Genomic DNA, 288,358 nt, shown 5'->3' with positions numbered 1-288,358 from the left:
GGAAGTTTTGCTTGTTTTGATAGCAATCAGGAAAGTTTGAATAAAGTAGGCAGTAATCATCATTTAAACTCGTTTTTATGCAATATTTCATTTGGAAAACAGTTTTCAAAATGGCGGCACTGACACCTGGCTGACACTTCACGTTTCGAAGTCTCGCACAAGTCTCATGAAGATCGCGTGGATAAGCGACGCCTGCCGTGGACCAAACGAACTAAATTCAGCATGGATAAAAAATGAATAGGCCGATAAGTATAATATTTAATTACAATTAGTTGCCAATACGAGTCACGATATAAGGTTACTAAAACCGAAAACATAATTGAGTAACGTTAATTAAGAAATAAAGCAAGTTTAAAAATGACTTCAGTTCTCCTTTAAAGGAACAGTCCACCGTACTTCCATAATGAAATATGCTCTTATCTGAATTGAGACGAGCTGCTCCGTACCTCTCCGAGCTTTGCGCAACCTCCCAGTCAGTCAGACGCAGTCAGACGCGCTGTCACTCCTGTTAGCAATGTAGCTAGGCTCAGCATGGCCAATGGTATTTTTTAGGGTTGTAGTTAGATGCGACCAAACTCTTCCACGTTTTTCCTGTTTACATAGGTTTATATGACCAGTGACATGAAACAAGTTCAGTTACACAAATTGAAACGTGGCGATTTTCTATGCTATGGAAAGTCCGCACTATAATGACAGGCGTACTAACACCTTCTGCGCGCTTCGACAGCGCATTGATATCTGAGCTCTGTATCAATGCGCTGCTGAAGCGCGCAGAAGGTGTTAGTACGCCTGTCATTATAGTGCGGACTTTCCATAGCATAGAAAATCGCCACGTTTCAATTTGTGTAACTGAACTTGTTTCATGTCACTGGTCATATAAACCTATGTAAACAGGAAAAACGTGGAAGAGTTTGGTCGCATCTAACTACAGCCCCCAAAAATACCATTGGCCATGCTGAGCCTAGCTACATTGCTAACAGGAGTGACAGCGCGTCTGACTGACTGGGAGGTCGCGCAAAGCTCGGAGAGGTACGGAGCAGCTCGTCTCAATTCAGATAAGAGCATATTTCATTATGGAAGTACGGTGGACTGTTCCTTTAACCAGGTTAGAATTGGAGTTGAATATGATCCTCTCATCTCATCTCATTATCTCTAGCCGCTTTATCCTGTTCTACAGGGTCGCAGGCAAGCTGGAGCCTATCCCAGCTGACTACGAGCGAGAGGCGGGGTACACCCTGGACAAGTCGCCAGGTCATCACAGGGCTGACACATAGACACAGACAACCATTCACACTCACATTCACACCTACGCTCAATTTAGAGTCACCAGTTAACCTAACCTGCATGTCTTTGGACTGTGGGGGAAACCGGAGCACCCGGAGGAAACCCACGCAGTGAATATGATCCTGAAATATTATATTGCAAGCCGATGTACATTCACCGGCCACTTTAATAGGAACTTATTCTTGATTCAAAAATATTTTTTAAAAATCACATATTGCTCCTTTAAAACTTGTACTTTAAATCAGGGATATTACAGTTTCATAACTTCAAACATATGTGTACATGATTATTGTAACTTCCATTTTACTGCTTTAGGTTACCGGTTTAAGTGTAACAAATGGAACAGACCAGATGGTGGCGCTACACACTGTGTCCCACGATGACGTGTTGCTACACCTGCAGAGGGGTCAGCTAGCGACAAAGCAGGACCGTGTCGGAGAACTCGTCGGGATATTGTGTGATCATTTCACACGGTGAGTTCATAAACACTCGTTTTAAACACTTAGCATGGTCACGGCTCAGCTAAGCCGTCTTCAAGCAAGGGTGTCGCTGTCAGGTCCTTTATCATAACGCACCCAATTCAACTTCTCACTGTGTCATTTAATAATCTAATGATGCATATCAAAGACTTCCTTTTAAAATGCTGGCATGTGTAAAATACAGCATTTCAAGATCACTGCAGTAATACTGATGCTAATTTTTGTGGCATGCCTGCGGGACTAAATTTCACACTGGTGAAATTTCAACCTCCATATTGAATGTCCTACATCTGTATTCACAAACTTGGTTTTTACAACAACTTCATTTATCAAGTGTTTTTCAGCAACTCCCTGGATATTCCTTCAGATCTATACATGTCTATTCAACTTTATGCATAGAACTAGACACATTTGAGGTATGAATGAGATCAATTCCACCTCTTTTCAGTCAGAGTCCAAATATTTGACTGAGTTCACTGACAAACGTGGGACATAATGAAGCACAAATACTTACTCTACTCAAGTAGAGTTTTCTGGTATTTGCCCTTTACTTGGGTATTTATTTTTCTGACAATTTTTAACTTTTACTCCCTACATTTTAACATAAATATCTGTACTTTCAACTCCTTACATTTTCAAATCAGGCTCGTTACTTTAGTTTTAATGCGTTTGAGAAGAATTATCGAGTATTATTTTTTATTTTACATCACTACGTGCCTTCCCAACATCAACACTGATTGATTTCAAACTAAATGAATGATACAGTGATACATAGTAAAGACAACACCGATTACACCAATCCAATCTGGCAGCCTGATCTGACTCTGAATCAAAACATGAGCGGTATTCAAATTCAGCAAACTGAGGTTTGAACTATTAAATGTTCTTGTGTGAACATAACATGTTGTTTGATTTAAATAACTAACGCTTTACACTACCGTTCAAAAGTTTGGGGTCACCCAAACAATTTTGTGTTTTCCATGAAAAGTCACACTTTTATTTACCACCATAAGTTGTAAAATGAATAGAAAATACAGTCAAGACATTTTTCTGGCCATTTTGAGCATTTAATCGACCCCACAAATGTGATGCTCCAGAAACTCAATCTGCTCAAAGGAAGGTCAGTTTTATAGCTTCTCTAAAGAGCTCAACTGTTTTCAGCTGTGCTAACATGATTGTACAAGGGTTTTCTAATCATCCATTAGCCTTCTGAGGCAATGAGCAAGCACATTGTACCATTAGAACACTGGAGTGAGAGTTGCTGGAAATGGGCCTCTATACACCTATGGAGATATTGCACCAAAAACCAGACATTTGCAGCTAGAATAGTCATTTACCACATTAGCAATGTATAGAGTGGATTTCTGATTAGTTTAAAGTGATCTTCATTGAAAAGAACAGTGCTTTTCTTTCAAAAATAAGGACATTTCAAAGTGACCCCAAACTTTTGAACGGTAGTGTAGATGTATGTGATGTATGCTCTTGAAACTCTTCAAAAAAGTTATTAGCAAGGAAGCGAAAGATAGCTATAAGTTCCTGTTATACACTCACCCACAACTTTAATAGGAACTTGTTCTTAGCTGGCAGGAGTGGAACCCAATGTGGTTTTCTGCTTTATGCTGAGATGCTTTTCTGCTCACCACGGTTGTAAAGAGTTGCTATGAGTTACTATATCCTTCCTGGCCAAAAAGCTCAAACCAATCTGGCCATTTTCCTCTGAGCTCTCTTATCAACAAGGTGTTTGTTTCCACCCACAGAACTGTCACTCATTCACTCACTCAATGTTTTTTTTGTTTTTCGCACCATTCTGTGTAAACTCTCAAGACTGTTGTGTGTGAAAACCCCAGGAGATCAGCAGTTTCTGAAATACTCAAACCAGTCCATCTGGCTCAAACCAACACCCATACCACAGTAAAAGTCACACTTTGAGATCACAATTTTTCCCATTCTGATGTGTGAAGTGAACATTAATTAGCTGAAGCTCTTGATTTGTATCTGCATGATGTGATGCATTGTGCTGCTGTCAAGGGATTGACTGATTAGAGAACTGCATAAAACAGCAGGTGGATGGGTGGGTGTTCCTAATAAACAGCTGGGTTGTCGAGATTAGCATGCTTTACATTGCTAATCAACCTCGACTGCAAGTGAAAGTGGATTGCTTATTTATCACAAAGTACTTGGCAGTTAAAATATTCGCAGTGAAGCACCTTAAATAAAAATATGGTATTATTTAATAATTAATTGAAGAAGGCATGGGTTTTCCTCCTTATGTACGCACACACTGACCCCCTTATATACAGTAAACATATTATATTATATTATATTATATTATATTATTATTCTATGAGGATCAGTTAGCTTTGCACAGAAACAGACATTAACAATGTCCTTCAAAGTGCTCCTTTTTACTTTGAGTACATTTCAGAGCCTTGTACTTTTACTTGAGTTGTTTCAGTACTTCTACTTTTACCAGAGTATTTTTTTTAACACAAGTATCTGTGGGGCGGCATGGTGGTGTAGTAGTTAGCGCTGTCACCTCACAGCAAGAAGGTCCGGGTTCGAGCCCCGGGGCCGGCGAGGGCCTTTCTGTGCGGAGTTTGCATGTTCTCCCCGTGTCCGCGTGGGTTTCCTCCGGGTGCTCCGGTTTCCCCCACAGTCCAAAGACATGCAGGTTAGGTTAACTGGTGACTCTAAATTGACCGTAGGTGTGAGTGTGAAAGAGGCGAGGTGGTCAAGTGGTTAGAGCGCTTGACCACTAAGCGAACGGTCCCCGGTTTGAGCCTCGCCTCTGACGGTGATCTGGGGCTCGCCTCCTGTCCACCCAGCAGTGAATGGGGACCTGGTGGAAACACTGGGGAAGTTAAAAGGCGGCGAGGAAAGGAACTGGCCACCCTACCTCATCATGCCGACGGCCTAGACAAGTGTGCTCTCTAACAGGCACTCCCCGACATATGTATGAAAACGTATATGGGACTCTTTGACTTTTGAGTGTGAATGGTTGTCTGTGTCTATGTGTCAGCCCTGTGATGACCTGGCGACTTGTCCAGGGTGTACCCCGCCTTTCGCCTGTAGTCAGCTGGGATAGGCTCCAGCTTGCCTGCGACCCTGTAGAACAGAATAAAGCGGCTAGAGATGATGAGATGAGACAAGTATCTGTACTTCTACGAGAGTAAAGAATGTGTGTACTTTTGCTACCTCTGCTCACTGACAAGAATTGACTCTTTCAGTTCCCAAGAGACTCGCTGCCAATTTTATTTCTGACATCTTGGCGTTCTTCTGTCTGAAATGACTGAAATCTTACTCTAACTTCTAAATAACAAAATAACATTACATTTACATCAAATCTAATGTGAAACTAGCAAGACACTACAAACACATCACTGATTTGATGTTATTGTGCTGCAGTGCCTGTGACTCATTAGGGTGATTCATTTGCATTTGTCCACACTGTCTATATGCAGTGCATCATCACGCTGCTTCATACTCACACACTCACGCTCTCTCACACACGGCTCATCATTTGCGCTAATGAACAGCTCAGATGATGACATTCCCTACATTCATGAAAAAGAAGAAGAAGAAAAAATATTCATACATGAGAGTCGGCTTTAAAGTTTAAAATATAAGAGCCAACTCAAAGATTCGATTCAGTGAAACAACTGAGTTGATTCCGAATCAGAGTCAAATCATTTGTGAATGACATCACTATGAGGCACCAATTCACTTTTAGTAGAGTTGATTAAAGCTCAAAATAGCTGAAAAGCACACTAAATATACAGGTTTAGAGATGTTAGAGAACTTTAGAGCTGGGTCAGTTACGGTTAAGTGTATTTAATTATTCCGAGGTGAATAAACTTGTGATTCATATGGATTAGATGGATCAGCTTGGCTGAACTTTAGGGCTTATTTTGACCTTAATCAGGCAGATTTAGTTTATCGCTAAAAGACAGCAAATGTAAAGTTTTGTGAAATACAAAATTGTTGTTAATACAAATATTTACTCGTATTTAACAATACTGGCCTTACATGGCCTCATATAGTTCTCTGTTTGTAAAGACATACAGCAGTTTAGCTTTAAATAACATGTACAATATGTGTATTTCAAATATTTTGTATTATTGAGGTGTGAGTGAGTGAGTGAGTGAGTGAGTGAGTGAGTGAGTGAGTGAGTGAGTGAGTGGGGTTACACAAACTGAATCACTGTAATAATTTCAGACATGTGTGTCTCAGTGTCACAAATAGCAGCATTCCTTGGCTTTAAACATTCTTTCACTGCTGATCCCCAAGGAGCAATAAGCATTAGTTCTTCTGGCAGCCGGCAGCCAGAGTGTGTGTGTGTGTGTGTGTGTGTGTGTGTGTGTGTGTGTGTGTGTGGTTTGGGGGGGGGGGGGGGGGGGCAGCTGTGGGTTATGTAGGGTATAGTGTGTGTATTTAATCGCTGTTCCTTAATGTTTATTCACAATCTATTGTGCCACCATCTGTGGGCAAACGTCAAGGGTCACGACCCCTATACGACATCATCAGTAGGAGTTGGCGACTGTGAAGTGTGGAGAGAGGTGACGTGTGTGTGTGTGTATTGTCATCTGACCTCCTGCCAGCTCTCTCTCTCTCTCTCTCCCCACACACAGACACACACGGTCCTGTCTTCTCAAACCCCCTAAGCCAAGAGGCACAGGAACCCTTCACTAGTCAGCGCTATTCTCAGACAGATTTATGTGTGTGTGTGAGAGAGAGAGAGAGAGAGAGAGAGAGAGATATCTGAATCTGCTTAGGTTTCTGACAATATATTTGTCCTTATTTTGTAACCTTGGAATTCCAAAATATATGAATTAAGAAATTCAGAACCGAAGCTAACCCACAAACTAGCATTATAATAAACATCTCATCTCATCATCTCTAGCCGCTTTATCCTGTTCTACAGGGTCGCAGGCAAGCTGGAGCCTATCCCAGCTGACTATGGGCGAAAGGCGGGGTACACCCTGGACAAGTCGCCAGGTCATCACAGGGCTGACACATAGACACAGACAACCATTCACACCTACGCTCAATTTAGAGTCACCAGTTAACCTAACCTGCATGTCTTTGGACTGTGGGGGAAACCGGAGCACCCGGAGGAAACCCACGCGGACACGGGGAGAACATGCAAATTCCGCACAGAAAGGCCCTCACCGGCCACGGGGCTCGAACCCGGACCTTCTTGCTGTGAGGCGACAGCGCTAACCACTACACCACCGTGCCGCCTATACAGTACTAAACATGCTAACACAAAAACAAGTAGCATTATAGTACATGAGCTTAAACTGCTTATTTTACACTAACTTAACTAGCAAAGACAATATGTGATTAAAGGCAACAAGATGTAATGTAATTTATCAACCAATCTTGCTAATGAGTTAATTTAAGTTGCAGAAAATTATTTAGCATGAAGATTAGCTTGCTAAACATAAATGCTATAAACGACTGTGAGCTCTTCTCTTCACTTCTCTTCTTGAATCAGAATTAAGGCTATGCTAGCTAACCAGCTCTCAAGCTAATTACCTCACCACCTGCCTCATTTTTTTTCTTCTTCTTCATTGTCATGTTATTCTCTCTTCATATCTTCGCATCTTTCACCTGGGACATGCAGAGACATCCTAATCAAAGTATGTCTATGTAGTTTGGGTGAGTTTATAGAGTCACATTCTGGCCATCTGCTTAGACAGCTGTGTGTGTGTGTGTGTGTTGATTAGTCTTGGGGTGAAATTTCAGCAGTTTTATAGCTCCAGATAATGATAAAGCATGTTAGGATGAATGTGAGGGAATTTACTTCTTTACCCAATACAAAACACCGTGAACATCAGCTGCCATGTGTGATTAGCACAGACAGGAATTTCACCACACCGTGACCTTAATCTTCTCAGGTACTCACAAGAGTTTTGACATTCCAGCTACCAAAACTCTAAAGTAACTGAAATTTACATTTACAGCTCAACAAGGCCTAGAATTTAAGGCTATTTCTAATGTACACTGTAGAAATTCTGAGAGAATTTGAAAGTAAACTTGTGAAACAGTAGTGACTTATGAACAGGCAGGAGAAGCAGAGCCATACTGTTTATAGTAGCTGTTCAACAAATATTAATCTTCATAAATTCCTGATTCACAAGTCTGACATTTTAAACTCGATTCAATTTCAAGTCACCAATGGTTTAAAAATGTTATTTGGCAGATATTAGCCGATTGTCCATTGAGTTCCTCATTAGATGCTACATAAGGACAATGTTTCTAGATGCTAAGTGCCACTTAGCTTCCAAAGAGTTATTAGCGGAGTAGAGCCCATACTTAAGACTATGTGGTAATGTATTGACCTGATTTTTGATGGCTTTGACCAGGGAACCTGATCGTAAGTGCAAGACAATGTATCTCATAAACACTTGACCACCAGACAACAAAATTTGTATCTTTATTTACATAATATATCTGGGTGTTTATCCAGTGTTTATTTTTCATTTGCTTTTTAAAAAAATTATGTGGGATTATTTACTAACACATTTTACAGAAAATATTCACAACAGTTTCATATCAAATCAAAGTCCTTCCCACGCCATGTGGTGGTGCCGATCTCCGTTTCCATAGCCCTCAGCCTCTCACATAGCTAGGGTTACAATGGGGGGCTAGTCAAACGAGAGTTTGACTCCCCACTCGCATCTGTATTGCAACATGCCTTGCCAGATGGCAGTAGGTAAAATTTTTTATGATGGTCTTTGGTATGACCCAACCATGAGTAGAACTCACGATCTCCCAATCAAGAGGCAGACATGCTAACCACTAGGCCAACTCGTGGTTAACAGTTTCATATAAAATGAGTTAAAACAGTTTTAGTAGTCCACTAGATTGTTGGACAGTTGTCACTTTCTGTCATGTAAGGGCGATAGACGGATGTAATCGCAGGAAGAGTTTTATTGAAAACACGTTAGCAAACAAATCCAAAACGGAGACGAAGGCAAAGTCGAAAAACAGGCAGTGGTTGAGTGAGGCACAGACAGGAGGATATCAGGGGTAATACAATACTCAAGGTCCAAAAACACAAGCAGGGTCAAAATCATAAAAATGATACAAAATACAAGGCTTTCGCAAAGCCTGTGTGTTACTGAGAGTCCTTATATGTATGTACTGTGATTGCACTCTAATCAGGAACAGGTGCATGGTAATTAGTCCTCATGGCGTGCACACACTTTGCAATCTGCAGCTGTGCGCTCCGAGCTCCAAAGCACATGGATGTGAAAGATGTAATCAGACAACTGTTTGACATTTCAAGTTTGATATTGGATCGTAACCAGTGGTCGAGTTATAAACTCAAACCAGGGGGGATGGTGAAATTTTTAGTCGCGTGTCGACCCATCGGTCGGCCCATCGGTGGGAAACTGGTTTGCTTTTAGGAGGGTTTGCACACAACGTAGGTCTGTGGACCTTGTTCATTTACCAGACATACAGTATTTTGTGCTGATAAAGTGTGTAGTACACACTGTGTACCCTTTTTATTGTTGTAAAAAACATAATACACTGGTATTTTACTGTAAAACATGCACAGTGTGGATGTCATGTGTCATATTTAGTCAGTCTCCTGGCTGACATACCTACCACATTCTCCATATTAGGGTGAAATGCAGATGACAAATTTGAAGTGTAACTTCATAGTCATGGTAGGCTCCTTTTAAATCGTTTGGTAAATAATTTATTAAAACCTCAGCAGGCAATGTAAATGAACAACTGAATCTTTTCATATCAAGTCAATAGAATTTTTATTCAAAGCTGAACATTGGGAACATTGAGTTAAATACAGAGGTAGGTAGGTAACCAGTAAGCTAAAACAAGCAACAGTAAATTGTAAATCAGACTAACCTTCCTAAAAGATGTTTGAGGCATTATGCATTTTTTTGTTTTTTCCTTTTTGTTATTATTGTGTTTATTCTTATAACGTTGTAACGTTGATTCCTGCTGTAATCTACGTCATGTGACACCTTAACGTTGACGGTTACCAAGGAGCTGCCTTGGATACATTGATACTTTGCTTCGATACATACCAGCACTTTGATACATACTGGATACGAGCTAGCAAAATGAGTTAAAAGCAGGCATCTTTGGAAAGTTTCTTTGGAAAGGGGAAAAGGCCCATTGAGGAGACAGAAGAAGAGCCTATGACGAAGAAAAAGAAAGCTGCATTTTAGCAGACACTTTGTCGAGTCCTACACCAATCCTGCTCTGCCTTACATGTTGCGACCGGCTCTCTAATGAGGCAATGAAGCCTTCAAAACTGCTAGTGTCATTTATTTTAGCCTTCCTGTCTTGAATAACACTTTTTGTTGCCTGAAGAATAACAAACGAATGTCCAGGCTGATTAAATTAATGGCCTTATACAAGAAATCAAAGCTAACATGAACCTGAGTAAGCTATCGATAGCTGGCTAGACTCCAAACTAACATTCATTATGATAGCTGTGTTGTTATCCGCCGCCCACAAATTAGGCTCCATATCGGGAACTTTACAGCATGATAGTGGGCTCACAGAAAGTGGGACTGATATTCGTAACTCTTGACTTACCTCCTGAAATGTTTTTTTTCTTGCGATCTTAAATCCGAACTTGCTTAGGTCTTGCTGTCCACTCCGCTTGGCCATGATGCTGCAATCCGTTGCTGTCACTGACGCCGAATGAAATCAAAAATAACGGAACCCCAACTGAATGTCACCTCCTCAAATGCTTCGCTTGCGCGTGCCCTCTCTCGTGGTAGCTTATTGTATGCTCAGTTTCAGTAAAGCTACGTGGAATGGCATTTCTAATTCCAATGTTAAATAGAAGTAATGTCCACATTTATTGATACAATTGCTCAAGGGAAGGGAGGGGGGATGCCCGTTTTAGAGGGGGGATGATTTTGACCATTTTTTATTCCGGGGGGATGGCATCCCCCCCATCCCCCCTCAACTCGAGTACAGATCGTAACTATATAGTACTGATGTAACGTGAAGTTGCTGGTTCACTGCTGTCCACCAGGCACCCAGCAGAGTCACACCATAATAAATGTTATGGTGTTGTTTCTGGGTGTCAAAGAAAGGAATAAATATGTATCGTAACTGCAATGCGTATCTCATTATTGGTCTCACTGACTACGTTTACATGCACATCCAAATCGAGCTGCTGTCGGTAATCGAGCTGAAGGTCCCAGCAGGGTGCCAGAGAAATCCAATCGTACATGCACACAATGAAATCGGGCTATTGTGTGAGATGCATTGTGCACCCGAGCCACAGGTGGCGCTACACGCCCCATCGTGTTGGTACACTTCCGGTTGTCGTCATGAAGAAGAGCTATTCAAGAGTGTAAACAAAGTTATCAGTTCTGTGTTCTCCATTGCGCGTTTTTCTCCCGTCCATGAATTTTAATATATTCAACTCCTTAAGCTGAATGAGCATGAACTCTTTCTCCTCATTGCTCCAGAAGTGCACGTTTCTGCTTGCCTGTGGCAGTGGGGGCGTGGTCAAGTGCCGGTCTGTGACAGGAGGGCGGAGCCAGGGAAGGTGAGTGGCAGAATCACTACACCTGACGGTAATTAACCTGTGTTTGTGTGTCTTCCCAGTAACCACGCCCTATTTAAGGAGGCAGAGGGAGAGCAGAGCTCATCCCGGGACTAGAACACAGCGCGCGCGTGTGTGTTTCTCTCAAGAATAAAAGTAGGCTGTTAAACTGAAAAGTCTGACAATAAAAAGCCTATTAGTACCAGAAGCTTTGTCCTGCCGTCCTCTGTGCTCCACCCACCCTTCAGAGAGCTCTACATCGCCATTTTCTCTTCTTCGTTTGTTCCTCCTGACCTCTTCTGCTGCTCGCTACTACTGTTGTCATGCCGACCGAGGCTGTTGTGTTTCCCGCTTGTGGTCTCGTCACTCGTCACTTCCGGAAGGGGCAGTAAGTAGCTCGACTACTAGCTCGATAGGGTATACATGCACTAAGTAGCTCGGCAGAAATCGCATAAACTAGGTCGTGTAGCTCGATTCCGAGAAATCAAGTTCGGTTCAATTTCAGCCGAATTAAGGTGTATACATGGCATTTTGAACTTCGATTTCAGTCGAGCAACGGCAGAAATTCGATTCTCTCTATGTGCATGTAAACGCACTGACTGTCACAAGACAATGCAGCGATTTATTGAGGTGAAAAACATTAACTACACAATTCAATAGTTCATTCATGGTGCTATAATATTATTATTCTATTCAGGATGATTTTATGCCCTTGCAAATATTTTGCTCATACGCTCCTCAGGAGCGCCGCTTTTAGGCAGTGATGAAATATCCTTATTATCTATTGCACCTAGTGGCCTATTGAGACCATTTTTTCTACTGAGACCCCTTGGATCATTTATGTTTTCAAGAATTTTTATCTTTCAACTTCACATTTCAAACTCTAAAGTGGTTCTGTGTGGAGTTTCACATGTGATCCCCATGTCTCCGTGGGTTCTCTGGGTTCTCTGGTTTTCTCCTTCCTCATAAAAACATACCAATAGGTGGAATGGCTGTGCAAAACTGGTCCTTCTTACTGAAGAAGTAATTTTTTGAATATATGATGCAACCTCACAAACATGTCTTCTACAGTTACATTAGAAACATCTCTTCTCTTCTCCTGGTCACATGGCACTGATTTAATCATGATTAATACATGAAAAGAGGCTAAAAATATGCTAAAAGTCAGGGAAATTGGGTCTGATATTTCAGAGGAGTAAAAGCCATATGATGATTAATGTATGACCATGAAATGTGTTAGTTGTTGGTGTGAGGGCCTGTGAAGCACCATATGCGTGTGACGCACTTTCTCAAAGCCCACACTCACTCACTCACTCATCGTTTCTCATTAGCACTGGTTTACTAAACTGTGCATCCAAAAATAGTCAATCAAATGATCAAATAGTGCCAGTTTTTAGACATTTTACAAAGAGGTTAGCAATAAGTTCTTGCTTCCATTAGAAAAGAAATGTTGTCCAATTATGTTTTGTTTTTTTGTGTAATACGTATAAGCAGAAAAACGTTGTATATTTGATCATCTATAAGACAAGGACAGCCCTTGTAAATAAACACATCGCTACTAGGCAAAGGATGAAGTGCAAGGAAAGGAAGAGAGTGCAAAGAGCAAAAGCAGAATGAAGGAGGCTGAGATCGAATCATGGGAATGTCAAAATGGGTCTGCTTACAGGACATGGCGCAATGGGCAGCCCAGAGCAATTGGGTGAATTGCTCAAGGGCACTTCAGCCATTCCTGCTGGTCCAGGGAATCAAACCAGCAACCTTTAGGCCAAGGCTTCTGGTATGTAGCTAGCATCTTATGTTCATATTGGGAAAGTTATTCATATTCAGAGTCAGGTTACACAGGTTGGTGTTGTAGTGGTTAGCATTATCGCCTTACAGTAAGAAGATTCTGGGTTCGAGCCCAGCAGCTGACAGGGGCCTTTCTGTGTAGAGTTTGCATGTTCTCCCCATGTCTGCATGGGTTTCCTCCAGGTGCTCCGGTTTCCCCCACAGTCCAAAGACATGCAGGTTAGGCTAATTGGTGGCTCTAAATTGACTGTGAATGGTTGGTTGTCTCTATGTGTCAGCCCTGCAATAACCTGGTGACTTGTCCAGGGTGTACCCCACCTCGCCAGGTCATCACAGGGCTGACACATAGACACAGACAACCATTCACACTCACATTCACACCTACGGTCAATTTAGAGTCACCAGTTAACCTAACCTGCATGTCTTTGGACTGTGGGGGAAACCGGAGCACCCGGAGGAAACCCACACAGACATGGGGAGAACATGCAAACTCTGCACAGAAAGGCCCTCATTGGCCACGGGGCTCGAACCCGGACCCTCTTGCTGTGAGGCGACAGCGCTAACCACTACACCACCGTGCCGCCCCTAGTACTTAAGTTGATTTTCTTATCTTTTTTTTTTTCAGTTCATTTCTCTGATCTTGCTGGATTTTGTCCAAAAGCATTATTTTTCATCTACACCTCAAGCACTTCCCTTTAAACCTGAAAAAATGAAGGGATAGAAAATACAGACTGTAGGTGGTTTCGTTTGTTATCCTTTGCCGTCAAATGTGATGCGATGTCAATATAAAAGCTAGGGACAATTCCATCCATCCATTATCTGTAGCCGCTTATCCTGTTCTACAGGGTCGCTAGGGACAATTTTAAACATGAAATCTTCTCCATCCTGAGGTGATCAGGGAGTCATAGGTTTAAAGTAGGGAATGCTGATATTTTTGCATAGAAACTATTTGTGTTACTTTGTGAACTGTTGGATACACCCCCTCAGACACTGACTCCAGTAGTTTGTTGAGACTGTGACATAAAGACATTGCTGTTACTGCTCAACTTTTATCAGATCATGTGTATGAACTTCAGCTGTAAAAAAAAAAAAAGGGATAAGTTCCGGGAGGATCTTTCTCCCCTTGGCACTATTAAACCTGAGGGAGTGCATGTGATATGTGCTGTGTTTTGAGCGATTCTGCTTCTGTGTGTGTTGGTTGTGTTGTTGGTATATGCAGCCACGGTGATCAGAATAATCAGCTCTTTTGTTGCTATGTCCATCATCTCCTGGGGCTTAGATTATGCTAGATTGTGTGTTTGGCATCCTGTGTGTGTGTGTGTGTGTGTGTGTGTACGCATAATGCTCCTGGTGAAAGTAAAGACATATTACATGACCTTCCTCTGATCACTGGTCTCACGTTGCTTTAAATCCTTCCAGTAAAGTTCCAAACACTTGTAGAATCTGTTTCAAGGCGTGTTGAAGCTTTTCTGCTTCATGTTGTCATTTTCTTTAATTTGTCACTTGTCTGTGCTTAAGATAAAAAGAACATTGTGGATTTTTTTTCAACAGAAATATCACGCAATAAGCCATTTTGTCCTGGAGGTATGTCCCTACTTCCCTTACACACAAACACAAACAGATTCAAACAGGATAGTCCCCCTGAGGGGGCTACAGATGTTCCTGCATCCCAGACAGTCGTTGCCTGGCAGCTCAGGAAGTGTTAATTAGGGCGATGATTGGATGAGCTGTGTATGAGTGTGTGAGGCAGTGTGTGTGTGTTTGTTGCTGAAGCTCTGCAGTCTTTAATGGGTCCTTCTGGACTCCTGTGAATGTTAAGGTCCTTTAGGGGGTTTCGGTCTTGATATACTGTACAAAGAACAGCATTATTCATGACCACAACACTGGCTGCTTTTTATGAGTTGTTTTTAAGGGTTCGTTGGATAACCTAACCTCTCACACACAAACCTTTCACAGTCACAGGTTTCAACGTTGTGACAAATGATTTCGGAGCTCAGAGAACTTTTCTTAAGCTCACTATTTTCACTTGTGCCTTTATGTTCTAACAGTGTGTAAAGTTTCTAGCTAATGGTTTTCCACTAGTCTTGATATAGATTCTAAATGGATTCAAGTGAACAGGAATAGTCTCTGAGGACGTCCTTTACAGACCCAGGAACTGTAAAAGACGCATTAATCAAGCCATTACGATATATTTATAGCACCTGGTCTACACGTCAAAAGCTATATCCTTTTTTCTGGACAACGACGCAATCGGCTGAAACTGAGGATATGGAATGTCTGATATACAGGACCAGTCAAAAGTTTGGACCCACCTTCTAATTCAGTGTTTTTTCTTTATTCTTATTAATTAAAAAACACTTCATGTCTTAAAGTAATGATGGATGTTGTTTCAATCTACTTAGCTGAGCGGTTCTTGACATAACATGGATTACTACAGTTGTGGAATAGGGCTATTTACTGTATTTGTTATTTACTATTTACTGTTTTGGTCTCAAACACATTAAGAACGCAAGAAACTCGTCCACTAATTAACTTTTGATGAGAATTGAAAAGCATTCCAGGTGACTATCTCATGAAGCTGATTAAGATAATGTTAATAGAGTGCAAAGTGTCATCGAGGTAAACGGTGGCTACTTTCCAACCATCCATCACCACTTCTCTTGTACAGGGTCAGGGGCAAACTGGAACTTATCCCAGCTGACTATGGGCAAGAGGCAGGGTACACCCTGGACAAATTGCCAGATCATCACAGGGCTGACACCTAGAGATAAACAACCATTCACACCTAGGGTCAATTTAGAGCCACCAATTAGCCTTACCTGCATGTCTTTGGACTGTGGGGGAAACCGGAGCACCCGGAGGAAACCCACGCAGACACGGGGAGAATATGCAAACTCCACACAGAAAGGCCCCCATTGACCACTGGGCTTGAACCCAGAACCTTCTTGCTGCAAGGCGACAGTGCTGACCACTACACCACCATGCTACCCACGAATATTTTCTCATCTCATCTCATTATCTCTAGCCGCTTTATCCTGTTCTACAGGGTCGCAGGCAAGCTGGAGCCTATCCCAGCTGACTACGGGCGAAAGGTGGGGTACACCCTGGTCAAGTCGCCAGGTCATCACAGGGCTGACACAGACACAGACAACCATTCACATTCACACTTACGGTCAATTTAGAGTCACCAGTTAACCTAACCTGCATGTCTTTGGACTGTGGGGGAAACCGGAGCACCCAGAGGAAACCCACGCGGACACGGGGAGAACATGCAAACTCCACACAGAAAGGCCCTCACCAGCCACGGGGCTCGAACCCGGACCTTCTTGCTGTGAGGCGACAGCGCTAACCACTACACCACCATGCCGCCACGGCTATTTTGAAGAATTTAAAATATGAAACATATTTTGTTTTTAGCACTTTATTGTTTACCATATAATTCCATATATGTTCCATATTTTATTTCATAGTTTTGATGTCTTCAGTATCGTTCTACAATATTGACTACTTTCACGTTACCCATAATGATTTGCGCCTTGGTAGGTAAACAAAATATAAACAAACTAAAACAACATGGCGTCGCACACTGACAGTAATCTTTCAAATTTAAATCTCCCTAAAACCTTCAAAGAAGTGCCAAAACTAACCAAACCAAAGCTTAAAGAAATCCACAAAGCCTTTTCTGTGGACTTTGAGAAATCAATCGGTAAAAACATGCTTGTAAATATCGTATCGAACACTTTGAACATCTCTACTGCGAGTGACAGTGAGTCAGCAGCCTTCTCCGTCTGTCAACATGGGTGTTCCAACAATTACTGACCTGCACAAGTTAAAAGATTGGCAGAAGAGCTGAGAAAGATCGACACTGATCATAGAAGAATCCACAGTGAAATAATTTTTGCTGGGTGCTGGTTACAAGAAAGCCGTAAGAAAATACAAAATGCTTTGTGCATGAGAACACATGCAAGGAATTCACTCAGTCGGGTCAGTACTATAAACACAGCAGAACTGTCACATGTATATTTTAAGTTGAAGTTGAGTTTGATTTCCTTCACTCTGATTTTCCTCGAGTTAATATGCTACTAGAATACAATAATCTTTGGGCTGTTAGAGGAAGCTGTTAGGACAACAGGGTCAAATCCTGCATTCGATCTCCCTACATAAACACTAAAAGGGGAAGTACATGTAAGCTCACTTACACTGCATCGTTTGTGCTTTGTTTTGGGAGTTGATCCTTCAATAAAGTTGTCCTTTTCAGTTCTTTGACTTGTTCTGGTTTTTCGGTTTTCGCACTTTTTATGACTAAACAGAAAGACAGAGGGGTTGTAGCCTTTGACTTGCATCATCATACTTTACTCAACCACTGAAGTGTGCAGAACACACTCGCGTGTTGTCTGTCGGTGTAAAATTTTGATGGTGAATTCTATCTAACCACGCTTTTCAACGCTTAGCCCCTTTAGGTATTCTGTAAAACTTTAAATCATGATTCCTTTTACGGTTATTGGAACAAGTTGGTGCACAGCAAAAGTCGTGTTTCCCCATGTGAACTTGAAGTAATGACTGAGGTTATCTGACTTGTTAAACAAATATAGCTCCTGGTTACCTCTCAAGGCGCAAGGCATTATGGGTATGTGAAAGCAGAAAATGTTGAAAATACACAAAAACCTATGAATGAGTAGAGCAGGGGTGTCCAAACTTTTGACCGGTTCTCTAGCATTGTTCGACAGTGCCAGTTATATACACTTCCATGGCCTTGTTCTTAGCAGGGAATGATCTAGGGAGTGTATTGTTAGACAGCAAATCAGTGGAACAAGCACAGGATCTGTAAGAAGGAAGAACAACTTAGCTTTGCCGAAGAGTAGCAGAGATTAATGCTGTAGTACCAACAGGAAAAACATTTGGGAGACCAGACTCAGAATTAGCATCCTGACCAGGTGATTTTACAGTCGTGGGTGTGTAGCCATGGCAATCCTAACATAATGGAGTAATTAGCAGACTTGGTAACAGGGAGGAATGACACCTCACTGTGCATTACATCGTTTTGTGTACTGGCTTTCCATCTAGGGCTTGAATGGAATGTGGATCAGTGTTTTTGGCTGTGAGTGTACTGGAATCTTCAGATGAATGGTTATCATTTCATTCATTCTCTATATCACTTATTCATTGGGGGTCACAGGGGAGCTGGAACCTATCTGACATTATGTGAGAGGTGAGGTACACTCTGGATAGGTCACCAATCTATCACTAACTCAGAGAAACAGAAAGCCACATTCACACCTACAGTGGGGAAAACAAGTATTTGATCCCTTGCTGATTTTGTTGGTTTGGCCACTAATAAAGACTCGATCAGTCTGTAATATTAATGGTAGGTGTAGTCTAACATGCTGAGACAGAATATCACAAAGAAAATCAAGAAATCGACTTTAAAGAATTTGTATTAATTTATTTGCATTTTATTGAGGAAAATAAGTATTTGAACCCTCTTGCCAAAAGGACTTAGTACTTTGTGGCAAACCCCTTATTAGCAAGCACAGAGGTCAGACGTTTTTTGTAGTTGATGACCAGGTTTCTGCACATATTAGGAGGAATTTTGGGCCACTCTTCTTTGCAAATGACCTCTAAATCATCAAGATTCTGTGGCTGTCGCTTGGCAACTCTGAGCTTCAGCTCTCTCCATAGATTTTCTATAGGATTCAGGTCCGGAGACTGGCTGGGCCACTCCATGACCTTGATATGTTTCTTCTTCAGCCATTCCTTGGTTGCCTTGGCTGTATGCTTTGGGTCATTATCCTGCTGGAAGACCCATCCATGACCCATTTTAAGCTTCCTGGCAGAGGGAAGGAGGTTTTCACTTAGGATTTTACGGTACATGGCTCCGTCCATCCTTCCATTGACACGGTGAAGTAGCCCTGTGCCCTGTGCAGAAAAACACCCCCAAAGCATAATGTTACCACCTCCATGTTTGACAGTGGGGATGGTGTTCTTGGGGTCATAAGCAGCATGTCTCTCCCTCCAGACACGACGGGTTGAATTGATGCCAAAGAGCTCAATTTTGGTCTCATCTGACCATAACACCTTCTCCCAGTCACTCTCCAAGTCATTCAGATGTTCATTGGCAAAGTTCAGGCGGGCCTGCACATGTGCTTTCTTAAGCAGGGGTACTTTGCGAGCACTGCAAGATGTTAGACCATTGCGGTGTAAAGTGTTACCAACTGTTTGCTTGGTGACTGTGATCCCAGCTGCTTTAAGATCATCCACTAACTCTGCCCATGTTGTATTAGGTCTATTTCTCACCGTTCTCATGATCCTGGAAACCCCACGAGGTGAGATCTTGTTTGGAGCCCCAGACCTAGGTCGATTGATGATCATGTTGTGAGTCTTGTACTTGCGCACAATTGCACCAACAGTTGTCACCTTAACGCCCAGCTTCTTGCTAATGGTTTTGTAGCCCATACCGGTCTTGTGCAGGTCTACAATCTTCTCCCTTAAATCCACAGAAAGCTCTTTAGTCTTTCCCATGTTGGAGAGTTTGGAGTCTGACAAACTGATTGATTCTGTGGCCAGGTGGCTTTTATACAAGTCATTAGTGATATCAGGTGTCTTCAATTTAGGTGACAAGGTAATTTGGAGAGTCTAACTTGTCTGTATTAACAAGAACTCTTGATGGTTACTAGGGGATCAAATACTTCTTTTTCTCAATAAAATACAAATAAATTAATATAGATATTTAAAAGTTATTTTCTGGATTTTCTTTTTGATATTCTGTCTCCACATGTTAGAATACACCTACCATTAAAATTACAGACTGATCAAGTATTTCTTAGTGGGTAAACCAACAAAATCAGCAAGGGATCAAATACTTGTTTTCCCCACTGTATGGGAAATTTATAGTAGCCAATTGATCTAATCTGCATGTCTTTGGACTGTGGGAGGAAACCGGAGCACCTGGAGGAAACCAATGCAAGCACAAGGAGAACATGCAAACTCCACACAGAAAAGCCCCAGTCGATCAGCAGGTTTGAACCCAGAACCTTCTTGCTGTGAAGTGACAGTGCGACCCACCAGTGCTACCCATTATCACTTCAGCAAACATCATTATCTCCATAACTTAGATGCCTAGCGAGTTTAATACTGTCACTTTGATGGGTTCCTTAATGGGTCCTTACAAAAGTAAGGATACTATTTGGCCACTTTGATGAACAAGACAGAGATGAACATCACCAAAAATCAACCTCAGTGAGACCAAATCTTAGGCATGATATGGATCAGAACTCAATAAACTCAATCAAAACTCAATCAGGCCATTTGTGAGCTAAAATTAAAATGCTGCACAAGTGTTAGATTTGGTTTGATGGATCATATTTTTCCCAAACTCTAAATGAATTGAAAGCTGTAAATGGAGTTGCAGGTTGTCTGTCTTTTGGCCCAGAGTATCTACAACTGGCCCTTGTGTAAATAAACTCAACCAAGATTGGTCCAAAGTCATCTGCTTCCCATGGAGCATATTCCAGCATCACATTCTCTCTCTCTCTCTCTCTCTCTCTCTCTCTCTCTCACATCTTCACCTCATCCTACATCACTCCCAGGACAAGTCAGACATCTGTTACTCAGCATTGCCCTTTCCTTTCCTTCTCCTTGCACTCTTCTCCCACCTCCCCTGCTGTGTCATTCCTTCATTATTTGATGATGAGATCTTGCCCTCTCCCTTCGCTTTGTCACACACACACACATACACACACACACACACACACTCTTGCTCTCACTTGCTATCTGTTACGCTTTTTCACAGAAGGCCTTCTTTCATAATCTTGCTTTTGCACTCTTGTCAGTTCTTCTTCTTCTTTTGGCTGCTTCTGTAAGGGTTCAGACCACGAGCTGGCCTAGTGATTAGCATGTCCACCTCTTGATCAGGAGATCGCGAGTTCTACTTGCGGTTGGGCATACAAGACCATTATAAAAATGGTACCAACTGCCAACTGGCAAGGCACGCTACAGTACAGATGCGAGTGGGGAGTCAAATTCTCATGGTTACCAGAGGACTAGCTCCACACTGTAACCCTAGCTGTATATGCAAGAGGCCAAGGGCTTCGGAAATGGAGATTGGCGCTGCCCAATGCACCTTAACAGTCTGGCCTGAGTTTCCCAAAAGCATCGCAGCACAAAGATCATCATTAAATGGTAGCGCGAGCAGCACAATGAACACTCTCTCCTAGTTTAGTTAAGACACTCTTAGCGTTAAGAGGCTTTTGGGAAACTCTCCCCTGGTTAGTACTGGGATGTGAGACTGCCTGGGAAGACCAGGGCATGGCGCGGGAAAGACTTTAGACTTTAGCTAAAGGTCGCCACAGCGGATCATCATGATTCACATATTTAATTTACCATAGGTTTTACACTGGATGCCCTTCCTGATGTAACTCTCCCCAATCTATCTGGGCTTGGGACCGGTACTAAGTATGCACTAGCTTGTGCAACCCCAGTGGCTGGGTATTTTACGTAACCTGCATGTCTTTGAACTGTGGGAGAAACCAGAGCACCCGGAGGAAACCCATGCAGAAACAGGGAGAACATGCAAACTCCACACAGAAAGGCCCCCACTGGCCACTGGGCTCAAACCCGGAACCTTCTTGCTGTAAGGTGACAGTGATAGCCCCTTTTGCAGTTCAGTTAAAGGTTGTAAATTCACTTTCATTCCATTCACAGCCTTCTCAACGACATGCTGGCAGATCATCTCCTACATGTGAGTTGTATTTTCAGTAAGCATATGAAGGGATGCTGGGTTTGGACAGGGCATGCTGCTCATCTGCTCTCCTGTCATTGTCTTTTCTTTTAAAGTCACAGAAAGGAATTGCTGCATCTCCAAGGTCAGGTTTTAGTGATGAATCCTAAGACCATTTTGATTAATCTCAGCCCCTGAGTAAAGCATTGCCAAAATAGCATTTCTATTAAACTACATTGCATCATTGGTTTTTGCCATCTATCTATCACTCTTTCATGTCATCACACTGGTTCCCTGGTCTCACTTTTTATAGCACTGCAGGGAAAAAAATCATCAACTGAGTTCAACCATAAAAAACAGACACCTAAGAGACTGCAACATCATACCCAGACTCCTATGAGAACACAAAAACACACGCCATGATGAGACATGGTGACAACAGGGCCTCGAGATGATGTCTGCTATAGCTCTGCCCATGTCTGAGTGGCTTTTCAGACTGACAAAGGAAACCACAACAGATGAGCTCATGGCACGGTCCAGAAAGCAAAGGTTGAGAAAACAGAGCATGACATTATCTCCCTGGAGGTGCTCTGCTGTTCACCCAAAAATTGCCTCTTGTTTGGAATAAGGTACCAGAGACACATGCTCACGATGTCAGATGAAAGACTATAAAGTATTGCAAAGACAAGGTAATGGAGAAAGGGCAAAAGGATGACACCTTAATGAGTTATGGCTGTGTCCCAGTTCTGTTTGTGTGCGTTCCAGTACCGCATGCAGCCTCTCATTGGTGAATGAACACCATATATCAGAGACACAAATGAAGAAAAGCAGGTCAAAAGAACTGCATTGTGGAAATCTGTATCGCTTGCATCTTAATGACGACACAGCTGATCTCAGAACAGGTCAAGCCTTAGACAGAAGCCAGTATTAGCCAGATCACTGATAAGGTGGTAAATTTTTGAATGGTTGAATATTTGACATAAATATAAATGGTGAGAATGAGGACAGTGGGTTGTGAACACTGAGCAGCAGGGAAAGTGTAGAGCAGAGGATGGTGAGATTGGATTCATCATAGGTTTTTTTCTTTCAGGACTGTGCACCACAGCCCACCTGCTAATGAGGGCATATGAAGTCTTTGAAAAATTCAAAAAGTGAAACCGAGGCAACTTTTCGGTTTACTGTAGGTATATTTTAAATAGTTAACCATGAGTCTAGTTGTTTGATGGCAAACACACTATGTATTCTTTTTATTTTCTCCTCCTTTATTTCTCTTAGGTTCTGATTCTTTTATTTCCTACATTTCTCACACAATTTTTACTTTCCAATGACTGTCGTTAAATCAAGTCAAAGTCCCTCTCACGCCAGAATCTGGTCTTCCCAGGCATTCTCCTGTCCCAGTACTAACCAAGTCTTTAAGGCATATAGGTGCATCACCGATCTCTGTTTCGATAACCCTCAGCCTCTCACCTATACAGCTAGGGTTACAGTAGGGGGCTAGTCCTCTGGTAACCGCAAGAGTTTGACTTCCCCACTCACATCTGTATTGCAGCATGCCTTGCCAGACAGTAGCAGGTACCATTTTTATGATGGTCTTTGGTATGACCCCACCGCGAGTAGAACTTGCGATCTCCCAGTCAAGAGGCAGACACACTAACCGTTAGGCCAGCTCGCAGTCCTGTCGTTAAATAGTCTGCAGTTTTCACTTTCGACTTAAGCTAAGTTCACACGTAGTCGGTTGATCTGTAAGAACCGTGGCTGGGGCTACCGTGGCCATTCCTGAACATTTTGGAGGTGATCTGTTGCATAAATTTGGGCGGAGCAAATATGCAAATGAAGCCACAGTAGCTGCGATGGAAGATACCGGTAAACAATGGCAGCAGCAACGTATGGCCTTACAGCAATGATAGCACTGTGTACGGTTTTCATGGCTGCAGTATGGCATAGCTACAGCAAGACAAAATAAGCCACGCCCCCTAGGCAAGCTTTTCACTTTCTGCAGAATGTTCTGTGAACATTTCGAGCTCAATGGTTGTGCCGGAATGCTACGGTAGCCCCGATAGCCCACGTAAGCCTCATGTATGCCTCAAGGATGCTCATGAACACCTTCACATTTGTGAAGGATGAATTTGTCCAGCACTTCACCCATGGCAAGTTTCAACACAACAAAATTTTCCAGGAATGCCAGGAAAGCCACGCCCTCTTGGTTGTCAAGGTAGGTCCCTGGCTCTCACGTATTCCGTCAGAAGGGCCCAGAATGCGTTTGACCCCCGGAAGGCACAAAATTGTCTCCCAGCGTCTACCATGAAATGATTCCAATTATGTGAGACCTTAGGTTTACATTCAGAAGCTTGAAGTCAAAGAAAGATTATGTCCATTAACCTGAGAGTCTGTTTGGTTTTTGTGCAGCGCTGTGTGATGCTTTTACTGCTTTCATTCATCCATCATCAGTAACTGATTTATTCTGTTCAGGGTCACCATGGAATAAATTATGAAATTGTTTATATTTTGAGAAACAGAACCAAATATGTGCATTTGAAAATATTGCCGGCAGGTGCAAAAAGGAGCAGGAGCGATTGGTCATAATTCTTTTGGGAATAATGCTGCAACTCAAAATTCCTCAGAACTCAAAGTTCCAAGTCGAGCTCTGATCTAACAGCGTTCTAGTGCTTTGGTTTGGAAAATTATGGATGCCCAGAGCAAGGTGATATTCGGATGCCCAATCTCTGAATTTGATAAACATCTGCATTAATTATTTCTAAATAATTAACGAAAAGAAATTACGCATAATAGAGGTCAACAGTCTTGTTCATCTTTCCTCGTAAAAACAATCTGTTACAGTGGTCTTATCATGTTAGTAAATTTGAGCTGAAATCAGCAGAATTACATTACAAAAATAAATGTACAAAGCTGTTAAAACCTCTTTTCACAGAAAAATGATGGATACATCCATCCGTTATCTACACTGTTTATCCATCAGGGTCATGGGGAAAGCTGGAGCCAATCCCAGTGGACTTTGGATGGAAGACTGGGTAGACCCTGGGCAGGTCACCAGTCTATCACAGGGCTCAGAAAACTACATCTCATCTCATCTCATTATCTCTAGCCACTTTATCCTGTTCTACAGGGTCGCAGGCAAGCTGGAGCCTATCCCAGCTGACTACGGGCGAAAGGTGGGGTACACCCTGGACAAGTCGCCAGGTCATCACAGGGCTGACACATAGACACAGACAACCATTCACACTCACATTCACACCTACGGTCAATTTAGAGTCACCAGTTAACCTAACCTGCATGTCTTTGGACTGTGGGGGAAACCGGAGCACCCGGAGGAAACCCACGCGGACACGGGGAGAACATGCAAACTCCGCACAGAAAGACCCTCGCCGGCCATGGGGCTCGAACCCGGACCTTCTTGCTGTGAGACGACAGTGCTAACCACTACACCACCGTGCCGCCCGGAAAACTACATATCAAGTAAAATCAAATTTTGTTTGCTGTTGACTTTAAACAGAATATGGATGGTGCCTGACTTTCCACTTGGAATTCCAAAAATGAATGATCATTTCTTTCCACTTTTCTGAGTTGGAGGTCAGGTTTTTCCACATACAATGGATTGTAGCCTTATTCCTTTGAGTAGGATTGGGATAATAATAATAATAATAATAATAATAATAATAATAATAACGAGATTGTCAATGACAGCGTAGCTCACTCCAGCCCCATCTAGTCCAGAAGGAACGATCTAAAGTGCAGAATAAATGTTGCAAGCTATATACACTATAGACAAGCTATATCCACCCTAGGAATACCGACCTATTTGCTAGAAAAAATCCAAAATGGCGAGGAATTGACCAAGAAAAAGCTATTTTTGTTGAACTGCTCATTAAGGCTTAATTAGTCCATAACTCCATTAATAATTGTAATGAAGCAAATCTGGGTAGAAGTTATATGCAACCCAGACAGACCTACCTTCCTGCCAAAAAGAATAAAAATTGATGAAGAATTGAGAGAGAAGAAGTGATTTTTGTGAAATGTAGACAATACTGGATGGACAACGGACAACACATGATGGCATAAGTTCATCACTTGTCGGCCGGATGAGGTAATAATAATAATAATGGGGCGGCACGGTGGTGTAGTGGTTAGCGCTGTCGCCTCACAGCAAGAAGGTCCTGGGTTCGAGCCCCGGGGCCGGCGAGGGCCTTTCTGTGTGGAGTTTGCATGTTCTCCCCGTGTCCGCGTGGGTTTCCTCCGGGTGCTCCGGTTTCCCCCACAGTCCAAAGACATGCAGGTTAGGTTAACTGGTGACTCTAAATTGAGCGTAGGTGTGAATGGTTGTCTGTGTCTATGTGTCAGCCCTGTGATGACCTGGCGACTTGTCCAGGGTGTACCCCGCCTTTCGCCCGTAGTCAGCTGGGATAGGCTCCAGCTTGCCTGCGACCCTGTAGAAGGATAAAGCGGTTAGAGATAATGAGATGAGATAATAATAATAATAAAGTCCTGTGCAAAACTCTAGTCTCATGTTTTGGTTGCCTGGAAAGCTAATCGATTAGGATGAAAAGAGTTAGTGAATGGATAGTAATAATATTAGCTATTAAAAATAGCAAGCTAATTAGCTAGTTAAGTGTATTAATACAAGCAAAAAAAAAAACAAGTATTACAAGTATATAATTTCCCACGGATGAGACGACTGTTTACCCAACATCCTTATTCTCTCCTGACAATTTTTTTGATGTACCTCACTAAGGTTTGTGATCAACAAAAAAATCAGCAAGTTATTTGCTAGCATTTAGCAATCCAGTGATGACTCTCTTTGCAGGGCATGTAAAAATGTTTTCAGTCCAGCTAGCCTCTTTACTTTATACTGGCTTTATTTTGTCGAGTATACCCACATCAATCCTCAAAGGACGTGTAGTGCAGCAGGTGGTGGGATTCAGAAACATGCGCTATAGTTACAGCATTGTGGTGTCTAAGTTTAAACATAGCTACAGGCCAAAGCTACATGTACTTTTTTTTTTTTGCAGAAATCAGTAGGAAGTAGGGTTCATTCTCATTCTCTGATAAACCGACTTGTCCACTCTTCAACTATGAATCAGCAAATATTGGATATAAAATCTGCTTATGCTTTAAAAAACATTTTGCTCCACACAGTTCAGGCCAACCAATGAGCTGCAGCACTTTCCTCAGTATCTGGAGATGATGATAAAGTGCTTTTAGGAAACGGGGACATGCACTGACACCCAGCGTCCTAGTTCGCCTTTTCTGGCCTAAATGTCATATTATTTTTGCCTGCATCAAATGGGACATTTTCAGTCCCACATTACGCTCTGTGAAACACTTACATAACAACCATATGCACTTATACACATACTGTGTACTAGTGACTTAACGGTTAGTGGTTAATCCTAATAAAAACAACCCAAATATCTTCTCTCATAAACCTAACACTGAATAATAATAATAATAATAATAATAATAATACACAATCACTGGACACTTTAATAAGAATGTGTTCTTGATTCTAAGATCCCTGTTCTTGGCTGCAGGAGTGGAACCCAGTGTGGCCTTTTGCTGTTGTGTGCTGAGATGCTTTTCTGCTCACCACGGTTGTTAAGAGTTGCTATGAGTTACTTTAACCTTCCTGGCAAAAAAGCTCGACCCAATCTGGCCATTTTCCTCTGACCTCTCTTATTAGCAAGGCGTTTCTTTCCACCCACAGAACTGCTCACTAGATGTTTTTTGTTGTTTGCACCAAACTCTCGAGACTGTTGTGTGTGAAAACGCCAGGAGATCAGCAGTTTCTGAAATACTCAAACCAGTCCATCTGACTCAAACCAACACCCATGCCATCCATCCATTATCTGTAGCTGCTTATCCTGTTCTACAGCATTGGAGGCAAGCTGGAGCCTATCCCAGCTGACTATGGGTGAAAGGCGGGGTAGACCCTGGACAAGTCGCCAGGTCATCACAGGGCTGACACAGAGACAAACAACCATTCACACTCACATTCACACCTACGGTCAATTTAGAGCCACCAATTAGCCTAACCTGCTTGTCTTTGGACTGTGGGGGAAACCAGAGCACTCGGAGGAAACCCACGCAGACACGAGGAGAACATGCAAACTCCATGTAGAAAGGCCCTCGCCGGCCACGGGGCTCGAACCCAAAACCTTCTTGCTGTGAGGAGACAGTGCTAACCACTACACCACCGTGCCGCCTCACCCATGCCACAGTGAAAGAAATTCACACTTTGAGATCACAATTTTTCCCATTCTGATGTTTGAACATTGTGAACATTAAGCTCTTGATTTGTATCTGCATGATTTGATGCATCATGCTGCTGTCAAGGGATCGGCTGATTAGAGAACTGTATTAAAAAAAAAACAGCAGGTGGATGTGTGGGTGTCCCTAATAAAGTGGTCAGTGAGTGTATGATCATAATGATAAGATGACAGATATCTGATTATGCTCATACCAGCTTGTAATAAAGTATTCCTGCAAATCACTTGTTCTGACATCGTGTGGATTGTGATCATGCTCAGAGCAATAATACTCAAGAATGAAAACAGAACTGATGTAGACCTGCTCATTGGCGGAGGGAACAGGGAAACAGGAATAAGGCAGCACTGAGTCATTTTTAGACAGTGTGTTTCTGCAATAGGATGGTTTTCAGATGCATAGAGCTACAGTCACACTCACACGCTGCATATGTATATGTGTGTGTACGGTATGTGTGTGTTTGTGTGTGTGGGAGTACTACAACCAGCAGCAGCCTCTAAATGGCTGTCAGGATATTTTTGTAGTCGAAAGTAAGGTCCAGGTGCAACACAATTACAGAAATATTAGCTCTGTTTTTCAGACGTGCTGATGTTACAGGGAAATATGACTCAAGAGGGAAGGAAAGCAAAATATAAGAAATCAGATTGTGACAATGCTGACATTGTCAGTTGCGGCATTACACAGAACTGCACACTGCATTGCCTACCATCCTTTTTTCAATAATGTACAATAAATTAGGGATCAATAAAGTCAATCTATCTATCTATCTATCTATCTATCTATCAAATACTTTTATTCCATATTCTGTTGCTTTTTTGTATTTTTGGGGTTTTGTTTTCGAGTCGAGTTTTTATTTCGTCCTCAGTTGGTTCAGCAACATGCTCCGCCATTTTGTTTTTCTCTACTCACAGTATATGAGCTGATAGCCTACTAGTAGAGTAGCCAATCAGAGCATGTGATTGCTCATATCCAGTAACACCCCTCACAAAATAGCACGATGCCAGTCACTGAAGAGAATCCATAATTTCAACCGGAGCCTCTCAGTGCATGGTATATTCACTTAATCTATCTACCCATTAGACGAAATGCTTTCTCTGTATATTTATTAAGGAACATTTAATTTTTGGAAACGAGAACGTGTGGGTCTGTTTCACTTCATGTGCAGCAACCACACTCTTTCTTTGGGCAGCCAGGTTTTTTTTTTTTTTAAACCATTTTCTATACATCATTTCCATGTCTGGATAATTTTATCTCAAATTATTCAGATAAAGCCCCTTTAGTATCAGCTTTAGACTGAGCCACAGAGCATCAAATAATTTTGGACACAAGGTTCAGCCTTTGTAAATCTGAAATATTAAACTTGCGGGGGGGATTTTTCAACAGTGAATGTAATAAAGCATTTTTAATGATTAAAAAGATATGCACATGCATCAATCTTGTTTTTTTCTTTATACATGAAATTGAGTCATACATGAGCTGATAGCCAACAAGGTGCGTAGCATCGTACATAAGCCATGTATGACGAGATTGAGTGGAATAACTGTTTTATTCTATCCACATTCACTGGATTTTGAGAAACAGAGCATTTTTATTTTAATTTTTTGCAAATTTGATTAATTAAAAACTTTATACAAAACGTCTGACAAAATCATTTCTGCTTAGAATGTAAACAAACTGGCGAAATGACAGTAGCAATTTGTGAAAAATGTTATAATAATAATTCTTGAAAAATAAAAGATATGTTCTTACCATCAAATACTTTTATTCCATATGTTGTTGCTTTTTTTCGGTATTTTTGGGGATTTTTTTTCAAGTAGAGTTTTTATTTTGTCCTCAGCTGGTTCGGCAACACGCTCTGCCATTTTGTTTTTCTTTTTCTTTAGGGTGTTTCTGGCAGTTGGCAAACCAACTTAAAGGTGCATTACCGCCACCAGCTAGGCTGGAGTGTGGGGAACAGGAGATATTGGAGGGGGGAGAACCCCACATTCTTTTAGCTATTTCTATTTCTTTTAAATACTTGATAACAAAGCTGCCATTTTGTTTTTCTCTACTCATGGTATGTGAGCTGATATCCTAGTAGTAGAGTAGCCAATCCGAGTGTGCAATTGCCCATATCCGGTGAATTTGGATAGAATATCTAAGAGTTTATCTCTCTCTACCATTGTTAGATTTAGAGAGATCCATTGGGATCTTATCTAGAACTCTCTCTTGAGAGCTTTTCTGAAGAGTTCATCCGCAGATATTCAGATAATTACTTTGCTTCTTTCTGTGAGCTTCAGGATATTTGGATGATGCAGCTTTCTATTAAACTTCCAAATATTTCATGGGGTGAAGCTGTTGAAATAACAGGCTTTACTGAACTAAAGTACACATTTTTTATCACCTATAATGGACGGAATATGAATACGGATGTTTCAAGCATGAGGCATTAAACGGATTCAAACATTGATGCAAACATAAGATTTTTTGAAGCAGTGTAATGTTTATATGTCATGGTACTATGTAGTTATTGTAAGTTCTTAAGAGTGGATCTTATTATAACAGAAAAGAGACAATAAATGTCTGTTTAATTTTTTTTTTTGTTGTTGTTGTCATTAATGAAATGTGTACTTGTATGTTTGTGTATTACAGGGTGAGAAACACTCCTCTGACAGTTAAAGTGTGCTCCACTGGTGTCCAAGTGCACCTGAGCGGGAAAGCGAAGACCGTGACGGTGGAGACGAGGCCCGCACAAACCGTGGTTGACTTCAAGAAAAGTCGCACAGGATTCACTTTACTGCTTCCTCCTTAGTGAAACGGCACCCAATTGGTTAGAATGACTCGGACCATGATGTATGCGATCATTAAAATATCAAGGAAAACATCTTTCAGTGAGATGAACTGACTGCTGAAATCAAGACTCTTATAAGATAAGCCAATGGGACAGTGATGGCTCAACGGTTAAGGCTCTAGGATACTAATCAGAAGGTTGGGTTCAACTGTTAAGCTGTTACTGTTGGGCCCTTGAGCAAGGCCCTTAACCCTTTCTGCTCCAGGGGCACTGTATCATACCTGACCCTGTGCTCTGACCCCAGCTTCCTAACAAGCTGGGATATGCAAGGAAAAGAATTTCACTGTGCTGTAATGTATATATGACAAATAAAGGATTATTATTATTAATATTATTATTATTATTATTATTATTATTATTATTATTATTAACATTATGATCAGAAAAGTATTTATATGTAAAAGGATATATTTTTGAGCACTGTATTGTTTTTAAACATTACCATCAAGTATTAAAAGATTACTGCCAATACTATTTTCATCGTAATTTTATAAAAGAGAGATGATGATCAATTGAAGGCCTGAAGGTTACAGAAGCAGCCTTGGGCTCAAAGGGTCGCTGGTTCGATTCCCAGGACCAGCAAGAAAAATGTGAGGGGAGTTGAGTGAATAAACAGCACTTTCCCCTCCCTCTGTATGATGGCTGACATGCCCTTGAGCAAGACACCTAACCCCCAACTGCTCCCCAGGCGCTGTAGCATAGCTGCCCACTGCTCTGGGTGTGTATGTGTGTGTACACGTGTGTGCACTCATTGCTCACTTGTGTGTTCACTGCTTCAGATGAGTTAAATACAGAGGAGGAATTTTGCTGTGCTTGAATGTACGTGACCAAATAAAGGCTTCTTTGATGATTTCTCAAATCTGATTGGTCAAAATGTGTTGGTTGATTTCCATAACAGCAGCTCTGGGAGTCGTGCTGGTTATAATTCAACTCACAGGTTTATATTAAGTGCTTATTCAAATGTTATCATCTCTATATGAACTATATTATGGGCTGCATCACTCTACCCCATCATTTATTGTTTTCCTAAAACAGCACACCTCCAAGTGTTTCATTCCTTAATTAACACTGCATTGGCAGTTGTATTGGAAGTTTAGTCCACTAGGATTTTTTATGTTTTCATATGTTTTTTTGGGGGGGGGGACCTCACGAGATGTATAAACAGCAAAACTTATTATTAATATGATTACGCTGTTCCAGGTTATGACCTTCAAAAGATCAAAATAAAATACACTATTTGATGATCAGAAATAATTTTTTAGCCAAGTAAGATTTAATTTCCAATGAAGTGTAAATTATAAGATTAGAAGTGTTTTGGTGCAAGACAATGCATTCACTGTCCTTCACTGGGACTGACAGACACAGAGACCATGCCTCCTACACTAGGACTGACAGACACAGAGACCACACCTCCTTCACTGGGACTGGGACTGACAGACACAGAGGTCACGCCTCTTTCACGAGGACTGAGATTTACAGGCACAGAGGCCATGCCTCCTGCACTGGGAATGACAGACACAGAGACCACACCTCCTTCACTGGGACTGGGACTGACAGACACAGAGGCCATGCCTCCTGCACTGGGAATGGCAGACACAGAGACCACACCTCCTTCACTGGGACTGGGACTGACAGACACAGAGATCACGCCTCTTTCACGAGGACTGAGATTTACAGGCACAGAGGCCATGCCTCCTGCACTAGGACTGACAGACACAGAGACCACGCCTCCTTCACTGGGAATGACAGACACAGAGACCACGCCTCCTGCACTAAGAATGACAGACACAGAGACCACACCTCCTTCACTAGGACTGACAGACACAGAGACCACGCCTCCTTCACTGGGAATGACAGACACAGAGACCACGCCTCCTGCACTAGGAATGACAGACACAGAGACCACACCTCCTGCACTAAGAATGACAGACACAGAGACCACACCTCCTTCACTAGGACTGACAGACACAGAGACCACGCCTCCTGCACTGGGAATGACAGACGCAGAGACCACACCTCCTTCTTTGGCACTGGAACTGACAGACACAGAGGCCACACCTCCTTCATTGGGGCTGGCAGGACCAGGGGCCACACCACCTCCGCTGAGAAACAGAATAAAAAAAACAAAACAATGGTAACTAATAATAATGAAAGTAATATCAAAACTGTGATTCAGACCTCAGACTATATTGTTATCAACACATCCGGATCCATTCAGTCCAGACGTCTCTTTATCAGTAAAGTCCATTCACATGCTGTTTTGAATCAGGTCAGATGTACAATAAAGAAGCAGACAAGTGCATGATTCATTTATCTTTCACATCAGGAAGTGATAATACAGTATATGTGTTGTCTCTTGTTGTCTCTTGTATAGTCTTTGTGCTTTGCAGTCTCTCACCTCCATTCACTTTCATTTTCATTCTGCCTTTTCACACTTTTTCCTTCCTGACACGGGACGCTTTTATCTCCTGTGTCATCAGGGAGTGTAGGGAAACAGAAAACCTGCATTATTGTCCTCACTTGGTGGTTTGTCTGACCTGTAGTTCAGAACTCATTCAGAATCGGATCAGGTCTGAATTCATTCTCACTTTTCTACAGCAAACAGCTGCACAGCCAGGAATAAATCTTCCCTCAGCATCAACACTTTAACACCAACTACCCCAAATATGACTCATCTATGAAGTTGGCTGGGTCTCAGGTTTCAGCCCTGCATGTGTGAATCCTGGTCTGGATTTAGTCTCGTATTTATGCTGCATGTTCTCTAGTTTCTGCTTCTGATATTTTGTGTACACTTTTCTGGCCACAAGCTTCAGCATCAATGTTCTTCTATGCATCAGTGTGAGTTTGAGTAAAATTCCTTCTTTATGTCACAGCAGGTTGCTTTTGACCATGGATACTGACTCTCTATCTATCTATCTATCTATCTATCTATCTATCTATCTATCTATCTATCTATCTATCTATCTATCTATCTATCTATCTATCTGTTCTTTTCTTGTTCATTCTTGCTATTTCTTTCTCTTTCAGTTTTGAGTTTTTCTCAGTTAATTGCTGTTCCTGCAGACATTATGTGCTGTTCTTTCTTTCTTTCTTTCTTTCTTTCTTTCTTTCTTTCTTTCTTTCTTTCTTTCTTTCTTTCTTTCTTTCTTTCGAGTTTTTCTTAGTTAATTGCTGTTCCTGCAGTCATAATGTACGTTTCTTTCTTTCTTTCTTTCTTTCTGTCTTTCTTTCTTTTGAGTTTTTCTTAGTTAATTGCTGTTCCTGCAGTCATAATGTACGTTTCTTTCTTTCTTTCTTTCTTTCTTTCTTTCTTTCTTTCTTTCTTTCTTTCTTTCTTTCTTTCTTTCTTTCTCTTTCAAGTTTTTCTTAGTTAATTGCTGTTTCTGCGGTCATAATGTACCTTTCTTTCTTTCTTTCTTTCTTTCTTTCTTTCTTTCTTTCTTTCTTTCTTTCTTTCTCTTTCGAGTTTTTCTAAGTTAATTGCTTTTCCTGCAGTCATGATGTATCTTTCTTTCTTTCTTTCTTTCTTTCTTTCTTTCTTTCTTTCTTTCGAGTTTTTCTACCGTAAGTTAATTGCTGTTCCTGTTGTCATGACGTACCACTCTGTTTCTTTCTTTCTTTCTTTCTTTCTTTCTTTCTTTCTTTCTTTCTTTCTTTCTTTCTTTCTTTCTGTTTAGGGTTTTTCTCAGTTAATTGCTGTTCCTGCAGTCATGATGGACCGTTCTGTTCTTTCTTTCTTTCTTTCTTTCTTTCTTTCTTTTGAGCTTTTCTCAATTAATTGCTGTTCCTGCAGATATGATGTACTATTCTGTTCTTTCTTTCTTTCTTTCTTTCTTTCGAGTTTTTTTTTTTCAGTTAATTGCTGTTCTTGCAGATATTATGTACCGGTACCTTTCTTTCTTTCTTTCTTTCTTTCTTTCTTTTTGTTTAGGGTTTTTCTCAGTTAATTGCTGTTCCTGCAGTCATGATGGACCGTTCTGTTCTGTTCTTTCTTTTTCTTTCTTTCTTCAGTTTCAAGTTCTTCTCAGTTAATTGCTGTTCTTGCAGCCGTGGTGTCCCGCTGCTGATTCAGAACTCAGGATCAGTGTCAGTTTTGATTCCCTGATCAATAATGTACCTCTGTCAGCGTTTAAACAATCAGCCATTTATTTTGTGGATTTCTTGTCCAATCAACTGAGTATCAGCTGTGATAGCACATCCAATGGTAGGGCTTGCTGAGTGAAAAACCTCGGCTGTGTCTTATAACAGGTTCCTTGTTCTCTGGGTGAACTCGCAGATGCTACACACAGCTGTGAGAGCGCTATCAGCGCTGGGAGAAAACACTCCTTTCCTACTCATCACTTGTTCTTTGTACTACTAATTATTTTGCCTTATTCAGCACATTCAGACTGCTCATTTTCTCATTCTTGAATGATTTGTTTATATTCACTGCACACAAAGTTTCATGTTGGGACGTGATGTTTAGGACTGTTTACTTTATAGGTTTTCCTCAGTTACTTTGGAACATTTCCTGAAACGATCAAATCATTGAATGCACTGCATCAGTTAAACCAAGCAACGAATTCAATACAGCCATCAAAACAGAATGCCCCTTTATTATTGTTTTAGCATGACAGTCCTCAGTAAAGGTTTGTCTATCTTGTTTGCCATCGACAGCACTGTAATATGAAGATGAATTTCTCTTGAGACGCTTGATTAAATTAGAATAGCTGTCAAATCATAAAAGCCATGCATGCATATATATATATATATATATATATATATATATATATATATATATATATATATATGCACACACACACACGCTGTAATATTTTTAAAGTGCCACATATGTAAACAGCGGCACGGTGGTGTAGTGGTTAGCGCTGTCGCCTCACAGCAAGAAGGTCCTGGGTTCGAGCCCCGGGGCCGGCGAGGGCCTTTCTGTGTGGAGTTTGCATGTTCTCCCCATGTCCGCGTGGGTTTCCTCCGGGTGCTCCGGTTTCCCCCACAGTCCAAAGACATGCAGGTTAGGTTAACTGGTGACTCTAAATTGACCGTAGGTGTGAGTGTGAATGGTTGTCTGTGTCTATGTGTCAGCCCTGTGATGACCTGGCGACTTGTCCAGGGTGTACCCCGCCTTTCGCCCATAGTCAGCTGGGATAGGCTTCAGCTTGCCTGCGACCCTGTAGAAGGATAAAGCGGCTAGAGATAATGAGATGAGATGAGACATATGTAAACAAATATGCATTTCTTCTGTTTCAACAGAAATACATTCCTTTGCATTCTCAGATGTTGTACTGTAATGTAAAACAAATAGTCATAACCATTTATGGTCATAAACTTTCCATCACCATGCAGAGAAAAATCCTCTATGGGGTTGAGAAATATATGCAAAATAAAACAAAAAATACAAAATCCCCTGCTCTGATTGAGTAGGTATCTAGTGGGCCGCAATTTTTTTTTTTAAGTTGAAGCTAATTTTTAGTAGGGTATAATTGTATACAATTGGGTTGCATCCCACATCACATCACATCTGCCTCATTAGATATGCAAGACATGAAGTGGTGGTCAGCTAAGCTCACTGTTCACACAGTGTTACTATCACTGGAGCGCCTGGCTAGTCGTTAAAATGCCCTACGCTTGCATTGATTTTGGCTGCTTGACTCGAACAAACCGTGAAACTGATATGTTTCATCTATCCCTGTAAAGTGATAAAGGGTGAAAAGCAAAGGGTTTTCCCAAAAGATCATGAGAAAGGTGGCTCTTGAACCTTTCGCTGTGATGAGTCGAAGAACGCTTGAGTTTATAGTGATCACTTTGTGAAAGGTTTGTAAATTCCTCTGATTTATTTCATCTGGATTCACAAATCAGTGACTTTTCTTGCCATTTTCTGTTATTTCGTGATGTTTTGAAGTTCAGGAGATGCTTAAGTCCTCAGATGTGTTTTTGTTTCCTGTTTGATCGTTGTTGCTGTATTGTAAACTAACGTGTACATAATATGTAACACCCAGGTCTTTAAAGGTGTTTCTGTGGCTCTTTGTGAACAATTTAGCTGGAAGACAAGAGTAAGGAGGATTGAGAATTGAGCAGCTATGGTTTGTATACATCCATCCATTATCTGTAGCTGCTTATCCTGATCTACAGAGTCACAGGCAAGCTGGAGTCCATATCAGCTGACCACGGGCGTGGTTTGTATACATCCAATATTAAAACTTGTAGCGTCCTAGCAACCATCGCAAAGACGCATACATAAAGCCCTAAAATGCCAATTTTCCTGGGAATAAACAATACAGGATTCATCTTGTAATGTCCTGATCCCAAGATCTTTAACCCAGCTACATATAAAAAGTTGTACTCCTCCATGCTCTTCCAGGTTTTCATCTGTGTGTGCGTGTAGAACAATGTCTGCAGTCAGGGGCTTATCACCCGCGGGGGATGCGTACGTTTCATCCCCCCCACTTTTGTTGAAACACAATTTCATCCCCCACACTTTTGTCAGATTAAAATGACATCATTATGAAAATTATACAGCTACTATAAAATGTGTAACAAGGAAGTAAACTATTGTCATAACGTTAGACAAAAAACAGCCACGCAACGGACTCAAAACAGTTTTTCTCACCCGACCAATCAGCAGTTGCGTGAATATAATAGCCAGTTTGTGTAGCGTGCTGAAAGCGCTCAATAATACAGTATCTGGCTGCAGAGCCAACACCAGTTTTACCGCTCCTGATTCACCGTTCCAGGTTTGACGTCGCATGCGGTGCTTACTGTGCCTGGCTCTGCGGCTCTGCAGACAGACCCTTCTCAAAGCGCTTGCGATGCCGTCGTTCAAACAGTTGTCCCAGGTGCCATGCCCTAAAAGATTGTGTTAATTTCCATAACTGCTTATCACTTTTTAGAAGAGTTTTTCAATTGAGATTTAAAGGCATTTCAAATCGAATGAATGTTCAATAATTGTTGTACAGTAATGTTATTTGGCCATTAAGTGTTTGTTGTATGTGTAGTCTATTGCATCATTTTCAAATTTTATGCATTAAACCTGATGTAATGCATGATGCAAACAAGTTTTGTACACGAGTTTGAATAATTAAAGACATTAAAAGCAGGAACTGCCCCGTCTTATTTGAATGCTATACTAAAGAGGTCCTTCCAGGATGCTGCGCTTCTCCAACATGAACTGATTAGCCATGCCTCCTGCTCACACAAAGCGATCCCAGTCCAAACTGTTATGCATGATGGTGTATGATCTATACACTGTGTATGACTTCTTGGGCTATGTGAAGTTTTTGGTTTTGTTTATCTCAGTGTATACCAGTGTAGGCAGCAATACTGACATCTAGAACAGTATCCTGTTACCTAGAATTATCACTCAATACTTTTTGCCTTCACTTACTGAATAATTACATAGCCCTGGCAGGAACAACACCAAAACCCAACATGATAGATCTCTGCATGAAATGCAGAACTTGGCTGGAGTCAACTGGATTTATAGGCTTTCTGCTGTCCTCCCTTTCATTTGCATCCATGGACCATGGGTATGAAAAAGTTCCATATCGGTCATTGACAGTACTTCACAGTGTACATGCCGGGCGTGTATATAGCCATAAACCGATTTCTAATGATATGGCTTCCCCATTCCAGAACACCCCCACTTTTGGAAAGCTTGATACGCCCCTGTCTGCAGTACCAGGTAGTTTGAGATGTCAGGGAACTCAACGGATGGATAATTTTCCAACTCATAGGAAAAATCCTTCTTTGTTAACGTGTACAGATCTAATCCCATTGAGTGGGTTCTATATCCACTTCTTTTGAGTGGTTTGAATAACTTGCTTGCTTTCTGAACACAAACATGGCAATAAGTTCTTGTATTAATGGACCACACTCCACTTTTGGATCATTAATCCCTTTTGACTGAGAATGACCGGCATGTACCGGTATGGTTCGGCTTCTGGCACAGTTTTAAATACAATACTTACAATTAAAAACTGTTTGTTTTTATTGCATTTATTTAATTCCTGGGCTCCCATCTGTAACAGGGAGTGATGTTGCATCCCATTAATATGCTTTACAGTAGATTATTAGATTCTAATAGAATAGATGAGCTAAAATAATTGGGGATCTGTTTTTAATGGGCACCGACTCGTTACAAGTATGAATAGGTGGGCCATAAAGTAGAAAAGGTTGAGAACCCCTGCTCTGATTGATGTAAAACACTTACTTCCGTATTGCTTTGTGCATACGCTTTGTGTGTAAACAGGTAGGAGGCCGTGCATCACAAACTGCCATAAAAAACCCAATTGAGACGTATATTCCGAATACACTGTATACATGACAAGAGAATGTTCTTAAAACCTGAATGATATCAGAATATCCCACATGTCTCAATCTGAAAATGCAAAATTCAGAATAAGGTCAAATTTGGAATATGCTGTTTACATGACCTGTATCACATTCAGAATTCTCTATCTCTCTCTCTCTGCTTCCTCTTTCAGTACCTGGTACTTCTTCTTTAGCCTCCCATACCCCTGCTTGTGGCTCATGTCGGATTTCTTCATGTTTTTGGCCAGTTTTGGTTTCAGACAGATGTGACACTCTGCTTTTAGGTCTCTTTTAGTATCATTATCGTGCATTTCAGAGAAAGTGAATTGTCTCATGGTGGAATAAGACCGCCTCCTGACAGAAGGCATCGCCATTTCAAGGATGATGCATTGGAATGCGTATTTTTATTCGGTTTACATTATGAACATCCACCGTATACACTAAGTCCCTGTGAATTAATTATTGTTTAACAATTATTTGCTGAAGGCGAAGTGAATATTGCTGAATAATAACTGAGACAAAGTTGAGGTTATTATTTAAATAATACTGACTGGCTTTTTGTTGTGGTCTATTAGATATATTCCATTCAGCTAGCATGATACTGAACAAGTCGAAGACGAATAGCTGAATGGAATATATCTGATTGACCACGAAAAAAAGTCAGACAATATTATTATTATTATTATTATTATTATTATACATACACACTCTCCATATCAGCATTCTCGAAGGCCAACGCTAGCTTACCCGCGACTTGGTGATGTTAGCGTGGCAGTGCACTCCCCTTCTAGCTGGTGTAGCACTCATCAGTAGTGTTACCGAAGGCTAACACTAGCTTACTGTACCTGCGACTCTGTGCTGTTAGCACGGGAGTGTCGTCCCCTTCCAGCCGGTGTAGCATACATCAATAATGTTAGCAAAGGCCAGCGCTAGCTTATCTGCGACTTGGTGCTGTTAGCATGGCAGTGCAATTACCTTCCAGATGGTGTAGTATTCATTAGTAGTGTTTGCGAAGACCAACGCTAGCTTACCTATGACTCGGTGCTATTAGCGCGGCAGTGCAGTTACCTTCCAGCCAACTTCTCCACCTTCTCTCAAAATCTTCCAATTTTAATGAAGCAAACCTGACGACCATGTTTGTTTACAAATTGTCACAGTTGCTCGTTAGCGCGGAAGTTTTACATCACCTATGTGTCTCTTTTCCAGTTTTTCGATGTCTCTTGGTATGTTTTTCTCTTGTAAATATGCATGAAGAATATATAATGAAATTTTGGTAGCCTTTCAGGTGTTCAGCGCGTCTTTAGTTTCAGTTTTCAGTTTATTTATTTAGTGCTTAATTATAGCATGGCTAATCCTAGCAGTAACATTGGATTAGCCTCATCTTTTCTCTTTCCCGACGGACAAAGAAATGGTTCTGTGCATGTGCAGCAGAAAAGTTTTGTCACTGGATATTTGCATCAGCTCCAATGTGTGACATCATGTTGTCTTGACAATGTGCAATATTTTAACAATATTGCATGCTCATTCTCCATTGGGTAGAGTGACGTAATACACATATGATAAGTGATATGCTAACAATATTGCATGCTATCAAGCCAAATGAATGAAACCTGCTAGAAGGGAATAGAACAGATGTTTTTATTCCATGGAAAAAGTGTCCTGTATGTCTAATAATTTAGGATATTTCACTGAACCCGAGGCAGATAATTGTTTTAGTTTAAATACACAGGTGATTATTTTTAAATCATATTAAAAAATTTTTTAAACTTCAAAACCAGCATGCAAATGTAATAAAGGCGTGGCACAGACTTGTCTCACTTATCTATGCCGAGTCACATAAAATACGTTATTTTGAAATAAATAAAATAAATCACAATCCCACCTTACCTTTGAATAGTTTTAGACCAAACTTTGTAGCATCTTTAGTGCTTTTAGGTACAGCATTTTCTTTCATCATTTGTAATTCTTCCTCACTTACGATGATGAAGCGATTGGCCGCCATTTTGCCGAGTCACTCGAGGTGATTATCGAGAAATAATCTGTCTGAATTTCTCAACCAATCAGCATGCATGATTTTCTATAATCACCTCTGTATTTATACTAAACATTAATATAAACCATTGATTTGTCTTATAGTTAGAGGTACTGTCTGAGCTGCTGGTATAGAAAATAAATCAACATCATCTCATCAATCCAAATGGAGAATTCAAATTCAAGAGCACTGTGGTATGAATAGGACTATTCTATCCACATTCACTGGATATGATCAATCGTGTGCTCTGATTGGCTACTCTACTACTAGGATATCAGCTCATATACCGTGAGTAGAGAAAAACAAAATGGCAGAGCATGTTGCTGAACCAGCCGAGGACGAAATAAAAACTCTACTCAAAAACAAAACCCCAAAAAATACAAAATAAAAAAGGCAACAAAATATGGAATGAAAGTATTTGATGGTAAGTACGTATCTTTTTTTTTCAAGAATTATTATTATTATCATCACATTTTTCACAAATTACTCCTGTCATTTCACTGGTTTGTTTACATCCTGAGCAGAAATTATTTTGTCGGACGTTTTGTATAAAGTTTTTATTTATCGAATTTGCAAGAAAATAAAAATGCTCTGTTTCTCAAAAGCCAGTGAATGTGGATAGAATAAAACAGTTATTCTACTCAATCTCATCATACATGGCTTTTAGCCAACTCGGTGCTATGCGCCTCATCGGCTATCAGCTCATGTACGACTCGATTTCATGGAATAACTGTTAAATATCATCCCAAGCCTTTAGGCTTTTAATAAAACAGCTTCAAATTTATTCCTGACTGTAAATTAACTGAAAATTACTTTGGCTATTGTACCAGCTATATCTTTCCCTCCACTTCTCTCTGATCAACCCTGTGCTCTAAGGTCAGGCCATTCACATCCTTTACAATTCTGACACTGTGGAAGTTTGTATCAGGAGGCCCTTTAGACTAAACAATGGACAACGAGGACACACACTACCGAGGTGATTTGTGTTGATCAGAGAAAAGAGGAGGGAGGACAGAGTTAAGAGTTAGCGTTAAGGAGCACAGCCTGACCATCTGCACCAAACCTCGGCTCTTCAATTCCTTCTTTACCACCACCACCACCTCCTCCTCCTTACCCATGTGCCCTTTAGGAACCAGTGGCACATGTTTTTGTTTTGTTTGTTTTTTTTACTTCAATCACTGTGTCCTAAAATCTAGTGTGACCAGATGGAGTTCTCAAAGCTTTGCATCCTGATTTATTTTTACATCAATGTTACACCGGTCAGTTTTGTTCCACTATGTTCTTCAGACAAAACTCTGCAAGTGCTTCTGGTTTCACAGCAGTATGGTTTGCTTTCTCACTCCAGAACAGGAATAAGATGGTGAAGTGTGTAAAACAATTTTTGTTCTATCCACATTCACTGGATATGAGCAATCGTGTGCTCTGATTGGCTACTGCACTACTAGGCTATCAGCTCATATAACCATCAATAGAGAAAAACAAAATGGCGGCGCGTGTTGCTGAACCAACAGAGGACGAAATAAAAACACTACTCAAAACAAAACCCCAAAAATTATTATCAAGTATTTAAAAGGAACAGAAATAGCTAAAGGAATATAGGTTTTCCCCCCAGTATCACCTGCTCCACACTCCAGCCCAGTCGGTGGCGGTAATGCACCTTTAATTTGATTCACCAACCACCAAAAAAAAAAAAAGAAAGAAGAAGAAAATCCCCAAAAATACAAAAAAAAAGCAACAAAATATGGAATAAAAGTATTTGATGGTAAGAACGTATATTTTTTATTTTTCAAGAATTATTATTATCATCGCATTTTTCACAAATTGCTCCTGTCATTTTGCCAATTTGTTTACATTCTAAGTGGAAATGATTTTGTCGGATGTTTTGTATGAAGTTTTTCTTTATCAAATTTGCAAAAAATAAAAAAAATATGCTTTGTTTCTCAAAATCCAGTGAATTTGGATAGAATAAAATAGTTATTCCACTCAATCTCGTTGTACATGGATTATAGCCAACTCGGTGCTATGCGCCTCATCGGCTATCAGCTCATGTACGACTCGATTTCATGGAATAAATGTTAATTATACCCAGAAACAACCAGCATGAAGCCTATTGCTACAAACAGGATTAAGATTAAAATGACACTTATGAAGAGCGGTAGAACACTTGTGCATGCTGTTAGAGGAAAATAATCAGTGATGGGGTGGTGGGATGCAGCCGGTTGGGAATTGGAGGTTTGTTTTGTTTTGTTTTGACCACTCTGAAGTAATTATTTTCCAGTAACAGCACAGCCCAGCCCATCCCAAAGTGTTTTATTCATCTTATAGTATTCCCAATGGCAACACTTTCTCCTTTATTACACAATGCCATGTTGTACTTTGTATCCAGTTATACAGAATACAGAGTGTCCCAAAAGCCTACATACACAAGGGAAATTAACACTTTATATATTTTTAAAAAATCTTCTAAAAGATTTCATGCTTAGCTTTTTTCCTTTCAGAGAGCCTTTGACAAAAGAAGAACGTATTAAAATCATTCTCAAAGCTCCAGCACAAAGATCATTGAAAGGAACACACTTGAAGTGCAATTGCATGCAAAACACCAGCAGTGTTAAGACGAGTTCATGATGAGTGGGAGAATTTTTTTAAAAATCTATTTCTGAAGAATGGTGCCAAGTCCTTGTGTAAGAACAAGAGCATTAACATAAACGTGTAAGAGCGTTTGATGAAAAGGCCGATCAGAATCAGACATTCAGTAGCACTGTGGTATTAATGTTCACACTTCACTGAATAAATTAGCACTTTAGAAGACAGGACTAAATGTACAAAACAATGTTGCCAGAGAATCCAAAGTAATAATAATAATAATAATAATAGGGATTTATGCTTACAGCACGGGTGCAAGTATAAAATTTTCAAAATCCTGAAAAGTCTGACAAGGTCAGACGTGCATGGCGCAGCCATGCAGGGGGGGTTACAAAGGGGGGGTGAACTCCCGCTTAGGACTCAAAAAAAAAAAAAATTAAATTACAAGTTAAAATGGTTGTCTCTCATGCAATCATTTATAATATTAATAGTTATATGATTTGCATATTCACATCAAATGTTTAATACATTTCATCAATTCATCTGAAATAACAATATTTCAAGTACAAGGCTTGATATTTCAAAACATCTAGCAGCTACTAATTTAAATGTTGAAACAACCATTTTTAATATGCTTTTGCTGTGATACCTTTTTTACAATATATACACTGGAATAGCTGTGTTGATTTGGTCGAACAACGTGCTACGTGCGTGAAACATGATATCACACATGTATAACACCGTGAAACAACGGGCTAGTCAGGACCGCTTGTCGGTGAGCAGCGTATAAATTAAATGAGGTTTGTGGCGAAGACGAGATGAAAAGATTTGTCTCGTGCAGAGACTGTACCGCGGTAACCCGGTAATACGCTGAGAGTGAGACAGTGAGAGGGCCACCCCCCCCGAAAATCTCAACGGATTTACACGATTTGGAAAAATGACTTTTTCAGAACTGAAAAAAACGGAGCTTCCAGCACATGCCGGAAAACTTGCACCCATGTTACAGTCAGAGAGAGTCTTAACAATCATTTTTATTAAGCCTAATCTAGATCCCAAAATAAACTAACTCCCTAGTATATTAGACTCGGACCTTATTTTGACCCGTAAAGAAAGCAGAGTGCTGTCCGCTGTTAAAGCCATTACACAGAGCAATAAAATGTGGCCTTTGAGAGCCCAGAGATGTATTTGGATTCAAAACATGTTAAAGCAAATGGCCATCTGTAGCACGTGGCCCTGCGCATCCACCCAGCTCAGATTTACAGCTCACACAGACGGCCGCCATGAGTGCGTGCGTGTCTGTTAGTGTTTCGCACACATCGAGCAGAGAAGTGCTTTCGAGTGCAAACAATAAGCACAGCTAACAGGTGTGCAGCTGGGACTCGCTCGCTGTAGAGAATAAAGCGCTGTTCCTACAGTCCTTGTTTTATCAGTTAAAAATACACTGGCTGGAAAACAGATGAATTATCAGTGTTTAATAAAGTTTACGACAAGTGGATGTTGTGTGTGTCTGTACTATGTATTAATATAAAAGCTCAAATTCAATATTAAACCAAACATAGAACTAAACAAAATTCATACTGCATATTAATGCAGTTATTCATTTGATTGGTTAGAAAGTTTCATCAGAAATGTAAAAGCTTGTTTGGGCTTAATTATGTTTATAACCATTTATGTAGGGTTTTTGGAATTCAGTATGAAGCTAGAGTCAGACAGACGGTCAGAAGCAGGGGCGGAGCCAAGGGGTGGCCAGTGGTGGCCAAGGCCATCCTAAATTAATCTCTGGCCACACCCAACACCGCTTTGTCGGCAACTTTTTTTTATGGAACTATGTCTGTATGCGGCGGCACGGTGGTGTAGTGGTTAGCGCTGTCGCCTCACAGCAAGAAGGTCCTGGGTTCGAGCCCCGGGGCCGGCGAGGGCCTTTCTGTGTGGAGTTTGCATGTTCTCCCCGTGTCCGCGTGGGTTTCCTCCGGGTGCTCCGGTTTCCCCCACAGTCCAAAGACATGCAGGTTAGGTTAACTGGTGACTCTAAATTGACCGTAGGTGTGAATGTGAGTGTGAATGGTTGTCTGTGTCTATGTGTCAGCCCTGTGATGACCTGGCGACTTGTCCAGGGTGTACCCCGCCTTTCGCCCGTAGTCAGCTGGGATAGGCTCCAGCTTGCCTGCGACCCTGTAGAAGGATAAAGCAGCTAGAGATAATGTGTGTGTAATGTCTGTATGCAGTTGTTCCCATACAGACGCAATTCAACAGCGCACTTTCACACCAGTAGTTCTCCACCCAAACAGTAGGTGACGGTAATACAATCAACTTGAATATCAACCATCACCAACACAATTACAGAAGAAGAAGTAGCTGTCTATAGATGACTTGCAACCACATGATCAAAATGTGCTACGTCATGAGCGTCCGCCATGATGGTGGATATACAAAGGAATTAGAGTGGCAGCTGCTGAAAGCGTGTCTGTAAACAATGCTGAATTTTCTCAGGATTACCACGATTTGAACGATCGAGCAAAGATACGTGTGTGGTTTTGACCCATATTATTTAAAAAAGTCAGGCTTTTCTGAAGACGCTTCTACCGACCATCAAGTATGAATGCAGGTCATTTCGTCCAAAGCCTTTTTCATACGCACTATCAGTTATTTTATATTTCAGGTATTTGTTTGTTCGAAAAAAGGAGGAATTCTCAATGGAATTTGACCGAAGCAAAACGCATTTTTGTAAAGTAAATGAGTGCCATAGTATGGATCGTGTTAAATCTTTCGGCGCGGAGCAGTGCTCTCGTGGTGGCTTCATTCGCGAATCTCAGGCCAAGGCATGATTCTACCAACCCAAGACCATGCTCTTTCCAAGGGGGAGGCTTAGAGGGAGGTGCCTGTCAAATTTGGCTTCGTTGTGAGCTCCATTGGCCGAGTTATTAATTTTTAAAGCTGGCTGGATCATGTTAAATCTTTAAGCGCAGAGCAGCGCTCTCGCAGGGCTTTCATTCGCAAACACTGGAATACCTGAAATATAAAATAATTTGTAGTGCATACGAAAAAGGCTTTGGATGAAGTGTCTTAACTATTGGACGAAACGGTCATTGGATGAAGTGTCCTGATCCCCTTGTCTCCTCTCCATACTAAGCCTCAGAGTTTCCTCTTTCCGAATCACGGACGGAATTCTAAAAAATCAGAACGTGCCATGGTCACGAGTATAAGTACTGAAAAGTACCTTCTCTTTTATATTATATATAAATAAAATATAGATGACTTGCAACCACGTGATCAAAATGTGCTACGTCATGAGCGTCCGCCATGATGGCGGATATACAAAGCGCACACGCGCACACATACACATAGATAGATAGATAGATAGATAGATAGATAGATAGATAGATAGATAGATAGATAGATAGATAGATAGATAGATAGATAGAGTGTAATTTTTTTAATTATTGTGCGAACTTTATCACCAATTAAAAAGGCACAATTTTCACAGCTGTTTAAGGGCTTTTTTTGTAATCAGCTTAGTAATACATTAAAAAGCTTATTATGCAGGTCTTCATGATGTAATTCTACATGGCAGTCACTGCCTGTCCAAATTAATGAGTGAGTGACCAAGAAGCATCACTAGACCTACAGTAACTTGCCACACAGAAAAATAACAAGAAGATATCAGTTTATGTGCCGCCCGTTTGTGAACAATGGTCTAAGTCTGGCCACCTCTAGAAAAATTGTCTGGCTCCGCCACTGGTCAGAAGTAAATAACAAACTTCTTTTATGGATGTTGCATAGCAATATATTTCACTATAGAATGGATTTGGAAAGTATAATGTGTCCTTCTTTAATAAATAAAACAAAGCAATGTTAATGTCATAGTGTTGTGGAATAAGAGGAATAAAACACTGGATAAAACACTGGATAAGAGTGTCTGCTAAATGCCTGTAATGTACTGTGTATCTGGCTGCATCAATCTGTCATTGATGAATTTCCTAAAACGGTGCACCCCAACTGTCTTGGTCACTGCGGCACCTGTGTGTGGACCTTCCAGAACCCTGTAATACTGAAAACCTCAATGGTGAAACATTTCATTAGAACTGAAATGTGACGAGAAAGAGCTGACATTTACCAAAACCATGATGCTTTGTATTCTGTGCTTTATATACGGAAGTCTTGCAGATGAGAATGCATTTTTAGAAATACAGGATGTGTCTTCAAAAGATGCAGTGGTTAAGCTGTACGTGTGTGTGTGCGCGCGCATGCGCACACACGTTTGTCTCACTATCCTTGCGAGGACCTTCCATTGACATAATTAATATTGCAGTTAATTAATGCTGTGCTTGCACCTAAACCTAACACTAACCTTAACCTCAGTAATAAAAAGGAAACTTTTTGGCTCTTTTATTTTATTTTTTCAATTTTTGTTTAAAAAAAAAAACACAACAGTAATTTCCTTGTGGGGACCATCCAAATGTCCCTACAAGGTTGAAATTGGCAGATTTTACTATCCTTGTGTGGACATTTGGTCCTCGGTAGCATATAAAAATATGCGTGCGCACACGTGTGTGTGTGTGTGTGTGTGTGTGTGTGTGTGTGTGTGTGTGTGTGTGTGTGTGTGTGATGGGTCAGTGGACATCTCTGGGGTTTCTGTCCGTGTGTGTGTGTGTGTGTAAGTGCCTCCCAACATGTGTTTCTAAACACTATTTCAGAAAGGTTCAAGGAAGTGAGAAACACAACAATTATTTAACTTCCTTTTTTGAGCTTACAAACCTTGAGACACACTGGTCTGGTACCTTTGTTAACAATCTGTTTCATGTACTGTATAACATACAGAACGAACACATAGGAAGGAAAAAAGCCCAAATAAGTTCGAGATACCTTTTGCAGCATTATTATTATTATTCATCAAAAGAATGATCTATAATCAATACTAATACTGTTGACTTAAGTTTTCCAAGAACTGGGATGAACACAATTTTAAGTGAACATACTTAAAAACAAACAAAAAAAATTATTAAAATAAAAATGAACCATCAAGCCAGTATCCGCACCATCATAGTACAAGAAAGTACACATTACAATTCATATTATATCTACACTTTTTTTTTGTGCTACATAGTGACATATTTACATTTAATTTCTACCGTTCTGCATGGACACACACTCTACACAGTGTCCTATTGAATTCTACTGATTTATGCACATAAATATGTAGCAGCAGTGAAAACATGGATGTAACCACAACTCCTGGAGTAATGGCACCTTGTAGTGCAGAGTCAGCCTTAAATACAGTACAACATTAAATCCTGAGTCTCTCGCTGAGGCCAGACGTATTTGTGCTTGAAGAACAGCCGTAGCACGGAGTGAAATGTCCTCGAGCCTATCCAAAGATGTGCTCTTTAATAGCACCGTCCTGCCTTTGACCCTTCAGTAGTCCCTCGGTTTTAATCCATTCTACTGAGTGTCTTTTTTTTTTTTAAATGTATAAAGTCTCTGGTACTTTATTCAAACAAAAAGTGTGATAGGCATTCCACAAGGGTGCATGATTGGACCTTTTTTAATTGCCATAAATTGATTGTTGATCCATTTGTGGGGTTGATCATCACCATCAGGAACAGACATATGATTTTCCCATGACAAGACATAAGCAGACGCTGGGTTTTAATATTTTATGTCGTGATCTAGACACTCAGACGTGTTATGTACACAGCTAGTGTAAATACCCAAAAGTAGACAAAGCTGCTGTATGGAATAGATACAGTGATAAACCCCAGACCATGAGGTAATGCTAACCAGACACGAGGATCCAAGTGGAAGCAGAAGTCATTACAGATTCAGTGTTTCTAACAGAGCCCTACACAGTTCTTACAGAGAGCCTTCACATATCAGCGTGAGCACGAACACCACTCCGTCTGTCTTCTTGCTGCACAATGAGGCTGATTTTGAACCGGTTTAGACGGGCCAGAGACAAGAAGCACGTGTTTGGGGGAAAGAATGTGAAAAGTGATGCGTTGAATGTGTGACAGGAGAACACCTGAGGTTTGCTATGACTATAAACTGTACCGTACATTCCCCGGACACTTTATTAGGAACACGCATACATCCACCTGCTGTTTTATGTAGTTCTATAATCAGCCAATCCCTTGACAGCAGCACAATTCATCAAATCGTGCAGATACAAATCTAGAGCTTCAATTAATTAATGTTCACTTCAAACATCAGAATGGGAAAAATTGTGATCTCAAAATGTGACTTTCTTTCACTTTGGCATGGGTGTTGGTTTGAGTATTTCAGAAACTGCAGATCTCCTGGGGTTTTCGCTCACAACAGTTTCCAGAGTTTACACAGAATGGTGCGAAAAACAAAAAACATCATCAAGCGAGCAATGACAGTTCTGTGGGTGGAAACAAATGCCTTGTTGATAAGAGAGGTCAGAGGAAAATGCCCAGATTGGTTCGAGCTTTTTTGCCAGGAAGGATATAGCAACTCATATAATCACTCTTTACAACCGTGGTGAGCAGAAAAGCATCTCAGCATGCAACAGCAGAAGACCACATTGGGTTCCACTCATTGCAGCAAAGAACAGGGATCTTAGAATCAAGAACAAGTTCCTATTAAAGTGACTGGTGAGTTTAAGTTGTATTGTATAAACTGTATGGCTCATCACCCAGTCGATTCCTGACTGTTCAACCCTTTCATTTTCTCTGTTCTTTTCCTTTAGGCTTTTGTCTCTTAGATACCTAAAATAATGTACAGTACAGGAGCTGTGAGGATTTATCCATGCCCTCAGGCTTTATCCATGAGTGATATCTACAATTCATTATCGATGCATTATAGTGAACCTCTACCCATTGGAAATGTTTATATTGAAATATTTGTGTTGCGTTTTACGATTCTGGTGTGTATTGTCAGTCTCTGCTGCAGCACAGGCTCGGCTCATAAGCGTTCTATGAGATGATGAGCACGATGGCGTTGATGCCGGTATTACCATGAAATCTAAAGCTCTGGAAGCAGATCTGTTTGAGCAGAGTGTACACACGAGGAGGTGAGAGAACTTGACAGACTAAATGACTAAAGCGCTGCTGAATCGCTCTTCTCTTTAAGTCGAAGTGAAACAAGGGCATTGTGAATGATGTCATAGTAAAAATACTCCAACATGTCAATTAAAGAGTCAATTTACAAAATAAATCTTAGATGCCACATGAAGACAACAGATTTAGAAGTCGTTCAGGGCATATTTTGACTTTAAATTTGGAGTTTGGTTGAGTTTTTTCCTCAAGCTATAGCAATGCATCCATCCATCCATTATCTGTAGCCGCTTATCCTGTCCTACAGGGTCGCAGGCAAGCTGGAGCCTATCCCAGCTGACTACGGGCAAAAGGCGGGGTACACCCTGGACAAGTCGCCAGGTCATCACAGGGCTGACACATAGACACAGACAACCATTCACACTCACATTCACACAATTTAGAGTCATCAGTTAACCTAACCTGCATGTCTTTGGACTGTGGGGGAAACCGGAGCACCCGGAGGAAACCCACGCGGACACGGGGAGAACATGCAAACTCCACACAGAAAGGCCCTCGCTGGCCACGGGGCTCAAACCCGGACCTTCTTGCTATGAGGGGACAGTGCTAACCACTACACCACCGTGCCGCCCCTACAGTAATCCTATAATTTAAAAAAGATTTAATTTAAAAAGGCGACTCAAGGTATTGGAGTCAATAGTATTGGTAGTGTTGTTGGTAATGGAAGAGAAAGGCTTGTCAATGTTTTAATTGCAATTAAATCAGAGTTGTTAGAAGGCTCTAAACTTAAACTACTTATTTGAGAATCAAAACTTTCAGCATTTCCCTGCGTCATATGTAAGCACTGGACGGACATTGGAGCAATGGAGGTGTGTGGAATATCCAGGATTGGGAAGTTTATTGGGAAGGAAGCACTGATATTTGATAACATGTTAAGGCCCATTCAGACAACACCGATAACTATCATATCTATCATAACTATCAGCTATAAATAAATCAGTCCCCTACAGTTTATGTGGTTGATGCTCACACCAGACCGATAACGATACCTATAGCCCAGGCCCGGGTTTATCCGTATCAGTGAAATTGCTTCTGGAGCAATTTTTCCAGGCCTGGACCTGATCCGATAAAACATCTGACCAATCAAGTAATTGTTTACATGTGACATTGTCTGAGCATGTGCTATTTTTCCCGGGCAGCTTTGTACATCTTTGTTGCATCAATGGAGGAGAAGCTGATTATCGAAGTGTCAAAGAATCGCATGCTTTATGACAAAAAGCACAAGCTGTACAAAGATACAGCCCAAAAGGAAGATGTATGGGAGATCATTGGCAGTAGAGTGGGTATGATTGGTAAGTGTGTGTGGCAGAGTGTGTGTAGTGTGTGTGTGGCTGCGCACTCTAAAATTTGTTTTAAACCATGCCATACACGTTCTTTGTGACCCAGCACCAGCTGTAGATCATGTAAAAAAAGATTTTAGAGCATGAAGTGTCATATTGCGCTGCGTCTTGAGCCATTTTAAACTGAGCACACAGCCATATACACTACACACACTTTGCCACAAATACTATCTGTGGATCATGTAAAAAAGATTTTGCAGCATGAGGTCTCACGTCTGATACACTTTCCTATGTCAAATAATATATTTTTTAAAATTACTTAAATTAGATGAAACATAAAACTTGTCACCTTATTCAGTCACACCTGAGTCAGAGCGCTGAGCACCCACTTCTGCATTCACAAAAGAATATTCGCACGGTAACAGCATGACAATCACTTTCACTCTTTCGGTTTCAACTGGTTTCTCTTTGAACGCCCACTGTAAACAGGATAAAATGTCAGCCACAGTTTAGGCTACCTGTTTGGAGGTGAAGGTTCATTTATTAGCACTCTCAAAGCAAAACATGCAGGCATGTGTCTTACGTATGGACAGTGTATAGCTGTGTGTGTCATGCCACTGACTGTCCGCGTGGGTCTGTTACATGCGGGAGTGCCAGGAGTCTGAGATCAGCAATCGTTCATGTGGTGCAGGATTTCATGCACCCAGAGTCTGCTTTTCTTCTCCTTTCGGCTTTGCTTTCTGTGCAAAATGAGCATCAAAAGCAGCTCTTCCTCGCTGTCACTGTCAGCCATTGTGTGCTGCTGAGTGCACTGGGTGTGCACACAAACAGCATACAACCGCTACGTTTTCCCGCAAAAACCAACAACCGATATTATAGTCGGGATTATAGTTGTGGCGTGACTGCTCCAGACTGGAACTAAATTCAGGTATAGGTATAATTACACTACCATTCAAAAGTTTGGGGTCACTTTGAAATGTCCTTATTTTTGAAAGAAAAGCACTGTTCTTTTCAATGAAGATCACTTTAAACTAATCAGAAATCCACTCTATACATTGCTAATGTGGTAAATGACTATTCTAGCTGCAAATGTCTGGTTTTTGGTGCAATATCTCCATAGGTGTATAGAGGCCCATTTCCAGCAACTCTCACTCCAGTGTTCTAATGGTACAATGTGTTTGCTCATTGCCTCAGAAGGCTAATGGATGATTAGAAAACCCTTGTACAATCATGTTAGCACAGCTGAAAACAGTTGAGCTCTTTAGAGAAGCTATAAAACTGACCTTCCTTTGAGCAGATTGAGTTTCTGGAGCATCACATTTGTGGGGTCGATTAAATGCTCAAAATGGCCAGAAAAATGTCTTGACTATATTTTCTATTCATTTTACAACTTATGGTGGTAAATAAAAGTGTGACTTTTCATGGAAAACACAAAATTGTCTGGGTGACCCCAAACTTTTGAACGGTAGTGTATAGTTATAGTTATCGGTGTTGTGAGACCGGGCCCTTATGCAGCAAAACTTTTCTCATTGTTTTCAGTCATCTGCTGCTTTGTTGGCTGTTCATATAGATATTACATAACTGTACTGCGAAGCATCTGATCGAGAACGAGTGTGTGTCGGAGCAGGCAGCGCTGCTGATGACCCGGGCAGAACAAGAGACAGAACAAACAGAAATCTCTGTTGATCTGACTCACATATTTGCTGCATTTTCTTCTTTTTGTTCTTGACTGGGGTACAAACGGATTAACAGATTATCGCCATATGTATGTGTACACGTGGACTAAAACTAACACATTTGTGAAATGCCTGGAGGGTATTATCTTTTTTGTTTGTTTGTGTTATTTCTATGCATTTGAGTAGGCTGGGTAGAGAACGATGCCTCCTGTGGCACTGCAGTAAAACACAATCAGATTAACTGCAAAGCCACGTGCTACTTTCTCAAATTCGTGATCTGACCCACAACCAAACGACTACAGCTTATAGATGTAGTTTAATCATGTGTCGATGTATGTATAATTACTTTTTTTTTTTTAGAAAGCATGCTTGGAATGAAAGTTAAATGAACTTTCGTCCACCTGTCATTTCTTTTTCGCTTTCCGTGCTTTTTAACAAAGTCTCGCTTTATTCAAGAAACCGAACTGAACAGGGGTTCGTCTGAATATCAAAATGATTTGAGTAAATCTTTAACTTGGGGAAACGATTCTAAGTTTTACTGAGGAAGCTACAGACAAAAGCTCTCTGTGTCCCTGAAAATCCCCATGTCCCTTCCGTCAGGACACGCACCTGGAGAAGAGTCAGATGTGCATGACCACAGTGACCTGACAGCTTTTAGAAATGCCTGAACTCATCTCTTCAAATTGGCTTCACCCAAAATACACTTCCTTCTTCCCTAAAGCATGTCCTGTCAAAAATACAAACGCACACACAAACACATACAGATTTTTCACTGACCATCAGCCTCAGCAGGACAGAACAGACATGTGACACAAAAAGGCTTGGAACAAACACACCGGCCAACCGGTATGGATTAACTCTGAAAGCAGGATCGCTTGGTAATAAGAACAAGTGCTGTGTATCTATGTGTGTGTGGGTAATCTGTTAATCTTATTAATGCCACAGCACCCTAAATCTGGGCTCGTAAAACAAAAGGAAGGACAACACAAGACCAAACTGCTAATGGGGACACACACACACTTGGATTTTCTTACAAAAAAAGTCAAATTCAGCAGCTGATAAATGTATACACCTCTCTCCTGATGAACTGATCAAAAACCAATTTGGTGCACTTTCAATTTAGTTATGAGACAAGTCATTGTCGATTTTTAAAACATACATCTTTTTTGCTATTGTGGCGTCAAAATGCAAATTAAACTCCGCTTTTACGGGAAAGTTTTCTCCATTGGTCTTGTCCTTGGAAACGTTCTCAGAAAACATTGCGGTCTGCTAACGTTTTGCCATGGGAGAGATGGACGAACTAGTGTTTCTTCCATGAAGATGATGGGTATCCCAACACTACCGATGGACTACCCATTGGTCAAGTATTATCAGGTGTGTGCCATTTGTTATGTGGATAGTTTTAGGTTGAGATGTAGGCTTAAGAAGGGCTCAGGTGGCAGACTTGTGGACCGTGTCAAAGGTGAGCAGCCTGACGTCTTTAACATCACACAGTTTCATCTCTAATCCGGCTCCTCCCCTTAAGAAAATTAAAAGGGGAACAAAATTGCAGCGTCCCAAAAGTGCAGTAGGATCCTTTGTAGTTGGCGAAAACTGCTTCCAGTCTATTGACCCGATGCCATTTGATCACGTGTCGAAATGCAAATTTTGCAGGATTTCCAAAAAGTCTTCAACATGCTTCTCTCTCAAGGCACCTCACGTCTGTCCGGAAATTAACATAGATCCGCTATCCAGTTTTAACATCTATGAGGTCGATATCAGAGTTGAAATAAGGTCGGGTGCCCAACACACTGTGACCCAACAATGATGGACTGGTTTAAAGTGACCCTACAGATCTTTACACCACACCACAGAGGTATTAAGAGACACTGATTCTTCACAACAGGACTTGGAGAAGAACACAAAGAAAGATTACGACTGGGGATACAGTGAAGGAGGAAGTTCAACTCCCTGCCCACTCACCGATCCAACAATCGTCCATAATCCTGTAGTCCGCATCCACCTTCGCTTTTCAGTTCCGCAAATACCTGAGTGAAGAAATGTGGATCTGCATTGATGCGCAGCATCTTGGCACTCATGGCATTGATGATAGCCAGGCATCGGTCCCAAAACGCCTCCTTAGCTGCTTCCACCAGGAAGGGCTTGAGTGGGTAAGAGATCTCATTGCCCATGTATGAGTAGGACAGGTAGAGGCAGGTGAGAAGGACAGCTTGGAGTTCATGTTCTGAGGACACAACCTCACCATCCACCACATCTCGGCACAACATATAGATGAACACTACGTTTGCTGGTGTCACAAAGGCTTGGTCCTGCCAGCCCTGGAGCAGAAGTGAGCGATCTACAGCACGTAGCCACAGAACCGGATCAGAGGGGGAAAGGAGCTTGAGCCGATAACATCGTCCGCATAGAAATTCACCCAAACATCGCAGGAGCTCGCTGGTAGATGCTTGGACAATCACGCGTTTTGGAGAAGAGTTTCCATGAGAAACCTTTTTGACTGAGGAAACTTGCTGTGGCTTAACATAGCCCAAGTTCAAGCCCAATCCCAAGCCCAGACCTGCTGGACCATCATAGCTGGAAAGGTTTGCACACGAGAGGGACTTTTTTACATTCTCCCGGTTCAGGTGTGAGACAGGGTCCTTCTGGTAGATGTGGTTGTTGTTGTGAAGTGGAGCTCCAATGGCTCCTTGGCTGGTGGGAAACCCTTTCTTGGAAGAACCCCGTTTCTTAGTGGAGGCCACCAGACGTTTCCAGGTGAGAGCAGGCAGGAAAATGGATTGTCCACGTGATTTGAGCCCATGCTCCTTCTGAGTGGTCAAAGAGCGGCTGCTCAAGCTCGGGTAGCGGCTGAGGGAGTTAGGCCGGTCGTCGTAGTAATCAGATTTTTGGGGACCCGGAGAGAGGGACAAAGCAGTTCCCATGATGAGGAACCTGATGAGTCTTAATCACGAAACTGAGTGATGGGGTCACACAGGATGAGTTCTGATGTCATGCAGTTTTTCCTTCAGTGGTTGAAATCCATGATGCCCAAATAGGGGTGGTAAATGGTATGGACGGACCTTAAGAGAGTCATACACAAGTTTAAAATTAGTCAACCACTACAAGTTGAAATGAGTGATACTAGGAGAAAGTGGGTTCCCTGTTACTTTAAAAATTAAAGCGCTGAATCTAAATATTTTCATATCTGACTGAAGACAAGAGTCATAATAAATACAATTTCTCAAGCTTATGTGTATAAACCTATAGTTTTTAGCACAGTCCCAGTCCACACTGTAGCAGATCTAGATTTTCAGGATCCACTTTAGTCCAGATGGCATCAATAACCACATCAAACTAACTAAATGCACATGCGTGCTGTTTAAAACATGTCCCTAAACAGCTCAAACCATCCCCACACTGTTTACTGATGGAGAAGAAGAGCTGCATGTTCCTAAGCTGACCTGGACCTGAGTCTGATGCTCACTCACCCTGATGAACTCCAGTCCTGGTGTGCAGGTCACTCACTCCTCCTTATGCACTGGAGCTGGTGTTCCTGATTGATCTCAATCATGAGCAACTTAATAAAATGCTCGCTGCACTGCAGATGAACCTGAACCTCTCAGCTGCTCCACTTTGTAAGTTATAGACCATTAAAATCCAGACGCGTTTAATTTCCACAGACAGGAATGAAACCTTGAGAAGAGCAGCTCATGCAGCGCTGGGACATGTTTATAGGTTTATGTTGGATATGAACCCGCAGGAGAAGTCCACGCTGCGAGGACGCGAACTTGGTCCTGCACTCCTTCATCCCTGAGCGCACAAAGCCCACTGAACTGCGCGCTTCTGAAGGCGCGCTCCTGGTGCGGAACCTCATCCACGCGCGCCCCCGACTGGCAGCTAATGGTACAACATTTATCATGCACACTTCCACTTCATATAGCAGGAAAAACATACAACTATTATTATTATTATTATTATTATTATTATTATTATTATTAATTTTATCACTAATAATAATGTAGTGGTGGTTGTATTATTATTATTATTAGTAGTAGTAGTAGTAGTAGTGTATTATTATTATTACTATTATTATTATTATTATTATTATTATTATTATTATCAATAATAATTTTATCACTAATAATAATAATATTGTAGTAGTGGTGGTTGTATTATTATTATTAGTAGTAGTAGTAGTAGTGTTATTATTATTATTGATAATAATATCACTAATAATAATAATAATAATAATATTGTAGTAGTAGTAGTAGTAGTAGTAGTAGTAGTGATGGTTGTATTATTATTAGTAGTAGTAGTAGTAGTGTTATTATTATTATTATTATTATTATTATTATTATTATTATTATTATTACTGATAATAATAATATCACTGTTACTACTACTACTACTACTAATAATAATAATAATAATAATAATAATAATAATAATAATTAAAGCCGCAAGCGGCCTCGACGGGGCCTCGCGCCAGCGGCCAAGGGGGGCGTGGGCATGCGTCCCCGCGAAATAACTTCCACAGCTTCTTCGGCAAGAGACATTACTCCCACAATGGCGACAAAGCACAGAATTGGACACATGGTAACAATAGGGTCTCGCACTGTACGGTGCTCGGGGGGCGCTATAGAGGCCCTGAGGCCCGCCTGGATCTGGGCTTCTGGTTCTCAGTAGCGGTGGCAGTCTAAGAAAAAGGAGCCAAATTTCGTGCGTTGTCGACCATGGCAAGCGCCCCAATAAGGGTCTTGTAAAGAGTTACTCCCACAATGGCGACAAAGCACAGAATTGGACACATGGTAACAATAGGGTCTCGCACTGAACGGTGCTCGGGGGGCGCTATAGAGGCCCTGAGGCCCGCCTGGATCTGGGCTTCTGGTTCTCAGTAGCGGTGGCAGTCTAAGAAAAAGGAGCCAAATTTCGTGCGTTGTCGACCATGGCAAGCGCCCCAATAAGGGTCTTGTAAAGAGTTTGCTTGCCAAGTTTGACAAATCAGAAGCTGCAATATCATTTTTGCCATAACCAGCACCCCCAGGGGCGAAAGTGCACAAAATTTGGCGTATATGTTAGGTGAGCTATGAAGAGTTAGCGTATGAAGTTTGATGACAATTGAGTAAATAGAAGATGAGATATAGATTTTTGAAGAATAAATTTTTTGGTTTTCCCCATGTCAGTAGGTGGCGCTACGCTGTACATGAGCGATTATGAGTTGGAAAAATAAGTGTCTACAACAGCAACGTACTTTCACAAGGTAGTGGTGTGAAGGAAAAGCATTATGGAATTATTTACCAAAAACCCATTTTGGAGCAATTGCGTCGGCCAAAAACAGCGCCCCCCCATGGACGAAAATTCCCAAAATGTGGTATACATGACATGGGAGGTAGGATGAGGGTGGCCGTGAAGTTTGACCAAATTTGAGGAAAGATTGGATTTTTTGCCCAAAAATAGCGCCCCCAGTGGCGAAAGTGCACAAAATTTGGCGTATATGTCAGGTGAGCTATGAAGAGTTTGCGTATGAAGTTTGATGACAATTGAGTAAATAGAAGATGAGATATAGATTTTTGAAGAATAAATTTTTTGGTTTTTCCCATGTCAGTAGGTGGCGCTATGCTGTACATGAGCGATGATGAGTTGGAAAAAGAAGTGTGTACAACAGCAACGTACTATCACAAGGTAGTGGTGTGAAGGAAAAGCATTATGGAATTATTTACCAAAAACCCGTTTTGGAGCAATTGCGTCGGCCAAAAACAGCGCCCCCCATGGACGAAAATTTCCAAAACGTGGTATACATGACATGGGAGGTAGTAAGAGGGTGGCCGTGAAGTTTGACCAAATTTGAGGAAAGATTGGAATTTTTGCCCAAAAATAGCGCCCCCAGTGGCGAAACATCACAGAAATTGGGTGACATGTCAGAAGCCCAATGAGTGATTTGCGTGTGAAGTATGAGCAGTTTTGAGCAATCAGAAGATTTGTTATGAATTTTTAAGCATGTAAAATTTTGCCTCGAAAATTGATTGACGTATAACTTCTGAACAGTTTATCCTACGTGAAACGTATTTAGTAACTTTTGTCAGCCATGTCTGTAGATGATGTGTATCAATTTTGGTGACATTCCTATGAACGGTCTAGGAGGAGTTGCGCCGTCTTCGTGGCCATGCATTTCGCACAAAAGTGAAATTACCTCACTTCCTGTTGGGCGTGGCTAATGCATTGGCATTACATTTTTGTCCGGCTTAGTGAGATACATATGCGTACCAAATGGCATGCCACTACTACAAACTACACGGCACCCAGGCACCTTAATGCGGGAGGCCAAAATCACAACGACTTAGGGGGCGCTATAGAGGCCCTGAGCCCCGGCCAAGTTTGGGCTTCTGGTTCTGAGTAGCGGTGGCAATTCTCGGAACTGGTGCCAAATTTCGTGCGTTTTCGCCCATGGCAAGCGCCCCGAAAATGGCCCAACAGCGGAGAAAAATAAAGAAGAAGAAGAAGAATAGTGAACTCTTACAAGAACAATAGGGCCTTCGCCCATAGGGCTCGGGCCCTAATAATAAATGTAGTGGTGGTTGTATTATTATTAGAAGTGGTAGTAGTGTTATTATTGTTGTTGTTGTTGTTGTTGTTGGAAGATGAATGAATGAATGAATGAATGAATGTGGATAAAGCAATGTCATATTTTTGTTTGTCTTTTCCCATTGTACAGTATGTGTGTATACAGAAGAAAATGGTTAATGTAGTCTTATAAATCTTCCTCAGCAAGTAGCAAAAAGGCAGACAGACAGGCAGGCAGGCAGTGCTCTTTCACTCCTCCAAAACCTTTTTATTTAATTCATATAAAAATGCATGCTGTTATTATGTCCAAAATCCAAAGCTTGTGCATTATTATTATTATTATTATTATTATTATTATTATTATTATTATTATTATTATCAATATTTTAATAAACTATCTTAAAAATTATTATTATTATTATTATTATTATTATTATTATTATTATTATAACCTCCTACCTGAATCATTTACAGCTGGTTTAGTACTGTATGTCACACAGTTCAAAAGCTGTAGACAAAATAATATAAACTGTATTCTAGTGCATTCAAAAGCCATAAAAGTGCATCATTACTGCCATCTTGTGGCAACATTTCCAGCTGGTTTTAATATTTCATGTCATAAGGTTCCAACGGCCGGCGGCACGGTGGTGTCACTGTCGCCTCACAGCAAGAAGGTTCTGGGTTCGAGCCCAGCGGCCGACGAGGGCCTTTCTGTGTGGAGTTTACATGTTCTCCCCGTGCCAACATATCATATGCAATACTGTATTATTTAACATTTTTACCTAGGTGGCAGTAACGGCAGTGTGAGGGTAGGGATGTGTAGGGATACAGGTCTGGTGAAAAGGCTACAGATTAAGCAAACTGGAAAGGTTAGTTAGTTAATGATTAGTTAGATAGTTAAAGATCGCTTCATTTGAAAAGGATGTCTTGACGTGCGTATTCCAGCCCACTAGGTGGCGGTAACACACCATAACTTTAGTGATCAAACCGCCTCAATTCGAAGAAGAAGAACGGGGCGGAGCCATCTAGCCGTCATCTTACCACTCACATCGCATGACTTTGGTTTGTGTTAAAGCGTCATGTCCGATTTGTCTGTCTACAACCGCTGACTTGACGGTTTGTACACTTCACTGCTGCACATGCAGGCATTTTTCTTGTAATTTTTTCTCACTAACTACATAAATAACTTGTCCAGATTTGCGTTGCTTCCAGGAGCCTAAATGACCGTTCCGCTCCGCGATGTGAGTGGTAAGATGGCGGCCGGATAGCTTCAATCTGACGAGCCTGTGAGCTCTCCAGAGTTTTACGTAGGGCTCAGTGGGCGGAGCAGCGGTAGTTGGAGTAGAAGTCGAAGGAGGAGAGGAGTGAATGTCTATATCTCGGATATACATTTTGTCTGAAATAAAGTAACTCAGTTGATAGAATTTAATGAATTTAGTGTTGTTTGTTATGTGTTTTTTTTTTATTAATCACGACCACGTATGTTCTTTCCAAGGAGCTCCCGAGTTCGCACCACTCCAGACCGCTAGGTGGAGATAAATACACATCATCTGAGAACGGCTTTAAGTCGAAGAGCTAGAAGATAACGCGTATGCGCACAGTATGTACAGTCTTCAGTTGCCCCCTGAGGATGTCAGTGCTCAGAGGAAAGGTATTGTACTTACTGAAAAAGCCGCTAATTTTAACAAGAAATAAAATCAGTGTTTTCAGGTTCTCTGTTTAAATCCTTATAAAAATAATTTTGAGTTGCTTCTGTGACACTTTTCCAGATGCTTTCTGATCCCCCGGAAGTCAGACTGAGGTACTGCAGTCGAGCACGTGCTCGGAGATGATTATGATGAGGAAGAAGAGGAGGAGGAGGAGGGAGGTAAATAATGTGGATTAAAAGTGGACGGAAAAATACAAAGTTTATTAAACAAAAAAACATTTTGACCCACTGTATAAGGTGTAAATTATTTAATATGAATCAGGGGCGATTTCTCAGAGACAACAAGGGAAGCCGAGCTTCCCCTAAAATTCTCTCCCCAAACTGCGGCGTCTACGATGTTGAATTCTCATTAAAACAATAACTTGCATAACATAATATATGCCCAAGATTGTATTTATGTTCATAACTATCCTGTAACTTATTTGAGTGATGTCTGACGAACTTGCAGTTCGCTACGAGAATCACCTTTGCTGCCAGGCTGTAACCTTTCTTATTTCAATGGGCTCTATGGACTGGCAGCAGTGTTGCCAGATTGGGCGGTTTTAAGTGCATTTTGGCGTGTTTTGAACATATTTTGGGATGGAAAACATCAGCAGTATCTGGCAACACTGACTGGCAGCCGGGTATCCGTTGCAGTCTACGAGACGGCTCTGAACAGCCAATTTCGGCTAGTTGTTATTGGTTAAAATCAACAAAATCGTCACTTCCAGGGAAGCCGGGCTTCTCTGGGACTAAACGAGACAGTGGGAGGGACAAGAAGCCAGGCTGATAAAGGATTATTGGAGGTAGTGTTTGAAAGACATGAGGAGGGCGGTACTTCGGCGAGGAACACGGAAGTATGATCAGTCAGTCCCTAGCGGATGTCGAGAAAGTGCAGTCGTGTGCCAAAGTGCTGTCCAAATTTCTTTTCATATAAACGTTTCTTCTCATTGATGTCTCTGTACGTTACTCTGTAAATAAATGTGAATATTACTCGTTGTGCTCCGTTAACTTTCATCCATTCTATCAGTTTGATCATTCGTGAATTCACTCGTTTATTTCATTTGTAGTTCAATCTGGTTGTAGGCTAGCTTGAGCCTTATTGGGATCTGCAGTGCTAGCTGCTAACAGAAATTGGTGAAGTCTCTGGAAACCACAACCAGCTGGTATGACAGGTAGAGGTTGACCGATCTATCGGCCGGCCGATTTAATCGGCCGATTTTTGCCATTTTTTAATGAATCGGCATCGGCCGATTTTCTTATTTGGTCGCGCCGATTTAAAGTCAGGCATGACAGCTACGTAGAACGCGGCGTGCAAAAGACCCAAGCCAACAAACGTTTCGGGAGTCAGCAGAGATAGCCTACAGGTAAGGCTTCAATTCTTACATTTCAGTGTCCTAAAGTTGTATATTTGCTCTCATGATAGTTGTAATCTGTGATGTGTTGCTTCATTTAGCGAAAGGAAAAACGAATAGCATTTCAGCTGCATCGTAGTTGTAGAATTCCTCTCGAAACGAAACGTTGCGATGCGTAGCCTTGTGGCCGCGACTGCATCGGGAATGCGTCGACTATGTAAGCCCCCTTAACGCTGGTGACCGCTATGTTCCGATGTAAACTGTAGTAACGGACAATCTAAGTGAAAAGTTAACAAAAAGAGGACGCAAAACTAACCTGTGAACGTATTATAACATTGCCATCCCATGTCCATTCGTTTTCGCGATGTATACATGTTTGATTTGATTGTGAACCAGAGACCGATGCTAGACCTCTGCAGTTCCTATTTCCGGTTTCCTGCACAGCATGCTGGGAGACGGAGTTTTATATTGTTGAAACAGAAACGTGTGAAAGTTCAAGGCATGGAAGTTCCACAGTGAAACTGTATAACTTGAACATGTATTTTGCCATTTTGAAGTAACTATCTGAAGTTGTCACATCATGGAAGTCTTCTTGCACTCTGTTAGTCTATTGATTATTCATTTTAATACGTTTAAAGTGCCGATGACACGTTTTTGACACCTTTGGCGATGTTTTATAACATAAAAAGTAATTCCGGATGATCCATATATTAATTCACGAAGGCGCCTATTTTACAAGTTATGATGATAAACGCGGCTATTTGGGCAAATTTGACGGGGCTGCAGCACCCAGGAGACGAAAAAGGAGGAGGAGCTATATGACATCAGCGAAAGAACCTTCCTCCTAACTTACCAGTTTGTTGTTGATGCGACAGGTGTTCAGTTTGTCATTATTAGTATTTTTATTATACATTATTTTATATATATTTTTTTTTTATGCCTTCGCGTTGTGTTGCCAGCTTTTGCTCCAAAACCCACAAGGATGGGGTAAGTTTATTCAAGTTTCCCAGAGATCCCGAGCTGCATGCGAAGTGGGTGAAGCAAGTCAGGCGCACTCGTGACAAGTGGGAGCCCTCACCAACATCCATCCTGTGCTCTGAACACTTCGATTTGGATTGTTTTGACACTCTTCCCAGCTTAAAAGAATCTCTTGGGTGTTCAGTTCAGCACAAACGTGTGTTACTACCATCAGCAGTGCCTACACAGTGTTGCCAGATTGGGAGGAATACTGGCAGTGTTGACAGATTGGGAGGTTTCCCGCCCAGTTGGGCGGATTCAAGTGCATTTTTTGGTGGGTTTTGAACATATTTTGGGCTGGAAAACGTCAGCAGTATCTGTCAGATACTGCTGACATTTTCCAGCCCAAAATATGTTCAAAACCCACCAAAATGCACTTGAAACCACCCAACTGGGCGGGAAACCTCCCAATCTGTCAACACTGCCAGTATTCCGGAGGGGGTCTACTAGTAGCTATGCCGGATCCAAAGACAGTCCTCCTGTCAGAACATGTGTTGTGAAACGACATAAGATAAAGGTACGTAGAGCTATAGATTCTACATGATAATCATAAATGTAATCATAAAGTCGGCGTGATATCAGTCATGTATTTGCTTGTGAAAGCTTGCGGCTTTCATGTAACTGCCGCCTAGCAACGAGAGGCAAAGGGTAAAGAGGGTAGGCTATCATAGATTCTATTCGGAAGAGATCAACACAATTCTAGACTCCCAGAAGAGGAAGAGCTAGCACTAGAGAGTTCACCGGCGTTTTCATGCACCATTTCCATTGAGTAGAACCAGAGTAGAACAGCCAGTGAACCGCAGCGTGTTCTTCCGCTGACGTCACAGCATGGCCGCGAGCCACGGACCCAGTTTTCTTGCGCTGTGCAATTAAAAGTTGGATATTTGCGTAACAACAGCTTCTTTTCACGTAATTATAACAGAAATCTAACATGTTTGCCATGTTGTATAGTTTATTTAAGAAATTGCATAGAGTCATGTTCGTGTCATCAGCACTTTAAGTCATTAAGAGTAAAACATGCCAAACTGTGAAATAATGTAAACATTAGTGTGCTTTAAGTTTAACTATTTTTTTATGTTGCTAGTACGTCCTGTGTTACTAGTGTGTTTGCAGCACTAATATATTTATTTCATATTTATTTTTATGTTGATTATATATTGAATATTTCAGACTCAGAGTTCAGTAGTATTTCACTAGACCGGACAATTCCCCGGGGGAAATTGTGAGAGGATGCAGTGCGCGAAGCAATTCGGTCACGCATGTTTGCTGGCCGTGAATGTGTGACCCGCAATGATGTTTCAATGCAATGATTGTGTGTGCTCGAGACAGCAGCCGTCATGAATAAGAGCTATTCAGGAGTATAACCAAAGTGACTACAGGCGGAAATTAGCATGTACTGCTATAACCTGGGACAGACATCTGTCCTTACCACAAGGATAATGTTTAATTTGTGCACTGTCCATTTTAAAAATAAAATAAACTCTAAACTCTAAGAAGAGTGTTTGTAGTTTGTATGTACGAACAGAAGTGTTCCTAATAAAGTGGGCGGCTAAGGTGAGGCTAAGACACACAAGGGCTGGAGTTTTCTACTGTTTTTTTTATGAAGGACCAGGCCTCGAACAATGACAAATAACTCGACAACGGAAGCAGCTATTCACAAAATTCTTTCACAGTGAGCGCTAGAAGGGTCTCCTGAATAAAATGATGTATTTTTTTGTTTGTAGTCTTAAAAATAACGACACTAGAGCGATTTAAAAACGAGTGACTTTTCTATCCCGTTTATAATGCATGTCAATGAGCTAACACACACAAGGTCTTGAATTTTGTGCTGTGTTTTACTACGGACCAGACCTCAAACAATGACAAATAACTCGACAACGGAAGCAGCTATTCACAAAATTCTTTCACAGTGAGCGCTAGAAGGGTCTCCTGAATAAAATTATGTATTTTTTTGTTTGTACTCTTAAAAATAACGACACTAGAGCGATTTAAAAACGAGTGACTTTTCTCTCACGTTTACAATGGGTTTCAATGAAGCCTGTCAGCTGCCCTGTCCTCAGTTTGACGCTTGTCATTCAAAAACCGTAAATCCTATCGTTTAGGTAGACACATTGTGTGAATCAGGACAAGTTTTCCTACTACTTTTGAGAAAATCATGTCTGTAGAGTGAAATTTGTGGCTGAAAACAGAGTTTAAGCGAGAAAGTTTGACCTTTTTTTTGAACCTCTCTCCACTCTGAGCTTAACGAGGTCCACTGGTGTGTAACGCAATAGACACCCATTCAAAAGCCGGATTTTCTCCCAGAAACCACATGGCGTTTGACCCGGGACTGATCCGAAAGTGTAGAACCTAGCAGAAAAGTTGAATGCCAGATCCACAGAGGAGAAGTTTTCCTACGTTTTAGAGTTTGAATCACGTCTCTAGGTGAAAGCATGCCAGAGCAGCGGACGTTTGAAAAACGTTGAAAAAGTGCTTTTTTTTCAGTTAATTCCATAGAAATGAATGGGGTTTTTTTGGACGATTTTTTCGCGACTACGTCGCGAAAAAATCGTATTCTGTAGAGAAAAGTAATAGCATAGCGAGTCCGATCGAGCCGCACGTTTTGATATATTGTTTGTCTGTGTGCGACGTACGGTTATTGAGTTAATCGAAATCGAAATTTGCGTAGGAATAAGAAGAAGAAGAACTAGACCGGACAATTCCCCGGGGGAAATTGTGAGAGGATGCAGTGCGCGAAGCAATTCGCTCACGCATGTTTGCTGGCCGTGAACGTGTGACCCGCAATGATGTTTCAATGCAATGATCGTGTGTGTGCTCGAGACAGCAGCCATCATGAAGAAGACCTATTCAAGAGTATGACCAAAGTGACTACAGGCGGAAATTAGCATGTACTGCTATAACCTGGGACAGACATCTGTCCTTAACACAAGGATAATGTTTAATTTGTGCACTGTCACTTTTAAAAATAAAATAAACTCTAAACTCTAAGAAGAGTGTTTGTAGTTTGTATGTACGAACAGAAGTGTTCCTAATAAAGTGGGCGGCTAAGGTGAGGCTGACACACAAGGGCTGGAGTTTTCTACTGTTTTTTTTATGAAGGACCAGGCCTCGAACAATGACAAATAACTCGACAACGGAAGCAGCTATTCACAAAATTCTTTCACAGTGAGCGCTAGAAAGGTCTCCTGAATAAAATGATGTAATTTTTTGTTTGTACTCTTAAAAATAACGACACTAGAGCGATTTAAATACGAGTGACTTTTCACTCACGTTTATAATGTGAGTCAATGAGCTAAGAAACACAAGGTCTTGAATATTGTGCTGTGTTTTACTACGGACCAGACCTCGAACAATGACAAATAACTCGACAACGGAAGCAGCTATTCACAAAATTCTTTCACACTGAGCGCTAGAAGGGTCTCCTGAATAAAATGATGTATTTTTTTGTTTGTACTCTTTAAAATAACGACACTAGAGCGATTTAAAAACGAGTGACTTTTCACTCATGTTTATAATGTGTGTCAATGACCTAAGACACACAAGGTCTTGAATATTGTGCTGTGTTTTACTACGGACCAGACCTCGAACAATGACAAATAACTCGACAACGGAAGCAGCTATTCACAAAATTCTTTCACACTGAGCGCTAGAAGGGTCTCCTGAATAAAATGATGTATTTTTTTGTTTGTACTCTTAAAAATAACGACACTAGAGCGATTTAAAAACGAGTGACTTTTCACTCACGTTTATAATGTGAGTCAATGAGCTAAGAAACACAAGGTCTTGAATATTGTGCTGTGTTTTACTACAGACCAGACCTCGAACAATGACAAATAACTCGACAACGGAAGCAGCTATTCACAAAATTCTTTCACAGTGAGCGCTAGAAGGGTCTCCTGAATAAAATTATGTATTTTTTTGTTTGTACTCTTAAAAATAACGACACTAGAGCGATTTAAAAACGAGTGACTTTTCTATCCCGTTTATAATGCATGTCAATGAGCTAAAACACACAAGGTCTTGAATTTTGGGCTGTGTTTTACTACAGACCAGACCTCGAACAATGACAAATAACTCGACAACGGAAGCAGCTATTCACAAAATTCTTTCACAGTGAGCGCTAGAAGGGTCTCCTGAATAAAATGATGTATTTTTTTGTTTGTATTGTTAAAAATGAGGACGCTACAGGGAGTTAAAAACGAGTGACTTTTCAGCAACGTTTATACTGGGAGTCAATGAGGCCGCTCACCTGTGCTCTCCTCACTTTGAGGCTTGTCATTCAAAAACCGTAAATCCTATCGTTTAGGTAGACACATTGTGTGAATCAGGACAAGTTTTCCTACTACTTTTGAGAAAATCATGTCTGTAGAGTGAAATTTGTGGCTGAAAACAGAGTTTAAGCGAGAAAGTTTGACCTTTTTTTTCAAACTGTCTACACTCTAAGATAATGACCTTCACTGGTGTGTAACGCAATAGACACCCATTCAAAAGCCGGATTTTCTCCCAGAAACCACATGGCGGTTGAGCCGGGACTGATCCGAAAGTGTAGAACCTAGCAGAAAAGTTTAATGCCAGATCCACAGAGGAGAAGTTTTCCTACGTTTTAGAGTTTGAATCACGTCTCTAGGTGAAAGCATGCCAGAGCAGCGGATGTTTGAAAAACGTTGAAAAAGTGCTTTTTTTTCAATTAATTCCATAGAAATGAATGGGGTTTTTTTGGGCGATTTTTTCGCGACTACGTCGCGAAAAAATCGCAATCTATAGAGAAAAGTAATAGCATAGCGAGTCCGATCGAGCCGCACGTTTTGATATATTGTTTGTCTGTGTGCGACGTACGGTTATTGAGTTATTCGAAATCAAAATTTGCGTAGGAATAATAAAAATAAAAATAATAATAAAAAGAAACACGTAGAAGAACAATAGTTGCAGTGCTTTGCACTGCAACCTATGGGCTCCCCTAGGGGAGCCCATAGGTTGCTGTGCTGCAGCACTGCATCCTAACTAGACCGGACAATTCCCCGGGGGAAATTGTGAGAGGATGCAGTGCGCGAAGCAATTCGCTCACGCACGTTCGCTGGCCGTGAATGTGTGACCCGCAATGATGTTTCAATGCAATGATTGTGTGTGTGCTTGAGACAGCAGCCGTCATGAAGAAGAGCTATTCAAGACTATGACCAAAGTGACTACAGGCGGAAATTAGCATGTACTGCTATAACCTGGGACAGACATCTGTCCTTAACACAAGGATAATGTTTAATTTGTGCACTGTCCCTTTTAAAAATAAAATAAACTCTAAACTCTAAGAAGAGTGTTTGTAGTTTGTATGTACGAACAGAAGTGTTCCTAATAAAGTGGGCGGCTAAGGTGAGGCTGACACACAAGGGCTGGAGTTTTCTACTGTTTTTTTTATGAAGGACCAGGCCTCGAACAATGACAAATAACTCGACAACGGAAGCAGCTATTCACAAAATTCTTTCACAGTGAGCGCTAGAAGGGTCTCCTGAATAAAATGATGTATTTTTTTGTTTGTATTGTTAAAAATGAGGACGCTACAGGGAGTTAAAAACGAGTGACTTTTCAGCAACGTTTATACTGGGAGTCAATGAGGCCGCTCACCTGTGCTCTCCTCACTTTGAGGCTTGTCATTCAAAAACCGTAAATCCTATCGTTTAGGTAGACACATTGTGTGAATCAGGACAAGTTTTCCTACTACTTTTGAGAAAATCATGTCTGTAGAGTGAAATTTGTGGCTGAAAACACGGTTTAAGCGAGAAAGTTTGACCTTTTTTTTGAACCTCTCTCCACTCTGACCTTAACGAGGTCCACTGGTGTGTAACGCAATAGACACCCATTCAAAAGCCGGATTTTCTCCCAGAAACCACATGGCGTTTGAACCGGGCCTGATCCGAAAGTGTAGAACCTAGCAGAAAAGTTGAATGCCAGATCCACAGAGGAGAAGTTTTCCTACGTTTTAGAGTTTGAATCACGTCTCTAGGTTAAAGCATGCCAGAGCAGCGGATGTTTGAAAAACGTTGAAAAAGTGCTTTTTTTTCAATTAATTCCATAGAAATGAATGGGATTTTTTGGGGCGATTTTTTCGCGACTACGTCGCGAAAAAATCGTATTCTATAGAGAAAAGTAATAGCATAGCGAGTCCGATCGAGCCGCACGTTTTGATACATTGTTTGTCTGTGTGCGACGTACGGTTATTGTGTTACTCGAAATCAAAATTTGTGTAGGAAGAGTAACAAATATAACACTAGACCGGACAATTCCCCGGGGGAAATTGTGAGAGGATGCAGTGCGCGAAGCAATTCGGTCACGCATGTTCGCTGGCCATGAATGCGTGACCCGCAATGATGTTTCAATGCAATGATTATGTGTGTGCTTGAGACAGCAGCCGTCATGAAGAAGAGCTATTCAAGAGTATTTCCAAAGTGACTACAGGCGGAAATTAGCATGTACCGCTATAACCTGGGACAGACATCTGTCCTTACCACAAGGATAATGTTTAATTCGTGCACTGTCCCTTTTAAAAATAAAATAAACTCTAAACTCTAAGAAGAGTGTTTGTAGTTTGTATGTACGAACAGAAGTGTTCCTAATAAAGTGGGCGGCTAAGGTGAGGCTGACACACAAGGGCTGGAGTTTTCTACTGTTTTTTTTATGAAGGACCAGGCCTCGAACAATGACAAATAACTCGACAACGGAAGCAGCTATTCACAAAATTCTTTCACACTGAGCGCTAGAAGGGTCTCCTGAATAGACTGATGTAATTTTTTTGTCTGTATTGTTAAAAATGAGGACGCTACAGGGAGTTAAAAACGAGTGACTTTTCAGCAACGTTTATAATGGGAGTCAATGAGGCCGCTCACCTGTGCTCTCCTCACTTTGAGGCTTGTCATTCAAAAACCGTAAATCCTATCGTTTAGGTAGACACATTGTGTGAATCAGGACAAGTTTTCCTACTACTTTTGAGAAAATCATGTCTGTAGAGTGAAATTTGTGGCTGAAAACAGTTTAAGTTTGAAATTTTGAGCATGATGTGTGTGTGCTTGAGACAGCTTTTCCCTCTGCCCCGTCACTGGCCCCAATTGGCATGGTGACGGGCCTGAACAGGAGAGTTAAGCACACACACAAGATTTCGTCAGGTGTCTGCTGTTTTGCTAAGGAGTAGGCCTCGAACAATCACAAATAACTCGACAACGAAAGCAGCTATTCACAAAATTCTTTCACAGTGAGCGCTAGAAGGGTCTCCTGAATAAAATGATGTATTTTTTTGTTTGTATTGTTAAAAATGAGGACGCTACAGGGAGTTAAAAACGAGTGACTTTTCAGCAACGTTTATACTGGGAGTCAATGAGGCCGCTCACCTGTGCTCTCCTCACTTTGAGGCTTGTCATTCAAAAACCGTAAATCCTATCGTTTAGGTAGACACATTGTGTGAATCAGGACAAGTTTTCCTACTACTTTTGAGAAAATCATGTCTGTAGAGTGAAATTTGTGGATGAAAACACAGTTTAAGTGAGAAATTTTGAGCTTTTTTTTGAAGCCGCCTACACTCTGAGTTAACGAGGCGCACTGGTGTGTAACGCAATAGACACCCATTCAAAAGCCGGATTTTCTCCCAGAAACCACATGGCGTTTGAACCGGGCCTGATCCGAAAGTGTAAAACCTAGCAGAAAAGTTGAATGCCAGATCCACAGAGGAGAAGTTTTCCTACGTTTTAGAGTTTGAATCACGTCTCTAGGTTAAAGCATGCCAGAGCAGCGGATGTTTGAAAAACGTTGAAAAAGTGCTTTTTTCAAATTAATTCCATAGAAATGAATGGGGTTTTTTTGGACGATTTTTTCGCGACTACGTCGCGAAAAAATCGTATTCTGTAGAGAAAAGTAATAGCATAGCGAGTCCGATCGAGCCGCACGTTTTGATACATTGTTTGTCTGTGTGCGACGTACGGTTATTGTGTTACTCGAAATCAAAATTTGTGTAGGAAGAGTAACAAATATAACACTAGACCGGACAATTCCCCGGGGGAAATTGTGAGAGGATGCAGTGCGCGAAGCAATTCGCTCACGCATGTTTGCTGGCCGTGAACGTGTGACCCGCAATGATGTTTCAATGCAATGATTATGTGTGTGCTTGAGACAGCAGCCGTCATGAAGAAGAGCTATTCAACAGTATAAACAAAGTGACTACAGGCGGAAATTAGCATGTACTGCTATAACCTGGGACAGACATCTGTCCTTACCACAAGGATAATGTTTAATTTGTGCACTGTCCCTTTTAAAAATAAAATAAACTCTAAGAAGAGTGGTTGTAGTTTGTATGTACGAACAGAAGTGTTCCTAATAAAGTGGGCGGCTAAGGTGAGGCCATTTGGCTGCCCTCTTCTCACTTTGAGGCTTCTCATTCAAAAATTGTAAATCCTATCATTTAGATAGACACATTGTGTGAATCAGGACAAGTTTTCCTACTACTTTTGAGAAAATCATGTCTGTAGAGTGAAATTTGTGGATGAAAACACAGTTTAAGCGAGAAAGTTTGAGCTTTTTTTCCAAGCTGTCTACACTCTAAGCTTAACGACCTTCACTGGTGTGTAACGCAATAGACACCCATTCAAAAGCCCGATTTTCTCCCACAACCCACATGGCGTTTGAGCCGGGACTGATCCAAAAGTGTAGAACCTAGCAGAAAAGTTGAATGCCAGATCCACAGAGGAGAAGTTTTCCTACGTTTTAGAGTTTGAATCACGTCTCTAGGTGAAAGCATGCCAGAGCAGTGGATGTTTGAAAAAGTGCTTTTTTTTCCAATTAATTCCAAATGAATGGGGTTTTTTTGGGACAAGTGTGACCACTACTTTTGAGAAAATTATGTCTGTAGTGTGAAATTTGTGGCTGAAAACAGTTTAAGTTTGAAATTTTGAGCATGATTTGTGTGTGCTTGAGACAGCTTTTCCCTCTGCCCCGTCACTGGCCCCAATTGGCATGGTGATGGGCCTGAACAGGAGAGTTAAGAGACACAGACAAGATTTTGTCAGGTGTCTGTCTGCTGTGTTTTGCTAAGGAGTAGGCCTCGAACAATCACAAATAACTTGACAACGAAAGCAGCTATTCACAAAATTCTTTCACAGTGAGCGCTAGAAGGGTCTCCTGAATAGACTGATGTAATTTTTTTGTCTGTATTGTTAAAAATGAGGACGCTACAGGGAGTTAAAAACGAGTGACTTTTCAGCAACGTTTATAATGGGAGTCAATGAGGCCGCTCACCTGTGCTCTCCTCACTTTGAGGCTTGTCATTCAAAAACAGTAAATCCTATCGTTTAGGTAGACACATTGTGTGAATCAGGACAAGTTTTCCTACTACTTTTGAGAAAATCATGTCTGTAGAGTGAAATTTGTGGCTGAAAACAGAGTTTAAGCGAGAAAGTTTGACCTTTTTTTTGAACCTCTCTCCACTCTGAGCTTAAGGAGGTCCACTGGTGTGTAACGCAATAGACACCCATTCAAAAGCCGGATTTTCTCCCGGAACCCACATGGCGTTTGACCCGGGACTGATCCGAAAGTGTAGAACCTAGCAGAAAAGTTGAATGCCAGATCCACAGAGGAGAAGTTTTCCTACGTTTTAGAGTTTGAATCACGTCTCTAGGTGAAAGCATGCCAGAGCAGCGGATGTTTGAAAAAGTGCTTTTTTTTCAATTAATTCCATAGAAATGAATGGGGTTTTTTTGGACGATTTTTTCGCGACTACGTCGCGAAAAAATCGTATTCTATAGAGAAAAGTAATAGCATAGCGAGTCCGATCGAACCGCACGTTTTGATACATTGTTTGTCTGTGTGCGACGTACGGTTATTGTGTTACTCGAAATCAAAATTTGTGTAGGAAGAGTAACAAATATAACACTAGACCGGACAATTCCCCGGGGGAAATTGTGAGAGGATGCAGTGCGCGAAGCAATTCGCTCACGCACGTTCGCTGGCCGTGAACGCGTGACCCGCAATGATGTTTCAATGCAATGATCGTGTGTGTGCTCGAGACAGCAGCCATCATGAAGAAGACCTATTCAAGAGTATGACCAAAGTGACTACAGGCGGAAATTAGCATGTACTGCTATAACCTGGGACAGACATCTGTCCTTAACACAAGGATAATGTTTAATTTGTGCACTGTCCCTTTTAAAAATAAAATAAACTCTAAACTCTAAGAAGAGTGTTTGTAGTTTGTATGTACGAACAGAAGTGTTCCTAATAAAGTGGGCGGCTAAGGTGAGGCTGACACACAAGGGCTGGAGTTTTCTACTGTTTTTTTTATGAAGGACCAGGCCTCGAACAATGACAAATAACTCGACAACGGAAGCAGCTATTCACAAAATTCTTTCACCGTGAGCGCTAGAAGGGTCTCCTGAATAAAATGATGTATTTTTTTGTTTGTATTGTTAAAAATGAGGACGCTACAGGGAGTTAAAAACGAGTGACTTTTCAGCAACGTTTATACTGGGAGTCAATGAGGCCGCTCACCTGTGCTCTCCTCACTTTGAGGCTTGTCATTCAAAAACCGTAAATCCTATCGTTTAGGTAGACACATTGTGTGAATCAGGACAAGTTTTCCTACTACTTTTGAGAAAATCATGTCTGTAGAGTGAAATTTGTGGCGGAAAACACGGTTTAAGCGAGAAAGTTTGAGCTTTTTTTTGAAGCCGCCTACACTCTAAGCTTAAAGACCCTCACTGGTGTGTAACGCAATAGACACCCATTCAAAAGCCGGATTTTCTCCCAGAAACCACATGGCGTTTGAACCGGGCCTGATCCGAAAGTGTAAAACCTAGCAGAAAAGTTGAATGCCAGATCCACAGAGGAGAAGTTTTCCTACGTTTTAGAGTTTGAATCATGTCTCTAGGTGAAAGCATGCCAGAGCAACGGATGTTTGAAAAACGTTGAAAAAGTGCTTTTTTTTCAATTAATTCCATAGAAATGAATGGGGTTTTTTGGGGCGATTTTTTCACGACTACGTCGCGAAAAAATCGTATTCTATAGAGAAAAGTAATGTACTGTTTGTTTGCATGTACTGCTATAACCTGGGACAGACATCTGTCCTTAACACAAGGATAATGTTTAATTTGTGCACTGTCCCTTTTAAAAATAAAATAAACTCTAAACTCTAAGAAGAGTGTTTGTAGTTTGTATGTACGAACAGAAGTGTTCCTAATAAAGTGGGCGGCTAAGGTGAGGCTGACACACAAGGGCTGGAGTTTTCTACTGTTTTTTTTATGAAGGACCAGGCCTCGAACAATGACAAATAACTCGACAACGGAAGCAGCTATTCACAAAATTCTTTCACAGTGAGCGCTAGAAGGGTCTCCTGAATAAAATGATGTATTTTTTTGTTTGTATTGTTAAAAATGAGGACGCTACAGGGAGTTAAAAACGAGTGACTTTTCAGCAACGTTTATACTGGGAGTCAATGAGGCCGCTCACCTGTGCTCTCCTCACTTTGAGGCTTGTCATTCAAAAACCGTAAATCCTATCGTTTAGGTAGACACATTGTGTGAATCAGGACAAGTTTTCCTACTACTTTTGAGAAAATCATGTCTGTAGAGTGAAATTTGTGGCTGAAAACAGAGTTTAAGCGAGAAAGTTTGACCTTTTTTTTGAACCTCTCTCCACTCTGACCTTAACGAGGTCCACTGGTGTGTAACGCAATAGACACCCATTCAAAAGCCGGATTTTCTCCCAGAAACCACATGGCGTTTGACCCGGGACTGATCCGAAAGTGTAGAACCTAGCAGAAAAGTTGAATGCCAGATCCACAGAGGAGAAGTTTTCCTACGTTTTAGAGTTTGAATCACGTCTCTAGGTGAAAGCATGCCAGAGCAGCGGACGTTTGAAAAACGTTGAAAAAGTGCTTTTTTTTCAATTAATTCCATAGAAATGAATGGGGTTTTTTTGGACGATTTTTTCGCGACTACGTCGCGAAAAAATCGTATTCTATAGAGAAAAGTAATAGCATAGCGAGTCCGATCGAGCCGCACGTTTTGATACATTGTTTGTCTGTGTGCGACGTACGGTTATTGAGTTAATCGAAATCGAAATTTGCGTAGGAAGAGTAACAAATATAACACTAGACCGGACAATTCCCCGGGGGAAATTGTGAGAGGATGCAGTGCGCGAAGCAATTCGCTCACGCATGTTCGCTGGCCGTGAACGTGTGACCCGCAATGATGTTTCAATGCAATGATCGTGTGTGTGCTCGAGACAGCAGCCATCATGAAGAAGACCTATTCAAGAGTATGACCAAAGTGACTACAGGCGGAAATTAGCATGTACTGCTATAACCTGGGACAGACATCTGTCCTTAACACAAGGATAATGTTTAATTTGTGCACTGTCCCTTTTAAAAATAAAATAAACTCTAAACTCTAAGAAGAGTGTTTGTATTTTGTATGTACGAACAGAAGTGTTCCTAATAAAGTGGGCGGCTAAGGTGAGGCTGACACACAAGGGCTGGAGTTTTCTACTGTTTTTTTTATGAAGGACCAGGCCTCGAACAATGACAAATAACTCGACAACGGAAGCAGCTATTCACAAAATTCTTTCACAGTGAGCACTAGAAGGGTCTCCTGAATAAAATGATGTATTTTTTTGTTTGTATTGTTAAAAATGAGGACGCTACAGGGAGTTAAAAACGAGTGACTTTTCAGCAACGTTTATACTGGGAGTCAATGAGGCCGCTCACCTGTGCTCTCCTCACTTTGAGGCTTGTCATTCAAAAACCGTAAATCCTACCGTTTAGGTAGACACATTGTGTGAATCAGGACAAGTTTTCCTACTACTTTTGAGAAAATCATGTCTGTAGAGTGAAATTTGTGGCTGAAAACAGAGTTTAAGCGAGAAAGTTTGACCTTTTTTTTTAACCTCTCTGAGCTTAACGAGGTCCACTGGTGTGTAACGCAATAGACACCCATAAAAAGCCGGATTTTCTCCCGGAACCAACATGGCGTTTGAGCCGGGACTGATCCGAAAGTGTAGAACCTAGCAGAAAAGTTGAAGGCCAGATCCACAGAGGAGAAGTTTTCCTACGTTTTAGAGTTTGAATCACGTCTCTAGGTGAAAGCATGCCAGAGCAGCGGATGTTTGAAAAACGTTGAAAAAGTGCTTTTTTTTCAATTAATTCCATAGAAATGAATGGGGTTTTTTTGGACGATTTTTTCGCGACTACGTCGCGAAAAAATCGTATTCTATAGAGAAAAGTAATAGCATAGCGAGTCCGATCGAGCCGCACGTTTTGATACATTGTTTGTCTGTGTGCGACGTACGGTTATTGTGTTACTCGAAATCAAAATTTGTGTAGGAAGAGTAACAAATATAACACTAGACCGGACAATTCCCCGGGGGAAATTGTGAGAGGATGCAGTGCGCGAAGCAATTCGGTCACGCATGTTTGCTGGCCGTGAACGTGTGACCCGCAATGATGTTTCAATGCAATGATTATGTGTGTGCTTGAGACAGCAGCCGTCATGAATAAGAGCTATTCAAGAGTATGAACAAAGTGACTACAGGCGGAAATTAGCATGTACTGCTATAACCTGGGACAGACATCTGTCCTTACCACAAGGATAATGTTTAATTTGTGCACTGTCCCTTTTAAAAATAAAATAAACTCTAAGAAGAGTGTTTGTAGTTTGTATGTACGAACAGAAGTGTTCCTAATAAAGTGGGCGGCTAAGGTGAGGCCTGTCGGCTACCCTCTTCTCAGTTTCTCAGAGCAGCGGATGTTTGAAAAAGTGCTTTTTTTTCCAATTATTTCCATAGAAATGAATGGGTTTTTTTTGGGACAAGTGTGACTACTAGTTTTGAGAAAATTAACCTGGGACAGACATCTGTCCTTACCACAAGGATAATGTTTAATTTGTGCACTGTCCCTTTAAAAATAAAATAAACTCTAAACTCTAAGAAGAGTGTTTGTAGTTTGTATGTACGAACGGAAGTGTTCCTAATAAAGTGGGCGGCTAAGGTGAAGTGTCATGCCGACTGAGGCTGTGTTTCTATCACGTTTATAATGGTTGTCAATGAGGCCATTCGGCTGCCCTCTTCTCAGTTTGAGGCTTCTCATTCAAAAATTGTAAATCCTATCGTTTAGATAGACACATTGTGTGAATCAGGACAAGTTTTCCTACTACTTTTGAGAAAATCATGTCTGTAGAGTGAAATTTGTGGATGAAAACACAGTTTAAGCGAGAAAGTTTGAGCTTTTTTTCCAAGCTGTCTACACTCTAAGCTTAACGACCTTCACTGGTGTGTAACGCAATAGACACCCATTCAAAAGCCGGATTTTCTCCCGGAACCCACATGGTGTTTGAGCCGGGCCTGATCCAAAAGTGTAGAACCTAGCAGAAAAGTTGAAGGCCAGATCCACAGAGGAGAAGTTTTCCTACGTTTTAGAGTTTGAATCACGTCTCTAGGTGAAAGCATGCCAGAGCAGCGGATGTTTGAAAAACGTTGAAAAAGTGCTTTTTTTTCAATTAATTCCATAGAAATGAATGGGGTTTTTTTGGACGATTTTTTCGCGACTACGTCGCGAAAAAATCGTATTCTATAGAGAAAAGTAATAGCATAGCGAGTCCGATCGAGCCGCACGTTTTGATACATTGTTTGTCTGTGTGCGACGTACGGTTATTGTGTTACTCGAAATCAAAATTTGTGTAGGAAGAGTAACAAATATAACACTAGACCGGACAATTCCCCGGGGGAAATTGTGAGAGGATGCAGTGCGCGAAGCAATTCGGTCACGCATGTTCGCTGGCCGTGAATGTGTGACCCGCAATGACGTTTCAATGCAATGATTATGTGTGTGCTTGAGACAGCAGCCGTCATGAAGAAGAGCTATTCAACAGTATGACCAAAGTGACTACAGGCGGAAATTAGCATGTACTGCTATAACCTGGGACAGACATCTGTCCTTACCACAAGGATAATGTTTAATTTGTGCACTGTCCCTTTTAAAAATAAAATAAACTCTAAACTCTAAGAGTGTTTGTAGTTTGTATGTACGAACAGAAGTGTTCCTAATAAAGTGGGCGGCTGAGGTGAGGCCTGTCGGCTGCCCTCCTCTCAGTTTCTCAGAGCAGCGGATGTTTGAAAAAGTGCTTTTTTTTTCCAATTAATTCCATAGAAATGAATGGGTTTTTTTTGGGACAAGTGTGACTACTACTTTTGAGAAAATTATGTCTGTGGTGTGAAATTTGTGGCTGAAAACAGTTTAAGTTTGAAATTTTGAGCATGATTTGTGTTTGTGCTTGAGACAGCTTTTCCCTCTGCCCCGTCACTGGCCCCAATTGGCATGGTGACGGGCCTGAACAGGAGAGTTAAGAAACACACACAAGATTATGTCAGGTGTCTACTGTGTTTTGCAAAGAGTAGGCCTCGAACAATCACAAATAACTCGACAACGAAAGCAGCTATTCACAAAATTCTTTCACAGTGAGCGCTAGAAGGGTCTCCTGAATAGACTGATGTAATTTTTTTGTCTGTATTGTTAAAAATGAGGACGCTACAGGGAGTTAAAAACGAGTGACTTTTCAGCAACGTTTATAATGGGAGTCAATGAGGCCGCTCACCTGTGCTCTCCTCACTTTGAGGCTTGTCATTCAAAAACCGTAAATCCTATCGTTTAGGTAGACACATTGTGTGAATCAGGACAAGTTTTCCTACTACTTTTGAGAAAATCATGTCTGTAGAGTGAAATTTGTGGCTGAAAACAGAGTTTAAGCGAGAAAGTTTGACCTTTTGTTTTAACCTCTCTCCACTCTGAGCATAACGAGGTCCACTGGTGTGTAACGCAATAGACACCCATTCAAAAGCCGGATTTTCTCCCAGAACTCACATCGTGTTTGAGCCGGGCCTGATCCGAAAGTGTTGAACCTTGCAGAAAAGTTGAATGCCAGATCCACAGAGGAGAAGTTTTCCTACGTTTTAGAGTTTGAATCACGTCTCTAGGTTAAAGCATGCCAGAGCAGCGGATGTTTGAAAAACGTTGAAAAAGTGCTTTTTTTCAAATTAATTCCATAGAAATGAATGGGGTTTTTTTGGACGATTTTTTCGCGACTACGTCGCGAAAAAATCGTAAACTGTAGAGAAAAGTAATAGCATAGCGAGTCCGATCGAGCCGCACGTTTTGATATATTGTTTGTCTGTGTGCGACGTACGGTTATTGAGTTAATCGAAATCGAAATTTGCGTAGGGAGAGTAACAAATATAACACTAGACCGGACAATTCCCCGGGGGAAATTGTGAGAGGATGCAGTGCGCGAAGCAATTCGCTCACGCATGTTTGCTGGCCGTGAACGTGTGACCCGCAATGATGTTTCAATGCAATGATTGTGTGTGTGCTTGAGACAGCAGCCATCATGAAGAAGAGCTATTCAACAGTATGAACAAAGTGACTACACGCGGAAATTAGCATGTACTGCTTTAACCTGGGACAGACATCTGTCCTTACCACAAGGATAATGTTTAATTTGTGCACTGTCCCTTTTAAAAATAAAATAAACTCTAAGAAGAGTGTTTGTAGTTTGTATGTACGAACAGACGTGTTCCTAATAAAGTGGGCGGCTAAGGTGAGGCCTGTCGGCTGCCCTCCTCTCAGTTTCTCAGAGCAGCGGATGTTTGAAAAAGTGCTTTTTTTTTTCCAATTAATTCCATAGAAATGAATGGGTTTTTTTGGGACAAGTGTGACTACTACTTTTGAGAAAATTATGTCTGTAGTGTGAATTTTGTGGCTGAAAACAGTTTAAGTTTGATATTTTGAGCATGATGTGTGTGTTCTTGAGACAGCTTTTCCCTCTGCCCCGTCACTGGCCCCAATTGGCATGGTGATGGGCCTGAACAGGAGAGTTAAGAAACACACACAAGATTATGTCAGGTGTCTGCTGTAAATTGCTATGGACCAGGCCTCGAACAATGACAAATAACTCGACAACGGAAGCAGCTATTCACAAAATTCTTTCACAGTGAGCGCTAGAAGGGTCTCCTGAATAAAATGATGTATTTTTTTGTTTGTATTGTTAAAAATGAGGACGCTACAGGGAGTTAAAAACGAGTGACTTTTCAGCAACGTTTATACTGGGAGTCAATGAGGCCGCTCACCTGTGCTCTCCTCACTTTGAGGCTTGTCATTCAAAAACCGTAAATCCTATCGTTTAGGTAGACACATTGTGTGAATCAGGACAAGTTTTCCTACTACTTTTGAGAAAATCATGTCTGTAGAGTGAAATTTGTGGCTGAAAACAGAGTTTAAGCGAGAAAGTTTGACCTTTTTTTTGAACCTCTCTCCACTCTGAGCTAAACGAGGTCCACTGGTGTGTAACGCAATAGACACCCATTCAAAAGCCGGATTTTCTCCCAGAAACCACATGGCGTTTGACCCGGGACTGATCCGAAAGTGTAGAACCTAGCAGAAAAGTTGAATGCCAGATCCACAGAGGAGAAGTTTTCCTACGTTTTAGAGTTTGAATCACGTCTCTAGGTGAAAGCATGCCAGAGCAGCGGACGTTTGAAAAACGTTGAAAAAGTGCTTTTTTTTCAATTAAATCCATAGAAATGAATGGGGTTTTTTTGGACGATTTTTTCGCGACTACGGCGCGAAAAAATCGTATTCTATAGAGAAAAGTAATGTACTGTTTGTTTGCATGTACTGCTATAACCTGGGACAGACATCTGTCCTTAACACAAGGATAATGTTTAATTTGTGCACTGTCCCTTTTAAAAATAAAATAAACTCTAAACTCTAAGAAGAGTGTTTGTAGTTTGTATGTACGAACAGAAGTGTTCCTAATAAAGTGGGCGGCTAAGGTGAGGCTGACACATCAAGGGCTGGAGTTTTCTACTGTTTTTTTATGAAGGACCAGGCCTCGAACAATGACAAATAACTCGACAACGGAAGCAGCTATTCACAAAATTCTTTCACAGTGAGCGCTAGAAGGGTCTCCTGAATAAAATGATGTATTTTTTGGTTTGTATTGTTAAAAATGAGGACGCTACAGGGAGTTAAAAACGAGTGACTTTTCAGCAACATTTATACTGGGAGTCAATGAGGCTGCTCACCTGTGCTCTCCTCACTTTGAGGCTTGTCATTCAAAAACCGTAAATCCTACCGTTTAGGTAGACACATTGTGTGAATCAGGACAAGTTTTCCTACTACTTTTGAGAAAATAATGTCTGTAGAGTGAAATTTGTGGCTGAAAACGGAGTTTAAGCGAGAAAGTTTGACCTTTTTTTTGAAGCCGCCTACACTCTAAGTTTAACGACCCTCACTGGTGTGTAACGCAATAGACACCCATTCAAAAGCCGGATTTTCTCCCAGAAACCACATGGCGTTTGAACCGGGCCTGATCCGAAAGTGTAAAACCTAGCAGAAAAGTTGAATGCCAGATCCACAGAGGAGAAGTTTTCCTACGTTTTAGAGTTTGAATCATGTCTCTAGGTGAAAGCATGCCAGAGCAGTGGATGTTTGAAAAACATTGAAAAAGTGCTTTTTTTTCAATTAATTCCATAGAAATGAATGGGGTTTTTTGGGGCGATTTTTTCGCGACTATGTCGCGAAAAAATCGTATTCTATAGAGAAAAGTAATAGCATAGCGAGTCCGATCGAGCCGCACGTTTTGATATATTGTTTGTCTGTGTGCGACGTACGGTTATTGAGTTATTCGAAATCAAAATTTGCGTAGGAATAATAAGAAGAAGAAGAAATACGTAGAAGAACAATAGTTGCAGTGCTTTGCACTGCAACCTATGGGCTCCCCTAGGGGAGCCCATAGGTTGCTGTGCTGCAGCACTGCATCCTAACTAGACCGGACAATTCCCCGGGGGAAATTGTGAGAGGATGCAGTGCGCGAAGCAATTCGGTCATGCATGTTTGCCGGCCGTGAATGTGTGACCAGCAATGATGTTTCAATGCAATGATCGTGTGTGTGCTTGAGACAGCAGCCGTCATGAAGGAGACCTATTCAAGAGCATGAACAAAGTGACTACAGGCGGAAATTAGCATGTACTGCTATAACCTGGGACAGACATCTGTCCTTACCACAAGGATAATGTTTAATTTGTGCACTGTCCCTTTTAAAAATAAAATAAACTCTAAACACTAAGAAGAGTGTTTGTAGTTTGTATGTACGAACAGAAGTGTTCCTAATAAAGTGGGCGGCTAAGGTGAGGCCTGTCGGCTGCCCTCTTCTCAGTTTCTCAGAGCAGCGGATGTTTGAAAAAGTGCTTTTTTTTCCAATTAATTCCATAGAAATTAATGGGTTTTTTTTGGGACAAGTGTGACTACTACTTCTGAGAAAATTATGTCTGTAGTGTGAAATTTGTGGCTGAAAACAGTTTAAGTTTGAAATTTTGAGCATGTAAGTGTAGAACCTAGCAGAAAAGTTGAATGACAGATCCACAGAGGAGAAGTTTTCCTACGTTTTAGAGTTTGAATCACGTCTCTAGGTGAAAGCATGCCAGAGCAGCAGACGTTTGAAAAACGTTGAAAAAGTGCTTTTTTTCAATTAATTCCATAGAAATGAATGGGGTTTTTTTGTGACGATTTTTTTTTTATAACCTGGGACAGACATCTGATCTTAACACAAGGATAATGTTTAATTTGTGCACTGTCCCTTTTAAAAATAAAATAAACTCTAAACTCTAAGAAGAGTGTTTGTAGTTTGTATGTACGAACAGAAGTGTTCCTAATAAAGTGGGCGGCTAAGGTGAGGCTGCCACACAAGGGCTGGAGTTTTCTACTGTTTTTTTATGAAGGACCAGGCCTCGAACAATGACAAATAACTCGACAACGGAAGCAGCTATTCACAAAATTCTTTCACAGTGAGCGCTAGAAGGGTCTCCTGAATAAAATGATGTATTTTTTTGTTTGTATTGTTAAAAATGAGGACGCTACAGGGAGTTAAAAACGAGTGACTTTTCAGCAACGTTTATACTGGGAGTCAATGAGGCCGCTCACCTGTGCTCTCCTCACTTTGAGGCTTGTCATTCAAAAACCGTAAATCCTATCGTTTAGGTAGACACATTGTGTGAATCAGGACAAGTTTTCCTACTACTTTTGAGAAAATCATGTCTGTAGAGTGAAATTTGTGGCTGAAAACGGAGTTTAAGCGAGAAAGTTTGACCTTTTTTTTGAAGCCGCCTACACTCTAAGTTTAACGACCCTCACTGGTGTGTAACGCAATAGACACCCATTCAAAAGCCGGATTTTCTCCCAGAAACCACATGGCGTTTGAACCGGGCCTGATCCGAAAGTGTAAAACCTAGCAGAAAAGTTGAATGCCAGATCCACAGAGGAGAAGTTTTCCTACGTTTTAGAGTTTGAATCATGTCTCTAGGTGAAAGCATGCCAGAGCAGTGGATGTTTGAAAAACATTGAAAAAGTGCTTTTTTTTCAATTAATTCCATAGAAATGAATGGGGTTTTTTGGGGCGATTTTTTCGCGACTACGTCGCGAAAAAATCGTATTCTACAGAGAAAAGTAATAGCATAGCGAGTCCGATCGAGCCGCACGTTTTGATATATTGTTTGTCTGTGTGCGACGTACGGTTATTGAGTTATTCGAAATCAAAATTTGCGTAGGAATAATAAGAAGAAGAAGAAGAAATACGTAGAAGAACAATAGTTGCAGTGCTTTGCACTGCAACCTATGGGCTCCCCTAGGGGAGCCCATAGGTTGCTGTGCTGCAGCACTGCATCCTAACTAGACCGGACAATTCCCCGGGGGAAATTGTGAGAGGATGCAGTGCGCGAAGCAATTCGCTCACGCATGTTCGCTGGCCGTGAACGTGTGACCCGCAATGATGTTTCAATGCAATGATCGTGTGTGTGCTCGAGACAGCAGCCATCATGAAGAAGACCTATTCAAGAGTATGACCAAAGTGACTACAGGCGGAAATTAGCATGTACTGCTATAACCTGGGACAGACATCTGTCCTTAACACAAGGATAATGTTTAATTTGTGCACTGTCCCTTTTAAAAATAAAATAAACTCTAAACTCTAAGAAGAGTGTTTGTAGGTTGTATGTACGAACAGAAGTGTTCCTAATAAAGTGGGCGGCTAAGGTGAGGCCTGTCGGCTGCCCTCCTCTCAGTTTGAGGCTTGTCATTCAAAAAGTGTAAATCCTATCGTTTAGGTAGACACATTGTGTGAATCAGGACAAGTTTTCCTACTACTTTTGAGAAAATCATGTCTGTAGAGTGAAATTTGTGGGTGAAAACACAGTTTAAGCGAGAAAGTTTGAGCTTTTTTTTTCAAACTGTCTACACTCTGTAGAGAAAATTAATAGCATAGCGAGTCCAATCGAGCCGCACGTTTTGATATATTGTTTGTCTGTGTGCGACGTACGGTTGTGTGACCTGCTATGAAGCTACAATGCCATGATTTATGTGTGTGCTTGAGACAGCCGGCCCCTCCCCTCTGTGCTCGCTTACTGAAGCCAGTCGGCATGGTGAAGGGCCTGAGCAGGTTAAGATACACACACAAGATTTTGTCAGGTGTCTGTCTGCTGTGTTTTGCTAAGGAGTAGGCCTCGAACAATCACAAATAACTCGACAACGAAAGCAGCTATTCACAAAATTCTTTCACAGTGAGCGCTAGAAGGGTCTCCTGAATAAAATGATGTATTTTTTTGTTTGTATTGTTAAAAATGAGGACGCTACAGGGAGTTAAAAACGAGTGACTTTTCAGCAACGTTTATACTGGGAGTCAATGAGGCCGCTCACCTGTGCTCTCCTCACTTTGAGGCTTGTCATTCGAAAACCGTAAATCCTATCGTTTAGGTAGACACATTGTGTGAATCAGGACAAGTTTTCCTACTACTTTTGAGAAAATCATGTCTGTAGAGTGAAATTTGTGGCTGAAAACACGGTTTAAGCGAGAAAGTTTGAGCTTTTTTTTGAAGCCGCCTACACTCTAAGCTTAACGACCCTCACTGGTGTGTAACGCAATAGACACCCATTCAAAAGCCGGATTTTCTCCCAGAAACCACATGGCGTTTGAACCGGGCCTGATCCGAAAGTGTAAAACCTAGCAGAAAAGTTGAATGCCAGATCCACAGAGGAGAAGTTTTCCTACGTTTTAGAGTTTGAATCATGTCTCTAGGTGAAAGCATGCCAGAGCAGTGGATGTTTGAAAAACATTGAAAAAGTGCTTTTTTTTCAATTAATTCCATAGAAATGAATGGGGTTTTTTTGGACGATTTTTTCGCGACTACGTCGCGAAAAAATCGTATTCTATAGAGAAAAGTAATAGCATAGCGAGTCCGATCGAGCCGCACGTTTTGATACATTGTTTGTCTGTGTGCGACGTACGGTTATTGTGTTACTCGAAATCAAAATTTGTGTAGGAAGAGTAACAAATATAACACTAGACTGGACAATTCCCCGGGGGAAATTGTGAGAGGATGCAGTGCGCGAAGCAACTCGGTCACGCATGTTCGCTGGCCGTGAATGTGTGACCCGCAATGATGTTTCAATGCAATGATTGTGTGTGTGCTTGAGACAGCAGCCATCATGAAGAAGAGCTATTCAAGAGCATGAACAAAGTGACTACAGGCGGAAATTAGCATGTACTGCTATAACCTGGGACAGACATCTGTCCTTACCACAAGGATAATGTTTAATTTGTGCACTGTCCCTTTTAAAAATAAAATAAACTCTAAACACTAAGAAGAGTGTTTGTAGTTTGTATGTACGAACAGAAGTGTTCCTAATAAAGTGGGCGGCTAAGGTGAGGCTAAGACACACAAGGGCTGGAGTTTTCTACTGTTTTTTTTATGAAGGACCAGGCCTCGAACAATAACAAATAACTCGACAACGGAAGCAGCTATTCACAAAATTCTTTCACAGTGAGCGCTAGAAGGGTCTCCTGAATAAAATGATGTATTTTTTTGTTTGTACTCTTAAAAATAACGACAATAGAGCGATTTAAAAACGAGTGACTTTTCTCTCATGTTTACAATGGGTTTCAATGAAGCCTGTCAGCTGCCCTGTCCTCAGTTTGACGCTTGTCATTCAAAAAACGTAAATCCTATCGTTTAGGTAGACACATTGCGTGAATCAGGACAAGTTTTCCTACTACTTTTGAGAAAATCATGTCTGTAGAGTGAAATTTGTGGATGAAAACACAGTTTAAGCGAGAAAGTTTGAGCTTTTTTTCCAAGCTGTCTACACTCTAAGCTTAACGACCTTCACTGGTGTGTAACGCAATAGACACCCATTCAAAAGCCGGATTTTCTCCCGGAACCCACATGGCGTTTGAGCCGGGACTGATCCAAAAGTGTAGAACCTAGCAGAAAAGTTGAATGCCAGATCCACAGAGGAGAAGTTTTCCTACGTTTTAGAGTTTGAATCACGTCTCTAGGTTAAAGCATGCCAGAGCAGCGGACGGTTGAAAAACGTTGAAAAAGTGCTTTTTTTCAATTAATTCCATAGAAATGAATGGGGTTTTTTGGGGCGATTTTTTAGCGACTACGTCGCGAAAAAATCGTTTTCTATAGAGAAAAGTAATAGCATAGCGAGTCCGATCGAGCCGCACGTTTTGATATATTGTTTGTCTGTGTGCGACGTACGGTTATTGTGTTACTCGAAATCAAAATTTGTGTAGGAAGAGTAACAAATATAACACTAGACCGGACAATTCCCCGGGGGAAATTGTGAGAGGATGCAGTGCGCGAAGCAATTCGCTCACGCATGTTCGCTGGCCGTGAATGTGTGACCCGCAATGACGTTTCAATGCAATGATCGTGTGTGTGCTCGAGACAGCAGCCGTCATGAAGAAGACCTATTCAAGAGTATGACCAAAGTGACTACAGGCGGAAATTAGCATGTACTGCTATAACCTGGGACAGACATCTGTCCTTAACACAAGGAAAATGTTTAATTTGTGCGCTGTCCCTTTTAAAAATAAAATAAACTCTAAACTCTAAGAAGAGTGTTTGTAGTTTGTATGTACGAACAGAAGTGTTCCTATTAAAGTGGGCGGCTAAGGTGAGGCTGACACACAAGGGCTGGAGTTTTCTACTGTTTTTTTTATGAAGGACCAGGCCTCGAACAATGACAAATAACTCGACAACGGAAGCAGCTATTCACAAAATTCTTTCACAGTGAGCGCTAGAAGGGTCTCCTGAATAAAATGATGTATTTTTTTGTTTGTATTGTTAAAAATGAGGACGCTACAGGGAGTTAAAAACGAGTGACTTTTCAGCAACGTTTATACTGGGAGTCAATGAGGCCGCTCACCTGTGCTCTCCTCACTTTGAGGCTTGTCATTCGAAAACCGTAAATCCTATCGTTTAGGTAGACACATTGTGTGAATCAGGACAAGTTTTCCTACTACTTTTGAGAAAATCATGTCTGTAGAGTGAAATTTGTGGCAGAAAACACGGTTTAAGCGAGAAAGTTTGAGCTTTTTTTTGAAGCCGCCTACACTCTAATCTTAACGACCCTCACTGGTGTGTAACGCAATAGACACCCATTCAAAAGCCGGATTTTCTCCCAGAAACCACATGGTGTTTGAACCGGGCCTGATCCGAAAGTGTAAAACCTAGCAGAAAAGTTGAATGCCAGATCCACAGAGGAGAAGTTTTCCTACGTTTTAGAGTTTGAATCATGTCTCTAGGTGAAAGCATGCCAGAGCAGCGGATGTTTGAAAAACGTTGAAAAAGTGCTTTTTTTTCAATTAATTCCATAGAAATGAATGGGGTTTTTTGGGGCGATTTTTTCGCGACTACGTCGCGAAAAAATCGTATTCTATAGAGAAAAGTAATAGCATAGCGAGTCCGATCGAGCCGCACGTTTTGATATATTGTTTGTCTGTGTGCGACGTACGGTTGTGTGACCTGCTATGAAGCTACAATGCCATGATTTGTGTGCTTGAGACAGCCGGCCCCTCCCCTCTGTGCTCGCTTACTGAAGCCAGTAAGCATGGTAACAGGCCTGAGCAGGTTATGAAACACACACAAGATTTTATCAGGTGTCTGCTGTAAATTGCTATGGACCAGGCCTCGAACAATGACAAATAACTCGACAACGGAAGCAGCTATTCACAAAATTCTTTCACAGTGAGCGCTAGAAGGGTCTCCTGAATAAAATGATGTATTTTTTTCTTTGTATTGTTAAAAATGAGGACGCTACAGGGAGTTAAAAACGAGTGACTTTTCAGCAACGTTTATACTGGGAGTCAATGAGGCCGCTCACCTGTGCTCCCCTCACTTTGAGGCTTGTCATTCAAAAACCGTAAATCCTATCGTTTAGGTAGACACATTGTGTGAATCAGGACAAGTTTTCCTACTACTTTTGAGAAAATCATGTCTGTAGAGTGAAATTTGTGGCTGAAAACAGAGTTTAAGCGAGAAAGTTTGACCTTTTTTTTGAAGCCGCCTACACTCTAAGCCTAACGACCCTCACTGGTGTGTAACGCAATAGACACCCATTCAAAAGCCGGATTTTCTCCCAGAAACCATATGGCGTTTGAACCGGGCCTGATCCGAAAGTGTAAAACCTAGCAGAAAAGTTGAATGCCAGATCCACAGAGGAGAAGTTTTCCTACGTTTTAGAGTTTGAATCATGTCTCTAGGTGAAAGCATGCCAGAGCAGTGGATGTTTGAAAAACGTTGAAAAAGTGCTTTTTTTTCAATTAATTCCATAGAAATGAATGGGGTTTTTTGGGGCGATTTTTTCGCGACTACGTCGCGAAAAAATCGTAAACTGTAGAGAAAAGTAATAGCATAGCGAGTTCGATCGAGCCGCACGTTTTGATATATTGTTTGTCTGTGTGCGACGTACGGTTATTGAGTTATTCGAAATCAAAATTTGCGTAGGAATAATAAGAATAAGAAAAAGAAGAAGAAACACGTAGAAGAACAATAGTTGCAGTGCTTTGCACTGCAACCTATGGGCTCCCCTAGGGGAGCCCATAGGTTGCTGTGCTGCAGCACTGCATCCTAACTAGACCGGACAATTCCCCGGGGGAAATTGTGAGAGGATGCAGTGCGCGAAGCAATTCGCTCACGCACGTTCGCTGGCCGTGAATGTGTGACCCGCAATGATGTTTCAATGCAATGATCGTGTGTGTGCTCGAGACAGCAGCCATCATGAAGAAGACCTATTCAAGAGTATGACCAAAGTGACTACAGGCGGAAATTAGCATGTACTGCTATAACCTGGGACAGACATCTGTCCTTACCACAAGGATAATGTTTAATTTGTGCACTGTCCCTTTTAAAAATAAAATAAACTCTAAACTCTAAGAAGAGTGTTTGTAGTTTGTATGTACGAACAGAAGTGTTCCTAATAAAGTGGGCGGCTAAGGTGAGGCTGACACACAAGGGCTGGAGTTTTCTACTGTTTTTTTTATGAAGGACCAGGCCTCGAACAATGACAAATAACTCGACAACGGAAGCAGCTATTCACAAAATTCTTTCACAGTGAGCGCTAGAAAGGTCTCCTGAATAAAATGATGTAATTTTTTGTTTGTACTCTTAAAAATAACGACACTAGAGCGATTTAAATACGAGTGACTTTTCACTCACGTTTATAATGTGAGTCAATGAGCTAAGAAACACAAGGTCTTGAATATTGTGCTGTGTTTTACTACGGACCAGACCTCGAACAATGACAAATAACTCGACAACGGAAGCAGCTATTCACAAAATTCTTTCACACTGAGCGCTAGAAGGGTCTCCTGAATAAAATGATGTATTTTTTTGTTTGTACTCTTTAAAATAACGACACTAGAGCGATTTAAAAACGAGTGACTTTTCACTCATGTTTATAATGTGTGTCAATGACCTAAGACACACAAGGTCTTGAATATTGTGCTGTGTTTTACTACGGACCAGACCTCGAACAATGACAAATAACTCGACAACGGAAGCAGCTATTCACAAAATTCTTTCACAGTGAGCGCTAGAAGGGTCTCCTGAATAAAATGATGTATTTTTTTGTTTGTATTGTTAAAAATGAGGACGCTACAGGGAGTTAAAAACGAGTGACTTTTCAGCAACGTTTATACTGGGAGTCAATGAGGCCGCTCACCTGTGCTCTCCTCACTTTGAGGCTTGTCATTCAAAAACCGTAAATCCTATCGTTTAGGTAGACACATTGTGTGAATCAGGACAAGTTTTCCTACTACTTTTGAGAAAATCATGTCTGTAGAGTGAAATTTGTGGCTGAAAACAGAGTTTAAGCGAGAAAGTTTGACCTTTTTTTTCAAACTGTCTACACTCTAAGATAATGACCTTCACTGGTGTGTAACGCAATAGACACCCATTCAAAAGCCGGATTTTCTATCAGAACCCACATGGCGTTTGACCCGGGACTGATCCGAAAGTGTAGAACCTAGCAGAAAAGTTGAATGCCAGATCCACAGAGGAGAAGTTTTCCTACGTTTTAGAGTTTGAATCATGTCTCTAGGTGAAAGCATGCCAGAGCAGCGGATGTTTGAAAAACGTTGAAAAAGTGCTTTTTTTTCAATTAATTCCATAGAAATGAATGGGGTTTTTTGGGGCGATTTTTTCGCGACTACGTCGCGAAAAAATCGTAAACTGTAGAGAAAAGTAATAGCATAGCGAGTCCGATCGAGCCGCACGTTTTGATGTATTGTTTGTCTGTGTGCGACGTACGGTTATTGAGGTATTCGAAATCAAAATTTGCGTAGGAATAATAATAATAACTAGACCGGACAATTCCCCGGGGGAAATTGTGAGAGGATGCAGTGCGCGAAGCAATTCGCTCACGCATGTTCGCTGGCCGTGAACGTGTGACCTGCAATGACGTTTCAATGCAATGATTGTGTGTGTGCTTGAGACAGCAGCCATCATGAAGAAGAGCTATTCAACAGTATGAACAAAGTGACTACAGGCGGAAATTAGCATGTACTGCTTTAACCTGGGACAGACATCTGTCCTTACCACAACGATAATGTTTAATTTGTGCACTGTCCCTTTTAAAAATAAAATAAACTCTAAGAAGAGTGTTTGTAGTTTGTATGTACGAACAGAAGTGTTCCTAATAAAGTGGGCGGCTAAGGTGAGGCCTGTCGGCTGCCCTCTTCTCAGTTTCTCAGAGCAGCGGATGTTTGAAAAAGTGCTTTATTTTCCAATTAATTCCATAGAAATGAATGGGGTTTTTTTGGGACAAGTGTGACTACTACATTTGAGAAAATTATGTCTGTAGTGTGAAATTTGTGGCTGAAAACAGTTTAAGATTGAAATTTTGAGCATGATTTGTGTGTGTGCTTGAGACAGCAGCCCCCCTCTGCCCCGTCACTGGCCCCAATCGGCATGGTGACGGGCCTGAACAGGAGAGTTAAGAGACACACAGAAGATTATGTCAGGTTTCTGCTGTGTTTTGCTAAGAAGTAGGCCTCGAACAATCACAAATAACTCGACAACGAAAGCTTCTATTCACAAAATTCTTTCACAGTGAGCGCTAGAAGGGTCTCCTGAATAAAATGATGTATTTTTTTGTTTGTATTGTTAAAAATGAGGACGCTACAGGGAGTTAAAAACGAGTGACTTTTCAGCAACGTTTATACTGGGAGTCAATGAGGCCGCTCACCTGTGCTCTCCTCACTTTGAGGCTTCTCATTCAAAAACCGTGAATCCTATCGTTTAGGTAGACACATTGTGTGAATCAGGACAAGTTTTCCTACTACTTTTGAGAAAATCATGTCTGTAGAGTGAAATTTGTGGATGAAAACACAGTTTAAGCGAGAAAGTTTGAGCTTTTTTTTTAAGCCGCCTACACTCTGAGTTAACGAGGCGCACTGGTGTGTAACGCAATAGACACCCATTCAAAAGCCGGATTTTCTCCCAGAAACCACATGGCGTTTGACCCGGGACTGATCCGAAAGTGTAGACCTAGCAGAAAAGTTTAATGCCAGATCCACAGAGGAGAAGTTTTCCTACGTTTTAGAGTTTGAATCACGTCTCTAGGTGAAAGCATGCCAGAGCAGCGGATGTTTGAAAAACGTTGAAAAAGTGCTTTTTTTCAAATTAATTCCATAGAAATGAATGGGGTTTTTTTGGACGATTTTTTCGCGACTACGTCGCGAAAAAATCGTTTTCTATAGAGAAAAGTAATAGCATAGCGAGTCCGATCGAGCCGCACGTTTTGATATATTGTTTGTCTGTGTGCAACGTACGGTTATTGAGTTAATCGAAATCGAAATTTGCGTAGGAAGAGTAACAAATATAACACTAGACCGGACAATTCCCCGGGGGAAATTGTGAGAGGATGCAGTGCGCGAAGCAATTCGGTCACGCACGTTTGCTGGCCGTGAATGTGTGACCCGCAATGATGTTTCAACGCAATGATTATGTGTGTGCTTGAGACAGCAGCCGTCATGAAGAAGAGCCATTCAAGACTATAACCAAAGTGACTACAGGCGGAAATTAGCATGTACTGCTATAACCTGGGACAGACATCTGTCCTTACCACAAGGATAATGTTTAATTTGTGCACTGTCCCTTTTAAAAATAAAATAAACTCTAAACACTAAGAAGAGTGTTTGTAGGTTGTATGTACGAACAGAAGTGTTCCTAATAAAGTGGGCGGCTAAGGTGAGGCTAAGACACACAAGGGCTGGAGTTTTCTACTGTTTTTTTTATGAAGGACCAGGCCTCGAACAATGACAAATAACTCGACAACGGAAGCAGCTATTCACAAAATTCTTTCACAGTGAGCGCTAGAAGGGTCTCCTGAATAAAATTATGTATTTTTTTGTTTGTACTCTTAAAAATAACGACACTAGAGCGATTTAAAAACGAGTGACTTTTCTCTCACGTTTACAATGGGTTTCAATGAAGCCTGTCAGCTGCCCTGTCCTCAGTTTGACGCTTGTCATTCAAAAACCGTAAATCCTATCGTTTAGGTAGACACATTGTGTGAATCAGGACAAGTTTTCCTACTACTTTTGAGAAAATCATGTCTGTAGAGTGAAATTTGTGGCTGAAAACACGGTTTAAAAATAAAATAAACTCTAAACTCTAAGAAGAGTGTTTGTAGTTTGTATGTACGAACAGAAGTGTTCCTAATAAAGTGGGCGGCTAAGGTGAGGCTGACACACAAGGGCTGGAGTTTTCTACTGTTTTTTTTATGAAGGACCAGGCCTCGAACAATGACAAATAACTCGACAACGGAAGCAGCTATTCACAAAATTCTTTCACAGTGAGCGCTAGAAGGGTCTCCTGAATAAAATGATGTATTTTTTTGTTTGTATTGTTAAAAATGAGGACGCTACAGGGAGTTAAAAACGAGTGACTTTTCAGCAACGTTTATACTGGGAGTCAATGAGGCCGCTCACCTGTGCTCTCCTCACTTTGAGGCTTGTCATTCAAAAACCGTAAATCCTATCGTTTAGGTAGACACATTGTGTGAATCAGGACAAGTTTTCCTACTACTTTTGAGAAAATCATGTCTGTAGAGTGAAATTTGTGGCTGAAAACAGAGTTTAAGCGAGAAAGTTTGAGCTTTTTTTTGAAGCCGCCTACACTCTAAGCTTAAGGACCCTCACTGGTGTGTAACGCAATAGACACCCATTCAAAAGCCGGATTTTCTCCCAGAAACCACATGGCGTTTGAACCGGGCCTGATCCGAAAGTGTAAAACCTAGCAGAAAAGTTGAATGCCAGATCCACAGAGGAGAAGTTTTCCTACGTTTTAGAGTTTGAATCATGTCTCTAGGTGAAAGCATGCCAGAGCAGCGGATGTTTGAAAAACGTTGAAAAAGTGCTTTTTTTTTCAATTAATTCCATAGAAATGAATGGGGTTTTTTTGGGACAAGTGTGACTACTACTTTTGAGAAAATTATGTCTGTAGTGTGAAATTTGTGGCTGAAAACAGTTTAAGTTTGAAATTTTGAGCATGATGTGTGTGTTCTTGAGACAGCTTTTCCCTCTGCCCCGTCACTGGCCCCAATTGGCATGGTGATGGGCCTGAACAGGAGAGTTAAGAAACACACACAAGATTATGTCAGGTGTCTGCTGTAAATTGCTATGGACCAGGCCTCGAACAATGACAAATAACTCGACAACGGAAGCAGCTATTCACAAAATTCTTTCACAGTGAGCGCTAGAAGGGTCTCCTGAATAAAATGATGTATTTTTTTGTTTGTATTGTTAAAAATGAGGACGCTACAGGGAGTTAAAAACGAGTGACTTTTCAGCAACATTTATACTGGGAGTCAATGAGGCCGCTCACCTGTGCTCTCCTCACTTTGAGGCTTGTCATTCAAAAACCGTAAATCCTACCGTTTAGGTAGACACATTGTGTGAATCAGGACAAGTTTTCCTACTACTTTTGAGAAAATAATGTCTGTAGAGTGAAATTTGTGGCTGAAAACGGAGTTTAAGCGAGAAAGTTTGACCTTTTTTTTGAAGCCGCCTACACTCTAAGTTTAACGACCCTCACTGGTGTGTAACGCAATAGACACCCATTCAAAAGCCGGATTTTCTCCCAGAAACCACATGGCGTTTGAACCGGGCCTGATCCGAAAGTGTAAAACCTAGCAGAAAAGTTGAATGCCAGATCCACAGAGGAGACGTTTTCCTACGTTTTAGAGTTTGAATCATGTCTCTAGGTGAAAGCATGCCAGAGCAGTGGATGTTTGAAAAACATTGAAAAAGTGCTTTTTTTTCAATTAATTCCATAGAAATGAATGGGGTTTTTTGGGGCGATTTTTTCGCGACTACGTCGCGAAAAAATCGTATTCTATAGAGAAAAGTAATAGCATAGCGAGTCCGATCGAGCCGCACGTTTTGATATATTGTTTGTCTGTGTGCGACGTACGGTTATTGAGTTATTCGAAATCAAAATTTGCGTAGGAATAATAAGAAGAAGAAGAAATACGTAGAAGAACAATAGTTGCAGTGCTTTGCACTGCAACCTATGGGCTCCCCTAGGGGAGCCCATAGGTTGCTGTGCTGCAGCACTGCATCCTAACTAGACCGGACAATTCCCCGGGGGAAATTGTGAGAGGATGCAGTGCGCGAAGCAATTCGGTCATGCATGTTTGCCGGCCGTGAATGTGTGACCAGCAATGATGTTTCAATGCAATGATCGTGTGTGTGCTTGAGACAGGAGCCGTCATGAAGGAGACCTATTCAAGAGCATGAACAAAGTAACTACAGGCGGAAATTAGCATGTACTGCTATAACCTGGGACAGACATCTGTCCTTACCACAAGGATAATGTTTAATTTGTGCACTGTCCCTTTTAAAAATAAAATAAACTCTAAACACTAAGAAGAGTGTTTGTAGTTTGTATGTACGAACAGAAGTGTTCCTAATAAAGTGGGCGGCTAAGGTGAGGCCTGTCGGCTGCCCTCTTCTCAGTTTCTCAGAGCAGCGGATGTTTGAAAAAGTGCTTTTTTTTCCAATTAATTCCATAGAAATTAATGGGTTTTTTTTGGGACAAGTGTGACTACTACTTCTGAGAAAATTATGTCTGTAGTGTGAAATTTGTGGCTGAAAACAGTTTAAGTTTGAAATTTTGAGCATGTAAGTGTAGAACCTAGCAGAAAAGTTGAATGACAGATCCACAGAGGAGAAGTTTTCCTACGTTTTAGAGTTTGAATCACGTCTCTAGGTGAAAGCATGCCAGAGCAGCAGACGTTTGAAAAACGTTGAAAAAGTGCTTTTTTTCAATAAATTCCATAGAAATGAATGGGGTTTTTTTGTGACGATTTTTTTTTTTATAACCTGGGACAGACATCTGATCTTAACACAAGGATAATGTTTAATTTGTGCACTGTCCCTTTTAAAAATAAAATAAACTCTAAACTCTAAGAAGAGTGTTTGTAGTTTGTATGTACGAACAGAAGTGTTCCTAATAAAGTGGGCGGCTAAGGTGAGGCTGCCACACAAGGGCTGGAGTTTTCTACTGTTTTTTTATGAAGGACCAGGCCTCGAACAATGACAAATAACTCGACAACGGAAGCAGCTATTCACAAAATTCTTTCACAGTGAGCGCTAGAAGGGTCTCCTGAATAAAATGATGTATTTTTTTGTTTGTATTGTTAAAAATGAGGACGCTACAGGGAGTTAAAAACGAGTGACTTTTCAGCAACGTTTATACTGGGAGTCAATGAGGCCGCTCACCTGTGCTCTCCTCACTTTGAGGCTTGTCATTCAAAAACCGTAAATCCTATCGTTTAGGTAGACACATTGTGTGAATCAGGACAAGTTTTCCTACTACTTTTGAGAAAATCATGTCTGTAGAGTGAAATTTGTGGCTGAAAACGGAGTTTAAGCGAGAAAGTTTGACCTTTTTTTTGAAGCCGCCTACACTCTAAGTTTAACGACCCTCACTGGTGTGTAACGCAATAGACACCCATTCAAAAGCCGGATTTTCTCCCAGAAACCACATGGCGTTTGAACCGGGCCTGATCCGAAAGTGTAAAACCTAGCAGAAAAGTTGAATGCCAGATCCACAGAGGAGAAGTTTTCCTACGTTTTAGAGTTTGAATCATGTCTCTAGGTGAAAGCATGCCAGAGCAGTGGATGTTTGAAAAACATTGAAAAAGTGCTTTTTTTTCAATTAATTCCATAGAAATGAATGGGGTTTTTTGGGGCGATTTTTTCGCGACTACGTCGCGAAAAAATCGTATTCTACAGAGAAAAGTAATAGCATAGCGAGTCCGATCGAGCCGCACGTTTTGATATATTGTTTGTCTGTGTGCGACGTACGGTTATTGAGTTATTCGAAATCAAAATTTGCGTAGGAATAATAATAATAATAAGAAGAAGAAGAAATACGTAGAAGAACAATAGTTGCAGTGCTTTGCACTGCAACCTATGGGCTCCCCTAGGGGAGCCCATAGGTTGCTGTGCTGCAGCACTGCATCCTAACTAGACCGGACAATTCCCCGGGGGAAATTGTGAGAGGATGCAGTGCGCGAAGCAATTCGGTCACGCATGTTCGCTGGCCGTGAATGTGTGACCCGCAATGATGTTTCAATGCAATGATTGTGTGTGTGCTCTAGACAGCAGCCATCATGAAGAAGAGCTATTCAAGAGCATGAACAAAGTGACTACAGGCGGAAATTAGCATGTACTGCTATAACCTGGGACAGACATCTGTCCTTACCACAAGGATAATGTTTAATTTGTGCACTGTCCCTTTTAAAAATAAAATAAACTCTAAACACTAAGAAGAGTGTTTGTAGTTTGTATGTACGAACAGAAGTGTTCCTAATAAAGTGGGAGGCTAAGGTGAGGCTAAGACACACAAGGGCTGGAGTTTTCTACTGTTTTTTTATGAAGGACCAGGCCTCGAACAATAACAAATAACTCGACAACGGAAGCAGCTATTCACAAAATTCTTTCACACTGAGTGCTAGAAGGGTCTCCTGAATAAAATTATGTATTTTTTTGTTTGTACTCTTAAAAATAACGACACTAGAGTGATTTAAAAACGAGTGACATTTCTCTCACGTTTACAATGGGTTTCAATGAAGCCTGTCAGCTGCCCTGTCCTCAGTTTGACGCTTGTCATTCAAAAACCGTAAATCCTATCGTTTAGGTAGACACATTGTGTGAATCAGGACAAGTTTTCCTACTACTTTTGAGAAAATCATGTCTGTAGAGTGAAATTTGTGGATGAAAACACAGTTTAAGTGAGAAATTTTGAGCTTTTTTTTGAAGCCGCCTACACTCTGAGTTAACGAGGCACACTGGTGTGTAACGCAATAGACACCCATTCAAAAGCCGGATTTTCTCCCAGAACCCACATGGCGTTTGACCCGGGACTGATCCGAAAGTGTAGAACCTAGCAGAAAAGTTGAATGCCAGATCCACAGAGGAGAAGTTTTCCTACGTTTTAGAGTTTGAATCACATCTCTAGGTGAAAGCATGCCAGAGCAGCGGATGTTTGAAAAACGTTGAAAAAGTGCTTTTTTTTCAATTAATTCCCTAGAAATGAATGGGGTTTTTTTGGACGATTTTTTCGCGACTACGTCGCGAAAAAATCGTAATCTGCAGAGAAAAGTAATAGCATAGCGAGTCCGATCAAGCCGCACGTTCTGATACATTGTTTGTCTGTGTGCGACGTACGGTTATTGTGTTACTCGAAATCAAAATTTGTGTAGGAAGAGTAACAAATATAACACTAGACCGGACAATTCCCCGGGGGAAATTGTGAGAGGATGCAGTGCGCGAAGCAATTCGCTCACGCATGTTCGCTGGCCGTGAATGTGTGACCCGCAATGATGTTTCAATGCAATGATCGTGTGTGTGCTCGAGACAGCAGCCATCATGAAGAAGACCTATTCAAGAGTATGACCAAAGTGACTACAGGCGGAAATTAGCATGTACTGCTATAACCTGGGACAGACATCTGTCCTTAACACAAGGATAATGTTTAATTTGTGCACTGTCCCTTTTAAAAATAAAATAAACTCTAAACTCTAAGAAGAGTGTTTGTAGTTTGTATGTACGAACAGAAGTGTTCCTAATAAAGTGGGCGGCTAAGGTGAGGCTGACACACAAGGGCTGGAGTTTTCTACTGTTTTTTTATGAAGGACCAGGCCTCGAACAATGACAAATAACTCGACAACGGAAGCAGCTATTCACAAAATTCTTTCACAGTGAGCGCTAGAAGGGTTTCCTGAATAAAATGATGTATTTTTTTGTTTGTATTGTTAAAAATGAGGACGCTACAGGGAGTTAAAAACGAGTGACTTTTCAGCAACGTTTATACTGGGAGTCAATGAGGCTGCTCACCTGTGCTCTCCTCACTTTGAGGCTTGTCATTCAAAAACCGTAAATCCTATCGTTTAGGTAGACACATTGTGTGAATCAGGACAAGTTTTCCTACTACTTTTGAGAAAATCATGTCTGTAGAGTGAAATTTGTGGCTGAAAACGGAGTTTAAGCGAGAAAGTTTGACCTTTTTTTTGAAGCCGCCTACACTCTAAGTTTAACGACCCTCACTGGTGTGTAACGCAATAGACACCCATTCAAAAGCCGGATTTTCTCCCAGAAACCACATGGCGTTTGAACCGGGCCTGATCCGAAAGTGTAAAACCTAGCAGAAAAGTTGAATGCCAGATCCACAGAGGAGAAGTTTTCCTACGTTTTAGAGTTTGAATCATGTCTCTAGGTGAAAGCATGCCAGAGCAGTGGATGTTTGAAAAACATTGAAAAAGTGCTTTTTTGTCAATTAATTCCATAGAAATGAATGGGGTTTTTTGGGGCGATTTTTTCGCGACTACGTCGCGAAAAAATCGTATTCTATAGAGAAAAGTAATAGCATAGCGAGTCCGATCGAGCCGCACGTTTTGATGTATTGTTTGTCTGTGTGCGACGTACGGTTATTGAGTTATTCGAAATCAAAATTTGCGTAGGAATAATAAGAAATATAAGAAGAAGAAACACGTAGAAGAACAATAGTTGCAGTGCTTTGCACTGCAACCTATGGGCTCCCCTAGGGGAGCCCATAGGTTGCTGTGCTGCAGCACTGCATCCTAACTAGACCGGACAATTCCCCGGGGGAAATTGTGAGAGGATGCAGTGCGCGAAGCAATTCGCTCACGCACGTTCGCTGGCCGTGAATGTGTGACCCGCAATGATGTTTCAATGCAATGATTGTGTGTGTGCTTGAGACAGCAGCCGTCATGAAGAAGAGCTATTCAAGACTATGACCAAAGTGACTACAGGCGGAAATTAGCATGTACTGCTATAACCTGGGACAGACATCTGTCCTTAACACAAGGATAATGTTTAATTTGTGCACTGTCCCTTTTAAAAATAAAATAAACTCTAAACTCTAAGAAGAGTGTTTGTAGTTTGTATGTACGAACAGAAGTGTTCCTAATAAAGTGGGCGGCTAAGGTGAGGCTGACACACAAGGGCTGGAGTTTTCTACTGTTTTTTTTATGAAGGACCAGGCCTCGAACAATGACAAATAACTCGACAACGGAAGCAGCTATTCACAAAATTCTTTCACAGTGAGCGCTAGAAGGGTCTCCTGAATAAAATGATGTATTTTTTTGTTTGTATTGTTAAAAATGAGGACGCTACAGGGAGTTAAAAACGAGTGACTTTTCAGCAACGTTTATACTGGGAGTCAATGAGGCCGCTCACCTGTGCTCTCCTCACTTTGAGGCTTGTCATTCAAAAACCGTAAATCCTATCGTTTAGGTAGACACATTGTGTGAATCAGGACAAGTTTTCCTACTACTTTTGAGAAAATCATGTCTGTAGAGTGAAATTTGTGGCTGAAAACACGGTTTAAGCGAGAAAGTTTGACCTTTTTTTTGAACCTCTCTCCACTCTGACCTTAACGAGGTCCACTGGTGTGTAACGCAATAGACACCCATTCAAAAGCCGGATTTTCTCCCAGAAACCACATGGCGTTTGAACCGGGCCTGATCCGAAAGTGTAGAACCTAGCAGAAAAGTTGAATGCCAGATCCACAGAGGAGAAGTTTTCCTACGTTTTAGAGTTTGAATCACGTCTCTAGGTTAAAGCATGCCAGAGCAGCGGATGTTTGAAAAACGTTGAAAAAGTGCTTTTTTTTCAATTAATTCCATAGAAATGAATGGGATTTTTTGGGGCGATTTTTTCGCGACTACGTCGCGAAAAAATCGTATTCTATAGAGAAAAGTAATAGCATAGCGAGTCCGATCGAGCCGCACGTTTTGATACATTGTTTGTCTGTGTGCGACGTACGGTTATTGTGTTACTCGAAATCAAAATTTGTGTAGGAAGAGTAACAAATATAACACTAGACCGGACAATTCCCCGGGGGAAATTGTGAGAGGATGCAGTGCGCGAAGCAATTCGCTCACGCATGTTCGCTGGCCGTCAATGTGTGACCCGCAATGATGTTTCAATGCAATGATCGTGTGTGTGCTCGAGACAGCAGCCGTCATGAAGAAGACCTATTCAAGAGTATGACCAAAGTGACTACAGGCGGAAATTAGCATGTACTGCTATAACCTGGGACAGACATCTGTCCTTAACACAAGGATAATGTTTAATTTGTGCACTGTCCCTTTTAAAAATAAAATAAACTCTAAACTCTAAGAAGAGTGTTTGTAGTTTGTATGTACGAACAGAAGTGTTCCTAATAAAGTGGGCGGCTAAGGTGAGGCCTGTCGGCTGCCCTCTTCTCAGTTTCTCAGAGCAGCGGATGTTTGAAAAAGTGCTTTTTTTTCCAATTAATTCCATAGAAATTAATGGGGTTTTTTTGGGACAAGTGTGACTACAACTTTTGAGAAAATTATGTCTGTAGTGTGAAATTTGTGGCTGAAAACAGTTTAAGTTTGAAATTTCGAGCATGTAAGTGTAGAACCTAGCAGAAAAGTTGAATGCCAGATCCCCAGAGGAGAAGTTTTCCTACGTTTTTGAGTTTGAATCACGTCTAACCAAAGTGACTACAGGCGGAAATTAGCATGTACTGCTATAACCTGGGACAGACATCTGTCCTTAACACAAGGATAATGTTTAATTTGTGCACTGTCCCTTTTAAAAATAAAATAAACTCTAAACTCTAAGAAGAGTGTTTGTAGTTTGTATGTACGAACAGAAGTGTTCCTAATAAAGTGGGCGGCTAAGGTGAGGCTGACACACAAGGGCTGGAGTTTTCTACTGTTTTTTTTATGAAGGACCAGGCCTCGAACAATGACAAATAACTCGACAACGGAAGCAGCTATTCACAAAATTCTTTCACAGTGAGCGCTAGAAGGGTCTCCTGAATAAAATGATGTATTTTTTTGTTTGTATTGTTAAAAATGAGGACGCTACAGGGAGTTAAAAACGAGTGACTTTTCTATCCCGTTTATAATGCATGTCAATGAGCTAACACACACAAGGTCTTGAATTTTGTGCTGTTTTTTACTATGGACCAGACCTCAAACAATGACAAATAACTCGACAACGAAAGCAGCTATTCACAAAATTCTTTCACAGTGAGCGCTAGAAGGGTCTCCTGAATAAAATGATGTATTTTTTTGTTTGTATTGTTAAAAATGAGGACGCTACAGGGAGTTAAAAACGAGTGACTTTTCAGCAACGTTTATACTGGGAGTCAATGAGGCCGCTCACCTGTGCTCTCCTCGCTTTGAGGCTTGTCATTCAAAAACCGTAAATCCTACCGTTTAGGTAGACACATTGTGTGAATCAGGACAAGTTTTCCTACTACTTTTGAGAAAATCATGTCTGTAGAGTGAAATTTGTGGATGAAAACACAGTTTAAGTGAGAAATTTTGAGCTTTTTTTTGAAGCCGCCTACACTCTGAGTTAACGAGGCGCACTGGTGTGTAACGCAATAGACACCCATTCAAAAGCCGGATTTTCTATCAGAACCCACATGGCGTTTGACCCGGGACTGATCCGAAAGTGTAGAACCTAGCAGAAAAGTTGAATGCCAGATCCACAGAGGAGAAGTTTTCCTACGTTTTAGAGTTTGAATCACGTCTCTAGGTGAAAGCATGCCAGAGCAGTGGACGTTTGAAAAACGTTGAAAAAGTGCTTTTTTTTCAATTAATTCCATAGAAATGAATGGGGTTTTTTTGGACGATTTTTTCGCGACTACGTCGCGAAAAAATCTTATTCTATAGAGAAAAGTAATAGCATAGCGAGTCCGATCGAGCCGCACATTTTGATGTATTGTTTGTCTGTGTGCGACGTACGGTTATTGAGTTATTCGAAATCAAAATTTGCGTAGGAATAATAATAATAATAAGAAGAAGAAATACGTAGAAGAACAATAGTTGCAGTGCTTTGCACTGCAACCTATGGGCTCCCCTAGGGGAGCCCATAGGTTGCTGTGCTGCAGCACTGCATCCTAACTAGACCGGACAATTCCCCGGGGGAAATTGTGAGAGGATGCAGTGCGCGAAGCAATTCGCTCACGCATGTTCGCTGGCCGTGAATGTGTGACCCGCAATGATGTTTCAATGCAATGATCGTGTGTGTGCTCGAGACAGCAGCCATCATGAAGAAGACCTATTCAAGAGTATGACCAAAGTGACTACAGGCGGAAATTAGCATGTACTGCTATAACCTGGGACAGACATCTGTCCTTAACACAAGGATAATGTTTAATTTGTGCACTGTCCCTTTTAAAAATAAAATAAACTCTAAGAAGAGTGTTTGTAGTTTGTATGTACGAACAGAAGTGTTCCTAATAAAGTGGGCGGCTAAGGTGAGGCCTGTCGGCTGATCTCTTCTCAGTTTCTCAGAGCAGCGGATGTTTGAAAAAGTGCTTTTTTTTTCCAATTAATTCCATAGAAATGAATGGGTTTTTTTTGGGACAAGTGTGACTACTACTTTTGAGAAAATTATGTCTGTAGTGTGAAATTTGTGGCTGAAAACAGTTTAAGTTTGAAATTTTGAGCATGATGTGTGTGTGCTTGAGACAGCTTTTCCCTCTGCCCCGTCACTGGCCCCAATCGGCTTGGTGACGGGCCTGAACAGGAGAGTTAAGAGACACACACAAGATTATGTCAGGTTTCTGCTGTGTTTTGCTAAGAAGTAGGCCTCGAACAATCACAAATAACTCGACAACGGAAGCAGCTATTCACAAAATTCTTTCACAGTGAGCGCTAGAAGGGTCTCCTGAATAAAATGATGTATTTTGTTGTTTGTACTCTTAAAAATAACGACAATAGAGCGATTTAAAAACGAGTGACTTTTCTCTCATGTTTACAATGGGTTTCAATGAAGCCTGTCAGCTGCCCTGTCCTCAGTTTGACGCTTGTCATTCAAAAACCGTAAATCCTATCGTTTAGGTAGACACATTGTGTGAATCAGGACAAGTTTTCCTACAAGGATAATGTTTAATTTGTGCACTGTCCCTTTTAAAAATAAAATAAACTCTAAACTCTAAGAAGAGTGTTTGTAGTTTGTATGTACGAACAGAAGTGTTCCTAATAATGTGGGCGGCTAAGGTGAGGCTGACACACAAGGGCTGGAGTTTTCTACTGTTTTTTTTATGAAGGACCAGGCCTCGAACAATGACAAATAACTCGACAACGGAAGCAGCTATTCACAAAATTCTTTCACAGTGAGCGCTAGAAGGGTCTCCTGAATAAAATGATGTATTTTTTTGTTTGTATTGTTAAAAATGAGGACGCTACAGGGAGTTAAAAACGAGTGACTTTTCAGCAACGTTTATACTGGGAGTCAATGAGGCCGCTCACCTGTGCTCTCCTCACTTTGAGGCTTGTCATTCGAAAACCGTAAATCCTATCGTTTAGGTAGACACATTGTGTGAATCAGGACAAGTTTTCCTACTACTTTTGAGAAAATCATGTCTGTAGAGTGAAATTTGTGGCTGAAAACACGGTTTAAGCGAGAAAGTTTGAGCTTTTTTTTGAAGCCGCCTACACTCTAAGATTAACGACCATCACTGGTGTGTAACGCAATAGACACCCATTCAAAAGCCGGATTTTCTCCCAGAACTCACATCGTGTTTGAGCCGGGCCTGATCCGAAAGTGTAGAACCTTGCAGAAAAGTTGAATGCCAGATCCACAGAGGAGAAGTTTTCCTACGTTTTAGAGTTTGAATCACGTCTCTAGGTTAAAGCATGCCAGAGCAGCGGACGTTTGAAAAACGTTGAAAAAGTGCTTTTTTTCCAATTAATTCCATAGAAATGAATGGGTTTTTTTTGGGACAAGTGTGACTACTACTTTTGAGAAAATTATGTCTGTAGTGTGAAATTTGTGGCTGAAAACAGTTTAAGTTTGAAATTTTGAGCATGATGTGTGTGTTCTTGAGACAGCTTTTCCCTCTGCCCCGTCACTGGCCCCAATTGGCATGGTGATGGGCCTGAACAGGAGAGTTAAGAAACACACACAAGATTATGTCAGGTGTCTGCTGTAAATTGCTATGGACCAGGCCTCGAACAATGACAAATAACTCGACAACGGAAGCAGCTATTCACAAAATTCTTTCACAGTGAGCGCTAGAAGGGTCTCCTGAATAAAATGATGTATTTTTTTGTTTGTATTGTTAAAAATGAGGACGCTACAGGGAGTTAAAAACGAGTGACTTTTCAGCAACGTTTATACTGGGAGTCAATGAGGCCGCTCACATGTACTGCTATAACCTGGGACAGACATCTGTCCTTAACACAAGGATAATGTTGAATTTGTGCACTGTCCCTTTTAAAAATAAAATAAACTCTAAACTCTAAGAAGAGTGTTTGTAGTTTGTATGTACGAACAGAAGTGTTCCTAATAAAGTGGGCGGCTAAGGTGAGGCTGACACACAAGGGCTGGAGTTTTCTACTGTTTTTTTTATGAAGGACCAGGCCTCGAACAATGACAAATAACTCGACAACGGAAGCAGCTATTCACAAAATTCTTTCACAGTGAGCGCTAGAAGGGTCTCCTGAATAAAATGATGTATTTTTTTGTTTGTATTGTTAAAAATGAGGACGCTACAGGGAGTTAAAAACGAGTGACTTTTCAGCAACGTTTATACTGGGAGTCAATGAGGCCGCTCACCTGTGCTCTCCTCACTTTGAGGCTTGTCATTCAAAAACCGTAAATCCTACCGTTTAGGTAGACACATTGTGTGAATCAGGACAAGTTTTCCTACTACTTTTGAGAAAATCATGTCTGTAGAGTGAAATTTGTGGATGAAAACACGGTTTAAGCGAGAAAGTTTGAGCTTTTTTTTGAAGCCGCCTACACTCTAAGTTAACGACCCTCACTGGTGTGTAACGCAATAGACACCCATTCAAAAGCCGGATTTTCTCCCAGAAACCACATGGCGTTTGAACCGGGCCTGATCCGAAAGTGTAAAACCTAGCAGAAAAGTTGAATGCCAGATCCACAGAGGAGAAGTTTTCCTACGTTTTAGAGTTTGAATCATGTCTCTAGGTGAAAGCATGCCAGAGCAGCGGATGTTTGAAAAACGTTGAAAAAGTGCTTTTTTTTCAATTAATTCCATAGAAATGAATGGGGTTTTTTGGGGCGATTTTTTCGCGACTACGTCGCGAAAAAATCGTAAACTGTAGAGAAAAGTAATAGCATAGCGAGTCCGATCGAGCCGCACGTTTTGATGTATTGTTTGTCTGTGTGCGACGTACGGTTATTGAGGTATTCGAAATCAAAATTTGCGTAGGAATAATAATAATAATAACTAGACCGGACAATTCCCCGGGGGAAATTGTGAGAGGATGCAGTGCGCGAAGCAATTCGCTCACGCATGTTCGCTGGCCGTGAATGTGTGACCCGCAATGATGTTTCAATGCAATGATTGTGTGTGTGCTCGAGACAGCAGCCATCATGAAGAAGACCTATTCAAGAGTATGACCAAAGTGACTACAGGCGGAAATTAGCATGTACTGCTATAACCTGGGACAGACATCTGTCCTTAACACAAGGATAATGTTTAATTTGTGCACTGTCCCTTTTAAAAATAAAATAAACTCTAAACTCTAAGAAGAGTGTTTGTAGTTTGTATGTACGAACAGAAGTGTTCCTAATAAAGTGGGCGGCTAAGGTGAGGCTGACACACAAGGGCTGGAGTTTTCTACTGTTTTTTTTATGAAGGACCAGGCCTCGAACAATGACAAATAACTCGACAACGGAAGCAGCTATTCACAAAATTCTTTCACAGTGAGCGCTAGAAGGGTCTCCTGAATAAAATGATGTATTTTTTTGTTTGTATTGTTAAAAATGAGGACGCTACAGGGAGTTAAAAACGAGTGACTTTTCAGCAACGTTTATACTGGGAGTCAATGAGGCCGCTCACCTGTGCTCTCCTCACTTTGAGGCTTGTCATTCAAAAACCGTAAATCCTATCGTTTAGGTAGACACATTGTGTGAATCAGGACAAGTTTTCCTACTACTTTTGAGAAAATCATGTCTGTAGAGTTAAATTTGTGGCTGAAAACAGAGTTTAAGCGAGAAAGTTTGACCTTTTTTTTGAACCTCTCTCCACTCTGACCTTAACGAGGTCCACTGGTGTGTAACGCAATAGACACCCATTCAAAAGCCGGATTTTCTCCCAGAAACCACATGGCGTTTGACCCGGGACTGATCCGAAAGTGTAGAACCTAGCAGAAAAGTTGAATGCCAGATCCACAGAGGAGAAGTTTTCCTACGTTTTAGAGTTTGAATCACGTCTCTAGGTGAAAGCATGACAGAGCAGCGGACGTTTGAAAAACGTTGAAAAAGTGCTTTTTTTTCAATTAATTCCATAGAAATGAATGGGGTTTTTTTGGACGATTTTTTCGCGACTACGTCGCGAAAAAATCGTATTCTTTAGAGAAAAGTAATAGCATAGCGAGTCCGATCAAGCCGCACGTTTTGATACATTGTTTGTCTGTGTGCGACGTACGGTTATTGTGTTACTCGAAATCAAAATTTGTGTAGGAAGAGTAACAAATATAACACTAGACCGGACAATTCCCCGGGGGAAATTGTGAGAGGATGCAGTGCGCGAAGCAATTCGCTCACGCATGTTCGCTGGCCGTGAATGTGTGACCCGCAATGATGTTTCAATGCAATGATCGTGTGTGTGCTCGAGACAGCAGCCATCATGAAGAAGACCTATTCAAGAGCATGACCAAAGTGACTACAGGCGGAAATTAGCATGTACTGCTATAACCTGGGACAGACATCTGTCCTTAACACAAGGATAATGTTTAATTTGTGCACTGTCCCTTTTAAAAATAAAATAAACTCTAAACTCTAAGAAGAGTGTTTGAAGTTTGTATGTACGAACAGAAGTGTTCCTAATAAAGTGGGCGGCTAAGGTGAGGCTGACACACAAGGGCTGGAGTTTTCTACTGTTTTTTTTATGAAGGACCAGGCCTCGAACAATGACAAATAACTCGACAACGGAAGCAGCTATTCACAAAATTCTTTCACAGTGAGCGCTAGAAGGGTCTCCTGAATAAAATGATGTATTTTTTTGTTTGTATTGTTAAAAATGAGGACGCTACAGGGAGTTAAAAACGAGTGACTTTTCAGCAACGTTTATACTGGGAGTCAATGAGGCTGCTCACCTGTGCTCTCCTCACTTTGAGGCTTGTCATTCAAAAACCGTAAATCCTATCTTTTAGGTAGACACATTGTGTGAATCAGGACAAGTTTTCCTACTACTTTTGAGAAAATCATGTCTGTAGAGTGAAATTTGTGGCTGAAAACGGAGTTTAAGCGAGAAAGTTTGACCTTTTTTTTGAAGCCGCCTACACTCTAAGTTTAACGACCCTCACTGGTGTGTAACGCAATAGACACCCATTCAAAAGCCGGATTTTCTCCCAGAAACCACATGGCGTTTGAACCGGGCCTGATCCGAAAGTGTAAAACCTAGCAGAAAAGTTGAATGCCAGATCCACAGAGGAGAAGTTTTCCTACGTTTTAGAGTTTGAATCATGTCTCTAGGTGAAAGCATGCCAGAGCAACGGATGTTTGAAAAACGTTGAAAAAGTGCTTTTTTTTCAATTAATTCCATAGAAATGAATGGGGTTTTTTGGGGCGATTTTTTCACGACTACGTCGCGAAAAAATCGTATTCTATAGAGAAAAGTAATGTACTGTTTGTTTGCATGTACTGCTATAACCTGGGACAGACATCTGTCCTTAACACAAGGATAATGTTTAATTTGTGCACTGTCCCTTTTAAAAATAAAATAAACTCTAAACTCTAAGAAGAGTGTTTGTAGTTTGTATGTACGAACAGAAGTGTTCCTAATAAAGTGGGCGGCTAAGGTGAGGCTGACACATCAAGGGCTGGAGTTTTCTACTGTTTTTTTATGAAGGACCAGGCCTCGAACAATGACAAATAACTCGACAACGGAAGCAGCTATTCACAAAATTCTTTCACAGTGAGCGCTAGAAGGGTCTCCTGAATAAAATGATGTATTTTTTGGTTTGTATTGTTAAAAATGAGGACGCTACAGGGAGTTAAAAACGAGTGACTTTTCAGCAACATTTATACTGGGAGTCAATGAGGCTGCTCACCTGTGCTCTCCTCACTTTGAGGCTTGTCATTCAAAAACCGTAAATCCTACCGTTTAGGTAGACACATTGTGTGAATCAGGACAAGTTTTCCTACTACTTTTGAGAAAATAATGTCTGTAGAGTGAAATTTGTGGCTGAAAACGGAGTTTAAGCGAGAAAGTTTGACCTTTTTTTTGAAGCCGCCTACACTCTAAGTTTAACGACCCTCACTGGTGTGTAACGCAATAGACACCCATTCAAAAGCCGGATTTTCTCCCAGAAACCACATGGCGTTTGAACCGGGCCTGATCCGAAAGTGTAAAACCTAGCAGAAAAGTTGAATGCCAGATCCACAGAGGAGAAGTTTTCCTACGTTTTAGAGTTTGAATCATGTCTCTAGGTGAAAGCATGCCAGAGCAGTGGATGTTTGAAAAACATTGAAAAAGTGCTTTTTTTTCAATTAATTCCATAGAAATGAATGGGGTTTTTTGGGGCGATTTTTTCGCGACTACGTCGCGAAAAAATCGTATTCTATAGAGAAAAGTAATAGCATAGCGAGTCCGATCGAGCCGCACGTTTTGATATATTGTTTGTCTGTGTGCGACGTACGGTTATTGAGTTATTCGAAATCAAAATTTGCGTAGGAATAATAAGAAGAAGAAGAAATACGTAGAAGAACAATAGTTGCAGTGCTTTGCACTGCAACCTATGGGCTCCCCTAGGGGAGCCCATAGGTTGCTGTGCTGCAGCACTGCATCCTAACTAGACCGGACAATTCCCCGGGGGAAATTGTGAGAGGATGCAGTGCGCGAAGCAATTCGGTCATGCATGTTTGCCGGCCGTGAATGTGTGACCAGCAATGATGTTTCAATGCAATGATCGTGTGTGTGCTTGAGACAGCAGCCGTCATGAAGGAGACCTATTCAAGAGCATGAACAAAGTGACTACAGGCGGAAATTAGCATGTACTGCTATAACCTGGGACAGACATCTGTCCTTAACACAAGGATAATGTTTAATTTGTGCACTGTCCCTTTTAAAAATAAAATAAACTCTAAACACTAAGAAGAGTGTTTGTAGTTTGTATGTACGAACAGAAGTGTTCCTAATAAAGTGGGCAGCTAAGGTGAGGCCTGTCGGCTGCCCTCTTCTCAGTTTCTCAGAGCAGCGGATGTTTGAAAAAGTGCTTTTTTTTCCAATTAATTCCATAGAAATTAATGGGGTTTTTTTGGGACAAGTGTGACTACTACTTCTGAGAAAATTATGTCTGTAGTGTGAAATTTGTGGCTGAAAACAGTTTAAGTTTGAAATTTTGAGCATGTAAGTGTAGAACCTAGCAGAAAAGTTGAATGACAGATCCACAGAGGAGAAGTTTTCCTACGTTTTAGAGTTTGAATCACGTCTCTAGGTGAAAGCATGCCAGAGCAGCAGACGTTTGAAAAACGTTGAAAAAGTGCTTTTTTTCAATTAATTCCATAGAAATGAATGGGGTTTTTTTGTGACGATTTTTTTTTTTTATAACCTGGGACAGACATCTGATCTTAACACAAGGATAATGTTTAATTTGTGCACTGTCCCTTTTAAAAATAAAATAAACTCTAAACTCTAAGAAGAGTGTTTGTAGTTTGTATGTACGAATAGAAGTGTTCCTAATAAAGTGGGCGGCTAAGGTGAGGCTGACACACAAGGGCTGGAGTTTTCTACTGTTTTTTTATGAAGGACCAGGCCTCGAACAATGACAAATAACTCGACAACGGAAGCAGCTATTCACAAAATTCTTTCACAGTGAGCGCTAGAAGGGTCTCCTGAATAAAATGATGTATTTTTTTGTTTGCATTGTTAAAAATGAGGACGCTACAGGGAGTTAAAAACGAGTGACTTCTCAGCAACGTTTATACTGGGAGTCAATGAGGCTGCTCACCTGTGCTCTCCTCACTTTGAGGCTTGTCATTCAAAAACCGTAAATCCTATCGTTTAGGTAGACACATTGTGTGAATCAGGACAAGTTTTCCTACTACTTTTGAGAAAATCATGTCTGTAGAGTGAAATTTGTGGCTGAAAACACGGTTTAAAAATAAAATAAACTCTAAACTCTAAGAAGAGTGTTTGTAGTTTGTATGTACGAACAGAAGTGTTCCTAATAAAGTGGGCGGCTAAGGTGAGGCTGACACACAAGGGCTGGAGTTTTCTACTGTTTTTTTTATGAAGGACCAGGCCTCGAACAATGACAAATAACTCGACAACGGAAGCAGCTATTCACAAAATTCTTTCACAGTGAGCGCTAGAAGGGTCTCCTGAATAAAATGATGTATTTTTTTGTTTGTATTGTTAAAAATGACGACGCTACAGGGAGTTAAAAACGAGTGACTTTTCAGCAACGTTTATACTGGGAGTCAATGAGGCCGCTCACCTGTGCTCTCCTCACTTTGAGGCTTGTCATTCAAAAACCGTAAATCCTACCGTTTAGGTAGACACATTGTGTGAATCAGGACAAGTTTTCCTACTACTTTTGAGAAAATCATGTCTGTAGAGTGAAATTTGTGGATGAAAACGGAGTTTAAGCGAGAAAGTTTGACCTTTTTTTTGAAGCCGCCTACACTCTAAGTTTAACGACCCTCACTGGTGTGTAACGCAATAGACACCCATTCAAAAGCCGGATTTTCTCCCAGAAACCACATGGCGTTTGAACCGGGCCTGATCCGAAAGTGTAAAACCTAGCAGAAAAGTTGAATGCCAGATCCACAGAGGAGACGTTTTCCTACGTTTTAGAGTTTGAATCATGTCTCTAGGTGAAAGCATGCCAGAGCAGTGGATGTTTGAAAAACATTGAAAAAGTGCTTTTTTTTCAATTAATTCCATAGAAATGAATGGGGTTTTTTGGGGCGATTTTTTCGCGACTACGTCGCGAAAAAATCGTATTCTATAGAGAAAAGTAATAGCATAGCGAGTCCGATCGAGCCGCACGTTTTGATATATTGTTTGTCTGTGTGCGACGTACGGTTATTGAGTTATTCGAAATCAAAATTTGCGTAGGAATAATAAGAAGAAGAAGAAATACGTAGAAGAACAATAGTTGCAGTGCTTTGCACTGCAACCTATGGGCTCCCCTAGGGGAGCCCATAGGTTGCTGTGCTGCAGCACTGCATCCTAATAAGAAGAAGAAGAAACACGTAGAAGAACAATAGTTGCAGTGCTTTGCACTGCAACCTATGGGCTCCCCTAGGGGAGCCCATAGGTTGCTGTGCTGCAGCACTGCATCCTAACTAGACCGGACAATTCCCCGGGGGAAATTGTGAGAGGATGCAGTGCGCGAAGCAATTCGGTCATGCATGTTTGCCGGCCGTGAATGTGTGACCAGCAATGATGTTTCAATGCAATGATCGTGTGTGTGCTTGAGACAGCAGCCGTCATGAAGGAGACCTATTCAAGAGCATGAACAAAGTGACTACAGGCGGAAATTAGCATGTACTGCTATAACCTGGGACAGACATCTGTCCTTAACACAAGGATAATGTTTAATTTGTGCACTGTCCCTTTTAAAAATAAAATAAACTCTAAACACTAAGAAGAGTGTTTGTAGTTTGTATGTACGAACAGAAGTGTTCCTAATAAAGTGGGCAGCTAAGGTGAGGCCTGTCGGCTGCCCTCTTCTCAGTTTCTCAGAGCAGCGGATGTTTGAAAAAGTGCTTTTTTTTCCAATTAATTCCATAGAAATTAATGGGGTTTTTTTGGGACAAGTGTGACTACTACTTCTGAGAAAATTATGTCTGTAGTGTGAAATTTGTGGCTGAAAACAGTTTAAGTTTGAAATTTTGAGCATGTAAGTGTAGAACCTAGCAGAAAAGTTGAATGACAGATCCACAGAGGAGAAGTTTTCCTACGTTTTAGAGTTTGAATCACGTCTCTAGGTGAAAGCATGCCAGAGCAGCAGACGTTTGAAAAACGTTGAAAAAGTGCTTTTTTTCAATTAATTCCATAGAAATGAATGGGGTTTTTTTGTGACGATTTTTTTTTTTTATAACCTGGGACAGACATCTGATCTTAACACAAGGATAATGTTTAATTTGTGCACTGTCCCTTTTAAAAATAAAATAAACTCTAAACTCTAAGAAGAGTGTTTGTAGTTTGTATGTACGAATAGAAGTGTTCCTAATAAAGTGGGCGGCTAAGGTGAGGCTGACACACAAGGGCTGGAGTTTTCTACTGTTTTTTTATGAAGGACCAGGCCTCGAACAATGACAAATAACTCGACAACGGAAGCAGCTATTCACAAAATTCTTTCACAGTGAGCGCTAGAAGGGTCTCCTGAATAAAATGATGTATTTTTTTGTTTGCATTGTTAAAAATGAGGACGCTACAGGGAGTTAAAAACGAGTGACTTCTCAGCAACGTTTATACTGGGAGTCAATGAGGCTGCTCACCTGTGCTCTCCTCACTTTGAGGCTTGTCATTCAAAAACCGTAAATCCTATCGTTTAGGTAGACACATTGTGTGAATCAGGACAAGTTTTCCTACTACTTTTGAGAAAATCATGTCTGTAGAGTGAAATTTGTGGCTGAAAACACGGTTTAAAAATAAAATAAACTCTAAACTCTAAGAAGAGTGTTTGTAGTTTGTATGTACGAACAGAAGTGTTCCTAATAAAGTGGGCGGCTAAGGTGAGGCTGACACACAAGGGCTGGAGTTTTCTACTGTTTTTTTTATGAAGGACCAGGCCTCGAACAATGACAAATAACTCGACAACGGAAGCAGCTATTCACAAAATTCTTTCACAGTGAGCGCTAGAAGGGTCTCCTGAATAAAATGATGTATTTTTTTGTTTGTATTGTTAAAAATGACGACGCTACAGGGAGTTAAAAACGAGTGACTTTTCAGCAACGTTTATACTGGGAGTCAATGAGGCCGCTCACCTGTGCTCTCCTCACTTTGAGGCTTGTCATTCAAAAACCGTAAATCCTACCGTTTAGGTAGACACATTGTGTGAATCAGGACAAGTTTTCCTACTACTTTTGAGAAAATCATGTCTGTAGAGTGAAATTTGTGGATGAAAACACAGTTTAAGCGAGAAAGTTTGACCTTTTTTTTGAACCTCTCTCCACTCTGACCTTAACGAGGTCCACTGGTGTGTAACGCAATAGACACCCATTCAAAAGCCAGATTTTTTCCCAGAAACCACATGGCGTTTGACCCGGGACTGATCCGAAAGTGTAGAACCTAGCAGAAAAGTTGAATGCCAGATCCACAGAGGAGAAGTTTTCCTACGTTTTAGAGTTTGAATCATGCCTCTAGGTGAAAGCATGCCAGAGCAGCGGATGTTTGAAAAACGTTGGAAAAGTGCTTTTTTTTCAATTAATTCCATCGAAATGAATGGGGTTTTTTGAGACGATTTTTTCGCGACTACGTCGCGAAAAAATCGTATTCTGTAGAGAAAAGTAATAGCATAGCGAGTCCAATCAAGCCGCACGTTTTGATATATTGTTTGTCTGTGTGCGACGTACGGTTGTGTGACCTGCTATGAAGCTACAATGCCATGATTCATGTGTGTGCTTGAGACAGCCGGCCCCTCCCCTCTGTGCTCGCTTACTGAAGCCAGTCGGCATGGTAAAGGGCCTGAGCAGGTTAAAAAACACACACAAGAGTTTGTCAGGTGTCTGCTGAATTTTGCTAAGGGACAGGCCTCGAACAATGACAAATAACTCGACAACGGAAGCAGCTATTCACAAAATTCTTTCACAGTGAGCGCTAGAAGGGTTTCCTGAATAAAATGATGTATTTTTTTGTTTGTATTGTTAAAAATGAGGACGCTACAGGGAGTTAAAAACGAGTGACTTTTCAGCAACGTTTATACTGGGAGTCAATGAGGCCGCTCACCTGTGCTCTCCTCACTTTGAGGCTTGTCATTCAAAAACCGTAAATCCTATCGTTTAGGTAGACACATTGTGTGAATCAGGACAAGTTTTCCTACTACTTTTGAGAAAATCATGTCTGTAGAGTGAAATTTGTGGCTGAAAACGGAGTTTAAGCGAGAAAGTTTGACCTTTTTTTTGAAGCCGCCTACACTCTAAGCTAAACGACCCTCACTGGTGTGTAACGCAATAGACACCCATTCAAAAGCCGGATTTTCTCCCAGAAACCACATGGCGTTTGAACCGGGCCTGATCCGAAAGTGTAAAACCTAGCAGAAAAGTTGAATGCCAGATCCACAGAGGAGAAGTTTTCCTACGTTTTAGAGTTTGAATCATGTCTCTAGGTGAAAGCATGCCAGAGCAGTGGATGTTTGAAAAACATTGAAAAAGTGCTTTTTTTTCAATTAATTCCATAGAAATGAATGGGGTTTTTTGGGGCGATTTTTTCGCGACTACGTCGCGAAAAAATCGTATTCTATAGAGAAAAGTAATAGCATAGCGAGTCCGATCGAGCCGCACGTTTTGATATATTGTTTGTCTGTGTGCGACGTACGGTTATTGAGTTATTCGAAATCAAAATTTGCGTAGGAATAATAAGAAGAAGAAGAAATACGTAGAAGAACAATAGTTGCAGTGCTTTGCACTGCAACCTATGGGCTCCCCTAGGGGAGCCCATAGGTTGCTGTGCTGCAGCACTGCATCCTAATAAGAAGAAGAAATACGTAGAAGAACAATAGTTGCAGTGCTTTGCACTGCAACCTATGGGCTCCCCTAGGGGAGCCCATAGGTTGCTGTGCTGCAGCACTGCATCCTAACTAGACCGGACAATTCCCCGGGGGAAATTGTGAGAGGATGCAGTGCGCGAAGCAATTCGGTCACGCATGTTCGCTGGCCGTGAATGTGTGACCCGGAATGATGTTTCAACGCAATGATTGTGTGTGCTCGAAACAGCAGCCATCATGAATAAGAGCTATTCAAGAGAATAACCAAAGTGACTACAGGCGGAAATTAGCATGTACTGCTATAACCTGGGACAGACATCTGCAGCCGGTTTCACTAAAGTAGTTTAGACTGGTCTATGGGTTAAGATTGGTCTTAAGTTTCTTTATAGACCAGTCTAATGCAAGTAAGACAGTTTCACAAAAGTTAAGACTAATTTTTTAAGTCTAATTTTAGGCTTAAAAAGTAAGACACCCTCCCCCCAGTCTAATATGGGTCTAAGGGCTATATCACCATGGTAATAACTGAAATAGTGTGTGAATCAGTGTGTGTGTGTGTTGTTGTTGTTGTTGTTATTATTATTATTATAGTGTTGTTATTGTGTTCTTGTTATTGTGTTCTTGTTATTATTACTATTGTTATTATTATTACTATTGTTACTATTATTACTGGACATACTTTCTTAAATGAATAAAATTGAATTAAAAAAAAGTCAAGCCATAAGTGCCATCAATGTCAATAACTACAAGAAAGCCTGAAATATTAAGGCAGTGAAGTGCAAGTATGTAATACACAAATTTAGGCTATTATAATCTAACTATAAAGTATTCAAAAAAGAACAAACAGTGTAATGCCAGCTTATTCATTTTATTACTTATAAATAATATAAATATATATAAATAATATAAATATATCAATTCATTTATGCATATAATTACATCACCACTCATCACTTATCTCTCTCTCACACACACACACACACACACCACTACATCACTCCTCCATCTGCGCGAGTCTCTTCAATTTAAGTTGCAGTCGCTCCAAAAGGAAAGACTGCAACTTAAATTGAAGAGACTCGCGCAGATGGAGGAGTGATGTAGATAATAACGGCGACTCGCCTCCGTAGATCTCTATCACCATTTCGGTGGTGACTTTGTTTCTTCGCTTTCCCTCCTCCTGTTGGGGGTCCCGTTTTCCGCTTGTATATTAACTTTTTTGCCTCTGGCAATATTTTTAAACCTCTTCTGCACAGCTGACACGTCTCGTACCGCAGCGGGGTTAACGCTGTTCACCGCATCGGTGATTTTTTTCCACACCTCATGTTTCTTTTTCTTGGTACACTCCTCATTGAATTTCCCCAACAAAATCCCTTTGTAGGAATTAAATTCTTCAAGAATGGCTAAATTCTCTGAGTGCGTGAACAGCACTGACCGGTTGCTGTCCGCCATTTTTTTTTGTTTTGAAAAGAGTCTTAAATTACCAACAATCCTTTGCGGCATAGTACGACTTAAGATAGTCAGAGTCTTAACTGCTTTGTGCAACAGTTTTTGTTAGACGTCTATGCTAAGTCCGACTATACCCTCTGTCTAAGTTATAGTCATAGTCTATCTTAGTGAAACCGGCTCCTGTCCTTACCACAAGGATAATGTTTAATTTGTGCACTGTCCCTTTTAAAAATAAAATAAACTCTAAACTCTAAGAAGAGTGTTTGTAGTTGGTATGTACGAACAGAAGTGTTCCTAATAAAGTGGGCGGCTAAGGTGAGGCCTGTCGGCTGCCCTCCTCTCAGTTTGAGGCTTGTCATTCAAAAAGTGTAAATTCTATCGTTTAGGTAGACACATTGTGTGAATCAGGACAAGTTTTCCTACTACTTTTGAGAAAATCATGTCTGTAGAGTGAAATTTGTGGGTGAAAACACAGTTTAAGCGAGAAAATTTGAGCTTTTTTTCAAACTGTCTACACTCTAAGCTTAACGACCCTCACTGGTGTGTAACGCAATAGACACCCATTCAAAAGCCGGATTTTCTCCCGGAACCCACATGGCGTTTGAGCTGGGACTGATCCAAAAGTGTAGAACCTAGCAGAAAAGTTGAATGCCAGATCCACAGAGGAGAAGTTTTCCTACGTTTTAGAGTTTGAATCACGTCTCTAGGTTAAAGCATGCCAGAGCAGCAGACGTTTGAAAAACGTTGAAAAAGTGCTTTTTTTCAATTAATTCCATAGAAATGAATGGGGTTTTTTTCGACGATTTTTTCGCGACTACATCGCGAAAAAATTGTTTTCTATAGAGAAAAGTAATAGCATAGCGAGTCCGATCGAGCCGCACGTTTTGATATATTGTTTGTCTGTGTGCAACGTACGGTTATTGAGTTAATCGAAATCGAAATTTGCGTAGGAAGAGTAACAAATATAACACTAGACCGGACAATTCCCCGGGGGAAATTGTGAGAGGATGCAGTGCGCGAAGCAATTCGCTCACGCACGTTCGCTGGCCGTGAACGTGTGACCCGCAATGATGTTTCAATGCAATGATCGTGTGTGTGCTCGAGACAGCAGCCATCATGAAGAAGACCTATTCAAGAGTATGACCAAAGTGACTACAGGCGGAAATTAGCATGTACTGCTATAACCTGGGACAGACATCTGTCCTTAACACAAGGATAATGTTTAATTTGTGCACTGTCCCTTTTAAAAATAAAATAAACTCTAAACTCTAAGAAGAGTGTTTGTAGTTTGTATGTACGAACAGAAGTGTTCCTAATAAAGTGGGCGGCTAAGGTGAGGCTGACACACAAGGGCTGGAGTTTTCTACTGTTTTTTTTATGAAGGACCAGGCCTCGAACAATGACAAATAACTCGACAACGGAAGCAGCTATTCACAAAATTCTTTCACAGTGAGCGCTAGAAGGGTCTCCTGAATAAAATGATGTATTTTTTTGTTTGTATTGTTAAAAATGAGGACGCTACAGGGAGTTAAAAACGAGTGACTTTTCAGCAACGTTTATACTGGGAGTCAATGAGGCCGCTCACCTGTGCTCTCCTCACTTTGAGGCTTGTCATTCGAAAACCGTAAATCCTATCGTTTAGGTAGACACATTGTGTGAATCAGGACAAGTTTTCCTACTACTTTTGAGAAAATCATGTCTGTAGAGTGAAATTTGTGGCTGAAAACACGGTTTAAGCGAGAAAGTTTGAGCTTTTTTTTGAAGCCGCCTACACTCTAAGATTAACGACCCTCACTGGTGTGTAACGCAATAGACACCCATTCAAAAGCCGGATTTTCTCCCAGAAACCACATGGCGTTTGAACCGGGCCTGATCCGAAAGTGTAAAACCTAGCAGAAAAGTTGAATGCCAGATCCACAGAGGAGAAGTTTTCCTACGTTTTAGAGTTTGAATCATGTCTCTAGGTGAAAGCATGCCAGAGCAGCAGATGTTTGAAAAATGTTGAAAAAGTGCTTTTTTTTCAATTAATTCCATAGAAATGAATGGGGTTTTTTGGGGCGATTTTTTCGCGACTACGTCGCGAAAAAATCGCAATCTATAGAGAAAAGTAATAGCATAGCGAGTCCGATCGAGCCGCACGTTTTGATATATTGTTTGTCTGTGTGTGACGTACGGTTATTGAGTTATTCGAAATCAAAATTTGCGTAGGAATAATAAGTATAACTAGACCGGACAATTCCCCGGGGGAAATTGTGAGAGGATGCAGTGCGCGAAGCAATTCGCTCACGCACGTTCGCTGGCCATGAATGCGTGACCTGCAATGATGTTTCAATGCAATGATTATGTGTGTGCTTGAGACAGCAGCCGTCATGAAGAAGAGATATTCAACAGTATAACCAAAGTGACTACAGGCGGAAATTAGCATGTACTGCTATAACCTGGGACAGACATCTGTCCTTAACACAAGGATAATGTTTAATTTGTGCACTGTCCCTTTCAAAAATAAAATAAACTCTAAACTCTAAGAAGAGTGTTTGTAGTTTGTATGTACGAACAGAAGTGTTCCTAATAAAGTGGGCGGCTAAGGTGAGGCTGACACACAAGGGCTGGAGTTTTCTACTGTTTTTTTTATGAAGGACCAGGCCTCGAACAATGACAAATAACTCGACAACGGAAGCAGCTATTCACAAAATTCTTTCACAGTGAGCGCTAGAAGGGTCTCCTGAATAAAATGATGTATTTTTTTGTTTGTACTCTTTAAAATAACGACACTAGAGCGATTTAAAAACGAGTGACTTTTCTCTCACGTTTACAATGGGTTTCAATGAAGCCTGTCAGCTGCCCTGTCCTCAGTTTGACGCTTGTCATTCAAAAACCGTAAATCCTATCGTTTAGGTAGACACATTGTGTGAATCAGGACAAGTTTTCCTACTACTTTTGAGAAAATCAAGTCTGTAGAGTGAAATTTGTGGCTGAAAACAGAGTTTAAGCGAGAAATTTTGACCTTTTTTTTTAACCTCTCTCCACTCTGAGCATAACGAGGTCCACTGGTGTGTAATGCTATAGACACCCATAAAAAGCCGGATTTTCTCCCGGAACCAACATGGCGTTTGAGCCGGGACTGATCCGAAAGTGTAGAACCTAGCAGAAAAGTTGAAGGCCAGATCCACAGAGGAGAAGTTTTCCTACGTTTTAGAGTTTGAATCACGTCACTAGGTGAAAGCATGCCAGAGCAGCGGATGTTTGAAAAACGTTGAAAAAGTGCTTTTTTTTCAATTAATTCCATAGAAATGAATGGGGATTTTTTGGACGATTTTTTCGCGACTACGTCGCGAAAAAATCGTATTCTATAGAGAAAAGTAATAGCATAGCGAGTCCGATCGAGCCGCACGTTTTGATACATTGTTTGTCTGTGTGCGACGTACGGTTATTGTGTTACTCGAAATCAAAATTTGTGTAGGAAGAGTAACAAATATAACACTAGACTGGACAATTCCCCGGGGGAAATTGTGAGAGGATGCAGTGCGCGAAGCAATTCGGTCACGCATGTTCGCTGGCCGTGAACGTGTGACCCGCAATGACGTTTCAATGCAATGATTGTGTGTGTGCTCGAGACAGCAGCCATCATGAAGAAGAGCTATTCAAGAGCATGAACAAAGTGACTACAGGCGGAAATTAGCATGTACTGCTATAACCTGGGACAGACATCTGTCCTTACCACAAGGATAATGTTTAATTTGTGCACTGTCCCTTTTAAAAATAAAATAAACTCTAAACACTAAGAAGAGTGTTTGTAGTATGTATGTACGAACAGAAGTGTTCCTAATAAAGTGGGCGGCTAAGGTGAGGCTAAGACACACAAGGGCTGGAGTTTTCTACTGTTTTTTTATGAAGGACCAGGCCTCGAACAATAACAAATAACTCGACAACGGAAGCAGCTATTCACAAAATTCTTTCACAGTGAGCGCTAGAAGGGTCTCCTGAATAAAATGTTGTATTTTTTTGTTTGTACTCTTAAAAATAACGACAATAGAGCGATTTAAAAACGAGTGACTTTTCTCTCATGTTTACAATGGGTTTCAATGAAGCCTGTCAGCTGCCCTGTCCTCAGTTTGACGCTTGTCATTCAAAAACCGTAAATCCTATTGTTTAGGTAGACACATTGTGTGAATCAGGACAAGTTTTCCTACAAGGATAATGTTTAATTTGTGCACTGTCCCTTTTAAAAATAAAATAAACTCTAAACTCTAAGAAGAGTGTTTGTAGTTTGTATGTACGAACAGAAGTGTTCCTAATAAAGTGGGCGGCTAAGGTGAGGCTGACACACAAGGGCTGGAGTTTTCTACTGTTTTTTTATGAAGGACCAGGCCTCGAACAATGACAAATAACTCGACAACGGAAGCAGCTATTCACAAAATTCTTTCACAGTGAGCGCTAGAAGGGTCTCCTGAATAAAATGATGTATTTTTTTGTTTGTATTTTTAAAAATGACGACGCTACAGGGAGTTAAAAACGAGTGACTTTTCAGCAACGTTTATACTGGGAGTCAATGAGGCCGCTCACCTGTGCTCTCCTCACATTGAGGCTTGTCATTCAAAAACCGTAAATCCTATCGTGTAGGTAGACACATTGTGTGAATCAGGACAAGTTTTCCTACTACTTTTGAGAAAATCATGTCTGTAGAGTGAAATTTGTGGCTGAAAACACGGTTTAAGCGAGAAAGTTTGAGCTTTTTTTTGAAGCCGCCTACACTCTAAGCTTAAAGACCCTCACTGGTGTGTAACGCAATAGACACCCATTCAAAAGCTGGATTTTCTCCCAGAAACCACATGGCGTTTGAACCGGGACTGATCCGAAAGTGTAAAACCTAGCAGAAAAGTTGAATGCCAGATCCACAGAGGAGAAGTTTTCCTACGTTTTAGAGTTTGAATCATGTCTCTAGGTGAAAGCATGCCAGAGCAACGGATGTTTGAAAAACGTTGAAAAAGTGCTTTTTTTCAATTAATTCCATAGAAATGAATGGGGTTTTTTGGGGCGATTTTTTCACGACTACGTCGCGAAAAAATCGTATTCTATAGAGAAAAGTAATGTACTGTTTGTTTGCATGTACTGCTATAACCTGGGACAGACATCTGTCCTTAACACAAGGATAATGTTTAATTTGTGCACTGTCCCTTTTAAAAATAAAATAAACTCTAAACTCTAAGAAGAGTGTTTGTAGTTTGTATGTACGAACAGAAGTGTTCCTAATAAAGTGGGCGGCTAAGGTGAGGCTGACACACAAGGGCTGGAGTTTTCTACTGTTTTTTTATGAAGGACCAGGCCTCGAACAATGACAAATTACTCGACAACGGAAGCAGCTATTCACAAAATTCTTTCACAGTGAGCGCTAGAAGGGTCTCCTGAATAAAATGATGTATTTTTTTGTTTGTATTGTTAAAAATGAGGACGCTACAGGGAGTTAAAAACGAGTGACTTTTCAGCAACGTTTATACTGGGAGTCAATGAGGCTGCTCACCTGTGCTCTCCTCACTTTGAGGCTTGTCATTCAAAAACCGTAAATCCTATCGTTTAGGTAGACACATTGTGTGAATCAGGACAAGTTTTCCTACTACTTTTGAGAAAATAATGTCTGTAGAGTGAAATTTGTGGCTGAAAACGGAGTTTAAGCGAGAAAGTTTGACCTTTTTTTTGAAGCCGCCTACACTCTAAGTTTAACGACCCTCACTGGTGTGTAACGCAATAGACACCCATTCAAAAGCCGGATTTTCTCCCAGAAACCACATGGCGTTTGAACCGGGCCTGATCCGAAAGTGTAAAACCTAGCAGAAAAGTTGAACGCCAGATCCACAGAGGAGAAGTTTTCCTACGTTTTAGAGTTTGAATCATGTCTCTAGGTGAAAGCATGCCAGAGCAGTGGATGTTTGAAAAACATTGAAAAAGTGCTTTTTTTTCAATTAATTCCATAGAAATGAATGGGGTTTTTTGGGGCGATTTTTTCGCGACTACGTCGCGAAAAAATCGTATTCTATAGAGAAAAGTAATAGCATAGCGAGTCCGATCGAGCCGCACGTTTTGATATATTGTTTGTCTGTGTGCGACGTACGGTTATTGAGTTATTCGAAATCAAAATTTGCGTAGGAATAATAAGAAGAAGAAGAAATACGTAGAAGAACAATAGTTGCAGTGCTTTGCACTGCAACCTATGGGCTCCCCTAGGGGAGCCCATAGGTTGCTGTGCTGCAGCACTGCATCCTAATAATAATAACTAGACCGGACAATTCCCCGGGGGAAATTGTGAGAGGATGCAGTGCGCGAAGCAATTCGGTCACGCACGTTCGCTGGCCGTGAACGTGTGACCCGCAATTATGTTTCAATGCAATGATTATGTGTGTGCTTGAGACAGCAGCCGTCATGAAGAAGAGCTATTCAACAGTACAACCAAAGTGACTACAGGCGGAAATTAGCATGTACTGCTATAACCTGGGACAGACATCTGTCCTTACCACAAGGATAATGTTTAATTTGTGCACTGTCCCTTTTAAAAATAAAATAAACTCTAAGAAGAGTGTTTGTAGTTTGAATGTACGAACAGAAGTGTTCCTAATAAAGTGGGCGGCTAAGGTGAGGCCTGTCGGCTGCCCTCCTCTCAGTTTCTCAGAGCAGCGGATGTTTGAAAAAGTGCTTTTTTTTCCAATTAATTCCATAGAAATGAATGGGGTTTTTTTGGGACAAGTGTGACTACTACTTTTGAGAAAATTATGTCTGTAGTGTGAAATTTGTGGCTGAAAACAGTTTAAGTTTGAAATTTTGAGCATGATGTGTGTGTGCTTGAGACAGCTTTTCCCTCTGCCCCGTCACTGGCCCCAATTGGCATGGTGACGGGCCTGAACAGGAGAGTTAAGCACACACACAAGATTATGTCAGGTGTCTGCTGTGTTTTTTGCAAAGAGTAGGCCTCGAACAATCACAAATAACTCGACAACGAAAGCAGCTATTCACAAAATTCTTTCACAGTGAGCGCTAGAAGGGTCTCCTGAATAAAATGATGTGTAACGCACTGGTGTGTAACGCAATAGACACCCATTCAAAAGCCGGATTTTCTCCCAGAACTCACATCGTGTTTGAGCCGGGCCTGATCCGAAAGTGTAGAACCTTGCAGAAAAGTTGAATGCCAGATCCACAGAGGAGAAGTTTTCCTACGTTTTAGAGTTTGAATCACGTCTCTAGGTTAAAGCATGCCAGAGCAGCGGATGTTTGAAAAACGTTGAAAAAGTGCTTTTTTTCAAATTAATTCCATAGAAATGAATGGGGTTTTTTTGGACGATTTTTTCACGACTACGTCGCGAAAAAATCGTAAACTGTAGAGAAAAGTAATAGCATAGCGAGTCCGATCGAGCCGCACGTTTTGATATATTGTTTGTCTGTGTGCGACGTACGGTTATTGAGTTAATCGAAATCGAAATTTGCGTAGGGAGAGTAACAAATATAACACTAGACCGGACAATTCCCCGGGGGAAATTGTGAGAGGATGCAGTGCGCGAAGCAATTCGGTCACGCATGTTCGCTGGCCGTGAATGTGTGACCCGCAATGATGTTTCAATGCAATGATTGTGTGTGTGCTTGAGACAGCAGCCGTCATGAAGAAGAGCTATTCAACAGTATAACCAAAGTGACTACAGGCGGAAATTAGCATGTACTGCTATAACCTGGGACAGACATCTGTCCTAACCACAAGGATAATGTTTAATTTGTGCACTGTCCCTTTTAAAAATAAAATAAACTCTAAACTCTAAGAAGAGTGTTTGTAGTTTGTATGTACGAACAGAAGTGTTCCTAATAAAGTGGGCGGCTAAGGTGAGGCTGACACACAAGGGCTGGAGTTTTCTACTGTTTTTTTTATGAAGGACCAGGCCTCGAACAATGACAAATAACTCGACAACGGAAGCAGCTATTCACAAAATTCTTTCACAGTGAGCGCTAGAAGGGTCTCCTGAATAAAATGATGTATTTTTTTGTTTGTATTGTTAAAAATGAGGACGCTACAGGGAGTTAAAAACGAGTGACTTTTCTATCCCGTTTATAATGCATGTCAATGAGCTAACACACACAAGGTCTTGAATTTTGTGCTGTTTTTTACTACGGACCAGACCTCAAACAATGACAAATAACTCGACAACGAAAGCAGCTATTCACAAAATTCTTTCACAGTGAGCGCTAGAAGGGTCTCCTGAATAAAATGATGTATTTTTTTGTTTGTATTGTTAAAAATGAGGACGCTACAGGGAGTTAAAAACGAGTGACTTTTCAGCAACGTTTATACTGGGAGTCAATGAGGCCGCTCACCTGTGCTCTCCTCACTTTGAGGCTTGTCATTCAAAAACCGTAAATCCTATCGTTTAGGTAGACACATTGTGTGAATCAGGACAAGTTTTCCTACTACTTTTGAGAAAATCATGTCTGTAGAGTGAAATTTGTGGATGAAAACACGGTTTAAGCGAGAAAGTTTGAGCTTTTTTTTGAAGCCGCCTACACTCTAACCTTAACGACCCTCACTGGTGTGTAACGCAATAGACACCCATTCAAAAGCCGGATTTTCTCCCAGAAACCACATGGCGTTTGAACCGGGCCTGATCCGAAAGTGTAAAACCTAGCAGAAAAGTTGAATGCCAGATCCACAGAGGAGAAGTTTTCCTACGTTTTAGAGTTTGAATCATGTCTCTAGGTGAAAGCATGCCAGAGCAGTGGATGTTTGAAAAACATTGAAAAAGTGCTTTTTTTTCAATTAATTCCATAGAAATGAATGGGGTTTTTTGGGGCGATTTTTTCGCGACTACGTCGCGAAAAAATCGTATTCTATAGAGAAAAGTAATAGCATAGCGAGTCCGATCGAGCCGCACGTTTTGATATATTGTTTGTCTGTGTGCGACGTACGGTTATTGAGTTATTCGAAATCAAAATTTGCGTAGGAATAATAAGAAGAAGAAGAAATACGTAGAAGAACAATAGTTGCAGTGCTTTGCACTGCAACCTATGGGCTCCCCTAGGGGAGCCCATAGGTTGCTGTGCTGCAGCACTGCATCCTAACTAGACCGGACAATTCCCCGGGGGAAATTGTGAGAGGATGCAGTGCGCGAAGCAATTCGCTCACGCACGTTCGCTGGCCGTGAATGTGTGACCCGCAATGATGTTTCAATGCAATGATTGTGTGTGTGCTTGAGACAGCAGCCGTCATGAAGAAGAGCTATTCAAGACTATGACCAAAGTGACTACAGGCGGAAATTAGCATGTACTGCTATAACCTGGGACAGACATCTGTCCTTAACACAAGGATAATGTTTAATTTGTGCACTGTCCCTTTTAAAAATAAAATAAACTCTAAACTCTAAGAAGAGTGTTTGTAGTTTGTATGTACGAACAGAAGTGTTCCTAATAAAGTGGGCGGCTAAGGTGAGGCTGACACACAAGGGCTGGAGTTTTCTACTGTTTTTTTTATGAAGGACCAGGCCTCGAACAATGACAAATAACTCGACAACGGAAGCAGCTATTCACAAAATTCTTTCACAGTGAGCGCTAGAAGGGTCTCCTGAATAAAATGATGTATTTTTTTGTTTGTATTGTTAAAAATGAGGACGCTACAGGGAGTTAAAAACGAGTGACTTTTCAGCAACGTTTATACTGGGAGTCAATGAGGCCGCTCACCTGTGCTCTCCTCACTTTGAGGCTTGTCATTCAAAAACCGTAAATCCTATCGTTTAGGTAGACACATTGTGTGAATCAGGACAAGTTTTCCTACTACTTTTGAGAAAATCATGTCTGTAGAGTGAAATTTGTGGCTGAAAACACGGTTTAAGCGAGAAAGTTTGACCTTTTTTTTGAACCTCTCTCCACTCTGACCTTAACGAGGTCCACTGGTGTGTAACGCAATAGACACCCATTCAAAAGCCGGATTTTCTCCCAGAAACCACATGGCGTTTGAACCGGGCCTGATCCGAAAGTGTAGAACCTAGCAGAAAAGTTGAATGCCAGATCCACAGAGGAGAAGTTTTCCTACGTTTTAGAGTTTGAATCACGTCTCTAGGTTAAAGCATGCCAGAGCAGCGGATGTTTGAAAAACGTTGAAAAAGTGCTTTTTTTTCAATTAATTCCATAGAAATGAATGGGATTTTTTGGGGCGATTTTTTCGCGACTACGTCGCGAAAAAATCGTATTCTATAGAGAAAAGTAATAGCATAGCGAGTCCGATCGAGCCGCACGTTTTGATACATTGTTTGTCTGTGTGCGACGTACGGTTATTGTGTTACTCGAAATCAAAATTTGTGTAGGAAGAGTAACAAATATAACACTAGACCGGACAATTCCCCGGGGGAAATTGTGAGAGGATGCAGTGCGCGAAGCAATTCGGTCATGCATGTTTGCCGGCCGTGAATGTGTGACCAGCAATGATGTTTCAATGCAATGATCGTGTGTGTGCTTGAGACAGCAGCCGTCATGAAGGAGACCTATTCAAGAGCATGAACAAAGTGACTACAGGCGGAAATTAGCATGTACTGCTATAACCTGGGACAGACATCTGTCCTTACCACAAGGATAATGTTTAATTTGTGCACTGTCCCTTTTAAAAATAAAATAAACTCTAAACACTAAGAAGAGTGTTTGTAGTTTGTATGTACGAACAGAAGTGTTCCTAATAAAGTGGGCGGCTAAGGTGAGGCCTGTCGGCTGCCCTCTTCTCAGTTTCTCAGAGCAGCGGATGTTTGAAAAAGTGCTTTTTTTTCCAATTAATTCCATAGAAATTAATGGGGTTTTTTTGGGACAAGTGTGACTACTACTTCTGAGAAAATTATGTCTGTAGTGTGAAATTTGTGGCTGAAAACAGTTTAAGTTTGAAATTTTGAGCATGTAAGTGTAGAACCTAGCAGAAAAGTTGAATGACAGATCCACAGAGGAGAAGTTTTCCTACGTTTTAGAGTTTGAATCACGTCTCTAGGTGAAAGCATGCCAGAGCAGCAGACGTTTGAAAAACGTTGAAAAAGTGCTTTTTTTCAATTAATTCCATAGAAATGAATGGGGTTTTTTTGTGACGATTTTTTTTTTATAACCTGGGACAGACATCTGATCTTAACACAAGGATAATGTTTAATTTGTGCACTGTCCCTTTTAAAAATAAAATAAACTCTAAACTCTAAGAAGAGTGTTTGTAGTTTGTATGTACGAACAGAAGTGTTCCTAATAAAGTGGGCGGCTAAGGTGAGGCTGCCACACAAGGGCTGGAGTTTTCTACTGTTTTTTTATGAAGGACCAGGCCTCGAACAATGACAAATAACTCGACAACGGAAGCAGCTATTCACAAAATTCTTTCACAGTGAGCGCTAGAAGGGTCTCCTGAATAAAATGATGTATTTTTTTGTTTGTATTGTTAAAAATGAGGACGCTACAGGGAGTTAAAAACGAGTGACTTTTCAGCAACGTTTATACTGGGAGTCAATGAGGCCGCTCACCTGTGCTCTCCTCACTTTGAGGCTTGTCATTCAAAAACCGTAAATCCTATCGTTTAGGTAGACACATTGTGTGAATCAGGACAAGTTTTCCTACTACTTTTGAGAAAATCATGTCTGTAGAGTGAAATTTGTGGCTGAAAACGGAGTTTAAGCGAGAAAGTTTGACCTTTTTTTTGAAGCCGCCTACACTCTAAGTTTAACGACCCTCACTGGTGTGTAACGCAATAGACACCCATTCAAAAGCCGGATTTTCTCCCAGAAACCACATGGCGTTTGAACCGGGCCTGATCCGAAAGTGTAAAACCTAGCAGAAAAGTTGAATGCCAGATCCACAGAGGAGAAGTTTTCCTACGTTTTAGAGTTTGAATCATGTCTCTAGGTGAAAGCATGCCAGAGCAGTGGATGTTTGAAAAACATTGAAAAAGTGCTTTTTTTTCAATTAATTCCATAGAAATGAATGGGGTTTTTTGGGGCGATTTTTTCGCGACTACGTCGCGAAAAAATCGTATTCTACAGAGAAAAGTAATAGCATAGCGAGTCCGATCGAGCCGCACGTTTTGATATATTGTTTGTCTGTGTGCGACGTACGGTTATTGAGTTATTCGAAATCAAAATTTGCGTAGGAATAATAAGAAGAAGAAGAAGAAGAAGAAATACGTAGAAGAACAATAGTTGCAGTGCTTTGCACTGCAACCTATGGGCTCCCCTAGGGGAGCCCATAGGTTGCTGTGCTGCAGCACTGCATCCTAACTAGACCGGACAATTCCCCGGGGGAAATTGTGAGAGGATGCAGTGCGCGAAGCAATTCGCTCACGCATGTTCGCTGGCCGTGAACGTGTGACCCGCAATGATGTTTCAATGCAATGATCGTGTGTGTGCTCGAGACAGCAGCCATCATGAAGAAGACCTATTCAAGAGTATGACCAAAGTGACTACAGGCGGAAATTAGCATGTACTGCTATAACCTGGGACAGACATCTGTCCTTAACACAAGGATAATGTTTAATTTGTGCACTGTCCCTTTTAAAAATAAAATAAACTCTAAACTCTAAGAAGAGTGTTTGTAGGTTGTATGTACGAACAGAAGTGTTCCTAATAAAGTGGGCGGCTAAGGTGAGGCCTGTCGGCTGCCCTCCTCTCAGTTTGAGGCTTGTCATTCAAAAAGTGTAAATCCTATCGTTTAGGTAGACACATTGTGTGAATCAGGACAAGTTTTCCTACTACTTTTGAGAAAATCATGTCTGTAGAGTGAAATTTGTGGGTGAAAACACAGTTTAAGCGAGAAAGTTTGAGCTTTTTTTTTCAAACTGTCTACACTCTGTAGAGAAAATTAATAGCATAGCGAGTCCAATCGAGCCGCACGTTTTGATATATTGTTTGTCTGTGTGCGACGTACGGTTGTGTGACCTGCTATGAAGCTACAATGCCATGATTTATGTGTGTGCTTGAGACAGCCGGCCCCTCCCCTCTGTGCTCGCTTACTGAAGCCAGTCGGCATGGTGAAGGGCCTGAGCAGGTTAAGATACACACACAAGATTTTGTCAGGTGTCTGTCTGCTGTGTTTTGCTAAGGAGTAGGCCTCGAACAATCACAAATAACTCGACAACGAAAGCAGCTATTCACAAAATTCTTTCACAGTGAGCGCTAGAAGGGTCTCCTGAATAAAATGATGTATTTTTTTGTTTGTATTGTTAAAAATGAGGACGCTACAGGGAGTTAAAAACGAGTGACTTTTCAGCAACGTTTATACTGGGAGTCAATGAGGCCGCTCACCTGTGCTCTCCTCACTTTGAGGCTTGTCATTCGAAAACCGTAAATCCTATCGTTTAGGTAGACACATTGTGTGAATCAGGACAAGTTTTCCTACTACTTTTGAGAAAATCATGTCTGTAGAGTGAAATTTGTGGCTGAAAACACGGTTTAAGCGAGAAAGTTTGAGCTTTTTTTTGAAGCCGCCTACACTCTAAGCTTAACGACCCTCACTGGTGTGTAACGCAATAGACACCCATTCAAAAGCCGGATTTTCTCCCAGAAACCACATGGCGTTTGAACCGGGCCTGATCCGAAAGTGTAAAACCTAGCAGAAAAGTTGAATGCCAGATCCACAGAGGAGAAGTTTTCCTACGTTTTAGAGTTTGAATCATGTCTCTAGGTGAAAGCATGCCAGAGCAGTGGATGTTTGAAAAACATTGAAAAAGTGCTTTTTTTTCAATTAATTCCATAGAAATGAATGGGGTTTTTTTGGACGATTTTTTCGCGACTACGTCGCGAAAAAATCGTATTCTATAGAGAAAAGTAATAGCATAGCGAGTCCGATCGAGCCGCACGTTTTGATACATTGTTTGTCTGTGTGCGACGTACGGTTATTGTGTTACTCGAAATCAAAATTTGTGTAGGAAGAGTAACAAATATAACACTAGACTGGACAATTCCCCGGGGGAAATTGTGAGAGGATGCAGTGCGCGAAGCAACTCGGTCACGCATGTTCGCTGGCCGTGAATGTGTGACCCGCAATGATGTTTCAATGCAATGATTGTGTGTGTGCTTGAGACAGCAGCCATCATGAAGAAGAGCTATTCAAGAGCATGAACAAAGTGACTACAGGCGGAAATTAGCATGTACTGCTATAACCTGGGACAGACATCTGTCCTTACCACAAGGATAATGTTTAATTTGTGCACTGTCCCTTTTAAAAATAAAATAAACTCTAAACACTAAGAAGAGTGTTTGTAGTTTGTATGTACGAACAGAAGTGTTCCTAATAAAGTGGGCGGCTAAGGTGAGGCTAAGACACACAAGGGCTGGAGTTTTCTACTGTTTTTTTTATGAAGGACCAGGCCTCGAACAATAACAAATAACTCGACAACGGAAGCAGCTATTCACAAAATTCTTTCACAGTGAGCGCTAGAAGGGTCTCCTGAATAAAATGATGTATTTTTTTGTTTGTACTCTTAAAAATAACGACAATAGAGCGATTTAAAAACGAGTGACTTTTCTCTCATGTTTACAATGGGTTTCAATGAAGCCTGTCAGCTGCCCTGTCCTCAGTTTGACGCTTGTCATTCAAAAAACGTAAATCCTATCGTTTAGGTAGACACATTGCGTGAATCAGGACAAGTTTTCCTACTACTTTTGAGAAAATCATGTCTGTAGAGTGAAATTTGTGGATGAAAACACAGTTTAAGCGAGAAAGTTTGAGCTTTTTTTCCAAGCTGTCTACACTCTAAGCTTAACGACCTTCACTGGTGTGTAACGCAATAGACACCCATTCAAAAGCCGGATTTTCTCCCGGAACCCACATGGCGTTTGAGCCGGGACTGATCCAAAAGTGTAGAACCTAGCAGAAAAGTTGAATGCCAGATCCACAGAGGAGAAGTTTTCCTACGTTTTAGAGTTTGAATCACGTCTCTAGGTTAAAGCATGCCAGAGCAGCGGACGGTTGAAAAACGTTGAAAAAGTGCTTTTTTTCAATTAATTCCATAGAAATGAATGGGGTTTTTTGGGGCGATTTTTTAGCGACTACGTCGCGAAAAAATCGTTTTCTATAGAGAAAAGTAATAGCATAGCGAGTCCGATCGAGCCGCACGTTTTGATATATTGTTTGTCTGTGTGCGACGTACGGTTATTGTGTTACTCGAAATCAAAATTTGTGTAGGAAGAGTAACAAATATAACACTAGACCGGACAATTCCCCGGGGGAAATTGTGAGAGGATGCAGTGCGCGAAGCAATTCGCTCACGCATGTTCGCTGGCCGTGAATGTGTGACCCGCAATGACGTTTCAATGCAATGATCGTGTGTGTGCTCGAGACAGCAGCCGTCATGAAGAAGACCTATTCAAGAGTATGACCAAAGTGACTACAGGCGGAAATTAGCATGTACTGCTATAACCTGGGACAGACATCTGTCCTTAACACAAGGAAAATGTTTAATTTGTGCGCTGTCCCTTTTAAAAATAAAATAAACTCTAAACTCTAAGAAGAGTGTTTGTAGTTTGTATGTACGAACAGAAGTGTTCCTATTAAAGTGGGCGGCTAAGGTGAGGCTGACACACAAGGGCTGGAGTTTTCTACTGTTTTTTTTATGAAGGACCAGGCCTCGAACAATGACAAATAACTCGACAACGGAAGCAGCTATTCACAAAATTCTTTCACAGTGAGCGCTAGAAGGGTCTCCTGAATAAAATGATGTATTTTTTTGTTTGTATTGTTAAAAATGAGGACGCTACAGGGAGTTAAAAACGAGTGACTTTTCAGCAACGTTTATACTGGGAGTCAATGAGGCCGCTCACCTGTGCTCTCCTCACTTTGAGGCTTGTCATTCGAAAACCGTAAATCCTATCGTTTAGGTAGACACATTGTGTGAATCAGGACAAGTTTTCCTACTACTTTTGAGAAAATCATGTCTGTAGAGTGAAATTTGTGGCAGAAAACACGGTTTAAGCGAGAAAGTTTGAGCTTTTTTTTGAAGCCGCCTACACTCTAATCTTAACGACCCTCACTGGTGTGTAACGCAATAGACACCCATTCAAAAGCCGGATTTTCTCCCAGAAACCACATGGTGTTTGAACCGGGCCTGATCCGAAAGTGTAAAACCTAGCAGAAAAGTTGAATGCCAGATCCACAGAGGAGAAGTTTTCCTACGTTTTAGAGTTTGAATCATGTCTCTAGGTGAAAGCATGCCAGAGCAGCGGATGTTTGAAAAACGTTGAAAAAGTGCTTTTTTTTCAATTAATTCCATAGAAATGAATGGGGTTTTTTGGGGCGATTTTTTCGCGACTACGTCGCGAAAAAATCGTATTCTATAGAGAAAAGTAATAGCATAGCGAGTCCGATCGAGCCGCACGTTTTGATATATTGTTTGTCTGTGTGCGACGTACGGTTGTGTGACCTGCTATGAAGCTACAATGCCATGATTTGTGTGCTTGAGACAGCCGGCCCCTCCCCTCTGTGCTCGCTTACTGAAGCCAGTAAGCATGGTAACAGGCCTGAGCAGGTTATGAAACACACACAAGATTTTATCAGGTGTCTGCTGTAAATTGCTATGGACCAGGCCTCGAACAATGACAAATAACTCGACAACGGAAGCAGCTATTCACAAAATTCTTTCACAGTGAGCGCTAGAAGGGTCTCCTGAATAAAATGATGTATTTTTTTCTTTGTATTGTTAAAAATGAGGACGCTACAGGGAGTTAAAAACGAGTGACTTTTCAGCAACGTTTATACTGGGAGTCAATGAGGCCGCTCACCTGTGCTCCCCTCACTTTGAGGCTTGTCATTCAAAAACCGTAAATCCTATCGTTTAGGTAGACACATTGTGTGAATCAGGACAAGTTTTCCTACTACTTTTGAGAAAATCATGTCTGTAGAGTGAAATTTGTGGCTGAAAACAGAGTTTAAGCGAGAAAGTTTGACCTTTTTTTTGAAGCCGCCTACACTCTAAGCCTAACGACCCTCACTGGTGTGTAACGCAATAGACACCCATTCAAAAGCCGGATTTTCTCCCAGAAACCATATGGCGTTTGAACCGGGCCTGATCCGAAAGTGTAAAACCTAGCAGAAAAGTTGAATGCCAGATCCACAGAGGAGAAGTTTTCCTACGTTTTAGAGTTTGAATCATGTCTCTAGGTGAAAGCATGCCAGAGCAGTGGATGTTTGAAAAACGTTGAAAAAGTGCTTTTTTTTCAATTAATTCCATAGAAATGAATGGGGTTTTTTGGGGCGATTTTTTCGCGACTACGTCGCGAAAAAATCGTAAACTGTAGAGAAAAGTAATAGCATAGCGAGTTCGATCGAGCCGCACGTTTTGATATATTGTTTGTCTGTGTGCGACGTACGGTTATTGAGTTATTCGAAATCAAAATTTGCGTAGGAATAATAAGAATAAGAAAAAGAAGAAGAAACACGTAGAAGAACAATAGTTGCAGTGCTTTGCACTGCAACCTATGGGCTCCCCTAGGGGAGCCCATAGGTTGCTGTGCTGCAGCACTGCATCCTAACTAGACCGGACAATTCCCCGGGGGAAATTGTGAGAGGATGCAGTGCGCGAAGCAATTCGCTCACGCACGTTCGCTGGCCGTGAATGTGTGACCCGCAATGATGTTTCAATGCAATGATCGTGTGTGTGCTCGAGACAGCAGCCATCATGAAGAAGACCTATTCAAGAGTATGACCAAAGTGACTACAGGCGGAAATTAGCATGTACTGCTATAACCTGGGACAGACATCTGTCCTTACCACAAGGATAATGTTTAATTTGTGCACTGTCCCTTTTAAAAATAAAATAAACTCTAAACTCTAAGAAGAGTGTTTGTAGTTTGTATGTACGAACAGAAGTGTTCCTAATAAAGTGGGCGGCTAAGGTGAGGCTGACACACAAGGGCTGGAGTTTTCTACTGTTTTTTTTATGAAGGACCAGGCCTCGAACAATGACAAATAACTCGACAACGGAAGCAGCTATTCACAAAATTCTTTCACAGTGAGCGCTAGAAAGGTCTCCTGAATAAAATGATGTAATTTTTTGTTTGTACTCTTAAAAATAACGACACTAGAGCGATTTAAATACGAGTGACTTTTCACTCACGTTTATAATGTGAGTCAATGAGCTAAGAAACACAAGGTCTTGAATATTGTGCTGTGTTTTACTACGGACCAGACCTCGAACAATGACAAATAACTCGACAACGGAAGCAGCTATTCACAAAATTCTTTCACACTGAGCGCTAGAAGGGTCTCCTGAATAAAATGATGTATTTTTTTGTTTGTACTCTTTAAAATAACGACACTAGAGCGATTTAAAAACGAGTGACTTTTCACTCATGTTTATAATGTGTGTCAATGACCTAAGACACACAAGGTCTTGAATATTGTGCTGTGTTTTACTACGGACCAGACCTCGAACAATGACAAATAACTCGACAACGGAAGCAGCTATTCACAAAATTCTTTCACAGTGAGCGCTAGAAGGGTCTCCTGAATAAAATGATGTATTTTTTTGTTTGTATTGTTAAAAATGAGGACGCTACAGGGAGTTAAAAACGAGTGACTTTTCAGCAACGTTTATACTGGGAGTCAATGAGGCCGCTCACCTGTGCTCTCCTCACTTTGAGGCTTGTCATTCAAAAACCGTAAATCCTATCGTTTAGGTAGACACATTGTGTGAATCAGGACAAGTTTTCCTACTACTTTTGAGAAAATCATGTCTGTAGAGTGAAATTTGTGGCTGAAAACAGAGTTTAAGCGAGAAAGTTTGACCTTTTTTTTCAAACTGTCTACACTCTAAGATAATGACCTTCACTGGTGTGTAACGCAATAGACACCCATTCAAAAGCCGGATTTTCTATCAGAACCCACATGGCGTTTGACCCGGGACTGATCCGAAAGTGTAGAACCTAGCAGAAAAGTTGAATGCCAGATCCACAGAGGAGAAGTTTTCCTACGTTTTAGAGTTTGAATCATGTCTCTAGGTGAAAGCATGCCAGAGCAGCGGATGTTTGAAAAACGTTGAAAAAGTGCTTTTTTTTCAATTAATTCCATAGAAATGAATGGGGTTTTTTGGGGCGATTTTTTCGCGACTACGTCGCGAAAAAATCGTAAACTGTAGAGAAAAGTAATAGCATAGCGAGTCCGATCGAGCCGCACGTTTTGATGTATTGTTTGTCTGTGTGCGACGTACGGTTATTGAGGTATTCGAAATCAAAATTTGCGTAGGAATAATAATAATAACTAGACCGGACAATTCCCCGGGGGAAATTGTGAGAGGATGCAGTGCGCGAAGCAATTCGCTCACGCATGTTCGCTGGCCGTGAACGTGTGACCTGCAATGACGTTTCAATGCAATGATTGTGTGTGTGCTTGAGACAGCAGCCATCATGAAGAAGAGCTATTCAACAGTATGAACAAAGTGACTACAGGCGGAAATTAGCATGTACTGCTTTAACCTGGGACAGACATCTGTCCTTACCACAACGATAATGTTTAATTTGTGCACTGTCCCTTTTAAAAATAAAATAAACTCTAAGAAGAGTGTTTGTAGTTTGTATGTACGAACAGAAGTGTTCCTAATAAAGTGGGCGGCTAAGGTGAGGCCTGTCGGCTGCCCTCTTCTCAGTTTCTCAGAGCAGCGGATGTTTGAAAAAGTGCTTTATTTTCCAATTAATTCCATAGAAATGAATGGGGTTTTTTTGGGACAAGTGTGACTACTACATTTGAGAAAATTATGTCTGTAGTGTGAAATTTGTGGCTGAAAACAGTTTAAGATTGAAATTTTGAGCATGATTTGTGTGTGTGCTTGAGACAGCAGCCCCCCTCTGCCCCGTCACTGGCCCCAATCGGCATGGTGACGGGCCTGAACAGGAGAGTTAAGAGACACACAGAAGATTATGTCAGGTTTCTGCTGTGTTTTGCTAAGAAGTAGGCCTCGAACAATCACAAATAACTCGACAACGAAAGCTTCTATTCACAAAATTCTTTCACAGTGAGCGCTAGAAGGGTCTCCTGAATAAAATGATGTATTTTTTTGTTTGTATTGTTAAAAATGAGGACGCTACAGGGAGTTAAAAACGAGTGACTTTTCAGCAACGTTTATACTGGGAGTCAATGAGGCCGCTCACCTGTGCTCTCCTCACTTTGAGGCTTCTCATTCAAAAACCGTGAATCCTATCGTTTAGGTAGACACATTGTGTGAATCAGGACAAGTTTTCCTACTACTTTTGAGAAAATCATGTCTGTAGAGTGAAATTTGTGGATGAAAACACAGTTTAAGCGAGAAAGTTTGAGCTTTTTTTTTAAGCCGCCTACACTCTGAGTTAACGAGGCGCACTGGTGTGTAACGCAATAGACACCCATTCAAAAGCCGGATTTTCTCCCAGAAACCACATGGCGTTTGACCCGGGACTGATCCGAAAGTGTAGACCTAGCAGAAAAGTTTAATGCCAGATCCACAGAGGAGAAGTTTTCCTACGTTTTAGAGTTTGAATCACGTCTCTAGGTGAAAGCATGCCAGAGCAGCGGATGTTTGAAAAACGTTGAAAAAGTGCTTTTTTTCAAATTAATTCCATAGAAATGAATGGGGTTTTTTTGGACGATTTTTTCGCGACTACGTCGCGAAAAAATCGTTTTCTATAGAGAAAAGTAATAGCATAGCGAGTCCGATCGAGCCGCACGTTTTGATATATTGTTTGTCTGTGTGCAACGTACGGTTATTGAGTTAATCGAAATCGAAATTTGCGTAGGAAGAGTAACAAATATAACACTAGACCGGACAATTCCCCGGGGGAAATTGTGAGAGGATGCAGTGCGCGAAGCAATTCGGTCACGCACGTTTGCTGGCCGTGAATGTGTGACCCGCAATGATGTTTCAACGCAATGATTATGTGTGTGCTTGAGACAGCAGCCGTCATGAAGAAGAGCCATTCAAGACTATAACCAAAGTGACTACAGGCGGAAATTAGCATGTACTGCTATAACCTGGGACAGACATCTGTCCTTACCACAAGGATAATGTTTAATTTGTGCACTGTCCCTTTTAAAAATAAAATAAACTCTAAACACTAAGAAGAGTGTTTGTAGGTTGTATGTACGAACAGAAGTGTTCCTAATAAAGTGGGCGGCTAAGGTGAGGCTAAGACACACAAGGGCTGGAGTTTTCTACTGTTTTTTTTATGAAGGACCAGGCCTCGAACAATGACAAATAACTCGACAACGGAAGCAGCTATTCACAAAATTCTTTCACAGTGAGCGCTAGAAGGGTCTCCTGAATAAAATTATGTATTTTTTTGTTTGTACTCTTAAAAATAACGACACTAGAGCGATTTAAAAACGAGTGACTTTTCTCTCACGTTTACAATGGGTTTCAATGAAGCCTGTCAGCTGCCCTGTCCTCAGTTTGACGCTTGTCATTCAAAAACCGTAAATCCTATCGTTTAGGTAGACACATTGTGTGAATCAGGACAAGTTTTCCTACTACTTTTGAGAAAATCATGTCTGTAGAGTGAAATTTGTGGCTGAAAACACGGTTTAAAAATAAAATAAACTCTAAACTCTAAGAAGAGTGTTTGTAGTTTGTATGTACGAACAGAAGTGTTCCTAATAAAGTGGGCGGCTAAGGTGAGGCTGACACACAAGGGCTGGAGTTTTCTACTGTTTTTTTTATGAAGGACCAGGCCTCGAACAATGACAAATAACTCGACAACGGAAGCAGCTATTCACAAAATTCTTTCACAGTGAGCGCTAGAAGGGTCTCCTGAATAAAATGATGTATTTTTTTGTTTGTATTGTTAAAAATGAGGACGCTACAGGGAGTTAAAAACGAGTGACTTTTCAGCAACGTTTATACTGGGAGTCAATGAGGCCGCTCACCTGTGCTCTCCTCACTTTGAGGCTTGTCATTCAAAAACCGTAAATCCTATCGTTTAGGTAGACACATTGTGTGAATCAGGACAAGTTTTCCTACTACTTTTGAGAAAATCATGTCTGTAGAGTGAAATTTGTGGCTGAAAACAGAGTTTAAGCGAGAAAGTTTGAGCTTTTTTTTGAAGCCGCCTACACTCTAAGCTTAAGGACCCTCACTGGTGTGTAACGCAATAGACACCCATTCAAAAGCCGGATTTTCTCCCAGAAACCACATGGCGTTTGAACCGGGCCTGATCCGAAAGTGTAAAACCTAGCAGAAAAGTTGAATGCCAGATCCACAGAGGAGAAGTTTTCCTACGTTTTAGAGTTTGAATCATGTCTCTAGGTGAAAGCATGCCAGAGCAGCGGATGTTTGAAAAACGTTGAAAAAGTGCTTTTTTTTTCAATTAATTCCATAGAAATGAATGGGGTTTTTTTGGGACAAGTGTGACTACTACTTTTGAGAAAATTATGTCTGTAGTGTGAAATTTGTGGCTGAAAACAGTTTAAGTTTGAAATTTTGAGCATGATGTGTGTGTTCTTGAGACAGCTTTTCCCTCTGCCCCGTCACTGGCCCCAATTGGCATGGTGATGGGCCTGAACAGGAGAGTTAAGAAACACACACAAGATTATGTCAGGTGTCTGCTGTAAATTGCTATGGACCAGGCCTCGAACAATGACAAATAACTCGACAACGGAAGCAGCTATTCACAAAATTCTTTCACAGTGAGCGCTAGAAGGGTCTCCTGAATAAAATGATGTATTTTTTTGTTTGTATTGTTAAAAATGAGGACGCTACAGGGAGTTAAAAACGAGTGACTTTTCAGCAACATTTATACTGGGAGTCAATGAGGCCGCTCACCTGTGCTCTCCTCACTTTGAGGCTTGTCATTCAAAAACCGTAAATCCTACCGTTTAGGTAGACACATTGTGTGAATCAGGACAAGTTTTCCTACTACTTTTGAGAAAATAATGTCTGTAGAGTGAAATTTGTGGCTGAAAACGGAGTTTAAGCGAGAAAGTTTGACCTTTTTTTTGAAGCCGCCTACACTCTAAGTTTAACGACCCTCACTGGTGTGTAACGCAATAGACACCCATTCAAAAGCCGGATTTTCTCCCAGAAACCACATGGCGTTTGAACCGGGCCTGATCCGAAAGTGTAAAACCTAGCAGAAAAGTTGAATGCCAGATCCACAGAGGAGACGTTTTCCTACGTTTTAGAGTTTGAATCATGTCTCTAGGTGAAAGCATGCCAGAGCAGTGGATGTTTGAAAAACATTGAAAAAGTGCTTTTTTTTCAATTAATTCCATAGAAATGAATGGGGTTTTTTGGGGCGATTTTTTCGCGACTACGTCGCGAAAAAATCGTATTCTATAGAGAAAAGTAATAGCATAGCGAGTCCGATCGAGCCGCACGTTTTGATATATTGTTTGTCTGTGTGCGACGTACGGTTATTGAGTTATTCGAAATCAAAATTTGCGTAGGAATAATAAGAAGAAGAAGAAATACGTAGAAGAACAATAGTTGCAGTGCTTTGCACTGCAACCTATGGGCTCCCCTAGGGGAGCCCATAGGTTGCTGTGCTGCAGCACTGCATCCTAATAAGAAGAAGAAGAAACACGTAGAAGAACAATAGTTGCAGTGCTTTGCACTGCAACCTATGGGCTCCCCTAGGGGAGCCCATAGGTTGCTGTGCTGCAGCACTGCATCCTAACTAGACCGGACAATTCCCCGGGGGAAATTGTGAGAGGATGCAGTGCGCGAAGCAATTCGGTCATGCATGTTTGCCGGCCGTGAATGTGTGACCAGCAATGATGTTTCAATGCAATGATCGTGTGTGTGCTTGAGACAGCAGCCGTCATGAAGGAGACCTATTCAAGAGCATGAACAAAGTGACTACAGGCGGAAATTAGCATGTACTGCTATAACCTGGGACAGACATCTGTCCTTAACACAAGGATAATGTTTAATTTGTGCACTGTCCCTTTTAAAAATAAAATAAACTCTAAACACTAAGAAGAGTGTTTGTAGTTTGTATGTACGAACAGAAGTGTTCCTAATAAAGTGGGCAGCTAAGGTGAGGCCTGTCGGCTGCCCTCTTCTCAGTTTCTCAGAGCAGCGGATGTTTGAAAAAGTGCTTTTTTTTCCAATTAATTCCATAGAAATTAATGGGGTTTTTTTGGGACAAGTGTGACTACTACTTCTGAGAAAATTATGTCTGTAGTGTGAAATTTGTGGCTGAAAACAGTTTAAGTTTGAAATTTTGAGCATGTAAGTGTAGAACCTAGCAGAAAAGTTGAATGACAGATCCACAGAGGAGAAGTTTTCCTACGTTTTAGAGTTTGAATCACGTCTCTAGGTGAAAGCATGCCAGAGCAGCAGACGTTTGAAAAACGTTGAAAAAGTGCTTTTTTTCAATTAATTCCATAGAAATGAATGGGGTTTTTTTGTGACGATTTTTTTTTTTTATAACCTGGGACAGACATCTGATCTTAACACAAGGATAATGTTTAATTTGTGCACTGTCCCTTTTAAAAATAAAATAAACTCTAAACTCTAAGAAGAGTGTTTGTAGTTTGTATGTACGAATAGAAGTGTTCCTAATAAAGTGGGCGGCTAAGGTGAGGCTGACACACAAGGGCTGGAGTTTTCTACTGTTTTTTTATGAAGGACCAGGCCTCGAACAATGACAAATAACTCGACAACGGAAGCAGCTATTCACAAAATTCTTTCACAGTGAGCGCTAGAAGGGTCTCCTGAATAAAATGATGTATTTTTTTGTTTGCATTGTTAAAAATGAGGACGCTACAGGGAGTTAAAAACGAGTGACTTCTCAGCAACGTTTATACTGGGAGTCAATGAGGCTGCTCACCTGTGCTCTCCTCACTTTGAGGCTTGTCATTCAAAAACCGTAAATCCTATCGTTTAGGTAGACACATTGTGTGAATCAGGACAAGTTTTCCTACTACTTTTGAGAAAATCATGTCTGTAGAGTGAAATTTGTGGCTGAAAACACGGTTTAAAAATAAAATAAACTCTAAACTCTAAGAAGAGTGTTTGTAGTTTGTATGTACGAACAGAAGTGTTCCTAATAAAGTGGGCGGCTAAGGTGAGGCTGACACACAAGGGCTGGAGTTTTCTACTGTTTTTTTTATGAAGGACCAGGCCTCGAACAATGACAAATAACTCGACAACGGAAGCAGCTATTCACAAAATTCTTTCACAGTGAGCGCTAGAAGGGTCTCCTGAATAAAATGATGTATTTTTTTGTTTGTATTGTTAAAAATGACGACGCTACAGGGAGTTAAAAACGAGTGACTTTTCAGCAACGTTTATACTGGGAGTCAATGAGGCCGCTCACCTGTGCTCTCCTCACTTTGAGGCTTGTCATTCAAAAACCGTAAATCCTACCGTTTAGGTAGACACATTGTGTGAATCAGGACAAGTTTTCCTACTACTTTTGAGAAAATCATGTCTGTAGAGTGAAATTTGTGGATGAAAACACAGTTTAAGCGAGAAAGTTTGACCTTTTTTTTGAACCTCTCTCCACTCTGACCTTAACGAGGTCCACTGGTGTGTAACGCAATAGACACCCATTCAAAAGCCAGATTTTTTCCCAGAAACCACATGGCGTTTGACCCGGGACTGATCCGAAAGTGTAGAACCTAGCAGAAAAGTTGAATGCCAGATCCACAGAGGAGAAGTTTTCCTACGTTTTAGAGTTTGAATCATGCCTCTAGGTGAAAGCATGCCAGAGCAGCGGATGTTTGAAAAACGTTGGAAAAGTGCTTTTTTTTCAATTAATTCCATCGAAATGAATGGGGTTTTTTGAGACGATTTTTTCGCGACTACGTCGCGAAAAAATCGTATTCTGTAGAGAAAAGTAATAGCATAGCGAGTCCAATCAAGCCGCACGTTTTGATATATTGTTTGTCTGTGTGCGACGTACGGTTGTGTGACCTGCTATGAAGCTACAATGCCATGATTCATGTGTGTGCTTGAGACAGCCGGCCCCTCCCCTCTGTGCTCGCTTACTGAAGCCAGTCGGCATGGTAAAGGGCCTGAGCAGGTTAAAAAACACACACAAGAGTTTGTCAGGTGTCTGCTGAATTTTGCTAAGGGACAGGCCTCGAACAATGACAAATAACTCGACAACGGAAGCAGCTATTCACAAAATTCTTTCACAGTGAGCGCTAGAAGGGTTTCCTGAATAAAATGATGTATTTTTTTGTTTGTATTGTTAAAAATGAGGACGCTACAGGGAGTTAAAAACGAGTGACTTTTCAGCAACGTTTATACTGGGAGTCAATGAGGCCGCTCACCTGTGCTCTCCTCACTTTGAGGCTTGTCATTCAAAAACCGTAAATCCTATCGTTTAGGTAGACACATTGTGTGAATCAGGACAAGTTTTCCTACTACTTTTGAGAAAATCATGTCTGTAGAGTGAAATTTGTGGCTGAAAACGGAGTTTAAGCGAGAAAGTTTGACCTTTTTTTTGAAGCCGCCTACACTCTAAGCTAAACGACCCTCACTGGTGTGTAACGCAATAGACACCCATTCAAAAGCCGGATTTTCTCCCAGAAACCACATGGCGTTTGAACCGGGCCTGATCCGAAAGTGTAAAACCTAGCAGAAAAGTTGAATGCCAGATCCACAGAGGAGAAGTTTTCCTACGTTTTAGAGTTTGAATCATGTCTCTAGGTGAAAGCATGCCAGAGCAGTGGATGTTTGAAAAACATTGAAAAAGTGCTTTTTTTTCAATTAATTCCATAGAAATGAATGGGGTTTTTTGGGGCGATTTTTTCGCGACTACGTCGCGAAAAAATCGTATTCTATAGAGAAAAGTAATAGCATAGCGAGTCCGATCGAGCCGCACGTTTTGATATATTGTTTGTCTGTGTGCGACGTACGGTTATTGAGTTATTCGAAATCAAAATTTGCGTAGGAATAATAAGAAGAAGAAGAAATACGTAGAAGAACAATAGTTGCAGTGCTTTGCACTGCAACCTATGGGCTCCCCTAGGGGAGCCCATAGGTTGCTGTGCTGCAGCACTGCATCCTAACTAGACCGGACAATTCCCCGGGGGAAATTGTGAGAGGATGCAGTGCGCGAAGCAATTCGGTCATGCATGTTTGCCGGCCGTGAATGTGTGACCAGCAATGATGTTTCAATGCAATGATCGTGTGTGTGCTTGAGACAGCAGCCGTCATGAAGGAGACCTATTCAAGAGCATGAACAAAGTGACTACAGGCGGAAATTAGCATGTACTGCTATAACCTGGGACAGACATCTGTCCTTACCACAAGGATAATGTTTAATTTGTGCACTGTCCCTTTTAAAAATAAAATAAACTCTAAACACTAAGAAGAGTGTTTGTAGTTTGTATGTACGAACAGAAGTGTTCCTAATAAAGTGGGCGGCTAAGGTGAGGCCTGTCGGCTGCCCTCTTCTCAGTTTCTCAGAGCAGCGGATGTTTGAAAAAGTGCTTTTTTTTCCAATTAATTCCATAGAAATTAATGGGTTTTTTTTGGGACAAGTGTGACTACTACTTCTGAGAAAATTATGTCTGTAGTGTGAAATTTGTGGCTGAAAACAGTTTAAGTTTGAAATTTTGAGCATGTAAGTGTAGAACCTAGCAGAAAAGTTGAATGACAGATCCACAGAGGAGAAGTTTTCCTACGTTTTAGAGTTTGAATCACGTCTCTAGGTGAAAGCATGCCAGAGCAGCAGACGTTTGAAAAACGTTGAAAAAGTGCTTTTTTTCAATTAATTCCATAGAAATGAATGGGGTTTTTTTGTGACGATTTTTTTTTTATAACCTGGGACAGACATCTGATCTTAACACAAGGATAATGTTTAATTTGTGCACTGTCCCTTTTAAAAATAAAATAAACTCTAAACTCTAAGAAGAGTGTTTGTAGTTTGTATGTACGAACAGAAGTGTTCCTAATAAAGTGGGCGGCTAAGGTGAGGCTGCCACACAAGGGCTGGAGTTTTCTACTGTTTTTTTATGAAGGACCAGGCCTCGAACAATGACAAATAACTCGACAACGGAAGCAGCTATTCACAAAATTCTTTCACAGTGAGCGCTAGAAGGGTCTCCTGAATAAAATGATGTATTTTTTTGTTTGTATTGTTAAAAATGAGGACGCTACAGGGAGTTAAAAACGAGTGACTTTTCAGCAACGTTTATACTGGGAGTCAATGAGGCCGCTCACCTGTGCTCTCCTCACTTTGAGGCTTGTCATTCAAAAACCGTAAATCCTATCGTTTAGGTAGACACATTGTGTGAATCAGGACAAGTTTTCCTACTACTTTTGAGAAAATCATGTCTGTAGAGTGAAATTTGTGGCTGAAAACGGAGTTTAAGCGAGAAAGTTTGACCTTTTTTTTGAAGCCGCCTACACTCTAAGTTTAACGACCCTCACTGGTGTGTAACGCAATAGACACCCATTCAAAAGCCGGATTTTCTCCCAGAAACCACATGGCGTTTGAACCGGGCCTGATCCGAAAGTGTAAAACCTAGCAGAAAAGTTGAATGCCAGATCCACAGAGGAGAAGTTTTCCTACGTTTTAGAGTTTGAATCATGTCTCTAGGTGAAAGCATGCCAGAGCAGTGGATGTTTGAAAAACATTGAAAAAGTGCTTTTTTTTCAATTAATTCCATAGAAATGAATGGGGTTTTTTGGGGCGATTTTTTCGCGACTACGTCGCGAAAAAATCGTATTCTATAGAGAAAAGTAATAGCATAGCGAGTCCGATCGAGCCGCACGTTTTGATATATTGTTTGTCTGTGTGCGACGTACGGTTATTGAGTTATTCGAAATCAAAATTTGCGTAGGAGGAAGAAGAAGAAGAAGAAGAAGAAGAAATACGTAGAAGAACAATAGTTGCAGTGCTTTGCACTGCAACCTATGGGCTCCCCTAGGGGAGCCCATAGGTTGCTGTGCTGCAGCACTGCATCCTAATAAGAAGAAGAAGAAACACGTAGAAGAACAATAGTTGCAGTGCTTTGCACTGCAACCTATGGGCTCCCCTAGGGGAGCCCATAGGTTGCTGTGCTGCAGCACTGCATCCTAACTAGACCGGACAATTCCCCGGGGGAAATTGTGAGAGGATGCAGTGCGCGAAGCAATTCGGTCATGCATGTTTGCCGGCCGTGAATGTGTGACCAGCAATGATGTTTCAATGCAATGATCGTGTGTGTGCTTGAGACAGCAGCCGTCATGAAGGAGACCTATTCAAGAGCATGAACAAAGTGACTACAGGCGGAAATTAGCATGTACTGCTATAACCTGGGACAGACATCTGTCCTTAACACAAGGATAATGTTTAATTTGTGCACTGTCCCTTTTAAAAATAAAATAAACTCTAAACACTAAGAAGAGTGTTTGTAGTTTGTATGTACGAACAGAAGTGTTCCTAATAAAGTGGGCAGCTAAGGTGAGGCCTGTCGGCTGCCCTCTTCTCAGTTTCTCAGAGCAGCGGATGTTTGAAAAAGTGCTTTTTTTTCCAATTAATTCCATAGAAATTAATGGGGTTTTTTTGGGACAAGTGTGACTACTACTTCTGAGAAAATTATGTCTGTAGTGTGAAATTTGTGGCTGAAAACAGTTTAAGTTTGAAATTTTGAGCATGTAAGTGTAGAACCTAGCAGAAAAGTTGAATGACAGATCCACAGAGGAGAAGTTTTCCTACGTTTTAGAGTTTGAATCACGTCTCTAGGTGAAAGCATGCCAGAGCAGCAGACGTTTGAAAAACGTTGAAAAAGTGCTTTTTTTCAATTAATTCCATAGAAATGAATGGGGTTTTTTTGTGACGATTTTTTTTTTTTATAACCTGGGACAGACATCTGATCTTAACACAAGGATAATGTTTAATTTGTGCACTGTCCCTTTTAAAAATAAAATAAACTCTAAACTCTAAGAAGAGTGTTTGTAGTTTGTATGTACGAATAGAAGTGTTCCTAATAAAGTGGGCGGCTAAGGTGAGGCTGACACACAAGGGCTGGAGTTTTCTACTGTTTTTTTATGAAGGACCAGGCCTCGAACAATGACAAATAACTCGACAACGGAAGCAGCTATTCACAAAATTCTTTCACAGTGAGCGCTAGAAGGGTCTCCTGAATAAAATGATGTATTTTTTTGTTTGCATTGTTAAAAATGAGGACGCTACAGGGAGTTAAAAACGAGTGACTTCTCAGCAACGTTTATACTGGGAGTCAATGAGGCTGCTCACCTGTGCTCTCCTCACTTTGAGGCTTGTCATTCAAAAACCGTAAATCCTATCGTTTAGGTAGACACATTGTGTGAATCAGGACAAGTTTTCCTACTACTTTTGAGAAAATCATGTCTGTAGAGTGAAATTTGTGGCTGAAAACACGGTTTAAAAATAAAATAAACTCTAAACTCTAAGAAGAGTGTTTGTAGTTTGTATGTACGAACAGAAGTGTTCCTAATAAAGTGGGCGGCTAAGGTGAGGCTGACACACAAGGGCTGGAGTTTTCTACTGTTTTTTTTATGAAGGACCAGGCCTCGAACAATGACAAATAACTCGACAACGGAAGCAGCTATTCACAAAATTCTTTCACAGTGAGCGCTAGAAGGGTCTCCTGAATAAAATGATGTATTTTTTTGTTTGTATTGTTAAAAATGACGACGCTACAGGGAGTTAAAAACGAGTGACTTTTCAGCAACGTTTATACTGGGAGTCAATGAGGCCGCTCACCTGTGCTCTCCTCACTTTGAGGCTTGTCATTCAAAAACCGTAAATCCTACCGTTTAGGTAGACACATTGTGTGAATCAGGACAAGTTTTCCTACTACTTTTGAGAAAATCATGTCTGTAGAGTGAAATTTGTGGATGAAAACACAGTTTAAGCGAGAAAGTTTGACCTTTTTTTTGAACCTCTCTCCACTCTGACCTTAACGAGGTCCACTGGTGTGTAACGCAATAGACACCCATTCAAAAGCCAGATTTTTTCCCAGAAACCACATGGCGTTTGACCCGGGACTGATCCGAAAGTGTAGAACCTAGCAGAAAAGTTGAATGCCAGATCCACAGAGGAGAAGTTTTCCTACGTTTTAGAGTTTGAATCATGCCTCTAGGTGAAAGCATGCCAGAGCAGCGGATGTTTGAAAAACGTTGGAAAAGTGCTTTTTTTTCAATTAATTCCATCGAAATGAATGGGGTTTTTTGAGACGATTTTTTCGCGACTACGTCGCGAAAAAATCGTATTCTGTAGAGAAAAGTAATAGCATAGCGAGTCCAATCAAGCCGCACGTTTTGATATATTGTTTGTCTGTGTGCGACGTACGGTTGTGTGACCTGCTATGAAGCTACAATGCCATGATTCATGTGTGTGCTTGAGACAGCCGGCCCCTCCCCTCTGTGCTCGCTTACTGAAGCCAGTCGGCATGGTAAAGGGCCTGAGCAGGTTAAAAAACACACACAAGAGTTTGTCAGGTGTCTGCTGAATTTTGCTAAGGGACAGGCCTCGAACAATGACAAATAACTCGACAACGGAAGCAGCTATTCACAAAATTCTTTCACAGTGAGCGCTAGAAGGGTTTCCTGAATAAAATGATGTATTTTTTTGTTTGTATTGTTAAAAATGAGGACGCTACAGGGAGTTAAAAACGAGTGACTTTTCAGCAACGTTTATACTGGGAGTCAATGAGGCCGCTCACCTGTGCTCTCCTCACTTTGAGGCTTGTCATTCAAAAACCGTAAATCCTATCGTTTAGGTAGACACATTGTGTGAATCAGGACAAGTTTTCCTACTACTTTTGAGAAAATCATGTCTGTAGAGTGAAATTTGTGGCTGAAAACGGAGTTTAAGCGAGAAAGTTTGACCTTTTTTTTGAAGCCGCCTACACTCTAAGCTAAACGACCCTCACTGGTGTGTAACGCAATAGACACCCATTCAAAAGCCGGATTTTCTCCCAGAAACCACATGGCGTTTGAACCGGGCCTGATCCGAAAGTGTAAAACCTAGCAGAAAAGTTGAATGCCAGATCCACAGAGGAGAAGTTTTCCTACGTTTTAGAGTTTGAATCATGTCTCTAGGTGAAAGCATGCCAGAGCAGTGGATGTTTGAAAAACATTGAAAAAGTGCTTTTTTTTCAATTAATTCCATAGAAATGAATGGGGTTTTTTGGGGCGATTTTTTCGCGACTACGTCGCGAAAAAATCGTATTCTATAGAGAAAAGTAATAGCATAGCGAGTCCGATCGAGCCGCACGTTTTGATATATTGTTTGTCTGTGTGCGACGTACGGTTATTGAGTTATTCGAAATCAAAATTTGCGTAGGAATAATAAGAAGAAGAAGAAATACGTAGAAGAACAATAGTTGCAGTGCTTTGCACTGCAACCTATGGGCTCCCCTAGGGGAGCCCATAGGTTGCTGTGCTGCAGCACTGCATCCTAACTAGACCGGACAATTCCCCGGGGGAAATTGTGAGAGGATGCAGTGCGCGAAGCAATTCGGTCATGCATGTTTGCCGGCCGTGAATGTGTGACCAGCAATGATGTTTCAATGCAATGATCGTGTGTGTGCTTGAGACAGCAGCCGTCATGAAGGAGACCTATTCAAGAGCATGAACAAAGTGACTACAGGCGGAAATTAGCATGTACTGCTATAACCTGGGACAGACATCTGTCCTTACCACAAGGATAATGTTTAATTTGTGCACTGTCCCTTTTAAAAATAAAATAAACTCTAAACACTAAGAAGAGTGTTTGTAGTTTGTATGTACGAACAGAAGTGTTCCTAATAAAGTGGGCGGCTAAGGTGAGGCCTGTCGGCTGCCCTCTTCTCAGTTTCTCAGAGCAGCGGATGTTTGAAAAAGTGCTTTTTTTTCCAATTAATTCCATAGAAATTAATGGGTTTTTTTTGGGACAAGTGTGACTACTACTTCTGAGAAAATTATGTCTGTAGTGTGAAATTTGTGGCTGAAAACAGTTTAAGTTTGAAATTTTGAGCATGTAAGTGTAGAACCTAGCAGAAAAGTTGAATGACAGATCCACAGAGGAGAAGTTTTCCTACGTTTTAGAGTTTGAATCACGTCTCTAGGTGAAAGCATGCCAGAGCAGCAGACGTTTGAAAAACGTTGAAAAAGTGCTTTTTTTCAATTAATTCCATAGAAATGAATGGGGTTTTTTTGTGACGATTTTTTTTTTATAACCTGGGACAGACATCTGATCTTAACACAAGGATAATGTTTAATTTGTGCACTGTCCCTTTTAAAAATAAAATAAACTCTAAACTCTAAGAAGAGTGTTTGTAGTTTGTATGTACGAACAGAAGTGTTCCTAATAAAGTGGGCGGCTAAGGTGAGGCTGCCACACAAGGGCTGGAGTTTTCTACTGTTTTTTTATGAAGGACCAGGCCTCGAACAATGACAAATAACTCGACAACGGAAGCAGCTATTCACAAAATTCTTTCACAGTGAGCGCTAGAAGGGTCTCCTGAATAAAATGATGTATTTTTTTGTTTGTATTGTTAAAAATGAGGACGCTACAGGGAGTTAAAAACGAGTGACTTTTCAGCAACGTTTATACTGGGAGTCAATGAGGCCGCTCACCTGTGCTCTCCTCACTTTGAGGCTTGTCATTCAAAAACCGTAAATCCTATCGTTTAGGTAGACACATTGTGTGAATCAGGACAAGTTTTCCTACTACTTTTGAGAAAATCATGTCTGTAGAGTGAAATTTGTGGCTGAAAACGGAGTTTAAGCGAGAAAGTTTGACCTTTTTTTTGAAGCCGCCTACACTCTAAGTTTAACGACCCTCACTGGTGTGTAACGCAATAGACACCCATTCAAAAGCCGGATTTTCTCCCAGAAACCACATGGCGTTTGAACCGGGCCTGATCCGAAAGTGTAAAACCTAGCAGAAAAGTTGAATGCCAGATCCACAGAGGAGAAGTTTTCCTACGTTTTAGAGTTTGAATCATGTCTCTAGGTGAAAGCATGCCAGAGCAGTGGATGTTTGAAAAACATTGAAAAAGTGCTTTTTTTTCAATTAATTCCATAGAAATGAATGGGGTTTTTTGGGGCGATTTTTTCGCGACTACGTCGCGAAAAAATCGTATTCTACAGAGAAAAGTAATAGCATAGCGAGTCCGATCGAGCCGCACGTTTTGATATATTGTTTGTCTGTGTGCGACGTACGGTTATTGAGTTATTCGAAATCAAAATTTGCGTAGGAATAATAAGAAGAAGAAGAAGAAGAAGAAATACGTAGAAGAACAATAGTTGCAGTGCTTTGCACTGCAACCTATGGGCTCCCCTAGGGGAGCCCATAGGTTGCTGTGCTGCAGCACTGCATCCTAACTAGACCGGACAATTCCCCGGGGGAAATTGTGAGAGGATGCAGTGCGCGAAGCAATTCGCTCACGCATGTTCGCTGGCCGTGAATGTGTGACCCGCAATGTTGTTTCAATGCAATGATCGTGTGTGTGCTCGAGACAGCAGCCATCATGAAGAAGACCTATTCAAGAGTATGACCAAAGTGACTACAGGCGGAAATTAGCATGTACTGCTATAACCTGGGACAGACATCTGTCCTTAACACAAGGATAATGTTTAATTTGTGCACTGTCCCTTTTAAAAATAAAATAAACTCTAAACTCTAAGAAGAGTGTTTGTAGTTTGTATGTACGAACAGATGTGTTCCTAATAAAGTGGGCGGCTAAGGTGAGGCTGACACACAAGGGCTGGAGTTTTCTACTGTTTTTTTTATGAAGGACCAGGCCTCGAACAATGACAAATAACTCGACAACGGAAGCAGCTATTCACAAAATTCTTTCACACTGAGCGCTAGAAGGGTCTCCTGAATAAAATGATGTATTTTTTTGTTTGTACTCTTAAAAATAACGACACTAGAGCGATTTAAAAACGAGTGACTTTTCACTCACGTTTATAATGTGAGTCAATGAGCTAAGAAACACAAGGTCTTGAATATTGTGCTGTGTTTTACTACAGACCAGACCTCGAACAATGACAAATAACTCGACAACGGAAGCAGCTATTCACAAAATTCTTTCACAGTGAGCGCTAGAAGGGTCTCCTGAATAAAATTATGTATTTTTTTGTTTGTACTCTTAAAAATAACGACACTAGAGCGATTTAAAAACGAGTGACTTTTCTATCCCGTTTATAATGCATGTCAATGAGCTAAAACACACAAGGTCTTGAATTTTGGGCTGTGTTTTACTACAGACCAGACCTCGAACAATGACAAATAACTCGACAACGGAAGCAGCTATTCACAAAATTCTTTCACAGTGAGCGCTAGAAGGGTCTCCTGAATAAAATTATGTATTTTTTTGTTTGTACTCTTAAAAATAACGACACTAGAGCGATTTAAAAACGAGTGACTTTTCTCTCAAGTTTACAATGGGTTTCAATGAAGCCTGTCAGCTGCCCTGTCCTCAGTTTGACGCTTGTCATTCAAAAACCGTAAATCCTATCGTTTAGGTAGACACATTGTGTGAATCAGGACAAGTTTTCCTACTACTTTTGAGAAAATCATGTCTGTAGAGTGAAATTTGTGGATGAAAACACAGTTTAAGCGAGAAAGTTTGACCTTTTTTTTGAACCTCTCTCCACTCTGACCTTAACGAGGTCCACTGGTGTGTAACGCAATAGACACCCATTCAAAAGCCGGATTTTTTCCCAGAAACCACATGGCGTTTGACCCGGGACTGATCCGAAAGTGTAGAACCTAGCAGAAAAGTTGAATGCCAGATCCACAGAGGAGAAGTTTTCCTACGTTTTAGAGTTTGAATCATGCCTCTAGGTGAAAGCATGCCAGAGCAGCGGATGTTTGAAAAACGTTGGAAAAGTGCTTTTTTTTCAATTAATTCCATCGAAATGAATGGGGTTTTTTGAGACGATTTTTTCGCGACTACGTCGCGAAAAAATCGTATTCTGTAGAGAAAAGTAATAGCATAGCGAGTCCAATCAAGCCGCACGTTTTGATATATTGTTTGTCTGTGTGCGACGTACGGTTGTGTGACCTGCTATGAAGCTACAATGCCATGATTCATGTGTGTGCTTGAGACAGCCGGCCCCTCCCCTCTGTGCTCGCTTACTGAAGCCAGTCGGCATGGTAAAGGGCCTGAGCAGGTTAAAAAACACACACAAGAGTTTGTCAGGTGTCTGCTGAATTTTGCTAAGGGACAGGCCTCGAACAATGACAAATAACTCGACAACGGAAGCAGCTATTCACAAAATTCTTTCACAGTGAGCGCTAGAAGGGTTTCCTGAATAAAATGATGTATTTTTTTGTTTGTATTGTTAAAAATGAGGACGCTACAGGGAGTTAAAAACGAGTGACTTTTCAGCAACGTTTATACTGGGAGTCAATGAGGCCGCTCACCTGTGCTCTCCTCACTTTGAGGCTTGTCATTCAAAAACCGTAAATCCTATCGTTTAGGTAGACACATTGTGTGAATCAGGACAAGTTTTCCTACTACTTTTGAGAAAATCATGTCTGTAGAGTGAAATTTGTGGCTGAAAACAGAGTTTAAGCGAGAAAGTTTGACCTTTTTTTTCAAACTGTCTACACTCTAAGATAATGACCTTCACTGGTGTGTAACGCAATAGACACCCATTCAAAAGCCGGATTTTCTCCCAGAAACCACATGGCGGTTGAGCCGGGACTGATCCGAAAGTGTAGAACCTAGCAGAAAAGTTTAATGCCAGATCCACAGAGGAGAAGTTTTCCTACGTTTTAGAGTTTGAATCACGTCTCTAGGTGAAAGCATGCCAGAGCAGCGGATGTTTGAAAAACGTTGAAAAAGTGCTTTTTTTTCAATTAATTCCATAGAAATGAATGGGGTTTTTTTGGGCGATTTTTTCGCGACTACGTCGCGAAAAAATCGCAATCTATAGAGAGAAGTAATAGCATAGCGAGTCCGATCGAGCCGCACGTTTTGATATATTGTTTGTCTGTGTGCGACGTACGGTTATTGAGTTATTCGAAATCAAAATTTGCGTAGGAATAATAAAAATAAAAATAAAAATAATAATAAAAAGAAACACGTAGAAGAACAATAGTTGCAGTGCTTTGCACTGCAACCTATGGGCTCCCCTAGGGGAGCCCATAGGTTGCTGTGCTGCAGCACTGCATCCTAACTAGACCGGACAATTCCCCGGGGGAAATTGTGAGAGGATGCAGTGCGCGAAGCAATTCGCTCACGCATGTTCGCTGGCCGTGAATGTGTGACCCGCAATGATGTTTCAATGCAATGATCGTGTGTGTGCTCGAGACAGCAGCCATCATGAATAAGAACTATTCAAGATTATGAACAAAGTGACTACAGGCGGAAATTAGCATGTACTGCTATAACCTGGGACAGACATCTGTCCTTACCACAAGGATAATGTTTAATTTGTGCACTGTCCCTTTTAAAAATAAAATAAACTTTAAACTCTAAGAAGAGTGTTTGTAGTTTGTATGTACGAACAGAAGTGTTCCTAATAAAGTGGGCGGCTAAGGTGAAGTGTCATGCCGACCGAGGCTGTTTTTTTTTTTTCACAAAAAAAAGAAATTCACAAAATTCTTTCACAGTGAGCGCTAGAAGGGTCTCCTGAGCTTTTTTTCCAAGCCGTCTCCACTCTGACTTAACGAGCTTCACTGGTGTGTAACGCAATAGACACCCATTCAAAAGCCGGATTTTCTCCTGGAACCCACATGGCATTTAAGCGGGGACTGATCCGAAAGTGTAGAACCTAGCAGAAAAGTTGAATGCCAGATCCACAGAGGAGAAGTTTTCCTACATTTTAGAGTTTGAATCACGTCTCTAGGTGAAAGCATGCCAGAGCAGCGGATGTTTGAAAAACGTTGAAAAAGTGCTTTTTTTTCAATTAATTCCATAGAAATGAATGGGATTTTTTTGGACGTTTTTTTCGCGACTACGTCGCGAAAAAATCGTATTCTGTAGAGAAAAGTAATAGCATAGCGAGTCCGATCGAACCGCTCGTTTTGATACATTGTTTGTCTGTGTGCGACGTACGGTTATTGTGTTACTCGAAATCAAAATTTTTGTAGGAAGAGTAACAAATATAACACTAGACCGGACAATTCCCCGGGGGAAATTGTGAGAGGATGCAGTGCGCGAAGCAATTCGCTCACGCATGTTCGCTGGCCGTGAACGTGTGACCCGCAATGATGTTTCAATGCAATGATCGTGTGTGTGCTCGAGACAGCAGCCATCATGAAGAAGACCTATTCAAGAGTATGACCAAAGTGACTACAGGCGGAAATTAGCATGTACTGCTATAACCTGGGACAGACATCTGTCCTTAACACAAGGATAATGTTTAATTTGTGCACTGTCCCTTTTAAAAATAAAATAAACTCTAAACTCTAAGAAGAGTGTTTGTAGTTTGTATGTACGAACAGAAGTGTTCCTAATAAAGTGGGCGGCTAAGGTGAGGCTGACACACAAGGGCTGGAGTTTTCTACTGTTTTTTTTATGAAGGACCAGGCCTCGAACAATGTCAAATAACTCGACAACGGAAGCAGCTATTCACAAAATTCTTTCACAGTGAGCGCTAGAAGGGTCTCCTGAATAAAATGATGTATTTTTTTGTTTGTATTGTTAAAAATGAGGACGCTACAGGGAGTTAAAAACGAGTGACTTTTCAGCAACGTTTATACTGGGAGTCAATGAGGCCGCTCACCTGTGCTCTCCTCACTTTGAGGCTTGTCATTCAAAAACCGTAAATCCTATCGTTTAGGTAGACACATTGTGTGAATCAGGACAAGTTTTCCTACTACTTTTGAGAAAATCATGTCTGTAGAGTGAAATTTGTGGCTGAAAACACGGTTTAAAAATAAAATAAACTCTAAACTCTAAGAAGAGTGTTTGTAGTTTGTATGTACGAACAGAAGTGTTCCTAATAAAGTGGGCGGCTAAGGTGAGGCTGACACACAAGGGCTGGAGTTTTCTACTGTTTTTTTTATGAAGGACCAGGCCTCGAACAATGACAAATAACTCGACAACGGAAGCAGCTATTCACAAAATTCTTTCACAGTGAGCGCTAGAAGGGTCTCCTGAATAAAATGATGTATTTTTTTGTTTGTATTGTTAAAAATGAGGACGCTACAGGGAGTTAAAAACGAGTGACTTTTCAGCAACGTTTATACTGGGAGTCAATGAGGCCGCTCACCTGTGCTCTCCTCACTTTGAGGCTTGTCATTCAAAAACCATAAATCCTATCGTTTAGGTAGACACATTGTGTGAATCAGGACAAGTTTTCCTACTACTTTTGAGAAAATCATGTCTGTAGAGTGAAATTTGTGGCTGAAAACACGGTTTAAAAATAAAATAAACTCTAAACTCTAAGAAGAGTGTTTGTAGTTTGTATGTACGAACAGAAGTGTTCCTAATAAAGTGGGCGGCTAAGGTGAGGCTGACACACAAGGGCTGGAGTTTTCTACTGTTTTTTTTATGAAGGACCAGGCCTCGAACAATGACAAATAACTCGACAACGGAAGCAGCTATTCACAAAATTCTTTCACAGTGAGCGCTAGAAGGGTTTCCTGAATAAAATGATGTATTTTTTTGTTTGTATTGTTAAAAATGAGGACGCTACAGGGAGTTAAAAACGAGTGACTTTTCAGCAACGTTTATACTGGGAGTCAATGAGGCCGCTCACCTGTGCTCTCCTCACTTTGAGGCTTGTCATTCAAAAACCGAAAATCCTATCGTTTAGGTAGACACATTGTGTGAATCAGGACAAGTTTTCCTACTACTTTTGAGAAAATAATGTCTGTAGAGTGAAATTTGTGGCTGAAAACGGAGTTTAAGCGAGAAAGTTTGACCTTTTTTTTGAAGCCGCCTACACTCTAAGCTAAACGACCCTCACTGGTGTGTAACGCAATAGACACCCATTCAAAAGCCGGATTTTCTCCCAGAAACCACATGGCGTTTGAACCGGGCCTGATCCGAAAGTGTAAAACCTAGCAGAAAAGTTGAATGCCAGATCCACAGAGGAGAAGTTTTCCTACGTTTTAGAGTTTGAATCATGTCTCTAGGTGAAAGCATGCCAGAGCAGTGGATGTTTGAAAAACATTGAAAAAGTGCTTTTTTTTCAATTAATTCCATAGAAATGAATGGGGTTTTTTGGGGCGATTTTTTCGCGACTACGTCGCGAAAAAATCGTATTCTATAGAGAAAAGTAATAGCATAGCGAGTCCGATCGAGCCGCACGTTTTGATATATTGTTTGTCTGTGTGCGACGTACGGTTATTGAGTTATTCGAAATCAAAATTTGCGTAGGAATAATAATAAGAAGAAGAAATACGTAGAAGAACAATAGTTGCAGTGCTTTGCACTGCAACCTATGGGCTCCCCTAGGGGAGCCCATAGGTTGCTGTGCTGCAGCACTGCATCCTAACTAGACCGGACAATTCCCCGGGGGAAATTGTGAGAGGATGCAGTGCGCGAAGCAATTCGGTCATGCATGTTTGCCGGCCGTGAATGTGTGACCAGCAATGATGTTTCAATGCAATGATCGTGTGTGTGCTTGAGACAGGAGCCGTCATGAAGGAGACCTATTCAAGAGCATGAACAAAGTAACTACAGGCGGAAATTAGCATGTACTGCTATAACCTGGGACAGACATCTGTCCTTACCACAAGGATAATGTTTAATTTGTGCACTGTCCCTTTTAAAAATAAAATAAACTCTAAACACTAAGAAGAGTGTTTGTAGTTTGTATGTACGAACAGAAGTGTTCCTAATAAAGTGGGCGGCTAAGGTGAGGCCTGTCGGCTGCCCTCTTCTCAGTTTCTCAGAGCAGCGGATGTTTGAAAAAGTGCTTTTTTTTCCAATTAATTCCATAGAAATTAATGGGTTTTTTTTGGGACAAGTGTGACTACTACTTCTGAGAAAATTATGTCTGTAGTGTGAAATTTGTGGCTGAAAACAGTTTAAGTTTGAAATTTTGAGCATGTAAGTGTAGAACCTAGCAGAAAAGTTGAATGCCAGATCCACAGAGGAGAAGTTTTCCTACGTTTTAGAGTTTGAATCACGTCTCTAGGTGAAAGCATGCCAGAGCAGCAGACGTTTGAAAAACGTTGAAAAAGTGCTTTTTTTCAATAAATTCCATAGAAATGAATGGGGTTTTTTTGTGACGATTTTTTTTTTTATAACCTGGGACAGACATCTGATCTTAACACAAGGATAATGTTTAATTTGTGCACTGTCCCTTTTAAAAATAAAATAAACTCTAAACTCTAAGAAGAGTGTTTGTAGTTTGTATGTACGAACAGAAGTGTTCCTAATAAAGTGGGCGGCTAAGGTGAGGCTGCCACACAAGGGCTGGAGCTTTCTACTGTTTTTTTATGAAGGACCAGGCCTCGAACAATGACAAATAACTCGACAACGGAAGCAGCTATTCACAAAATTCTTTCACAGTGAGCGCTAGAAGGGTCTCCTGAATAAAATGATGTATTTTTTTGTTTGTATTGTTAAAAATGAGGACGCTACAGGGAGTTAAAAACGAGTGACTTTTCAGCAACGTTTATACTGGGAGTCAATGAGGCCGCTCACCTGTGCTCTCCTCACTTTGAGGCTTGTCATTCAAAAACCGTAAATCCTATCGTTTAGGTAGACACATTGTGTGAATCAGGACAAGTTTTCCTACTACTTTTGAGAAAATCATGTCTGTAGAGTGAAATTTGTGGCTGAAAACACGGTTTAAAAATAAAATAAACTCTAAACTCTAAGAAGAGTGTTTGTAGTTTGTATGTACGAACAGAAGTGTTCCTAATAAAGTGGGCGGCTAAGGTGAGGCTGACACACAAGGGCTGGAGTTTTCTACTGTTTTTTTTATGAAGGACCAGGCCTCGAACAATGACAAATAACTCGACAACGGAAGCAGCTATTCACAAAATTCTTTCACAGTGAGCGCTAGAAGGGTCTCCTGAATAAAATGATGTATTTTTTTGTTTGTATTGTTAAAAATGAGGACGCTACAGGGAGTTAAAAACGAGTGACTTTTCAGCAACGTTTACAATGGGAGTCAATGAGGCCGCTCACCTGTGCTCTCCTCACTTTGAGGCTTGTCATTCAAAAACCGTAAATCCTATCGTTTAGGTAGACACATTGTGTGAATCAGGACAAGTTTTCCTAGTACTTTTGAGAAAATCATGTCTGTAGAGTGAAATTTGTGGCTGAAAACGGAGTTTAAGCGAGAAAGTTTGACCTTTTTTTTGAAGCCGCCTACACTCTAATCTTAATGACCCTCACTGGTGTGTAACGCAATAGACACCCATTCAAAAGCCGGATTTTCTCCCAGAAACCACATGGCGTTTGAACCGGGCCTGATCCGAAAGTGTAAAACCTAGCAGAAAAGTTGAATGCCAGATCCACAGAGGAGAAGTTTTCCTACGTTTTAGAGTTTGAATCATGTCTCTAGGTGAAAGCATGCCAGAGCAGTGGATGTTTGAAAAACATTGAAAAAGTGCTTTTTTTTCAATTAATTCCATAGAAATGAATGGGGTTTTTTGGGGCGATTTTTTCGCGACTACGTCGCGAAAAAATCGTATTCTATAGAGAAAAGTAATAGCATAGCGAGTCCGATCGAGCCGCACGTTTTGATATATTGTTTGTCTGTGTGCGACGTACGGTTATTGAGTTATTCGAAATCAAAATTTGCGTAGGAATAATAAGAAGAAGAAGAAATACGTAGAAGAACAATAGTTGCAGTGCTTTGCACTGCAACCTATGGGCTCCCCTAGGGGAGCCCATAGGTTGCTGTGCTGCAGCACTGCATCCTAACTAGACCGGACAATTCCCCGGGGGAAATTGTGAGAGGATGCAGTGCGCGAAGCAATTCGCTCACGCATGTTCGCTGGCCGTGAATGTGTGACCCGCAATGATGTTTCAATGCAATGATCGTGTGTGTGCTCGAGACAGCAGCCGTCATGAAGAAGACCTATTCAAGAGTATGACCAAAGTGACTACAGGCGGAAATTAGCATGTACTGCTATAACCTGGGACAGACATCTGTCCTTACCACAAGGATAATGTTTAATTTGTGCACTGTCCCTTTTAAAAATAAAATAAACTCTAAACTCTAAGAAGAGTGTTTGTAGTTTGTATGTACGAACAGAAGTGTTCCTAATAAAGTGGGCGGCTAAGGTGAGGCTGACACACAAGGGCTGGAGTTTTCTACTGTTTTTTTTATGAAGGACCAGGCCTCGAACAATGACAAATAACTCGACAACGGAAGCAGCTATTCACAAAATTCTTTCACAGTGAGCGCTAGAAGGGTCTCCTGAATAAAATGATGTATTTTTTTGTTTGTATTGTTAAAAATGAGGACGCTACAGGGAGTTAAAAACGAGTGACTTTTCAGCAACGTTTATACTGGGAGTCAATGAGGCCGCTCACCTGTGCTCTCCTCGCTTTGAGGCTTGTCATTCAAAAACCGTAAATCCTATCGTTTAGGTAGACACATTGTGTGAATCAGGACAAGTTTTCCTACTACTTTTGAGAAAATCATGTCTGTAGAGTGAAATTTGTGGCTGAAAACACGGTTTAAAAATAAAATAAACTCTAAACTCTAAGAAGAGTGTTTGTAGTTTGTATGTACGAACAGAAGTGTTCCTAATAAAGTGGGCGGCTAAGGTGAGGCTGACACACAAGGGCTGGAGTTTTCTACTGTTTTTTTTATGAAGGACCAGGCCTCGAACAATGACAAATAACTCGACAACGGAAGCAGCTATTCACAAAATTCTTTCACAGTGAGCGCTAGAAGGGTTTCCTGAATAAAATGATGTATTTTTTTGTTTGTATTGTTAAAAATGAGGACGCTACAGGGAGTTAAAAACGAGTGACTTTTCAGCAACGTTTATACTGGGAGTCAATGAGGCCGCTCACCTGTGCTCTCCTCACTTTGAGGCTTGTCATTCAAAAACCGTAAATCCTATCGTTTAGGTAGACACATTGTGTGAATCAGGACAAGTTTTCCTACTACTTTTGAGAAAATCATGTCTGTAGAGTGAAATTTGTGGCTGAAAACACGGTTTAAAAATAAAATAAACTCTAAACTCTAAGAAGAGTGTTTGTAGTTTGTATGTACGAACAGAAGTGTTCCTAATAAAGTGGGCGGCTAAGGTGAGGCTGACACACAAGGGCTGGAGTTTTCTACTGTTTTTTTTATGAAGGACCAGGCCTCGAACAATGACAAATAACTCGACAACGGAAGCAGCTATTCACAAAATTCTTTCACAGTGAGCGCTAGAAGGGTCTCCTGAATAAAATGATGTATTTTTTTGTTTGTATTGTTAAAAATGAGGACGCTACAGGGAGTTAAAAACGAGTGACTTTTCAGCAACGTTTATACTGGGAGTCAATGAGGCCGCTCACCTGTGCTCTCCTCACTTTGAGGCTTGTCATTCAAAAACCATAAATCCTATCGTTTAGGTAGACACATTGTGTGAATCAGGACAAGTTTTCCTACTACTTTTGAGAAAATCATGTCTGTAGAGTGAAATTTGTGGCTGAAAACACGGTTTAAAAATAAAATAAACTCTAAACTCTAAGAAGAGTGTTTGTAGTTTGTATGTACGAACAGAAGTGTTCCTAATAAAGTGGGCGGCTAAGGTGAGGCTGACACACAAGGGCTGGAGTTTTCTACTGTTTTTTTTATGAAGGACCAGGCCTCGAACAATGACAAATAACTCGACAACGGAAGCAGCTATTCACAAAATTCTTTCACAGTGAGCGCTAGAAGGGTTTCCTGAATAAAATGATGTATTTTTTTGTTTGTATTGTTAAAAATGAGGACGCTACAGGGAGTTAAAAACGAGTGACTTTTCAGCAACGTTTATACTGGGAGTCAATGAGGCCGCTCACCTGTGCTCTCCTCACTTTGAGGCTTGTCATTCAAAAACCGAAAATCCTATCGTTTAGGTAGACACATTGTGTGAATCAGGACAAGTTTTCCTACTACTTTTGAGAAAATAATGTCTGTAGAGTGAAATTTGTGGCTGAAAACGGAGTTTAAGCGAGAAAGTTTGACCTTTTTTTTGAAGCCGCCTACACTCTAAGCTAAACGACCCTCACTGGTGTGTAACGCAATAGACACCCATTCAAAAGCCGGATTTTCTCCCAGAAACCACATGGCGTTTGAACCGGGCCTGATCCGAAAGTGTAAAACCTAGCAGAAAAGTTGAATGCCAGATCCACAGAGGAGAAGTTTTCCTACGTTTTAGAGTTTGAATCATGTCTCTAGGTGAAAGCATGCCAGAGCAGTGGATGTTTGAAAAACATTGAAAAAGTGCTTTTTTTTCAATTAATTCCATAGAAATGAATGGGGTTTTTTGGGGCGATTTTTTCGCGACTACGTCGCGAAAAAATCGTATTCTATAGAGAAAAGTAATAGCATAGCGAGTCCGATCGAGCCGCACGTTTTGATATATTGTTTGTCTGTGTGCGACGTACGGTTATTGAGTTATTCGAAATCAAAATTTGCGTAGGAATAATAATAAGAAGAAGAAATACGTAGAAGAACAATAGTTGCAGTGCTTTGCACTGCAACCTATGGGCTCCCCTAGGGGAGCCCATAGGTTGCTGTGCTGCAGCACTGCATCCTAACTAGACCGGACAATTCCCCGGGGGAAATTGTGAGAGGATGCAGTGCGCGAAGCAATTCGGTCATGCATGTTTGCCGGCCGTGAATGTGTGACCAGCAATGATGTTTCAATGCAATGATCGTGTGTGTGCTTGAGACAGGAGCCGTCATGAAGGAGACCTATTCAAGAGCATGAACAAAGTAACTACAGGCGGAAATTAGCATGTACTGCTATAACCTGGGACAGACATCTGTCCTTACCACAAGGATAATGTTTAATTTGTGCACTGTCCCTTTTAAAAATAAAATAAACTCTAAACACTAAGAAGAGTGTTTGTAGTTTGTATGTACGAACAGAAGTGTTCCTAATAAAGTGGGCGGCTAAGGTGAGGCCTGTCGGCTGCCCTCTTCTCAGTTTCTCAGAGCAGCGGATGTTTGAAAAAGTGCTTTTTTTTCCAATTAATTCCATAGAAATTAATGGGTTTTTTTTGGGACAAGTGTGACTACTACTTCTGAGAAAATTATGTCTGTAGTGTGAAATTTGTGGCTGAAAACAGTTTAAGTTTGAAATTTTGAGCATGTAAGTGTAGAACCTAGCAGAAAAGTTGAATGCCAGATCCACAGAGGAGAAGTTTTCCTACGTTTTAGAGTTTGAATCACGTCTCTAGGTGAAAGCATGCCAGAGCAGCAGACGTTTGAAAAACGTTGAAAAAGTGCTTTTTTTCAATAAATTCCATAGAAATGAATGGGGTTTTTTTGTGACGATTTTTTTTTTTATAACCTGGGACAGACATCTGATCTTAACACAAGGATAATGTTTAATTTGTGCACTGTCCCTTTTAAAAATAAAATAAACTCTAAACTCTAAGAAGAGTGTTTGTAGTTTGTATGTACGAACAGAAGTGTTCCTAATAAAGTGGGCGGCTAAGGTGAGGCTGCCACACAAGGGCTGGAGCTTTCTACTGTTTTTTTATGAAGGACCAGGCCTCGAACAATGACAAATAACTCGACAACGGAAGCAGCTATTCACAAAATTCTTTCACAGTGAGCGCTAGAAGGGTCTCCTGAATAAAATGATGTATTTTTTTGTTTGTATTGTTAAAAATGAGGACGCTACAGGGAGTTAAAAACGAGTGACTTTTCAGCAACGTTTATACTGGGAGTCAATGAGGCCGCTCACCTGTGCTCTCCTCACTTTGAGGCTTGTCATTCAAAAACCGTAAATCCTATCGTTTAGGTAGACACATTGTGTGAATCAGGACAAGTTTTCCTACTACTTTTGAGAAAATCATGTCTGTAGAGTGAAATTTGTGGCTGAAAACACGGTTTAAAAATAAAATAAACTCTAAACTCTAAGAAGAGTGTTTGTAGTTTGTATGTACGAACAGAAGTGTTCCTAATAAAGTGGGCGGCTAAGGTGAGGCTGACACACAAGGGCTGGAGTTTTCTACTGTTTTTTTTATGAAGGACCAGGCCTCGAACAATGACAAATAACTCGACAACGGAAGCAGCTATTCACAAAATTCTTTCACAGTGAGCGCTAGAAGGGTCTCCTGAATAAAATGATGTATTTTTTTGTTTGTATTGTTAAAAATGAGGACGCTACAGGGAGTTAAAAACGAGTGACTTTTCAGCAACGTTTACAATGGGAGTCAATGAGGCCGCTCACCTGTGCTCTCCTCACTTTGAGGCTTGTCATTCAAAAACCGTAAATCCTATCGTTTAGGTAGACACATTGTGTGAATCAGGACAAGTTTTCCTAGTACTTTTGAGAAAATCATGTCTGTAGAGTGAAATTTGTGGCTGAAAACGGAGTTTAAGCGAGAAAGTTTGACCTTTTTTTTGAAGCCGCCTACACTCTAATCTTAATGACCCTCACTGGTGTGTAACGCAATAGACACCCATTCAAAAGCCGGATTTTCTCCCAGAAACCACATGGCGTTTGAACCGGGCCTGATCCGAAAGTGTAAAACCTAGCAGAAAAGTTGAATGCCAGATCCACAGAGGAGAAGTTTTCCTACGTTTTAGAGTTTGAATCATGTCTCTAGGTGAAAGCATGCCAGAGCAGTGGATGTTTGAAAAACATTGAAAAAGTGCTTTTTTTTCAATTAATTCCATAGAAATGAATGGGGTTTTTTGGGGCGATTTTTTCGCGACTACGTCGCGAAAAAATCGTATTCTATAGAGAAAAGTAATAGCATAGCGAGTCCGATCGAGCCGCACGTTTTGATATATTGTTTGTCTGTGTGCGACGTACGGTTATTGAGTTATTCGAAATCAAAATTTGCGTAGGAATAATAAGAAGAAGAAGAAATACGTAGAAGAACAATAGTTGCAGTGCTTTGCACTGCAACCTATGGGCTCCCCTAGGGGAGCCCATAGGTTGCTGTGCTGCAGCACTGCATCCTAACTAGACCGGACAATTCCCCGGGGGAAATTGTGAGAGGATGCAGTGCGCGAAGCAATTCGCTCACGCATGTTCGCTGGCCGTGAATGTGTGACCCGCAATGATGTTTCAATGCAATGATCGTGTGTGTGCTCGAGACAGCAGCCGTCATGAAGAAGACCTATTCAAGAGTATGACCAAAGTGACTACAGGCGGAAATTAGCATGTACTGCTATAACCTGGGACAGACATCTGTCCTTACCACAAGGATAATGTTTAATTTGTGCACTGTCCCTTTTAAAAATAAAATAAACTCTAAACTCTAAGAAGAGTGTTTGTAGTTTGTATGTACGAACAGAAGTGTTCCTAATAAAGTGGGCGGCTAAGGTGAGGCTGACACACAAGGGCTGGAGTTTTCTACTGTTTTTTTTATGAAGGACCAGGCCTCGAACAATGACAAATAACTCGACAACGGAAGCAGCTATTCACAAAATTCTTTCACAGTGAGCGCTAGAAGGGTCTCCTGAATAAAATGATGTATTTTTTTGTTTGTATTGTTAAAAATGAGGACGCTACAGGGAGTTAAAAACGAGTGACTTTTCAGCAACGTTTATACTGGGAGTCAATGAGGCCGCTCACCTGTGCTCTCCTCGCTTTGAGGCTTGTCATTCAAAAACCGTAAATCCTATCGTTTAGGTAGACACATTGTGTGAATCAGGACAAGTTTTCCTACTACTTTTGAGAAAATCATGTCTGTAGAGTGAAATTTGTGGCTGAAAACACGGTTTAAAAATAAAATAAACTCTAAACTCTAAGAAGAGTGTTTGTAGTTTGTATGTACGAACAGAAGTGTTCCTAATAAAGTGGGCGGCTAAGGTGAGGCTGACACACAAGGGCTGGAGTTTTCTACTGTTTTTTTTATGAAGGACCAGGCCTCGAACAATGACAAATAACTCGACAACGGAAGCAGCTATTCACAAAATTCTTTCACAGTGAGCGCTAGAAGGGTTTCCTGAATAAAATGATGTATTTTTTTGTTTGTATTGTTAAAAATGAGGACGCTACAGGGAGTTAAAAACGAGTGACTTTTCAGCAACGTTTATACTGGGAGTCAATGAGGCCGCTCACCTGTGCTCTCCTCACTTTGAGGCTTGTCATTCAAAAACCGTAAATCCTATCGTTTAGGTAGACACATTGTGTGAATCAGGACAAGTTTTCCTACTACTTTTGAGAAAATAATGTCTGTAGAGTGAAATTTGTGGCTGAAAACGGAGTTTAAGCGAGAAAGTTTGACCTTTTTTTTGAAGCCGCCTACACTCTAAGCTAAACGACCCTCACTGGTGTGTAACGCAATAGACACCCATTCAAAAGCCGGATTTTCTCCCAGAAACCACATGGCGTTTGAACCGGGCCTGATCCGAAAGTGTAAAACCTAGCAGAAAAGTTGAATGCCAGATCCACAGAGGAGAAGTTTTCCTACGTTTTAGAGTTTGAATCATGTCTCTAGGTGAAAGCATGCCAGAGCAGTGGATGTTTGAAAAACATTGAAAAAGTGCTTTTTTTTCAATTAATTCCATAGAAATGAATGGGGTTTTTTGGGGCGATTTTTTCGCGACTACGTCGCGAAAAAATCGTATTCTATAGAGAAAAGTAATAGCATAGCGAGTCCGATCGAGCCGCACGTTTTGATATATTGTTTGTCTGTGTGCGACGTACGGTTATTGAGTTATTCGAAATCAAAATTTGCGTAGGAATAATAAGAAGAAGAAGAAATACGTAGAAGAACAATAGTTGCAGTGCTTTGCACTGCAACCTATGGGCTCCCCTAGGGGAGCCCATAGGTTGCTGTGCTGCAGCACTGCATCCTAACTAGACCGGACAATTCCCCGGGGGAAATTGTGAGAGGATGCAGTGCGCGAAGCAATTCGGTCATGCATGTTTGCCGGCCGTGAATGTGTGACCAGCAATGATGTTTCAATGCAATGATCGTGTGTGTGCTTGAGACAGCAGCCGTCATGAAGGAGACCTATTCAAGAGCATGAACAAAGTGACTACAGGCGGAAATTAGCATGTACTGCTATAACCTGGGACAGACATCTGTCCTTACCACAAGGATAATGTTTAATTTGTGCACTGTCCCTTTTAAAAATAAAATAAACTCTAAACACTAAGAAGAGTGTTTGTAGTTTGTATGTACGAACAGAAGTGTTCCTAATAAAGTGGGCGGCTAAGGTGAGGCCTGTCGGCTGCCCTCTTCTCAGTTTCTCAGAGCAGCGGATGTTTGAAAAAGTGCTTTTTTTTCCAATTAATTCCATAGAAATTAATGGGTTTTTTTTGGGACAAGTGTGACTACTACTTCTGAGAAAATTATGTCTGTAGTGTGAAATTTGTGGCTGAAAACAGTTTAAGTTTGAAATTTTGAGCATGTAAGTGTAGAACCTAGCAGAAAAGTTGAATGACAGATCCACAGAGGAGAAGTTTTCCTACGTTTTAGAGTTTGAATCACGTCTCTAGGTGAAAGCATGCCAGAGCAGCAGACGTTTGAAAAACGTTGAAAAAGTGCTTTTTTTCAATTAATTCCATAGAAATGAATGGGGTTTTTTTGTGACGATTTTTTTTTTTATAACCTGGGACAGACATCTGATCTTAACACAAGGATAATGTTTAATTTGTGCACTGTCCCTTTTAAAAATAAAATAAACTCTAAACTCTAAGAAGAGTGTTTGTAGTTTGTATGTACGAACAGAAGTGTTCCTAATAAAGTGGGCGGCTAAGGTGAGGCTGCCACACAAGGGCTGGAGTTTTCTACTGTTTTTTTATGAAGGACCAGGCCTCGAACAATGACAAATAACTCGACAACGGAAGCAGCTATTCACAAAATTCTTTCACAGTGAGCGCTAGAAGGGTCTCCTGAATAAAATGATGTATTTTTTTGTTTGTATTGTTAAAAATGAGGACGCTACAGGGAGTTAAAAACGAGTGACTTTTCAGCAACGTTTATACTGGGAGTCAATGAGGCCGCTCACCTGTGCTCTCCTCACTTTGAGGCTTGTCATTCAAAAACCGTAAATCCTATCGTTTAGGTAGACACATTGTGTGAATCAGGACAAGTTTTCCTACTACTTTTGAGAAAATCATGTCTGTAGAGTGAAATTTGTGGCTGAAAACGGAGTTTAAGCGAGAAAGTTTGACCTTTTTTTTGAAGCCGCCTACACTCTAAGTTTAACGACCCTCACTGGTGTGTAACGCAATAGACACCCATTCAAAAGCCGGATTTTCTCCCAGAAACCACATGGCGTTTGAACCGGGCCTGATCCGAAAGTGTAAAACCTAGCAGAAAAGTTGAATGCCAGATCCACAGAGGAGAAGTTTTCCTACGTTTTAGAGTTTGAATCATGTCTCTAGGTGAAAGCATGCCAGAGCAGTGGATGTTTGAAAAACATTGAAAAAGTGCTTTTTTTTCAATTAATTCCATAGAAATGAATGGGGTTTTTTGGGGCGATTTTTTCGCGACTACGTCGCGAAAAAATCGTATTCTACAGAGAAAAGTAATAGCATAGCGAGTCCGATCGAGCCGCACGTTTTGATATATTGTTTGTCTGTGTGCGACGTACGGTTATTGAGTTATTCGAAATCAAAATTTGCGTAGGAATAATAAGAAGAAGAAGAAGAAGAAGAAATACGTAGAAGAACAATAGTTGCAGTGCTTTGCACTGCAACCTATGGGCTCCCCTAGGGGAGCCCATAGGTTGCTGTGCTGCAGCACTGCATCCTAATAAGAAGAAGAAGAAATACGTAGAAGAACAATAGTTGCAGTGCTTTGCACTGCAACCTATGGGCTCCCCTAGGGGAGCCCATAGGTTGCTGTGCTGCAGCACTGCATCCTAACTAGACCGGACAATTCCCCGGGGGAAATTGTGAGAGGATGCAGTGCGCGAAGCAATTCGCTCACGCATGTTCGCTGGCCGTGAATGTGTGACCCGCAATGATGTTTCAATGCAATGATCGTGTGTGTGCTCGAGACAGCAGCCGTCATGAAGAAGACCTATTCAAGAGTATGACCAAAGTGACTACAGGCGGAAATTAGCATGTACTGCTATAACCTGGGACAGACATCTGTCCTTACCACAAGGATAATGTTTAATTTGTGCACTGTCCCTTTTAAAAATAAAATAAACTCTAAACTCTAAGAAGAGTGTTTGTAGTTTGTATGTACGAACAGAAGTGTTCCTAATAAAGTGGGCGGCTAAGGTGAGGCTGACACACAAGGGCTGGAGTTTTCTACTGTTTTTTTTATGAAGGACCAGGCCTCGAACAATGACAAATAACTCGACAACGGAAGCAGCTATTCACAAAATTCTTTCACAGTGAGCGCTAGAAGGGTCTCCTGAATAAAATGATGTATTTTTTTGTTTGTATTGTTAAAAATGAGGACGCTACAGGGAGTTAAAAACGAGTGACTTTTCAGCAACGTTTATACTGGGAGTCAATGAGGCCGCTCACCTGTGCTCTCCTCACTTTGAGGCTTGTCATTCAAAAACCGTAAATCCTATCATTTAGGTAGACACATTGTGTGAATCAGGACAAGTTTTCCTACTACTTTTGAGAAAATCATGTCTGTAGAGTGAAATTTGTGGCTGAAAACACGGTTTAAGCGAGAAAGTTTGAGCTTTTTTTTGAAGCCGCCTACACTCTAAGCTTAAAGACCCTCACTGGTGTGTAACGCAATAGACACCCATTCAAAAGCCGGATTTTCTCCCAGAAACCACATGGCGTTTGAACCGGGACTGATCCGAAAGTGTAAAACCTAGCAGAAAAGTTGAATGCCAGATCCACAGAGGAGAAGTTTTCCTACGTTTTAGAGTTTGAATCATGTCTCTAGGTGAAAGCATGCCAGAGCAACGGATGTTTGAAAAACGTTGAAAAAGTGCTTTTTTTTCAATTAATTCCATAGAAATGAATGGGGTTTTTTGGGGCGATTTTTTCACGACTACGTCGCGAAAAAATCGTATTCTATAGAGAAAAGTAATGTACTGTTTGTTTGCATGTACTGCTATAACCTGGGACAGACATCTGTCCTTAACACAAGGATAATGTTTAATTTGTGCACTGTCCCTTTTAAAAATAAAATAAACTCTAAACTCTAAGAAGAGTGTTTGTAGTTTGTATGTACGAACAGAAGTGTTCCTAATAAAGTGGGCGGCTAAGGTGAGGCTGACACACAAGGGCTGGAGTTTTCTACTGTTTTTTTTATGAAGGACCAGGCCTCGAACAATGACAAATAACTCGACAACGGAAGCAGCTATTCACAAAATTCTTTCACAGTGAGCGCTAGAAGGGTCTCCTGAATAAAATGATGTATTTTTTTGTTTGTATTGTTAAAAATGAGGACGCTACAGGGAGTTAAAAACGAGTGACTTTTCAGCAACGTTTATACTGGGAGTCAATGAGGCCGCTCACCTGTGCTCTCCTCACTTTGAGGCTTGTCATTCAAAAACCGTAAATCCTATCGTTTAGGTAGACACATTGTGTGAATCAGGACAAGTTTTCCTACTACTTTTGAGAAAATCATGTCTGTAGAGTGAAATTTGTGGCTGAAAACACGGTTTAAAAATAAAATAAACTCTAAACTCTAAGAAGAGTGTTTGTAGTTTGTTTGTACGAACAGAAGTGTTCCTAATAAAGTGGGCGGCTAAGGTGAGGCTGACACACAAGGGCTGGAGTTTTCTACTGTTTTTTTTATGAAGGACCAGGCCTCGAACAATGACAAATAACTCGACAACGGAAGCAGCTATTCACAAAATTCTTTCACAGTGAGCGCTAGAAGGGTCTCCTGAATAAAATGATGTATTTTTTTGTTTGTATTGTTAAAAATGAGGACGCTACAGGGAGTTAAAAACGAGTGACTTTTCAGCAACGTTTATACTGGGAGTCAATGAGGCCGCTCACCTGTGCTCTCCTCACTTTGAGGCTTGTCATTCGAAAACCGTAAATCCTATCGTTTAGGTAGACACATTGTGTGAATCAGGACAAGTTTTCCTACTACTTTTGAGAAAATCATGTCTGTAGAGTGAAATTTGTGGCTGAAAACACGGTTTAAGCGAGAAAGTTTGAGCTTTTTTTTGAAGCCGCCTACACTCTAAGATTAACGACCATCACTGGTGTGTAACGCAATAGACACCCATTCAAAAGCCGGATTTTCTCCCAGAACTCACATCGTGTTTGAGCCGGGCCTGATCCGAAAGTGTAGAACCTTGCAGAAAAGTTGAATGCCAGATCCACAGAGGAGAAGTTTTCCTACGTTTTAGAGTTTGAATCACGTCTCTAGGTTAAAGCATGCCAGAGCAGCGGACGTTTGAAAAACGTTGAAAAAGTGCTTTTTTTCCAATTAATTCCATAGAAATGAATGGGTTTTTTTTGGGACAAGTGTGACTACTACTTTTGAGAAAATTATGTCTGTAGTGTAAAATTTGTGGCTGAAAACAGTTTAAGTTTGAAATTTTGAGCATGATGTGTGTGTTCTTGAGACAGCTTTTCCCTCTGCCCCGTCACTGGCCCCAATTGGCATGGTGATGGGCCTGAACAGGAGAGTTAAGAAACACACACAAGATTATGTCAGGTGTCTGCTGTAAATTGCTATGGACCAGGCCTCGAACAATGACAAATAACTCGACAACGGAAGCAGCTATTCACAAAATTCTTTCACAGTGAGCGCTAGAAGGGTCTCCTGAATAAAATGATGTATTTTTTTGTTTGTATTGTTAAAAATGAGGACGCTACAGGGAGTTAAAAACGAGTGACTTTTCAGCAACGTTTATACTGGGAGTCAATGAGGCCGCTCACCTGTGCTCTCCTCACTTTGAGGCTTGTCATTCAAAAACCGTAAATCCTATCGTTTAGGTAGACACATTGTGTGAATCAGGACAAGTTTTCCTACTACTTTTGAGAAAATCATGTCTGTAGAGTGAAATTTGTGGCTGAAAACAGAGTTTAAGCGAGAAAGTTTGACCTTTTTTTTCAAACTGTCTACACTCTAAGATAATGACCTTCACTGGTGTGTAACGCAATAGACACCCATTCAAAAGCCGGATTTTCTCCCAGAAACCACATGGCGGTTGAGCCGGGACTGATCCGAAAGTGTAGAACCTAGCAGAAAAGTTTAATGCCAGATCCACAGAGGAGAAGTTTTCCTACGTTTTAGAGTTTGAATCACGTCTCTAGGTGAAAGCATGCCAGAGCAGCGGATGTTTGAAAAACGTTGAAAAAGTGCTTTTTTTTCAATTAATTCCATAGAAATGAATGGGGTTTTTTTGGGCGATTTTTTCGCGACTACGTCGCGAAAAAATCGCAATCTATAGAGAAAAGTAATAGCATAGCGAGTCCGATCGAGCCGCACGTTTTGATATATTGTTTGTCTGTGTGCGACGTACGGTTATTGAGTTATTCGAAATCAAAATTTGCGTAGGAATAATAAAAATAAAAATAATAATAATAAAAAGAAACACGTAGAAGAACAATAGTTGCAGTGCTTTGCACTGCAACCTATGGGCTCCCCTAGGGGAGCCCATAGGTTGCTGTGCTGCAGCACTGCATCCTAATAATAAGAAGAAGAAATACGTAGAAGAACAATAGTTGCAGTGCTTTGCACTGCAACCTATGGGCTCCCCTAGGGGAGCCCATAGGTTGCTGTGCTGCAGCACTGCATCCTAACTAGACCGGACAATTCCCCGGGGGAAATTGTGAGAGGATGCAGTGCGCGAAGCAATTCGCTCACGCATGTTTGCTGGCCGTGAATGTGTGACCCGCAATGATGTTTCAATGCAATGATTGTGTGTGTGCTTGAGACAGCAGCCGTCATGAAGAAGAGCTATTCAAGACTTTAACCAAAGTGACTACAGGCGGAAATTAGCATGTACTGCTATAACCTGGGACAGACATCTGTCCTTACCACAAGGATAATGTTTAATTTGTGCACTGTCCCTTTTAAAAATAAAATAAACTCTAAACTCTAAGAAGAGTGTTTGTAGGTTGTATGTACGAACAGAAGTGTTCCTAATAAAGTGGGCGGCTAAGGTGAGGCCTGTCGGCTGCCCTCCTCTCAGTTTCTCAGAGCAGCGGATGTTTGAAAAAGTGCTTTTTTTTCCAATTAATTCCATAGAAATGAATGGGTTTTTTTTGGGACAAGTGTGACTACTACTTTTGAGAAAATTATGTCTGTAGTGTGAAATTTGTGGCTGAAAACAGTTTAAGTTTGAAATTTTGAGCATGATGTGTGTGTTCTTGAGACAGCTTTTCCCTCTGCCCCGTCACTGGCCCCAATTGGCATGGTGATGGGCCTGAACAGGAGAGTTAAGAAACACACACAAGATTATGTCAGGTGTCTGCTGTAAATTGCTATGGACCAGGCCTCGAACAATGACAAATAACTCGACAACGGAAGCAGCTATTCACAAAATTCTTTCACAGTGAGCGCTAGAAGGGTCTCCTGAATAAAATGATGTATTTTTTTGTTTGTATTGTTAAAAATGAGGACGCTACAGGGAGTTAAAAACGAGTGACTTTTCAGCAACGTTTATACTGGGAGTCAATGAGGCCGCTCACCTGTGCTCTCCTCACTTTGAGGCTTGTCATTCAAAAACCGTAAATCCTATCGTTTAGGTAGACACATTGTGTGAATCAGGACAAGTTTTCCTACTACTTTTGAGAAAATCATGTCTGTAGAGTGAAATTTGTGGCTGAAAACACGGTTTAAAAATAAAATAAACTCTAAACTCTAAGAAGAGTGTTTGTAGTTTGTATGTACGAACAGAAGTGTTCCTAATAAAGTGGGCGGCTAAGGTGAGGCTGACACACAAGGGCTGGAGTTTTCTACTGTTTTTTTTATGAAGGACCAGGCCTCGAACAATGACAAATAACTCGACAACGGAAGCAGCTATTCACAAAATTCTTTCACCGTGAGCGCTAGAAGGGTCTCCTGAATAAAATGATGTATTTTTTTGTTTGTATTGTTAAAAATGAGGACGCTACAGGGAGTTAAAAACGAGTGACTTTTCAGCAACGTTTATACTGGGAGTCAATGAGGCCGCTCACCTGTGCTCTCCTCACTTTGAGGCTTGTCATTCAAAAACCGTAAATCCTATCGTTTAGGTAGACACATTGTGTGAATCAGGACAAGTTTTCCTACTACTTTTGAGAAAATCATGTCTGTAGAGTGAAATTTGTGGCGGAAAACACGGTTTAAGCGAGAAAGTTTGAGCTTTTTTTTGAAGCCGCCTACACTCTAATCGTAACGACCCTCACTGGTGTGTAACGCAATAGACACCCATTCAAAAGCCGGATTTTCTCCCAGAAACCACATGGCGTTTGAACCGGGCCTGATCCGAAAGTGTAAAACCTAGCAGAAAAGTTGAATGCCAGATCCACAGAGGAGAAGTTTTCCTACGTTTGAGAGTTTGAATCATGTCTCTAGGTGAAAGCATGCCAGAGCAGCGGATGTTTGAAAAACGTTGAAAAAGTGCTTTTTTTCCAATTAATTCCATAGAAATGAATGGGGTTTTTTTGGGCGATTTTTTCGCGACTACGTCGCGAAAAAATCGTAATCTGTAGAGAAAACTAATAGCATAGCGAGTCCGATCGATCCGCACGTTTTGATATATTGTTTGTCTGTGTGCGACGTACGGTTGTGTGACCTGCTATGAAGCTACAATGCCATGATTGATGTGTGTGCTTGAGACAGCTGCCCCCCTCCCCTCTGTGCTCGCTTACTGAAGCCAGCAAGCATGGTGACATGCCTGAGCAGGCTAAGAAACACACACAAGATTTTATCAGGTGTCTGCTGTTTTGCTAAGGAGTAGGCCTCGAACAATCACAAATAACTCGACAACGAAAGCAGCTATTCACAAAATTCTTTCACAGTGAGCGCTAGAAGGGTCTCCTGAATAAAATGATGTATTTTTTTGTTTGTATTGTTAAAAATGAGGACGCTACAGGGAGTTAAAAACGAGTGACTTTTCAGCAACGTTTATACTGGGAGTCAATGAGGCCGCTCACCTGTGCTCTCCTCACTTTGAGGCTTGTCATTCAAAAACCGTAAATCCTACCGTTTAGGTAGACACATTGTGTGAATCAGGACAAGTTTTCCTACTACTTTTGAGAAAATCATGTCTGTAGAGTGAAATTTGTGGCTGAAAACAGAGTTTAAGCGAGAAAGTTTGAGCTTTATTTTCAACCTCTCTACACTCTAAGATAACGACCTTCACTGGTGTGTAACGCAATAGACACCCATTCAAAAGCCGGATTTTCTCCCAGAAACCACATGGCGGTTGAGCCGGGACTGATCCGAAAGTGTAGAACCTAGCACAAAAGTTTAATGCCAGATCCACAGAGGAGAAGTTTTCCTACGTTTTAGAGTTTGAATCATGTCTCTAGGTGAAAGCATGCCAGAGCAGTGGATGTTTGAAAAACATTGAAAAAGTGCTTTTTTTTCAATTAATTCCATAGAAATGAATGGGGTTTTTTGGGGCGATTTTTTCGCGACTACGTCGCGAAAAAATCGTATTCTATAGAGAAAAGTAATAGCATAGCGAGTCCGATCGAGCCGCACGTTTTGATATATTGTTTGTCTGTGTGCGACGTACGGTTATTGAGTTATTCGAAATCAAAATTTGCGTAGGAATAATAATAATAAGAAGAAGAAGAAATACGTAGAAGAACAATAGTTGCAGTGCTTTGCACTGCAACCTATGGGCTCCCCTAGGGGAGCCCATAGGTTGCTGTGCTGCAGCACTGCATCCTAACTAGACCGGACAATTCCCCGGGGGAAATTGTGAGAGGATGCAGTGCGCGAAGCAATTCGGTCACGCATGTTCGCTGGCCGTGAACGTGTGACCCGCAATGATGTTTCAATGCAATGATCGTGTGTGTGCTCGAGACAGCAGCCATCATGAAGAAGACCTATTCAAGAGTATGACCAAAGTGACTACAGGCGGAAATTAGCATGTACTGCTATAACCTGGGACAGACATCTGTCCTTAACACAAGGATAATGTTCAATTTGTGCACTGTCCCTTTTAAAAATAAAATAAACTCTAAACTCTAAGAAGAGTGTTTGTAGTTTGTATGTACGAACAGAAGTGTTCCTAATAAAGTGGGCGGCTAAGGTGAGGCTGACACACAAGGGCTGGAGTTTTCTACTGTTTTTTTTATGAAGGACCAGGCCTCGAACAATGACAAATAACTCGACAACGGAAGCAGCTATTCACAAAATTCTTTCACAGTGAGCGCTAGAAGGGTCTCCTGAATAAAATGATGTATTTTTTTGTTTGTATTGTTAAAAATAAGGACGCTACAGGGAGTTAAAAACGAGTGACTTTTCAGCAACGTTTATACTGGGAGTCAATGAGGCCGCTCACCTGTGCTCCCCTCACTTTGAGGCTTGTCATTCAAAAACCGTAAATCCTATCGTTTAGGTAGACACATTGTGTGAATCAGGACAAGTTTTCCTACTACTTTTGAGAAAATCATGTCTGTAGAGTGAAATTTGTGGCTGAAAACAGAGTTTAAGCGAGAAAGTTTGACCTTTTTTTTCAAACTGTCTACACTCTAAGATAATGACCTTCACTGGTGTGTAACGCAATAGACACCCATTCAAAAGCCGGATTTTCTCCCAGAAACCACATGGCGTTTGAACCGGGCCTGATCCGAAAGTGTAGAACCTAGCAGAAAAGTTTAATGCCAGATCCACAGAGGAGAAGTTTTCCTACGTTTTAGAGTTTGAATCATGTCTCTAGGTGAAAGCATGCCAGAGCAGCGGATGTTTGAAAAACGTTGAAAAAGTGCTTTTTTTTCAATTAATTCCATAGAAATGAATGGGGTTTTTTTGGGCGATTTTTTCGCGACTACGTCGCGAAAAAATCGCAATCTATAGAGAAAAGTAATAGCATAGCGAGTCCGATCGAGCCGCACGTTTTGATATATTGTTTGTCTGTGTGCGACGTACGGTTATTGAGTTATTCGAAATCAAAATTTGCGTAGGAATAATAAAAATAAAAATAAAAATAATAACTAGACCGGACAATTCCCCGGGGGAAATTGTGAGAGGATGCAGTGCGCGAAGCAATTCGCTCACGCACGTTCGCTGGCCGTGAATGTGTGACCCGCAATGATGTTTCAATGCAATGATCGTGTGTGTGCTCGAGACAGCAGCCATCATGAAGAAGACCTATTCAAGAGTATGAACAAAGTGACTACAGGCGGAAATTAGCATGTACTGCTATAACCTGGGACAGACATCTGTCCTTAACACAAGGATAATGTTTAATTTGTGCACTGTCCCTTTTAAAAATAAAATAAACTCTAAACTCTAAGAAGAGTGTTTGTAGTTTGTATGTACGAACAGAAGTGTTCCTAATAAAGTGGGCGGCTAAGGTGAGGCTGACACACAAGGGCTGGAGTTTTCTACTGTTTTTTTTATGAAGGACCAGGCCTCGAACAATGACAAATAACTCGACAACGGAAGCAGCTATTCACAAAATTCTTTCACAGTGAGCGCTAGAAGGGTCTCCTGAATAAAATGATGTATTTTTTTGTTTGTATTGTTAAAAATGAGGACGCTACAGGGAGTTAAAAACGAGTGACTTTTCAGCAACGTTTATACTGGGAGTCAATGAGGCCGCTCACCTGTGCTCTCCTCACTTTGAGGCTTGTCATTCAAAAACCGTAAATCCTATCGTTTAGGTAGACACATTGTGTGAATCAGGACAAGTTTTCCTACTACTCTTGAGAAAATCATGTCTGTAGAGTGAAATTTGTGGATGAAAACACAGTTTAAGTGAGAAATTTTGAGCTTTTTTTTGAAGCCGCCTACACTCTGAGTTAACGAGGCGCACTGGTGTGTAACGCAATAGACACCCATTCAAAAGCCGGATTTTCTCCCAGAACACACATGGCGTTTGACCCGGGACTGATCCGAAAGTGTAGAACCTAGCAGAAAAATTGAATGCCAGATCCACAGAGGAGAAGTTTTCCTACGTTTTAGAGTTTGAATCACGTCTCTAGGTTAAAGCATGCCAGAGCAGCGGATGTTTGAAAAACGTTGAAAAAGTGCTTTTTTTCAAATTAATTCCATAGAAATGAATGGGGTTTTTTTGGACGATTTTTTCGCGACTACGTCGCGAAAAAATCGTATTCTGTAGAGAAAAGTAATAGCATAACGAGTCCGATCGAGCCGCACGTTTTGATACATTGTTTGTCTGTGTGCGACGTACGGTTATTGTGTTACTCGAAATCAAAATTTGTGTAGGAAGAGTAACAAATATAACACTAGACCGGACAATTCCCCGGGGGAAATTGTGAGAGGATGCAGTGCGCGAAGCAATTCGGTCACGCATGTTTGCTGGCCGTGAACGTGTGACCCGCAATGATGTTTCAATGCAATGATTATGTGTGTGCTTGAGACAGCAGCCGTCATGAATAAGAGCTATTCAAGAGCATGAACAAAGTGACTACAGGCGGAAATTAGCATGTACTGCTATAACCTGGGACAGACATCTGTCCTTACCACAAGGATAATGTTTAATTTGTGCACTGTCCCTTTTAAAAATAAAATAAACTCTAAGAAGAGTGTTTGTAGTTTGTATGTACGAACAGAAGTGTTCCTAATAAAGTGGGCGGCTAAGGTGAGGCCTGTCGGCTGCCCTCCTCTCAGTTTCTCAGAGCAGCGGATGTTTGAAAAAGTGCTTTTTTTTTCCAATTAATTCCATAGAAATGAATGGGGGTTTTTTTGGGACAAGTGTGACTACTACTTTTGAGAAAATTATGTCTGTAGTGTGAAATTTGTGGCTGAAAACAGTTTAAGTTTGAAATTTTGAGCATGATGTGTGTGTGCTTGAGACAGCTTTTCCCTCTGCCCCGTCACTGGCCCCAATTGGCATGGTGACGGGCCTGAACAGGAGAGTTAAGCACACACACAAGATTTCGTCAGGTGTCTGCTGTTTTGCTAAGGAGTAGGCCTCGAACAATCACAAATAACTCGACAACGAAAGCAGCTATTCACAAAATTCTTTCACAGTGAGCGCTAGAAGGGTCTCCTGAATAAAATGATGTATTTTTTTGTTTGTATTGTTAAAAATGAGGACGCTACAGGGAGTTAAAAACGAGTGACTTTTCAGCAACGTTTATACTGGGAGTCAATGAGGCCGCTCACCTGTGCTCTCCTCACTTTGAGGCTTGTCATTCAAAAACCGTAAATCCTACCGTTTAGGTAGACACATTGTGTGAATCAGGACAAGTTTTCCTACTACTTTTGAGAAAATCATGTCTGTAGAGTGAAATTTGTGGATGAAAACACAGTTTAAGTGAGAAATTTTGAGCTTTTTTTTGAAGCCGCCTACACTCTGAGTTAACGAGGCGCACTGGTGTGTAACGCAATAGACACCCATTCAAAAGCCGGATTTTCTCCCAGAAACCACATGGCGTTTGAACCGGGCCTGATCCGAAAGTGTAAAACCTAGCAGAAAAGTTGAATGCCAGATCCACAGAGGAGAAGTTTTCCTACGTTTTAGAGTTTGAATCATGTCTCTAGGTGAAAGCATGCCAGAGCAGCGGACGTTTGAGAAACGTTGAAAAAGTGCTTTTTTTTCAATTAATTCCATAGAAATGAATGGGGTTTTTTTGGACGATTTTTTCGCGACTACGTCGCGAAAAAATCGTTTTCTATAGAGAAAAGTAATAGCATAGCGAGTCCGATCGAGCCACACGTTTTGATATATTGTTTGTCTGTGTGCAACGTACGGTTATTGAGTTAATCGAAATCGAAATTTGCGTAGGAAGAGTAACAAATATAACACTAGACCGGACAATTCCCCGGGGGAAATTGTGAGAGGATGCAGTGCGCGAAGCAATTCGGTCACGCATGTTCGCTGTCCGTGAACGTGTGACCCGCAATGACGTTTCAATGCAATGATTGTGTGTGTGCTTGAGACAGCAGCCATCATGAAGAAGAGCTATTCAACAGTATGAACAAAGTGACTACACGTGGAAATTAGCATGTACTGCTTTAACCTGGGACAGACATCTGTCCTTACCACAAGGATAATGTTTAATTTGTGCACTGTCCCTTTTAAAAATAAAATAAACTCTAAGAAGAGTGTTTGTAGTTTGTATGTACGAACAGAAGTGTTCCTAATAAAGTGGGCGGCTAAGGTGAGGCCTGTCGGCTGATCTCTTCTCAGTTTCTCAGAGCAGCGGATGTTTGAAAAAGTGCTTTTTTTTTCCAATTAATTCCATAGAAATGAATGGGTTTTTTTTGGGACAAGTGTGACTACTACTTTTGAGAAAATTATGTCTGTAGTGTGAAATTTGTGGCTGAAAACAGTTTAAGTTTGAAATTTTGAGCATGATGTGTGTGTGCTTGAGACAGCTTTTCCCTCTGCCCCGTCACTGGCCCCAATCGGCTTGGTGACGGGCCTGAACAGGAGAGTTAAGAGACACACACAAGATTATGTCAGGTGTCTGCTGTAAATTGCTATGGACCAGGCCTCGAACAATGACAAATTACTCGACAACGGAAGCAGCTATTCACAAAATTCTTTCACAGTGAGCGCTAGAAGGGTTTCCTGAATAAAATGATGTATTTTCTTGTTTGTATTGTTAAAAATGAGGACGCTACAGGGAGTTAAAAACGAGTGACTTTTCAGCAACGTTTATACTGGGAGTCAATGAGGCTGCTCACCTGTGCTCTCCTCACTTTGAGGCTTGTCATTCAAAAACCGTAAATCCTATCGTTTAGGTAGACACATTGTGTGAATCAGGACAAGTTTTCCTACTACTTTTGAGAAAATAATGTCTGTAGAGTGAAATTTGTGGCTAAAAACGGAGTTTAAGCGAGAAAGTTTGACCTTTTTTTTGAAGCCGCCTACACTCTAAGTTTAACGACCCTCACTGGTGTGTAACGCAATAGACACCCATTCAAAAGCCGGATTTTCTCCCAGAAACCACATGGCGTTTGAACCGGGCCTGATCCGAAAGTGTAAAACCTAGCAGAAAAGTTGAATGCCAGATCCACAGAGGAGAAGTTTTCCTACGTTTTAGAGTTTGAATCATGTCTCTAGGTGAAAGCATGCCAGAGCAGTGGATGTTTGAAAAACATTGAAAAAGTGCTTTTTTTTCAATTAATTCCATAGAAATGAATGGGGTTTTTTGGGGCGATTTTTTCGCGACTACGTCGCGAAAAAATCGTATTCTATAGAGAAAAGTAATGTACTGTTTGTTTGCATGTACTGCTATAACCTGGGACAGACATCTGTCCTTAACACAAGGATAATGTTTAATTTGTGCACTGTCCCTTTTAAAAATAAAATAAACTCTAAACTCTAAGAAGAGTGTTTGTAGTTTGTATGTACGAACAGAAGTGTTCCTAATAAAGTGGGCGGCTAAGGTGAGGCTGACACACAAGGGCTGGAGTTTTCTACTGTTTTTTTTATGAAGGACCAGGCCTCGAACAATGACAAATAACTCGACAACGGAAGCAGCTATTCACAAAATTCTTTCAGAGTGAGCGCTAGAAGGGTCTCCTGAATAAAATGATGTATTTTTTTGTTTGTATTGTTAAAAATGAGGACGCTACAGGGAGTTAAAAACGAGTGACTTTTCTATCCCGTTTATAATGCATGTCAATGAGCTAACACACACAAGGTCTTGAATTTTGTGCTGTTTTTTACTACGGACCAGACCTCAAACAATGACAAATAACTCGACAACGAAAGCAGCTATTCACAAAATTCTTTCACAGTGAGCGCTAGAAGGGTCTCCTGAATAAAATGATGTATTTTTTTGTTTGTATTGTTAAAAATGAGGACGCTACAGGGAGTTAAAAACGAGTGACTTTTCAGCAACGTTTATACTGGGAGTCAATGAGGCCGCTCACCTGTGCTCTCCTCACTTTGAGGCTTGTCATTCAAAAACCGTAAATCCTATCGTTTAGGTAGACACATTGTGTGAATCAGGACAAGTTTTCCTACTACTTTTGAGAAAATAATGTCTGTAGAGTGAAATTTGTGGCTGAAAACGGAGTTTAAGCGAGAAAGTTTGACCTTTTTTTTGAAGCCGCCTACACTCTAAGCTAAACGACCCTCACTGGTGTGTAACGCAATAGACACCCATTCAAAAGCCCGATTTTCTCCCAGAAACCACATGGCGTTTGAACCGGGCCTGATCCGAAAGTGTAAAACCTAGCAGAAAAGTTGAATGCCAGATCCACAGAGGAGAAGTTTTCCTACGTTTTAGAGTTTGAATCATGTCTCTAGGTGAAAGCATGCCAGAGCAGTGGATGTTTGAAAAACATTGAAAAAGTGCTTTTTTTTCAATTAATTCCATAGAAATGAATGGGGTTTTTTGGGGCGATTTTTTCGCGACTACGTCGCGAAAAAATCGTATTCTATAGAGAAAAGTAATAGCATAGCGAGTCCGATCGAGCCGCACGTTTTGATATATTGTTTGTCTGTGTGCGACGTACGGTTATTGAGTTATTCGAAATCAAAATTTGCGTAGGAATAATAAGAAGAAGAAGAAATACGTAGAAGAACAATAGTTGCAGTGCTTTGCACTGCAACCTATGGGCTCCCCTAGGGGAGCCCATAGGTTGCTGTGCTGCAGCACTGCATCCTAATAATAAAAAGAAACACGTAGAAGAACAATAGTTGCAGTGCTTTGCACTGCAACCTATGGGCTCCCCTAGGGGAGCCCATAGGTTGCTGTGCTGCAGCACTGCATCCTAACTAGACCGGACAATTCCCCGGGGGAAATTGTGAGAGGATGCAGTGCGCGAAGCAATTCGCTCACGCATGTTCGCTGGCCGTGAATGTGTGACCCGCAATGATGTTTCAATGCAATGATCGTGTGTGTGCTCGAGACAGCAGCCGTCATGAAGAAGACCTATTCAAGAGTATGACCAAAGTGACTACAGGCGGAAATTAGCATGTACTGCTATAACCTGGGACAGACATCTGTCCTTACCACAAGGATAATGTTTAATTTGTGCACTTTCCCTTTTAAAAATAAAATAAACTCTAAACTCTAAGAAGAGTGTTTGTAGTTTGTATGTACGAACAGAAGTGTTCCTAATAAAGTGGGCGGCTAAGGTGAGGCTGACACACAAGGGCTGGAGTTTTCTACTGTTTTTTTTATGAAGGACCAGGCCTCGAACAATGACAAATAACTCGACAACGGAAGCAGCTATTCACAAAATTCTTTCACAGTGAGCGCTAGAAGGGTCTCCTGAATAAAATGATGTATTTTTTTGTTTGTATTGTTAAAAATGAGGACGCTACAGGGAGTTAAAAACGAGTGACTTTTCAGCAACGTTTATACTGGGAGTCAATGAGGCCGCTCACCTGTGCTCTCCTCACTTTGAGGCTTGTCATTCAAAAACCGTAAATCCTATCGTTTAGGTAGACACATTGTGTGAATCAGGACAAGTTTTCCTACTACTTTTGAGAAAATCATGTCTGTAGAGTGAAATTTGTGGCTGAAAACACGGTTTAAAAATAAAATAAACTCTAAACTCTAAGAAGAGTGTTTGTAGTTTGTATGTACGAACAGAAGTGTTCCTAATAAAGTGGGCGGCTAAGGTGAGGCTGACACACAAGGGCTGGAGTTTTCTACTGTTTTTTTTATGAAGGACCAGGCCTCGAACAATGACAAATAACTCGACAACGGAAGCAGCTATTCACAAAATTCTTTCACAGTGAGCGCTAGAAGGGTCTCCTGAATAAAATGATGTATTTTTTTGTTTGTATTGTTAAAAATGAGGACGCTACAGGGAGTTAAAAACGAGTGACTTTTCAGCAACGTTTATACTGGGAGTCAATGAGGCCGCTCACCTGTGCTCTCCTCACTTTGAGGCTTGTCATTCAAAAACCGTAAATCCTATCGTTTAGGTAGACACATTGTGTGAATCAGGACAAGTTTTCCTACTACTTTTGAGAAAATCATGTCTGTAGAGTGAAATTTGTGGCTGAAAACACGGTTTAAAAATAAAATAAACTCTAAACTCTAAGAAGAGTGTTTGTAGTTTGTATGTACGAACAGAAGTGTTCCTAATAATGTGGGCGGCTAAGGTGAGGCTGACACACAAGGGCTGGAGTTTTCTACTGTTTTTTTTATGAAGGACCAGGCCTCGAACAATGACAAATAACTCGACAACGGAAGCAGCTATTCACAAAATTCTTTCACAGTGAGCGCTAGAAGGGTCTCCTGAATAAAATGATGTATTTTTTTGTTTGTATTGTTAAAAATGAGGACGCTACAGGGAGTTAAAAACGAGTGACTTTTCAGCAACGTTTATACTGGGAGTCAATGAGGCCGCTCACCTGTGCTCTCCTCACTTTGAGGCTTGTCATTCGAAAACCGTAAATCCTATCGTTTAGGTAGACACATTGTGTGAATCAGGACAAGTTTTCCTACTACTTTTGAGAAAATCATGTCTGTAGAGTGAAATTTGTGGCTGAAAACACGGTTTAAGCGAGAAAGTTTGAGCTTTTTTTTGAAGCCGCCTACACTCTAAGATTAACGACCATCACTGGTGTGTAACGCAATAGACACCCATTCAAAAGCCGGATTTTCTCCCAGAACTCACATCGTGTTTGAGCCGGGCCTGATCCGAAAGTGTAGAACCTTGCAGAAAAGTTGAATGCCAGATCCACAGAGGAGAAGTTTTCCTACGTTTTAGAGTTTGAATCACGTCTCTAGGTTAAAGCATGCCAGAGCAGCGGACGTTTGAAAAACGTTGAAAAAGTGCTTTTTTTCCAATTAATTCCATAGAAATGAATGGGTTTTTTTTGGGACAAGTGTGACTACTACTTTTGAGAAAATTATGTCTGTAGTGTGAAATTTGTGGCTGAAAACAGTTTAAGTTTGAAATTTTGAGCATGATGTGTGTGTTCTTGAGACAGCTTTTCCCTCTGCCCCGTCACTGGCCCCAATTGGCATGGTGATGGGCCTGAACAGGAGAGTTAAGAAACACACACAAGATTGTCAGGTGTCTGCTGTAAATTGCTATGGACCAGGCCTCGAACAATGACAAATAACTCGACAACGGAAGCAGCTATTCACAAAATTCTTTCACAGTGAGCGCTAGAAGGGTCTCCTGAATAAAATGATGTATTTTTTTGTTTGTATTGTTAAAAATGAGGACGCTACAGGGAGTTAAAAACGAGTGACTTTTCAGCAACGTTTATACTGGGAGTCAATGAGGCCGCTCACCTGTGCTCTCCTCACTTTGAGGCTTGTCATTCGAAAACCGTAAATCCTATCGTTTAGGTAGACACATTGTGTGAATCAGGACAAGTTTTCCTACTACTTTTGAGAAAATCATGTCTGTAGAGTGAAATTTGTGGCTGAAAACACGGTTTAAGCGAGAAAGTTTGAGCTTTTTTTTGAAGCCGCCTACACTCTAAGATTAACGACCCTCACTGGTGTGTAACGCAATAGACACCCATTCAAAAGCCGGATTTTCTCCCAGAAACCACATGGCGTTTGAACCGGGCCTGATCCGAAAGTGTAAAACCTAGCAGAAAAGTTGAATGCCAGATCCACAGAGGAGAAGTTTTCCTACGTTTTAGAGTTTGAATCATGTCTCTAGGTGAAAGCATGCCAGAGCAGTGGATGTTTGAAAAACATTGAAAAAGTGCTTTTTTTTCAATTAATTCCATAGAAATGAATGGGGTTTTTTGGGGCGATTTTTTCGCGACTACGTCGCGAAAAAATCGTATTCTATAGAGAAAAGTAATAGCATAGCGAGTCCGATCGAGCCGCACGTTTTGATATATTGTTTGTCTGTGTGCGACGTACGGTTATTGAGTTATTCGAAATCAAAATTTGCGTAGGAGGAAGAAGAAGAAGAAGAAGAAGAAGAAGAAATACGTAGAAGAACAATAGTTGCAGTGCTTTGCACTGCAACCTATGGGCTCCCCTAGGGGAGCCCATAGGTTGCTGTGCTGCAGCACTGCATCCTAAATACGTAGAAGAACAATAGTTGCAGTGCTTTGCACTGCAACCTATGGGCTCCCCTAGGGGAGCCCATAGGTTGCTGTGCTGCAGCACTGCATCCTAATTAGTAGTCTTTGACTTAACTGGTATTTATTTATTTTATATTTATTTCATATGTTGATTTTTTTCAGAGTGTTCAATTTTCAATAAATCGTGTTAAGTTTATAAGTGTTGTGCGTCCTCTTACTAATATGATATTTTAGCATGCCAATTAAGGACAATACTATAGCATATCGGCACAAAAAATCGGCAGCTCATATCGGCCATCGGCTGACTCTGACCTCTGAATATCGGCATCGGCTTTAGAAAAACCCATATCGGTCGACCTCTAATGACAGGGTCACAGACCATTTTCTGGGAAAGGAGCGGAGGGCAGAATTTGTGTATAAATAGTGTTCATGTTCATGAATCTGAAGTGTGTATATTGTTCAGTAATGTTAAGAGAATGGTGGGCTCTGTGTTATAGGTTATACCTGGGTATAATATTCAAGGTTCTGTGTGTTGCATAGCCTACCTGGTTATGAATTTCCAGACTGTGTTGCAGAAGATGTTCAAGGATGTGTTGCACAGCTGGGTGTTGTGTTAAAGACTCTGTGTTGCATATCAGGGTATGATGTTCAAGGCTCTTCGTTGAATAGCCAGTGATTTTTGGATGTTTGATATTTTTGATTAAGGATATGAGGCACTAGCCTGGCAAGCCAGACTATAACATGAAATGTACAAGCAAAAATACTTTCTGCCACTAGGTAGGGTTGTCTAGTTCACTATGCTAATGGGGCACACCTTTCTATGCTTTGATATCCGGCCTACAGGTTTTACGATGAATGCGTAAAATGGGCTTCCCCCGTTTTCAAAACCAGCAGCCGCCACTGGTATGAATGTAAGGCAGTGGAAGTGTAGAGTTTTCAGCAGTGCATGTGGAGGAAGCCATTTTGAAATTTACTCAGTGTTACCAAGGTAACATGCTGATCATTTGACATTCTTCAAGTGGTTTAGCCCCATCACTGAATTGGACTGAGTTTGATCGTAATTTTACCTTATAAGACACCAATAAGTAATTTGAGAGCTTTTAGAATTATCACAAATTATATAAATATTGATTGGCAGCCATATTGCCATGCCAGTGATCATCTGACTATAGGAAGTCCAAGCTGTGTTTTTGTGAGTAAATAGTTTTAAAAAATGGAAATGGATGTTCTTTATTTATTTTAGGACATTTATTTTCTTTCTTTTTTATTATCTACTGTAACTTCTTTGTAAAAAAAAAAAAAAGAAACACAGAAAGACAGCGGAGGCTCCCAGTGATCAGACTGAAAAAAGCCAGATGAATATCAGGGGATGGACTGACTAAAGATTGGGTCTCGTTGTGATTATACATTATTTACATTTGTACACTTATTTTTCATGGAAGCGATAAACATTTATTTGTGATTGTGCATTTTATAAATCATGACTTTTTTTAGCGGCGGCACGGTGGTGTAGTGGTTAGCGCTGTCGCCTCACAGCAAGAAGGTCCGGGTTTGAGCCCCGTGGCCGGTGAGGGCCTTTCTGTGTGGAGTTTGCATGTTCTCCCCGTGTCCGCATGGGTTTCCTCCGGGTGCTCCGGTTTCCCCCACAGTCCAAAGACATGCAGGTTAGGTTAACTGGTGACTCTAAATTGAGCGTAGGTGTGAATGTGAGTGTGAATGGTTGTCTGTGTCTATGTGTCAGCCCTGTGATGACCTGGCGACTTGTCCAGGGTGTACCCCGCCTTTCGCCTGTAGTCAGCTGGGATAGGCTCCAGCTTGCCTGCGACCCTGTAGAACAGGATAAAGCGGCTAGAGATAATGAGATGAGATCTGATGTAGCAGCAGAAGGGCAATAATGTGCGAATGTGCAAACAATGTAACCGGTCAAGGAAACGGCAGCAAAATGTCAGTAATGTGCAAATATGTGCAAACAATTTAACCAGATGTAAACAGTCAAGGAACAGCAGCAAAAAGGAGCCAGTTTGGTTTGGTCACTTGATGGTGTTAGTTAGCGTGGACCAGCTCTGTTGTCTTTAAATCTAGAATGATCAATCATAGTTTAATCAACTTTATTCACATTTAAGCATGGGGCTGAACCATGTGGAGATGGGACTAATACACCGGATACTTCTTTAAACCATGTGACTTAATTTAGAAGTTAAAATTCTGCATGACTATGAACATCCGATTTTTGCTGGGTAATCCGGTGTAATAAATGTATTGTTCTGTCAAATTTCTTTTTCAGGTTGATTCTCGTCTCATCCAGAGTCATGTTCATGTTTCAGAGGAGACCTGTGATGCTTCAAGATCTTACATCAGTATTGACTGAGGTGAGTGTATTCTCATTGTACTGTGTCATGACTGTCATGATCTTGTCCTTTCCTGTATGTCTCCAAGAGGCTTGTGATGATTTGGAGGATTCTTTCTTTCTTTTTCTGGGCTCTACACAGAGGCTGTAGAAACCGGACATGTTTGCATATAAATTGTGGTTTTATAAAAATGTAATTTTTGTATTTAATCTTTTACAGATGACTCTCAGTATCCTGAGTCCCTGGTTGCTTGGGATTCTAGGTAAGCTGATTAATTTGTGGAGTCTCTAATCGGCTCTATGTGTAAAAGAATGATGTGGTTATCTTTGTTGGCCCATCCCTTTTAAGACAAATGAAGGTGTAGTACACCAGAAATGGATTAAATAAAGATCAGAAATGTGTCTTCAGTGTAAAGTTGAATATTACGATGACTCAATGTAACGTTTAAGAATTGAAACATTAGGAGTGTTCTGATGTCGGCAAATATTTAATGATGCAGAGATGCCTACTAGTACGGATTGGCCGTATTTTGTACGGAAAAGTTACGTAAATACGATGTTACGGCAAACAGTGTTATTCTGTACGGAATTATTATAAAGTCTTAAACAATTCCAGTGAGTTGTTTTTAAATGTCCAAGCGACTTTTTCAATCCATGCGCGATTCACGGCTAAGCTATTTATTTTTACGACAACCGCACATGCTGTGTGTGACATGCGCAGATTCCGCACATTTGTTCGCGCTACTTTCGATACGGTAGAATGGCTGCGCATTACACCCAGTCAAAAGGGCAATGGATACGCGCACTGCAAACTGTGTAGAACTGACATTAACATCACTCGTGGTGGTCGCAATGACTGCACGCGGCATGTCAACTCCAAAAAACATATGGAGTATGCTGAAATGGCGAGTCAGGCGGAAAGTAAATCTGGGGGGATCCAGCAGTTTGTTACAAAATCTGTGGATGAAAAGACACGGAACGTGACCCGTGCTGAAGCGGTGATGGTTGACCTATGCTTGGAGTTGAACTTGCCAATTAGTGCCATGAAATGTGAGTTAAACTTATTCAGTTTCTTTTTACATGTATGATTTTTATTCACTGAAATATCAAACACTGGCTGTACTTCTTTAATTCAAAGGCTAGTGTGATCAAAAACAGAATTTTATGATTAGTGCTGTTGGGATTGTGGCAAAAAAAATTGATCATTCCACTGTTTTAAATACAATTATAAATGTCATTTTATTCAGTGTCTCTTCTGAAGCATTATGCTGAAGTATTTATATATTGGGGCATTAAGATAACAATGTCGGACTCTCTTTGGCATGAAATAAGAATTTTTTTTTTTTTTTTAATTTTATTAGAATCTGTTAACAGGTAGAACATTTTGCCAGGCAATATAATATAATACTTTTGAGGAGTTACATTCAATACCAATGATTGGTAGTCAACCTTAATGTCTGCAAACAGGGAACACTATTGTATTTATAAAAATGTGATGTATGCTCTAGAAATTTGTTGAGTGGAAATTCAATTGAGATGGCTGCTCGCGTTTTGTTTATTTAATTCACACAAAACAGTTCTTTTTAATAACTTAAATGTTAAACATATTGGTATATACACCTCTTTATAATGGAAATGCGCATAAATTAATGTTACTGAAAGTCATTCCAAAATACTGAAAAATGTTTTCAAGAATACTGAAATTCAAAATTTGGGGTAGGCATCTCTGATGATGTGATGGAGTGATGTGGAGCCTTGAACATTTTTTCATAAAGGCATATCCTCAAGTGTTTATTCCTCTTATACCATAATTTGTCAATGCTGGCAATTATTAATTTATTAAAGAATGACAAATCTCACCTTTTAAATCCATTTAGTGGAAGCCCATGAAATAAGTTAGTTCCTGTTCTCACTAACAACCTGTAGTCATTCCCTCACCATTTTTATAGATAAAATCAGCTTGTCCTCTTACTGAGAAGCTGTATAGCATTTAAATTAAAGACTTTTACTCTGAGATTCATTGCATTAAAACATTGGTGAGTTTTCCCTCTTCACCAAAATTCATTTTACAGAACCTATGTCTACCTCCTGACTTGACTTTGGTGGAGGCTAAAAATAAGAGGGTGCTAAGCAGCTATTCTGTGCCTGAAATTAAAGGAATAGGATATTCTTTTATTGATCCCCATGAGGGAATTCAGGTGTTGCAGTAGCTCAGTTACAGAGAAAAATATAGATAAATGCAGACTAAGTTTAAAAAAAAAAGAATAAATACACATGGTGCTAAATACGGATAATTACTCACAAAAGACAGCAACAAACAATTCTTGTTCATGGTACTACATCCATTAGTGGTGTAGAGCCTTATAAAATGACTGTGAATAAGGGAAAAATGTTACAGCCTGTACCTTTTTAAGTGATTTTCCACTGCAGGGACCATAACGGGTTAAATCCCAAGTTGTTTTTTCCCCTTCTTGGAAGTTGCAGGCTGTTCAGCAAGGCTGGGTCTAACCTGTGACTTTGTCCTTTCCTGTATGTCTGCTAGAGAAACTCGGGGTGGTTTGAGGCCTGACAGCTGTCCCTTCGCTGTCACGTTATAGAAACCTCGTACAAATAAATCTGTATCCGTGCTAGTGTGGCGTGACATAGCCTTTGAGAACTGTTGTTTTAATTTTCTCTGTTTTGTCTCACAGGAGATCGGTGTCCCGTGGTGAGGAGATGCATGAATAAAGAACGATGCTGTAAATTCAGGTTCCAGTGGACTGTGATGTAGGAGGCAGCTATGGTGGTATGGTTTGATGGATGTTTATGGTCTGCTATTTTCATCTGCTTTTGTCAATGTTTATTAAATTAAAACTACTGAAATACTGACATGGAGTGGTCTGTGTGTTTTAATGTTAAAATACCTCAAAACTGACTTATTGGCCAGCTTCATGTTGAAATTTTAAAGAATTAGACAGTAAACATTGGTCATTGATGCTAAACTGGAAAATTTAACATCTTGTAACAAACATGAATATAAGCATTTAAAGTGGTGTCCAGTACGACTATGATACTGTATAGTGCACCCACTAATCTCTATGTAAACTATCAGAGTGAGGCCATCTGCCTGCCATGTTACCACGCATGTCGGATCGATACGGTCACATCTCTGCCTAGGAAGCTACACAAAACTGGACACGTTATTCATCTAATTGTTGGGGGGGGAAAGCAAACTGGACATGTTGTTTACACAAGTGTGTCTTTTTGTGGGGGTGTTTTTGTTTTAATCAATGTACAGTATTTGATACATTTTATGATTGTGGGTCCAGTCAGGGAGATTACTGCAGATTTATTCAAACAAATAGAAAATACATGAATAACAAATGTACACTGCAACATGACTAATTCTGGTTTCCACAGAGATGGAGATGGCACGTTTATCCTTTATTTTGCCAGGAAAGTCCCATTGAGATACAATATCTCTTCTGCCAGGGAGTCCTGGCCAAAATGGCAGTAAATAAAATTTAAAAAATAATAAATTTCATATACATATCGAAAACACAGTCAAGTAACAGTAACAGGTGAAAACACAATTTCGATACAGAGACATAGAGTCAATGACTAAAATGAACTATGGAAAAAAGATAAAAAGGACTTATTTGAAACAATGAGACTGGTCTATGAGGACTGAAGTTAAGAGACTTAACACATCAATAGAAGGCAAGGAATCCAAATTGAGAATGTTTTGCAGCTCATTCCATTTGTGTGGTGCATATGAACCAAAGGCAGATTTGTCCTTGTGGTTGGAGACTGAAGAAATTTGACTGATGGGCGAGTACTGTATGTACGTACAGTGCTCAGCGTAAATGACTTTGAAAAGTACCATCTCATCATCTCTAGCTGCTTTATCCTGTTCTACAGGGTCGCAGGCAAGCTGGAGCCTATCCCAGCTGACTACGGGCGAAAGGCGGGGTACACCCTGGACAAGTCGCCAGGTCATCACAGGGCTGACACATAGACACAGACAACCATTCACACTCACATTCACACCTACAGTCAATTTAGAGTCACCAGTTAGCCTAACCTGCATGTCTTTGGACTGTGGGGGAAACCGGAGCACCCGAAGGAAACCCACGGGGAGAACATGAAAACTGCACAGAAAAGCCCTCGTCAGCCACGGGACTCAAACCCGGACCTTCTTACTGTGAGGCGACAGCGCTAACCACTACACCACCGTGCCGCCCGTGAAAGTAAGGTTAATAATATAAACTTAGATTACACATTTTTTCAGTTTTACTCAAATTAGGATGGTGCAAAAATGAGTACACCCCACAACAAAAACTACTACATCTAGTACTTTGTATGGCCTCCTTGATTTTTAATGACAGCACCAAGTCTTCTAGGCATGGAATGAACAAGTTGGTGACATTTTGCAACATCAATCTTTTTCCATTCTTCAACAATGACCTCTTTTAGTGACTGGATGCTGGATGGAGAGTGATGCTCAGCTTGTCTCTTCAGAATTCCCCATAGGTGTTCGATTGGGTTCAGATCAGGAGACATACTTGGCCACTGAATCACTTTCACCCTGTTCTTCTTCAGAAATCCAACAGTGGCCTTAGATGTGTGTTTAGTCATGTTGGAAAAGTGCACGACGACCAAGGGCACGGAGTGATGGTAGCATCTTCTCTTTCAGTATAGAGCAATACGTCTGTGAATTCATGATGCCATCAGTGACATGCAGCTCCCCGACACCAGCAGCACTCATGCAGCCCCACATAAGGACACTGCCACCACCATGTTTCACTGTAGGCACCATGCATTTTTCTTTGTATTCCTCACCTTTGCGACGCCATACAGTTTTGAAGCCATCAGTTCCAAAAACATTTATCTTGGTCTCATCACTCCAGAGTGTAGAGTCCCAGTAGTCTTCATCTTTGTCAGCATGGGTCCTCGCAAACTCTAGGCGGGCTTTTTTGTGCCTGGGCTTTAGGAGAGGCTTCTTTTGTGGACGGCATCTATGCATGCCATTCCTCTGCAGTGTACGCTGTATTGTGTCACGGGAAATAATCACCCCAGTTTGGCTTTCTACTTCTTTAGATAACTGCAGTGAACTTGCATGCCGATTTTCTTCAACCCTTCTCATCAGAAGACACTCCTGTCGAGGTGTTAACTTCCGTGGACGACCTGGACGTCTCTGTGAGATGGTTGCAGTTCCGTCTTTCTTAAATTTTTGTACCACTTTTGCTACAGTATTCTGACTGATAAGTAAAGCTTTGCTGATCATCTTGTAGCCTTCACCTTTGTGGTGTAAAGAAATTATTTTCTTTGGGGAATTCTGAAGAGACAAGTTGAGCATCACTCTCCATCCAGCATCCAGTCACTAAAAGAGGTCATTGTTGAAGAATGGAAAAAGATTGATGTTGCAAAATGTCACCAACTTGTTCATTCCATGCCTAGAAGACTTGGTGCTGTCATTAAAAATCATGGAGGCCATACAAAGTACTAGATGTAGTAGTTTTTGTTGTGGGGTGTATTCATTTTTGCACCACCCTAATTTGAGTAAAACTGAAAAATGTGTAATCTAAGTTATATTATTAACCTTACTTTCATGTTATAAGTTAAACAGATGTTTAATTTAATTAAACTTTGTCTTGTCAACATTTTGGAAATTGTTTGTGTTCATTGAGATATTGTTTAAAATGGTACTTTTCAAAGGGGGTGTACTCATTTACGCTGAGCACTGTATATATACAGTGGTGCTTGAAAGTTTGTGAACCCTTTAGAATTTTCTGTATTTCTGCATAAATATGATCAAAAACATCATCAGATTTTCACACAAGTCCTAAAAGTAGATAAAGAGAACCCAGTTAAACAAATGAGACAAAAATATTATACTTGGTCATTTATTTATTGAGGAAAATGATCAAATATTACATATTTGTGAGTGGCAAAAGTATGTGAACCTTTGCTTTCAGTATCTTGTGTACAGCAATAACTGCAACTAAATGTTTCCGGTAACTGTTGATCAGTCCTGCACACCGGCTTGGAGGAGTTTTAGTCCATACAGAACAGCTTCAACTCTGGGATGTTGGTGGGTTTCCTCACATGAACTGCTCACTTCAGGTCCTTCCACAACATTTCCATTGGATTAAAGGTCAGGACTTTGACTTGGCCATTCCAAAACATTAATTTTATTCTTCTTTAACCATTCTTTGGTAGAACGACTTGTGTGCTTAGGGTCGTTGTCTTGCTGCATGACCCATCTTCTCTTGAGATTCAGTTCATGGATAGATGTCCTGACATTTTCCTGTCTGACTGTGGATTGGTGGAGTCCAAACTCTTTAGAGATGGCTTTGTAACCTTTTCCAGCCTGATGAGCATCAACAACACTTTTCTGAGGTTCTCAGAAATCTTCTTTGTTCATGCCATGATCCACTTCCACAAACATGTGTTGTGAAGATCAGACTTTGATAGATCCCTGTTCTTTAAATAAAACAGGGTGCCCACTCACACCTGATTGTCATCCCATTGATTGAAAACACCTGACTCTAATTTCCCCTTCAAATTAACTGCTAATCCTAGAGGTTCACATACTTTTGCCACTCACAGATATGTAATATTGGATCATTTTCCTCAAGAAATAAATGACCAAGTATAATATTTTTGTCTCATTTGTTTAACTGGGTTCTCTTTATCTACTTTCAGGACTTGTGTGAAAATCTGACGATGCTTTCGGTCGTATTTATGCAGAAATATAGAAAATTCTAAAGGGTTCACAAACTTTCAAGCACCACTGTATATATATTTTATATTTTTTCGGCCGAGCGCCCCCTATGGGCCAGCCGCCACTGTTTTACACAGTGTCCTAACTTTTTTGGGTTGTAGATTAGATAACTGCATAAAACAGCACGTGTGTGTATGGGTGTACCTGAATATGACTGTATTTAATGCCAATAATATGCAAATAAGAGTGTGTTATAACAGTCATTTAACATACACAGGATATTACAGGTTGTTTTTTGAAACATGAATTGTGTATGAACAGCCTCGATAATATAGTTGCAGAAGAAGGCTTGACTTGAACTAGGCTTTGGAATCAGAATTCGAATCAGAATTGTTTTTTTTTAAATCTTTATTGAAAAGACTGACTAAGGAATTCGAATCAGAATTGTTTTTTTTTTATCTTTTTTGAAAAAGACAAACAGATGTACACAGAACAGCAGACAGGTGCTCCAATATACATGTATCATCACAAAAAAATAATAAATAAATAAATCAGAGTACACTAAGGATGTCATAAGGTTTGTAATAAAGGTGATGTCATTTTCTCCATGGACAAAATACATTATCACACTTCTACAGTCAATTAAGATGTTTATTTTTGAGATCAGAAATTGATAGATTGGGCACAGTGGAATTCGAATCAGAATGTAGATGACGTCAACCTGCTCATTTGCATATCGAACAGTATTTAAATCTCGCGCCTGAGGATGAGACCCACACAGTGAGACCGACACAGGAAGAGTACAGTGCGAACAGAGCTCCTTAATCTCTCCGCGACCTGCAGTAGGTAAGTGCACTCTGACTTTAGGAACTGTGTGCATGTTTTTGAGCAGAAGAGAAATGAGAAACTATAAGGCGAAAGAAAACATGAAGCGGTCGAGGAAAGAAAAGTCCATGGGTGACTTCCTAACGTCTTCCTAAAGTCACTAGACAATCTATTTTACTGGAGGAGAAGAAAATCTCATCTGAAAACAATATGCTTGTCCCTTGAAATGTTCCGTAATAATGCATCAGTCGCCTGGTTCTATCCGGCGATATAAAACATGATGTTAATAGCAAGCTGTAAATGATGTACAGTATGCGCCAGGGCTTTTCAAAGTGTGGGGCGCGTCTCCCCTAGGGGGAGCCAGAGTTCTTCAGGGGGCGCAACGTGAGGAAAAATAAACCAGAATAAGTTACTATTGCGGACGTTTAGCGAACTTCAGCTAGCCTTTACCAGAGACAAAATGGATCGATTTTTAGTACCTAAAGCTACAGTGAGTGAGGAGACAGAGTCTGGGCCAAGCAAAAAAAGAAGGAAGTATGACCACGATTATTTAAAGTTTGGATTTTCATGGACTGGATCTGAAGATGCTCCACTGCCACAGTGCGTTGTCTGCCAAGAGGTGCTAGCTAACGATGCTATGAGATGTTTAAAATGTGTAAAACAAGATGTTTAAAAAAAACAACAACAGATGTTTAACCTCCGGGCGGCACGGTGGTGTAGTGGTTAGCGCTGTCGCCTCACAGCAAGAAGGTCCGGGTTTGAGCCCTGGGGCCGGCGAGGGCCTTTCTGTGCGGAGTTTGCATGTTCTCCCCGTGTCCGCGTGGGTTTCCTCCGGGTGCTCCGGTTTCCCCCACAGTCCAAAGACATGCAGGTTAGGTTAACTGGTGACTCTAAATTGACCGTAGGTGTGAATGTGAGTGTGAATGGTTGTCTGTGTCTATGTGTCAGCCCTGTGATGACCTGGCGACTTGTCCAGGGTGTACCCCGCCTTTCGCCCGTAGTCAGCTGGGATAGGCTCCAGCTTACCTGCGACCCTGTAGAACAGGATAAAGCGGCTACAGATAATGAGATGAGATGTTTAAAAGGTGTAAAAAAAAAAATGTTAAAAAAGCACAGATGTTTAAACTGTGTTTTAAAAAAAGAGGTTTTAAAAAGCACAGATGTTTAAAATGTGCAAAACAAGATGTTTTTTTAAAAAAAGCACAGATGTTTAAAATGTGCAAAACAAGATGTTTTTTAAAAAAGCACAGATGTTTAAAATGTGCAAAACAAGATGTTTTAAAAAAAAAAGCACAGATGTTTAAAATGTGCAAAACAAGATGTTTTTTAAAAAAGCACAGATGTTTAAAATGTGTTAGAGGTTTTAAAAAGCACAGATGTTTAAAATGTGTAAAAACAAGATGTTTAAAAAAAAAGCACAGATGTTTAAAATGTGCAAAACAAGATGTTTTTTTTAAAAAGCACAGATGTTTAAAATGTGCAAAACAAGATGTTTTTTAAAAAAGCACAGATGTTTAAAATGTGTTAGAGGTTTTAAAAAGCACAGATGTTTAAAATATGTAAAAACAAGATGTTTTAAAAAAAAGCACAGATGTTTAAAATGTGTAAAAACAAGATGTTTTAAAAAAAAAGCACAGATGTTTAAAATGTGCAAAACAAGATGTTTTTTAAAAAAGCACATGTTTAAAATGTGCAAAACAAGATGTTTTTTAAAAAAGCACAGATGTTTAAAATGTGTTAGAGGTTTTAAAAAGCACAGATGTTTAAAATATGTAAAAACAAGATGTTTTAAAAAAAAAGCACAGATGTTTAAAATGTGCAAAACAAGATGTTTTTTTAAAAAAAGCACAGATGTTTAAAATGTGCAAAACAAGATGTTTTTTTAAAAAAAAGCACAGATGTTTAAAATGTGCAAAACAAGATGTTTTTTAAAAAAGCACAGATGTTTAAAATGTGCAAAACAAGATGTTTTTTAAAAAAGCACAGATGTTTAAAATGTGCAAAACAAGATGTTTTTTAAAAAAGCACAGATGTTTAAAATGTGCAAAACAAGATGTTTTTTAAAAAAGCACAGATGTTTAAAATGTGTAAAGAGGTTTTAAAAAGCACAGATGTTTTAAATGTGTAAAAAAAAGATGTTTTCAAAAAGCACAGATGTTTAAAATGTGTAAAAGAAAAAAATTAAAATGTGTACAACAACCTTTTTTTTTTTTTTAAATACGAATGGAACATTAAGTATAGCAACAAAAATTGTAAGGGGGCGCTGTTTATTTGCTCTCTGAGGGCGGGCTGACTCTCCCACACTTTGAAAACCCCTGGTCTAGTTTATTGACCGTGGAAAGGTGAAATGATTCCACCGAGAGGTGACAGAAAAGCAAAACAATCAGTACATCAAATTAATCACATGTACATTTCTATTTCTGATATTTTACAGTTATTGTCAACGATTTTGTTCGAGATGTACAACTTTATGTTCAGCAGCTCTGATGTTCTTCACCGCTATGAAGAAAAATATGGTGTTTCCCAAGTGGGGACAGGTATCTCTCTCTCTCTCACACACACACCTCACTTACTTCTCTTGTTGTTGTTGTTATTATTATGTCGTTAATAACTTTTTTTCTAAGGTGTATTTTATACAACAAAATGATGTACATTCGCTCACACTATCTGAAAGGAAATTGTGGGAAAGTTAGCTTGAATTTTGCATATTTTTGTCAGAAAATTTCACAAAATAATCTGAAATTCTTACACTACTACTTCTTCTTCATCTTCTGGCTGCCAGTGGTGGCTCCAGAGATTTTTCCTTAGGGTGGCAAAGGAGGGGCATAGGTTCCAGGAGGGAGGCATAGGTTATCGATGCAGCAGTTTATGCAAATCGTAGAAATCATTTTTACTTGCGCTCAAGAAAGACTCACAATCAAGTCATCTTGTCAAATATGTATTGAGCTATTGTACCATCAAGGAAAATTGATTCAACCATCTTTTCTGAAACTATATTCCCAAGCAATGAATGGAACTATTCTGCCTTAGCGATGTATCAAAAAATAGACAGATGGCGAGCGGTTTAGATTGTGGATCTTTACTGAAGACTTCAAACTTATACAGATGTGTTCATCCTCGATTTCTGTAAAACTAAAAGAAACAAATTAAGTATATCACTAAACTGAATAGCACACAGGTGAAAACGCGAGCTAGGCTGACCTGCTAGTAATGCTAACACACAACACACAAGCTGTTTACTTTCTAAAACTATTAGCTTTCATTTCGTTGCCTAGCATACACAGAAAGTAAAGCATAACTTACAGGTATAGCTACTACCGGAACCTAGTGAGACAGCACTCCATACATCCAACCAATGACTGTATAGCTGGGCTAAAAGAATAATTGAGTACCAAAATGCATTTAACATAGAAAGGACAAGACTGTGTTCTATCAGGTGAAAACAATTTGACCAACCTCTTTGCTCCAGCATGTTGCCTCATCAGAAGTCGAGCATTCAGAAGAATCATAACAGAAGAACGTCTCTCTCTGGGTGAAACCATTTCAAAATTCTGGGGGTGGGGTGGGGTGTGAAATAACGTAAATAACGGTAGGTAGAGATGAGATGAGGGCTTAGTATCTCTGTAGATAGATGTAATTGAATGTCAAAAATGTGTTTTAATAAATAATTATTTTTAAAATAGGGGGGAAACTGGGGTGGCAAGACATATTTTTACAGTGGCAACTACCACCTTTTGCCACCCCTTAAAACCATGCCTGCTGGCTGCTCCCAATTAGGGGTCTCCACAGCGGATCTTTCGTCTCCATTTCTCCCTGTCTTCCGCATCCTTCTCTACCACACCTGCCACTTTCATGTCCTCTCTCACCACATCCATGTATCTCCTCTTTGGCCTTCCTCGCTTTCATTTGCCTGGCAGCTCCATCCTAGAAGAAGAAACCTTTATTTGTCACATGCACACTTCAAGCACAGTGTAATTCATCCTCTGCATTTAACCCATCTGAAGTAGTGAACACGTGCGCACACACACACCCAGAGCAGTGGGCAGCCACACTAGCGCACCCAGGGAGCAGTCAGGGGTTCGGTACCTTGCTCAAGGGCACTTCAGCCCAAGGCCACCCCACGTTAACCTAAGTGCATGTCTTTGAACTGTGGGGGAAACCGGAGCACCCGGAGGAAACCCACGCAGAGACGGGGAGAACATGCAAACTCCGCACAGAAAGGCCCTCGCCGGCCGCTGGGTTCGAACTCAGAACCTTCTTGCTGTTAGGCGACCATGCTAACCACTACACCACCGTGCCGCCAAAAGTGAAACACTACTGTCTTGTACATCTTATCTACTGTCTTATACCATACATCCTCAATATTCTCCTTCCCACATGCTCTGAATCTCTTCTCAGGATGTGCCCATACCATCTCAGTCTCATCGCTTAGCTTCATTCCCAAGCTCTCCACATGTGCTGTCCCTCTGATGTGCTCGTTCCTTATCCTGTCCAGCCTCCCATCGCAAACCTTAACATCCTCAACTCCGCCACCTCCAACTTTGCCTCCTGTCTCTTCATTAAGGATACAGTCTCCAATCCATACATCACAGCTGCTCTCACTACTGTCTTATACATCTTACCTTTCACTTTTGCTGGGACTTTCCTATCACAAATGACTCCCGAAATCCTTCTCCAACTGCTCCACCCTGCCTGCACTCTCTTTCTCACCTCACTATCACAGCCCCCATTTTCCTGCACACACTGTAAAAAAAAAATATTTGTTGTTTTAACTTAAAAAAGTTAGTGCAAGGGCTGCCTTAAAATTTTGAGTTCACTGGAATTCGCATAGTAAGTTAAATTGTTGTGAACTTACTATATTAATTTCAGTGAACTCAAAATTTTAAGGCAGCCCTTAAGGCAACCCTCGCACTAATTTTTTTAAGTTAAAACAACAAATCATTTTTTATAGTGCAGTTGACCCCAGGTACTTGAATTCACAACTTTCTTTACGTCTACTCCTTCCATCTTCACTACACTCTCATCCCCATTCTCATTCTTACACTACATAATAACAGTTAATATACAGTGGTGCTTGAAAGTTTGTGAACCCTTTAAAATTTTCTTTATTTCTGCATACATCAGATTTTCACCCAAGTCCTAAAAGTAGATAAAGAGAACAACAAATGAGACAAAAATAATATACTTGGTCATTTATTTATCGAGGAAAATGATCCAATATTACATATCTGTGAGTGGCAAAAGTATGTGAACCTTTGCTTTGAGTATAACCAGTATCTCACTGGGCTGCAACAGCCTGCGACTAGTTGGAGACACAACAATTGCGATAAAATATGCGAATTAGTGACAATTTTCACTTGGAATCACACTGAATTGATATTCACATACCGGTATTTTACCACAATTGTTGTCTCCAACTAGTCACAGGCTGTCGCAGCCCGGCTTTCCTTCAGCAGGCAGGGAAGTAGAGGAAGCCTCACGGAAACTGACTTGAGAAGGGTTTCCGATGGCTTTGCGACTCCAGCGACGCATTTGCGGCTATTTTGAGAGAAATTTTGTCGCACGAATTTTTTGAACATGTTCAAAATTTCAGCGACGAAGGAGCGACACTTTGCGACTCATGCAAGGAAATTGAGAAGCCCCGCGAATGTTTCAAGACACTTTTGAAACTCTCTCGCGAATGACGTTCGCAATTTGTCGCAAGCGGTCACAGCCCAGTGACATACTACCCTATTTGGTGTGGCCCCCTTGTGCAGCAATAACTGCAACTAAACGTTTCCACTAACTGTTGATCAGTCCTGCACACCGGCTTGGAGGAATTTTAGCCCGTTCCTCCGTACAGAACAGCTTCAACTCTGGGATGTTGATGGGTTTCCTCACATGAACTGCTCGCTTCAGGTCCTTCCACAACATTTCCATTGGATTAAGGTCAGGACTTTGACTTGGCCATCCCAAAACATTAACTTTATTCTTCTTTAATCATTCTTTGGTGGAACGACTTGTGTGCTTAGGGTCGTTGTCTTGCTGCATGACCCACCTTCTCTTGAGATTCAGTTCATGGACAGATGTCCTGACATTTTCCTTTAGAATTCGCTGGTATAATTCAGAATTCATTGTTCAATCAATGATGGCAAGCTGTTCTGGCCCAGATGCAGCAAAACAGGCTCAAACCATGATACTACCACCACCATGTTTCACAGATGGGATAAGGTTCTTATGCTGGAATGCAGTGTTTTCCTTTCTCCAAACATAACACTTCTTATTTAAACCAAAAAGTTCTATTTTGGTCTCATCCGTCCACAAAACATTTTTCCAATAGCCTTCTGGCTTGTCCACGTGATCTTTAGCAAACTACAGACGAGCAGCAATGTTCTTTTTGGAGAGCAGTGGCTTTCTCCTTGCAACCCTGCCATGCACACCATTGTTGTTCAGTGTTCTCCTGATGGTGGACTCATGAACATTAACATTAGCCAATGTGAAAGAGGTCTTCAGTTGCTTAGAAGTTACCCTGGGGTCCTTTGTGACCTCGCTGACTATTACACGCCTTGTTCTTGGAGTGATCTTTTGCCGCTTTTCCACTACAAATGCGGCTGAGTCGGGCTGAGCCGTGCCGTGCTGAGTCGAGCTGAGTGGGGCTGTTGGAGTTGCATTTCGACTACAACCGCGCTGAACCGTGCTGGCTGGAAGTGGGTGGACACATTGGGTGGAGTTAGCGAAAGTGGGTGGACATCACGTGATGTCGTTAAGCAGCGCAAACAGTGACATCGGTGAGCTTTTAAGCGGTAGTCTCACGACCCGGATAGTAAACAATAAACATGGACATGGAGTCGTTAGTGTTGCTGGTCTTGGTGCTGTGGCTTGTTGTCACCGACAACGCCAACAGATACTGGCAAGAGCGTATAGATGAGGCGAGGCGCATAAGGCTTCAGAAATTCTCGTAATTCGTAATTATTCTTCTTCCGGGTTTGCGGTGTTTACAGATCCCAGCGCGCTCGCGGGGCGTGTGGGCATGTGAGGACACTCCTCCTCACCAATCAGTGCACAGGGGAGTGTCTGCTCACGCCCCCAGCCTCACTCGGCTCGCTTCGGCTCGCTTCAGCCCCACTCCAAAACGGTGCGAGTTTTAGGAGCTAAGCAGGGCTGAAGCGAGCTGAGTCGTGCTGTTTTTTGGTAGTCGAAACGCGAGCCGTGTCGGGCTGAAGTGAGCTGAAGCGAGCTGAAGTGAGCTGAAAAAGGGTAGTGGAAAAGGGCCATTAGTTGGTCGACCATTCCTGGGGAGAGTAACAATGGTCTTGAATTTCCTCCATTTGTACACAATCTGTCTGACTGTGGATTGGTGGAGTCCAAACTCTTTAGAGATGGTTTTGTAACCTTTTCCAGCCTGGTGAGCATCAACAATGCTTTTTCTGAGGTCCTCAGAAATCTCCTTTGTTTGATTCACTTCTACAAACATGTGTTGTGAAAATCAGACTTTGATAGATCCCTGTTCTTTAAATAAAACAGGGTGCCCACTCCCACCTGATTGTCATCCCATTGATTGAAAACACCTGACTCTAATTTCACCTTCAAATTAACTGCTAATCGTAGAGGTTCACATACTTTTGCCACTCACAGATATGTAATATTGGATCATTTTCCTCAATAAGTAAATGACCAAGTATAATATTTTTGTCTCATTTGTTTAACTGGGTTCTCTTTATCTACTTTTTTTTTTTACTATCAACGAAACTGACTTCATGTTAAAACTGTTAATGTTATCATGTTGTCTGTTATCACCCAAATGAGGATGTTTTCCCTTTTGAGTCTGGTTCTTCTCGAGGTTTCTTCCTCTTGTCTGAGGGAGTTTTTCCTTGCCACAGGCTTGCTCATTGAGGATAGATTAGGGATAAAATTAGCTCATGTTTAAAGTCATTCAAATTCTGTAAAGCTGCTTTGCGACAATGTCTATTGTTAAAAGTGCTATAGAAATAAACTTGACTTGACTTTTTGGATTTGTGTGAAAATCTGATGTTTTAGGTCATATGCAGAAATGTGGAAAATTCAGAAGGGTTCACAAACTTTCAAACACCACTGTATATAAACTTTCTGACAAACTACCAGCAAAAACAGTAGCTACATTACAAAAACAACCCAAAAAAATGTAAATTGTGAGCTTGATGCTTATACATAATTTTTAGAAAAATAAAAACATTGAGTATGTAGAAATCTGTAAAAACGTTCACATTTTGCCATCAAAGATATAAAACTATGAAATCAATATCTCAGGAAAGTGTATCGTGACAATTTATCAAGATATCAGTATTATATCGAGGATATTACACGGTGACAACTTTCTCTGGCTGACAAAACTGGCTTTTGGGACATGGAATGTCACCTCTCTGGTGGGGAAAGAGCCTGAGCTTGTGCATGGGGTTGAGCGGTACCGACTAGATATAGTTGGGCTCACCTCAACGCATAGCTTGGGATCTGGAACCACTTTCCTGGAGAGTGGTTGGACTCTCTTCTATGCTGGAGTTGCCAAGGGTGAGCGGCACCGGGCAGGGGTGGGGCTATTCATAGCCCCCCATTTCAGCATACTAACATCGGAATTCTCCCCAGTGAATGAGAGGGTCATTTCCCTGCGCCTTTGGGTCAGGGAACGGTCTCTGACTGTCATTTGTGCTTATGCGCCAAATGGTAGTTCAGAGTACCCGGCCTTCTTGGAGTCCTTGAGTGGGGTGCTAGACAGTGCACCACAAGGGGACTCCATTGTTTTACTGGGGGACTTCAATGCTCACATGGGCAATGATTGTGAGACCTGGAGGGGTGTGACTGGGAGGAATGGCCTGCCCAATCTGAACCTGAGCGGTGTTCAGTTGTTGGACTTCTGTGCCATGCACAGTTTGGCCATAACGAACACCATGTTCAAGCATAAGGGTGTCCATAAGTGCACATGGCACGAGCACACCCTAAGCCATAGATCAATGATTGACTTTGTAGTCATTTCATCTGATGTACAACCGTATGTCTTGTACACTCAGGTGAAGAGAGGAGCAGAGCTGTCAACTGATCACTACCTGGTGGTGAGCTGGATCAGATGGTGGGGGAGGAGGCCGGACAGGCCCTGGCAGGCCCAAACGTGTAGTGAGGGTATGCTGGGAATGTCTGGCGGAGGCTCCTATCTGTCAGATCTTCAACTGCCACATCCGGCAGAGCTTCAACTGCATACTGGGGGAGGATGGGGGCATTGAGTCTGAGTGGACCATGTTCCGTACCTCCATTGCTGAGGCGGCTGTGCAGAGCTGCGGCTGCAAGGTTGTTGGTGCCTGTCGTAGCGGTAATCCCTGAACCCGGTGGTGGACACCTGCAGTGAGGGGAGCCATCAAGCTGAAGGAGTCCTATTGGGCTTGGTTAGCCTGTGGGTCTCCAGAGGCAGCTGACAGATACCAATGGGCCAAGCAGAATGCGGCTCTGGCGGTCACTGAAGCAAAAACTTGGGTGTGGGAGGAGTTCTGTGAAGCCATGGAAAGTGACTTTTGGTTGGGGCCTCAAAGAGATTCTGGCAAACCGTCCGGCACCTCAGGAAGGGGAAGCAGTGCTCTGTCCCTACTGTTTACAGCGAGGATGGCGTGCTATTGACCTCAACTGGGGGCATCATCTGACGGTGGAAGGAATACTTTGAGGATCTCCTCAATCCCGCCTTCATGTTGTCCGCCTTCATGTTCTCCGCAGGGTGGTTGGGCTCTCCCTTAGACAGGGTGAGAAGCTTGGTCATTCGGGAGAGACTCGGTGTAGAACAGCTGCTCCACATCAAAAGGAGTCAGTTGAGGTGGTTCGGACACCTTGTTAGGATGCCCCCTGGACACCTCCCAAGGGAGGTTTTCTGGGCATGCCCCACTGGGAGGAGACCCCGGGGCAGACCCAGGACATGCTGGAGAGATTACATCTCTTGGCTGGCCTGGGAACGCCTTGGTATTCCCCCGGAAGAGCTGGTGGACGTGGCCAGGGAAAGGGAAGTCTGGGCTGCTCTGCTTAGGCTGCTACCCCCGTGACCCAGACCCAGATAAGCAGTAGAAGATGGATGGATATTACAGTGGCGCAGAGATATGAAGTTTATCTTCAAGTGGTGAATGTAGATATTACAAGTGAGTGACGTGGATGAATGATATATTTTTCAACACGAGAAGTTCATATCTTCGTGCCGCCATGTAATGTTCTTTATATTATATGGACACATCTGCAAATAAAAACACGCAAGTTAATCATAATATTTTTTTTTTATCTGGTTCATGATTTTGACACTGCACGTCCAGTCAGTGGGAAAACACTGGGAGTGATGTCATCAGAGTGAAATATCGGGAATTATTATACATACAGGACACTTTTTCAATGGAATAAAAACATGTATTCTATTCCCTTCTTGTGGGTTTCATTCATTTGGTTTGAGAGCATGCAATATTGTTAGCATATCGCTTATCCTACGTGTATTATGTCACTACCCAATGGAGAATGAGCACTGAATATGGTTTACGATATTACACGGTTATCAAGACATGATGTCACATGCTGAAGCTGATATGAATATCCAATGAGAGTTTTCTGCCGCCCAATCGAATGAATAATAATAATAATAATAACAACGTGTTGCCAGGCAAAACAAACCTCACCTGGTAGCACTTATGGTGAATATGAAGGACGATATCGCGAAAAAACGATTTTGACCTTTTGGTGAGCTTGACCTTAATTTTGACCTTGTGTGAACATACTTGGCCAATAAACATGGTTCTGATTCTCTGCTGCTCTCAGCCAGTCAGAACACCCTGTACTACGTACTCCTCTCAGCCAATTAGAACACACCGTACTGCGCTATTGTCACACTCTTACATTCTTACAGCACAATGACATAGTGGCTACCGCCTCTACAGTGGGGCAAAAAAGTATTTAGTCAGTCACCAATTGTGCAAGTTCTCCCACTTGCTCCCACTATGAGAGACAAAATGAGAAAAAAAAATCCAGAAAATCACTGATTTTTAAATAATTTATTTGCAAATTATGGTGGAAAATAAGTATTTGGTCAATAACAAAAGTTTATCTCAATACTTTGTTATATACCCTTTGTTGGCAATGACAGAGGTCAAATGTTTTCTGCAAGTCTTCACAAGGTTTTCACACACTGTTGCTGGTATTTTGACCCATTCCTCCATGCAGATCTCCTCTAGAGCAGTGATGTTTTGGGGCTGTGGCTGGGCAACACGGACTTTCAACTCCCTCCAAAGATTTTCTATGGGGTTGAAATCTGGAGACTGGCTAGGCCACTCCAGGACCTTGAAATGCTTCTTATGAAGCCATTCCTTCGTTGCCCGGGCGGTGTGTTTGGGATCATTGTCATGCTGAAAGACCCAGCCACGTTTCATCTTCAATGCCCTTGCTGATGGAAGGAGGTTTTCTCTTAATCTCATGATACATGGCCCCATTCATTCTTTCCTTTACACGGATCAGTCGTCCTGGTCCCTTTGCAGAAAAACAGCCCCAAAGCATGATGTTTCCACCCCCATGCTTCACAGTAGGTATGGTGTTCTTTGGATGCAACTCAACATTCTTTCTGCTCCAAACACGACAAGTTGAGTTTTTACCAAAAAGTTCTATTTTGGTTTCATCTGACCATATGACATTCTCCCAATCCTCTTCTGGATCATCCAAATGCTCTCTAGCAAACTTCAGACGGGTCTGGACATGTACTGGCTTAAGCAGGGGGACACGTCTGGCACTGCAGGATTTGAGTCCCTGGCGGCGTAGTGTTACTGATGGTAGCCTTTGTTACTTTGGTCCCAGCTCTCTGCAGGTCATTCACTAGGTCCCCCCATGTGTTTCTGGGATTTTTGCTCACCGTTCTTGTGATCATTTTGACCCCACGGGGTGAGATCTTGCATGGAGCCCCAGATCGAGGGAGATTGTCAGTGGTCTTGTATGTCTTCCATTTTCTAATAATTGTTCCCACAGTTGATTTCTTCACACCAAGCTGCTTACCTATTGCAGATTCAGTCTTCCCAGCCTGGTGCAGGTCTACAATTTTGTTTCTGGTGTCCTTTGACAGCTCTTTGGTCTTGGCCATAGTGGAGTTTGGAGTGTGACTGTTTGAGGTTGTGGACAGGTGTCTTTTATACTGATAACGAGTTCAAACAGGTGCCATTAATACAGGTAATGAGTGGAGGACAGAGGAGCCTCTTAAAGAAGTTACAGGTCTGTGAGAGCCAGAAATCTTGCTTGTTTGTAGGTGACCAAATACTTATTTTACCGAGGAATTTACCAATTAATTCATTAAAAATCCTACAATGTGATTTCCTGGATTCTTTCCCCCCATTCTGTCTCTCATAGTTGAAGTGTACCTATGATGAAAATTACAGGCATCTCTCATCTGTTTAAGTGGGAGAACTTGCACAATTGGTGGCTGACTAAATACTTTTTTGCCCCACTGTATATGAAGCAGTAGCCACAAAAACCTTGACCGGATAACCCCCAAAATGTTGGAGGTTCTATTTGAGACCGATGCCCATCTATCTTGAAAGTTTCATGAGCATTGGTCCAGCCGTTTTCCCGTAACATTAGCAAAAAACAAACTCCACCGAAAACAATACCTCACCCCCGGTGGACTCTGTCCCAGGTGAGGTGGTAATATTGGCTGGCTGTTTTTCATGGTATATCAGATATATTCCATTCAGCTACTCATCTTCAACTTGTTCAGCATCATGCTAGCTGAACGGAATATATCTGATAGACCACTCAACGCTATTTAAAGATTTCACTCAGATCTGCGATTGTATCTTCTGAAAAACGCGAGTTTTTCAACACAAGAAGAAACTTCATATCTTCAAGCCAGAGTGTTATATATAACTTTTTTTTTTAATATAGACACCTTCATAAACAAACTACCCAAATTTATCAAAACAATTCATCGATTTCCTCACGAGTGACATACAGAGATTTATGTCACGGTCTTGGTTCTCCATGTCCCGGACAGAGCTCGTATGAAAAATACAAGTGGTGTATTTCCCAGTAAAACACTCATGTCCATATAACACATTGTTGTATCACCTAGCCCTGCAGTAACCATAACAGTGCAGTAATGTAATCATTTTTACCCACAAGATAGTTTGAAATAAATAAAAATAAACCCATGTTTCCAAGGTGTTATGTTTAACCCAGTTTGTAATCCTGAACACAGTTAGATTAAAAACAGTACAATACTGTCAAATGAATGTTCGTTTATATTAGTATGTACAGTACGAGTCTTATCTCTAACTCATGTTTTAGCTCCAGGGAGTGCCACCAATCTGGACCATGATGATGGCTACTTCTCCGATCGCTGGAGTCAAACGTTTCCTGGCCCTCTGCTGAGGTGAGAATCGCTTTCTCCTCTCATATAACACACATTAAATACACAGGCTATATCGGAAGTAATGTTTTGTGCTGTCCTGTTTCATTATCTGTCACAGCAAAGAGATACAGAAAGAGGACCTGGTTGCCTTTATCCAGAAGAAATCTCAGGAGTGTCTCCTGCATGTGGATGAACCTTGGCAAAAAGAAGCCTACATCTTCTGGATGATTATGGAGCTCTTCTGCAAGAAAGATGGAGTAAGTTTTGTAGTTCATTATGTCATGGTTGAAGCAAAATTCTCTGAAATGTAAAAAATTGCATTAGTGATTAAATATACACTCATCGGCCACTTTATTAAGTACACCCACCCAGCTGCTGTTTTATGCAGGTATCTAATCAGCCAATTCCTTGACAGCAACACAATGCATAAAATCATGCAGATACAAATCAAGAGCTTCAGTTAATGTTCACTTCAAACATCAGAATGGGAAAAATTATGATCTCCAAAGTGTGCCTTTCACTGTGGCATGGGTGTTGGTTTGAGCCAGATGGACTGGTTTGAGTATTTCAGAAGCTGTTGATTTCCTGGGGTTTTCACACACAACAGTCTCTAGAGTTTACACAGAGAGAATGGTGCGAAAAACAAAAAAAACATTGAGTGAGCGACAGTTCTGTAGGTGGAAACAAACGCCTTGTTAAGAGAAGTCAGAGGAAAATGGCCAGATTGGTTCAAGCTGCCAGGAAAGATATAGCAACTCTTTACAACCGTGGTGAGCAGAAAAGCATCTCAGCATGCAACAGCACAACACGGCATTGGGTTCCAGTCCTGCAGCCAAGAACAGGAATCTTAGAATCAAGAACAAGTTCCTATTAAAGTGGCCAGTGAGTGTACTTGTGCTAAACATGCAAGTTAAAATACTTTTTTTTTTTTTTTTATAGAAACCAATGATGTGTGAAGTCGCACCATGTGTCTTCAAGGGTTACAGGTGTCTGAGGAAGAACAGAGCAAAAGTGAGTATATCATCACATCAACATCACCACCTGACTGTATTATGTGTTGTAAATGTGTACTTCTGCATTGTTTTATGTTGGTGTCATGCTGACTAACATGAAATTCCTGCTACAGGTTATTGGTGGGGAGAATCAGGAAAATTGGTGCCTTTCTCTGGCACATCTCTTGTGCTTCCCTGTCCCAGACGACGAGAAAAAAGAAGCTCTGATTGAAATGGCAGACAGTCTTGGTATGGAGAAGCTTCACAGTAACAGTGTATTTTCTGAAAGTAACCTCTCTTGTATCTATCATCAGCTCTGGGCTGTTTCATGTTTCATGGACTCTGATGTATTGCTTTTCACCTGTAGCCCACAAAGGACAGTTTTTTCCTGCACAGATCTGCTATGTGGTAGCCCAACAAGAACTGGGAACATACAGTAACGCCATCTTTGACCTGATTGGATGTGGAAGGTATTTTGGTTTTCTGCATGTGTGTGCACGTTTATTTTCCTTCACTTGTGACCTAATATTTAATTCTCTTTTGCAGCAGGTTGCAGCTAAACAGTAAAGCAGCCATCAGGGAAGCGATTGAGCGTACTGAAATCTATGAATACATGCTGTTCCTGTCCTCCGGGTTCGCTCAGAAAAACTTCCAGGTTAGAATTTCTCTCAATTTTTTTTTTTAAATATAAAACCATCTAAAATTTAAATGGGATGCGTTGTCCTGATGATGAATGACTCTTTCTGCCTTAGAAATACAAGGCCTTGCATGCCATCAAGCTTGCCGAAGCTGGACTTCCTGATCGTGCTCATGAGTATGGTGTATGCATTGCTACAGCAGTGATCGCTTCATCCATCAGCGTCTCGGGGCAGCTGAAGAGACTGATGATGATGGTAAACATGATATTCAATACACTAAAAATTATTACTTTGAATTTTATTGTACATGATTTTGATTTACTGGCAATGTCTACTACCTGTCCCCCCCCTCTCTCTCTCTCACTCTCTCTCTCTCTCTCTCTCATAAAGTACTGTAAATAAATTATAGTAAACAACTATAATATCTTACATAATATAAAATAGCACATAATCCAGTTTGCTCAATTGGTGGATGCTTTAAAAAAAGTGACTAATTGTAAATGCAGGAAACAATTAAGATGAAAGTTACAGGTCTTGTTCAAGGACATAACCATGGTAATTCAGTTTGGTGGTGCATGGATTTGAACACACATCCTTCTGATCTGATCCGTAACTCAATGCCTTCATGACAAAGCCACCAAAACAGTCTCAGCTAGCGTTAATTCAACCACCTCCACCACTCAATTAACTTGTTATACTGGATTATGTGTTGGTGTATTTTCGAGGTTTTAAATGCATAGTATTGTCTTCATCACCACTTTATTTTGACTTTGCCTGTCTGTCTTGTAGTTATATAAAATGCTGCACCAGAAGAAGTCAGAAGATCTTGACCAAGAACAGTTCACACATAGCTGCCATAACGTGTCTTTGGAGACTGCGGACTCCAAATGTGGCCTAATGTCTGGTCAGACTCCTGCACTCCAGCTTTCTCTTCCAGAGATGATCGTTACACCGCAGGGTATGTTAGAATTCACTATTTGCACAAAACCTATTTAACATTGCAAAATCACCTGGCAATTCTTTATAGCTCGCTCACACATAAATCAGTAAAAATTAACTGTAGAGAGAGAAAGAGATGAAGGTTGAAAGCATGAGGCTCGTGCATTCTCATTTCAGTTGAACTGAATGATTGTGTGTCTGTTGAACAGAAGTGTTAGAGTCGAGGTACATTCAGGGAGAGCTGCTGGGACAAGGAGGCTTTGGCTATGTGTTTGCAGGAGTCCGTAAGGAGGATGGGAAACAGGTAAATATATCTGCACATATACAGTTTTTCATTTACTCCATTACATTACAATAACTCTCCATTTCCTGACATCTAATGTCATAGCTGTGGAATTGTAGTAATTGTATTAATTTGTTAACTTACAGCTTTTAGAACGTACTAATTGTTTTGTTTTTTTTTTAATCTGTGAACAGGTTGCTATTAAATATGTCTCCAAGGCAAGTGATGACAAATACATCAACATTGTAAGTAAACTTACAGTACTCTTAAGTCACCTCCCAATCATGTTTCAGATTCACATTTCATTATCCTTCATTCAGAACAGATATGAGTAAAAGGCTGCCGATCTAGACTCAGAACCAATCCAAAACATTTTCCATTGCTTACCACGGTTTAGACATATTTTACTCCAAACCCACGCGTGTCATGTTTTGTTGTAATTTTAGCCCGGAGAGAAGGACCCCCTCCCTCTGGAAGTTGGCTTGATGCTGATGACGTCCACGCAGAGTCACTGTGAAAATGTAGTAGAGCTGCTGGAATGGTTTGAAGTGACTGAGTGGATCATCCTGGTTCTGGAGCGACCCAGTCCCTGCATGGACCTGCAGGAGTATTGTAGTTCTTACTACAATAATGAAATGCCTGAAACACTGGCTCGTGACATCATGTGGCAGGTGGTTCAGGCTGCTCGTCACTGTTGTGATCACGGAGTTCTGCATCGTGACATCAAGTCTGAGAATCTTCTCATCAACACCGAGACATTGCAAGTAAAGTTGATCGACTTTGGCTGTGGCGACTTGTTAAAGGACTCCTACTACACGAGCTTTTATGGTAATTGTACAATACATATGGGATATAATCAAAGACAAGACAGTGGGGAATAATTTTTGTAATGGTTGCTGCTCTTTCTTTCTTTTTCACTCAGGAACTCCTGTTTATTCTCCTCCTGAGTGGATATGTGACAAGCAGTATCTGGGACGTCCTGCTACTGTCTGGAGTCTGGGTGTGCTCCTATATTACTTGCTCCATGGAGACTTTCCCTTTGAGACCAAAGAGGAAATTAGTAATTGGCACGTATATGTAGATCGTACGCTGTCTAGAGGTGAGACAGTGCAGAAGCATCACATTTACACCTGTGTCGTAAAACTGTATAAATTGCACCGCAAAATTAGTTTCAACATCATGATACATTTTTGTTTGTCATTGTGCACACAGACTGCCGTGAACTCATATTATGGTGCCTGAAGAAAGATCCTCAGTCTCGGCCATCCTTGGAGGAGATCATCAGACACAAGTGGTTTACTTCAAGTGGAACTTCACAAGTGAAACTTCAGGAAGACCTGGTAAGACAACAAGAATAGATTAGACCTAATTAAAATAAGTAAAATCAGTTAGTGTGTTGCATGCAGTCATATATGATTAGATATTTCTATTTACTAAATCATACTTATTACACATGAATTCATGATGTAAAAATCTTTTCTCAGTGCCCGATGTTTCACGAGATGCCTGCGTATCAGCTTTTTCCTCAGACACCCTGGAGGAGCCTAGACGGTACGTTATAATCCACCATTTGCACAAAAAACTGTGGTGAATGATGCTGTGTATGATTGATTATATGTAATTACTGTTCAGTATTGAGAAGGTAGATATGCAGAGTGCGGAAGCTGCAAATGTATATTCTCCAGAGTTGTCTAAGAGTAATACCCAGGGTTCTCCAGAAAATCTGGAGTAGCAGGCAAAAAAAAAAAGCAGGTGGCTCTGGAATTTGCAGCGGCAAAGGCACGCTGATGTTTCATACATACTTGCAAAATATGTATGAAATTTACCACTAGTGGCCTAGTGGTAGTGTGCCTGCCTCTTGATTGGGAGATCGTGAGTTCTATTCACGGTCAGGTCATACCAGAGACCATCATAAAAATGGTACCTTCTGGCAAGGCACGCTGCAATACAGATGTGAGTGGGGAGTCAAACTCTTGTGGTTACCATAGGACTAACCCCCCACTGTAACCCTAGCTATGTAATAGGCGAATCGATCAACAAATATGCCGTCATTTCCGGTCACACTAGACCCAAATCAAAGAAAATTTCGTGGTGAAATACTTGGATTTATAGCAAATTATGGGCAGCAGAGACGATATAAATCACTTGACCATTGAAAGGTAAGATTTTTTTTCTGAGATCACTTAGTCGGCACAGACCGTCTGTATAGGCGGAGAAAACCGCTGGCCACCGGCGCTTGTGGACATCTCCGAATACCTGATCAATCACAAAATGTTTGGAAAAACACAGTTTTCACATACTTCCTACCTACTTCCTTGTTTACTTCATTTTACATTCAGACTGTAATATTTATGCCAGATTAATAATTCATTACTGTCTATTGTGAGAGGACAAGAGCATAAAGCATTCATTCTTATTTCAGTTGAACTCAATGACTGTTTGTTTAAAAGAGGTGTCTTTGTCACCGTGTGCTGTAGGAGTGCTGCGGAAAAAAAACCCCAGCAGCTACGCGTTTGAGACGGTGACTGTGTGAACCACTGGTTTGTGACCTCATGCTTCAGGTGGTTCAGGCTGCTCATTATTACTGTGACTGCAAAATTCTTCATCGCGACTTTAAGGCAGAGAATCTTCTCCTCAACAGAGTGCAAATGAAGTTAATTGACTTTGACTGTGGGGACTTGTCAAAGGACTTCGTCTCCACGAGCTTTGAAGGTAAGTGTACAATACATATGGGATATAATCAAAGACAAGACAGTGGGGAATCATATTTGTAATGGTTGCTGCTCTTTCTGTTTATATATGTGTTGGACAACAGCAGACATCCTGCTACTGGACACTTTCCCTTCCAGACCAATGATGATCTGAACATACTTGTCGATCATGAGCTGTTGAGAGGTGAGACAGTGCAGAAGCATCACATTTACCCCTGTATAATAAAGCTGGATAACTTTCACAGCAAAATTTGTTCCAACATAATGATTATTTATTGTTTGCCACTGTGCACACAGACTGCTGCGATCTGATATTGTGGTGTTAAAATAACGTAAGATACACTACAGTAGTGCAGTATAATTAGTGAACTGTATTTGATCATATTGAGCTCTGTAACAGATCACTGTGATTACACAATCATATTAAAGTGCATATGACGGGTAAATTCAGGAGCAAGATCAATGTAATTCACCTATTTTATATTAAACTTTGGTCAAATATCTGTAACATTCTGCATTCTCTGCAATTTTTTTTACCTTGCGCAATACCAGAAAAATTCAGTTGAAATCAAGCCATTTGAGGCGAATTGGTCCGCCTCTGAAAAAACTTGGCATTTGGATTTCCCGGGAAGCACTGATTTTTGTGACGTCGCATGCGGCACGCCTCCTTCTGAATCCTACGTCAGCGCTGGTTTGTTTATGAGAAAATGACCTGGTGGTTTTCTGCAAATTTCTTCAACGTTATTGCGTAATTATTAAAATGGTTAACAGATGTATCGTAGGAGGGTGTAGAAACACCAATCATGATGGGATTAGTACTCATCATTTCCCAAAAGACCGGACAATGAGAGAGAAATGGGAGCGCTTGGTCTACACAGGCTGTGCACTGAAACCGTGCAAAGCTCGCGCAGCCTGCTGGCGCTTCCGCAGATAACGTCACAAATCTGGCTCCAGACTCCCTTGGGATTTTTCCAGACATGTTTTGTTATTTTATTTTTTGTTGCTGTAGACAGATGGCCTTGTGCAAAATTACCCTTCTGGATGAGTGTGTAAAGGGACATACTTTCATATTAAAAAACAATAAAGAATTGGTCCAGAATATGCACTTTAAGAATATTTAATTATATTCATGAAAAAAGTATAAGGCGGCACGGTGGTGTAGTGGTTAGCGCTGTCGCCTCACAGCAAGAAGGTCCTGGGTTCGAGCCCCGGGGCCGGTGAGGGCCTTTCTGTGCGGAGTTTGCATGTTCTCCCCGTGTCCGCGTGGGTTTCCTCCGGGTGCTCCGGTTTCCCCCACAGTCCAAAGACATGCAGGTTAGGTTAACTGGTGACTCTAAATTGAGCGTAGGTGTGAATGTGAGTGTGAATGGTTGTCTGTGTCTATGTGTCAGCCCTGTGATGACCTGGTGACTTGTCCAGGGTGTACCCCGCCTTTCGCCCGTAGTCAGCTGGGATAGGCTCCAGCTTGCCTGCGACCCTGTAGAAGGATAAAGCGGCTAGAGATGATGAGATGAGATGAGAAAAAAGTATAAAACAAGGAAATATGGATTGAGTTCTATCCTTGTTTATTTCATATCTAACCTTTTTTTTTTTTTTTTTTGCAGGTCTGTGTCCTGAAACACATCCTTGGTGCTCCAAACCTTTACAGCACAAAAATAACCAAAAAAAACAAGTAAATGAGATGTAACCTTACAAAATGTAGTGTTCACATTATTATTGGAGATTTCTGTTTAAATATTATTATTATTATTATTATTATTATTATTAATTATTATTATAAAATCTTATGTTGATTATATATTATATGTTATTACATATCACTTATTTCTTATTGCAATTTATATGATGTTATTGTTTAACAACAAATTGTTTCCTTACAAAGTGTATATTTATTTATTATACATTTTTAAAATTGCAGATTAAATTTTATTATTATTATTAATTATTATAAAATCTTATGTTGATTATATATTATATGATGTTATTACATATCACTTATTTCTTATTGCAATTTATATGATGTTATTGTTCTATTTAACAACAAATTGTTTCCTTACAAAGTGTATATTTTTTTATTATACATTTTTAAAATTGCAGATTAAATTTTATAATGAAAATAATAGCATTAGATCATTAAGTGCTTTTTTTTATCATTTTGCTTTTTTAGATTGCAAAAAGTTTCAATCTGATATGAAACGAGCATAAGGCAAAATAAATTTACTGATAACTACTTGCTTGAGTAATTTTAGCGTTTTGTTGTCGAACTATTAATGCTGTTAACGAGAAATGGAGAAATATACTTGTTTTAATTCTGGTGGGAAAATAAGAAAGTTAAGAAAAAGATCTGTGGAAATTTTTAATACAGAAAATTACAAACCCAAAGCCCTGATCTATCAAATATCATACAACAAATCAAGTGCGCAAAATGTTGAAAATAAGAATTTTTAAATGTTTTTCCTGCAACAGGCTTTATAGGGTTAAAGGTGTTTCGCTACTGTTCAGAGAAGTTTCAGAAGTTCTACTGAGAGGATTCAGTCAATCCAGTGTTAATGGAACAAGAGAGGATTCATGGTGTTAGAAGAATTACACACGATACACACCGACAGTTACAGCAAAATCAGTCACAGACTTACACACAGGACAATAAGAGCTAATCATTTTACACGACTTTAATTATTTTTATTCCAGAAAGAATAAATATAAAAATCAGTGCTAGTTAGTGATTGTAAGATATATTATTACCCAAAATCATAGAATATAGTTTATTTATTGTTTAACATGATAAATACCTTGCTTATAAAGAATCATCTAACATGCACATGAATACTGTCTACTGAACATCACAGAAATAAATCTTGCTGACTTTCTATACAGCAGTAAATACATAATCGGCAAACAGCCATTCAGTAATTTTTTGGTTGTAGAATTTACTTTTTTTTAGATCCATTCTTTTTTAAAGTCATGATTCTCAAACTTGGCTGAAGTGCTTTTAGAAAGGGTATTTTCTGGGACTTCTTTCCTTGACTTGATGACACCAACTCCATGTCTTGATGCATCGGCTGTGCTGTGATTATCCTGTTTTTGTCTCGCGACTCTGAATTGCTGCGTGTCCGTTGCGAGTTCTTGTTCTGAGTCTTTCCTTGAACAATCTGTGGAGCTTTTCCTTCATCTGATTCCTCTTGATAACTTGCAGGAGAGTACATGTTTGCAGCACTTGCCTGATTTTCTTGATCTGTAGCAAGTTTATGTTCTATTGCCTTATACTGTCTGGGTACAGAGGAGCATCTCCTGGATTTTGAGCTCCTGTCCATGGTCCTTCCTCTGCGAGAGTCATCGTTGTGTCCCAGTAACTTTTGCTTCATCTCAAAACTTCCTTTTGAGGATCCTACCAGCTTTACATCATCACCACTATGTGTAATCATAACACCCGAGTCTTTATAACGTTGGATTCTTTCAAGGATCTGTGTTTGTTCAGCAGGGGTATACATCTTCAGATATATTTCTTGGGTGCGCAATGAGGGGCTAATCTCCTTAATCTTTTCCAGAAGATGTGCTTTAGCTTTCTCACTGTTCTTTCCAAAGAGTGAAACCACTGTCAACCCTGCATCACCTTTTACCCTCATCTCAGTACCATAATCGTTAATCACCTTAACAACATCCTGCTGTTGGGAGAGTATAAAGTTTAAGGTATCTGTGTCCACTGGAAAGCTTTGAGGACTGCTGTGCGAAGACCTGGCCCATGTACCACTATCATAGCTTGGACACCTCCTAAGAGATCCACCTGAGGCTGAATCGCTATGTAATGGAGATGTGTGGTGGAGCAGGGTGAGACTAGATGGAGAATTTGCTGATAATGGTGATGCACCATCAGCAAGGGGGCTCCATCTATGAGCAAGCAGTTCACTGCTGTCCTGTGATTGATATTTTTGAACAGCATTCACTGGACTGCTTGCATTTCTTTCAGCATAGGGTGAATAACTGCTCTGAAGACTCCTGGGGGATCCAGCAGATGCCATCTCTCTATATGGAGATGATAATGATGGGGCACCATCAAGTAACTGACGCTGACTAACAGCATCCATGTTATGAACATTCCTCGACATGGACTTGGAAGCAAGTCTGTGATCCAAACTATTGTGCTCCGTGTCATAAGAGAAGCCGTTGTGAAGAGCTGATGGAGATCTATTATGCAGCTGATGTTCATGAACCTGAAGCCGTAGGAGCTCAGTGCGCAAGAGCTTTAGTTTCAAGAAGGAGCCCTTTAACTGGAGATGACTTTCACTGGATTTTGTTACATTAAAGTCATAATGTTTAAGGCACGTCAAGACATATTTTCGGTCTTTGAACATCCTCAAGTCCAGTATGGTCTCAACTCGCATGTCCACCTGAAACAGTATGCAGAACTTTAGACAATGATGCAATTCAGTTTTTGGATCATGTTCAGGAAATCTGGGAAATATCACAACTAAACTGTTTACGTGTAAGGATCTATGTGAAGAAGAAAAATATTTTACCTCAGAGAAATTAGCTCTCTTTACATGTATTGCATAAAATCTGGTGTCTACGTCTAAAACATGAGTACACTCCAAGACTCCAGGAACTAACACAAAGAAGACAAGATGAAAATTGAAAAGGTTTTAGACATTACTCTTTCTCAAGATTGTAATTAACAGTGAGTGTGTATCCATCTTCCATACCTTCAGCTGATTCAAAAATGACATAAGCCTGGGCTGGGGTAGCAGTTGGATAAATCACTGATAAAACATCTCCTCCAGAATACCTCCTCTTCTGGAAGTGAATCTTTAACTGATCAACCATCCGATCATGAGGAGGAATGCATGGAACTCCAAGCACTTCAATAACCATTGGCTCCATGATGACTTCAGTGCTAAAAAAAAAAATGAAAAGTGGACGGTTAAGTAGGCATATCAGGTGAAAATTCAATCCAAATTGCTTGAAACTGCTCTCATTGAATGCAGAACAACATACTTTTTACAGAATTAAAATATGTTTCTCTTTTCTTGAGATATTACAAATCAAAGATTGAAAAAAAAGGCTTTATTTTTAGAAAACTACCGTAATATTCTGTATGAGGATCACATGGTCCAAAATGGGTCTCATTAACAAATGAGATCAAATGTTTTTTCTTAACTTTATTTTTCAAGATATTTACATGGAAATTGGCAGGCATGTAGATGGCTGTATACTGAATGCAAAATTTGAAAAATTAGTAAAAACAAATTATGCAAATTTGTATTTAATTAGTATTAATTATGCTAATTAAGTAAAACAATTAAATCGGTACACTCTCTTCTTCAAAATATGCATAAATAAGCATTGAATGTCATTCACATCTACCATTCTCGATCAGAATAAAAAAAGTAATAAAAGATTATTTCAAATCGCCTGTTTGTGCTCTGTAAGCCTTTGTGTTTCTCAAAAGTAGGGCCTACTAGTGTTTCTATGAGAGAATATAAATGATTATTTTGATTAATATTCACAGCTTTCAAGGCGAACCTCGAAAAAACTGTGATCCACATCCAATAAAGTCACGTTATTTGAACTGAAATTGACACTCGCGTTTCTGACTTCCGTTTTTTTTAATCTCATTCTGACCACTAAGATCTCAATATTTTTCATCAAAACAACTACAGTTATATTCTAAAATATTCATTTACATGAATCAGTTTGATTTGAAAAAAATAAGTAGGTAAAGCTATGAAAACTCACTTCAAAGTATCCCATAAATCAGACCTGGGCATTTCCCGGCCCGCGGGCCGCATCCGGCCCTTTGGTTCATTCTGACCGGCCCGCGTAAGGTTAATTAGAAATTACAAAATAAATGTATTTTCTAATTTTACCTCATGAATGGACTGAATGTGCATTGCTTTTATTTTGAAGTTTTGTTCAACAAAAACGCAATGCGCGCGACATGAACATGACATGAAATCCCACGAAACCTAATCCCGCGATAACTACTTCCGTAATTTGTCCAGACCAACCACAAACTTGCACGTCATCCTTCAAACGGTCCAGCCAATCACGTAGTGCGACGTCACCAGCAGGCGCCGGAGCCGATCTGTAGATCTGATTCCTACACCGAATCGACTGATGATCATCTGTCAGCTGTGCTTCGCATCTCCACCTCAGACATTCAACCTGATTCTGATGCACTCGTTAAAGACCAACAGAGACTAGATTTCTCTCACTGAACAAATAAAAAACTGAAAAACACCAAATGAGGTGATTAGACTACAAATGTGGGCATTATTATTATAATATGATGTATCTTGCTTGATATTTGGAGTAGAAAGACAATATTGTGATGCCTTTATTGTGTTTTGGGGTGAATGTGACTGAAAAAATGGTACAAACGTTCACATTTTGTTAACCATTGTTTTGGGAAATTTGATTGAATAAATGACATTTTTTGTAAGGCAACCTCGTTTTTTCCATACTCTTACCAGTCTTAGCAGCTTGTAAAAACAATGTTATTTACTGCTTTATATAAAGAAATACAATTAATATTATGCAGAATTTAGTTCAGCCTTTTAGTCCGGCCCTCCACAAAATTTTCTGTTTCTCATGTGGCCCCATGGAAAAAATAATTGCCCACCCCGCCATAAACCATAACATCAAAACTAGCTGATGGAAAATTTTGCTGAATACTTCATCAGAAACAGTGAGAGCGAGAGAACATCCCTATAAAAGTTATGTGATTGATATTCACGAGTAATCCAGTCGGAAACCAATCAGAAGAGAGAGCCTGACCGCTTTCCCGTGACTCACAAAGCACCGGCAGTTTCCCAACGTGGGCGGCACGGTGGTGTAGTGGTTAGCGCTGTCGCCTCACAGCAAGAAGGTCCGGGTTCGAGCCCCGTGGCCGGCGAGGGCCTTTCTGTGTGGAGTTTGCATGTTCTCCCCGTGTCCGCGTGGGTTTCCTCCAGGTGCTCCGGTTTCCCCCACAGTCCAAAGACATGCAGGTTAGGTTAACTGGTGACTCTAAATTGACCGTAGGTGTGAATGTGAGTGTGAATGGTTGTCTGTGTCTATGTGTCAGCCCTGTGATGACCTGGCGACTTGCCCAGGGTGTACCCCGTCTTTCGCCCGTAGTCAGCTGGGATAGGCTCCAGCTTGCCTGCGACCCTGTAGAACAGGATAAAGCGGCTAGAGATAATGAGATGAGATGAGATGAGTTTCCCAACGTCCCGCGAGCAGAGTTGTACCAACTTCAACCTGCCATTACTCCCAAAGTACTGAACAGATCTTAACCAGATACATTTCTTTGGAAAGCAGAAATTATAAGCTTTTTAATTATGGTATTCACGACAGAAAATATTCAAGTTAAGCAATCATCATCATCTCAGGTCACTATTGCTGGCTATATTACTCTGGCCCAGTGTTGTGCACAGGCTCCTGCCAGAGTGGCAAACTTCTCAAGGTCCTCCTGTGTGCATCGCTCTGGTAGTTGCGGGCAGACAAGTAGGTGTTTCATTGTCTGCTCCGCTCCACAGTCACATGTTGTTTGTTCATCTCTGTTATATCCCAATTTCTTCATCAGAGCTCTACATCGTCTGGTTTCAATTCTAAGATGGTTTAGGCATGACCATATCGGCCATGCCTTGTTGGATCCCAGGGGGAGACATTTGCTGGGGCTCAGGTTCAGTTTGTGAGGAGCTGTCTGGAGGTGGTCTGTCCACATAGTCAACCTTTGATTGTGAGCGTTGTAGTGGAATGTAGAAAACTGTGTCTTGATTTGAGTCTCTTATGTGCTGAAAGAGTGGGTGGAGAGGATCATTCTCTTTTTTGAGTTTCTCCATCTGGGCTGAGACTGCTCTTCTGATGACAGGTTTGGAAACTCAGATGAGCATCTGCATGGACAATTTTCACAGCACGGCCAGCGAGCATCTGATATGCCTATGTTAAGGTAACAAAACAATTATGTAATCTAATGTTTATTAAAACCTGGAGTTTTGTTACATTTTAATAGTTTCTCTTCATGGCCATGAACCCCCTAGTTCAGCACATTTATTCAAGAGAAAAGCTTCTCACCATTCTCACCCAACTCCTAATAGGCCGAACACCTGTCAGCAGATAAGCTTTTTCCATTTACCCCAATCTTTAAATAATTCAGCTTCCATTACAGAGTCCAAAAATATCGATCTTATTGTAAGCCACTCAGTAATGTTTTGGATCCATTGCTTTCTTGGCCATCCTCCAGGTCTTTTAGTTGTAGGTTTCCAGATGAACCATTTCTTTGGTATTCTTTGGTCCTCCATTTTCATCATATGACCAAACCACCTAAGTTGGGCACACTCCACAAAATTGAGGACACTCTCCACACCCAGTTCTTGTCTAATTTTATCATTCCTGATTTTGTAGAGTTTGGTTGCAACCTTGATCATTCTAAGAACTCTCATCTCCGCCGCCTGCACTCTACTCTTGGTCTCTGATGTAAGGGTTCATGCTTCACAGCCGTAACATAGTATTGGTCATAGAATGGTATTATATATGTACTGTATATTTTCACTGTTCGAGGTATGTGTTTGTCTTTTAGAAGGAGGAAGAACAGGTTCACAAACAGCATTCTCATGTTGAAAATATTCTCCAAGTATTTAAACTGATTGACTTGCTTCAGGATGACTCCATCAACTTCCACTTTCATCTCCTCTGTCTTTCCGAGGTTTAATTTTAATCCATGTTCCTTTCGCACCATGTTCCACACTAGGACAGAGTTGGTTGAGGTCAGTGGGTCAGGCTCAATAACTGCTACATATGTCATCAGCGTAAGCAAATTTATCTTTCATTTCATGATCCCTTTCTCCTTCCCTCTCATCTTTATGCCCATGAACCCCCAGATCAGCACATTTACCCAAGAGAAAAGCTATTTCACAAAATGAAGGATTAAACAAATAGGTTTTCCACCTAGACATAAAGATTGAGACAGTATTCGGCTTTGTAGGAAAAAAGCTCCGAGTCTTATTGTAGCCGTCATTACTCTTGGTACAGTACTAACCTGGGACTAGCTGGACAAAACACTTGGGTTACACAAAGTCTTTTCCTTAAGGTTTCCTGAACATATTCACTTAAGTTTTCTCCTCATCTTGGTCTTATCCTTCAGGAATCCCTTAAAGTTTGTGAAACTGTTGCACAAAAAAAAACCTTAACAACCAAAGTGAGGAAAAGAACTGACGGTACCTCTGACTCCATCTCAACTGCAATATGGTGGCGTTTACAGCGATAGTAAGGCAGCTGGGCCATAGAAGGTTCACGCTGCACGCTGCACGCTACACGCGTGTAAAGAAAAGTGGACAAACGTAGCATGACTTGCTCTGGGCCATAGAACGGCGTTCACGTTGCACGCTGCACACTTCACGCGTGAAGCGAGAAATGAACATGCACACTTTTTTCTAGGCGTGAAGATGGAAATTCCAGTCAATGCATGCGGTCACCGCCGCGCCAGCCAATCAGAACGGGTCTAGGGAGATAACTCTATGCTTTCAGGGGAAAACTTCAGAAAAAATATAATTGAATGGTATAATTGAAAAATAGTTCTTCATCGGGATTGTCAAGCAGATTATAGAATGTTCGGTGAAATTCACCACGGGTTTCTCTCAGAAGGAAGTGTTCTCGGCTCCAAATTCTGTTCCTTTTTCTCTTCCTCTGTCTCAGTAAAAGCAGAATGAGGCAATCGTCGTCATCCGAAGAGTCCATATTGTTGGTTACTCGGTCAAAGTAGAACAGACGCAACACGTGAACATCCAAGCATGAAGTTTAATGGCCCAGGGTCCGGTTCTTCACGTGAACGTGTAGCGTGCAGCATGCAGCGTGAACCTTCTATGGCCCAGCTGCCTAAGGAACGCTTCCTGAGAAAAGTAGAAAATAAACTGTAGAATATCTTTCAGTGCAACAAATCCCTTGAAGTTTTTATTTAACTAAGGAAACCTTTTAAGGGATTCTATGAAACATCCTGAAGTAAATCCCTCAACTAAGGAGAATGTTGTGCAACCTGCCCCTGACTGAACAGATTGATCATAATAGACCGAAAGGTCATTCAGATAACGTGCTGAGAGATCATTTAGTGCTTTATAGCCAGTGAAATGTGGATAAGAAAAGAAGGAAGTGATTAAATCTTTGAGTTCTTGTAAGAACTGTTTATGGACTTCCCTATGCAACAAGCATACTGGAACATCCAGCCAGCAGGGCATTAGAAAAGCATAACCCACCGGTAACAACAGCATGAGCTAGTTTTTTTTGCATCACATTGTTTCATTTACAGCATTTACCAGACACTCGTATCTAGAGCGACGTACGGCATATCCAGAGCAGCCTGTGGAGCACTTCGGGGTGAGGTGCCTTGCTCAAAGGGCACTTTAGTCATTCCTGCTAGTCTAGGTAATCAAACCGGTGACCTTTTGGTCCCAAAGCTGCTTCTCAACCATTAGGCCCACTTAAAGAAGAATTATATCAATAAATACATCCTCATGCCAGTACAATCTAAAACTCAATCAGGGAGGTTAATACAGTATGGAAAAAAAAAACAACAACCACTAAGTGATTTACATACTTCATGAAGAGATAGGGTTGTAGACAGGTGAACTAAACTTCAGCCATTTCTGTACCCAAGTGTAAACATTAGAATGTGGTGTTTTTTCCAGCTCATTCACCTTCACAGGCATGAGGCAGCGGGCAATACAGGGTGTGATTCAAGTACCTAGGGGCTATTCTAACTCCACAGGGTACTATTCATCTTTTTAATAAATCGACCTGCCTCACTTTAACTGTGGAACAACCACAAGCTGGCCTAGTGGTTAGCATGTCCACCTCTTGACTGGGACATCGCAAGTTCAACTTGTAGTTGGGTCATACCAAAGACCATCATAAAAATAGCACCTACTGCTATCTGGCAAGGCACACTGTAATACAGATGTGAGTAGGGAGTCAAACTCTCACGGTTACCAAAGAACCAGCCCCTGACTGTAACCTTAACTGTGTAATAGGCGAGAGGCCAAGGGCTACGGAAACAGAGATTAGCGCCACACCCATGTGCTTCAAAGAGCTGGGTAGTACTGGGACAGGAAACTGCCTGGGAAGACCAGATCCTGGCCTGGGACGGATTCTGACTTTTTTTAACTGTGGGAAAACAAGTTTTAAATAATAATAATAATAATAATAATTTAGAAGAAGAAACCTTTATTTGTCACATGCACATTTCAAGCACAGTGAAATTCATCCTCTGCATTTAACCCATCTGAAGCAGTGAACACATGCACACACACCCAGAGCAGCGGGCAGCCACACTACAGCGCCCAGGGAGCAGTCAGGGGTTCGGTACCTTGCTCAAGGGCACTTCAGCCCAAGGCCGCCCCACGTTAACCTAACTGCATGTCTTTGGACTGTGGGGGAAACCGGAGCACCCGGAGGAAACCCACACGGACACGGGGAGAACATGCAAACTCCACACAGAAAGGCCCTCGCCAGCTACTGGGCTCAAACCCAGAATCTTCTTGCTGTGAGGCGACCATGCTAACCACTACACCATCGTGCCGCCCATTTAGATAAGCAGGTAGAATCAGTTCATTAAAAATATGCTGTTGTTTTTTAACCACAAAGAACAATGTGTGGCAGCACAGTGGTGTAGTGGTTAGCGCTGTCGCCTCACAGCAAGAAGGTCCGGGTTCGAGCCCCGTGGCCGATGAGGGCCTTTCTGTGCGGAGTTTGCATGTTGTCTGCATGGGTTTCCTCCAGGTGCTCCGGTTTCCCCCACAGTCCAAAGACATGCAGGTTAGGTTAACTGGTGACTCTAAATTGACCGTAGGTGTGAATGGTTGTCTGTGTTTATGTGTCAGGCCTGTGATGACCTGGTGACTTGTCCAGGGTGTACCCCGCCTTTCGCCTGTAGTCAGCTGGGATAGGCTCCAGCTTGCCTGCAACCCTGTAGGACAGGATAAAGCGGCTACAGATAATGAGATGAGATGAGGTAGAATCAGTTCATTTAAAATGTTTGTTTTTTTTTTAACCACAAAGAACAATGTGTGTGCTCCAGGACGCCTAGATAGTTTCTGAAGCCAACTTCCAGGTGAGTCAAATAAATGACTCAAAACTCGATTCGTTTAGTTCAAAAGAATTGACTCATTATGATCAACAACAAGCACTTAACGACAACTCAAACGGTGCATAGCGTCTTAAACCGAGAAACAAACATCACAGCTCACTAAAACAGGAACTCACTCACACAGTGAGTGTGTATAATAGTAATAATAATAACAACAACTTAGACAAGCAGGTAGAATCAGTTCATTAAAAATATGTTATTGTTGTTTTACCACAAAGAACAATGTGTGTGCTCCAGGACGCCTCGATAGTTTCTGAAGCCAACTTCCAGGTGAGTCAAATAAAAGAATCCAAACTCGATTCATTTAGTTCAAAAGAATTGACTCATGATCAACAACAAGCACTTAACGACAACTCAAACGGTTCATAGCGTCTTAAACCGAGAAACAAACATCACAGCTCACTAAAACAGGAACTCACTCACATAGTGTGTATAATAATAATAATTTAGATAAGCAGGTAGAATCAGTTCATTAAAAATATGTTATTCTTGTTTTACCACAAAGAACAATGTGTGTGCTCCAGGACGCCTAGATAGTTTCTGAAGCCAACTTCCAGGTGAGTCAAATAAAAAAATCCAAACTCGATTCATTTAGTTCAAAAGAATTGACTCATGATCAACAACAAACACTTAACGACAACTCAAACGGTTCATAGCGTCTTAAACCGAGAAACAAACATCACAGCTCACTAAAACAGGAACTCAGTCACACAGTGCGGGTTTATTATCAATAAAGTACGAAATCTTACTTGCATTAATGTGTGTTAAGTGCGTGGCGCCTGCAGATTCATCCCGGAGTAAATAATCACTAACGCGCGCGCTCTAACGTTCCTGAACAGAAAGTGAAAGTGAGCCCGAGAGCTACGTCACTGCTGCCCGGGTTGTACCGAATCCTGGACAAAGCACAAATCGTGTCGCTTCCGGTCTTCATCTGATTGGATTACAAGCACTGATCTCTGCATGGCTCATAAACTTGTCAGAGTGAAGCCATCTGGCCGCCATATTATCACGCACACTGGAGCTGTACGATCATAGGAAGCCACACAAAACTGGAAATGCTAGTCATCTAATAGTTGAGAAAACACACACACACACACACTGGACATGTTATGTGAATGGTTGATTTTTGTGTGGTGTTTGTGTTTTAATCATAATGTACAGTATTCAATACATTTTCTCATTCAAGAAGATTACTGCAGATATTATTATTATTATTATCTCATCTCATTATCTCTAGCCGCTTTATCCTTCTACAGGGTCGCAGGCAAGCTGGAGCCTATCCCAGCTGACTACGGGCAAAAGGCGGGGTACACCCTGGACAAGTCGCCAGGTCATCACAGGGCTGACACATAGACACAGACAACCACTCACATTCACACGTACGGTCAATTTAGAGTCACCAGTTAACCTAACCTGCATGTCTTTGGACTGTGGGGGAAACCGGAGCACCCGGAGGAAACCCATGCGGACACGGGGAGAACATGCAAACTCCACACAGAAAGACCCTCGCCAGCCCCGGGGCTCGAACCCAGGACCTTCTTGCTGTGAGGCGACAGCGCTAACCACTACACCACCGTGACGCCCCTATTATTATTATTATTATATATACTGCAGGCTTAACCGCTTCAAAAATTCATTTTTGCCAACTTCAGTCAGAGTTTTAAATGGTTGTAAGGCCAAAGGTGTTGTGCAATAAGGCTAAAGATGGTTCATCATGGTGGTTTTTGGTTGTGTATTTATCTCATCTCATCTCATTATCTCTAGCCGCTTTATCCTGTTCTACAGGGTCGCAGGCAAGCTGGAGCCTATCCCAGCTGACTACGGGCGAAAGGCGGGGTACACCCTGGACAAGTCGCCAGGTCATCACAGGGCTGACACATAGACACAGACAACCATTCACACTCGCATTCACACCTACGGTCAATTTAGAGTCACCAGTTAACCTAACCTGCATGTCTTTGGACTGTGGGGGAAACTGGAGCACCCGGAGGAAACCCACGCGGACACGGGGAGAACATGCAAACTCCGCACAGAAAGACCCTTGCCGGCCACGGGGCTCGAACCCAGAACCTTCTTGCTGTGAGGCGACAGTGCTAACCACTACATTGTGTATTTATATGTATTTATATTTATGGTTCTGTGTGTGTGGGTGCATGTGTTGTATATGTTTTTATGTTTACCTGCAGGTGTGTGTCTGTACATGTCTGTATGTGTATTGATATTTATTAGTGTGTGTTTGTATATTGTCCTTAATGTCAGTATGTGTATTGATATTTATTAGTGGGTGTCTGTATATGTTGGTATGTGTATTGTTCATTTATTTATTCTCTATGTAAGCAGCATTGTAGCAGCAATGAAGTCCAAGACGAATTTCCCTTTGGGGACAGCAAAGTGTATCTTATCATTATTATTATTATTCCAAATAGAAAATACGGGCGGCACGGTCCGTTAACGAAGAGACAGGAGGCAAAGTTGGAGGTGGTGGAGTTGAGGATGTTAAGGTTTGCGATGGGAGGTTGGACAGGATAAGGAACAAGCACATCAGAGGGACAGCACATGTGGAGAGCTTGGGAATTAAGCTACTGTAAGAGAGATGAGACTGAGATGGTATGGGCACATCCTGAGAAGAGATGCAGAGCATGTTGGAAGGAGAATGTTGAGGATAGAGCTGCCAGGCAAACGAAAACGAGGAAGGCCAAAGAGGAGATACATGGATGTGGTGAGAGAGGACACGAAAGTGGCAGGTGTGGTAGAGAAGGATGCAGAAGACAGGGAGCAATGGAGACGAAAGATCCGCTGTGGCAACCCCTAATCGGGAGCAGCCAAAAGAAGAAGAAGATGATTCCAAGTAGAAAATACGGGCGGCATGGTGGTGTAGTGGTTAGCACTGTTGCCTCACAGCAAGAAGGTCCTGGGCGAGGAGTTTGTGTGCTCTCCCCATGTCCACGTGGGTTTCCCCCAGGTGCTCCAGTTTCCCCCACAGTCCAAAGACATGCAGGTTAGGTTAATCGGTGGCTCGAAATTGACCATAGGTGTGAATGTGTCAGCCCTGCGATGACCTGACGACTTGTCCAGGGTGTACCCCATCTCTCGCCCATAGTCGGCTGGGATAGGCTCCAGCTTGCCTGTGACCCTGTAGGACAGGATAAGTGGCTACAGATAATGGATGGATGGAAATAGAAAATACATAGGCAATACATGCATAGCTGAGAAGAAAACAAAGTGTACATTACAACATGACAGAATATTTCTGGTTTCCACAGAGATGGAGACAGCATGTGGGTCAGGGGCCACAAAAGTAACATCATTTCCTGTGAACCCTCATATACTAATCCAGATCAGCAATAAAAAAAAAACAATAGACAAATACATTCTATTGCACAGAATTAAAAATGAAAAACTAATCGTGCAAATAATAGATGTAACAGAGTGTTACATGTAGATATTACAAATGAACTCTTTAGAAACAAATTGATACCAAGCCATAGCTGTAGTTATAATTACATATAATCATATAATAATAAAATTAAAGTCCTAAATTGATTACTGCTTAATTATAAAAAAAACAAATTCTCAACTTATGAGAAAATATTTCCATACACATTACTATTTCCAAAACATTAAATTTTTTGACGGAAATTTTTTAAAAATCAATAACATCAGGCAATATCTATTTATAATGATATCAAACAAAAATAAGATGAATATAACAATTCAACGGTATAAAAAAAGTCAATGTGTATTAAAGAAAATGAGATATGAGGTATTAGTGTGAGCACTGAGGAATAATCTCTAAGTTATTGAACTCAGGATCGATTCATGTGTGATGTGAATTACATGACCAGTAAATACTGTTAAGACATGACTGAGAATGAAGTGAAAATGGGAAATAACATGAGAAAATCATCCTGTTTCAACAACTGTCCTAAATAGAAAGGAAGAAGAAATATACAAAACATATACACTGTATAAGAGGAAAAACTGAAATCTCCATAAAAATAATTATAGTAGTAATATGATAGTTATGATATGTAAGGAATGTGAGTCAAGGTGAGAAAATAAGGAGGGAATGAAAGGGGAAAAAAGTCAGGAAATACTTTTTTTGGGGGGTGGGGGATTTGATCGGATACAACGGTTTAACACAACCCAAATACACACGATGTGCGTGGTAAGATGGCGGCCAGATAGCTTCATTCATCTCTACAGCCGGGATCTGTACAAAACAAAGGCTCATGGCGGAAGTATTTAGGTGTCTGTCTATGTGCCTGTTTTTAAACTTGCTTGAATTAAATTAATATGAACAGCTATTTAAAAAATAAAATAAACAAGAGCACTGTCTCATATACAGCAGGCTGTAATGTTTACCATGTTGCTGAAAGTAACTTACTGTGAATGAGCAAGATTTATTTAAAAAAATTTTTAAATCTTGCACTTTCTTAAAAATGGGATTAAGGCTCTGTTTTATTTAAAACTAGTATAGCATAGTCACCATAATATGAACCGTGTTTGTTTTTTTAAATCAAGTGTATGTAATGGATACCAACCAAAGGGTCCTAAAGAGATGCAAGATATGAAAATGGTGCACTCTGATCATATCACACAGTCATACTGGACACCACTTAAAGCTTATATTCATGCTTATTTGTTAAAAGATGCTTAAAATCTTCCAGTTTAGAATCAATTACATGTTTGTGTAATCTTTATAAATTTTAGCATGAAACTGGACAAGAAGTCAGTTTTGAGGTATTTTATTAACAGTAAGCACACACATGACACTCCACCGTGTCAGTATTTCAATACTTTTGAATTTAATTAAAAAAAAAAAAATGACATAAGACCAGGATAAAGAGCAGACCACAAACATCCATTAAACCACACCACCGTCCACTGGAACCTGAATTTACAGCATCATTCTTTACTCATGCATCTCCTCACCACTGGACCCCGACCTCCTGTAAGACAAAACAGAAAACTAAAGCACCAGTTCTCAAAGGGCGTGTCTCTCCACACTAACAAATACAGATTTATTTGTACGAGGTTTCTATAACGTGACAGCGAAGGGACAGCTGTCAGGCCTCAAACCACCCCAAGTTTCTCTAGCAGACATACAGGAAAGGACAAAGTCACAGATTAGACCCAGCCTTGCTGAACAGCCTGCAGCCTCCGGGGGGGGAGGGGGGGGGATGATGACTTGGGGTTTAACCTGTTATACTCCTTGTATTGGAGTAAATCACTTAAAGGTGCAGGTTGTAATGTTTCAAATTGTATAAAGGTCCAGAAACAATCTTAAAACGTCATCTCACTAGTTTCAATTACTCGCTTTGTCACATTATACAGCTCTACTACCACTAGTGGATGTAGTGCCACTAAAAGTTCTTCTATGTTGTCTTTTTGAGCAATTATCTTAATTTAGTTCTTTATTTTTAACCTCAGCTACATTTTCTCTGTACTTGAGCTGCTGCAACATCTGAATTTCCCCTCATGGGGATCAATAAGGAATCTCTTATCCTATTCCTCCAATTTCAGGCCCAGAACACCTGCTGAGTACCCCCCCCCCCTTTTTTTTAAACACACCTCCACTAAGTCAAGTCAGGAGGTAGACAGAGTTTGTGAAGTGAAGGAGTAATTTTGGTGAAGAGGAAAACTCAATGTTTTACTGCAATGAATCTCAGAGTGAAAAAGTCTAACTGCTGTACAGCTTCTCAGTAACAGGACAAGCTGATTTTATTTTAAGAGTGAGGGAATGACTACAATTACCTGTGAGAAAAGGAACTAGCTTATTATTTCATGGCTATTCAACAACATGGAAAAAAAATAAAATTATTTGATAGTACTGACAAATTATGGTATAAGAATAAACACTTGATGTACCTTAATGAACATCTGTACCAAATCACACCAGTGAATATTTACCAACATCAGAACACACCAAGCATTTTAATCCTTAAACATTACACTGATAGTTATTGTAATATTCAGTTTTACACTGAAGATGAATTTCTGATCTTCATTTAATCCATTTCTGGTGTAGTGCACCTTCATTTGTATTTATTTGTTTAAAAAAAAAAAAAGGGCTAATGGAAGTTAACCACATCATTCGTTACACACAACCAATGAGTGGCTCCACAAATGAATCAACTCACTGAGAACCCCAAGCAACCAGGGACTCAGGATACTGAGAGTCATCTGTATAAGAAAATACTAAAGTTACATTTTATAAAACCTTAATCCAATACAAACATGTCAGGTTTCTACAGCCTCTGTGCAGAAACCAGAAAAAAAAGGAGAGAGAAAGAATCCCCCCCCAAAAAAAAAAAACCTTCAAACCATCTCACCTCAGTCAATACCAACTAAGATCTTGAAGCATCAGATTTCCTCTGAAACATCAGCATGACTCCAGATGAGACAAGAATCAACCTGAGAAATACATAACAGAACGTTCATTATACCAGATTACTCCAGCAAAAATTATTCATAATCATGACATTAACTTCTAAATTAAGTCACATGATTTAAAGAGATACCTGGTGCTGTAGCCCCCAGTTTAAATGTGAATAAAAGTTGATCAAACACACATCTATGATTGATCATTCTAGATTTAAAGACAGAGCTGGTCCACACTAAATAAGCCAAATCACCAAGTGGCCAAACCAAATTGGCTCCTTTAGGAGCCACCAGATGCGATAAAAGTCATGACTTTGAAAATGCACAATCACAAATAAATGCACATCACTTACATGAAAAATAAGAGCATGCAAATAATGTATAATGACAATGAGACCCAGTCTTTAGTCAGTCCATCCATCCATCCCCTGATATTCTTTTGGCTTTTTTCAGCCTGATCACTAGGAACCTCAGTTGTCTTCCTGTGGTTTGTTTTTTTTTCTTTGACAAAGAAATCACACTATATAATTAAAAAAGAAAAAGTATCCTAAAATAAGCAAAAGGACACCCATTTCCCTTTAACTGCATTTACTCACAGAAACACAGCTTGGACTTCCTATGGTCAGATGAACACTGCATAATTTGTGATCATTCTAAAAGCTCTCAAATGACTGTTATAAGTGTCTTAGAAGGTAAAATTACGATCAAACTCAGACCAATTCAGTGATGGGGCTAAACCACTTGAAGAATGTCAAATGATCAGCATGTTACCTTGGTAACACAGTAAATTTCAAAATGACTTCCTCCACATGCACTGCTGAAAACTCTACACTTCCACTGCCTTACATTCATATTAAATAATTTACACCTTATACAGTGGATTGAAATGTTTTTATAATAAGTTATATTTGTATTTTCCGTCCACTTTTAATCCACATTATTTACCTTCATGTCTTCATCTCCGAGCACGTGCTCGACTGCAGAACCTCAGTCTGACTTCCGGGGGATCAGGAAGCATCTGGAAAAGCGTCACAGAAACCTCTTTTTAAAGGATTTTTACACACACAACCTGAAAACATTGAAATATTTTAACTCCTGTTAAAACTAGCAGCTTTTTCAGTAAGTACAACACCTTTCCTCTGAGCACTGACATTCTCAGCGGCAACCGAAAAAATGCACATGTTCTGCGCATGCGCGTTTTCTTCTTTATGGTTTTATGGCAGTTGGCAACCAACTTAAAGGAGCATTACCGCCACCAACTGGACTGGAGTGTGGAACAGGTAGATATTGGATTAAATAAATAAAAAAAAAACCTTATATCCTCTGGGCTAGCCCAGTGTCTTTGAGAAATCTGAGAACAAAATGATATACATGGCTAGATTAGGGTGACCAGATTTCTCTAGTCTGAAACCGGGACACTTTTGCGTGTGACCATGCTCGTGCTCGCACACCTTTTTTTTACGTAAACGTGACACTCAGAGAGGTGCTCTTATCATTTTGTTGAAGCTCACATTTATCAACATCTCAGATGAAATAAAACAAACAGGCATTTTGTTATCTAGTAGCATAGTGGTATACAGATCAGTTAAATTATGGTCAGACAACAGATTTTGTAATGGCTGAGAATAGGCCAGGCTATGTCCATAGGCCAAATTTAAACTGATTTATTTCACCTGTTTGTGAGAACACCAAGAAGAATGCATATGCACATGTAGGCTATATCTCTAAAATTGCATGCACTATAGCATGAACTTAAAAAGTAGATATGTGACCTCAACATAGCCTAGGTCAGAATCAACCTTACTAACCATTCCCCACAACTGAATGAATAAAGCAAGAAGATGTGTACAAAAGTGAACACTTTAATGGAAGGTGCAACAAGCTGTTCAACACAGCAATATGGCCAAACTGTCAGAATGGTATGTTAAACAGAAACAAAAAAGAGACAAGTGATTTGAGAATATATACTACGCAAGCCGAGAGAGGATATAATCCTTTTTTTTTTAATTCACCTTGTTATCCCGAGATAATGACATAATTAATTCAGGATCTCGAGAAAACAACACAACTAATTCGAGATCTCGAGAAAACAAAACCGTTATTTCATGATCTCGAGAAAACAAAACCGTTATTCATGATCTCAAGTTGAGAAATGGTTCATTCAGGTGCGCCAAGAGACTTGTGATATGCTGACTTTGGGGCTATTTCTCATTCTGTATAGACGCAACTTTAGTCATTAGAATGTCTGGAATAATCGATCACCTAATAAGGCAATATTTTGATCAGGGGTTGACACAGGGAGAGATTGCATTAAGTCTTTTAATAAGGGATAATTTCAAAATTAGTCCGCGGCACCTCCGCAGAAGACTGGCCCGGCTTCGTCTCTACCGACGGAGATACAGTGATCCAGCTGAGATCATGAAATAATTTTGTTTACTCGAGATCATGGAATAATTGTTTTGTTTTCTCGAGATCTCGAATTAGTTGTGTTGTTTTCTCGAGATCCTGAATTAATTATGTCATTATCTCGGGATAACAAGGTGAATAAAAAAAGATTATATGAAGGGCCTCTCACGGCTTCAGCAGTAAAGGAGGAGAGGGGCGGCAGCCCGAGGAAAGCCCCCACAGGAGCGCACAGCATTTGCAACATAGGCTACCCAACTCAGTACAAGAACAAAGCACTTACAGTGTGTGCAGTAGGCTTCGTGCGCATTGTTCTGCACCTCTCAGAGGAAGGGGTAGGTGCCCTGTAAACCTTTGGAAAAGGTACATTTTCTTTTCGGCATAATTGCTGCGGCATTATAGACAAAGAACATTCGCGCCAGTTAATGTTTATTTTATTGTTGCATGGCAACCCGTTCTGTTGTCTGGAATAATGTGGCTAAATAAACACCCATGCCACAGGGCCAGGGGGCAGTAACCAGGAAAGTTTGCGATTCCTGTCAATTCATCAAAATAGTAAATGCAGACATTTCTCCCCTAATGATTCCCACACTGCTCAGTCGCAAACGTTGCGAGTGGCGAAAACCGGGACATATCCGTGTCCCGACAGACTTTTGTCGGGACTCGGGACACACAACCCCAAATCGGGACTGTCCCGGTAAAACCGGGACATCTGGTCACCCTAGGCTAGATGCCTTACCCAAGATGCCAGGTAGATTAAAACTGCTGTGTGTCACTGTGCTTAATGACTGACAAAGGTTGTTTCTTTCTTCCTCATACTCATCTCATCTCATTATCTCTAGCCGCTTTATCCTTCTACAGGGTCGCAGGCAAGCTGGAGCCTATCCCAGCTGACTACGGGCGAAAGGCGGGGTACACCCTGGACAAGTCGCCAGGTCATCACAGGGCTGACACATAGACACAGACAACCATTCACACTCACATTCACACCTACAGTCAATTTAGAGTCACCAGTTAACCTAACCTGCATGTCTTTGGACTGTGGGGGAAACCGGAGCACCCGGAGGAAACCCACGCGGACACGGGGAGAACATGCAAACTCCGCACAGAAAGGCCCTCGCCGGCCCCGGGGCTCGAACCCAGGACCTTCTTGCTGTGAGGCGACAGCGCTAACCACTACACCACCGTGCCGCCCTTCCTCATACTGTTTGCAGTGAAATAAAACATGCTCAACTGTTTCCAGCTGGCTACAGTAATCACAGTTTCCTGAGTGATGTTTACCCATTATTTTTAGTGTACCGTTAAGCCCTGTGTGACCAATTCTTAAACGGGTTATCATGCTCTCATCTTTCCTACTTCTGCCTTCCATTCTTCCTTTGTCCACCTGTTTTTGGATGTTGTACAGATGTCTGCCCTTTATCATCCCAGTATTCCTGCCAGATTGATTTGGCATGATTCTTTATAAGGACCTTAGCCTCCGCCCTACTCACAGGGATTAGTAAATCTACCTCTTCATGCTTGAGTGTTTGTTTGGCTAACTTGTCCACCTGCTCATTACCCTTAACACCAGCATGTGCCGGTACCCAAAGAAAATGAATTACTATTCCTACTGCTTCTAGATGGAATAATGTACTGTATATTTCATTGATGAGGTCGCCCCTGAATGATCTACCTGACTGTATGCTTTGTAGAGCTATAACTATCTGAGACATGGGCGTAACGACCATAGGCACTGGGGGGGGGGGGGGGGGGACATGTCCCCCCAATATTGGGAAAGTACCAATCTGTCCCCCCCAATATTTGGCGTATTATATCAATATGAGACAAATAATATGCCATCCTGAACCATGGCTATATAATGAATCCTTGTTATGTCCGATTTACTTTCAATTTAGGAAGCACAGAGAAACAAACAAAAAAAAAAACCTTTGCGACCACCCCCTATGATTGTGCACTTGGGTCAGCCCATGTGGTTCGTTGGTTTGAAAATCCACTCAGTCGGACTGTCAGGTAGGCTGCTGGTGGACACATTCAAATGGCGGTAGCCGCAAAGAAAAGGAAGGACCCATGGGCGTAAAAATGCGTATGGACGCGTCCATACCAATATTCAGCTGAGTTTAAAATGTCCATACCATTTTTGAATGGAGAAGCCGCGATGCGGGAAACGCTGAATAAAAACACCAAACGCGGTATCGCTTCCAGCTGATTTTCAGTTGTGAACAGACCTCTCAAAGACGGCTGACTATTGGTGGGGACAGCAGGTAAAAATGCTTTATGAAGCTTTGATTGGCCCGCCTCCCGTTGCCTTGACGTTGCTATGGTTTTTGATTGGCCCACCTCCCGTTGCCTTGACGTTGCTATGGTTTTTTGTTGTCATTGGCTGTAAGCAGTAGCAAGCGGTAAAATCAGCATCCAGCTCGCTGCTACAGCAAAACAGCGCACAGGCAGTGATGTCGGGCAATAAAAGAAAACGGAAGGAAGACATAATATGACATTTTTGTCATATGATCCTGTAACAGCAAGGAGTTTCTGTTTGCAATCCCTCTCTCTCTATGTCTGTCTGTCTCTCTCTCTCTCTCTCTCTCTCTCTCTCTCTCTCTCTCACACACACACACACTAATAAATGCTTGTAGGTAATGCTAAATGTTTACTTATATTTACTTTTTTCTTGCTCATTGTTTGCATGTATATACATATGTATATATGCATGTGTATATGCGTATGTATGTAACCTCTGCAATAAAATGTAAAAATGTGAAACAATGGTCACTTAACCCTTTCAACTTAATGAATAAACATTTTTGCAAAATGCACTACAACTACCAAAACTCTTCACACTTCTAGCACCCATACCTACATTACTTCCAGATTCTGAAATTGCAGTAACTCAAAAGGAAGCACATGATGTTTCAAATGTGTGAAAATAGTAAAAGTTGTGTGAAAATGAAGCAGCAGCACATAATTTTGATTGATTGTGTTGTTGTATTTTGGGTAGGTCATCCACTACAGCGAAATTCACAGCAACTTCAATGTCCACTTTCTCTGTGTGATAATGTATTGCCCATATACATGCAGATGTTAGCCTAAGACTGAGTGTACCTGGTGCTAAAAATCAAAATAACACAAAGGAATGGACAACCAATCATTTGTACAGTGTAGGCCACATTTCATGTGACAACCATGGCGCACTGGGGCGCTTGGCCAAATTATGTCCCCACCAATATCAACACCGTTTTTACACCCTTGGAAGGACCAACGGGCTGACATTCGCCTTTTTTTCCAGACGAGTCACAGACATGATGAGTCTGTCACAGAGAGTCACAGGCATGATGGAGGAAGGGAACAGACAGAGACCTGCTCTGAAGATGAACTGGTAAAGAGCATTGTATTACGAGTCCTTAAAACAACTTTATTTTTAACCTCATCATAGGCTGCATGTCATCAGTAGGCTAGTAATAAGAGCATACTGTCCTTTAATTAAATGTAAATAAATTAAATAAAATTATTATTTTGGTCAGTCATTATAGAGGGATTTCACTGACGTCACCCGAAACCGGAAGTAAACAGACCCTGCGCCATATTGGAAGACCAACAAACTCGTGATTAGGGGGAAATAACGGCAGCGGTATGTGAACCCACGAGAATAAAGTGGAGTGGCAAACGACTTAAACAAACAAATCTGAGCTGTTTTATTTATGATTTATTGGCCCAAAAGTAGACTTGAAAGAAACCTGTGTGAGACTTGGCAAAAAACTGTGGATATAATGGATAAGTCTGTGCATGATCTGCGGACACTTTGAGGTAAGCAAACGCAAGAAATTCAGATTTAAAACATGCTAAACTGGCCCCAAGTTGATAACTGTATGAGGAGCAAGCCTCCCAGACTTCTACAATTTAATAATAATAATAATAATAATTTTAGGATGGTTTGGGGCTTGCTCTCCCTCCTATTATATAAATAAAGCATAGTTGTTGTGTAGGCATAGATCATAAATACATATGTATAATTTGGATAAATTAACCTAAATTATGGATACCTTAATAGTAGCAAAAAGTATTAATTTTTCAACTGAAAAGATATATTATTAAAATATAAATATCAACAAGATTACCTTGGCCATAACTATATGTAGGTTATTCTTAACAACAGCTGTAATATCATGAACCAAGCCACTAACAACATAATTGTAAGCCTGTAGCCCTTTGTAGGCCTTCAAGTCATCAGCAGTGTAGGCACTGGGTGTAAACAACAAATAGTTTACAATGTCTGGGTAGCAAACAGATGGCAGAATTGGTGTCCGGTCCTCCTTATGTTTCCATTCTCCCTTGCCCCGAGCCTTATCATATGGGTCAAACCCACCAATCACAGCCAGTTTCTCCACATACCGTGCCCTTTCTGCAGCTGGTAATGTACTCACATAACCAGACTTATCAGCCATCGTGTCACTTCACTCTCGCTCGTAGTTTGTTTTGTATGTATATACTTGAGGTCTTCCAATATGGCGCCCTAACAAAATCTCGCGGTACGGTGACGTCATGCGGTAGCCCTCTATTCTTGAACGCCTCCATATTTTTGGGCCATTTATTTAGATAAAGTCAATATATTTTCTACAAAGTTCTATGTTGTTTTGACCTATTAACCAGGGTAATGCTCCTTTCTATTGCTTTGGTAGCCATTTTTTTGTAGCAATTTGGCATTTCTGCATTTGTTTGAAATGTGTGTGTGTGTGTGTGTGTGTGTGTTTGTTTGTTTGTGTGTGTGTGTGACTAGCTCTGGTGTGACAGATTTTCATGCAATGTTTTACATGTTTTTTGTATGTTGTATTGCGTTACATGTTTTGCAGTTGCACATTCTGTTTTGTGTTTTGCCTGATACACAATAAAAAAAAAACAAGATATAAATGTTAACATGTTCATTGGTAATTGTATTCATCAAAACAATGTTCTAGATAAGCACATCTTTATCAATAGGCCCATATAAAAACTGCACGAAATGCACTTAAAAATATTTTGGGAAGGGCTCAAATTTGGACCCCCCCAATATTTATACCATGGTTACGCCCTTGATCTGAGATGATGACAGTATTGTGAATTTTGTTTTCTTTTATCCATTCCAGGGCCAACCAGATCGCTACTAACTCTGTAGTGTAAACAGATAAGTTGCCATCTATTCTTTTCAAAATGCTCAAATCATTTGCTGGAATGTGTACTGCTGAACCAGCACACTCTCTTTCTGGATCTTTTGATCCATCTGTGAATATGAATGTATGGCATGGAAAATGTAACTCTAAATAATTCTGCACTATGGCTTCTACTGTCACCGCTTTTGGTTTCTTTTTAATTTCTAACTGAATGCTCAGAAGATAATGGGAAAACCCATGGCTGAATAGAGGATAAAGGTACAACAGGACTGTACTGCAACTGATGTAGCCCTAAATGTAGCCCTAAACTCTCTGCTTTAGCATCACCTATCCACCCAAAGCTTCTAAAGTTGGACTTGTTATGCTCCCAACAGTCATTTAAAATATTTTTGGCTGGATGATCAGCATATTGCCCTCTAAGGTTAACCCAGTATGTCAACATAAGTTGTATTCTTCTAATCCTTAGCGGCATCTCACCCATTTCCACCTGCATTGCAGGTACAGGGGATGTTTTAAAGGATCCACTACAGATCCTCAAAGCCTGAGCTTGCAGTACATCTAAGACCTTTATGTTAGATTCAGCTGAAGACATATATGCTATGCAGCCATAATCAAAGACAGACCTCATAAGTGCCAGGTATACATTAAGCAAAGCTGCTCTGCTGGCTCCCCAGGACTGTCCTGATAAACAGCGAAGGATGTTAATAACCTTTTTACACTTGTTTCCTACCTTACTCATGTGTACTTTCCATGTTAACTTTTCGTCAAACCATACCCCAAGAAATCGGATAGCTTTGACTTGCTCAAGAGGATGTTCATGAAGTTTTAAAGAAAAAGGAGTGATTTTGCGCCTTCTTGAAAAACATATTACTTGAGTCTTTGACACTGATAGCCTAAAACCCCATTCATTTGCCCACTTTTCCACTTTCTTTATTGCTGCTTGCATTTTTGTTTTGACATGTGAAATATTACGTCCTCTGACCCATAATGCTCCATCATCTGCATATAAGGATTTGCCTATACCTTGCTCTATGTTTAAAAAGACATCATTAATCATGATATTAAACAATAATGGGCTACACACACTACCTTGCGGTGTACCATTCTCCACTGTATATATTTCAGAATACTCTGTACCTACTTTTACCTGTATCTTCCTGTCAAATAGAAAATCCAAAATCCAATTGTATGCCTTACCACCTATTCCCATGGACTCTAACTTAATTAGCAGACCCTCCTTCCAGAGCATGTTATAGGCTTTTTCTATGTCAAAGAATACTGCTATTACTATCTCCTTATTGGTCTGAGCCTTCCTAATGTCAGAATCTAAACATAGGACTGAATCCATTGTGTTACGGCCTTTACGGAAACCACTCTGATAGGGAGAGAAGAGTCCTTTACTTTCTATATGTAGGGTGACCAGACGTCCCGGTTTTACAGGGACAGTCCCGATTTGGGGTTGTGTGTCCCGAGTCCCAACAAAAGTCTGTCGGGACACGGATATGTCCCGGTTTTCGCCACTCGCGACGTTTGCGACTGAGCAGTGTGGGAATCATTAGCGGAGAAATGTCTGCATTTACTATTTTGATGAATTGACAGGAATCGCAAACTTTCCTGGTTACTGCCCCCTGGCCCTGTGGCATGGGTGTTTATTTAGCCACATTATTCCAGATAACAGAACGTGTTGCCATGCAACAATAAAATAAACATTAACTGGCGTGAATATTCTTTGTCTAGCAGCTAGCAGCAGTAATGCCGCAGCAATTATGCCAAAAAGAAAATGTACCTTTTCCAAAGATTTACAGGGCACCTACCCCTTCCTCCGAGAGGTGCAGAACAATGCGCATGAAGCCTACTGCACACACTGTAAGTGCTTTGTTCTTGTACTGAGTTGGGTAGCCTATGTTGCAAATGCTGTGCGCTCCTGTGGGGGCTTTCCTCGGGCTGTTGCCCCTCTCCTCCTTTAGTGCTGTTTTGTTTGAGTGTATATTTACGGAAGCCGCGAGAGGCCCTTCATATAATCTTTTTTTATTCACCTTGTTATCCCGAGATAACGACATAATTAATTCGAGATCTCGAGAAAACAAAACAATTATTCCATGATCTCGAGTAAACAAAATTATTTCATGATCTCAGCTGGATCACTGTATCTCCGTCGGTAGAGACGAAGCCGGGCCAGTCTTCTGCGGAGGTGCCGCGGACTAATTTTGAAATTATCCCTTATTAAAAGACTTAATGCAATCTCTCCCTGTGTCAACCCCTGATCAAAATATTGCCTTATTAGGTGATCGATTTTTCCAGACATTCTAATGACCCAAGTTGCATCTATACAGAATGAGAAATAGCCCCAAAGTCAGCATATCACAAGTCTCTTGGCGCACCTGAATGAACCATTTTTCAGCTGTTTACTCGAGATCATGAAATATTGTTTTCTCAAGATCATGGAATAATTTGTTTTGTTTTCTCGAGATCTCGAATTAGTTGTGTTGTTTTCTCGAGATCCTGAATTAATTATGTTGTTATCTCGGAATAACAAGGTGAATAAAAAAAAGGATTATATGAAGGGCCTCTCTCGGCTTCCGTAGGTATATATTCTCAAATCACTTGTCTCTTTTTTGTTTCTGTTTAACATACCATTCTGACAGTTTGGCCATATTGCTGTGTTGAACAGCTTGTTGCACCTTCCATTAAAGTGTTCACTTTTGTACACATCTTCTTGCTTTATTCATTCAGTTGTGGGGAATGGTTAGTAAGGTTGATTCTGACCTAGGCTATGTTGAGGTCACATATCTACTTTTTAAGTTCATGCTATAGTGCATACAATTTTAGAGATATAGCCTACATGTGCATATGCATTCTTCTTGGTGTTCTCACAAACAGGTGAAATAAATCAGTTTAAATGTGGCCTATGGACATAGCCTGGCCTATTCTCAGCCATTACAAAATCTGTTGTCTGACCATAATTTAACTGATCTGTATAGACCCCTTCGCAGTAAACGTCATTCATACGTAAGCGGAAATTGCGCGCGCAGCCTGGACTCAAAAAAGACTCAGCGATGCCTAGTTGTTGTGTTGTCGGGTGTCAGAATCGTAGCAGTGATGGGGTTAAAATGTACAGAATTCCAGCAGGATCTCACCTATTCCAAAAAAATCGCCGACGTCTATGGCTACAAGCCATCAAACGTGTAGACTGGGATGAAAGCACTATCAAAAATGCGCGGGTTTGCAGCGCCCACTTCATCACAGGTAAGATCAGGCTATTTATTAAATCTTTCTTTTTTTTATTCTTTCTAGTCTTCGTTTATTGATGTAGCAAAATACTTTGGTAACGTTTGTCTGATTAGCTGGGTCATAGTTACACAATGTAATGAATATTGTTAGCATGTTAACTTAGCTTTGCATGCAATTTTGTTTGTAGGAGAGGTCTCGCTTGACTCAAGCAGTCCAGATTTTGTGCCATTGTAGCAGTAGTGCTGTTAATTTGGTGATCATCGCTGTATCTGCGCCTCTTCTGTGCGTGGTTGGAATGAAACGGTAATTTGGTGACGGTCCCTCAGCGGTGCCTCACCTGGGCTCGTGATTGGGCGACTGCTAGCCACACCTATATAAAGCCAGATGGCTGTACAAATGTTTTTTTTTTTTGCTGAGAGGAACATGCAAGGCTAGCGGCTCTGGCTTCTACAATCCTCTTTGCTTGTGCCTCGGAGGGAATTCATTTTGCCACTGGCTGCTCGTTTTGGCTGCTTGTTCGCTAACTGCCTAGCAGTAGTGCTCCATCTTTTCCCCTCCGATGCGCTCGCTGATCTTTGCTCAGGTGACTTTACAAACTTACTTGCGTGTGCACTGAACATTTCGTGGGGCAGCGTGTTGACCTTATTCTTGGCTTGCAGCATACATCACGAGACGGTTCAGTAAACGAAGTCTCTCCCTCGGCGGCGTGTGCTTCCTTTTTGGTGGTGTGTGCCAGCTATTCGGTAGGCTCTTGCTTTTTATTTCTTCTAGTTGTGATAGCCAGTTGCTGCAGTCAAGTAAATGTATTTTTATTCCCACTAGGGCCCGTGTGATCTCTAACTGTGAGAGGTCAGAGTTGCCGTTTTGTCCTCTTCCCCTCTTGTTCCTCCTGTTTGCTCACAGTGACTGCCGCCCTGCAATTAGTTGCTTATTTCGCTGCCCAAACCGGGTGTGCTGTAATTTTTAAATTGCTTTTTGTGTGTTTTCTTTTGGTTTGCTGTGAATTATTTTGTTTGCTGTGTTTTATTTTGGTTTGTGGTGTTTTTGTTAATTTTGTTTTACCTCAGCACAATTGGGTTTGCTGTCGAACACCTCCATCAGGGGGCAGCACCACCCATAAGCCATTGTCTGGGGTGTGTGTGTGTGTGTGTGTGTGAGTGAGAGAGAGAGATTTTATTGCCGGTATCTTAAGATTATTGTGTTGATTAAAGAAAAATAAGATTGTATATGTTTTGACACGGAACTCACGTCTCTGTCGTTCATACAATTGCTTAAATTAGTGTGCCCTTTCTCGGCACTGTTGCAATCTGGCGTAGTCAGCAAGATGAACGAATCAGAGACGGGTGGTTCTGTATCGTGTTTTTATTTTTATTTTTGTGTTTGTTCTGGTTTTAATAGTGGTTGGATGATTGTATTGTATAAGTGTTATGTGTTGTCTTGTTTTTCCCTTCCTGATTTTTTTTTTTGGAGGACAAAGCGGCAACGTCTGTCTTGTGATCCGTTACCATCTAGCTGGTTTGCGGTCTTGGATTTCCCACGGTCCCTTGGTCTCCTTCTGAGTAAGTAACCCTACCTCTATTATGGATAATATGGACAATTTGTAGGAACTTAGGGAATTGGTGGCACAGTTAAGGGCTGAGAATGACAAATTGCGACAGGAACAGGTTACCGCTAGGCCACTGAGTGTTACTTCGGCTGAGGCATCTTCAATGTCTTCAAATGCGCCGTCAATCGTAAGTGATGATGATGCAGTGCCACAATCGGCTAATAATGTTGCCCCACGAACAGAAAGGCTTGTTTTTGTGCCACGCGACCGAAAATGTCCACAGTTCAGTGGTAGGTCTGGTATGAACATCGAAGAGTAGGTCGAAGAGGCTCAGGCATGTATGCGTGCATGACACTTGGTGCGCTCCGAGCAAGCTTTCTTTCTTTATGATCATCTGGTGGGGGAAGCGAGCGAGGAGATTAAATTTCGGCCTAGTGAGGAACGCAAGGACCCTGATAAAATCATTTCCATTTTGAAGGAGCTTTATGGGTGTTCTAAATCTTACGTCGCTCTCCAAGAGGGTTTCTTTTCCAGAAAACAGCAGGATGGAGAGACCCTGCAAGAGTTTTCTTTGGCCTTGTTGAGCCTAATGGACAAAGTGAAGCAGTCTGCTCCTGACTCAGTGCCCAATTCCAAAGTTCTTCTGTGGGATCAATTTACCGAGCATGTTTTAGATGGCGCCCTTCACCGAGAATTGAAACAGTTGGTACGAAGGGAGCCACAAGCTACTTTGCTCAAGGTACGTGCAGAGGCAATTGGGTGGGAACGGGAGGGCATGCCGGGTGTTTTTAGGGCCCGTAGTTACTCCTTGCCAGCCACCCAGGGCATACAGTATGGCGTCCGGGGGGGGTCCCAGTTGTTGAGTAGTGGTCAGTCACACAGCGCTGAGCTTAGTGAACTGAAGGAGATTCTTAAACGGCAACAGGACCAATTGAATCAGCTGACAAAGTATTGCTTCATTGCAGGTGCCTCGTCAGTTTTCCCATCCTCTTCCATGGCAGCTATTGATCTGCCGTAGGTGTCGGCGCCCTGGACATTATGCCTGTGAATGTGATGGCGAGCGGGTGCGATTGCAGGTCCAGGCTGCCATGCCTTCCACGGACCGGCCCTCTAGTGGCAATCCACCTCAATTGTCTACCCCAGCGGGAAACTCCTACCCACCAAGCTGCTGAGTCACAGCTTGGTTGGGAACCTTATTGGCTCGCAGGAGTTGACTGATCGGTCTAGTACAGCAAGTTTGTTGTCATCTTGTCCTCATCTGGACGTATCTATAAGAAGGGTACAGGTGCCCTGCCTTATTGACACTGGATCTATGGTATCCACTGTGACTGAAACCTTCTTTCAAAGGCATTTTGCACCCATGGGGCTGAGTAGTTTGAAATCATGCAACAGGCTCCAGCTTCGTGCCGCCAATGGGTTGGCCATCCCCTATATTGGTTACATGGAGTTGGATGTCCAGCTTTGCGGTAAGGTAATGCCAAACTGTGGGATCTTGGTAGTCAAGGACCCCCCAGATGCCCTTAATTAGGTGCCTGGGGTACTAGGAATGAATGTCCTGAGTAGGTGTTACCAAGAGCTGTTCAGCCAGCATGGGCTAGCTCTCCTGAAGGATCCATTGATATCCAAGGCTCCGGCACCTCTTTTCCAAGCTTTCCAGCATTGCCACCAGGCTGACATCCAGCCCTCCGCTAGTGCAGTAGGTCAGGTGAAGGTCAGAGGCCGAAGAGCTTGCCGTGTACCGGGTGGGTTTATGAAACTGGTTCCAGCCACTTGTTCGGTCCAATATGCTAGTGGCGTTGTATTGTTTGAGCCCTTGGAATCCGGCCTGCCTTCAGGGTTGCTGGCATCTCCAGCCTTGGTACGGGTCAACAATGGTACGGCTTGTATGCCAGTCGTTAATGTTGGTACCACTGACATTCTTTTGTATCCCCGTATAGCCTTAGGCATGCTACAATGTGTTTATGTGGTTAGTCTGCCTGCAGGTGTGTCAGCGGTTTCTTCAGTTATAGCTACCATTGCCTCTCACACTGCTGACTCGGTGACACCCACCATCCAGGAGCAAATAACTCAACTGGACTTGTCCAGTTCTCTGTCTAGCTCTGAACAGGGACAAGTCCATGCTTTGTTAGGGCAGTTTGACACTGTGTTTTCTGCCCATGATGGTGATGTGGGTTGCACTAATCTGCTCTCATGATATTCCGCTCCTGGATGATGTGCCAGTTCGCCAGAGGTATCGCCGGATACCCCCGTCTGATTATGACATGGTGAAGGCACACATAAACCAACTACTTGACTCCCAGGTAATCCGGGAGAGCAGTAGTCCCTATGCTTCACCAATTGTTTTGGTGAAGCAAAAGGACGGTAAATTGCGTTTGTGTGTTGATTATCGCCAATTGAATGCCAAAACCCGGAGGGATGCGTTCCCACTTCCACGCATCGAAGAGTCGCTGGATGCTTTGACCGGGGCCCGTTGGTTCTCCACTTTGGATTTGGCGAGTGGATATAACCGGGTTCCGGTCACTGAATGGGATAAGCCCAAGACCGCCTTTTGCACCCCATTTGGCTTATTTGAGTGGAATCAAATGCCATTTGGGCTCTGCAATGCTCCATCTACATTCCAACGTCTCATGCAGCATCTCTTTGGCGACCAGCAGTGCCAGTCGCTGCTTTTATATCTGGATATTATTGTGTATTCATCCACGGTCGCACAACATTTGGAACGGTTGGAGCTAGTGCTCAGTCGGCTTCAGCGGGAAGGCCTCAAAGCGAAATTAAGCAAGTGCGCCTTCTTTCAGAGGGAGGTTGGCTATCTAGGCTACGTCATATCAGATCAGGGGGTGGCCACAGACCCTGGCAAGATTGCAGCGGTAGCAGAGTGGCGGGTGCCCAGTACTGTGTCTGAGTTGCGGTCGTTCCTTGGGTTTGTCAGCTATTACCGGTGGTTTGTGGAGGGGTTTGCCAAATTGGCAGCCCCTCTGCATAAGCTGGTGGCCGAGCAAACCGTTAGCAAGGGCAGACCTGCCACTAAAACATTGGCTAGTTTTTGGACAGAGGCTTGCCAGGCAAGTTTTGATGGCTTAAAAGGGAAACTCACCACGGCCCCGGTGTTGGCCTACGCCGACTTCTCCCTGCCTTTTGTCTTGGAAGTAGACGCCAGTCATGGAGGACTGGAAGCCGTCCTTTCACAGGAGCAGGAGAGGAAGGTGAGACCAATCGCCTATGCCAGCTGTAGTCTATGGCCCACTGAGCGCAATATGATCAACTACAGTTCCATGAAGTTGGAATTTTTGGTGCTCAAGTGGGCCGTGACCGGAAAAATTCCGGGAGTATTTGTGGGGAAACAAGTGCGTGGTGTATACGGACAACAATCCCCTTAGCCACCTGGCATCTGCCAAACTGGGCGCAACTGAACAGCGCTGGGTGGTGCATTTGGCATCCTTTGACCTTTCATTGCGATATCGGTCAGGGTGAAGTAATGCCAATGCAGATGCCCTCTCGCGACAAAACCCAGTTGAGATTGGATTGCAAAGCCTGCTTCCTGGCACTGCTGTGGTGGTGTCTCTTCAACATGCTTTCGTATCCGGGCCCACACAGTGGGTGAGTCAGGCTCTCATCTCAGTCCTCCCCAGTCACACCCCCGTTGATTTTGTGTAGTTTGTAGCTGGCCGATCTGATTCTGGGGAAGGCTTTGTCCTTCTGGAGACAGAAGAGGCGGCCTGGACCAGAGGAACGTAAGCAGCTGTCCAAATAGGTGTTGATCCTGATTGGTCAGTGGGATCGGCTGGTTGAATGGGAAGGGGTGTTGTATAGAGATCTTGCAGTCACGTGACCGGAAAGTTAACAGCCGCCATCTTGTCGGCAAACAACACAGCTGAATACTGCTGCACTTGTGTACAGAATGGATCAATTTCAACCGACGGACTACATGGCTCATTTTTCTAATGAACAGATAACTAGATATATGGCTAAAATAAATGATCTACAGATTAGTGACCCTTATGGCTTACCGGACGTAGTCTTCACGACCGTGTCAGTGGATGTTGAACTGCCAGAGGTGGAATACCCGGACATGTATAATTACCTCATCAAATTTCCCTCGCTGTTCAGTGGTGAAGCACTGCATGCTTATAAATCTCTGGACAGTTATCTTTACAGAAATTCAGGATTTGTCAGCCGCGGCATCGTGTAAACAAGAAAATAATCCTCATTGGACGGGTAAGTCACTTAAGTATTGAGTACTAATCAGGTCCGCCGACAGGGGGGGACAAACGGGTATGTTGTCCCGGGCCCAGGAATGGGGAGGGCCCAGGAATGGGCTCTCATGAAGTTGCAATTATTTTATTTCATTTCAAAATAGGGCTGCACAATTAATCGAATTTAATTGAAAATCGCGATTTTGGCTGCCATGATTAAATTAAATGAAAATCGTGATTTATTTCCATTTAAAATGCGAGCTCTGCTGCATATCTGATCAAGCACTTTTTGACCAGTACTCCGCCAAACCATTAGGGGGCGAACCGACGCATGTAAGGTTTCATTACACCGCCTAAATAAGCAAGCAAGCCAGTGCGCAGAGCTTCAGTGCAGCGGTATCCAGCGCTCGAAACTAACGGTGTCCCGATGTCCCGGGGACCATAAAAAATGTCATCGGGACACAAAATTATCATATCTGGGACAATCCCGGGACAATGGAAAAAAATAGATCTAGAAAAAAAGTTCTACATTAATATTATTTACAAAGCCGTAACACATACGTAGATATTCACCTAATTTGTCAATTTTAATTTTAAAATGTTAACAGCGAAAAATACATTAGTAGCTACACTTTCGATGCACCTGCATCCGTAGGCTACAGAGCAGCGCATTCTGTTCTAGAATCTTCGGCCGGAGTCCGCATTATATGGACTTGGAATGGAATTGCTACCGCACACGCTGCGCCGACTCTTGCCAGAACAAAAATGCTTAAGTGGTTGAAGCGGACCGACCGCGGGGAAGAAACTGAAAGCCCAGACATAACGTCTCCGGGACCTTCAGGATCCAAAGTGTCATCGCCTGGTCTGCAGGCAACGCTAGCAACTGAATGAACTTAATGAACACTGTTAGACACGTTATAAAATACAACAGGAATGATGTGGATGATATTGACGGAAGATACCGTTCAACAGAATAAGTGAGTTTTCTTGGTCTCTTTCTAGTTCAGAAAGTTTAGTCAGTCAGCTGCACAACTAGGCTCGGACCTGCCACTATGCTGATGATGCTAACATTTGCACCCGGCAGCGAAAGTTCATAAAATGGATAACGGAAAGTTCATAAAATGGATAACGGAGAGTTCATAAAATGGATAACGGAGAGTTCATAAAAATGGATAACGGAAAGTTCATAAAAATGGATAACGGAAAGTTCATAAAAATGGATAACGGTAATGGATAACGGAAAGTTCATAAAAATGGATAACGGTAATGGATAATGGAAGGTTCATAAAAATGGATAACGGTAATGGATAACGGAAAGTTCATAAAAATGGATAACGGTAATGGTGAAAATTATAAGTTGGCCTTATAAGTGCCAACAGATATTCAAGGTATAAGTAGATGAAATGAACATAAAAGGGGTCTTATTTTCAGCTAAAGTGTACTGCAGATGTAGGGAGTTGAAACATTTTCTGAATGAGCTAGTTGGCCCCTTTAAATAAACGGGTATCTATTCATACAGTGAGATCGCCAAAGTTTAATAAACTGAAAATGCAATAACTGTAATTTTGAAGTAGATGATGTATAGGACATGTGTCACTTGTGTCTTGTGACTTATTGTGAAAATGATATAAAGGGTTCAAAATCGCATAGTTACAAATATAATAGTAACTTCATATGATAATATTAACCACTGCTTATTTCAGAGAGGAAAAAAATGGGGACACTATTGCTTCCATTCGGGACAATACAACACAGAATTCGGGACCACTGGGGGACACAAAGAAAAAAAGTTAATTTCGAGCCCTGGCGGTATCCAGTGTTGCCAGATTGGGCGGTTTTAAGTGCATTTTGGCGGATTTGAACATATTTTGGGATGGAAAACGTCAGCAGTGTCTGGCAACACTGGCAGTATCTTCTTCAAGCGGTGATGGCATGAGAGTAGGTAACAGATTGAGACTATTTAGCACTGGAGGCAATGTTGTGACCTGCCTTCGCTCATGTTTAAAGCCAGAGCATGTTGATAGGTTGGTCTTTCTAGCTAAAAACTTGTAGGCCTCAGTATAATGCTATGTAATTGTTGCAATTGAGTTTTCAGTTCCTTCATCCTTTGGTAATTTCTTGGATAAATTTCATTTGTCATTTTGAAATCAGAATTTCTCTTTTAAATTTCATTCTGCACTGAAAGCTGTTCATATTGTTTGTCTGAATATAGTGAAATAAAATTTAAGTGATTTCCCTAACATCAAGAATAATTGTGATTACAATTTTGATCAGGATAATCGTGATTATCATTTTTTTCCATAATCGTGCAGCCCTATTTCAAAATGTGTTGTTTTGGGGGAGAAATGTGCTATATTTGCATTCAATAAATGATTTCTAGATCTTTTGCCTTTATTGTCTTTGAAAAAGGCGTCAAGAACCCCCTACCACCCCTAATGCAAAAATGGTTTGGTCTGACTCTTTGATTAAGGGGAAAAAAAACGACATCGTTCGATCATAGCGCTTCGACAATCAGCGTGCATGCCATTTGCCAACATGCACAAGTCAGGAGCAAAGAAAAGAGAGGAAGAAACCAAGAGACTCGGAGGCTCACTGCATAAATGTTTTAAAAAAGATTCAGATGATGCAGCAGGTACTAGCAAAGGCAGTGGGGCAGCTGAGCCAGGTAAGACACAGCCAACTTTTTCCAGCCCCGTAAAGTAACCCCAACCGCGGCACGCAATTCATGTTACAAACGAGGGGAGAGCAAGTCACACTGAACACCATATCAAACGCACAGGGCATTGAATCATTTCATAACCACGATGGCTTAATAACATTGTGTTTCATATATCTGATTGAAGCTAAGAATATTCACATTAGCCTGCAATCATATCCTGCCGTTTCTCGAGTGGTGTGTTCTTCTCTGCTTTTCACACTGGACAGTATGCACGCACAGTATACTATATTCGGCCCCAGCCCTGCCCGAAATCCCCCGTCCATCGCTGCTCCTTCAAGAGCACCCCAATCGCTTGATTATAGGAGACTATCCACGAGTTTAGGAAGGCATTGCGGGGGCTGTTGCATGCAGGCTTGGGGCATAATGGAATACATTTAATGGCGTTCGGGGGGGGCCCATTCAGAGCATTTTGTCCCGGGCCCAGCCAAAGCTGTCAGCGGCCCTGGTACTAATACTAGATATATCAGTAGTAGCTATCTAGTAGCACTGACCAGCCGATTATAGAATAGAATAAGGTAATTCCAGCTGTAATTCCAAATCGTCCGTCTTGTTTACCATGGATCTGGCGTTGGAGAGTTAGAGGCTTAGCAGTGGAGATTTGAGTGGCTGTTTTCTGAGCTTAGTCAACAGGCCGGCTCTGCCTGCAGCCTCGCTTTTGCTTCCGCTCCCGACGCCGCCTCCTTCACTTTGCTTCCGCAATACTGATATCATAATTCTTAGAATTATAGATGTGCTCGTCTATGTCATAGATATTGGTAGTGATACACTTGACACTTCACAGCCAAAACGTGGAAAGGGAAAATGAGAGGGTGACTGACAAATGTTTAAAGGTCACTGTTTTTTATCACTGATTTCTTACAACGGTCAGGGTCCCGTGGCAGCCTATGAAACTTTCTTCCCGATTTCTGACCTCTGCTGTTGTGGCATTTATATGCCATACAGCTCTCTGGCGTTGTGGCACGGTAATATTTGAAGATTTCAGCGAAAAATAACGAAAGTCAGTGTCAGTAAGACGGCGGAAATATGGCGTTTTACCGACAAGATGGCGTCTGTCTACAATCTGGAGCGGATGTGACGTCACATGCAAGTGCTCCATAGGTGGATATTCCGCCGGGAGGGGGGGGAGGAGGTGCTGCAATTGGTCTTGCCCACTTGTCTGCAGCAAGAAGTGCTTACTCAGGTACATCAAGAACATGGGCATCAAGGCGTCGAACGCACCACAGAGCTGCTTCGGTTGCGTTGCTACTGGCCTGGCATGACCGCAGATGTTGTGCGTTGGTGCCAGGAGTGTGAACGATGCCAGTTAGCCAAGGATGCTAAGCCAGTTGCATCCAGCTTTATGGGACACTTATTGGCTGCCCGCCCGAATGAGATTCTGGCACTGGACTTTACGTTGCTTGAACCATCTGCATCAGGCCATGAAAATGTCTTGGTGCTAACCGATGTGTTTAGCAAGTATACTTTGGCGGTGCCCACTAGGGATCAGCATGCGGTCACTGTGGCGAAGATGCTTGTGGAAGAATGGTTCTGTAGGTTTGGGGTGCCTGGCCGCATTCATTCAGACCAGGGATGGTGCTTTGAATCTTTGCCCCTCCAGCAGCTATGCAGCTTTTATGGGGTACAAAAGTCCCGCACAACACCTTATCTGGCCGGTAACGGCCAGTGCGAACGATTCAGTCGGACGCTTCATAATCTTCTGTGCACTCTGCCCGTTTCCAGGAAGAGAGACAAATTGGGTCTCATGCTTACCCCAGCTGCTGTTCTGTTATAACAGTACACCTCATCAGACAACCGGGGAGTTGCCATACTTCCTCATGTTCGGCCAGGAGCCACGTCTCCAATTGATTTTCTGTTGGGCCGGGTCCCGGAACCGGTTGCTGGAGATGTACACGATTGGGTCTGTGAGCACCAAACTCGGCTTAGGGTAGTTGGGGAACAGGTCAGGGAGCGTTTACAACTGGCAGCCGACCGTCGAAAGGCCAATCATGATGCCAATGTCAATGATGTACTACTGGAGGAGGGTCAGCGGGTCTGTTTACGAGACCAAACCGTCAGAGGCCGCCACAAGATCCATGACTTGTAGAGTCCAGTGGTGTATTGGATTATCAAGGCACCTCCACAAGGAGGTTCGGTTTACACCATTGCACCCGAGCGTGAGCCACAACAGGTTAAACATGTACATCGCACCATGCTGAAGGCATGTGTGGAGAGGCCCCCCTCAGACCATGTTCCGTCAGAGGCCCCGCCGAGCTTGGGTAATTCTCCCGAGGATGAGGAGAACTCTGATGAGGATTTGTTTGTTGCGGCCCCTGAACCCCCTCCGTTGATTGGTGGGATGGTTTTAGATTCCAACACAGCGGTTCTTAATGATCATACCCTTGCCATGTCTGGCACCGGTGTGGCAGACAGCCCTGTAGTTTTACAGCTTTTCAGTCCCACCGCTTCGTCGGTAGTAGTCAATGGGGGTCAGCGGTGAACAACCCGCACTACAGCAGGAAAACATTCCAATCCCCACCGGCTGCCGCGAACTGTCAACAGTTCAGTAAGGGAAGGTAACAATGAAGACCTTTAGTTGGTGGTTTGGCGTTCTCTTTTTGGGTCGTCGGGACGACGATGCAAAAGGGGGGGCAGATTGTAGCAGTAGTGCTGTTAATTTGGTGATCGTTGCTGTATCTGCACCTCTTCTGTGAGTGGTTGGAATGAAACGGTAATTTGGCGACGGTCCCTCAGTGGTGCCTCACCTGGGCTCGCGATTGGGCGACTGCTAGCCACACCTGTATAAAGCCGGATGGCTGTACAAATTTTTTTTTTTTTTTTGCTGAGAGGAACATACAAGGCTAGCAGCTCTGGCTTCTACAATCCTCGTTGCTTGTGTCTCAGAGGGAATTCATTTTGCCACTGACTGCTCGCTTTGGCTGCTTGTTTGCTAACTGCCTAGCAGTAGTGCTCCATCTTTTTCCCTCCGATGCGCTCGCTGATCTTTGCTCAGGTGAGTTTACAAACTTACTTGCGTGTGTACTGAACATTTCGTGGGGCAGCGTTATGACCTTATTCTTGGCTTGCAGCATACATCACGAGATGGTTTGGTAAATGAAGTCTCTCCCTTGGCGGCGTGTGCTTCCTTTTTGGTGGTGTGTACCAGCTATTCGGTAGGCTCTTGCTTTTTTTTCTTCTAGTTGTGATAGCCAGTTGCTGCAGTCAAGTAAATGTATTTTTTATTCCCACTAGGGCCCGTGTGATATCTAACTGTGAGAGGTCAGAGTTGCCGTTTTGTCCTCTTCCCCCTCTTGTTCCTCCTGTTTGCTCACGGTGACTGCCGCCCTGCAATTAGTTGCTTTTCACTGCCCAAACCGGGTGTGCTGTAATTTTTAAATTGCTTTTTGTGTGTTTTCTTTTGGTTTGCTGTGAATTATTTTGTTTGCTGTGTTTTATTTTGGTTTGTGGTGTTTTTGTTAATTTTGTTTTACCTCAGCACAATTGGGTTTGCTGTCGAACACCTCCATCAGGGGGCAGCACCACCCATAAGCCATTGTCTGGTGTGTGTGAGATTTTATTGCCGGTATTTTAAGATTATTGTGTTGATTAAAGAAAAATAAGATTGTATATGTTTTGACATGGAACTCACGTCTCTGTCATTCAATTGCTTAGTGTGCCCCTTCTCGACACTGTTACACCATCATTATTTGTGTATGCCGAAAATCACAATTTTAAAGCAAGGATGGAGAGGTAAAATTGTGTGCCCTCACTCTAAATGCCAACTTAACGTTGACTGCTCTAACCTAGCTCCCGCCCCGTTCAGTTTCATTTCTGGTCTCTGCCTCTCGCTTTTTACGCAGCTCTGATTTCTCTTAGCTGCATTCTTTACACTATCATTCCTTTCATGCCATTACCTCCTGCAAATTGCTGTTTAGTGTTGGTATTTGCTGTTGTAGCTAAAGCCACATTGCCATCACATCACTGGCATAATTTGATTAAAACAAAATGAATATCAATGTCCCATTGTTAATCAAGTTGTACATGCCTGCACATAACATAATCATATGCGTCTAAAGACTTGTAGGCACGACGTTTTTCGTGGGTGTACACTGAAGTCTTGTCAATAAGGTACGAGTATATATCTGGCCATTGTATACCAGGGAACTTACTAACATCGTCCGTCCACTCTTTAATTAAATACGGATCCGGTAGGCGATGTCCACTTGTTAGTTAACTTATTTATGTAGCATTCTCGATCTTGTAACGACAATTGTTTTGCATAATCTGACAGCTCATAATGCCGGTCTATGGGCAGCGCCATTGTTTCTGAGTCCAGGCTGCGCGTGCATCCTGGCAGTGGTCGGTTTGTTTACAAACATGCGAAGGGGTCTCTACCACTATGCTACTAGATGACAAAATGCCTGTTTGTTTTATTTCATGTGAGATGTTGATAAATGTGAGCTTCAACAAAATAAGAGCACCTCTGAGTGTCACGTTTACGTTAAAGTGTGCGTGCACGAGCATGGTCGTGTGCAAAAGTGTCCCTGTTTCAGACTAGGGAAAGCTGGTCACCCTATCCATATGGTAGGTTATTCTTTCTGTGACTATCCTCTCCATAACTTTGCCCAGTTGTGATGTTAACGCTATAGGCCTATAACTACCAGGATCAGAGGGTTCTTTCCCTGACTTAAGTACAGGAACTATTATTGAATGCTTCCACATTGATGGAAGATGCCCAGAATCCCATATGCTGTTAAATAATCTCAGTACTATCCTTAGTGTATCGTCTGTCATATTTGCTAACATTTTGTAGCATACCATGTCTTTCCCTGGAGTAGTCTGTTTGGCAGATATGGCTTTCCTCAACTCAAACATAGTACGTGTTTATCTTGTAGCTCTTCGACTTGAAGCAGTTTTCAGGCTATAGTGTATTTGCCGCCACCTAGCGGTCTGGAGTGCTGCAAACTAAGAACAACTTTATTCATCAAGCGCTTGTGAATTTCCTATCTGCGTTTAACCCATCTGAAGCAGTGAACACACACGTGAGCAATGAGCGCACACATACCCAGAGCAGTGGGCAGCCATGCTAACAGCGCCCGGGGAGCAGTTGGGAATTAGGTGCCTCGCTCAAGGCCGTCCCATATTAACCTAACCGCATGTCTTTGGACTGTGGGGGAAACCAGAGCACCCAGAGGAAACCCACACAGAAAGACCCCTGCTGGCCGCTGGGCTTGAACCCAGAAACTTCTTGCTGTGAGGCAACCATGCGGTTACGCCACCATACCGCCCCAGCATTTCCTAGAAAGAACTTACATAAGCGTGATTAATCAAAACACAAATTAATTCACTAAATTCTATCAACTTACTTACTTTATTTAAGACATGGGGGTATCCCATTGAGCTCGATATAAAATCTGGAGAGCTCATACCCTATTCCTCACTGAAGAGATGAGAGCAGCCATCTGGCCACCATCTTACCACTCCCATCGCGTGTATTTGGCTTCTGTGTTAAACTGTCGTATCCACTCAAATTTGCCCCAAGAAAAGTATCACCTGACTTTTTTCCCTTTTCATTACCTCCTCTTATTTTCTCACCTTTACTCACATTCCTTATATATCTTTATAGCACTCCCCTTCACTGTTATTGTTTTTTTCCAGTCCAGTCTCTGATCATTTTTTGAACGGCTCTTTTACTACTATAATTATTTCGACTGAGATTATTTCAGTTTTTTCTTACAGTGTATCTTTCTCTTTCATATATCTCTTCTTCCTTTCTATCTATTTGTCTTAATTTTTTTTAAAAAGGAGCAAAAGCAGAAAAATTGTATGATATTTTTAAAAAAAAATTCCCACTGAATTAGATAACTGAGAACTGTTTCCCCTTGTATGTATGTTTTTTATTAGGATGCAGTGCTGCAGCACAGCAACCTATGGGCTCCCCTAGGGGAGCCCATAGGTTGCAGTGCAAAGCACTGCAACTATTGTTCTTCTACGTGTTTCTTCTTATTCCTACGCAAATTTCGATTTCGAACAACTCAATAACCGTACGTCGCACACAGACAAACAATATATCAAAACGTGCGGCTCAATCGGACTCGCTATGCTATTACTTTTCTCTACAGAATACGATTTTTTCGCGACGTAGTCGCGAAAAAATTGCCCCAAAAAAACCCATTCATTTCTATGGAATTAATTGAAACAAAAGCACTTTTTCAAACATCCACTGCTCTGGCATGCTTTCACCTAGAGACGTGATTCAAACTCTAAAACGTAGGAAAACTTCTCCTCTGTGGATCTGGCATTCAACTTTTCTGCTAGGTTCTACACTTTCGGATCAGTCCCGACTCAAACGCCATGTGGGTTCCGGGAGAAAATCCGGCTTTTGAATGGGTGTCTATTGCGTTACACACCAGTGGAGCTCGTTTACTTAGAGTGTAGAGAGTTTGAAAAAAATAGCTCAAACTTTCTCGCTTAAACTGTGGTTTCAGCCACAAATTTCACTCTACAGACATAAATTTCTCAAAAGTAGTAGTAAAACTTGTCCTGATTCACACAGTGTCTACCTAAACGATAGGATTTACAGTTTTTGAATGGGAAGCCTCAAACTGAGGAGAGTGCAGCCGAGAGGCCTCATTGACACCCATTATAAACATGACAGAAAAGTCACTCATTTTTAACTCGCTCTAGTGTCCTCATTTTTAACACTACAGACAAAAAAATTACATCAGTTTATTCAGGAGACCCTTCTAGCGCTCACTGTGAAAGAATTTTGTGAATAGCTGCTTTCGTTGTCGAGTTATTTGTCGTTGTTCGAGGCCTGCTCCTGAGCAAAAAACAGCAGACACCTGACAAAATCTTGTGTGTGTGTGTCTTAACGCTCCTGCTCAGGCCCGTCGCCATGCTGACTGGGGCCAGTGAGGGAGCAGAGAGAGAGGGGGGCTGCTGTCTCAAGCACACACACAAATCATGGCATTGTAGCTTCATAGCAGGTCACACATTCACGGCCAGCAAACATGCGTGACCGAATTGCTTCGCGCACTGCATCCTCTCACAATTTCCCCCGGGGAATTGTCCGGTCTAGTTTTAATTTATTATTAGTTTTCTTGCTTGTTTACTTGGTTTCCCTTTTTTCTTGCTATCCATGGACATCTTTAACTACACTATTTCCTACATAATTTATTTTCGATTTTGTCTTAAGTTGTTTATACTAGAGTTTGATTAGATTGTTCACCTTGATAAATTCTGTTCTCTATATTTAATAGGATGATAACATGATGCTGCCATATTGGTTTTGTACGTTTGTGTTTTTTTCAATAAAGTGTTATTTCAAAAAAATAGAGAGAATGCATAATGCAATAATGTTTTGCGCATGTGCATTATCTTCTAGTTCTTCTTCGAATTGAAGAGGTTCTCAGGGCCCCTGAGAACCTGAGTCCCCCTGAGTCAGGGGACATTATTGTGTATTTACCACCACCTACCGGTCTGGACTGGCGCAAACAAAGGAGGTTCTAAGGAAGAACTCACATGTAAACGTGATTAATTAAAAAAAATCAAAACAAATTCACTAAATTCTATCAACTAAGTATTTTACACACACAAATATATTAGTTCTGGCCCAGTTCAGCTCTGACCATCAGAAGAAAAACTTGAAGTTGTGTTTAAAAACACACACAGCCTTTATACTTGTTCATGAAGTTCTTGCTGATTAACGTTCAGTTGAGCGGAAGTGACGTCTAACTTTCATTTCTGGTTTCAAACGAAAGGCACATGATCTTTTTTTTTTTCTCTGCTACAATGTGAAGAAATTGCTTGAAAATGTGGAAAGCAAAGATTATTTATACAATAGTCTTCTTCTTACTTCCCCAGCAGTCGTGTTGTGGTAAGTGTTGGTTTTGTGGAGACTTTTTAAAACTAGCTGTGTTTTTGTTATAGGGAGAATGTTTGTAATTTACAGTGTAAATGCCCATCACATAAACACTGCGTTCTACCAAATAAATCTGTCTGAGTGTGGGGAACTGAAATCATTTAAATGTGTGCAAAAAGCTGGTTTATTTGTTTGTTTGTGCATCACCAGACAGTTAATGCAGTAATAAACACACAGGGCAGGATGGGCCATACCATGCATCACTGTTTAATACAGTAATTTATTTCAGTCTGCACTGCAGGGGGGAGTCATTTTCTCTTTATTTGTTTACTGTATTAAATAATGTGTGTTCCTGTTTTAAATAGACAAGTTGTTCAGTAACCCAGCCATCAGTCGACTCCAAAAGTTTTGACACCCTCCAAACAATGACTAAATTAGTTCTTTTAATAAATATGATGGTTATAATGGTTTTCCTGTTGACTTTATGCCATTTTAATAATCTGATACAATCACACCAGTTACAAACAGGCACAACTTTGTCAGAGAAATGAATAAACTTAATTTCTTTTTGCCTTTTAGACTGTCAAAGAAATGTCACATGTTTTAGTGCTTGAATGGTTAAGTTACAAGACTAAAGACTATATTTCATGACAAATCCACTGAGAATAACATTTAAAGAATATACATGGACACAGGAAGTGGCAGCTGCCGGAGCTGTAGCTTATTAGGTGTTTCCAACGCATCCCAAAACAGTCGTCTGTACAGTGTGTGTCGATGCTCTTCTCTGTTCTGATGATGACATGTTGGCGCAGGAGCAAAGTGGCCATTTACTGTCTGATTATGATGAGTATTACTTGATTTGTGTTACATCGTGTAACTCTCCAAAAACCTGATCAAATCATGAGAAAAGCACACTTTAGCTAGGAAGGTTTTAGACACTGTTAAACAGACTGACGGTTTTTATCAGCGTTTGGTTACACAATGTGATCTCAGTAGACAGACACCAATGCAAAACCAAAAAATCACCTTAATAAAACAGGCATGAAAACGGGTCAGGGGTGAAAAAGGTGAGAAGGGTGCACGAGTGGTGACGTGGCCTCTGTTGTTGTTTTATTTTGTTTGGGGGGTCTTCCCCCAGAATAAATATTATAGCCTCCTTACTAAGTATACTGTATTGATATTTGCACAAGGACATACAGTACAAATACAAATTCAAATACATGTAGTTATAGTGAAATTATGCCCTGGAAAAAATGCGAATAATAGAACGAAGAAAGTGGAGAACACACAAGGAATAGTGATCATTTTTTCTTTTTATTTGCCTGGATCACCAGTGTCTCCATGGCCTGCTTTCACTGAGTTGCCACATGTTTTCAGCCTTGCCCGCTTCTCTCCTTCAGCAGTTGGTTTCTTGGCCTGCTGAGCACTGCAAGTTGCTTGAGAGCCATACTTGCTCTGCTGCTGCTGCTTTTCCTCCTTGTTCACCCTCTGCTGGTGTTTGTATGTGGCTGCTGCAGAGTTAATGTTCTTGCACAATGTTCTGTCCACTTCCCCAAACTTCACGTCCTCCCTTCTAAAGAGCTGCATAGCTGTCTTCCCCCTGGACATCAGCGTGTACTTGACCGTCTGTATTGCATTAAATGTTTCCACATTCATGTTGCCACTCCTTTGATTAATTACATCATTCATCAGACTAAATGAGGACTCGACTCTAGGTCCATGAAAGATGGAGAGGCAACACTTAACCAGTGCACCCAGGGAGGGGTACTTGTCTGGTTTGTCGAAGACATGACTCCACCACTCCACAATGCTCTCTCCCTCCTTGAAGCTGGGGATGGTCAGGTCAACACTGAACCGCACAAGTTCCCTCTGGATATCCTGGTCTGCTGGCAAGAGGTGCCCCAGCATACCACTCAGCCTGCCAAGATATGGAAGTACCTGCAGCTTTCAGTTCTTTTTAAATCAAGGCTGAATACTTTCTTCTTTGCTGCTGTCTTTTATTAAATCAAATTTGAGACTTTTAATTTGATTTCTTTCAGCACGGACAGCACTACAAAATGGCGTCTCCACTATACAGTGCCCTATTGAGGTATTTCACCCACGTGACCAAGTCACGTGACCGCAGCCATTTTGGACGGCACGCTTAAGTCCTTCAGTGCAAGGCGGTATGGGATGGTGGAGACCTTTGCACATTTTAACAAGAAAGTAAGCTGTGATTTCGTGTTAAATTGGATCTGTCTTTTATCACAAACACTGTACCCAGCCTTGGTATGGAGCCCTGTTTATTTCTGTGTCCAGTTTCTTTCTAGCCTTTGTTATTGCGTTTTATGTCTGATGTCTGCTACATGCAACCCTAGACAAATTAACACTGCCTTGTTTCACTGCTCAGATGAGTTAACAAACACTGACCCATTTACTTTTTGCTATATATTTTATCAAAATTGCGTTAACTGATAAACTAACCTGAAATGAAATGACTACTGCAAAGTCTGGAGTACTCTGTTGGCTCCCAATCCTGTCTCTTCACAGCTGCAATCCATTTGGCCCTCTTGTCTGGGTCAGTAGGAAACCGGTAGTGATGTGTCAGTCGTGAATGATCCGGTTCAAAGAGCCGGCTCTTTGAAGTGAACGACGGGAGCCGGCTCTTTGGTGGGAGCCGAGTTGGGGAGCCGAATTAGTTTTTTGTCCTTAGGTGCCTCAGAGAGAGAGACTTTCACAAAAAAAGTTGCTGTCCGATTGCGTCTTTGTGTTGTCTATTACCATTCAAAGGAAAAAAAGTAGCATGGTGTACGCCTACTTTTTTTGGTTGGGGGGGGTTGATGTCATTCACAGCTGTGAAAATACGAAAATTGGTGTAATGCTTAAAGATGTGGAGCGCAGGGGAGAGGAGTCTGTGAGGCACCTGAGGAGGGGAAAATCAGCTGTGTATTTTATATTGGTAATATAACAGTTTTGCATTATGTTTGTGAGAAAATAATTTATAAATTGGTAAGTAAGTTTTATTTCTATAGCTAGAACATTGTTACACTGCCTTTACAAAGCTTTACAATGGCTACAAAAGCTAAAAAATAAAATGGAAAACATCATTGATAAAATATAAATAATAATGTAATTAATTAACTAGTTAATTGCAGCAATTAAATCAAAAATAAAATCTCAGGAGCCGTTTGGGAGCCGAAAGAGCCGGCTCCTTATAGTAAGAAGAGCCAAAAGAGCCGGCTCCCGAAAAAGAGCCGAAATTCCCATCACTAGAAACGGGTAAAAGGAGCGTCCTGCACGCTGTCCCTGTCTGTTGTGGCAGCCCACAGCACAACAAGCAAACACCATGGTTATTTATAGAGTGCTTACTGACAAATTAATCTATTCTAGGTGTCTGTAACACGTTTTTTTTTTCAAGCTGGTTCTCCCTCTCTGTCTGCAGCGTTAGTATGTAGCTTGACGTTCAAAATGGCGGACACCGGGGCATCACGTGACCCTGTGACGTCAGGTGAAATACCTCAATAGACCCCTTCGCATGTTTGTAAACAAACCGACCGTTGCCAGGATGCGTGCGCAGCCTGGACTCAAACAATGGCGCTGCCCATAGACCGGCATTATGAGCTGTCAGATTATGCAAAACAATTGTCGTTACAAGATCGAGAATGCTACATAAATAAGTTAACTCTAACAAGTGGACATCGTCTACCGGATCCGTATTTAATTAAAGAGTGGACGGACGATGTTAGTAAGTTCCCTGGTATACAATGGCCAGATATATACTCGTAGCTTTAGCTACAACAGCAAATACCAACACTAAACAGCAATTTGCAGGAGGTAATGGCATGAAAGGAATGATAGTGTAAAGAGTGCAGCTAAGAGAAATCAGAGCTGCGTAAAAAGCGAGAGGCAGAGACCAGAAATGAAACTGAACGGGGCGGGAGCTAGGTTAGAGCAGTCAACATAAGTTGGCATTTAGAGTGAGGGCACACAATTTTACCTTTCCATCCTTGCTTTAAAATTGTGATTTTCGGCATACACAAATAATGATGGCACAAAATCTGGACTGCTTGAGTCAAGCGAGACCTCTCCTACAAACAAAATTGCATGCAAAGCTAAGTTAACATGCTAACAATATTCATTACATTGTGTAACTATGACCCAGCTAATCAGACAAACGTTACCAAAGTATTTTGCTACATCAATAAACGAAAACTAGAAAGAATAAAAAAAGAAATTTAATAAATAGCCTGATCTTACCTGTGATGAAGTGGGTGCTGCAAACCCGCGCATTTTTGATAGTGCTTTCATCCTAGTCTACATGTTTGATGGCTTGTAGCCATAGCCGTCGGCGATTTTTTTAATTTATTTTTTTTTTATTTTTTTGGGTGAGATCCTGCTGGAATTCTGTAAATTTTAACCCCATCACTGCTATGATTCTGACACCCGACAACACAACAACTAGGCACTCGCTGAGTCTTTTTTGAGTCCAGGCTGCGCGCGCAATTTCCTCTTACGTATGAATGACGTTTACTGCGAAGGGGTCTATATAGTGAGTAGCGAGCAATTTCGGACACAGGGATTGTCAAAAGACATGCACGCCCTCTTTCGAATGCTGACGTAATCAAGCCGGAAGTTTTGTTTGTTTTGATAGCAATCAGGAAAGTTTGAAAAAAGTAGGAAATTTAGTCCGATGACTCAATCCAGCTTCTGGTGGTCTGGTCTGCACTCTGACTGATGTGTGCACGCTCTGGCCAGCAGGAGAAGAGGTGCGAAATGATGCTGCTTGCCCTTCGCAGCGAGATGTACTCGTTGCTATCGCGTCAATATCAAAGCAGGAGGAGGAGGCGCAAACCAGCACGAACTGTCTATGGATGCGAAGCGACCTCCTTGCCCTTTGGGTCAATATCAAAACCCCCCCCCCATTTTTTTTCTCATCGGATCTACACGATTCATGTAGGTCACCCATTTTGGTTTCAAAACGGCGAATTTCGCCAAAAGGTGAGGGATTTTCATGTATGTAAAAGAATTTCCACGTCATTTCGTTACAATATATGGATGTTTTCTTAAAGTTTATATGGCAAAGTATATAATAGGTGGAAACCTTTGGACAAAGACCTTTTGAATCAGAGCTGAAAGTATCTGCAAACTCAGATGATCCCTAACTCCCTGTTTTTATTATGTTGCAGAAGTTAATTCCATCATTGGCTATTGCCTCAGCTCTGAAGGCCTCGGCCTTCCCCGTTACATAAAAAGAGTCACTGTGAATGATGCCACTGTCTTTTACTATGACAGCAACATGCATTCAACAGCACCATGTCCCGATTGGCTCAGCACCACAGCTTGTCAACACTGGAAAGACATGAGCTTTGCAGCACAGTACAACCAGAAACGTATGTCTGAAGCACTCCAAACAGCCATCAAGCAGTTCAATCTCACAGGTACTTCATGTTTTTCTGTAACAGTAAGACAACTATAGGCTTTGTTCATCAACATTGCTCATTTGACAAATATAAGAACATTGCAAGTTAATCACATGAGACATGTATTCAACACAGTTTGCTTGTCCTTATAGAAATTAATGAATTGCACTTTATCTTAAATTTCAAGTACCATATAGTCCAGACATATTCAGGAATTGTAGGGAGTGTGGATGAGTGGTGAGATGAAAAAATGCCAAAAATTAAATACAGGGTTAATCCAAATTTATGTTAACACTATTATTTTTCTCCTGAATGTTTGGTGTGCCGTGACCACTGCTGGCATAATTGGTCCCTACTTTTCTGACACCCCAGCAGTGAAGTTAGACGTCTAATTGCATATGGCAGGGTTTCCCATACACAGACCATTGTGTGGCGCTGCGCCACACAATGGATTCCTATCGCCACACAATCAGACTCACGATTTTGAAAAAAATAAAATAAATTCCGTTGCGTATCGTTCCGTTCATTCATAGTGCTCTTTCTTCTCGTTCATGCGCGCACACACAGAGAGAGACGGAGAGGCATGTACACAGGCCTGCCGTTGCGCATATACCCGGACTGCAAGTAGGCCTGTTAGGTTAGGCTAATTAAAAGTAACGCAGCCTTCCCGATTCGCCTTCCGACCCCTTATTCTACATCGTGCTCGTGATGAGCTTTATCATAGCCTTCTTGGCTTACAGGAAACGGACATCCCTGAGTCAGGCTATAAACCAGTTTTGATGCATACAGTAGCAGCTTGACGCGAGGAACCGGCCTTATTGCATTATCCTGTTTATCCCGCTTCAGCATTCATACAAGTTATTAATAATGGCTTGACATTCACAATAAATAAGGATTTCCCACTAGCCTAAATAAAATGTTATACTCGCAGGGATGCCTAGTTGATGCTATCTGAAGCATAAAATCTGAATATTTTAAGAAACAGCTTTATTGGCGAAGTAGAATTGCGAGCGGGATTTCTCAGCTATGAATAGGGTAAGCACAGAAATTCAGTATTCCTTTGTATATTTCTTTGATGTAATGGAAATTTTTAGTGCTTTGATGAAGAAAATGTACTTTTATATCCATAGATTAAAACAGACCTCAGGAATAGGCTCCAAGGGGAACACCTGGCAGCCTGCTTACGAATCTCCATACTGTAAATGGTCCCGAACCCAATGACTTCCCTTACGATAGAGCACTTGAGTTTTTTTCAGGAAGCCACGCAGAATTAAATGTTGTGATAGGGCATGCAGGCTTTGCACCAATTAGGGTAATGCTTTTTCATTATTGTTAGTTGCCTTGGTGTTACCTTACGTGGTTTCTTACATCTAATTATGATATTTTATTATTATTTTGTTATTACATTATACTATTTATTTCATTTTAGTATTGGTTGAGGTAAGTGTTGAGTTCAATATTTAAAATAAAAAACTCCAGCTTGTTTTTTGCAATTTATTCCTTGAATGTCAACTAAAGAATGATTGAAAGATTGCCACCAAAAAGGCAAAAAACTAAGATAAAAACTAAACTTCAATTTTGGTGAGTAATTTTCATAAATTTAAAAGACAGGTTTTCCACCAACATCAAGCCCAGCAAACTAATGGCCTGCCCTGTAATATAAAGTTTGGTCGAAGAATGAAACCAGGCAGGGTTCTGGTAAAAATTGTTTTAGCTGTCTTCTCTTAAAGAACTTAAAAGAATTTAGATTGAACTGAATAATCTCAGATGCTTCTTGTAGCTTTAAAATAGTCCCAGCAGGTGACTCTGAAGAAAAATACTGTGTGTTTGAACACCGCCCGCTGTAAACACTTTGCATACACCCCAATGACCGACTCCACTGACCGCCACGACACCACCGCGCACAACTCCCTCATTGGCACAGTGGAGCATCACAATTTGCTACCTGGTCTGTGGGAAACACTGTATGGTGCAGCAGTATGCCATTGATGAACTTCCACTCCAGATCCGATTGGTTTCTACCATTTAAGCGTTAACATAATTTTGACTAACCCTGTATTTAAAAGTCTTTATCAGACCTGCCAACCTTTATGCATTTCAACACCGAGTATACTCGAACATATTCGAAATATGAAGGAGCCAATCGATATTTGCACAGGTGTTTTGAACTCTCCCATATTGACTGACACTTTCTGGAAGGCCCGCCCCCTCTCTCCATCTTACACCAAGAATAGTGGGGCTCCCCACGTGCAAAGCATATGGACCAAAGCTCCATACTTAAGAGAATATGGTAATGCATCAACCTGATTTTTGATGGCTTTTGACCATATGACATCCATACATACGTATGAAGAGCAAATGTGTACCACCACAGGGAACCCGATTGTAAGTGCAAGGCAACGTATCTCAACTCTTGACCATCGGACAACAAAACTTAAATCTTTATTTACATAAGATAAATGGGTTTTTATCCAGTGCTTTATTTTTAATTTGCTTTTTAAAAAAAAATCAGATTATTTACTAACACATTTTACACTCAGCAGGAGCTCTGCTTTTAGGCAGTGCCTAAATTTACATATTACAGTAGATTAGCCTGTGCTCACGGTGCTTGAAAAGTCAGCCTCAATGAGAGAGAGTTTTTAAAAAATGGGTCGGCCTTGGGCTGAGGTGCCCTTGAGCAAGATACCCGGCCCCTGGCTGCTCCCCGGGTGCTGTGGTATGGCTGCCCACTGCTCTGGGTGTGTGTGCACGTGTGTTCACTGCTTCAGATGGATTGAATGCAGAGGATGAATTTCACTGTGCTTGATTGTGCATGTGACAAATAAAGGCTTCTTCTTAAAATGTCTTCTTTAATCAGTTGCTCATCAGCAATTTGTTTTGTAGGTGCAGTGTGGATGTGTATGAGCTGACTATCCTTTAAAGGCGTCGTGCGGTAATTTCAGCAGTCAGGCTATATCATGTGTCAAAATGTCGGGTTTGGTGGGTTATTCAAGCCCCTCGGTTTCCCGCGATCTCAGTCACGATGTGCCCGCTACAAGCATTTCAAGTTGACGCGCACAGCCAAATTTAGGCAGCCAGCCGTTAACTAGATCAACTTATGTGTGACGTCATACCAGTAACCTCCCTTGGGTGATTCTGGCCTGTCGCCATGTTTTCTCTATAGCGTGCGTTTACCAGAGTTGTTTACATTGCGGATTTTGTGGATTTATTCAGTTTGTGGATAGTTTTGAACACTCAAAACACTATGAAATGATGTATTAATATTCTGTGATACAAAATGCCTAATCGGTGTATTGTGTTTGGCTGTAACAACACCCCATGTCGCTTTTAATAGGTCTAAGATCATCATGGGAGAGCAAAATAGATCTATAGGATAGAAACCAAAAGGCCAAATTTGGACTTGTGTCCAAATTTTACAGTGATTTATGCCACAGAGCTGCCTTTAACTAATAATTATCACTTATTACTGACGATTGTACGTTTACTAAACAATACAATACAAAGCTCAATACTCCCAGCCTATAACATACTGAATATCAAGTTAAAATCAACCGCAATAAAAGGAAAATGATGAAAACTGGAATATCAAGGGGTCTACTGTATCAGAAGGCCCACTGCATTTCGCGAGATCGCAAGCTGTCAAGTTGCTAGAATTCAATCTTTCTAGCTATACTTTCACCCCCTACAGCTATCAGTATTACACATAATCATAGATTAATCACACAGCATTCTAATTCACGTGAAAATGGTCTTTAAAAATACACACAAGTAGTGATTTAGTCAGAGAAACCAGCCAAAACAAGTCTTCAATTCGCCGGTCTTCTTCATTCTCGTCTTCGTTTCTGTCGTCGTCAGAACTGTCCTCATTTTCTTCTGAAGATGAGCGCTCAGGTTCAAATCTGTAAGGCTGGATACCACCAGGACATTCAGCTGTCAAAATCTCTACTTGTGGGCCATTTTCTTCTTCTGTATCGGTAAAATCAAAGCTAATTTCCTCAGCATCACTCCTATTTTCTGGTGTGTCCACCATTGCAACTGCACCGAGTGGTTACTGGTATGACGTCACGCAGCTGTTCCATTGACCGAGAGGGGGCACTGCGAACGCGGGAAATTTCAAGTGACGGGCATGACCAAATAAGGACCGATTACAACCGCGGGAAGCTTTTGAAAAATCGATGGTCAATTTATTTCGAATCTCGAAAGCATTCTGGTGCAGAATAATGCGACTTTTATCGCCACTGTGTGACGCCTTTAAATATTAATTGATGGTTTTAAGTGAGAAGTATTGGAATGGCCGACTATAACTGTGATTAACATTTTATAATTTAAGCAGCACTTTAAGCATATTTGATATTGTAGTTAAAAATTACCATTAGGTAGCAGCATGGTTTTATTACATTTATTATTATTATTATTATGATTATGATTATTATGATTATTATTATTATAAGGTTTCTAGTTATACTAGTGCATCTCAAAATTTGAATATTGTGAAAAAGTTCAATATTTTCCATCAGTTATTTAAGAAAGTTATATATTATAGACTCATTACACATAAATTAAAATGTTTCAAGCATTTTTCGATTTTAATCAGTATGGCATACAGTACAAAAACAAAAACCATCTCAAAATATTAGAATATTTCATTTTGAGTTTGAGTAAAACAGTATGAACACAGTGTGTCTCTTGGTCTAGTTCAGTACACACAACCACAATCATGGGGAAGACTGCTGACTTGACTGTTGTCCAGAAGATGATCACTGATGCCCTCCACAAGGAGGGTAAGCCACAAAAGGTCATTGCTGAAAAGGGTGGCTGGAAAAGGTGCACAAGCAACAGGGATGGCCGCAGTCTTGAGAGGATTGTCAAGAAAAGTTGATTCAAGAACTTGGGAGAGCTTCACAAGGAGTGGACTGAGGCTGGTGTCAGTGTATCAAGACCCATCACGAACAGACATCTTCAAGAAAGGGGATACAACTTTCGCATTCCTAATATCAAGCTACTCCTGAGCCAGAGACAATGTCAGAAGTGTCTTATCTGGGCTAAGGAGAGAAAGAAATGGACTGTTGCTCAGTGGTCCAAAGTCCTCTTTTCAGATGAAAGTACATTTTGCATTTAATTTGGAAATCCCGGTTCTAGAGTCTGGAGGAAGAGTGGAGGGGCACAGAATCCAAGGTGTTTGAAGCCCAGTGTGAAGTTTCCATAGTCTGTGATGATTTGGGGTGCCATGTCATCTGCTGGTGTTGGTCCACTGTATTTTATCAAGTCCAAAGTCAACACAGCCATCTACCAGGAGATTTTAGAGCACTTCATGCTTCCATCTGCTGACGAGCTTTTTGGAGATGCTGTCCTTTTCCAGCAGGACTTGGCACCTACCCACAGTGCCAAAACTACTACCAAATGGTTTGCTGACCATGATATTACTGTTTGATTGGCCAGCCAACTTGCCTGACCTGAACCCCATAGAGAATCTATGGGGTATTGTCAAGAGGAAGATGAGAAACACCCGACCCAAAAATACAGATACGCTGAAGGCCACTATCAAAGCAACCTGGGCTTCAATAACACCTCAGCAGTGCCACAGACTGATCACCTCCATGCCACACCGCATTGATACAGTAATTCATGGTAAAGGAGCCCCAACCAAGTACTGAGTGTATAAATGAATATACTTTTCAGAAGTTGGACATTTCTGTATTGTAAATCCTTTTTTTTTTTATTGCTCTTAGGGAATATTCTAATAATTTGAGATACTGGATTTCTGATTTTCTTGAGCTATAAGCCATAATCATCAAAATTAAAACAAAAAAGGCTTTAAATATTTTACTTTACACGTAATGAATATACAATATATGAAAGTTTACCTTTTTGAATTAAATTATGAAAAAAAGGAACTTGTTAATGGTATTCTAATTTTTTGAGATGCACTAGTATATACAGATGTGAACTTGCACTGATAACATCTGCCTTTTGATTTTCTTCTGTATTACAGGCACCTTTTCAGATATTAATGTTTATCAAGCTTGCAGTCGCTGTGACCTCTATCCAAATGGCACAGTCAAGACATTTTTAACCCATGGGTTCAATGGGATGGACTTCTTAACTTTAGATTTTGACAGTAAGACGTTCATACCTTCTGTTCCTCAAGCCATCATATATAAAAGGATTAGGGAGAAGGATGAAATCTTGCTTGAACGTGTGATGGCTTACTACAAAAAGACCTGTTTTGACCACCTTAAGATGTTCTTAGAGAATTCTCCTGCAGTCAACATGAAGAAAGGTAAGATCTGGGCATCAGCATCTCCATCATTTGTGTCTAAACTTTTGATCCTAACAGCGCTTTTATATATGTCTGTATATTATATATAAAAAAAATTCCCCCCTCGTCCCTCCTTTGGGCGGTCTTTTTTCCCTCCTCAAGCTCGGGTCCTCTACCAGAGGCCTGGGAGTTTGAGTGTCCTGTGCAGTATCTTAGCTGTTCCTAGGACTGTGCTTTTCTGGACAGAGATCTTGGATGTTGTTCCTGGGATCTGTTGGAGCCGCTCTCCCAGTTTGGGGGTCACTGCACTGAGGGCTTCATTCACCATGGGGACCACTGTTGTCTACATCTTCCACATCGTTTCTAGCTCTTCTTTTAGCCCTTGATACTTCTCAAGTTCCTTTTTCCTGATGTTGTCATTTGGTATTGCCACATCCATCACCACAGCCTTGTTCTCTCATTTGTGTCCACAACTACCCTGTCTGGTTGGTTAGCCATTACCAGTTTGTCCATCTGTAACTGGATGTCCCATAGGATCTTGGCTTTAAGGGGGACTTCCAGTTACATATGAAGATTATCTTTGAGTGGTGAATATACAGTATATTTCACAAGTGAGTGAAGTGAAACCCCCCTTCTCACACACACACACACACACACACACACACACACACACACACATATATATATATATATATATATATATATATATATATATATATATATATATACACACACAGAGCTTTCCACTAAGGCTCATATTAGCCAGCCATGACAAATAAGAAGCCAGCCTGGGGGGGGGCTGACAATCCCCTTGTGTGAAATGGTGAGAGTGCTGCAGGGCGCGTATCGCAGGCTATGAGGCTCCGATGCTCTGAGCCTGTGTGTGTGAGAGAGCAGCCCCGCCCCTCTCTGCTCCTTGAGTGCAGCTCGTCGCCTTGGTAACGGTGCTCAGGTGCAGGGAAGAGAGAGACAATATGACAAGCAAAGAGTGCTTTTTCTCAGAGTTCCCTCTCCTCGAACAATGGTGATTTACACGGAAACAAAAGGAGCTATTCACAATATTCTTTCACATTGAGCACTACAAGGCTCTCATGAACACATTGATGTAATTTTTTTGTCTCTAGTGTAAAAAAATGTGGACAATAGAGCGAGTTGAAAACAAGTGATTTTGTAGTAAAAGCGCTGTCAGGTTTATAATGGGAGTCTATGGGGCAGCGCGCCTGTCCTCTCCTTACTTTCAGGCTTCTCATTCAAAAACTGTAAATCCTATCGCTCAGGTAGACACATTGTATGAATCAAGACAAGTGTGACTCCCACTTTTGAGAAAATTGTCTGTAGAGTGAAATTTGTGGCTGAAAACACAGTTTAAATGAAAAAGTTTGAGCTACTTTTTCAAGCTCTCTACACACCCATTATAAAGTCTGAATTTCTCCAGAATTGATCGGGAGTAAACACAAACTCCTGTGCACGCAGTTCCCACGATTAAATGTATTTTCCACAGACCATTTATTTATTCACTTTACTCAAATACAAAGTAAAATGGCAGTAAATCTTCTTTCTTTTCTTGCATATTGCATCATCAGGCGTTCCTGGCTTGTAAATCTCTTATTTTCGGTGCATGACACATTCCCGCAGCTGAGCATGCTATGAATTAACAACGACACCGGTCTGCAGTGGGGCTACACAATTACACACTCAGCGAACATTTCTCTATTTGTGTATGAAAATACACTCCAACCACTCAGTTTGGTTTCATTTACAACCAACGGTGTCTTTTGATGCCAGCACGTAATTGAACGAGAGAAGACTGGTTTACCGGAGACAAAATAAGCGTTATCTCTGCTTCTGTTCCCTCCGACGGCCCCGACACACTACTGCCTCCACCGAGTGCGCGCACGCGCACACCGCATGTCGGGGCCGCGGATGAGTTGCTCTCCCTTGATCAACGAAGTCTGCGGGGAATTTGTGGTTATTATCGGTACAAACAGCGCGAATCACAACTTAAATGAGTGCGGTTCAGTTTGACATTATTGTCAGTCCATTAGATAAACATTTAATTTTATTAAAATCGAGAATTAATATTTAGAGCCTGTGGGCTACAAAAATAAGTCATTAAAGTAGCCGGCTGGACTTAATTGTGTAGTCGGCTGTATGGCCGGCAGCCGGCGCTTGTGGAAAGCCCTATATACACACACACACACACACACACACACACACACACACACACAGGCTTTCGTCTAAATGGGGGAACAGGGGCGCTGCGCCCTCTTACTCTCGGCATGCGCCCCCTTACCGACTCCGTGAAAACATCCCAGCAACACTACGTGACAATGTGTCTGATCATCAAATACGTTATAATTGCTCCAAAAATATTCCAATCATAGTAGATACACCGCCAGACGGTGCAAAAACAATCCGAATTGGCGTTTTCCAGATTGAGGCGCCATGTTTAGTTGTTTACTTGTCGCGGCTGCTCTTGCGAGATTTGACATGGGTTACATACAAGGTCAGCTGAGTTGTAGAGCGAGATTTCTCGAGACTGAATGACCTTTCACCCACCGGCGCGGGAGCTTTTGACAGAAGTAGTTCGAGTTGTTTTTGTTGACACTTGGGCATTTAAAGATGTCATCCCGCGACACGAAGCGGAAAAAAGCCAAAGACTGTCCGGGGCAGAAGAAGATTACTTCTTTCTTTTTCAATGTTGACAGACAATTTGTTACAATTTCCCTCTCAGATAGCCTCAGAATGTCCCATTGGAGCATTTTTCAAAGGCTTTGCACGGCGGGGGGGGACAACCGGCACCATACTAAATTTTTCTAGAAAAAAACCCTATTATTTATTTATATATATATATTTTTTTTACAGGCCCGCAGACCGGGGGGGGGACAAACGGGTATGTTGTCCCGGGCCCAGAACTGGGCTCTCATGAAGTTGCGATTATTTTATTTCATTTCAAAATGTGTTGATTTGGGGGAGAAATGTGCTATATTTGTATTCAATAAATGATTTCAAGATCTTTTGCCTTTATTGTCTTTGAAAAAGGCGTCAAGAACCCCCTACCACCCCTAATGCAAAAATAGTTTGGTCTGACTCTTTGATTAAGGGGAAAAAAACGACATCGTTCGATCATAGTGCTTCGACAATCAGCGTGCGCACCATTTGCCAACATGCACAAGTCAGGAGCACAGAAAAGAAAAGAGAAAAAGAGAGGAAGAAACCAAGAGACTCAGGGGCTCACTGCATAAATATTTTAAAAAAGATTCGGATGATGCAGCAGGTACTAGCAAAGGCAGTGGGGCAGCTGAGCCAGGTAAGAGTAAGACACAGCCAACTTTTTCCAGCCCCCTAAAGTAACCCTAACCAAGGCACGCACGGCACGCAATTCATGTTACAAACGAGGGGAGAGCAAGTCACACTGAACACCATATCAAACGCACAGGGCATTGAATCATTTCATAACCACAACGGCTTAATAACTTTGTATTTCATATATCTGATTGAAGCTAAGAATATTCACATTAGCCCGCAATCATATCCCGCCGTTTCTCGAGCGGTGTGTTCTTCTCTGCTTTTCACACTGGACAGTACGCACGCACGCACAACAAAAGTCCGGCGCATTGCATTTCGCACCTGAATAGTTGCAGACTAAGGAAATGTTAAAATGTTAAAACTGTAAAAATGTTGAAATACTATAATGAAATGGTTGTTGACCGGTTGAATGGTTTTTGAATACCTGTCATTTAAGGGTTGGAGTGAGTAGAGACTGGGATAAGAGAGGTGGATGTGTGTGTGGGTTGGCCCGGGGGGGGGGGGGGGGGCCCATTCAGAGCATTTTGTCCCGGGCACAGCCAAAGCTGTCAGCAGCCCTGTGTGTGTATATATGTGTGTGTGTGTGTATATATATATATATATATATATATATATATATATATATATATATATATATATATAAATAAAATAATGGGTCTGTATCAGAAACTGGGTACTGTGGGGGTACCCCACTAAATATACTCAGTCAATAAACTATACGGTTTGAATGGTGATGTTAGTTTTAATTTTAAATAAAATGATGAAAGAAATAATACAGATAAAACTAAATCTTTGATGTGAATATTCAGAATTTGGAAAAAATTCTGCAAATTTGTGGAAAAATGGCGGCTTGATTTGGGACATGATAAATGGTCAACTACATCGCTTTCCCTTAAACAGGTTGTAGTCCACTGAAAAGTCTACAGTTATCACTAATTGTATTTTAAGTTGTAACTTTATACACCTAAGGATTGGTGCGCTCACAGAATAATCATAACCATAATAAAACATCACGCAAAATATTTGATCACCGTTGTAACTTCATTTTCCGCAAAACCAATACGATCGTGTGTTTTGATCTAAACGGAAAGCCTCAGGGTCAAGGTCACGACCTCACCAAAAGTAGTAACTTAAAATCACTACGCCATATAAAAATTTAGTTATAAATCTGCGATTTTGTTTTTTAAAGCGAAAGCTGAAAGTTCGGTATAGAATATGTTTCTTACAGAATATGTTACGATGGTAGCTGGTCTTGTATGAATTTCTGAGCTATAAAATGAGTTGTGGTCTATTTTTTACCGTGGCGTGTTATTTGTGTGCGGGGAAGGACACACATTTAACAATTTGCATGTGTAGAATGGAATTTTCCACTCCAACAGTTAGAAGTTGATCGTGCTTCCATTTGCGGTCTTTCTGTTACGCGGGTGATCTGTTCGGGCGTTATCGCTGAAAAGGTGAGTTTTGACAGTTTTATTTTGTTTTAATCATGCAGTGAATGTTTCTTTTTCATCTTACTTTCATATTTCGTAGTGTTTGTGTATTTTTGGCCAATATTTTGCAACCATGGTCAATTTAAATTGAACTTTTGATAGAATCTATGGCCAGTCATTTTGCCCCGCCCCCGCCTCGCGCTCCGTCCGGTGCGGTAGTGATGTCCCGTTGCTCGCGCGTCGCAGCAGAGACCCGCGCGACCTTCAGCCGGTACAGTCGCTGTTCTTTTACTACCGCCGTTGTTCTCATCTTTCCGGTGTGTTCTTGATTTTTCCATTGTGTCCTATTTCGCCATATCAAATATCCAAAATGTATCATATTATTTAAGTGAATAATCAGTTCAGTCATCATAACTTGGCATTTTTAACCCAAGCAATCAAAAAGAGGAAATTCATTTAATATTTTCACTCATCTGTGAAGGAGGGGCTTTAATTCTTCATGATGTAGTTATTTTATATGTAAATCAATTTTACAAAAGCATTTGAATTGTAATCAAAAAAATGTTCCACAGTGGAGGCCAAATAAAGCAAGATGCTATCTTTATTCTTATTAAACATGACAAAGGAAACATTGAGTGTTCGGTAAACGCAAAAAAAAAAAGTAAAATTAGAAAATTTATTTTTTGACCATAGCTGATTATGTAGACGGTCCATTGGCTTTACATAATATTCCATTTAAAGATCACCAACTCTCTCTATATACATTATGTAGAATATATACTGTGTGTATGAAGTATAAGTGGGTTTGTTTGGGTGTTTTGTTGTTTTTCAGCTCCAGAGGTCAGGATTTTTGAGGAGCAGAGAGCTGGTTCCACTCTCCTCACGTGTCATGTGACTGGGTTTTACCCCAAAGCCGTGCAGGTGAAGTGGATTGGGGCAGATTTACAGCAGGAGGATATCGAGACGAATGATGTTCTGCCTAATGGTGATGGCACGTATCAGACCAGAAGGAGTGTGATCAGACCTGAGGAGAACACAGGAGATCAGCACTACAGCTGTGTAGTGTATCACAGCAGCGTCGAAGGAAATATTACAGTCACCTGGGGTATGAAGTTATTAAATTAATTTAAAAAACTTATTAATTCATATAAAATGTGATTTTAAATAATGATATTTGCCTGATTAATTTGATCTTTGTGTTTGGGAATATCACCTTTATTTTAATCAGTGACTAAAAGTATTATGTTACACATTTAATATGTCTTTTTTTTTATCTCTTATATGGACTGGGCTATGATATTCGTTATTTATTCTAATACAGTCTATGATCTGGGGTAGAATATATAATCTGAGATATGTCATATAATGATATGATATATACAGTGTTATTACCCTGGATATTATATCTGGCAATTATATAGATATTGGTCTAATCCTGTCCTGGTGTACGATACTTCATATGTTATTATGTCGATAATAAATACTTTGCTCTGTTATTTTAGATGGGGTGTGATGTTAGATGTTCAGTTTGTTTATTATATTCATTGAATAATGTGTTCAGGTAAATTGTACAGTTGTTACACTTGTCTGTGTGCATTTTTGTTTGTTTTTTGTTCCCTCCCAACACAACTATAGTACAGGAGACCTTTTCTTTCCATGTCTTAGCCTGATCACATTTATATTCTCTGACTTGTAGGTAAAGAAGAGAAACTCTTCCGGCTTCCTGTTTGGATGACGTTAGTCTGCATTTTCATGGTTACTGTAGTTGGGCTTGTAATACGATGCTTCATTAAAAGTAAAGGTGGGCACTTTAACCTTAATGATTAACTAATAAGTATCAGTGTGGAAGGTCGAAGATCAGTTTCTCATTATTCTCTCTCCTTTTTCAAAGACTGACACTGAATACACATGTTATAATAATTACTCACAGTCTTCCACAATTAATTATTGTAAAACCTTATTCAGGTCTGAACTTTTGTTACAGTTCAATTCAAGCCGTGTTCAACACGATGAATTGCATCTGTTTTTTGTTGTTCCTCACAGATGCTGTGACTGAAAGTGATGACTCATGAGAAGATCGAGCTGTCTATCCTTGATCTCGAACTCCTACAGTCCTCAGGTCTAGCTGTTTCTTCTTGGATATTTGCACAAATCTCTTCGTTAAGGTCAATCTAAATGAAGAATCAGAATCCTTTTTTTAATTTTAATTTTTTTGTTTACAAAAGCTAAACGACACGGACATAGTGTATTCATCACTTGACCATTCACACGAACAAATTCTCAGTGTTTAGCACAACTTCATCAGAATCAGATGTTTTGTTTTGCAATAACGGATGTATCCGGTTCTCATTTTAACAATCTCGGGCCATTGTGATCCAAGTAATTTTTTTTTTTAAAACCTCTGAATATTTTAACTTCTTAGACTCCCAGGAACAACCATCTACTGCATTTACTTTCATAATGACAGACATGTCCTTTTAGGTTCACTGTAGCATGTGAATAATATATTTTAAGATAAAACTGTTTCTAACCTGGCGACTTGTCCAGGGTGTACCCCGCCTTTCGCCTATAGTCAACTGGGATAGGCTCCAGCTTGCCTGCGACCCTGTAGAAGGATAAAGCGGCTAGAGATAATGAGATGAGATGAGATAAAACTGTTTCTAACCTGGCGACTTGTCCAGGGTGTACCCCGCCTTTCGCCCGTAGTCAGCTGGGATAGGCTCCAGCTTGCCTGCGACCCTGTAGAAGGATAAAGCAGCAAGAGATAATGAGATGAGATGAGAATTTCTCTGTTCTTCCCTATATTTAATAGGATAACATAATGTTGCTGTATTGGTTTTGTACATTTGTATTTTTTTCAATAAAGTGTTTATTTCCAAAAAAAAAAGTAAGAGGAAAAAATATGATGCAAGAATGTTCTGCGCATGTGCATTACCTTCTAGTTCTTCTTCAAATTGAATCGGTTCTCAGTGAACGTTATTGTGTATTTACCGCCACTTACCGGTCTGGAGTGGTTCGAAGTAGGGAGTTTCTTAGAACTTATATAAGCGTGATTAATTTAAAAAAAAAAATCTGAACAAATTCACTAAATTCTATGAGCTAAGTTTTACACACACACACACACACACACACACACACACACTCTCTCTCTCTCTCTCTCTCTCTCTCTCTCTCTCTCTCTCTCTCTCTCTCGTTCAGATGCTCTGGAGACCCCTAATATTTGGTGTGGACCAGGTGCCATCTACCCATATCAGAATTACTTTATTAATCCCCGGAGGGAAATTCAAATTTATACGGTAGTTGTAGCCCAGTTCAGCTCTGACCATCAGAGGAAAAACTTGAAGTTGTGTTTATTAAAAAAAAACACAAGAAGCCTTTTATACTTTTTCATGAAGTTCTTGTTGATTAACATTCAGCTGAGCTCAGATGATAGTGCAGCAGATAGTGTTTAGTACATCTAACTTTCTTCCGGTTTTAAACGAAAGGCACATGGTAACTTTTTCTGCAGGGGGTGTTTGAGGTGGAGGTTGGTCTTTTTCCAAGATGGCGTTGGTGGAGGTGTGAGGTTTGGTGGACAGCAGGTTGATTATAGCATAGCATGGGGGGGGGATGGTTCTCAGTTCGAATCTATCTTTGTTTGCAGTTTATTATTGTTTATTTGGTTGTTTTCTTTATTATTTTCTTACCTCTTTATTAGCTGTAGGGAGCGCAGGTGGCCAAGTGGTTAGAGCGCTTGACCGCTAAGCGAACGGTCCCTGGTTCGAGCCTCGGCTCGACGGGGATCTGGGGCTCGCTCCCTGTCCACCCAGCACTGAATGGGGACCTGGTGGAAACACTGGGGAAGTTAAAGGCGGCGAGGAAAGGAACTGGCCACCCTACCTCACTATGCCGATGGCCCAGGACAAGTGCGCTCTCTAACAGGCACTCCCCCAATGTACAAATCGTATATGGGACTCCCCTTTGCTATTAGTTGTAGGTATAGGAATACTCTGAGGGTGTGGAGGGAGTACCCCTTCAGATACATGGCTTCGGCCACGGGTGGAGAAGATAAATCAAAAGAGGGAGGGTGGGAACAGGTTAGAAGCAAGAATTCAAAAAAGACTGATAGGAAATAAGATCGGTCAGTTGCAGCTGAGGAATGGGAGGAAAGCAAAGTCAGGAAAATGACTAACCCAGCATCAGAAGAAAATAAAATCCTGTTAAAATTATCAGAGCAGAATGGGAAAGGTGGATTTAAGTCAATAAGTCCCACTAAAGTGTCATTCACTGTTGAGCTCCTTAGGTAAAGGGTTCCAGGCCAGGATCCTACCTAATGGATTATTATTGATCATGTGTGCAAACGCAGAGCAATTGAATAAGGCAAAGACAATGGACACAGTAGCCGGGAAAAAGGTAGAGAAGATCCTCCCCGGGGTTAAATCAGGAACAAAGGGTGTGATATATGGGGTATATGCTGATATTTCAGAGAAAGAATTATTGGAGAAAATTAAGGGAGGAAGAATTATGGCAGTGAAAAGATTCAAAGCCCATGAGGGTGGGAATCCCGATTCTCCGATCTTGATTACATTTGGGGATGATATACTACCGCCAAGAGTTTTTATTGGATGTCTGTCGTACCCAGTAAGGCTGTATGTCAGGCCCCCAATACGATGCTTTAAATGCCAAAGATTTGGTCACGTGGCAGCTATGTGTCGTGGAAATCGAAGGTGTGGAAAATGCGGCGCAGATCACAACTTCTCCGAATGTAAAACTGAAACAATGAAGTGCTGTAATTGTGGGGGGAGATCATATTACTTCATCTCGGGACTGTGAACATTATCTAAAGGCGAAACAGGTTCAGACTGTAAAAGAACAAGGTAATGTATGCATATTACAATATGAATATATATTCATATGCAGAAGCATTGAAAAGAGTGGAGGGGAAGATTATCAGCGCAGATGTATGAAAAGAGGCACTGGGGAGCTCCCAGGTATTAGCACCAACACCTTCTCTTGTATCATCAGGCACAGACACAATTGTGATTAAAAAAGAGGCTCTCTTGACTTTCATGGTAGATGTGCTTTACATATCCAAGGGTAAGGAAACTAGGTCTGATATCAAGTCGGTGGTGGAGGCAGCTGGGAGGTTCCTGAACGTGGTAAATTACGCTCCTCAGAAGTTATTTGAATTTATGAGCAGGGGGAAAAAAGAACAGATAGGCCGGGCCCAGAGACCGATATGGAAACCGAAGGTATAGAGAATGTGAATGATGCAGATGATCTTTCTTAGATTAGTCTGTATGTTTTATATTTTACATTGGAATGCACGAAGTCTGATTGCTAACAGACAAGAATTTAAAAGATTCGTTGCTGATTTCCAACATAAACCTGAATTAATTTGCATCCAAGAAACATGGTTAAAACCTACATTGGATTTTGTTATCCCTGGATATGAAAATCTGAGAAATGATCAGTCAGATAGGTCTGGTGGGGGATGTGCCACCTTTATTAAAACAGGAGTTAAATATAGGAAAGTTGAAATCTGCTCAGAGCTAGAAAGTGTGATCGTGGAGGTTTGGAGTTCATATGGGAAACTGACAGTAGTTAATCTATACAACCCCTGTAAACAGCTACCAATACTAGAACTAGAGGATATCATGGAGAAAATTACATCTCCAGTTATATGGTGTGGCAGCAGGGGCGTGGTCAAGCGTCGGTCTGTGACCGGAGGGCAGAGTCAGGGAAGGTAAGTGGCAGAATCACTGCACCTGATGTTAATTAACATGTTTGTGTGTCTTCTCCAGTGACCACGCCCTATTTAAGGAGAGAGCTAGAGCAGAGGAGAGCTCTCTCCCGAACCAGACACCAGATGTGTGTGTGCGCGCGAGTGTCTGTCTGTGTGTTGCTGAGAGACCACTGAAAAGTGTGTAAAATAAAGAGAATTTCGAAACTTAGTTCTGTCCTGCCGTCTTCTGTGCTCCTCCCACTATTACGAACTGCCACAGTAGTGCTGAAACCCGGGGACGTGGAGCGCAGAAGAACAGCCCCATGGAGTCCTCCCCTTTCACCGACTTGGTCCACGCCCTCGCCATGGCCCAGCAGAGCCAGCACCAGGCGCTAGTCGCCCTCCAGAAGGAGCAAGAGCAATGGTTCAAGGCCCTGGTGTTGGCTCAGCAGGAAGATCGACAGGCGTTCCGGCACCTCCTCGCGTTGGTGGGGTCCACCAACTCCACCACCGCGGGCCCTTCCCACCTCACCCTAACGAAGATGGGCCCGCAGGACAACCCCGAGGCCTTCCTCACGCTCTTTGAGCAGGTAGCAGAGACCTCGGGATGGCCGTTGGAACAGCGCGCCTCCTCCCCCTGCTACCAGGCAAGGCGCAGCTGGCCGCACTACAGCTCCCCGCCGACCGCCGGCTGGCCTACGCGGACCTTTGCCGGGCCGTCCTCCAACATGTGGGGCACACCCCTGAGCAACAGCGACAGCGCTTCCGTGCTTTGCGCTTGGAGGAAGTCGGCCGGCCGTTTGCATTTGGCCAGCAACTCTGGGACCGCCTGCTGGCGGTGGTTGAGGGCTGACAACCGCGACGCCAAGGGACTCATCGATCAGGTGGTACTGGAGCAGTTCATCACTCGCCTACCAGCAGGAACCGCAGAGTGGGTCCAGTGCCACTGCCCGGCGTCGCTGCATCAGGCAATCGAGCTGGCAGAGTTCCATTTGGCGGCTGTCCTGACAGCAGGACAGCAGACAACCTCTTCTCCCCTCTCCTCTCTCTCTCTCTTTCTCTCTCTCCTCCTGTGTCTCATCCTCGCCCCGTTCCCCCACCGCAGAGGTGGGGGCCAGCGCCACCCCAGCTGGCCCACCGCACCTGCGGTGCCCTCCCGTTTCTCCCTTCTGTGTCTGTTTCTCCCCCCTCCCCCCCAGCTGAGTGAGCCCCAGAGCACCAGTGTAGAGAGGAAGCCTGGGCCAGTCTGCTGGTGCTGCGGGGAGCCGGGCCACCTCCAACAACAGTGCTCAGTAATGGAGGTGGGCGCGGTGGGTCGGATCCCCGACGCGCCAGGAGCCGCCCTCGATCGGGCCGGAGCATATCGCATACAGGTGAGTGTCCAAGGGGGTACATATCAGGCGTTGGTGGACTCTGGCTGTAATCAGACCTCAGTCCACCAAAGCCTGGTGCAAGACGAGGCATTGGGGGGAGCACAATTGGTGAAGGTGTTGTGTGCACGGGGATGTTCACAACTACCCTTTAGTGTCGGTCCACATTTTTTTTTCGAGGGGAGAAATTTAGAGTAAAGGCGATGGTTAATCCTCACCTTACCCACTCGATAATTTTGGGGACTGATTGGCCGGGATTTGGGGAATTAATAAGTCATTTAGTGAAGAGTGGGGCCTGCCGTAGTTTAGCAGGGGGAGGTCCCGGTGTCGCATTGGTGGGAGCAGCTGTCACAGAGCCATCTACGTCATCTCTGCGACAGAGTGAGGAGCCGCCGGCTCCTCCTCTTTCTATTGGGGAATCCCTTGCAGATTTTCCATTACAGCAGTCACGAGATGAGACTCTGCGGCATGCGTTTGACCAAGTGAGAGTAATCGCTGGTCAAACGCTCCAGCCGAACGCCACCCCATCCTTCCCCTACTTTGCAATTATGAAGGATAGATTATACCGAGTGACGCAGGACACTCTGACTAAAGAGCAAGTCATGCAGCTTTTGATTCCAAAGAGCCGCCGGGAATTGGTATTTCAGGCGGCTCACTTTAATCCCATGGCTGGATACTTGGGGCAGGATAAGACACTAGCCCGAATAATGGCCCAGTTCTATTGGCCAGGGATTCGCGGCGATGTCTGTAGGTGGTGTACAGTGTGCCACGAATGCCAGTTAGTAAATCCAGCGGCCATTCCAAAAGTGCCTTTGCGCCCTCTCCCATTAATTGAGACCCCGTTCAAAAGAATTGGGATGGATCTCGTCGGGCCATTAGATTGGTCAACACGAGGGTACCGCTTTATATTAGTTCTGGTGGACTATGCAATGTGATACCCGGAAGCGGTGCCTCTTCGCAATATCTCAGCACGCAGTATTGCGGAAGCGCTCTTCCGCGTCATCTCCCGAGTTGGAATCCCGAAAGAGATTTTGACTGACCAAGGCACCTCGTTTATGTCACGTACACTGAACGAACTGTATGGGTTGTTGGGTATTAAGCCGATCCACACCAGCGTGTATCACCCACAAACAGACGGTTTAGTTGAACGGTTCAATCGCACCCTCAAGAATAGAATTAAAAAATTCGTGAGGACGCACGTAATTGGGATAAATGGTTCAAACCCTTGTTATTTGCAGTGCGAGAGATCCCCCAAGTCTCCACGGGGTTTTCCCCCTTTGAATTGTTATATGGGCGTAAGCCGCGTGCCATTCTAGATGTGCTGCGAGAAAATTGGGAGGAGGGACCTTCACCAAGTAAAAATGAAATTCAATACATTATTGACCTGCGCGCAAAACTCCACACACTCGCACACCTAACCCAGGAGAATTTGCGGCAGGCCCAAGAACGGCAAACCCGCCTGTATGACAGGGGTACGCGCCTTAGGGAGTTCGCACCGGGAGATAAAGTACTCGTACTTCGTACTATTGCCCACATCGAGCTCCAAATTGATCTCCAAGTGGCAAGGACCCTTTGAGGTCACACGGTAGGGTTGCCACCTGTGTCTGACAAAAATCCTGGACATTTCGACCATCCAATCGACCTTTTTGCTTGTAAGCAACGGCGCCCTTCGCACATCTAACCCAAGACAAAAAAAAATCGCCCTTCTACGCTGAAATTGTATTGCTCTAATTGGTAAAAATGACGCTTTTGCTAGTTATTTGTTTAGTTAATTGCTTTACATAATAAAGCAGGTCTTCATTATTTTGGTTTATTTCCAACAGTTTTTGGTTGTGGACACCTGGGGGCAGTAGTGGGCACAGGTAAAAGGGGAATACATAAGTTCTGTTTGTTTGCTTATGTGGAATAAAAATAATTAATTTTTCATTGTATCTAAGAATACCTGAATGTAACAATGTAAGGTGTAGTGTCAAACAGCTTACCTGGTTGCTTAGAGTGTGGTGTGTGCTTTGCTTGTGCTTGCCTGTGCCTCTGCTGCTTGCTGCTCTTGGCTAAACAAATACATAGGAGGACATGTAACTGATATAACTGGGCACATACAGGAGTATGTACTACACTACACTATTTCATTTAATTCACCAAAACCTTACCTAATCTTCCATTTATATTTGGTGTTTTTCTTTGCTGCTGCTATGAGTCCTGGCTGATTTTCAATGAATGTCTTGAACTCAGTACAGGACAACTGAAAGATTAGCCTGACTTGAAGCTCAGCCTTCACCATTACAACAGAGAGTCTGTTTCTTTTATCAGTCCAAGCATCCTCCATTGCCCCTTTTCCACCAAAGCAGTTCCAGGGCTGGTTCGGGGCCAGTGCTTAGTTTGGAACCGGGTTTTCTGTTTCCACTGACAAAGAACTGGCTCTGGGGCCAGAAAAACTGGTTCCAGGCTAGCACCAACTCTCTGCTGGGCCAGAGGAAAGAACCGCTTACGTCAGCGGGGGGGGCGGAGTTGTTAAGACCAACAACAATAACAAGACCGCGAAAGATCGCCATTTTTAAGCGACGAGAAGCAGCAGCTGTACAAACGCGAAGTCAGCCATCATTATTATTGTTGTTGCTGCTGCTTCTTCCGTGTTGTTTTTGCTTTGATATTCGCGCCAAGGTTTATGCAAACGTAGCGCCGTAACTGACGTATACAGCAACGTAATGACGTGGCTCCGCTTAGCACGGCAAGCTTGGAAAAGCAAACTGGTTCTCAGCTGGCTCGCAAGTTGAAATACACATTTTGCCCATTATGTACAAAAAAACGGGACATTCAGTGTCCCGGATTTTTTTTTTTTTTTTTCCGGGACAGACCATGAAAATCCGGGACAATCAGGAAAAACCAGGACAGGTGGCAACACTATCACACGGCGAGTCGGGGACATTGACTATGAGGTGAGGCGAACGGACAGGGGTGGGGCGCTATAGATTTACCACCTCAATCTGCTCAAACTCTGGAACGAGGAGGTCCCCGTGGCATTGGTGTCTGTGGTTCCGGAGAAGGCGGAGCTGGGGCCGGAGGTTCAAAAGGGAGCATTGGCATCACGTACCTCTCCGGTCCCCTGTGGAGGCCACCTCTCCCCGACCCAACTCGCAGAGATTG

At 41.3% G+C, this 288,358-nt stretch overlaps 5 protein-coding genes, 2 long non-coding RNA genes and 2 other non-coding genes across 18 annotated transcripts in view; 5 read left to right on the top strand and 4 right to left on the bottom strand.

Annotated features, from left to right (window-relative positions):
- The window catches only part of myo1g (myosin IG), a 94,434-nt gene extending 63,185 nt beyond the window's left edge, over nt 1-31,249 (top strand). For both annotated transcript variants that reach the window (XM_060904602.1, XM_060904603.1), the window contains exons 21-22: nt 1,600-1,757; nt 30,722-31,249. In XM_060904602.1, the coding sequence (XP_060760585.1) occupies nt 1,600-1,757; nt 30,722-30,881 (318 nt within the window). In that variant the 3' untranslated portion in view covers nt 30,882-31,249. The remainder of the gene's footprint in view (nt 1-1,599; nt 1,758-30,721) is intronic.
- Nucleotides 31,250-54,925: 23,676 nt separating this feature from the next.
- On the bottom strand, nt 54,926-57,643 carry si:dkeyp-92c9.2 (uncharacterized protein LOC571482 homolog). The gene is made up of 2 exons (XM_060904034.1): nt 57,336-57,643; nt 54,926-56,927 (listed from the first exon to the last, which is right to left on the bottom strand). The coding sequence occupies exon 2, from the start codon at nt 56,787-56,789 to the stop codon at nt 55,827-55,829; it is 963 nt and encodes a 320-aa protein (XP_060760017.1). The 5' UTR covers nt 56,790-56,927; nt 57,336-57,643; the 3' UTR covers nt 54,926-55,826.
- Nucleotides 57,644-61,643: 4,000 nt separating this feature from the next.
- LOC132870394 (uncharacterized) lies at nt 61,644-192,591 on the top strand. Its single transcript, XR_009651105.1, has 6 exons — nt 61,644-61,814; nt 61,904-62,059; nt 62,178-62,275; nt 189,661-189,745; nt 189,944-189,986; nt 192,414-192,591. It is a non-coding gene; the product is annotated as an uncharacterized LOC132870394 (long non-coding RNA).
- On the top strand, nt 192,202-192,335 carry LOC132871070 (small nucleolar RNA SNORA9). Its single transcript, XR_009651258.1, has one exon. It is a non-coding gene; the product is annotated as a small nucleolar RNA SNORA9 (small nucleolar RNA).
- Nucleotides 192,592-196,505: 3,914 nt separating the features above from the next.
- On the top strand, nt 196,506-217,947 carry LOC132870393 (uncharacterized). Of its 2 annotated transcripts, XM_060904033.1 has the most exons (19): nt 196,506-197,275; nt 199,689-199,791; nt 210,545-210,629; nt 210,727-210,865; nt 211,548-211,619; nt 211,735-211,849; nt 211,968-212,070; nt 212,147-212,255; nt 212,353-212,493; nt 213,028-213,196; nt 213,387-213,481; nt 213,655-213,705; nt 213,907-214,288; nt 214,383-214,559; nt 214,673-214,800; nt 214,945-215,011; nt 215,938-216,172; nt 216,276-216,355; nt 217,776-217,947. In XM_060904033.1, the coding sequence occupies exons 2-17, from the start codon at nt 199,713-199,715 to the stop codon at nt 215,991-215,993; spliced, it is 1,968 nt and encodes a 655-aa protein (XP_060760016.1). In that variant the 5' UTR covers nt 196,506-197,275; nt 199,689-199,712; the 3' UTR covers nt 215,994-216,172; nt 216,276-216,355; nt 217,776-217,947. The 2 variants fall into 2 exon arrangements, with proteins under 2 accessions (XP_060760016.1, XP_060760015.1); XM_060904032.1 differs by lacking the exon at nt 196,506-197,275 and having other exon boundaries at nt 199,382-199,791.
- Nucleotides 217,948-218,530: 583 nt separating this feature from the next.
- si:dkey-154b15.1 (uncharacterized) lies at nt 218,531-229,128 on the bottom strand. Of its 6 annotated transcripts, XM_060904596.1 has the most exons (5): nt 229,036-229,128; nt 221,902-222,395; nt 220,869-221,059; nt 220,686-220,771; nt 218,531-220,556 (listed from the first exon to the last, which is right to left on the bottom strand). In XM_060904596.1, the coding sequence occupies exons 2-5, from the start codon at nt 221,952-221,954 to the stop codon at nt 219,099-219,101; spliced, it is 1,788 nt and encodes a 595-aa protein (XP_060760579.1). In that variant the 5' UTR covers nt 221,955-222,395; nt 229,036-229,128; the 3' UTR covers nt 218,531-219,098. The 6 variants fall into 6 exon arrangements, with proteins under 6 accessions (XP_060760579.1, XP_060760582.1, XP_060760581.1 ...); XM_060904599.1 differs by lacking the exon at nt 221,902-222,395 and having other exon boundaries at nt 228,192-229,128; XM_060904598.1 differs by lacking the exon at nt 221,902-222,395.
- A 3,890-nt stretch (nt 229,129-233,018) lies between these two features.
- LOC132870391 (uncharacterized) lies at nt 233,019-235,875 on the bottom strand. The gene is made up of 4 exons (XR_009651104.1): nt 235,803-235,875; nt 235,616-235,688; nt 234,622-234,703; nt 233,019-233,238 (listed from the first exon to the last, which is right to left on the bottom strand). It is a non-coding gene; the product is annotated as an uncharacterized LOC132870391 (long non-coding RNA).
- Nucleotides 233,313-233,446, bottom strand: LOC132871071 (small nucleolar RNA SNORA9). The gene has a single exon (XR_009651259.1). It is a non-coding gene; the product is annotated as a small nucleolar RNA SNORA9 (small nucleolar RNA).
- A 25,765-nt stretch (nt 235,876-261,640) lies between the features above and the next one.
- LOC132870761 (class I histocompatibility antigen, F10 alpha chain-like) lies at nt 261,641-280,963 on the top strand. Of its 3 annotated transcripts, XM_060904594.1 has the most exons (8): nt 261,677-261,758; nt 263,436-263,677; nt 263,783-263,948; nt 266,909-267,160; nt 273,135-273,422; nt 278,973-279,245; nt 279,837-279,941; nt 280,184-280,963. In XM_060904594.1, exons 4-8 carry the CDS (start codon nt 267,019-267,021, stop codon nt 280,210-280,212), a joined length of 837 nt encoding a protein of 278 aa, XP_060760577.1. In that variant the 5' UTR covers nt 261,677-261,758; nt 263,436-263,677; nt 263,783-263,948; nt 266,909-267,018; the 3' UTR covers nt 280,213-280,963. The 3 variants fall into 3 exon arrangements, with proteins under 3 accessions (XP_060760576.1, XP_060760578.1, XP_060760577.1); XM_060904595.1 differs by having other exon boundaries at nt 261,673-261,758; nt 263,459-263,948; XM_060904593.1 differs by lacking the exons at nt 263,436-263,677; nt 263,783-263,948 and having other exon boundaries at nt 261,641-261,758.
- The last annotated feature ends 7,395 nt before the right edge of the window (nt 280,964-288,358 follow it).

Source organism: Neoarius graeffei, chromosome 22 (genome assembly GCF_027579695.1).
Source record: "Neoarius graeffei isolate fNeoGra1 chromosome 22, fNeoGra1.pri, whole genome shotgun sequence".
NCBI classification, from domain to species: Eukaryota; Metazoa; Chordata; class Actinopteri; order Siluriformes; family Ariidae; genus Neoarius; species Neoarius graeffei.
Note: the sequence above shows the minus strand (reverse complement) of the source record. Positions and strands in the feature narration are given on the sequence as shown.

Excerpts from the sequence above, each read along its gene's own strand:
- si:dkeyp-92c9.2 (XM_060904034.1), bottom strand. The coding sequence starts at position 56,789 with ATGGGAACTGCTTTGTCCCTCTCTCCGGGTCCCCAAAAATCTGATTAC.
- LOC132870393 (XM_060904032.1), top strand. The coding sequence starts at position 199,602 with ATGATTCCACCGAGAGGTGACAGAAAAGCAAAACAATCAGTACATCAA. Across the intron at positions 212,256-212,352 it reads TCGCTCAGAAAAACTTCCAG|AAATACAAGGCCTTGCATGC; the intron begins GTTAGAATTTCT and ends TTTCTGCCTTAG. Across the intron at positions 213,197-213,386 it reads GATGATCGTTACACCGCAGG|AAGTGTTAGAGTCGAGGTAC; the intron begins GTATGTTAGAAT and ends TCTGTTGAACAG.
- si:dkey-154b15.1 (XM_060904596.1), bottom strand. The coding sequence starts at position 221,954 with ATGCGGCCCGCGGGCCGGGAAATGCCCAGGTCTGATTTATGGGATACT. Across the intron at positions 221,060-221,901 it reads GATTTATGGGATACTTTGAA|CACTGAAGTCATCATGGAGC; the intron begins GTGAGTTTTCAT and ends TTTTTTTTTTAG. Across the intron at positions 220,557-220,685 it reads AGAGAGCTAATTTCTCTGAG|GTGGACATGCGAGTTGAGAC; the intron begins GTAAAATATTTT and ends ATACTGTTTCAG.
- LOC132870761 (XM_060904593.1), top strand. The coding sequence starts at position 261,695 with ATGTGGAAAGCAAAGATTATTTATACAATAGTCTTCTTCTTACTTCCC. Across the intron at positions 261,759-266,908 it reads TCCCCAGCAGTCGTGTTGTG|AAGTTAATTCCATCATTGGC; the intron begins GTAAGTGTTGGT and ends ATTATGTTGCAG. Across the intron at positions 267,161-273,134 it reads CAAGCAGTTCAATCTCACAG|GCACCTTTTCAGATATTAAT; the intron begins GTACTTCATGTT and ends TCTGTATTACAG.